At 44.1% G+C, this 288,358-nt stretch overlaps 2 protein-coding genes across 5 annotated transcripts; one reads left to right on the top strand and one right to left on the bottom strand.

Annotated features, from left to right (window-relative positions):
- The first annotated feature begins 83,948 nt into the window (after positions 1–83,948).
- LCLAT1 (lysocardiolipin acyltransferase 1) lies at positions 83,949–199,352 on the top strand. 4 transcript variants are annotated; one of them, XM_082277224.1, is made up of 8 exons: positions 83,949–84,053; positions 84,235–84,328; positions 116,126–116,246; positions 122,138–122,306; positions 124,450–124,648; positions 136,951–137,097; positions 145,630–145,746; positions 195,207–199,352. In XM_082277224.1, the coding sequence occupies exons 4-8, from the start codon at positions 122,142–122,144 to the stop codon at positions 195,713–195,715; spliced, it is 1,137 nt and encodes a 378-aa protein (XP_082133350.1). In that variant the 5' UTR covers positions 83,949–84,053; positions 84,235–84,328; positions 116,126–116,246; positions 122,138–122,141; the 3' UTR covers positions 195,716–199,352. The 4 variants fall into 4 exon arrangements, with proteins under 4 accessions (XP_082133350.1, XP_082133352.1, XP_082133351.1 ...); XM_082277226.1 differs by lacking the exon at positions 116,126–116,246; XM_082277225.1 differs by lacking the exons at positions 83,949–84,053; positions 84,235–84,328 and adding an exon at positions 113,859–114,050.
- A 38,594-nt stretch (positions 199,353–237,946) lies between these two features.
- Positions 237,947–287,595, bottom strand: LOC309570343 (calpain-13-like; the record flags this gene model as incomplete). The annotated part of the gene is made up of 21 exons (XM_082277079.1): positions 237,947–237,973; positions 238,998–239,053; positions 241,406–241,522; positions 244,240–244,318; positions 245,511–245,579; positions 247,119–247,186; positions 247,734–247,791; positions 248,840–248,902; positions 250,535–250,571; positions 252,137–252,297; positions 255,394–255,539; positions 257,064–257,230; positions 258,643–258,717; positions 260,030–260,115; positions 261,912–261,983; positions 262,893–263,067; positions 264,909–265,042; positions 268,790–268,908; positions 269,783–269,852; positions 280,125–280,367; positions 287,512–287,595. 21 exons carry the CDS (start codon positions 287,593–287,595, stop codon positions 237,947–237,949), a joined length of 2,106 nt encoding a protein of 701 aa, XP_082133205.1.
- Positions 287,596–288,358: the final 763 nt, after the last annotated feature.

The raw sequence follows: 288,358 nt of genomic DNA, 5'->3' as shown, positions 1-288,358 counted from the left end.
AGGAGGGCCCTGCGTGTGTGTGTGCGCTTGTGGGATTTGCCTCTCAGTGCCCTCCCCTGCTCCAGTGCCCACAGCTTGCTTTACCTTCGGCACAGCCTACTGAGTAATTGGCACATTCTGACATTGGTTTGGTGGGCTTAATCCAGTAATGTCTCACCTGGTGGCATTTAGGATACCTTCACAAGAGGGGAAGACAGAGGCAGCTTTAGAGCAGGGTCTTGTGCATAAACTTGCTCTGACGGTAGGACCAGGGGGGCTTTGCAGGAGCTCTTCAGTCCCTGCCAGGCTCAGCAGATCGTGCTGGGGGTATTATCCCCTGCACCCAAGGACAAAGGGACTTTGTAGTGTGCAGTCTCATGACCTGTCTCTAAATGTTGGGCTCTCAGCTGAGCCGAAATGGGATTTGCCCAAATCTTCAGCACTCGGATGTGGATTCCTGGCTGGGTCTGCTCTGGGTGCTTGTGTGTGGAAGAGGCAAGAGCCTGTGGGCATTCATATGGGGTGGGTGAGAGCCATCCTGCATGCTACTGTGCACCCCATTGGTGCTCCCAGATGGACTCCCGAGCTGTCCTGGCCCATGCCAGGGCCTTTCTCAGCTACCTGTTTGCTGCAGCTTGTTTCACAGGCTGTGCCCTGTCCATGGGGTCCTTTCCATACAGAATCCTTTCTACTTTTTCTCAGTAGCAGCTCAAGCCATTTCTCCAGGGTTTCCTATCTCTGCCTCGCTTGATCTGAGCAACTAAACCTCTGTAACTATTGCTGACGTCTGTAAAATAGTATTGGCCACAGAATACATGAAGTATAATATTTAACTTAAGTGGGTATTTCATTCTTTATAGGGACTTGCCATCAGTGACTTTCCATACCTGTCTCTTCCAATAAATCTTAGACATTTGTCTACAGGGAAGGTTCCTGGTGTGATGCAGCAGCAGTCACTTGTGAGGAAACCCGATCAGAAGAAATCTCCACAACCACTGCTGTTAGAAGAGATGGTTTATTTGGCTGAGTTTTACCCAGAGAGCCAGCAAAACTCCAGACTCTCGAAAAAAGGACCCCAAAAGCTGCAGACCCTGTGATGCCACCTCCCACCCTGGCACTGGGCTAAGTCATGCTAAACTGCCTCCATGGTAATTAGAATCTGTGTGTTTAGTCTGAGGTAGTTGTTAGGTCTCCTCCTGTACTCCATGGAAGGAAGTAAACAGCTCCAGAAGGTGAATCATCTTAACAGCCTATCTGGAAAGAATGTCCTCAGGCCAGCAAGAAGATGGAGATAACCATGTAGGTGATTAGAGGGGTGGAGCAGCTCTCCTACAAGGAATGGCTGAGAGAATTGGGATTGTTCAGCCTGGGAAAGAGAAGGCTTTGGGGTAATCTAATTGCACCCTTCCAGTACCTGAAGGGAGTCTACAAGAAAGATGGAGAGGAGCTACTTAGAAGGGCCTATAGTGACAGGACAGGGGGAATGGCTTCAAACTGAGAGTAGGTTTAGATTAGATATTAGGAGAAATTCTTTACTGTGAGAGTGGTGAGACTCTGGAACAGGCTGCCCAGAGAAGCTGTGGCTGCCCCATCCCTGGAAGTGTTCAAGGCCAGGCTGGATGGAGCTCTGAGCAGCCAGGTTTAGTGGAAGGTGTCCTTGTCCACGGCAGGGGGCTGGAACTGGATGATCTTTAAGGTCCCCTCCAACCCAAACCATTCTATGTTTTTATGAGTTTGCATGCCCAGCTTTCAAGCAGCTGAATCCAGATGAGCTGAACCTCACCCCTAGTTTCTTCTGTGCTTTTACTTTTGTTGGGTTTGCCCCTACACATGTCAATGCCCCCACTTCTATAGTGTAAAAAGATTTATGCATCAATGGCCAGACATTCTGTGTACGCCCAGTGGGCTGAATTTGCTGGAAAATTCACATTTCTTGATAAATAACCCCAAACCAGCAGGACATCAGTCACATGAAGTGACACAACAGGGTGTGTCCCGAATGGTGAACGGGAAGAATGAGGAAAACACAGCACAACTGCAATGAAGACCATGGAGATGGAAGGAGAGGTGGCAGGGACAAAACACATGCAGATAATTCACAAAGTCTTGATGAGGTTCATCCCCACCTGAGCTGAGGAAAACAGACCAAGAAGGTTAAACAGGTTCTGGGTCTTTTGTCTGCAGCCCAGCTGTAGGGCCTGATCCTGTTTGCTCCCTTGCTCCCAGAGCAAAAACCTGTGGCTGTAGATGGGTCTTGCACAGTACCCCATCTTTCTGTGTGTGTCAGGGATTCACCATAACAAATGGCAGACAAGCACAATCTGCTCACCAGGAATCACCTCTGTTTCTCAGGAAATGTTCTTATTTCCATTCTAATTTTTCATATTAAAATGTTGTGGACTTAAGTATTTCTCTTGAGCGTTTTTCTGTTCCCACACATGTCAGTCCAAGTACGATCAGAGGTGGCTCACACGTGCAGGTTGGCTGGACAAGGATTTCAGGGGGATGCTGGTATTTCAACCTTCTCTGCTGGGGTCTCACAACCAGTCTATCCTACCAGGGAAGAAAATATGGGGACCAGAAGCTTCCCCTGCGTCTCACAAAGCACGGGCTTGTGTAGCACCCTTGGAAACATTTCCTAGAAAGGCAGAGCACCCATCAGCAGTGGAAAGCAGCAGCCTGCCATTCGTGCAGATGCAGCAGTATGTGACAATGGATGGGCAGTAAAGCCAGCTGTGAGCAGCACAGATGAAAGGCACTGTAAGAAACATGGTAGGAGAAGCACAACAATGAGAGGACAGTATTTTCACTTTCCATCTGACGCCTGCATAGTGGTAACCAGAAAGAGAAGTGAGAAAATGATGCCTCTGAAGTTTTATTTCATGTCTTACCTGCTATTTACCATGTTACATAATGGCCAAGTCTAGAGCTACTTCAGTGACCAAATGCATAATATGAGGATGTGTGGAAGGGCTTCAGGTTTGGCACCTGTTTTCTTCACTTGGCTGCCCTCGTCCTCTGGACCAAAGCAAGTCTTGGGAAATGACTGCCAAAGCTTTGCCTGTGACCAAAACACAGTGGAGGCCTGGCAGGAGGACGAGTAACCGACAGGAGCTGATAACAAGTTGACTTTGCTAATTACTGTTTTTAAAGTCCAAAGTCGTTGGAAAAAATGAGTAAAGTTAGATTTCGCACACTAACGACAAGAAGAAAGTGCACTGGAATGTCTGAGTCACCGCTCTGAGCACTCTTAATTACACAGAGATACAGTTTTCATACGCTGTGTTACATATTACAAATGTGTGCAGAGGCTTGGAGCAGCCTGGTGTCTGTCATTATGAACGTTGTTTACCAGAAGATTTGAGGCTGGGTGAGATGACCCAGTGGGCTGCAGTGAGGAGGGTGGGTTTTTTGTAGGTGATTTTATTTGTTTTACACCGAATTGGAGCCAAGCCTGAAACCAGCAAACTGAAATAGCAGGTAAGGATTTTCTTGTGAACGTGAGAGCTGGGTTTTTACCCACCCAGCTGCTTTGTGCAAACACACACTCACCTGCCCTGTGCCCTTCCCCGTGTCTGCACAGTGCCCGGCTCAAAACCTGCCACAGTGCTGGCTCTCTTGGGAGTTACTCTAACACAGGTAACAGATTTGCTCTGCGTGTGTGCCAGCCCCTTGCTGGCAGCCTAAGGGGCATTTGGAAACCAACTCTGGTACAAATTTCACAGTCCAAATTGAGATGATTGCACGGGGCAGGGCGGGGCTGGTGCCCGCTGATGGTGAGGGAGCTCTCGGTGAGGGGCTGTGGACCTGGGGAGGTCTGGGTGGTGCCCTGGTACATCTGGATGGAGCAAGGCAAGCGGTACATCTGCCTCTGCTAGAGGATGCTGCTCTGGTAGCTCCTGGGCCAAATCTGCCGGCCGTGGGTAGGAGCCTCGGGCACCCAAAGGCATCTCCGAAGGCAGAAGGTACCTATGCACAGGCTCACACATTCCTCCTCAGCTGTCACATGGCCTTTCTGGGTAATCCCAGGGCAGCCAGCACGTGGGCCCTGTTAGGACATGAGTTTCCTATGGGGCACATGGACCATGAGCTGCAGAGCCAACAGCAGTCTGCCCAGCGAGGTGTAAAGATGTCCTCTCACCGAGTGCCCTCCTGGGACGCTGGTCCCAAGGCTGTGGGCAGAGTTCAATTCCAGAGGCAGTGCCAGCCCCCGGAATTGGGCGCACTGATAGCACTTTTCCTGGATTACCTTCACACTCATGTGACTAAGCTTTCCCAAGAAAGCAGGCAAGCAATTAAGGAGATGAGGCCTCATTAAAAAAACCAACCACACCACAGGGCTTGTGACAGGTAGCTGGTATCTCCAGCACAATTACCTGATAAGAATAAGGCTTTGGAAAAATCCAGTGTGGAAATGGTTAGGAGCTCAGTTGCATAATTCCTTTAATAAGTTGTTTTGTCATAAACCATATGATAAACAGGCAGGAGTGGGGGCAGGAGGACGGGAAGGAGGAGGATGAGGAGGATGGAAGGCTCCTCATATCCCCCCCGCAGGCTGTGGAGGCTGCAGGTCGTTAACTGGTGGTGACTAATGTTGTTATCTATTTTTTTACCGCTTTGAAGTGGTAATGTTTCATCTGTGGTTTGGCCTCTTTATCCTTTTGTTCAAAACAAGCCTTGTTTGCCTTTTCCTTCTTATCCCCCATTGTTCCCCTCCCCTGAGATGGGAGGGATGGGTGGGGAAGCTCACCGGCTCCCTGAGGGTGAGCATGTGCAGTCCCACACAGCAGACTGGAGGCGAGGGGAGAAAAAGGGCAATTTATGAGTTTTGAACCCCAGGTTTGTATCCTCTCCAGAAGAGCTGGCATCCTCTGCAGCAAGGACCCCAACCCATCCAGCTTCACTGCCACCAACATTTCCTCAGCCCATGAGCAGATGAGAGAGAGGTGACCATTGCACTGCAGTGAGGGTTTTTAAAATAATTTTACCATGAAAATAACTCCTGTTGGCTTTGTGCTAGCCCAAATTCCCAGGAAACACAGTGCTGGGGACCCCGTGCCTCCCCACTCCCAGGGCAGGGGCAGCTGATGACCAGAGCCAGCTAATTGCTACAGGAGCACAAGACACAGGCAATTGTGTGGTGGCCAAGCCCCACTGACCGTGTTAGGTAAGGTGGGACTAAGCCTAGTCCTAAACTGCTCGGTTTAGTCCCCTTAGGCCTGCTTTCCACTGCACCAGGGTTTTTTTAAGCACATTTATTATACTTTCCATCCTATGCTGGGGATGGTGCCTGCTTATCAGTGTAACCATGGCCCCAAGAGGAGGAGATGCCCTCTGGCACGCTGCACCAGCAGGAGGGCTGGAGGTGCCTTGTCTGCTTTCCAGCAAAGTCCTGGGAGAGCAAAAGGGGCTGGGCAGCATTGGTGGGAAGCAATTGCATGTGCTGGGATGTGCCCCTTCTTCGTGTTGGAGCACCTCAGCCTCTCGTGTTTGCACACACGTGGGTGTGGGTGTTCAAGCTCCCTGGGAGACCAGGTTTTCCCCATGGTGACAGCGCTGGGAGGGTGTGGTGAGCACACGTGTGGGGTCACTGGGTCTTCCTCCTGCTCCCCAAGGTGGGCCAGAGTAAGGCAGGACTGGTTTCTTTTGGAGGAAAAATTCTAACCAGCTTGGATGGCATAAGAAATGAGCTGAAACAGAGCTGAGACACAGTAAAGCATGAAAAATATAATAGGAGCTTTCTGGTAATGGCAGCCTGGGGTGTTTTATGGTGGCAGGTCAGTGTCACAGGATGGGCAAGGGGAGGGGGGCCTTCTCCCAGCTCATGTCTACTTTTTCCCTTTTGGAAAAGTGTTGTTTTTATATTTGACATCCAAACGCTTTTCTCCCAGCTGCTAAACCAAGCTCTGAGTGTTTAGCCCTTCTTTTTGAAGGGGTCAAGGAGGGAGCTGAACTGTGAGCCTGGATGCAAAGGTGCAAATTCAGCCTCAGCATCACAGACTACACTGAAGGACCCCAGCTCCTCCCGCTTCTGAAGGGATAATTAATCCCCTGAGGTGGCTGCTGTTTTGGGGAACTAGTTTGCAAGTCAGGGACTAGAGCATTAAGGACCAGGTATTAGAGGCAGCTGAGGGTGCAGAAAGGGAGGAATAGCTAATTTAAACAAGAATTTTAAGCTTGGGGCCAGAGTGGCTATGCTTATGAGAACGGAATGGAGGGGGATCTAATTTTCAAATAAGTGCCACCTCACCTCTGCTTCGTGCCAGCCTCTCCCACCCCCTCCCCAGTAACAGGCTCTTTACCACCATGCAGAAGGGAAAAAAAAAAGAATAAAAAGAGAACAGGGAAATTCTTGAGATTCTTTCCGATGGAAAAAATGTCTCCACTTATCACTCAGTGTCAACAGCAGCAGACACCTGTGCTTAAACACCCAACAACGAGGGCAAGCCAAAAGGTAACCTAAAGCCTCTGCTTCTACCTCTCCATGGGCACGCAAGCAGGACAATGGATTTGGACACTTCTCCATCAGCCCGGTGGGGCTGTGGCCAACGACTGCAAAGCTGGGCGAGGGCAAGCTTTGAGGAGGCAAAGCTGGCAGCATCCCGCGGCCAAGAAATGCCCACAGCCCGGCTGCTGGAGCCAGACGTTATCACGCGGTCCTTAATTAGACTGTCACCTACTTATCCCTCCCTCCTCCCTATCCTCCCTCAAGCTCTTGCTTCATCACTTGCTGCTTTCCCATCCGGCCAGCCTGTGTGGGAAGCTCAGGAACGGGGTCGATGGACGTGGAACAGGACGGGAGGTGGGTGCTGGGAAACCTGGCACGCAGTTTGGGGAAGCGTGGAGTCTCTGCTCCTGGGTGAGGTGGGTGAGGTGATGCTCTGTGGGTGACAGGGTTATTGGCACTCGTGGTGCCGCAGCAGGCCTCCTCTTGCTGGCACACCTGAGCCATGTGCTCCCATTTTCACCTGCTGAGAATGCCAGGCCCTTCAGGTACTGCTACTTTTGGGGATTTCTTGGTCAACCCACCAAAGCTCCTGCTCTTCCCGCTGCCTCGTCCACCACTCTCACTGATACCCAGCACCCAGACTTCCCCCATTCCGTTCCTGCCTTTCTTCAAGTTCTTGTCCCTGGAAAATATCACAGTTTTGGGGAAGAGGACCTCCAAACATTACAGCAGCCTTGTGTTTTATGGGTTCTATGCAATGCCAAGCTGCTGGCAGGAAGCCGCTACAACTGGACAGTCTGGTCAGAGGAACACCTGCTTCCCATCCCTCAGTCCTCACCCATTTCCTGTGTGATGTTGAGCAAGCTGCTGATTTTCTACATTAATTTCTTAATTAATACTAACATTTCAGCTTGATTCCTACCTGTAACGAATGGAAATAATGATAGTAATAATACTACCAATAATGAAGTCCATTCATAGAATGTGCAGAAACACCCTGCACGTGAAGACATAGAGATGGTCAATGATTAGTGAACGTATAATCATAGAATGGTTTGGTTCAGACAAGACCTTTAAAGGTCATCTTTCCAACCCCCCTGCAATGAATGTACACCAACAGGCATCACTGAACATGTATCCACCGTATTTCTTTCTATTTATTTCTAATTTCCCATTTCTATTGCTGCTGCTTTCCTCTTGGCTTGGTCAGTGCTGATGCTATTGGGATGTCTTCTAAATAGAAAAAATTCTCTCTCGCCGTCAATAGGATTTAATTTATCCTGCTAGCAAGATGCATCTTGGTTAAGGTCCAGGCATCCCACAGCATCTGAGCCACCAGAATGGAACATTGGCTCACACCTGCCTCCAAGACCTGGTACATCCTGGCTGATGCTTGTTAGCTGAAGTGCTTGGATTTGGTGTGTGATTGCTCTCAGCACCTCCTACAGCAATGCAGATGTGTCAAGGGGATGCCTAAATTTGACCTTTCCCAGTGCAGGTTTAACTGTTTAATCCCATATTCTTTTGCTAATAGAGTTCAAAACAGTGAGAGTTTTATTAGCATTGCTTTATCAGTCGGAGAAGTGACTTTTTTCTCTTGTTATCCAGCGTTTTTCCCCAAATCCAGCCACTAAGCAGCATCCGCTAAGCGCTGCATAATTCAGCATCATTTGGTGCCTGTAATTCTACAATTACTCTTCAAGGCTCATTTGCTTCAAGGTCTTCAGGCTGTAAAGTTATGGGAGTGTGGTTAGTTGATTTTCAGGAATGTCTACTCTCTGGCAGGGGCTGGAGAAGGAAAGAATCGAAAAGAAATGCATGCAAATTCAATGACATAGCAGGAACTTTAGAGGCATTTCAACACAGCAATACCCACAGGCAAAGGAATTGTAAATGTGCAGGGGAAATAGGGCCTGGCCTCGCCAACTCCTACGATTTTATCAGGAGTCTGGTAATTTCCAGAGTGTCCTTAAAAGCCCAGCTGCTGGAGTCATCTCATTGTTAGGGAGTCTCAGCTTCCTTTTAAAAGAAAAGGAGCATTTCCAGTCCTTTTTTTTTTTTTTTTTTTTTTTTTTTTTTTCCAGAGAAAATCTTTAGAAAGTAAAGTAACCTGAAGGTTCAGACGTGGAAGGAAAAGAGAACCCAGGTCATACCTAAACTAAGCAGAATATTAACGCAGAGATCTGTGATCAAAGCCATCCTTATTCAGTGGGGGTTTTTGGTTGTGGAAAGACTCAGTGCCAAAACAAAGCCTATCACCATTTTTATCTGAATATCTGATTTGCAATCAATGTTCCAGCCTTCCATCCTTTCTTGGAAAAGTCTTGGGCAGCTCCAGGGTGGGGCAGGAGGAGATGATGAGGCTCTACCCTTGCTCTTTTTCTTTTTCCTATCCTCATTTTCACCTGTGACAGCGCGCTTCTCCAGCTCTTAGGGCCCTAGAAGTGTTTGCAGGACAGCTGGGCCCTTAATGGGATGAGTCCTGAGGAGTGCAGGCTCCAGGACCAGCTAAAGTCTCCATGTGGACATGGTGGAGAGGGAAGGGAAGGGAAAAGGCAGCTGAGCAAAGGGCAAAGGAGATAAATACAGTCAGAGATGGGAAAACCTAATGGTTTTAGAAGCTTCACTTAGCACTGGATCGACATCCAGAGGTTTCAGCACTTACTTTGAGTGTGTTTGGACTTAACTGGGCCTCCTGGCTCCTGGAGGGAAAAATGAGCTCTGTCACATCATGTGTTCTGGTCTCAGCAGGCCTGTGGCAATGCAAGCACAGTGCCAATTGCCCCAGCCCTCTGGGACAGCCCTCTGGCTACCTGAGATGCTTCCCCAGCTGGTGACTCTAATCTTGTCCCAGCGAGCTGTTGCCTCTCACAGAGGAGGTGCAGGTACAGGGCTCTCTCTGTAGCTTTGCTGTCGGTCCAGCACCCAAATCCCAAACTTCCAGAATGGGTTTGGGCGTTTTTGTGTGAGTTCTGTAGGACATTTGTGGAGGTGCAGCTGTTGTGATGTGAGGAGCTGTTCTATATGAAGAGCAGGTAGTGCAGTGCCTTTGTACCAACAGTGAGGGCTGTGTGGGAAGGACTCCTGCACACTTAGTGCAGCACTGAGCTCTGATCCCCTTTGCTCTTCATATTCCCATGAAGTCCCTCTCTCTGTCTCACTGCCTGTGTGATTCTGCCAAAGGTTTGGGTTCATAATGCTGCCAAAATGTCTTGCTGAAACCTAAGAGTGAAAATATTTCTGTTTCTGGAAGGTCCCACATTGCTGCTGACAAGGAGTGAACTCTTTCTTTCCATAGACAAAACCCTAAATGTCTGTTCTGGCTCTAGCAGACATTAACTTCAGCCTAAGGAAAACAGCAACAAATCAGGAAAGCCAAGTTTCCTGCAGAAAGCCCAGTGTTTGGCTGGCCGGTAACTGAGTGCTAATTCCAGGAATAAAACAGCTGCTATCCTTGCACACAGGCAGTTGTCTTGGAATTTAGAGAGGAAATAAAATGAGGAAGGGAAACAACAACAAAAAATTCTTAAAACATCATGTATGAAACCATGCCAAAGGTATAGAGCAGCAGAAGTTCTCGTTCAGTGAATTGCTTTATAGGTCAGCAAATAGTGCAGGTGAAATTCGGGGTCCTCTGAAGCTGACTGTCAAAATTGGAGGCTGGATCTTTTTCACAGACCAGGCCATGCATGTGTACCTCATTTTGCCTAAAATGATTGCAGTCTGTTCTCATGCTGTTCATGGGAAAAGCTGAGTCCCAATCCATGGGAAAAGAGAGACTGAGATGCAACCTGAGTCAAGTCAACGTGGCCCCTCAAGTACAGATTCAGGGAGGCTTCAAAATCTAGGAAAAAGTCGTGAGAAACAGTTTCCACTGCTGATTGAGTTGAAGCAGAGAGTTCTACCTAGGTGGGAACTTGCACAACCCCCATCACTTTATCATCTTGGTGCTTCATCCTCTTCATTGCATTCATTCTTGTGCAGCACCAGGAGGTGCAAGTCTCTCCTAGCAGAAGTGAAGAAAATAATCAGAGAGTTTTACTGCAGTCTCTTCACCTGGCTGTCTCGCCTATCAAAGGCCTTTGTCTTCAGCTGTGGCTTAGTACTGCTGCAGGATCTTTTCTTTTTTATCTTTCTTTTGTCTCTGCCCCTTCCTCCTGTCAAGAGCAAAATGGTTTCCTCTGTATTTAGTAGAGGTGCTGTGCATCGCTGAAGAGCAGCACTCTGAGGTAAGCTCCAACATAGCTTTTATTCATGCTGTGCTGCTTCTTACCAAGGGCTCTTGTGTGCACAGGACCTATTTCTAGTTTCCATTTGCCACATCTGCATCACCCTCCTGTCTTGTATTCCCCTTTACTCCCCAAATTCCCTCTGTGAGACTCTTGTTTTCTTCTCTCTCCTGATTCTGCTGTGCTGTCTATCCCCCCCTGCTGTGTGTGGCCTGGGTAGGGTGGGCTGACGGGGTCTGCTGCCTCTTCCTGGGGCCCTGCTGGCGTCCCCTCCCTTTGTAGGAGGCTCCTTTCCTTGCCCATGCAGAAGGCACTGGGCCTCTTTGTGGCATGACATTGATCTGTGTGCATCAGAAAACAGAATGGCTCTGGAGGAGGAATGGCTTTGGAGCAGCTGAGAAGCTGACATCACTCAAAAGCCTTTAAAGCTCCTGTCATTTGGTCTACAAGGACTTTGGAGTGTGTTTATAGATGCAATCTTATAGATTGCCAGAGGGAAAAAATATTCCCCTGTCCTTTTTGCCTTTTCCACTATCAGAGGACACCTGGGGAGGGAAAAGCTGTGCTCCCAGCATCTGACTGCCCTCTCTGTGTTGCTCCGTGGCAGGAGGTGGGCAATCACCGACATCACTGTGCTGTTTGCTTTGCCTCCCTGCAAAGTGCCACTGCTGGCAGGGAGCCACGGCTGGGGCAGCCTGCTGAGGTGCTTTGCTCTCTCTTCCTCTCTCCCCAGCAGCCTCTTGACTTCATGGGAACAAAGGGATGATGTGACTGGAGCCTTATAAATGCTAACCCCCCTTTGAGGCTGTCGCACCGAACGGGAAGCACAGACAGCCCCAGAATAGAAATGCAGTCCTCGCTCTGCTGCTCGGCAGAGGCTGCTCCAGGGAATGCTGCCTGCCACACTCCTCCTCATGTGGCCGAGCTGCTTTGCCCCACACTGTGTTCCCCAGGCCTGGTGCTTTGACAGGACCATGGTCACCAGGAGGTCGTCCCCTACCTGGAGCTGGCAGGCAGGTGGATTTTGGGATGTGCCTTGCCCTGGCAGGGCTGGGCCTGGCAAGTGGTGTTTCCTCCAAGGATGGAGATATGTCAGGAGGGTGGCAGGAGCCTTGGGAAGGTGAACAAGGAGGTGACCCTGGTTTTGAGGTCAGATCACAGGGGAGGCTATGCTGTGCCTGCCCCCGTTGCCCCTGCTCTGAGGTAGGCTGCTTGTTGCCAGAATTGCAAATATCCCCTTCACCTGTTAAGAACTTACCCTCTCCAAACTCATTTTCCCTTTTGCACCAGACAGGGGGGCATTAGCGCATGAACTTGCAGTTGCTGCTGGGGTGTTGTTCCCTCTCTAACACATTTACTGGGACATCTGTTGAAATCAATAGACCATTAAGAAGTACCCTGTAAGGGTGTTGATCCAAGTGAGGATGCACACCAGGTGGAGAGTTTGGATGTGTCAGCCAGATTGCAGGATCTCTACCAAAGCAAAACTTTCACACCTGCTTGCTTTAGCTGCCCTGAGCATCCCGAGTAATCCCCTTGCTCCCTCTGCTCGTCCTTCATACTTGGTGTGTTTTCAGCTCCTGAGAGTGGGCATGCAGCATTTAAATGAGGCTCCAGTCACCGAGACCTGCTGCTCCTCCTCCTGCAGTCCAGGAGTCATGTGACAGTGCTGGATTTTGGACATCAGAAGATTAATTTGCGCCAGGCACGTGCTGCTCAGTGGTGCAGAGACAACACTGTGTGGGTCAGTGGTGCTGAGCAGGCACAGAAGCGAGGTGGTGCAGCAGGGTATCACATGGTACTGAGGAGAGCCATAGCCTTCCCAGGAAAATCCTGCTGTCCCCCAAGCTTTGGCTGGCTTCCTGTCTGAATGAGGATCATGGATCTCTACCTGTTAGACTGAGCTCTTTGCAGCAAGTGCCATCTCCCAGTCTTTGTGCTGTAATAAATCTCTTGGTGCTGGAAGTGAGGTATTACCTGCAGCACTGGCCTCTGGTGTAAAGGCAGGAACCGTGCTGTGGCCAGAGCTAAATCTTTGGTGTTGACTTTATCAGAAAGTGTTTGGGCTGGGAAGGGGCTCGATAGAGATGCTTAGAAAAGACAATTGCAAGAGAGGTGTTCCAGTGTGCACGGATGAGTGTCCCCTCTGGGGGAAGAGAGACACAGTGATGCTTTCCTGGAAGACATAGGTTGACTTCCTAGCTCAGGGACCCATCAAACCTCAAAGTTTCCCTGAAGACTGATGCACATCCAGGCTCTGGGTCCGTGAATGGACTATGGAGTTGTAGTCATATCCTACCTGACAGCATGGCAGGTCTTGCCTCCACCCAAATGGAGTCTCTCCATCACTGTCTGAATTGCTTTAGTCTTTGCCAGGTTAGGAAAAGAGTTCAGAGAGCTGGGGACAGGCAAACGTGTTCCTCCCTTTGTGCTATTGACATGTTTTAGCACAGTTTTAGCTGGTATTTCCTGGAGTTTGTCCTGAGCAGCTAAATGTAAGTAAAAATGGGAAATTTCACATGAAGGAAGAAAGTAGCTTTGGTAAGCACCAGCCTGGCATCTTGGACACTTTTAGGCAGCCCTTTGAAGACCCATTTCTGGGGGCTTTCACTGACAATGGGGACATCCTGACCTGAGTTGGTAACAGCAGACAAAACTTTGCTTCACTTTCCTGACCATCTTATGTACTTCTGTCTCATTTTCATTGCTATTCTTTAACCTCAGCCTTGCAACTCTCCAAAAAGTGCAGCAGTGATGACAACATGCTACTTTCATCTGCAAATTGTGCTGGTATCTGTTGGTGGAAACACCCATAAGATGCTGCTGTGCTGCTGGTAGGGGAAGGATGTAAGGCCACTCCTCAAATCCTCTGTTCAGTTTTTGGGCTCCTCACTCCCAAGAAAGACACTGAGGTGCTGGAGTGTGTCCAGGTAACCAGCAATAGGACAGGAAGAAATGGTCTCCAGTTGCAGCAGAGGAGGTTCAGATTGGATATTAGGGAAAATTTCTTTACCAAAAGGATTGTCAAGCCCTGTACAGGCTGCCCAGGAAAGTGGTCAGTCACCCTCCCAGGGGGCATTTAAAAGATGTGTAGATGTGGCACCTAGGGACATGGCTTAGTGGTGGACTTGGCAGTGCTGGTTTAATGGTTGGGCTGGATCATCTTAAAGGCCTTTTCTAACCTAAATCATTTTATGATTTTCTGCCTTGGCACGCAGGACCTGCCAGGCTTCCCTTGCATGTGTAGGTAGTCAGGAGGGTCACCAAGCTTGCAGAGTTTCAAGACAGGATCCAGGCTTTCTGACATTTCCAATAACCATCTCTAATCATTATTTTAACTGGGGGAGAAGGGTTTGAACTTGCAACTTGTGTGAGGCTGAAGGTGTATCTGGTTTTTAGCAAGTGGTTTGTATGATAGCGACCCTCTGGGAGTTAGGCTGAGATAAAAGAACACATCACTGCATCTTCCCGTGGCTGTGTCTGAAGTGTCCAAGTTACAACACTACTTATTCTCAGCTTCATGCCCCAGTGCTACTGATAATGCATGTTTCCAGCTTCTGTCATGCACAAGGTTAAACATGACCTCTCCTGAAATGCTGTCTTCTTCCCTGCACCTCAAGGTGATGGGCTAGGAGCAGATATGCTGAGAAGGAAATAAAAAAAAAAAAAAAAAAACACACTTAAAGATGAGGAAATGTGTTTTCACACTCTGTTTGCAAGCTGAGATTGAAGGAGAAAAAGAGCAGGGACTGAACTTCTGTGTGGCAGCTGGGAACTGCATGGCTCAGGAGGCTGGATAATGGGCTATGAAAGTCCTTCACCTCTGGGTTCACAGTGTTCATCCAGGCCAGCAGTGGGGGAATATTGTTGCTCTGGCAGAGCTGCTCAGTGGTTCCTGTCAAGTTAAAAGGACTTGATTCCTCTCTGAGAAGCTTTATTCCTGCTGCAGCAAGTGCTTAGGGAACCAAGAGCTGGTTTTGGCAAGACTGTTGTTGCCCCATTGGAAATTACCAGGCTGCAATTAGACCAGCTGATAGAGGTGTGCACTTGTGACTTGGGCACACAAATGTTTTCTCATCTGCTTGGTACCAGGTGAGAAAATGGGAGTGCTCAACTCAAAAGAACTGAAGAGATGGGCTGGATATCAAAAAGCAGTAACTGGCTGGACTGGCAAGACAAGAAGTGAATGAGAGTACCTTCCCATGGGCAGATCAATCCTTGGTGGTGGTAGCTGGGAGCCTGGAGAACCATCCAAGACTACAACCAACTCCCTGACCGTGCCCTCCTGGGAACAGGGTGGCCTTACGTGTAGATGCAAGCCATTACACACGTGTTACCAATACCTTATCAAAATGTTGCTGTCAGACCCTGGAGAAATTTGCTTTCAAGGTTAAAGAATTTCTGGCTGAGGGACCAGTTGTATGAAATTCAGGAAGGGAGAAGTATAAAAAGCATTTGCTATTCAGGAGAGGGCTGGGGAGGTGGCATATGCTTTTGGTGACTTTGCAGGCGTCAACAGTGACAAAGTGTAACCTTCCCGAGTCAGGCTGCACTCGGCTGGAGGTGGTGGAAATGCTAAAAGGTTGGTGCAAACTGTGACTGCCTCAGCGGCTCTGGGCAAGGAGTGCAATTATTGGCTTGATCTCGGGATAGGTGTCAGACAGGCCGTGCTTGAACACTGGCTTGTTTCAAGAGACATCAGAAAAAAATGTTCAAAACAGCCACTGATGGAAAACCTCCAGGAGGGAGCTTTGGGACCCTCAGAAGATGGGAGAGCAGCTAACTGTGTGCTTCACTGATGAGACTGGACTAAACAGAGCTTTTGCAGGAAGACTGATGAAAACTTTTAGGAAAAAGGTTCAGGAAGAAGAGGAGTTAGATCCAGATCTGCATTTTCCTGTGCAGATCTTGAGAGACTGCAATGCTTTACCCATCCTATGTGTTTTAGGCACTGTGACAAGGAACTTCAAGCATTGCCTCAAAATCTGGTGTTGAGCTGGATGCTTGATCCTGCTCTAGCTAAATTCCCCTGCTTTTAGAACAGATCACCATGCTACAATGTACTGTAAAATTGAACTGGTGGTGCCTTCAGGATGCTTGTACTGTGTGTGAGACAGGCATGGGGAAAACCTGGCATTCAGAAACTTGCTGAACTGGGAAGATGAGAGATGGCAAAGCCACTAAACCCATGCAAAGCACGGCTGTAGCCAGGGTGAGATAATGGGGCTGGCAGCTGCTGAGCAGGGCACCCTGGCAATGCTCTGACTGAGCTGAAGGGCCTGGAACACACCGGGATGGTAAAGGGCTTGAGGAATTCAGACCACTGAATTCCATGTGTGTGTGTGCTGCTGGTGGTGCCAATACCCGGCTGTGCTGCACAGGATAAGGCAGGAGGGAAGGGAAGGGATGCCCAACCTAGCCTGTGGGTGCAGGCAGCAGTCACATCTCTGATGCTGGGGTTGGGAGGGCTGTGAGCCGATGTCATGGGCTGAAATCCTTCTATGAGGGATCAGAGGAAGGGTTGGGGCCCTTAGGTTTGCCTTAACATCTGATACCAGCTCCCCAGAGCTCCTTGGGGCGCTCTGAGCCTGTGCATCTCATTATTGCAGTGACCTTTCTCGGACTGCTTTGGGCTCTGCACAGCCTACCCCTGTCTATATTGAAAATAGGATTACTTTTTACTTTCCACCTCAAGAGGCAAATTGAAATCCATAGAGCAGGATTTAAGCTGCTAAGGCATTCCTATTAATTATCCTCCTGAAAGTGGAAAAGGCAGAGAGATAAGATGCAAAGCCCCTTTTCTTTGGGGTGGGCTGTGCCAGGGTCGTTGGGGGCTTTTCTGTTTGTTCTGTTTCTGAGGTAAGTATGCTCACTAATGTCCCCTGGGGGAGAGCAGCATTTAGCAAACAAAGCCCTGTGAAAAGGGAGAGCCAGAAATAGAAAGGCTGTGGATATAGAAGCCCCAGGCAGTGTCTTCCTCTGCCTGGAAGAAGCTTTCCTTATTACAAAAGCCACCCTCTGACTGGATCTCTGATAGCCCCAAGCAGTCAAGGGAAAACAAGGCCGTCAAGGGGCAAATTTTTTTTTTTGAGGCACAGTAAAGACATACCCATAAAAGAAGCAGCAGGAGGGAAGGTGGGAAAGGGAGAAGGAACAGGGAAACAAAGGGAAGTTGTAGCCAGACCTTTCACTGTCTGAAAACAGTCTCAGCGTTAACCCTTTAACAGTGCTTTGAGCATCCTCAAGTCCTGAAAATCTTCTAATGAATCCCCAGGCTTGTACAAAGGTAAAAACTTTGCACAGGCCCAATTTGGACCATGTTTTGCTGAAGAAATGCTCTGCTTGTGGTTGATTCAGTGGTAAAGAGAAGTGTTGGGACCAAGGAGATAGCTCCTGGAACATAACTGAATGGCTGAAAGGCAGTAAATGGTTGGGAAGGAAGCCGGGGGGAGATCTGGCAGGATAAAGGTACTATCTCACGTGCCCTTGTTAAGGGTACCGACATGAAATGCACTCTGGAGAGTGTGACAAGCATTAAAGGGTTAAAGAAGATCACAAGGCAAAGGGACTTTAAGTGGTTCTTAAACTCTTAAAGAAACATTCTGTAATGTTTCTCTGTTTATCTCAGGTATTTTTAAATAAACGTTTTGTATTTGGAGGGAGTAATGGAAATTCACAGAAAACATTAAAAAGCTCAAAGTGATTTCCAGGAAATCTGCTAGTAACAGGTTTTGCTTTTGTGGGTAGCAGTAGTCAGACACAGCACAAAGGTGCTTTGTAATATCCCAATACCTTCTCTGTTAATACCCTCCAGATAAATTATGTCTTTAAAGGGTTATTTATGTCTCTTTAAAGAGTTACAACCATGCTTTTTGTGTCCCAGCTGGCTTCAGACTGCCCCACACCAGCAGCAATAACCTCTGTTCCCAGAAGGGTTTGCAGGGATCCACCTTGGAACTGCCAGCTCCAAACACAAGCCTTCTGCTTCCACTGTCCCTTTCTGAACTCTCTGTGTCCAATGCAGAGGCTGTGCTGGTGTCTTGATTCCTTTCATGTACACCTCCAGTGGGGAATATTGCTTGTGAGAAGGAGCAGCTGTGGGGCCAACAAACCAAGCAGAAAGAAATCCTGCAGAAAGCTCCAAGGGGATGTGGATTTCGTTCCTTGCGGGGCTCGCCTCCATAGGTTTGATCCACTGATGTTACATTTCTTGTTGATTATTTCCAACAGAAAGTCACAGGGTAATTCAAGAGCTGAAATAAGGGACATGTGAAAGGCATAGGAACACAGACCTGTCTGTTGGGGCACCATGTGCTAACCTGACTTACTTTACCCCAGATCATGTCAGAAATGTGCATGGCAGCTACACACAGTCAGAGCTTCTCAGGGTGATGAGGCTGTTGAGGAAGGGTTAAGTAGAAACAATGGGATAAACTGGGCGAGGGGAAGTGTAGGTTGAATACCAGGAAAACATTTCTTCACACTAAGGTCACTTGGGCTGGGAGAGAGGGAAGTGGCAGCTCAGCCAGCTGCCTTCTCCTCCGGGCGCGGGATGGCTGCGGGGTTGGGGATGCTGGGAGAAGAGGGATCAGGGCTCTGCAGAGACGCTGCCGGGCAGTGTTTTCTGCCTCCGAGTGCTCGTGAGCACTGGAAAGGGGAAATGTCCCAATGCTTTTGTGCCTCCTGAGAGTTTTTACTTCTGAAGAAGGAAAACCAGGGATTAAGTAAGGAAAAGGAGCGGCCTTAAAAGAATTACTTGGAAACCTTTACCTGAATAGGCAACAATCACTGCCCAGAAATATCTGCAAAGAGAAGGAACTCATTTAGCCATGAACTGGGCTGATTAGGGATCCCTGATGGTAGCCTGGGGTGAGGCTCAGGCTTGGCACTGCAGTGGTGCTCATGGCAATTTGGACTGCAGCAATTCCCTGCACCCCCTGTCCTGGTCATGTCAGCACATCTGGAGAAAATCCTGCCTCTGCAGCTGTGTTTTCTGCTGAGCTGTAAGTAAAACATGTTGGTCTAAATGGTACCTAGATAGGCTGCAGTGTGGATGTGTGCAGGTATGAAGGAGTCTCTTTGTCTGAGGAGAAAGTAGATTCAGATAAAACAAACAAAGGACAAATATGGAATCATGGAAAAATTACTTTTTTCATGTAGGTTTTGGGAATATTCAGCCCTTTGTGCTGAAGACAGTTTGCAGTATATGAGTAACGGGAAGTGAGGCTCTGAAATATTCCCTTGCTTTTCTGTATTGTACCTTATGACAGAAAAAAACCCCCAAAAACAACAAAACAAAAAAAACCAACAAAACACCCCACCTTTGGAAAATTGAATTTCCTCTTGTTCCTAAAGATTATGAAGGATATTTTTGGAGCAAGCTTTTCATTGTCCTTTGAGGGCTCTCTGGAGATGGATTTCATATGTCAAAGCTTGACTCCACCTTCTAAAAGGTTGCTGTCACAGCACAGGACAGAGATGGGACACTAAAATTAATTCTGCAATAATTCACCTGCCAGTCAGCCAGCTCAGCTGTGTCCCTAGTGTAAGTGGCACCCCAGATACTAGAAATCCTCTTGAATTCTTAATTTTTAGTTGCTAATTCAGATGTCACCTGAATCTGCAACAGAAGAAAACACAACAACTACCATTCATTAAAGAAATTCCTTGGGAGAGCTGCTCGAGGTGTATTTGTATCCCTGGGCAGTGTGAACAAGGCCACTGAACTATTATCATTACCAGGAGAACTGCAACCAGGAAACTTCAGAAAACCATCAAATTATTTCAGTCCTTCTCTGAAGCCCACAGAAGAGGAGGCCAGATGGGAAAGGATTTTATCATGGAATCTGAAGATACTGGCATCTGGTGTCCTTCTGGCCTGGGGACAAAACGTCTGAGTTCGTATTTGAAGGCTACTTTGAGGCATGAAATTGTGTGGTGGAGACTTGGTCTCATCCCACTCCGTGGTCTAACTGGCCTCCTTGAATCCAGCTAAAGTAAAGATGTTGCTGCTGGAAAAGGTGTTGGGGGGAACTCAATCCTCCTCGCTCTCTGTGGAGTCAGGCAGGAGAAGAACTGTTTGGGATTGTTCACTCCCAGGATTACTCGAGGCATCATTTCCACACTGTGTGTGGGGCACGGTTGTTCAGTCACTCCTTGGCTTGGCTTTCCCAGCAGTAGTCTCAGCACCTGGATGGTCCCAGCTGGTGATGGGGCAGCTCCTGGGTGACACTGACTGCTGGCCATGGGTGACAAGCATGCCTTTTGTTGAAGACCCTTCACTGGCACAGAGAAATACAAAGTGGGCACCACTGGCAGGCTAAAATGTGACACTGCCATATGGATATGCTGGCACTGCTGCAAGACCCCTGCAGGGGTGTGAGCCAGGAACAACAAAACCAAAATTAGAAGGGATTGCACTGCCTGGGAAAGCATTAGGGCAAATGTAGGTTTCACATTTTCTGCCACTAGTGACACCAAGGCAACAATGAGTGGCAAGGCATTGGGCAGAGTCTGCCCAATCTTCCAGACCCTCCTGCCTCCCCAGTGCTCCCTCGAGAACCTACTATGACTTCAGGCAGTGACTGAAAAGAAATAGTGCAGGTAATGAACAGGAGAAAATCAAGGTGGTGAGAGATACCTGTCATCTTATCTGGTGGCAGAGTGTGGATAAACAATGGTGGGGTGAAGCCACCACGATAGTTTGGGGTGGCTCTAGCTGAAGCCACAGAGTGGGTCCTGGGGCAGCTGTGGGGAGCAGGCAGTGTTTGGCTGGGTGCTGCACTACATCATCATTGCTATGCTTCCTTGCTGGAAACCTTCCTCCTGCTTGAAGGTCCTCTCTGCCTCCCTTATTTTTCTTCTCCACATTGCAGTAATTCTGCTTGGGTGAGATGGAACTTGTTTTGCCTTTAGCAGCAAAGGAAATCCAGAAAACACCGTTGAAACTGGGATGAAATATGCTTGTTCTGTAAGGCTGAGTGGGTGGCTGCAACACTCAGCTGCCTGGAGATGCTTCAGATGAGTAAACAGGGGTAGGAAGTCCCTACCCAGACAGAACTCAGAGCAGAGATCCAAACTGTGGTTGCAAGATGAGTGAGTACAGAAAAGCTAGTTTGATATCGCACAAAGTTTAAAGCTTTGGCTTCATCCTTATGGAAGACCTTTGTGGGGAGAGGGAACCCTAGCAAAGAGAGATGAACCAACTATCCAACAGGATAGGAAGTTCTCATGCCCCACGAGAGCAGCTAACTGGTGGAAACAATCTCTAGTGCCCTGTCAACTGGGGAAAGCAGCCCACTGCAGCAGGAATAGTAGAGACTTTGAGATCTGCAGAGGAATGGCACCATTTTACTTCATTTCTCTTTCCTTTTCAAATCAAAGCTAAGTTGTGCCATCCTCCTCAAACCACCAGACTGAAGTTCCAGTCTAGTTTGCACCCACAAAACCACACTGACTTCAGTGTGTGAGCTGAGTCCAGCCTTTGGCCCTAACCCCCACAGAAGTCGAGACACCTCAGTTCTGGATTTGCCCAGATCATGTGAATGTGCACTCACAGTGCAGCCCTGGAAATTGGGGGAGGAGTTGCTTGTTTGATTTCTGATACCTACTTTCCCACCAAGCTGGTGCACGGAGAGCTTGGTGCCTGCAGCAGAGTGAGCACAGGCACTCGTTTCCAAAGCCAGCTCTGGGTGGAAGCAGCCCTGAGTTTCCTGCGTGGTGTGGTGAAGGAGCCCAGCTAAAAGCATCCTGTGGCCCTGACAACAGGGGGTTAACCAGAGGAGCCAAGTGGCAGTGGGTTCTCTGGAACGTTTTCTGCCACCATAAAGATCAAAAAGCTGTGGTCCTTTTCCCATTTCCCAGTGTGGTAGGTGGTGTTGAGCAAGGAAAGCCAAATTCAGGCAAAGGACTGTATTCAGGATCTGGGGAAGAGGTTTTGGGAATCACAGTTTATAACTGATAAAACTGAGATTTCACTGGCCTGATTCTTTTCAGAGATATGCAGAACATGTGGCCCCTGTGTGACTGCACTTGTAGCATGGGCATTTGCCACCCAAGATCAGGGCATGGATGTGTTGGGCTAGGAGCCTGGACACACAGGAACCCACCCTGAAAACCTTCCCATGATAGCTCAAAGCATAAAAGTAGAGAAGGGAGAAAAACCAAGTATCTTCAGTCCTGTTCTCTGTTTTGGTTTTTTTTTTTTGGCCTTTGAAAGAATCTATGAAGCTCTGAGAGCAAGGGAGTCAGGACCTGTGGGTGACAGTACTCACTCTCCATGCTGGCATAAGACCTTCAAGAGTCTTTGGGTAACTGGATCAAGAAAACACTGAGTTCTTGCACTGCAAGAAGGATGAGCTGACAGGCTCTCATCGGGTACTGAGTTTGATTGGGAGGTTGGGTTGGACTGAAGTGTCCCCTCTGCCACATATACCCACTTCATTTTTGGCCCTTCTTAGTGCAGTGACAGAACTCTGACTTCAACAGGATGGGAACTGAGCTAAATAGTTTAGAAGTTATTATTTATTTGATGATTCTTTGCAGGAAGTGGCATCACGTGTGTGTTGGATCTGAGGTCTATACAAGCTTGTGTCTCTGATGCTGGCAGCAAGAGGTTGGGGACAAGGACAATCACTTTTTTTAACCCCTTAATGTGCTTGCTATTGTTTTGGAAACTCCAGCATTTGAGTAATTCTGTTCTTTCTGTCCCGTGTTGGTTATCTCTGCTGCTGGTGAGATGATGCAGCAAGGCCGGTGCAGCATTTCAAAGCCTGCTCTGCCTCTGCCTGCCTCCCTCCCATCGTGGTGAGCAGAGTCATCACCCTCTCCCAGACTTTGAATAAGGTGCTTTCAGAACAAGCCCCGAGTACCTGGGAATATTTAAAGCAGCACACATGAGGGTTGGCGGGATTTTTTTAGCTCTGCATTGACATTCCTTTGTTATCAGCCCCAGAGCTTGTTGCTTTCATGGGAAGGAGAGCTATGAATGGTCCAGGAATGTGATGTTCCACTCAACCCTATCTCTTATCAGCACGCATAAGGCTGCTGTGTCTTGTGGAGAGCTTTTCCATTGCCATTAGCAGCTCGTTTCTTCTCCTAAAGTTGCTTTTCATTTTATGTATATCCTGCCTGCTCCCCTCCCCAAAGTACCCATCCATCTGAAATGGCAGCCACCTCATTTCCTTTGAAATCCCTTCAGCCCAGCCCTCTCCTGCAAGCTCAGGGCAGGCTATTCCAGCTTGCTCTGGGGGCACCTAAGCGATGTCTCTCCCCACCTATTCATTCTGGAAAGAGGCAGTGGCAGTGCTGTGCTTCAGAGGACGCTGATGGGCAGGGAGCTGGTGCAGGGAGCACTTCCCTGCAGCCAAAAACCAGTCTCAGGTGCACCCCCTCAGCACGGTGGTGGGTGAAATTATATCTGCAATGAGCAGGTATAAATATACAGGTAGAAAGCTGTAGGTAATGATGTCTTCACAAGCCTTGCCAAGGGCACTCCAAGGGCCAGACTTTGCCTTGAGCATCAGTTGCAGCTCAGTTACCACAGTGGGCACCACGTGGACATGTGGTGGTGCTTGGAGAACGTGACCCCAGAAGGAGTCCTTCAGAGAGACTGATAAAGACACCCAGGCCATAAAAAAAGAGATAAAAATAAAATAAAATCTAAAGAAAATGCCCTTTGGTATTTGTTTAAGATACAAGATAAGCTGACAAAAATGCAGAAGACAATTGTTTACACACACGCAGACACATACACCAGGAAGAAAATTCTTTTCCAAAAATAGCTGCTGACTTTTTATTTATAGACTTTTTTTTTTCTCCCCTTTCTTCTGACATGAAGCAGAGCATTTACATAAGGGGCAAAGAGATCTGATGATGAATAACTGTTTCTTGAGCAGACCAAAGTCTTCATTAGACCTGCCAGCAGGGACAGATGTCTGGGCCCAGGGATAGTACCAGAATTAGCAAGTATCATTTGACTGTCTGAAGTCTTCAACTAACAGTAGACAATCTCCTAGAAGTTCAGTGGGATTTTTTTCAAAGCATCAAAATTGTGGCAGGTGTGATTTATTCAGTTAAAGAAGTTTCATGGAGCAGAATAAAAGGCTTAGTTTGTGTCTGAGCTACACCTTATTCAGTTTGGCTTCTGCTCCCAGGCCCTTGACCACTTCCCGGCCAGCAAGAAAAGTATGATTTTGATACTGGGTGAAGTGGGGCTATGCTGATATCTGAATCTTACAGGGGGAAGAACCAAGACAAGCAGACTTTTGCTGTTGGGCCATCTCCCAAAGGCCTTCCTGCAGACCTCTGTGGATCTGTCCCTAAGACACTGACCCAAGATCATTCAGAAAGTTTTGGGCAGAGAGGAGAAGTCATGGTGCAGCATTACCAGGTCATCTGTATGTGCTGCTCTGAGACTGGAGTATGGACGTGTGGGGGACTTGCTTCCTTCTCGCACTGACTTCTGCTAAAACAGAGCAGCTGTCAGTCACATAGCTGCCTTTCCTCTCCCAGGAGCTCACAGCCTCTTGTGCTGCCCTCACCTGCCTGCCAGGACACCCTTCTTCCTCATAATTTGGGGGTAATAATGTGATTGCTTTGCTGAAAGGACTTTGCAGCTGGCAGGTGAGGGCTGCCCCAGATGCATGTGGCCTCAGAGCTACAGCAGTTGCCTGTGGGCACCTTAAGGCAGTCTTATTTTCTGCTCACATATCCTTATGGTGGAAGTCCTTGTGGAGTCTGGAGTGCTGGACTGTGGGCTCAGGGGATGACGAAGGCAGAGGGGGAGGAGGCAGGTGACAAAGGAGAAGCCTTGCTCTTTGCAATGCACATAATACCAGGTGCCACCACCAGGAAGAGGATGACGGGAGCAGGGGCATGGAGAAACACGTTCTTTAGCTTTGTGTGCGGGTATTTTTAGTCTTGCAGAGTACAGAACCAAACTTCAGACAAAAATAGCTATCCACTTACATAACATCCTTGCTTCCAGAACTTCCCCCACCGAAGCCCTGGGAGGCTCTTGGAGCAGGGGGCTGTCAGTCAGAGCACAGCCCTGACTCAGCGCAGACACACATCCCGGCACTGCAAAGTCAAGATTTGCAGAGTTTACACTGCACAAGGCGTGTGGTGGCAAAATGCAAAGCAATGTCCCAGCTGCATGGTCCCAAGGATGAGGTAGGGTGTTGACCAGGACAGAGAGATGCAGATGGGGCCATTCTTGCCCTTTTTTCCCATTTGCCCATGACAAATGGGCAGGATGAAGAGAGGAGAAGGCAAGGGTTTTGATTCTATGGGTTCCTGGTTTTTCTTTGTTAGATTTTCTTGAACAGTAGGCAGGCCAGACACTGAGCCCTTGCTCTCTGTTGCCTTGCAGTGGGAGCTGTTGGTCTGACATGGCCCAGTTTTAGTGTCCCTGTATCCCTGCCACTGCATGACTGACTTCTCAGATGTGAGATTCCAGCTCAGAAGCTCTGTAGCTAAAGAGGTCTAGAGTCACAGTTCACCCTTTGACCCTCTCCTTAGGACAGCGGAATACTCATGCTCAGGGGAAAGTTGCCCAGTCACATCCAGGGCTCCAGTTATTCCGGTGATAAACAAGGGGAGTGTGGTGTCAAGGGTGCTCATTCTTTCCATTTGCACTTTGAACATGCATGGTTAGAGATTAGTAATGTGTCATCCTTTCTTCATCCTGTTTTCCCTTGGCAGCCATGCTGTAAGTGGATGAGCCCGGGCAAGTAGGTGATACTGGTTTGTTTGCCAAAAGCAACATTACGTGGCGATAGCACTCGCTGGCTCTGAAGGACCAGCTCTGCTGAACGTGCTTGTTTTCCTGAGGCACCAAGGTGGAATGGGTTTCGGTTAAAAATAACTGACCTCCCCATGCTGAGCCTGAGCATTTCTTCCTGGGAAGCCATTTTTAACCACAGATGGTCACCAGATGCAGTGGCTATCCAGGAGATCAAAGCTGGAAGCCCACCATGGGGAGGAGTTGAATTCTTTCCTTTTGCTATCAGACCTTCTCAAGTGGAACATCTTCCTGGTTATCCGCTGGTGTGAAGGGGAATGTTTGGGGGGAATATGTGGGAACACGGGGTCAACGAGAGGCGTGCAGTGATGGGTGTATGTGTGCATGCTTGGGAACAAACACTGACTGCTGATGGATTCTGAGAAAGCCAGGGCTGTCCACCGTGTCCCAAAATAGCTCATGTAAACAGGTGGCCTTACACTGCATCCATGCTCTGCGATGGAGATGTACAGCCCTGAAACGTAATTTGTTATGCAATTTATCAAAATAGTCATCCTCCAGGGGCTTTTTCTTAGCGAGAAGAGACAAGGAAAAACTAGAGACCAGCTTGCTTTATTGAGATAAATAGTAAGTTGTTTTCGAGTGATTTTACTGGGAGTCTTATGCGACGTCAGAATATAGTGGTGCATTTATAGAAATGTTATTTTTATCTTAGCTATGTGCAGGGGTGGTGCTAAAATATCCATATTGTCAGTGGCCGTGGAGAAAATATCTTCCAACTCCCTGTCTTTTCAACAGCATCAGCTTTGGGCGTTGCTGTAGGTCAGGTCCCTCTGTCATTCTCCCAGAGGAACATACATCACATGTAGGATGCAGAGATGGTCTGTGGGTGTATCTGTTGGGGGGAAAGCACAGTCTGGCAGCTTGGGCAGCAGACAGATCTGCTTTCTGCGCTACTTTTCTTGACTACATCACACCAGGTGTACTACTTGCCCACGGGCTCAATGCTGAAATGTGGAGGGCCCTTGCCCATGTCTCATCTGTGATGGCAGGATCCACTGCAGCTTTGGAGGTGCTGGCATGGGGTCCTTATCTCCGGTACAACAGAGCTGAGCTGTGATCCATGCAGCGACCATCACGTGCTTCCCATTTGCTTCAGCCTCAGCCTGATATATCTCACCTTGGCAGATTCTACCTCCAGCTAATTTTTTTATTCTTTTATTTAGAGATGTTCAGACATTTCCAAAAATAGAGGGGGTGAAAATGCAGTGGTTTTCCCCAGTTAAAATTCTGGCCAGCTTTTTCTAGAGTAGCTCTAATACTCATACTGCTGGGAATTATAAAATATGTTGGGACCCAGTCTGTTTGCCAGCCTGGTACCTCTAGGTTATGCTGTGTCAAACCTTGGAGGGGAGGAAAGTAATTTGCATATGCTCAAATGGATTTTACTGAGAAATTCCCAGAAGATTTTATATGCTTTAAGCAAGTCCAAGCCAGGGACTGTGTTAGACTTTGGCAGCTGGCAAGTCTGTCCAAATACCTGAGTTGGAGGCAAGAAGAATGTCCTCCTGTGCTGTTAGTGCTCATCCTGTTAATATACAGACAAAGATCAAACAAAACTCCTGAAAATATGAATAGAAGTGTCTTCAGAGCAGAGCCTGGCTATGGCACAATAAAAAGGCACACAGAGGGGCGTAAAATAAAATCCAGAGTTCTCATTCAGTGAGTGATCATAATCCAGAACAGGAGCTGAATGTGGGAGGGGAAAATGGTCTGCAGTCATTGTGGTTGTGCAGTACTACCTGCACAGTGAGTTAAGGAGTTAATATCCCCAGAGACCTGAGCACATGTTTTGCTGTGCCCCCAATAGTCTGCGTTGGATCTTCATGGAGATCCTGATTTGTCCAAGTCCCACCGTAGTGGCTTAAATCCATCCTGCAAGCTCCCTTGATACCTCCTTGTTGGAGAAAACAAACCCTAAAGGCCTTTGGAAGCTCCTGCAGAGCACAGATTCCTTTTCTCCTGGTAGCTTTTCTCTAACTCTGGCTTTTTCTGCACAATTTGCTCTTCTCATGGCCTGGCATCAGTCCAGGATTCAGGAGGGTTTTGCTATTGATTTCTACAGGACCAAGATGTTGCTGTGGGTGTTCCACATCGCTGCTGTGGCTGTACAACCTGACATCTCTGCCTAGACAGGCTGTGGGAATTAAGTGAAGCATTTGCCCCAAAGGCTTTTCCCCACCCATCCGGCACTCATTGTGTCTGTGAGGACTTTCTGCCCCTGCACAATAGTCTTTCCTAGGATGTTCAAAGTACTAAAAGAGGGCAGGTTTTCATGCAAAAGCAAGTCACAGGCAGATCTGATCCCTAGCACTGCTTTACAAACAGGAGAGCTAGCAGGGAAATGTAATTCCCTTACCCTTGTCGGGTAATGCCTTGAGTGCTTGCACAGGATGGGCTACTTAGGGGACAGGTACCACCAAGAGTGGCACATGATGCATGGCCAGCATCTCCTTTACATAAAGCCCCACGTACCCAAATGAGTCTTTTTCAGCAGAGGAAAGGCAGAGAGATACGTGCCGAGTCTTGTTTGTACCCACAATACCACGCACATGTTCCTAACTTTTTATAGAAACACTCTTGGTTCTCTGGGTGTGCGTTGGTTTGGGTTTTTTTCATCTGTGGGGATTTGTCCCACGAGTTGGTCCAATCAGCTCCCAAAACTGAGTGATCATGGGAGGCTGTACAGTGAAAATAACTCGTGAGAACTGAAAAAGAAAAATGCTCAGGACATCCAGGCTATTAATAAAAGCGAGTGTTGTAGAGCCCCGTATAAGTTTGCTGCATCAAGAACTCAGAAGTAGCTACCCAAACTATTTTGGTTCTTTCAGCCAGCAGACCACTTGAGCTCACGTTGAATTTGTGATATTTTGGTGTCTGTTCTGTGCAAGAGGAGCTGGTGCAAACCTGCATTAGGGGAACGGGTACAGCACCATTGCACTGGAATGCTATGGAGCATCCCGTGGCACCTCTCCCATGGAGGCAGCGGGCTCGCCAGTGATTTTGGCATGGCTACACCCGCAGGTGGCTTTGGAGAACCTCAGCCTACAGCATGGCTGTGTTTCTTCCACTCTTACCCATGAGCATGCACACTGCTTTAATCCAGCGCCAAGAGCTTCCTACTGCTTCGTAAAGTACTTGCAGCATCGATTTCCAGTCTTTGCACTATGGGAGCAATAACTAACCGAGCTGTAATGTTTTCCATTGCATATTTAACTCTGTATGCATGCCGTGGCCTTGCCAGAGCTTGGATTTGCAATCCCACAGCCTGGAAAATGCATGCATGAGGTACATCATTAGTGAAGGATCCCAGTCAAAGTGATGCCTTCTCCACCACAATGTTAGAGATCAGCGCACAAACAAATTGCTGCGCTTCCGACGGAGCACATCTATAAATACAGGAAGAGCTTTGCTTTGCTGTGATCCACATCTTCCAGGCAGATCTGAACCCCCACCCTCCTCTTCCCTCCGTATTTTGCTGATGCCGGATCAGCAAATGTTCAGAGAAACAGGATAGGCCACAGCTGTAAAGCAGCGATGGCATCTTGTGCACTGGGCTGTTGTTGTTTTTTTTAGCGTGAAAGGCTGGAGTAGTGCAACACTGAAATTGCATTGGCTAAGATAATAAATGGATCAGACAAATATAGCTGGGCATATGCTGAGTGTGGGTATGGGTTTTTAATTTCCCTTCTTCAAACCAAGATCTATAATAAGATGTTTCCTGGCTTGTGTGTGAGTGTTTTTAATAGTGTCTTTTTTTTTTTCTTGCTGGATATTTCTGGACATGGCTGTACTAGCCAAGCCCTGCTCAGCAGCTACAGTGAAAATTGTTTTACATCTCTGAGTAGAGAGTACAGTAGGTGCCATAAACTGTTCTTCAAGTCTGCTCTGTCAATGGGTGAGCACATTAGCAGCCTTTCTTTGCAAACTGAAGCAGCATCAAGATGGCAGAGGAAAGAGGTTTTGTTTGCAGGAGAAAAGCACAATTCTCAGCTGACTCCTTGTTGGAGGAAGGGAGAGTGTGCTTTTATTTTATCTGCCTCTGAAGTCACAATAGGTAGTGGATTTGCTCCTTGATCTTCTCCTTTATCAATCCCAAATCCAGTCCGGTCTGGACACCAACTCTTCTCTGAGGGCCAGCAAATCCCACAGCCATGCAGCAAGCAGGAGATGCTGCAGGATTAAGGGGCAGGAGGAGCTGGTAAGCAGAAAGCTTCTCCCACCATCATGCACACACACACCAGCAGCAGCTACAGCCATGGATTTGCATGAAACCAGAGCTTTGCTGAGTCCATACTGTCCCCATCATCTCTTAAGGTGAGTTAATTCAGTTTTATATTCCCCACCCCTGTCCCACATTACAAAGGCAGGATGCTCTGAGTGTCACCCTGGGCAGCAGCATTTCTCCATCACTGCAAGAGCTGGTACATCACCTGTGGATAAAGTAGGGCTTTGGGGCCGGAGTGAGTCATGTATGGTGACCACTCCTTGTGCTGGACTTTAAAGTTTACTGGCAGCTTTTAAGCTGTCAGTAGAGGCAGCCTATTAGAAGCCCTATGAAATGTGTGTACTTGCTTAAAATCCCATCATCAGATGTCATCTGAATGATGAATCTGAGCTTCCACTCAAACAAAATGATCCCACACCCAGCTTTAGCAGCTTTGACCTAGGTGGCTCAGAAACCTGAAGGGGTATCCAAGGTATGCTCTTATTTTAACCAACAGGATTTATTTTTACAGTCAGCATCATGGCTGGAAGAGGCCTGAACTGCAGCCATCTTCAGACTGGAGCCAGCTCCCAGGTCTCAGGGAGGACATTTCTAAGCCTCCTGCATAATACTTGAACTTTAATTTGCCATGAGTCAGCATGGTAGTGATGTTATGGGAAAGGTAAACATTGGACTAAGGAAGTGTGTTCCACAGGAAAAGATCAAACTAACTCGACCTGCTGAGACTGAGGGAAGGACATTTCTCCAGGGCACAACAAGCCAGCTGAGAGAGGGAGACATTTCTGTTTCTGCTAAGACACTTGCATCCCACCTCTGTGGAATCAAGTACAGGGACATCCCTGATTGAAAAGGGAGACAATGGAGCAGTGGAGCATTAGCTCCTGCTCTGACTAAGAGTTCAGTGGGGAAATACTTTACTTCTGTATCTCTTCTCCTCATCTCAGGGATGGGATCATCACCATCGCTCTGCCTTATGCATGTTAACAGAACAAGTAATCAGATCTTATCATTTCAGGGCCATGTCAGTCCCTCTGATAAGCAAGTTTATAGCTCCAAGAGGCAGCAGTGGCTTTAGGAAAAACTGAGCATGAAAGTGGGTTCTCCTGTGGGTGGAGAAGGACACCGCCCTGATCAGTTCTGGCTGTCTTCTTCTGCAAGCAATAATGCACGTTCTTCCTGGGCCTCTGAATCAGGTAACAGTGGGCAGGGGAGGAAAATAGGACCCAAACAAGCATAGGAATGCAATTCACTCCTGTCTCTTAAATACCAGCTCCCACCTTGAATTTGCCACTTCATCCCCAGTGTGATCCCAGATCTGATTAGTTGAGCCTTAACAGCGCCTCTTTTCAGGGTGCACGTGTAGGGCAGTATGTCTGGAATCAACTTTACAAAAGGGGTCTGTCCTCTCCTTCCCCCATGTCCAGCTGGGCCATGCTCAGCTGCTGGGACAAGGAGTGCTGGGAGCAACTGCAGGGGCAGCTGCACTGCTGAGGAGCACACCCCTCACACCCCTTCTGCTGGGGTTGGAAAGGGGCTATCCCACTGCTGGTCCCACCAGGGCTGTGCCACCATGCCCCAGGCTCAGCTCCCATTCATTCAGACCAGCTGCAGCCCTGGCTGTAAGTGCCCAGGGCTGGGGAAAGTGCTGCTGCTGCTGCTGCTGCTGCTGCTAAGGTGGCTCAGCAGTGGATGCCGAACAGGTTCTGCCTGTAGAGAAAGGGCTTTGTGTGCAAGCTGCCTGAGCTGGCTGATGTGTGTGGTGTTTTACTGAGGGCTCTGCCCTGCTCAGCCTGCACTGCGCCTGCAGCTGCAACAGAGGCAAAACTCACATTATCCTGCAATATACTGAGGATTTGCCCCCATTCCTTGGACTTGTTGGGCACCAGGTCTGCCTGGGCTTGTGTTTCACATTTGGGCTGAAACATCCCATGGCCAGCTGTCAGGAGCATATTCTGTCTGCACTGACATTTATCACAGCCTCAGTACTGCACCTGTCCTCATTTATTATCCTGTATATACCAGGTGGAATGGCCAGGGTGTCTCATGGCAGGAGGCAATCCTGGGCTGCAGGTGCATCCTCATCCTGGTACAAAAGGCGGGAGGCCTGTGGTCATGGCAGAGCTTCTGCTGGGGGTACCAGCATCCTCTGCCTGCGGGAAGAGCACACACCTCACTGCCTCAGCAGGCACCCTACAAACGGGCTTTTGCTCCCAAATGTAGCCACAGTGTTTGTGTTCCCTCCCTCCAACAGTTCTCACTTCCCAGGCATTACCAACACATCCATGCATCCAAGCAAAGCAAGGCCCAGGGGGCCATGAGGGTCTCCCAGGTTACACAGTGACTCACAGATGTCTCTGTGGCCATGCAGACAGTGCTTGGCCCATCTCCTCCTATGGATGTGGTGCAAACCAGGAGTTAAGATTGCGTGACACTTGCTAAACAACGCAGAGACACCTCTGCTTTGGGAGGGTGCTTAGGAAATTCTTCTTGTTGAAATCAACCCGCAGCCGGCTGCTTTCCTCCTGTGCTGGCTTGTGCCGAGTGATCGCTTCCCATTTTCCTCAGATCCAGCTTTGCAGATCTGCATGGACACCTCCCCCCAGCCTGAGACTGAGACCATTGTGTCTGGGACAGTCTGCACACGTAACATCTTATATAAACAATAATGGGCTTCGTGATTGCTTCTGCTGCTGCCATGGCATCATCCCTTCTCAGCACGTCAATCACCACCTTCCGCCAGGGAACATTCCAGTTTCCCAGGAGGTTGTGAAGCTTTGATCTCACGCCAGGGCAGTGGGATGGAGCACATAACCATCCCATAGCCCTTCCCATGCTGACACCCAGGAAGATGACCCTGAACCTGGCTGGCAATGGGACAGCGAGGCACAGGGCAGGGTGCACTTCACGGTGCTTCGCATGCCTGAAAGGAGATGGGAGAGGTTTTCCCTGTCCTTGGAGCAAGTGGGATTGGTAGCAACATCTTTCCTCTCAAGCCATGATGGGAGAAGGAGTTGATTCACCCCTGACTCCAAGTGCTAAAGTGTTTGTTCTGGCAGCCAGTGCCAGGCAGCAGGAAGACACTTTTGACAAAGAGATATTAGGTAAAACGGAGCGGTGACCCAAGGAGGTGTAATTAGCTCTGCTGTCACATAGGAAAGGACATGTTTGTACAGATTATTTCCAATTTCTAGCAACACCTGCTCACTTGCTTTAACCAGGTTTCTCAAAATAAGGACTAATTAGCACTTCCTTGGAAGGCCAGCTCTCACCAGGCAATGGCTTTACCTCTCAATCGGTATTCCTTCTGCAGGAAGGCACATTAATTACTGTATCAGGAAAAGCTAATGGTAGCAGGAAACCATTTCCATGCCTAAAGCTACTCCAAGGAGAAGGCAGAGCTCACTAGATCTGGACTTCCTTGCTCATGCCAGGGGTGAGGGCTGTGCAGTGGGTTTCCTTCTCTGCGTCCTTGAATCAGAACAGTATTTTGCATCTGCCTGATTTCTGTGTGGTGCTGCTCCCCCAGTTTGAGGCAGCAGCTCAGGGCAGTGCTTGTGCCACCCCAGCAGTGGCATAGAGTTAAGTCTGACCACCGTGGTGGCTTGGGGCCAACAAGAGCTGCTGTGGCATCCCTGTTGGAGTCTTCTGAGCAAGCCTGTGCCAGGGGGTGGACAAGGCTCCCTGTGTTTTTCTTAGCAAATGTAACTATAAACAAGGTTCTGACCACAGACAGGTATTAACTATAATTTGAGATTAACAGTGTTAATTGATGCTGCTGCTAATTGATGTTTGTAGAGTACCGATCTAGCCCAGCTCCTCCTAAAGCCAGGGGATTGTGGTGAAACTGATGAAGTCTCCCTGGGATCAGCTGAGTGGTGCTATGATGCTGCAGCTGCGTGTGCCAAGGAAAAAGAAATGTGTGACTGGCCAGGGCAGTGCTCCCAGCCCAGCCCTTCATCCCTGCAATTTACCACCAGCTCTGCTGAGGCTTCATAGCAAAGAACCCCCTTTTGAAAACCTTCTGCTTTCCTCTCCTGCCTGAAGGGATGAAGAGCAGCCATCAGCTTGGCTGTCCCCAGCCCTTGTCTCCTTGTGAGTGATGGGGATGACCTTCTTACCCCACGATGTGATGTATTTCTGGAGGTGTTTTTGTATTCTTTCAACCTAGTTATCCACAAAATCAGTCCTCTTTTAAAAGCTGTGGTTTGGTGGCTTCCACAGCACTGCAGTCTTTAGGAAAAGAAGGTTTTTTGGGAAGTGATTTGTACTGCAGCCTGCCATACAGTGCCACAGAGCACCAGGCGACAGGACACTGTCAGTCTCACCTTCCCTGTGCTTAAGGCCATCCAACCACACCTCATCCCTCATGCCCTGAGCCTGTGAGCTTGTTTTTTGGCTAAAACGTATCTTCCACGGAGCTATCCAAGCTGGCTTTGACCATCTCAAAAGATGGGTACTCTGCTGTTTCCTTTGGTGCTTGTTTCCAACTCTCAGGCTTGTGTTTCTGATGCATTTCTTACTTCTCCAGTTTTGGTCTACAGCTTTTAGTTTTGGTTCTCCCTTTTTCTGACAGAGCCTTTTGCTGCTTGGAGTTATGTGTTCATGCACTGTAATTGAATCCACTGTCTAAGAGGATGGTTCTCCAGGTACCTTCCTATCAGCACCTTCTCCAGCTCTTTTTGAAGCCGTGGACACCAGGACATGGATGCTGTCTCTTAGTTCCAGGTTAAAAATTCTTCTGAATGTATTTTTAGGACCTGGTTAATGCTTTGTGCTAGAACATCACTTGCTCTTCCTCTGCAATTTCCCTGTATCTCCTTCCCTGCTTTCCTCTCCTTCCTTTGTTGCACTGAACTCTTGAACACTAAAAGGAACACAAAAGGCACAATTTCAGAACTCATTTAAGGAAAATTAATTTTTTTCTCTACCCAATCTATATGGAAGTCACAGCCATAAAACAAAAGTGAGGCCAAGGAAGGACAAACGTGCACAAATAACAAAAGATTTCTGCGGGAATAAGCATATTTTAAAAAAAAATTATGACCTTTCAGAGAGTTTTAAGGCCTTGAACCCTCTGGTAGCCTTAACTCATGGGGGCTTCAGAGAAGTTCTGCCTTGGGAAGGTTGTTCAGGAGGGGTTGTGCAGTGAAACATCTGCCTGTGCCAATTGCCAGGCCAAGGTAGAGCAGGATAAGGACCAACAGCCTGAGCCAGTGGGGTAGCTCCTGCATACCTGTGCTTGTTGTCATGGCCCTCGGAGACAGATGTGTGACCTTCCAGACAATAGAAATCCCTATTCCCCAACTGACCTAGTTCAGCTTCACACATAATTTAACATGCCTTATAATATTTTATAGACTTCACTCTTAACTCAGCATTGAGCTATTATTTAATGAAATTATCCCCAAAAGGGACCTTAGGAGAACTAATTGTACATAAAAGCTTCGGGGGTGGGGTGTTGGGAAACATCCACAAATGCTTTAAATACTGAATTTTGCTTCCCTTAATATTTATTCATTTATAGCCTCTTTTCTGGTTGCAATTCTGCAGATACACTTCAGCATGATGTTGATTAAATCTGGCGCCAGTGCAAACCAGTATCAGACTCAGAATTTTAATTGTTCTCTAACCATTTTGCCAGCTGGGACATTTTTTTAATGGCACTTGTAGATGTGTGAAAAAGCAGTGGCAGGAGATTTCTAAGGAAAGAAGTTCAAGGAAGTCCCTTTGTATGTGCATCCAAGAATCTGGATACTTTTCCAGGCAGTTATGCTTGAGGTCTCCTTATGGATCTCAGTCCACATCCACAGCAGCAGGAGGCTGAGCAATGGCTTGGGCAGCACTGAGGGGAACCCCCTTGCAAGAAAGGAACATCTATTTATTATTTTTTCCTGTTTATTCTTCTCAACACTGAATCTGCAAAATAAATACGATCCATTGGGTTTTGATGACCACTTGAATGCTTTGCAAAAACGCAATGCCTTATTTTATTATTAGGTTATTTTAAATGTTCTTTATTGTTTTATTATACCCAATATCTCAGCAGACCTGTCAGCTTACAGCAGACTCCAGGGAACTCCAGTGTGTTGACACAACTTGCAAAGGATGACACGGAGTCGCCCATCGTGACTTTGCACTGGAGACAGGGGAATGAAATGGAGCGAGACTAACCCTCAAGGGCCTGGAGAACAAAGAAACTTGAGAGGCACCTGAGTGCTATTGGTGGTATGAAGGGCAAGAGGACATGGGAACTCTGGTACTTGTCCACCAAAGGGCTTTATAGCATGCCAATTCCCATGAAGGAGGACAGCTTCTGGTACAGGTTGATGAGTAATATTTTTCCTACTGCTGCTGAAGCCACTGGAAAAATCTGGTTGATCCAGGATGTCACGTCAGAACCTAATTCCCATTTCTACTAACACCCCCACGCTTGTGTTCAGTGCTTAATAAAAGGTAAGCTCCAGTCAATGGGAAAATGTGCTTAAGAGCTTTATTCCCTTTCTTAAGCACTCTGCTGTGTCTGGCCCCATGCAATGTGTCAAGCACTCATTACTCCTATCTTTTATTGTTTTAATACAGATAGCTGTGTGGAAATAACCCTCTCACCACAAAGGTGGGGATTTTTTGGAGGGGAGGCCACCCTGTGCATATGCACTTACTAATAACAATGTGTTTGGGTGATGTTCTGTCTTTCTGCTCTGAGGAAATAAAGGGGAGGAAACATGATTGTCTTGGAGCAGGTACAAAGCTTTGAGATGCCTGGCTTGGATGAAGTTGCAGAAAGTGTTTCTCTTTGTATTGCAGGGCCTGGCAGCCCGGTGAGATAATAGAAGATAAAGCAAATTGTACGACAATGGAAAATGCTGAGCTCCCCAAGTAATTAAAGGTTGTGTAAGACAGTCGCATGGCTTGCGAGGATTATTAATGCAGTCACGTTTGCATTATATAAAGGGTAATTAAAATGCAGCCTGCTTACCATTGATTACACCCTTTGCCTGGCACTGGTAGCAGCGGCTGCACAGCCAGGCAGCAAAGGTGGCTTGGGAAGCAGTGACTGCCAGCAAAAGGAGAGGCTGTGGAGTGCAGGATGCCCAAAAATGTGGGACCACTGCTGGGCCATGGCTTTGGACAAATCTCCCAGCAGACTGTGTCCTCTCCCTGTTGCACAGGCAGGAGGGTGCCTTTTGCTCCCACCATGCCACAGCCACTAAAGCTTCCCTATAAGAGCTTTTTGGGATCTGTCTAACATGGGCAGTGGTGGGCTATAAGCAGCTCTCAATAGGTACCTAGGCTAGCCGTGTACTGTAGATTGGTGCACCTGAAGAAATTTTGCCAGGGTAACCTGAGGAAGCTGGGAGGTGAGGGAGGAGGGAGGCCACTGGCAACAGCCACTGCACAGCTGGGAGCCACCCTTAGCCCTAAACAGGCTGCCTTGCTTTTGCTGGCCCCACTCCATCCGTGGGTGCCTCTCAGGAGCATGGGGTGGCACAGGTCAGAGAAGGGCGGCTTCCTGAGGCAGTGCAGAGCAGACCAGGCTGAGGATGCCATCTGGTCCCACCAGGATTCCCAAAGCCCAGTTTCATCAGCAATGAGGTGTGAAAGATGGGGGTGGGCCTGACCATGGATTTCTGGCAGCCCCACCTCCAAGATGAAGGGCAGCTTCCCTCATATGATGCTGCACATGAAAGTGAACACCAAGAGGGGCCTGAATGACGTGCAGAGGTTGCAGTGAGCATTTTCCACTAGTCCCTACAGCAGGAAGAGACAGAGTGCCCAGACCAAGGAGAAAGGAGTGTAAACTCCTGTAAGCCCTTGAACCCCTGGCTGCATGTTCTGTGGCAGGGGGTACTTTCTGGTGCTGAAGAGGGGTTCAAGCAGAGCTAGGGAGGCCTGGGCTCTGTAGGATGCCCTGCTTCCTGGGGCTCTGTCTGTCTGCTCCTGGAAGGGCAGGCAAAGGAGATGCCTCAAACCCTCATCCAAAGCTGTTGGGATGCTGTGAGCACACCGTGTCTCTATGTTCCTGATTATTTTTCTGTGTTCATGATTGTTTCCCTGGGACTCCTGTCCTCAATGCAAGGGTGCTTCTTGAGCAGTGACAAAGGCAGTGCCTCCAAGGGAGCTGGAGATAAGAGTACACAGGAGAATGAGCTGGACCTACTGTTTTCTCCATGGAAACATGATTGGCACTGAGCTGCTAGGCCCAGTAAATCCAATTACGGCTGTAGACAGAAATGTGTTTAAAGAAAAAAAGCCAAGCTGGTGTAAATGAAAATATAACTGTGTGCCATAGAATTGTTTGGGCTCGCTCTTTGTTTTTTTGCAGTCCCAACTACTTACCAACTACAAACTTGTGGGATGTGTGTGTTGAGGGATGTTTCCTGTGAAGCCATGGTACCCTACCCCTGCCTGAATTATGGGGCTGGACAGTCAGCCAATGCCAAACATTTAAAGAGTGAAATACTTCTGGAAGGTCACTTTCCATGCAAGGGACTTGAATAACCAAAACCTGAGCTCCTGGAGATGATAGCCGGGAGCCTTTATCCTTCCTTCCAGCCAGTCCTGCCCCAACAGCCCTCCAGGGGCTTGTGAGAAATTGCTTTTAAGTACACATTAGCGTTCCTTGTAATTCAGGGGACCCTTTTTAAAGGCACCTGAGTTACACAGAGAAATTCTGTGAGGTGAGGAAGACACAAGCTGAGTTTGAAAACCCTGGTTACAGATGGATGTCTGTCCCAAATAGCCACCATGAGTTTTCCCCCTCTGTTTTTATAATCCCCCATCCTCACAGGTGATGTGCTCTCTGTTTGGCTGGGAGTCAGAATAATTTCTTGCAGCTAAAAAGCTGCAGCTGGAATCTGAACACAACACTCTTCCATAAAAACCCAGGCAAATTGAGAACAAAAGTTCTCCAACTTCAGGCCTACTCTTGACACAGTGTTTTAGCCCACTCAACCTCCTCCACTCAACCCTGGGTAGTACTGTTGGCATCTCCTCCTCCCCAGACCATCCTACCAGGCAGGGCAAAAGCCCTTCATACCACCTTTTCTCATGGGGAGGAATCTGCCTGCAAAGCCACAGACTTCAAAACCATTTTTTTCTCTCCATGGAAGGAATTAATCACTTTAACTGCAGATTGTGGTGGGTATGATTCAGTATTTTTTGTAATTGGTGTCTCACCTGAGTTTTCTGCATTCTTTCATGAAATCTCATGATTGGTTTGAGATCTATTTTGCTCGTTTAGTCCCTGCGTGGCAAATCTGTGGAGAAGTCAGGAGACATGGATGGCTTTTCCAGTGTTGCTACCAGCTTTCCTTGACTTGCTTTTAGATGCTTATCTAAAACATGATTTGTTTCCCCATCTGCAAAACAGAGGTTGTTGCTCAATCATCTTTAAAAAATTCTCTGAGAACTTGGGGTAGAAACCAGCCAGTGGGCTCCAAGTTGAGTGAGTTTCCATTTTTCAAATCCATAACTGTTTTAATTCTGTGCTTTGAAATACAGAGAAGTATGGAAATGTTCGACTCTTTTTTTGGGCGGGGTGGTTTTTAAAAACTCTGTAATTTTGGCATGCTGGGAGAGTTAAAAATAAGTTCTTTCCACAAGATTTTAGCCTTGCACTGGACCAGATCTTGAAGGAAGCAATATTGCTGTTGATTATGATTGTCAGGCTTCGGCATTTCTGTGTTGTGGAAACCAAGTACCAGGGCTTGGGCACGGGCCCTCATCCCAGCCATACTCTGCTTTCTCATCTCTATTATTCCCCACTGAAAGCAGTAAAATGCCTCTGGTCTGAAGGGATACATTTCAGGCTGCTCAGGGAGGAGCTGCCACGGCTGTGGTGAGAGGCAGCTCCCTCGGCACAGGAGTGCAGAGGCACAGCCAGCCAAGCGCTCTCCTGAGCGCTGACACGTGGGGAGGAATCACCTGGCTCTCCCATGTGGACTCTGCCCACAAAAATCAAGTCCAACTGACTGCTCTGGAAAAGTCATCCCGCCCATCCTCACAGTGCTGGGCAGGCCAGGGGGTCATTCCATGGATTTGGGGAGAGGTGCACAACCCCCTGCATCATCACCTGCCCTTTGCAGACCTGGAGCAGGTGGGGCTCCTCTCACTTCACCAGCAGCTGGAGCAGCCCAGAGCCCTGGATCATTCCCGAGACTGTCCCCCTTCCTGCCCTGGTGGTGGGTCGGGGCTGGAAGGAGACACCCTGGCACGAGGCCATGGGAAGTTCTCCGGTTACACAGGTGGCCCCACGCAGGTAGTTTTGCTTAATGGTATTAAACAGAGGAGGGTAGTGTTACCTCGGGGATCAAGTGGTGAGCTTTGTACAGTGTGACCTGCAGCAGCAGTGGGAGCCTCTCCTGCCACGGACAGGCCTGGGATGTCAGCAGGTAGTGGGCAGATTTACTGGGAAAAGAAGCTGGTTAGGTCCACCTGGAAAGCTGGTTAGGTCACCTGGACTGCTCTCAATAAAACTGACCTATTCCCAGGAGTGAAGCCCCTCTGAGCCCAAAGGCTTAGCTTAATTTTATAATATTTTAACTATTATTTTGGGATTACCTCCAAACATGCCAAAGCCATTTATCCTCCTCTATCTCCTCTTGCCCAGACCCATCATCAGCCCAGGGCTACCTCCAACCATGCTGGAGCCATTCATCTCCTTTTGCCATTGCTACTTCAGTAAATGAGCTCCACAGTTAAAACCAACCCTTTCAGAGGTGGCCATGTGTCTGCAGCTGTGTGAGTCTGGGGTAGGAACCAAATATCAAATTACAAATCAGAGAGGTGGTGTCAGGATCTGCTTGCTGGCACGTGGGCGGAGGACAGATGGACAGCATGCCCAGAAGCTGCTGGCCCGGCTCTGGTGACACTGGCAGCTTGTCCTGTGCCCTCCCTGAAAAGCTGGCTCCTGCTGGGGTGGGAGCCACAGTTGCCTGCTGTCACCTGGCCAGGCTTTGGGCGGTGCATCCAGATATAGAGAGAAGATGCTATAAGGGGGGAGTTATAGTGGATATATATAAGTACCTATACATAAAGGGCTGCTCATGTCCATTGTCAATCCAGAAAATGGCAATTTCAGTCACATTAAGCCATTAAGAGGCGCTCCCCTAACTTCTGTGAAGGCAGGACAAATTTCAGGCGGGTTTCTGTTGGAAGGGAGAAGTGATGAACTCTTGATGAACTGGGGCTGGAAGCAGACAGTCGCTCCTATTGAATCAGCATCGTGTAAGGCTGGCCTCATTAATGAATGTCAGAGAGCCCGCCTGAATCAGAGGTTTCGGGCCTCTGCTTTTTCTCTTTTAATTGCATTTTCCAGAGTTCACAGGCGAGAGTAAGTGGGGAAATTTCTGATGGGTCAGAAATGGCTGTGGTTTGGAAAGAATTTCAGGCATCCTTCATGTGACCTCCTCCTCCTCCTCCTCCCTGTGCACAATTGCTGCTTTTAAAAGAAGCAGCGATAATGGGGGATGAGGGGATCTGCCTTGCAGAAATTGTGCCCTCAGTCCTGCTTCTCTCAAATCCCTTCTTTAACCAGTGGACAGGGAGAGGCCAGGAAGATATCCAAGCTTAGAGGGCTGGAAGCCAGGCACCCCTTGCCCTGCTCTCCTGTGTGAGCCAAAGCCTACAGCAGCCACCGGGCAGCTTATGGAAGCAGCCACAGTTCCCATGCCATCGGTGGACTCTGGGGCTAATTTGGAGCCAAGTCAAGGTTTGCAGAGCCCCAGGAGTAGATGGGACTCACTCCCTTAACAAAGATGGGAGGAAGCCCCCTACACTCCCTCACTGACTCAGCTGGCCTGGCTGATCTTAAATAAGCCAATTAAGGCTGCACAGTGGGAATGCCTCTCAGCTGAAGGCTTGATTGAATAAAGGCTGCGAGATTTAGCTAATAGTGCCCCAAATCCCAGCAGAGTGTTCCTTATTTAGCAAGTCAGTTGTGCCCCCTCAGCTCTTCCCTTGCCATGGGCAGGACATGACTTAGTTGGCACAAACCCACCAGGGAGTGAGTGGCAGACTGAGCCTGGAGCAGGACAGTGAGGGAAACAGAACAGGTCCCCCAGCCTTAGTTTCCCCACCTGCAAAACTAGTGATGTTCCTGAAAAGTGCAGGGCACCCCAGGCTGTCCTGCGATGGATGTGGGGTAGTTGTAGCACTGGGTTGAATCACAGGTGTGTCTCTGGGGAGACACCTGACATTATCACCATGTGTGAGGGGGAAAGAGCTGGGCTTTTCAGCGTCCTCCAGCAGCCTGGTGGTGATCTCTCCATGAAGTGTTTTTGGCTTCCTGATGAAAATATGATGATCCTGCATCCTCAGCTCTTGTCTGACTGCACTGTGCTTCTTAACATGGCAAGAAGAAGAAGCTGGACACAGCAGGAACAGGTAACTGTTATCTCTGCAAGACTTCAAAAGAAATTGCTTTCCTTGGGCCCAAGACCTGACATCAGGGCTGGCTGCAGCTCACCTCTATCTGTGGTTCCCAGGCAGCAAAACCCTGCTCTGGCTAAATCTAAGAGACAAAATGATGTATAAGGGCCCAGATCCTTACCTACATGCTGTGCTGCAAAACAGGAGGGTGTTTGCAAGAGAGGGAGGAATAGGGATTTTTAAAAAAAATTATTATTATTATTATCATTTTAATTGTAAGAAAAAAAAAAGCTCTCTTCAAAGAATACCTCCTTGTGAATTTATAGTCCTCCAACCCAGTATTTTATGATCTCAACAAGAAGCTCATAAAAACAAATATTTGGAAAGGGGGAGGAAAAGAAAAAAAAAAGGGTATAAAAGAGGCACTGGCAAGTCTCAACTGAAAACATGGAGGGAGCTTTCCTAAGGCAAGAGCTCCCATAGAAGGGGCTGGGCTAGAGAGCAGGAGAGGATGTTTTGTGGGATACCTTTTACTCAGGCTCTCCTCAGTGCCGGTGGGTCAGGAGGCTTGGCAGCGGTGCTGAGGCGCTCTCAGCACAGGGGCATCCTGCAGAGGGGAAGCAGGTGGGACACAGTGGGCTTTGCTTCATCCTCTGGCAAAATCCTTACTCATCCCAGGGATCTGCAAGGGGATTACCCTGCTAGGAGAGGGAGTGAGTTCAACTGGAGGAGGTGTGGGTCTGGAGGATGCTGTTGTGGGGAGGGGGAGGAACGTGCAAATTGCTCAGAGCCCCTCATTTCTGCAGGGATTCAGGAAATGTGTTTAGTTTGGCCTGGAGCTGGAAGGGGCTCACAAAGTTGGAGTGGCCCTCTGGCAGGCGGGCACAGGCTCTCTGCTACCTGCATGTGGCAGAGAGGTTTCTCTTTAGAGACACTGACTGCTATAAATGACAAGGCAGTACATAGCAAAACAACACAGAAATGCTGAAAATCTGGTATTCAGCAGTCTCAATTTCTGTGTGAGGGAGGGAAGTTATTTTTTAGGGTTTGGTCGTTTCTTTCTTTGTTTTTTTTTTGCCCTTCATGCTCCCCAAAGGCTCTGCTGTATTTTACGTGTTCTGGTTCAGCAGCCTCTGAGCACCTTCCCCTTCAGTGCTGCTGGAGAGGAGCAGATTTGGCTCTGCAAAAAAGATCCCTTGCTGGGTCTGGTCTCCCAAGCGCGGCCTGGCCACACAGCTGGGCTGCCTGTGATCCAGGGAACTTGAACACCAAAGCTGCAGGTGTTTACTGTCTAGGTAAATTCAGTGCCCCTTCCAGACGTGTTAAAGGCAGGGAGGAACATCAGTCCCATCCTCTGGCCTATAGCCACAGTGACTGGTTTTCTTGTTTAGTCTGCCACGTTTCTGTGCTGGATTAGAGTCCTCCATGACAGCAGATGAGCTGTAACCGAGCCACTTTCCAGAATCAGCTGTGTCCTTTGGGGTTCTTCCTTCCTTTCTCTGGGCTATTCCTGCCTTTTCAGTGTCCTTTCCAAATCCCAGACCTCAGCACCCAGTGCAATCAGTATGGACTGGGTAAAAGCAAGCCCTGCTTTCCCTCTGTACCCCCCATCACTAACATGTTAGGAGGTCATTTGCCCCTTTTGCTATAGGGGTGTGCTGGGAGCTTGGATTTGCTTCTCTGCTCTTATGAACTGAGGGTAGGTCTATGGCGTGTCTGTGACCTCTGGGTGAACAGGCAACTGTCCCCATGAGCCAGCAGCAGAGAGAGGTGGCCTGCAAGCCATGGCAGCAGTGCCAGATGCTCTCTAGAGCTGCTCTTTTAAGGCCATGAAAAGATGTTGTACCTAAATAGGCATTAAGGACTCACTCCTGACATCGCAGAATCACAGAATATGCTGAGTTGGAAGGGACACACACAAGGATCATTGAGCCCAGCTCCTGGCCTTGCACAGAATACCCCATGGGTCACACCATGTGCCTGAGAGCATTGTCCAAACACTTCTTGAACTCTGTCAGGCTGGTGCTGTGACCACCGCTCTGGAGAGCCTGTTCCAGTGCCCAGCCACCCTCTGGGGGAAGAACATTTTCCTCATATCCAACCTCGACCTCCCCTGACACAGATTCAGGCCATTCCCTTGGGTCCTGTCACTGGTGACCACAGAGATCAGTGCCTACCCCTGCTCTGCTCCTCATGAGGAAGTTGTAACTGCAGTGAGGTCTCCCCTCAGTCTTCTCCAGGCTGAACTGACCAAGTGACCTCAGCTGCTCCTCACATGGCTTCCCCTCAAGGCCCTTCACCATCCTTATTGCCCTCCTTTGGACACTCTCTAATAGTTTAGTGTCTTTCTTATACTGTGGCACCCAGACCTGCCCCCAGCACTCGAGGTGAGGCTGCCCCAGTGCAGAGCAGAGCAGGACAATCCCTCCCTTGCCTGGCTGGCGATGCTGTGCCTGATGCCCCCCAGCACAGGGTTGGCCTTCCTGGCTGCCAGGGCACTGCTGGCTCATGTTCAACCTGCCATTTAGACCCCCAGGGCCCTTCCCACAGCACTGCTTTCCAGCATCTCATTCCCCAGTCTGTCCATACATTCCAGGCTGCCCCATTCCAGGCGCAGAATCCAGCACTTTTCCCAGGTTGAACTTCATAGGGTTGGTGATTGCCCTGCTCTCTGATTTGTCGAGGTCTCTCCTGCCTTCAAAGGAGTCAACAGCTCCTCCCAGTTTTGTATAATCTGTGAACTTGCTCAGTATCCCTTCCAGTCCTTCATCCAAGTCATTTATGAAGATGCTGAAGAGCACAGGGCTGAGGGCTTCCCTCCTGAAGCTGTGCTGGCTGTGATCAGTGACTGCGTTGTCCTTCAGGTGTTTTTCAATAGCTCCCAGAATAATCTCTTCCATGACTTCATCAGGCACTGCGGTGTACACATAGCAGTATCTCTTGCTTTTGCTGTTTCTTTCTTTATTTTCTGTTAAAGTCATAATCAGTTTAGAGATATGTAAGAGTCACTCTTTCACAATTGGCACTTTGGAAATGGGGAAAGTGTAATACTTCCCCTACACTTGCAGAAATGTGTTCAGTTTTTCCAAAACAAGAAATTTGCTTCCTGGCCAAGGTCCAGAATGGAAAATTTAAGAGTAGTAAATATTTCTGAGCACGTGGGGGGAGGGGGGAGTGTTGGTTTTGATTTTGCCTATTTTTTTGTTTGTTTGGGGGTTTGGCATTTTGTTTAAGTTGTGGAGGGTGACTGTCCTTTCCCCCAGCTCCTTGCACAGCTGCAGCGGGATGCCCCTAATTTGGGAGGTACAAGCTGATGTGATTCTCCTTGGATTCCCCCATGCCTGACATGGGGGCTATGAGAGGAACCTGTGGGGGATGATAGCCTGTGTAATTCTGGCAGTGCACACACTGTAACAGGAGAGCCTGGGAGCAGCAGGGAGGCTGAGCAGGGCTATGGCAGATCCCATCTGTATGTATATATGTATATAGGCCCATGAAGATGAGTGCTTTTTCCTGCACTGCACCTATATCCGTATAGGAAGAAAGAAACACGTTTTTATAGGCTTTATTTTCTCTCTTATCAGTGCATGTCCTCAGAAATACTAATTCCTGAGTGTAAATTGTTGGGAAACAGCTGCACAAGTCCGTCCATTTGCTGGTAGACTCATTTCCTCTGCATCCTTCCACCCCTGCATTTTAGAGAGGAAAGGGATTTATTATAAGGCAGCACTGTGGAAAAAACTTCCTTAGAGAAACCCACTGGATAATCTGGGAAAGGCTTGAGTAATGGAGTTTTTTGTGAGCTAGCAGAATAAAACTACTCCACAAAAATATTATCGTTGGGAACACGAGCTGAAAAGGGAATGATTCATGTGAAATCCGGGCTGTGCCTGTGTTTCCTATGAATCAGTGCTATGAAAAGTGGGAGAGGGCTGGGGCAAGATGAGCACCTGAGACCTGCCCCGAAGCATGGAAAAGATAAAACACCTTTATTAAAGGCCTCGTCAGGAAGTAGCAGGGAGTGTGAGACAGACTTGGGATAACCACAGGATGGAGAGTCCCTAGAGCTAAGGAGAAAGCCATGAGGAGCCTGCATGATTGCTGAGAGTGTTATGATTAAGGGTCAGTAGGCAGGATTTCCTGTGATACTCCATGCAAGTGAAAACAAATCTCTTCACCCCTCTACACCTAGGCTACCTCATCTGGGAACACAAGAAAAGAAACTGCTGCCAAACAGGAGCTTTGTGGGCTATCTCTGCACTTTACTGGGAGATACTGCTTCAGAGGAGGCTTAGTGGAACAGATTAGGTAGAGAAGAATCTGACCTAGCAACCTTTTTCCTGTCTTTCTTAAGGAGAAATTAGTCCCATCCACTATTTAATGTTTCACAGGCAGCAGAACTTGTGCTCCTGACTCACCAGGGGCTTTTGAAACCCACCCTTAATTTCTTCCCTGATGTTGGCTTTGGTTGAGGTGATGAAGGAGAATCAGGAGGTCTGGGTTTTGTGACATCTTTGCTTTCTTTGTGCCTTGCTGGAGACTTTGTGGTAGTGCTGAGTTTACCTGGTGGTGCATGCAAGCCCTGGGCCTCAGGGGAGCCACAGGGCCAGAAGCTGCTGCATTTCCTCTCCTATACTTTCGTGGCTGGGCTGCTCCTGCCTCTGACAGTCCCCCAAGGTGCCATGTTGCTGAATTTGGACTGGGACTTTCTGTCACGCACTATATTTAGGCTGTGGATTTGCATTGTTAACTTGGGTGTCTTAATGAGCAGGCACTTGCTTGTGACACCAAGCACTTGCCTCTTGTGGGCTGTGGCACTCTAGTGTGGGAACATCTCTGTTGTGTAGTCAAGGATGCTGCAGTAAGGGAGAGAAAATGGAAAAAACCACCCTTTTTTGTCACAGGCAGGTCTTAGACACCCCTATGTCCAAAGCCTTTGGCAGGTTATGGGTAATGGCTATGGATATATCTCACTCAGGGGTCCCTGTGCTGCCTCACTTCTTGGAGGTGGCACAAGTGTGATGCCACCAGGCAGGGCTGGGGCTGTCAGATGCAGGGGCCAGGGGGGAGTCCCCGGCTGCCACGACTGCCCCTTCCCTGCACACTCATGGTTTGCCCTGCTTTGCAGGGTCTTTTGCTGAAACAAAATGGTCTGGGTGACAAAATGGAAAAACTGGTCATCACTTATTCACAGATAGATCCTAAAATTGTATGGCCATTGTTCCTTTCCTTATGACCCAGCTGGGATGAGTTGTTTTATAGAGGAAGCAAGAAGATAAACAAACAATTCCAGCATGCAAGGGTGAAGGCTGTTGTCCAATTTTTTTCAGCTTCCTGAATCTGACTCCTAGATCATTCTTTGCTATCAGGCTTCCCCTCTCCAGCTCCCCTTCTGAGCAGGAAAACAGGAAAGATGGCTGAGGCTGTTCTTGTTGAATGCCAGGCTGGGATAACTGCATGTAGGGAGACAGTGGGGCCCTCAGGCCATGGTGCTGCTGCTCCCATGTCACTGATTCAGCTGTGGCTCATCAGGACTGGGGAAAGGATGCATTGTGACCCTGGCATGTGTCAGATGCTGGGAAGCTGCCATAGATGGGGAGCCCATTGGTGGGTGTTATTGCTCTGGATGTGATCCTTCTGCAGCATCCAGAAGTCCACCAGTGCTGTTGGTAAGGTCTGATGAGGAAATGTTCTTGTTGACCCCAGCCTGGATCTACAGCTCCTGCTTTCTGTGCTAACCAGGATATTCCTGCCTAGCTCAAATTGAGCCACCCTTTCTTCCCACCTCCCAGCATGGCTGTCACCCTGTTCAGCAGTTTAACCCTGTCACCTCTAGTTTGGTCTGAGCACAGGAAGGAAGCACAGCACTCATTAGGCTGGAAAAAGAACAACCCAAACCAAAGCATATTGCAGGTGGCATGAAGGTCTGGGCACCAGGATACAAATCCTTGCTCATTTTAGCAGCAGGTTGATCTGTGACAGCTCATTTCAGGTTTGGTGGTGTGTTTATTTGGCTCAATTCAGAGGGGGTGCTGGTCCCTCATGTAGTTGCACACGCCTGCATTTGTACACATTTCCTAAATCACAGGGGGTGATTTAGTACAGAGCCTCACATGGCCTTGATTTGCCCCCTGACATGATACAAAATAAGAAAAACATGGAGTGAGGCAGCACTGCTTCTCAGTCACCAGGTCTGCAGCTGGTGTGAATCAGCCCAGCTCCTCGGGTTTCTGCAGAATTATACCCCTACACACCAGAGATGGTGCAACTCCTCACACGTGAGGGTTCCTCTCAAACCTGTCTCAGTGTCAGACCCTGCACAAGAACCTGGACAGCAATACTGAATTTTGCAAGCACTGTGCTCAGCTGCTGCTTTGCTTTTTGTGCAAGCTGGCCATCCTCATCAGGGCAGGAACAGGATGAGCAGGAACAGCACATCTGTCTCTGGGCTGCCTGAGTGCCACTTTGCTGTATTTTGGCTGGGCAATGGCTGGGAGGCACTGGAGGGAATCAGGCTGCCTCAGCAGCTCCAGTCTCAGGGTTTTCTCTCTGATAGTAGCTTGCCAGATGGGGATATAAAGTCAGCATGATCACTTTTTCAGGGTGATGGGGACAAAAATCTGTGCAAGAACCTCAGACCTGAGACCTCAGCCCCTCTGCTCTGGGTACATCTGAGCCTGGAGCTGGCATTTGGTCGGTGATTTCCTGATGCATTGCAGTGCACCTCTCAGTCAGAGCACCCCCAAGTCCCATGAGTTCACCAGCCCAGACCCTGGCTCTGCTGCTGAAGAATCTGTTCCTGAGCTTGGGTTAAACCAGAGAATTTAGGATGCAGGTTGCCTGGTGGGCTGCCCACACACCTCATCTTGTTTGAACAGGAGCATCCAGGATTTGAGAGATTTGCCCTTAGCCGTCAATAAGCCTAAAGAAAACCCAAGTGTATCCTTGCATAGCTGTGAGTCTGTAACGTTGTTTTAATTCTGTTATGTGAAAAAAAAAAAGAACCTGCTATTCTGAAATACTTTTAATAAGCTTCAATAGGCTGGCAGTCTGCATGTCAGGTGGGGCTGGGCTGCAGGGCAGGAGGTGTCTGACCTCTCCAGTGCAGCCTGGCCTTCATCACACAGCACTCCTCACCTGGAAATCTCGTTTTGATTCTTCCTCTAAAAACCTACCTGTGACACCATTCTAATGGCATCTGGAGTGCCACCGGAGTGTTACCTCTGGACCTTCTGCCCTGGTCCACCCCTGCCAGGGCTGCAAGCACAAAGTGGGCTTGGGGAGCAGGTCATGGGATGGGAGGTGGCAAGGGAGAAGCTGTCACCCTGACATGGTGCCTGGGTGCCTTGGGCAGTGTGGGCACCTCAGGGAAGGAGAGTGATGGGTCTGTGTCCCTCCAGCATTCGGGGAACAAAGGTCCCTTTCCATCAAGTTCCATTGTGATGGATTTCAAGTGAAACTGAGACAGAGTGCTCCACCAAAAGGCAGAGCAAGCAGCTGCCCTTGCTCAGTGTTTGATCGCAGCCTCCCCCCTGTCTCTGGCTATCTGTTCCTTTCACCAAGCACCTGGAAACAGCTGACTAACGGAGATGTGCAGATGGTCATCAACTTCTGCATTATACAGCACGTGGCTAAAAATAGCCAAGGTTGCAGGTCCAGGCCCCAGCTCTGCTGGGAGAGATTTGCAGGGCACAGTCAAGACGTGATTTGTCCCCTGGTGCCATGGCAACAACTCTCAAATATGAGCAGCAGGACAGCAGCAGCATGGTGCTGCTCCACTGGTGCGCGGGATGACCTTGGAGAAGTGGGAAGCAGCAAGGTGGGCCATTGTTCCCTCCCACAGCCCCTTTACCCAGCCTGCAGCCATCAGCTCTGGCACAAAAGAAGAGACTTGTGAAGGATGGACTAAAATATGGAAAATGTGCCTTGTTGCATTTGCATTTAGATGGCAAAGATAAGGATAATTAGGAATTACAAGTACAGGTGATACAGGAAAAATGTAATAGAGAGATTTGTGGCTATATCACTGAAAGTGCCTGCACTTCTTTTTTTTCATGGGCTTTCTCTGTTCTGCTTGGTTTAACTTAGCACTATGCTGCCTGTTAGCTGTGGTGCTCTGGGTTCCTGCTGGAGGACAATTTAAGTAGACTGGTTTCACTAGGAGATGGAACTGGAAGTGTTGTAAATGCTGTCCAAACCAAAGAGGGCAAAGGTCCATCTGCAGCTCCTCAGCAATAGCTGTCTTAGTACATTGCAGCTCTGCTGTTTGTCACGTTGTCACATGGTCTCTGCAGTCTGACGGGTAAAACTTCACTTTTCCCTTCACTGCGAGGGAAAAGGAGATGGGAACTGATCTGAGATAAACAATTCAGGTACTTTTGCAAATATTTTCTTTGCAAAGGGCTGAGGCATAAGAGTTTAATACTGTTCTTCACTGCAAATGACCTTAAAAAAGCCTCAGCATTTGCTTGCAGAAAGTGGTTGGGTGCATCTTTGTTTCTTACTCTGTTTTCACATGAGGAAACAGACTGGATATTCTGGACCTTATTTTCATGTGTGACATAACCTGTCTCAATTTTCAGGGGGTGTTTATGATTAAATTTTTTTTTAGGAGCTTAAAGTTTTTCATAATCTCAGCGCCAAATATGTTTGATGGCCTGGTTTGCGAAGGGCTCAGCATCAGGGCAACTCAGGCCCCTTTGAAACCTCCCTGTAGGTACCCAAAATGAGACAGCCCCAAGCATCAGACTTACATATACAGGCTTTTAACGAGACTCCCATGAGTATTTGATGTGCTCATTTGAGAAAGGGAAGTGGTGTAGGAAAATTGAAATGGAAAGGGGTAGAGGCCCAAATGTTTTGGTACAGGAGAGGAACTGAAGCACAGCCATGTTTCAGAATTCTGTCTCCACCCATGCTTGTGCTCAGCACTGTTTCTCCTCCTGCACAGAGAGCTGCTCTCCTAATAGAGGTTCAAGACATTGGTTGGAAACTGAGTTTTGAGGCCGGTGAGCTTGGTTCAGCTGAGTGGAAAGATAGAAACCATTCAGAAAAAATATAACCCAGATTTGGGTTTAAATTTTATGTGCATATTTGAGTTTGGCTACACTGAATTTTCCTCTAAGCAGGTCTCTGTCAGTAAGGCTGAAGAAAAGTCCCTGCTTTATTCTGTCAAGTTCTTTTATGGGAAAGTTAAACAAATGTCTACTTTTCACAACACTGCTTATCAAATGTCTGCAAAAGGACAGCCCTGCCTCTGAGAGAGGGACCTCCCGTTTCTCAGACTGTGCTCTTGGGCAGGTGTCCCAATTCCCTGTTTGGGACTGAGCAGGAAGCATGGAAGGGGAAATGAAATAAAAGCAATCAAATACAGTCGGGGAGTACAGTCACCAGCACTGCTTCTGGGAGTGGGCATCCCCTAACTCCCATTCCGATGCTAGAGCAGATTTAACAAGGTGGGTAAAATAATGAGTTGCTTGAAATGAAAAGCCTCTGCCTCTGATGCAAAGAGCACTGCAAGAAGAAAAAATTCTGCAAGAATCAGACACCTGCAGGATTCAGACAGGTGTCCAGCAGCTCTGACTCTTAAGTGCTGCATGAGAGTGTTTCTGCAGATACACCTTGAGAAAAGAGCTCATGGAGGTGCAGTTCCCCTTGGCTAGAGGAGATCACACTTGTCCTGGGAAATGTTGGTGTCTCTCAGTCCATGACCAGAGCCAGCATCTTGGTCCAGCTTTGCATCTTTGCCTGCATCTTTCAGCAGCTGAATCATGGCTCAGAGCTGGCATTGCTCTGGAACAGTGGCACCTCCCTGCACTTTCTCACTCATGTTTTGCACTGCTGGGTGGCCTCTAAAAAAGCAGAGCTCAGTTCCCACAAAACCCAGATTTTTCCCAGCGATACCAGCTTCTTCCCTTGGATAACAGGGGTCTGATGAGATGGGAACCATGTGTGAAATTGTACCCAGGGCACCGGGCAGGGCAGGCAAGGAGCTGTGTTGCCCTAACAGGCACCTACAGGAAGGGTGATGGAGCAAGCAGAGCACCTGCAGAAGTTTCCAGGCACCAACAGCCCACCCTGCCGTCACAGAGATCATCCATCACGGCAGCCACGATGGGAGAGGATTTACCAGGCACAGATTTGGCTGCTCTTTGAGCTGCTCGTCAAGGCAGTGGCTGCAAGTTGGGTCATGGCTTTCTGGCACTCCAGCCACAAAGGCTCTGTGACCACCCACGTTTCACCCACGGGTGCTCCTTAACCGAGGCAGAGCAACCGAGGACAACCTGCACTCTTTCCTCCTTCCCCCAAGCTGCCCCTGCCCCCTCCACAGTCACCCAGCCTTGCAGATGGTTTCCAGCTCAAGGCCAGCAGTGGGTCTGGAGTGCTCTTCACCCATCCCATGGAGACCATGCTCCCCAGGAGGTGCTGCTCTAAACCCACCGCTCTTAGCAAAGCATCGCTGTAGACTTCCCTCCACCACTCTAAGAACACAAGGTTATTGCTAGGGGGAAAAGGTTCAGCAGGTATTGCTTTCAGGTGGGCTTTGAGCTGTGTCTGCCCTGCAGAGGGAGCACACAGAGCCCCCTCCTCAGTGACTGCAGCACCTGGTGCTGTGCTCGGTGTGGGCAGGGGCAAGGCGGCTGCGGTGGCTATTAGAGGCTCTCATCAGTTTTCAGTCAGGGTGGATGTGAGACAAGGATGTGATTAGGAAATGGGAGCATGAATGAAAAATCATCTATCAATTGGACTTATTAACCTAAATGTGTCAAGTAACTTTCCACCAAAAGGAGAAAATTTATTTATTTTTAATTTGGGCCATTTTAAAAATGGAGAAAGAGACAAATTTGTATTTTTTTTCTTTTTTAATGTAAGCAACTTTGCTTGTCAAAGCTTCAGAGAGTACATGATTATTTGTTCACCTGTCTCCAGCCTGAAAATAGCTAGCAGCAAAGAAGGACATATTGGGATCATGAGGAGAACAGGGTGAAGAGTCCAACTTTTCAAAGAAACTCTCTTTCCAGGGATCATTAGGTGCTTTCTACCAGACTGGCACTGCTGCAGCACTCTGTGTCTGCCTCTTGCCTTCTCTGCCTACACAGTGTCTTGCAGGCAACTGTGTTTGCACTGTCTGTGCCCTGAGCTGGGAGGGCACGAGCCAGCCCAGGCAGAAAGCCACTTAGCCACAGTTTGCTTGGTTCCCCTCCAGCTGGCCTGGTGTACCGAGAGAACGCACGTACGAGTCTGTCACCAAGGACTGCAGATAACACCTTGTTGCCTTTTGGTGGCAAACAGATAGGATGTGGGGCCTGGAGTTCTTCTGGGAAAACTCACCCAGCTCTAGGAGTCACCCTGGGTCAGTCTCTATATCAAGGTGTCTTGGGGCACGTGATACTGAAGAAAAGCAGTTTTGAGGTCTGGCATGTCATGTCAGTAATTTCCCACAGCCTAAACCTACTAAATTAAAATCTGCATCTGGATGTAATATTCTTAAATTCGTTTCTTCTTGGAGTCCAGGAAGACTTTAGTTTGGCCATTATAGAGAGGTTTTTTAAGATGGCCCATCTTAAGAGAAGAGGCCCTTTCATAAACTTCAAGGATGTTCATACCGGGAGTCTTGATTTTAGCCCAGTCCTTGTTTAAGATCTCTCTGGATAGGACAAGTGTGGGATTTTTTTGTCTCTTGGGAGAAGAAAAAGCAGAAGCTCCATGTTGGTGAGATTTTTTTCTTCCCCTCCATCAGACTTTATTCTGTACAATACACACGTAAGTGAAGTAAATCAGCTTTCTGCTATCAGTGGAAACCAGGACCTGCTGCCTCCCTCTCAGGAGCAGGTGCCTGGTGGTCCCTTGTCCAACATGTAGGATGCCTCTGCATGGCCACTGCCACTGCCCTCCTCCTGTGGCAGCTGTGCACCCTACAAAGTCCCTACAAAGGGAGAGGGGTCATGTTCTTTCTGTGGAGGTCAGGACTGTGCAGAGGTGACCACTGCCAAGGCATGAGGCTTCCAGGGCTGAACCCTTGCTTCAGGGTCACACATCTGTGAGAAATTAAGCATCCTTCCAGTCCTGTGCAGCAATTTACTATGAAACCAAGAAAGAGAACGAACCACAAAGTTGAAAAGGTTGGAGCCAGTTCTGTTGTACCCCTTGCAAATTCATTCCTTCCCCAAGCAGCAAAAAATAACACAGCTCTTCTGCTCCCTTTGACAAACTCCAATCATTTTTATAAGCAAATACTGAGAGCAAATAAAAATATTTTGGAGGTTCTGAAATGTTGATTCATTTTATGTTCTGGCCATAAAGGAAATAAAGGGCTAGAGATCAAAACTGTTTTCACAGTCTCGTCTAAAATGGGAAAAGGAATCATGGTAACCCAAATGTTTTTAGATAAAACTTTGCCTTCTTATGCCTGGCTACCATGTTATTTGACTGGTGTTAATTTCTGTCATTTAAGTAGATGCACGGTTGTTATTGCTCTTCTGCTGGCCTCTTTGTCCAACCTTGACAAGACCAAGAGAGACCTGCCCTAAGATTGCTGGACCACTGAAGCACAGAAGGTTGGGCACTGGAACAGGCTTCCCAGGGCAGTGGTCACAGCCCCAAGTGTGACAGACTTCAAGAAATGTTTGGACGATGCTCTCAGGCACACGGTGTGACTTTTGAGGATGGTGCTGTGTGGGGCCAGGGGCTGGACTCGATGATCCTTGTGAGTTCCTCCCAATTCAGCAGATTCTGTGATTTGAAGCTGAGGTCTGCAAGGTGCTGTCATGGATTTGGGTGCTTGTTGGAGCAGGGTTTGAGCCTTGAACTCTCTCATTGGGTGTACCTGTTCCTGGAGGCAGCCACCCCACAGGGTGTCCCCAGATCACACGGGTGTGCAGTGGCTGATGTCCGTACTGCTGGAGGCTGAGTCCCAAGAGCTGCAAAGCTCTTGGCTTAGGTCTCTCCTGGGCCACAAGCTATGACCTTGACATGTCATTATTAATCCTCTGCGTGTTTCATTTTTTCTTTCTTTTTTTCCCCCCCTAACAAAGCTTGAAAAAAATATCTGTGGGGGTGCTGCAGCCAGACAGGCTGGTGCTTTCATTATGTGGTGATACTGGTATGTGTTGCACGCTCGGGGTTGTTGTGTGTGAATGCTCAGAGAAGAGGTTAGTGAGGAAGGTCCTGGAGGAGGTACCACAACTGTGGCCTTCTACACCTGTATTACCTGCCTCATGGGAAATGTAGGGAAACAGTCCCATCAGCTGTGCTTGGTTTTCCTTCTGGAAGGAAGTACTTTGAGCAAACAAGGAAGAGGTTGCACAGAGAGGTAGATGATGCCCCATCCCTGGAAACATTCAAGGTCAGGTTGGACAAGGCTCTGAGCGACCTGATCTAGTTGTAGATGTCCCTGCTCATTGAAGCAGGGTTGGAGCAGATGATCCCTAAAAGATCCCTTCCAACCTGTACTGTTCTATGAATATGTGGTATGGATGACCACAGATTTAGGGCCTTGGAGAGAGGTACAGAGCTAAATGTATCTGTCAGTGTAGACATACCTATTTATATTTTAAGCCAGAACTGTATTGGTGGCTTACAAACAAAAGGAGGAAAAAATGGATTAGTCTTCTGGATTCAGTGGCTGCACTAGAAGAGGAAAGGAGGAGGAAGTGACTTATTCCTCCTGAAAAGGTGGTGCGGTAAAATACAGTGTGAAGTTCAGCAGTGGTAAATATAGCTAAATCAATTGAGTTTAGTTCACATCCTGAGAGCCATAAATGTACACAGGTGAAATTTTATGAGCTTTTAAAATGAACTTTATGAGCTTAGAGGGAGAAGCAGTATAATTTGAAACTAGCAATGGAAAAATAACGTAATATGGATTGTGGCATATCTAGAAAAACCTGTTAACTTACCCTACAGGAGGACCATAAAGCATAAGAAAGGAGAAAAGATCTAGGGATCTCTTTTATTCTTCTTCAGAACCTTGATCCAACCTTCTTTTGAAACTGCAGTATCCATTGAAATTACTATCTGGGCAGTCCAAAAGTCTAAAGGACTCCCAGGGAAAAGTCTCAAAGGGGAAGAAGTGAAGAGAGAAATGCACAAGTCGTTGGTAGGCTCTGCTAGTTCTCCGTCACTGCACCCTCTGGTTTCCCTCCTGGCGATTAGAGGTTGCCCTGCTGCACCCTTGATAAGAAGCAATGTTGTAAGACATGTAAAGATGCCTGATCTTGTCTGCTTGGTGTAAGAAGGGTGGCCTGTAGCCTCACCTGAGGCATCTGAAAACCAAAATATGCTGTCTCCAGATGCTCTTCTTTATGAGTGGCCTTAAGAGCAGAGGACTGATAGCAGCAGAAGGCTCAGATATGTGCAGGTTTTTTCATTTAAGAGACCAGGACACATGTTCCCCTTATGCCTCCTGGTTTCCTGCTGAGCTCTGCCAATACCTGGAGCTCTCAGTGGTATCTCCTCCTCTGTGCTGTGTTTCAGCAGAGGGTATCAGTTCCTTGAGATTGCAAGGCAAACTGAGGAAGCTTTTGGGGAGGGGAGGCCACTTGTGGCTTAGCTTAGTGACAGACTGGTCAGCAGTAGCAATCAACTTCTGTTCAGCCATGGTGAGATAGGGCTGAGAGCCATTCTGATAACTGCCAAGGCAACTGATCAATTTTAAATATCAGCATTTCCACAAGTTCTAATAATACAATGTTATTTGATGCTATGTGAGTTGGTTGCTTTGATTTGGTGAGGTCTTACTTGCTCCTGACAGCATTTCCTTAGACCTCTTAGTCTTTTGAGTGTGGTGAGACAGGCTGTGCCCTAGAGAGTTGCACATCAAAGGAGAAGCCTTTGTGACTAACCAACCCAGTCTGGTTCAAAATCAGATGTCTAGGAGTGAATTTTCAGCAGACAGCTAGATCTAGAGCTGTAATTAGGTCAAGAGCCTATTATTGACCTCTTCTCACAGGCAAGAATTTATTCAAGAACAGGAGTAGCCATCCAGCACTGCATTTGAGACATGGTCTTCTGAAACAAGGGCTTTATGCCAAATAAAACATTTCCCCCATGTCAGCAGTCAGATCTGGCTTTGATAGAAAAGTCATCAACAGGATCCTCGTATGGTGCTAATATCTTAGCTTTTCCTTCTGCAGTTGTGTTTGGTTATACATACATCATATATATATATATATATATATGTATGTATTTAAAGCTCCTCTTGTTAATGCACCAAATATGCGTAGGCAATTAACAGAAGATTGTGTTTGATTATGGCTTACAAGAAAGTCTCCAGAGAAGTTACTGTTCATTATTCAGTGAGCAGCCCTTTCAGCCATGAATGGTGACCTTGGCAGAAGGTCCTGGAGACCACATAATTAATTGAGAAAGTTTTAATAAAGGCTGGTGCATGGAAAAAAAAAATCTATATGACTAGTGCATTGTTGGCTGGTGACGATGCATTTGGCAGATACCTATCCCGTTACAAAGTCAGATACTGAGTTCATTGCCTCACTGCTCTTTCAGGGTAGATTTGATGACAAGTTAGAGAAAGGCAGCTTTAAAAAATGTTCTTTGTTATATTCTGAAAGATGTCTTGCAGTTTGACAAAAGTGTAGGCTCACTTAATGGGAGTCTGTTGTATTTAGCCAGATGCTTTCTTGGAATAGCGTTTTTCCATGGCATCATAGTTACAGAAGTGGTTGTGAACACATTCACTAGCTCATGTGGTCTAAATGAGTTTTCTTAATGAAAAAAATAGCTTTATGTGTTGATTCCAGTTGCTGTCGTTCCTCCAGTCACAGTTTGTTGTTTGTGAATGCTCTGAAACTCTCTGTGTCTTTGAATTCATTGAGCCTACATAAGCGGGCAAATATCAGCGTGCATGTAACTTCTTAAGCAGGCACAGCTAAACTTCAGGAGGGGCTTGGATCTGCTGAGATAACACCGTGGAAGTACAAAGGGCTGGCACACACTAAGAGGGTAGTTGGGGTGTCTTTATGCACCCACTGATTCATATCCCAGCAAATGGAATGATGGCATCAGGTGCTAATTTCCCCCAAACTGACAGTGCACTCACTGAAAATAAAGATCGAAGGGAGGCTTTGTGCCATAACTTTCTCTGAATCAGAGTATATTGGAAGGACTGCACTATTCTCTCTCCTTGTGAAGCCATAATTAAGCAGTTACATCAATATTTGTTCTGAGATCATGGCCTCTGCAATTACAGGACTGTGTCATCTTGAAACATGTGGACCATGACTGTGGGGAATACTAAGCAGTCCTAGATGACATGAGGTTTTAATCAAAGCCCACTGAAGTTTTTGGGACTCTTTATACTGACTTGGATGGGTTTTAGATGGAGCTCTTGAAATCCAGCAAGTTTAGGTAAATAGGCATGAGTAACAAAATGTTTCTCAAAAGCTCGTTTTGTCATCAACAGAAAAAACACACTGCAGATGCTCAAGATGCACAATTCAAGCAATCAAAGTAGTTGTTGTTTTCTTTCTTTTAAACAGAGAAATTTTTCTCAAGAATACTGAAACTTTGAGGGTTCTATCAACTTCAAGCAAAGCTGTCCCCACTTCCCCATCCCTCTTCTGACTGAAAACTATTTCTTTTTTTACTATTTAAGGTGAAACGAGATACGCTGTTAGCACAGTTCATGAAGACTTACTCCAAAGGGGATAAAAACCTGAATGTATGGGTTAGACTGGAAGCCAGCATGTCACTTGCAAGCAAGCAGCCTGCTCCTCTAGCGTGGGCTCAAAGTTATCCTGTGTGGTTGGACTTTTATGCTTTTTTTTTTTTAAACTTCTCCTTAAACAACACTGACGGGCTTGAGAGGAGCCAAAATATCCTGCCTGAACACCTGCAAACTTTGGATCTGGAAGCACACGGGGGGGTTGGTGCCAGCTCTCTGCTGGAGTGATGGATGGGACCGCAGCCACGGCTGCCGGTTTTCAGGGGCTCGGGGCCGGGCCTGGCGCTGAACTTTGCCTTTTAGGAAAGGTCAGCTCCTTCCTGCTGTCCCACCACGCGCCAAGTGGTGGGATGAGCCAGGCGACGGGGACAAAGCGTCACACAGCACAATGAAGAGTGTTAATATGAGTAATTATTGCAGTATGTCACTGCACTATTTTAAGGCTGCTCGCTGCATGCCAAAGAGTGCTCTGGGCAGGGTTTTCATTACAAAATCCTGCCAAAACACTTCCTGAGGGGATCGTGATAAATATAGATAGCAGAGAGCCAGTCTGAATCCACTGCAGCGAATAGCAAGAGTGCACATGCCTTAGGGTCCTCAAGGCTCATAAAGCAGAAGATACTTGAGTTGGCTGAGGTCCCTGAATAATTCAGCTGACTCCAGTGAGGGATTTTCAGGTAGCCTTTTGATATGGTATATTAGACATGCTCAGGAATCGGCTCCCAGCTCCCCCTACCAGTGCAGTGGGGGTCACTTTTATTTCTGGCCCTTGATTAATCATGATGGATCCCAGTCAGATGGTTTAGGACAACTGCTTTTTTCTTTTGTTACGCAGCTTCATTGTTGACCATCTGTAGAACATTGCTCTTTGCCTCATGTCATGGCAGAAACAAACAAAGAACAAAGGAAAAATGTCTGGCTGTTTTTAAACTCTCCCTTTATAGCACGACCATTCCCAATTGCACACGCATGCAAGCAGCACTGCTGCTGGTTTTGCAGGCAGCTTTATGTTCTCCTCACTGTCCCCAGGGCTGCCAGAGGTGCTGTATCTATAGTGTTGTCTGAGGACTACTGAGTGGCCCTGATTTTCATCTCCCAAGGCTGCCCAACCTTGAATTTCTACTCAGGCAGTGCAAAGCAGTGACTGCATTAAAGCACCTATACACAGGGGTCTGAGCAGGGTCACCTCACCTGGACCAGCTGGCCCAGGAGCCCCGATGCTGCTGCACTAGGGACCACTCTAAACCAGTGACCCCATGCAGATAGCAAAGACTGTGATGGCTTTGGCTTCTCTGAGAGCAGTGCTAGCATTCTGAAGCAAAATGGCACACTTCATGAGGTGGCCATGCATTTCCCAAAGGCTGATTTTCACCACCAATCCTGCTGGACAACAGCCAAGGCTGCCAGGCTAGGAGGTGTTTTGTGTCTCAGTGGGTAGCAGAGTTGGGGCACAGAGTGTCCCCACAGTGATGTGGGATTGAAGACATGATGGACTGTACTGCTTCTGCTTGGAAGTCTGTAATCCTTCCTTCAGGCTCTGTCTCTTGGGGACTGGTGTAACTTGTTTCCCATGCTGTTGTTGGCTGGGGGCTGTTGCCAGAGTGTGAGATCAGTGTTCTAGGTGCTTGTCCTGGGCTTCTGCTCCTGTTTGGCAGCAGCGTAGCCTCTGCTGGCTCCTGTCCTGCTCCAGACTCACTGACCAGGGCTGTCATGGAGTGTAACTTTTGGAGGTCTTCTGCGCTTCGTATGTTGCATATTGATTCGCTTTGAAGCTTTCTCATCTCTGTGTCTGACTACTCCATGGAATGTTACTCCAAGAGAGACCCGTGAGTCCTCTCCTCAGCCTGGCCTCGTAAGTTCCTGCAGCTCTTCTCCCAGCAGAAACCAAGGAATTTGCTCAGCTGAGGAAGTCATGAGGAGCAGTGAGGAAAAAAAGGGGCCCCGTTCCTCCCACCATCCAAAAGCCTGGTCCATTCAGGGACAGCAAAAAGCCCCTTCTGTAGTAATTCCCTGCTGCATTTTCCCTTCTCACCTAATTTTCTCCCATGTCCTGGCTCCTGGAACCACCTGAGAGAGCCCCACCCTGAGAGGCCATGTGGGCTTCTTTCTGCCATTCACCTTTTCCTATTCCCCCGTTCTGACCAGGCATGTGCACAGAGCTCTTCCTGGAGTATACACAGGGAACGGCAACATCGCAGCAAGTTATTCCCACAGCTTCCAGTGAGTGTGGCCTGTTTCATATGCTTTTCCAGAAAATACCTCTGAGCTTTGAAACTAATTCTGCCATGATGGCTCTAAATGCTTGAGGAGAAGTAAATTCCAGTCAGCTCACTGAGAGGAGTGATGGTTCATAAGCGGTAAATGAACTTTGGTGTCTGTGTCTAATAGACCCCATAGCTCTGAGGCCTGCAGAAAGACAGAAACCTTTTTTTTCTTTTAAGGTGTAAGGCTATCATAAATTCAAAATTGTCCATACTAGATAAGGGGTGTATGTATGTTATGTGGTTACTGATATTTATTTTTTCTTATTCATGACAAGCAATCTGGATCAAAGTTAAAGCCCTTTCTCTTATCTCCTGTATAATTACATCTGTAAAGCAAACCCCAGACTGCTTTGTTAAAGTATGAGAGATGCTGATTTGCTTCTCAGTTTGTTTATTACAGGGCAATGCAGACAAGGCATTCACAATAACTCTGAACATGCAGGAAAGGGTGTTCTAGTAAGGTGATGTCTCTTTGCAGCATCTGCACTGCTTTGGTTGTAAAGCATAACAAGTGACTATACAATAGGGAAAATGTCTACTCCAGCAGTTTTGCTCCTCACAGAGAACTCCCTGTACCTGCTGGGACAGCTGGATCAGTTGACTGCTACCTGCTCTATTTAATCATCTGTTTTTGTGAGTTCCAAGAGCTGGAAAACAGGAATAACAACATGTTTAGAGGTCTGATCCTTTCTCACGACCCACAAGGACTGTTTCCACCGCTCATTCCAAAGGGATGGTTGCAGGTAGTGGAAGTGGAAAAAGTTATGAGGAAAGATAGCTGTGAAGGTTTGATTTGGACATGTTGATTTGAGCTAAAAACAACAATTATTTCCACTTCCCACCCTCCCTGTCCTACTCTCGTTTTTCCCACCCTCAGCAGACTGACCTGTGGCAGCCTGTGAAGACACACTTTTGACATACTTCTCTGTAATGTGCATAAGACAAGTCATGTGAGAAGGGAAGATCTGGGATTCCCACCTTTTCTCCACTCTAACCCTCTTCTCTTGGCTCTCTTCTCCTCTGCTCCTCCTCATTTTACCCCTTGGTTTCACACAACCAGATTAATGCGGGGGTGGACCAGGTCTCTGGCACAGTGAAATGATTTTGGTAAGAAACCCTGATTGTCGCCAAAGGATGCTGGTGACCTTCAGATTTGCGTAGCTGCTCAGGCTGTGGCCATCTGAGACTGAGAAGAAAAGCTTCTTGAATAGAAAATTCCAATCATTGACCTCATCAGTACAAAATTCATATTTTGTGGGGGGAAAAAAAAGCCCAACAGTAAAGAGCTGCAATCGGAAACACAACCTTGAACTGTGACCAAATGGGAATTGGGAAAACCTGGAAGTTACAAATGAATGTCACATTTTTCCCTTATGCAAAATTTAGTGTTGTCCCTAGAGACTAATGATTTGTCTTTACTTCACAAAGCTTACAGCAGCAGACCTCAGTGCTGCATTCTTGAGCATTTTGATTTGTGGGGCCTACAGATTTCCCAGCAGCACCACTCTCATAGTTAATCCAATCCTCCTGCCAGCACACCCAGTTCTCTCTGCCTTGTGCTGGACCCCTGGAGCTCCTCCAAGGCCCTTGGGGACCTGCAAATGACAGGGTAAATGGCTCTGTCCTCCAGCTCTGAAGCAGCATCCCAGTTTGAGCGTTCTTTTGTAACCTGCACAGACTGAATGGAACTTTGGATTATGTTAGAGAAGGTGGTGCTCTGCCTCCATCATCACCTGCCTAGGAGAGCAATGTATTGCTTAAGAGCAGCAAGAAGGGAAGCAGAAACTGCTGTCATGGCTCAGCATCCTGAAAACTCCCCAGGGGCAGAGAGCTCCTCCCCAAGCAGAGTACAAACTATGCTTGAAATGTTTTTTTTATTATTATTATTAATTTTAAAATACTGTTCTGCTCTGCCTTTGCCACAGCACAGATTCCCTACAGGCTGAGCAGATTCTATCCAACTGAAACACATGTTCAACAGCAAGAACATCCCCTGCCAGTTATTTAAGCAAAATGCCTAGTGAATCTGTCTGTGCAGAGCCGACTTGGTGCAGACAAGCCTGGAGCTCGTCTGAGAGCTCAGGGTCCATTTGCAGAGTCACTGTGACACTGGCTTGGCACAGCCACTCATTTCTCTGCACCATCCTGACACACATCCAAGCACAGCACAGGAGAGTTTCCCCAAAGCCAGGTAGCTCTTGCTGCTGGGAACAACTAGTTTGAAGCCCCACGCATGTCCAGCTTAACCAAGACCCTTCTTGTCTGAGAGTGCTGGTGACCCAGAACTAGGCTGAGCTCCCATGGAAATAAAGCCAGTGACCTGCTGCAGTTCTTGGCTGAGTGATGTAACTTCTCAGCAATTTGGTTTCCCCAACTGTAAAACTTAAATAAAAACTTTGAGGTGTTGTCTGACAAAGAGCTGTAAAAGTCTAGGGAACTTTGATTCCCTCTGCTCCAACACAGAATAACCCACTTCAGTTAACTATATTACATTTTAAGGTTTAGTCAATATTTGTATACCTACAGGAACAGATTAAACACTGTATACATGCTAGGAAGTTTCACCTCAATTTTTTTCTTACTTGTGATTCTTTAGATTTTTTTTCTCCCTCTTCTCTCTTTTCTCCTCTCCCCTTTTGCACAGTAGTAAGCATAGAGAAGATACAGGAAGGGCAGAAGGGTAGCAGCAGAGCCTGTGAATAATTTTCGCTCTTCATCTGCTGGGGTGATCCATGTGAAATTCACATGCAAGCATGAGTTCCCTAAACCTCAGAGAACTTGAGAGTGCAGGATCACCTAATAAGGAGATGGGTTCAGGAATTGCTGGTCTTAGAAACATCCTCTTTGCAAGGAACTTTCAGACCAAAGTCCGCTACTGGTGGGTAATTTTATCCCTTCCTCATCTCACTTCAGTAAATTGTTGTCAAGAGTCATACCAACAATCAAACCCCAGGTGAACCCACAGCTCCTGCCCTTTTCTGTTTGGGGTTTCACTTCTTTTGATCTCTCTGGGGAAGAAGCCTGGCTACAGTCCACGTGTTTTTCTCTACAGCAACAGAAACTGGTGAGCACTTTGTCCAGCACAGTGATGGTAAAGGGCAAAGTCTAAGCAAATCTGGCTTTGTCTGTTGTGGAAACACCAGCCAGGGGTGAGGTTCCTCACACGGGTGGGTGGGAAGGGCTGCACAAAACAGTGTCGGATCCTGGATGGCTCTGGCAGTTTGGCCAGTGCAGCGATCAGCTCTGTGGGTACCACTGCTGTGGAAACTGCAAAGGCCGTGCTTCCAGACAGATGGGGATCTGCCCAGTCATTAGGTAACTAACCTCGCTGGCATCCTCTAGAGACTAGGAGAAGGACATGGCCCCAAACACATACCCCAACATACACAGCATTGACAGAGCAGAGATGCTGCCAGGAAATTCCTCAGCAATACCGAGATGCATGCCCAAAGCTAAGTGCCTGCACCTGTATTGAAGGACTCTGTAGTCAACCAGCAGCCTGCTCATCAGAAACACTGAGTGCCTGATACTTTTCTTGTCTTCAGTAAGACCTGAATTTTCCTAAAATGAAGCAAAGGAAGTCAGAAAAGGGAAATGATGTAATACACACATCCATAGAATCACAGAAGATTTGGGGTTGGAAGAGATCTTTAAAGGTTGCTTCCAACCCCCCTGCAATAAGCAGGATCATCTTCAACTAGGCGAGATTCCTCAGAGCCCTGTCCAACCTGTGCTTGAATGTTCTCAAGGATGGGGCCTTTACCACCCCTCTGGACAACCTGTTACCGTGGTTCAACACTCTCATTGTAAAATTCTTCTTCCTTATACCTAAACGGAATGAGTCCCTTTTAATTTAAAACCATTGCCCCACATTCTGCTGAGACAGGCCCTGCTAAAAAACCTGTTCCCATATTTCTTGTAAGCCCTCTTTAGGTACTGGAAGTTGCTATAAGGTCTCCATCGAGCCTTCTCTTCTCCAGGCTGAACAACCCCAGCTCTCTCAGCCTGTCTTCATAGCAGAGGTGCTCCAACCCTCTGAGCATCTTTGTGGCCTCCTCTGGACTGACTCCAACAGGGCCATGTCCTTGTTATGTTGGGGCCCCAGAGCTGGATGCAGCACTCCAGGTGGGGTTTCACCAGAGTGGAGAAGACAGGGAGAATCACCCCCTTGAGCTGATGGCCATACTGCTTCAAATGCAGCCCAGTATGCAGCTAGTTTTCAGTGCTGCGACTGCACATTGCTGGTTAAGTCCAATTTTTCATCCATCAGAAACCACAAGTCCTTCTTGACAGGGCTGCCTTCAATCCCTTCATCCACCAGCCTGGATTGATTCCAGGCATTGCCCTGACCCAGGTGCGGGAGTTTGCACTTGTTTCAATGGTCAGCATGCAGGGTTGCCATTCCCCCTGCTCAGCCTTGTGTGCAAGCCTTGAGTGCCCCTGCAGCTCATGCAGTTGGAGTGAGGCCAAAGCTCACTGCCCATGGATGCAAATGGTTGGGATCTCAGTCCAGCATGCTCTCACTGCACCCTGGCAGCCTGACCCAGCTGCAGACAGGTGTTGATTGTGGTGGCCAAAGGCTTTGCCTTTCCTTAAGGGGTTTTGGTAAAAAAGTCTGTGATGGTTTTTCCAGTCACAACGGGTTTTCCTGGTACACTCAACCTGTTCCACTGCCGTCCTGCATAGTCACGTTCATTAGTTTGAGCTTGGCCTTGAGTGCATTTCAGATTTCTTTTCTATGGCTGTGTTTTTCCCTTCCACTTGTAGCTATCACATCCCTTCACCCTCTGCCATGAGCTCTGCCTTCTGCAGTCTGGCCCTTGCCTAATCAAGGGAGACAGCTTTCCTGTTGTTACTGTTGAAGCTGCAATAAATAGCATATCCATTTCTCCATTTATCTGCTTTTTGAAACCCAGCCTGTAATGCCAGCAATAATTACTCTGTTTCTATATTTAGAGATCATCATCACCTCATGAATATCAAATTGTACTGTTATTATCTCTGTACAATATGGGCCAGTCTCCTATCAGTGTAAACATTTATAACAGTGATTATCAGTAGGACTGCTAGAGATCCCAAAATAGACAAGGCTGAACAGGAGTCTGCCATTATTTGTTTACTGGAGGAGGCAGGGAGAGAGGCAGAAGAGCCAGCTGAAGCACAGAGCCCATCTAGCACCAGTGTGGGAAGGCTGGTACGTGGGGAACTGCACCTGGTGGGACCATTAGGGGCAAGTGTGGAGAGTCTGCTGAGCTCAAGCACCATCTTAAATCCTTGGAATTAGGTTGCCATCTGCACAAACATCCTGCCCCACAAGAAAATTCCTCAGAACACTTCCTTAGGGTATGTTTTTAGTATCTTCATTTGTCCAGAAGGTGATGTTTAGAGCCGTAGTCTGACTGGCTTGGTAAATCATAGAAACAATTTCCAAATTATGGATTCAACTAATTTTGCTGTCCGTATCAGCTCGCCAAGGGGAAATGGCTGATGTCTCATCTTCTGTGGCACTGAGTGGCTGCATCTGAAGGTGTCTGCACCCCCCAGGCAGTGCTTGCTGTTGGCTTGAAATAAAACTGTGCTCTGAGCTCAGGCAAATGGCAGGATGCACAGACAGGAGGGTGGTGAGAAGCTGCTGGTAAATGTTAAGGGCATGGGTGAGCGCCAATGGGTTTTTGCACTTGCTAACTTGTTTGCTTTTTTGTTTTGATGGACATGCTGCATTGCATTGAGAAGGGCTGATCTAAACCTCTGTCAAACAGCTGAGGCTCAGTGATCTGGCTGCCTCCTGAGAGACCTTTCCCCTGGTCTGAATCTCCAGGAGGCTTCCAAGGAATGGTCACTCACCATCATCATCTTTCAGAGCTGTCAAGATGCTTCAACAGCTCAGCTCTTGGCATGGTTTTCCAGCCCTTGCGAGCTCTGCTGTGGCCCTGGCCATGTGTAGAATTTTCCATGCAGATCCATACCCCCACACCTCAAAGGCTTTACTACCATCAATGACTTAATACAATTACCTTTTCTTTTCCCTCGCATTCCCCAAGAGTTACTGCTCCTGAATGTTTACTTTGCAGCTCCATGGGCCACCTGGGCATGGCTAGGCAGAGCCACCTCCTGGCAGGACAGTAAGGAAAGCTCCCGATCTGCTGGCCCAGCACTTGCCACTGCACAAACATTTGGCCACTATCAATGGCATGTCTGCAGCCTGAGAGAGCAGAGTTACAGCTCAGTACCCAGCTCTTCCCACCCATAGAGGGTTTATCTGGGCTTCGTAGCAGCTGTTTTCTATTTAAAGTGGGGGTGCTAAAGTGCAGGTAAGAGAAAATTACTGGCACTTGGAAGGAGTTGGGCAGGAAAGTGACTGTATGACTCAAGTCTGGGCAGGTGTGGTGCTTGGAGACAGGCTGGTGGCACTGAGGGACACCAGGAAAGTGTAAAACCTTGTGAACACAGTGGATGCTGTGCAACTGCAGGTCCTGCTGTCCCACACTATTTTGCCTCAAGACAACAGTATATCCACACCTAGGCACATCCTTTAGATTCTAGCTGAAAACATTTTAGTGACACTAAAACCAAGCCCTTGAATCATATTTTCTATTCTGAATAGAAAAAGTTAGTGAATAAAGCTGGATTCTTATCAATTCCTCATCCCTGAAAGTGCTGTAATATATCACTCAACAGTTTCTGTCCTAGCTAATTTCTAGAATCAGCTCTCTTTTCAGAGAAACTGCTGCCAGAAGAGGACATGACTAAGCAAGAGAGGAAACTCAACTGTAGCAAAATGTGAGTGAAACAGAAAATAATCACTGAGTAAACTAGTACTTGTCGGTTCAGCAGAGAAACAAATCTAGGTCATTCTCTGCAGCTTTGGAGAGACCTTGCTGGCTCTTGCACAGCTGGCTTGGAGAGGCAAGCAGAATACATAACGGGAGTTAAGGGCTCCAGGGCTGTGCACAGCACCTCGCACTTTTCATCTCTTGCACAAGGGGACACGTCCTTCTGACAAGAGAGCTCTCGTACACATGTTTGTGCTGCGAGAATGCTGTCTATGTTTGGTTTGGAAAAGCTATGCTTGCTTAACAAAACCTGAATTTATCCCTGTAATCCTTCCCTGCATCTCCATGGCCAGATTGGAGCAGCCTGTGGAAAAAATTCCTGTCTATTTTCAGAAATAGATAAAAGCATTCAGATTACAGAGTGCAAATCTCATCTCAAAACGGCTGGAAAAATCCATTCAGCGCCACTGTCACTGACCCTCACAACCTCTCCAAGTAATGAATTTCAGTTGCCTGTGCCTCTCCCCCATGCTGCCTCCTTCTCCTTCTGCTGCCACTGCTGGACCTGCCCGCTCTCCCAGCATCTGCAAAATGTCAGCCTTGAGTCCCACTGTTTATCCCAGGGGAGCAGGGAGGGAAGTGTTATGTAAAAGAGCTGAGTGTGGAAATTATTATTGATCTCACTGCTTGAAACCGCTGGTGGGATCTTTTCAGTCCAGTGTCCATGTTCACAAATTTTGGCAGAGCACTCATGTGCCAAGGAAGAAGGGCTCTTTACCTCAAAGGCAAAAGTGCCAGGAATCTGCCTCATTGCCCACAGTCATCCCAGGGCTCCGCTCTCTGCTGTGCTTGGAGCTGGGTACGGTGTCATCCCCTCCACCACTGGGAGATCCCAGAGCAAATGAGCCTTTAGTATCACTTACTAGTTCATGAGATGGAAGATTCCATGGAGGAGATTACTATTCATTTAGAGGGATTGTGTGCTTTAGGTAGCCCCTGAGGCTTGATGAACTCCTACTCATGGTGGATTACATGCCCTGTTAGCAATCAAAATATTAAAGACAACGGTAGCAAGCTTACATCTCACTCATATTTTGCTTATGGATTAGGGTCTTTGTAATTAATACCAAGGAAGAAGGCACCCAGATGGACTGTGGCTTTTGAAAGATTAATCTTGATGGAATTTCTTTTTTTAATTTAAAACTTTATTAGTCTTTCTGTGATGTTCAGAGCAGACCTGGGATGCTGATAGCTTTGTGCCTGGCTCATCAGTTGTCCAGCAGGAATCCTGTGGTCCTCCCTTGGGATTCACACAGCTGACAATCACCACACTTGTGTTCCCTCTGACAAAATTAGGCTGACGTTCTGAACAAACCATTTTCACAGCTGAGGATGCTTCAAATGTCTCTCCTTCTGCTTCAGGATGATGAGCAGGATATGAAAATCTACAAAAGCAGTGTGTGGCGAAAAAGAGATGTTGGAGAGATCACCAGCTCTGATGATGAGTACATGGTTTAGGGCGACAATGTGGGTGTTGCTCCTAGGACTGCTAACCTTTCAGGACCTGGGGGAATCAACTCACTTCACTAGAAAATGTGTAAATATATCCACTTTGCAACAGTGACAGGAGGCTTAGTTGTTGCCTATCTAGTGTGGACAGAGAGAAGCACAGAAATGAGTGAAACATGTGAACAGGGGACAAGGTATTTAAATGATTTCAAAATACTTTGAGGTCTTTGATTGCAAGGCAGCAGGTGAAATACAAGCAAAAATTCTGCATTTACTGCACATGCATGTTCACAGCTGGATTTATCTCTGTGTGCATGCACATGAATGTGTATTTGCATGCATGTCCTTTGAAGCCCAAACACGGCTCAGCTGAGCATGCAAGTGCAGAAAACTGGGCAGCATGTGTGTATCTATAGATATATACCTTGCATATGGAGTAAAAGTGCTAAAGCACACTGGAAAGCACAGCATACAGTCTGCCTGAAAGCCTAATGCTAAGATCAGAATTTGTTTTATCCCACTGCCTTATTTTTAAAGCCTAGAGAAATACACACACTAGCCATATCAATTTGACTCTTGAGCACACTTCGGTATTTTCCACAATTTTCAACCAGCTGTCAGGTGAAACTTTCAGCAATTGTAAATGGCTGTTGAAATTCTTAGAAATGCTCTAACTGCACCATTTTTAAGAAATGCTAAATGGCTCTTCTTTTAAGATATTATAAACACTCTCTATCATCTCAGACAAAGCTGATATTGTTTTTGAACATCATATATCTGAAGAAAAGGCTGTAACTTCATTATTTCAGATAATGGTGCAAAACAAGAATACCACAGGAAAGGTCATTATTGCCTATAAAGGTTAATGAATTTAGTACCTCTTAAAGTAGTCATGAAGAGATACATATTGATTCAAGGTTACTGGATCTATATATATGGAATACATAAGCCTGACCTATACTGATACATAAAAATGAAGGTGTTGATGAGAAAGTAATACCAAATTGCAGGTTATAACAAATTTGTTTTAAATATCTTCGGAAAATCTGGAGGTGTTTCTGTTGTGATCATGAGTCTGAGAACTACAACAATGCCTTCTCCAAGTGAAAATCTAACCTGTTAAGAGAAAATTAATGTGGAAATCCAGTAAAAGATTCAACTCTGACCCATTTGGAAGACAAAGTAAGCCTGTGATACCCTGTTCGTTCACCAGGGAGTCATACTTATCACTGAATTTTTACAGCTACACAGAACACAGGTATTTATATATTCTGGATGATCCAAGCGCTTAAAATTGCTTTCAACTGTTGACTTCACTGGAGATGAATGAAAGACATTAATAGGACCACTGCAATCCAGCCTCTTCCAGCATTGTGTAATGGCCCCAGGAATATCTCTTGTGTACCTCATTCCCATCCGTTCCAGGAGTTCCCATGGCATTGTGCAAACCCCACAGCAGAGAGGTCACCACAGCTCCCGCTGCCAAGCTCCCCCACCAGCTGCTGCCAGCCAATGGCTGCTCTGCAGGAAAACAGCTCTATGGCACAGGCAGCTAGTGGGGCCGCTTGGATGGGTGCCTTCTGGAACAAAGAAAAAGAGGGGAGGGGAAGGAATGGAAAAAAGAAGAGAGAAAAGAAGAGATCTAAAATGAAAATGAGTTCTGTTCCTCGCCGAGGCTGTCCAGGCAGATTCTCTTACCTGTGTCCATGTCACACGATGTGTTTGGCTAGCCAAGAGGACAGCTGGATATGTTATTCAAACACCAAATAATGCTCTTCACTGCTCCATTGGGACACTGACCAGTCAACACAGCTTCCCCATGTGATGGAGGCAGAGATGAGTGAATCTGCCAGGATAGCTGCCCATGGACAACTCATGTTGCCTCTTTGCTTCTGCTTGGACTATTTCTATCTTTTCCATGTAAGTTTTCTCCTTTATTACCCCTGACTGCTGTTTCTTGCTCTGCATTCAAAGCTATGTATTGTTTCAATGGGGGATTTCAGAAAGGAGAAAGCACCTTCCTTTTCTTCCAGGGAAGGTAGGTTTAAAGGGGATCTAAGAGGGATTATAATAATCTCAGAGGGATTATTTTAGGTCTTCTGATTATGTTTCTAGGTTTAGAATGGGTGTAATGTATAAATTAGTCAGACAAAAGGTTGAAATACGCAAAACTTGGAAAGCATCCAAATCCCTCACACTTAGCACTTTCCACATATACCTTCCCAATCATTTCTATCTCCACAGTTTCAGCTCTGAGAGTAATGCTTAGTTTTGAACTTAGCTTTAGCTAAATGTGGTGAAGAATCCATCCTAGGCCTCACTGAATCGGTAGCCAGCCCATGGGTATTTCAGTAAACTCCAAACTGACCCAGTAAAAGAGAATGGGGAGAGTAGTAGACTGTAATTAAAAAGCTGTCAGTCTCCTAAAGCAACTAAACACGTTAAATCCCCTAGGACTTTCAGACTGAAGACCAGCATTTACAACTTCAGCCCCAAATCATTCATAAGCAGTTGCAAATGATGGCACCCATGTACCTCTCATGGTAAATGCTGCCCTGGGCACAACATAGTTGGCATGAAGCAGCAGCCTCCAAACAGTTTGAAATTCTAGTACTGGGCAGGGCAGCTTACATGGCCCAACAGACCAGAGAGGAGAGGTTCCCACCTCCAAACCGGCATGATGCAGCCTCCCAGTAAAGCACAGCTGAGAAGATAAAACAGTTCTGGAGACCACAGTGATTCCTTTTTAGCCATCTGAGGCCCAAAAGCCTTAAGAACCCATGTGCTCAGGGCACACTGAAATGAAAACCTGACTTTTATGATAGTGCCTTGGAGGAGGCAGCATCACAGTTGCATGGGAAAGTGGTCTGTCCTTTGCATACCTGGATTGCTTTCACGACATGCCATAAAAAGGGCTGGAAGAGTGTTTCCTCCTCTACCTCTGCCTGAAGGCTTCACAAGGAGGTAGAAGTGTGGGTACACGGCATTCCATCACCAGTTTGTTGATAACTGGAGGACGTGAGTTGATGGCACTCTGCTGCCTGAACTCCTGCCTAGCAGCTCTGTGCCACTCTGTGGCCTGATTCACCCTGAATTGTACCAGTGTGTGTTCTCACCAGGTCTTTGGGTGGTTGTGCAGGCAGCTGAGAGCTCTTCTATCCATAGCACCAGCAGCTGGGCTCCTCCATGACTCTTTGGGTAGGATTGCTCCCTGATCCTGATCCTGGCTGAAGTGCTGGAGCCATGGAGCTCTCTTTGGGGCACCTTTTCGCTAAACAGGGGGAAGGGAGGTGGAGCTCTGCCAACAGATTTGAAAAAGTGGGTTCTTTTGCTCATTATCTGGATATATATTGCCATTGCTGGCTTTGCCTGGCTTTATGACTGTGCTCCCTCTTGCCCAATAAAGATCTGGGAATGCAAGTGAGTGGTGGAAATCCATCTCTTTAAGAGCTCCCGGGGAGGGTATGTTTAGTTTTCTCAGGTTTCTAAGTGGAGATTGGAATTTAGTCCTTTATCAAGAGGGGCCATGGGTATATTAAACCCAAACATTTTTCTCTGCTGTTAACCACCTGGCAGAAAGGTTACACTAATTACATCAGATGTGTTTTCTCAAATTTTCCTGCTTCTATTATAAGCATGAGGCTTATGACAGGGGAACCAGCCTGACCTCTGGGAAATGCAACCTTTCTTATTCACATCTTAGTTCCCAGATTAACCACGAGACAGCAACCCTCATGGGAGACAAGGTATGGGGACAGAAGCAGGCAGGTCATGGGAGAACAGCATGGCAGAAATGATCCAATTCTGTCACCACAGAGCTCCAGGTCGATATGTATGGGCAGGGAGTGGACAGGCACTGTGCCAGTAGAAAGTGCACAAGACTATGGTGCTTGGACCTTGGCTTGGTAGGAGCAATGAAAGCAATTTTTATGCTGTGCAAACAGCTCTTTACCTTCCTCCTAACAATCAACAGACATTTTTTGGGGTTGCCGTTGTGAGAGTGGTGGGAATGGTGATGCAGATGTTGGCTTGGTCTAGAGAGGGAGAAATAGAAAGGAATGAGGGGTGGGAGAGAGGCCATGTTTATGACACTAAAGATAAGCCCTCATACTCTCCAACAAATCTGTGGCCCTCTGGCAAATGCCACAGCATGGCCAGCCATCATCTCAAGCCCGGCAGTACCACTCATGCAAACTCGAGTGTCTGGCCTTTTATCACTTTTCCCCGTGCGGAATTTTTGCTAAGGGTGTCTCAAAACTTGGATACCTGGGCCAGGCTTTGGTGGAAACTCATGGTGCTAGGCTTTTCCTGGAAAGCAACAGTGTTAATTTTTTTCTCCATCCAAAAACAAATTGCTCAGAAGTGACAGCGGTGAAAACAGTATTTAGTAGAAAAACATTGTCCTACTCAAAAAAAGAACCACACACACAAAAAAAGTCACCGTTAAAAAAGTAGAAGAGTAAAATACTATTTGACTTTGTTCTTTCAAATGAGACTCAGGCATTAAAGTGCACTGGGGGCTGAACTTCTTACATTTAGTGACAGATCTTCTGACATGCTCCCACCAGATGCTTCTGTAGATTGGAAATGAGCAACAGGGAAAAATATGGTAGGTTTTTTTTCAAGATGCAACAAGATGTTGTACTTCCTGGCCACATGTAAAATGAATTTACAACGGAAACATGCCAGAAATGCCTGAGGGTAACACTAGCCATAGCAGAACGCTGAGTCTTTTTTTTTTTCCTCCATTGATTAATGGTCCTGAATGTCATTTTTCTTAAAGCAACCCCAGTGTGGGTGACTGGTGAGTGAGATCAAGGTTCCATGCTTCATAGGGCACATTGGGAAAAAGTTATTGTGCAATCTGATCTCAATTGTACATACGTCCTCTGTCACACACACTAAGATAACTCTCAAGGTTATTTATTGCAACAGGCGCCAAAAGCGATGACATTGTGAAATTAATATTATTACTATGAATAATTGCATAATTTTCTCTGACTCTAGTCATTCTTGTTTTCTGCTAATACATGCATGTCAATGCTGTTCATTGCTGAGGTGACTGGAAACATTTCATATGGTTTGCAGAGAACAGTTTTAACATTTTCCAAGCAAAGGGGAAAAACGCACTTTGACTCTTTTTGGCCTCAAAACTGTGCAAAAGATTTGCAAAATTTTTAAGCACTGGGCTACCAGGTCTCTGTCAAGGTGACTGTAACCTTAAAAACACTCCCCCTGATTTCATTCGGTTTTTGATTACGCTGGAGTGACCGGAGCTGCCTCTTAATTCAAAGAAAAGAGGAACAGCCAATCTCGTAATGCAGATACAACAGTAAATTACCCTGCACCAAGCCCTCAGAGGGCTGGTGGCAGGGCTGAGCTGTGGGTGATGAAGAGCCAGGGCTGTGCAGCCAGAGGGGCAGATTCAAGCGCTGGTTACAGCACTGCAAATCTCCCTTTTAAGCACAAGCAGTGCTTTACACTTCACATAGGGAACAGGAGAAAATACCACTGGGGAGTAAGTTGTGAGACCTGGAAGACCTCTATGTCTTAGTTAGGGCTCTTAGTGTTAAGTGTCAGCTCTTCCACACTGGTGCACATATGCTTTCCTAACCACAATGCTATCCAAAGCCTCCATCTTGGTTAGCATTTCATCATTCACACTCCGGGAATTATCGTTTCCTCTAGACATGCTGACAAAGCTCATTGTTTATTGCTCACAGCATGTCAGAACTGCTGGTTTTGCTTTGGACTGCAAGATGTTTGGAAAGCCACATGCTTCTTCTGAAGCCGGCTCAGTCCCCTCTGTGCCAGCTTCAGCTGCTGCGTTCGCTTTCGCCCAGAATGCCGGATCCTGTCCAGATGAGCCAGAGCAGAGGAGAGCATCAGCTTCAGACTGACCAAACAGCACTGGATTTCATGTATCCATGGCCAAAATCTTCCTGGCAGCCACAGGTACAGACTTTCCAGCAGAGATGCCTGGCACTCTACTACCTTGCTCCCCTCTGGACCCACAGATAAACCTGCTGGATGAGTGAGCCAGCGAGCGTGACCTGGACATGTGCCTGTTGTGCCATTTTCCCAACCCAGGGGAGATTACAGCTCTTCCTGGCAGCAGTATTGCCCATGGAAAGACTATAACAGGGAAGGACGCCATGCACCACCCCTTCTGGAAAAGAAAGCAATCTTCAGCCATGGTCCTGTGCTCCAGATCTCCCCAACCAGAAATGGGGGCAACACCTGGCTGCTCACTGACCTGTTACAACACTGAAGCCATGAGCAGTTGCTAAATGTTGCAGAAATGCAGATCATTATTTATTAGTTACTACATTTCATATGACAGGACATGTATTTTTCTGTAAGTTCCTGAAAGCTGAACTAACACAGAAAACACAGGACTGCTCCTACAGATCTGTACAGCATTACCTCTGGCTGCATGGCTGAGCCCTCCTCTCAGTCCAGGAGGGGTGAGAGCTGAGTTTTTGGTGAAGGCTCAATTTCTGTCCTGCAGAAAAAGTCCTGAGCCACATAATCTGACCTCCCCAGCTAAAATGTCTCCTGGAAGATCTGTCCTGCCCACAGCAGTACCACAGGCAGAAGAGAGGACATGGCACAGGAGCTTCCTGTCCCAGGAGAAAGGGTGCAGCTGCACCCATGAGTGAAGGCAGAGCAACAGGAATGGACTGAGAGCTGTAAGACCAGCAAAGCAGCAGTCAGGGGATGTCCTCAGCACACAGCAATTAACAGCCAGGGATGAGCAGGGTGATCTCAGCACTCCTTATTGCATGGGGCAGACATGTTCAAAGGCACAGAACACATCCTCTGCAGGATGGAGGTCCCTCTGCATCCAGTGATTGCTCCCGAGGTTGTTACTCCCCCCACAGTAACCCCGAAGGGACTAATCCAGCCCAGGGAGGTAGCAAGGAGAGGTGGACAGTCTGTTGTCAGTGGGAAATCAACAAGTGGTTTGAACAGTTTTTTGGGAGAGCAGACAACTCCTAAGGGTCACTGGCACTGATGACAAAGAGCAGCTTTACCACAAAGACCCCAGGCAGATCCGTGTCCCTGGAAGCGCTGCCCTTCCTTGTCACCCACCTGCACCTCACTCTGGCTCACTCTGCTGCTTTGGCCTGACAAGCCCCTGTAGATGTGACCTGCCTCTTGGAGCTTGTTATCCCACATTTTATTTGCATCATGCTGGATCTGTCCAGGTGATTAAACAAAAGACATCTTTTCATTATTGTTGTTGTTTTTACTGCGCCATGTTTTACTGTGCTATGTCCTTTATTACAGCTTTGCTTTTCCTGTGAGGAATAATCTCTGGAAACTTGGATAGAATCCTTTGGCTCACACTAGAAAAGGTAATAAAATCCTGGGAACCCAAAATGTTTCTCTGTTGTTTTCACCAAACATCTTCTCCCATCTTGAAAAATGCATTTCTTGTTTCCCTGATTTAGGAAAAATTTCTTCCCAACATACCAGTTTTTCTCCTGTCCAGCACACCTGGGCATTTGGAAGTCTGTGACCAAGTGCTCAGAGGGCTCCAGAGACCTTTCTCTTGCTCCCCACCACAACTCTGACTCTCCCTACAGTTACAAGGAAGCCACTAATTTCCTCATTGCTCTGCTTTCTCCATCTGCCACCTTGTGATACAATATTTACTTATCTTTTCTAAGCATTTTAAATCTCTGTAGGAATGCATTATAGAAGTGCATTAGTGTTATTACTTTACTCCATTGCGTAACTTTGAGAAATGGCTTACATAAGGCTGCCTCCTCTATCCCCTCTCTGACCCCCATCCATTGTCCTGCTGCTGCTGCTGCCTTCTCCCGTGGCAGCAGTAATTAAGCTCTGGTTTCCCAGTACCCCCCTGGGCTCCTACCCAGACTTTGGGGAGTAACCATCCAGTCCCCTCTACACCAGTCCAGAGATTGGCAGCTTTGGATTCAAAGGTTCTGCTGCTTCTCTCTCCACACCTCTGTTTCCTGCATTAGGGTCACAATATATATTTTCAGCGGCTCCAGAATTACTTGTATGAACTCAAAGCTTCCTTTCCTGGCATCTCAAAAGTACCCCAACAACAACAAGCTTTGAAACTTCCTTATAACTCTGACATGAGTTTTACTGGGAGGACATTTGTAACCTCTGAGCCCTGTATCCTCTCAGGTTCAGCTTTCACAAACCAAGTACAGCAGGGCCACAGGAGCAGTCCAGCAATAACCTAAAGAAGAATGTATTCAGATGGTATGGTGAGAGGACTGGAGCTCCTGATGAGAATGACAGCTGACTCCTGATGTGCTACTGCGACCTGCTTTTTTTCCCCCAGCATTTTTCTTTCTAGTAGGTAAGTTAAATTGTTTTGTTCCTTGTATGTTCTGTCATGCTGAAACACCTATTTTCAGTGAGATAAAAGGCTGTCAAAAGAGCAGGTGCTTGAACTAACAACACTGTGTAGAAGAGCTTTCACTAAAGGGGCAGATGACAGGAATAAGAAGGGTGCAAACCAGTGAGACTCCTCCATGCTCTTCTTCTTCTCTTCCTCCTTTCCTGAAGGATATTGGTCCACATCCTGACCATTTTATGTGCAACAGCTGCCAGGTTTCATGCCAGAGGTGACTGCATTTCAGAGACGAGCAAATGTGCTGCTGTATTGCTGCCAGAAACTGACCTCATGTGCATTAGCCTTGGCTTTTCAAAGGGCTCCACTGGACTTTGGTGGTGCAGCTCCAGCCTGACCCCAGCATAAAAGAGATCTGAGCCCATTCCACTAATTTTTGGCATTCAAAAAATGCAAAGTGTGTGTCCTGTAACAGTGTGTCCGTACACGCTGCCACCCTCTTAACGCCCATCTCACACAGGCTCTGTCTCTCTCATAGTCAATTATTTGGACAAGAACTGGTGACTTAATAGAAGCAATTTGCAGGAAACATGCTGTTCCCAAGTGACCAGCAGCAAATTGCTAATGACTGACATTAGAATGACCATTCTCCAAAGAGGAATATTTGAAAGCCCACTGTGCACAGCACTGATCCCATTTAGCAACAAAACAACCCCTCCTGATTCTGGCATCTGCCATTTATGCTGGCTACTGCTTGCTCCCTTTCCCTGGTACATCCGTACGACCACTTATACTGAAATTAAGCAACCACATATTATTTGTTGACATAAACATGAAATGTAATGAAATGTACACGTCACTAATGTGACCTTATAAACTTGATGGACAAAACATTAAAAAAAAAAATGCACTATAGGGAGAAATTCTGCATTTTTCGGTTGATGGATCATAGGGCTTAATAGATCATTTCCATCTCTGAAATTTCTGAGTTGTGATGAATGGAATTTCTTAGTATTTGGAGCAAGAAAGGGGCATGTTTAAACAGACTGGAGAGGACTGCAGTGTAAAATCTTTGCACTATAAAAAAGGCAGCCTTGGATTTTATTGCCCCTGTGGGGAGTCTCCTGTGAACCAAACAGCAACTAAATCAAATAAACATTTCTGAATTAACTCCATCTTCTCTTCAGCTTTGGAGAGTTTAAAAAACCCTGTGATTTATTGAATCACCTTTTATGGTTGTACCTGCAGATGTCTTTTGAATTCGATAGTAAAAACATTTAAACTCATAATGTTTCCCAAATCAGCTAAATCCATTATATCACCTGTGCCAGTTACTATATTTGTAGGGCAGTAAACAGTGGCCTTTATTGTTTGCTGTTCATGGGGCTGTGCATAAGAATGAGCTTAGTCTGTCTCCAGAGATATACACCTACCTTGCAGGCACCAGAAATATTATACCAGCTTAAATCAGTGCAAGCTTTCCATGCTGTCACTGCCTCCCCTGTTTTGATTTGGTGATGGTAATCTCTATTCACTGCGGTGCTGACACCCTTCGAGTGAAGGTCCCTTCTCTACTTTTGGTGTTTCTGGAAGAAAAATTAACCAGTGCAGCTTAGGCATGTTATGAACAGTTAGCAAATTCCCACACCTAGGAGGGTATGTGGGCTCAGATATCTGATTTTCTTTGCAAGCAGATGGAGAGGTGAAAATCCTTATGCAGACTTGTCATATCCTTATCTCAAACCCTCCTGAAAAGTAGGCAAATGGAGGCGAGACGGTGAATGATCCAGACATCAAGTAACTTAGCTCTTCTCACAGGCAGTGAAATTTGCTTAGAAAACCCAGGAGAGAGCAAAAACCCAGGTGGATGTGGAGTATGGCAGTTTCAGCAAACGAGCTACATGAGGGCTGTTAGGGGAGAGCACGGGTGTGAGGGCAGAGCCATCCCAAAGCGTTCCTGGAGTAAAGGCAGAAGAGGATCACATCTGCACTGCGCTCTGGGGTGGAGGGCTTTGGGGAATGCATCTCATGACCTCCCACCTCTGGCATTTAATGACCCCTTCTCATCTTTCCCTTTCTGTCATGCAATTCTTCCCTCTTCCTCTCCACTCCTTGATTTTACCATTTAACACCATCTCTCAGGCTAATTTTGCAACTGTTTACATGGTATAGGACCATTAGGAAAGCATTTAACACATTCTGATGAGATTTAGGAAGTGGAAATAGCCACATAAACAGCAGATCCATAAGTAACTTGTGAGTCTCAATTTGGAAACCATTTGATGCAAGCACAGCTCAGGCCATTTCTTGACAAGAGCTCCTAGAAAGTCTCTTTATTCAAGTGACTGAGGCTTTTCCAAGGAACAGGAGAACATGAGTTATCTTTCTGCTGTTCTTTGGCAGTTATAGAGAGGCGTGACTGGCTGCCTAATGATATTTTCCATATTGTTTATCTTTTCTTCCCTTTGAGTGCCACATGGTCTATCATTCCCTCAGCTCAGATATAGGCCCCAAGGGGACTTAGTCTACAAATAAAACACAGAGCTAAGCAATAGTGATTAAAACTCAAAACGTTTTAGGCATACTGCTGTTGTTAGTAACACTGGTTTCAAATGATTTCCCTCCTCTCTGTGTCCCCTCTTGGAGACTTGTTATGAGCTCCATAATGCCACTTGTCATCCAGCTGAGCTATGCCAACACAAGATGAATGGAGGGGTCCCACTACACATCACATCACATCACCAAAAACTGTTTTGTAAAGCTATCCCCAGCTATAATAAAAAAATTCCTTTTTCTTGTGTTCCTATGATGATCTTAAATTCTTCATGCCATATGTTTCCAAGTCCCATCAGTGGACACACAGTAGTTTGTATCATTTTCTGTTTTCACTTTCTATTTCTCAGGTGCTAACACAACTTGAAAGACTCAATCATTTTCAATTTCAACCCCTTGCAAAAAGATTTACTGTTGTGGGGTTTTTTCCCCCACTGTGGGCAACTTTTTAGTTTTTCAATCTGTTTTTTCATTTGAACTTTGTTTATGTGGCTATGCTGCTTTTCAGTCTGGCTGCAAGTCCCTCTCCAAGAGCTTTTGAACCTTCTTGATGAATTTTGCTCAGATTTGACAGAAGGGCAGAAAGACAGAATTCTCAGAAACAATCATGCTCCTACAAGATCTGTTAATACAGACATTATGATAGAGGAGTGAGAACTAAATTCATGCCCTGACTGAGCAAACATTATTGTTTCTCTTGGCAGCTGGTACTTGCTGGCCCACCCGCACCTACTGCTTCTTGCTTTGCAGGGATGCTGTCCATGGAGTGGGAAGGAGACAAAATTAATGCAGTGGGGATGGAGACGGGCTGAGTGGCACAAGGAGCAAGTCTGTTGGGAATCAGGCCTTGCTGCTTCCAGCTCTCCCCACAGGAATTGTTTTGTGGCTAAATTAAATATATATTGTTTTATTTCAAACACGTGGAAAGCTTGACTTCGGCATCAAATGGCATTATTTTTGTGGACGTAAAGCCAGTACCTTAATATTATTTTAACAAAGCCTTCTGAAATGCACATACATTTCCAGTCAGCCAGATTCTTCCTTTTTGCTGAATACTGAACATTCTTTTCTTCCCCTCACTGTTGTCTTTGGCTGTAGAAATTGTACTTTCCACTTTCACAAAAACTGTAGGGGCATTATGAATGCCTGTATTTTTCTCGAGCAGACTTTTTGCTTTCTAACAAAATGCTTACACTAAGTCACTCCACACAAGTTCAGCTTTCAGTGTATGTGTGCAAAGCACAAGGTGCTTATCTACTTTGCCTGTGTAGTTGCAACTGAAAATTAAATTTGCCTTTGTGTTTTCTACTTGAGTGCTATGCTCGAAAAGATGTCATGTTCTTCTTCAGCTGCCTGAATGCCAATGTGATAGACAAAGAGATTTATCTCCAAACAGTACAAAATTGCTCTGGGGTTCTTAAGGAAAATAGGAACACAATTATTCATTATTGTTTGTCTTACTAATTTGTTTTCTCCACAGTTTTAAGTAAAATATCTTAACTGAAAGTTTATATAGCGAGGTGTTGGCATTGTAAGGAGTGCTGTATAATGTTTCATATTTTCTAATCAAATTACAAACTTTGATTACCATCTCCTGACAGCACTCTCAGCAAGAAGAAAATGTCATTATTCCTACTACACTGACAGGAAAGTGAGGTGATTTATCCAGGGTCCCTCTGGAAGTGGCAGAGAGGGGGCTGCAGTAAGATTCTGGCCTACATTTTGGCGCACAGAGTGCCAAAGTTCCTCACTTAGCTACTTACTTGCAAAATCTTTCTCAGTATTTTATTAACCTCTTTTAGCATGTGTTTCTTCCATGCAGAGAGCTTCAACCCAAGAGGCAATTAGCCATATGCATTTTTGCTCAGTCTATCAAACTAGTGAAAGAGCCGGGACTGCCCTACAATACAAATATCAAAAGCCACACATAGACATGACTGCAGTTTCAGCCCTCTTGCCTTCCTAGACAACAGCAGTATAATAGTTTGGGGACAGCTTTCCATTTAGCATTACAGGGTTGCACCAGGAATTTTGCAGATATTGCAGATGCCATCGCTGCCCTGTTTCTATTCAAATTTTTGAGGCTGCCCAGGAGCCTGGCCACAAGTCTATGGCTGACAGCCCATGGCACATGTTACCCTTGGAGACATTCTGCTGATGTTATGTCTTTCATGCTAAGTTATTGCTACTTAAAATTCAGCAGTTTGCCTTGCTTTTGTCCTTATTTTCAGGAGGCACCAGTGAGGATTCATTTCACCTGATTTTAACTATGCCATCAGCCAGAGTGAACTCAAGGTGAGCCATTTCAGCTCCCCGAGTGCTGAGCTGTTCTAGACATCCAGTTTGGGATGGAATGGGTCACTTCTTGGAGCTGCCTAGAGGAGGGAATCTTGGTGACTAAGACTGACTAAATGCTTGTGCTGGTTAGCACAAGTCAGCTGAGGTGAATCACACGACAAAGAGCCTCCAGACACAAGAGGCAGAGCACTCCAACGGGGAGTTGCCTTTATCTCTTCAGCTAAGGCATTTTGGAGGATTTGGGATGCTATTGGTACTTTTACATAACACCTGGTCCAGGCTGGGTTTGAGACTGCACGAGGTCTTTGGGAAGCCAGTTCCAGTGCTTGACTGCTCTCATTTTGAAGAATTCCTTCCTATTAACTAATTGGGATTTCTCTTGCTGCAGCGTGGGACCAATGCCTGTCATCTGTTTGCTGTGCATCTTGGAGAAGAGTCTGGCTCCACTTCCTCAATTACCTTCCACCAGTTGTAGGCAACAGCTAAAGTACCCCCTTAGCTCCTACTTCTCCAGGCTGAATGAACAAACGAGACCCCTCAAAAAGTGACGACAGTGGAATTTCCAATGTTTTTATGACTTTTAGGATGAAATTCCCCAAAGGCTCATTCCCTATTTATTTATTTTTAATTTCAAGTATTGACCAAACTGATGGCTGATTCTCGGGTCTGCAAAGGTACTCTCTATGGCAATAAATTCTCACTGGATCATTACGGGCACATCAGAAGAGACAATGTTGTCCTCAAAACTAGCTGGAGTGGGAAAGAAGGATCCCAGAAGGAGAGTGGCTATTGGGCATGGGATCATGTTTTGCCCCGGTATTCGTGCTTTGGGGGAGTTTTGCAGAGGAACATGTTCATCTATGCACATGCAGTGGATGTGGAGTCAGCAAGAGAGCCCAGGTTGCTTTGGTCCCAATCCAGCAGCTCTTGTCAGCCGGGCATGGGCTCACTTTGGTTCCACACAAACGTAAAACTTTATTTAAGACCTCCTGGAGTTTCCCTTCTTGGACTGGGGATTTCACCAGGTTTGTTTACTTTGTAAAAACATAAACGTGGAAAGAGTATAAAGAGGTTAACTCTATCAACAGTGAGCGGCGGCAAAGGCGATGCAATAAAAACTGAAAATAAAGCCCGTTTCGGGGAAAGTTAAGAGAAACCATCTCCTCACAGCAGTGGAAATCATGCCGCGGTCTTTTTCCACTCCTCTCCCACCCGACAGGCTACCTTATGACAAATTCCACAGCCAAACAGTAGTACGGTTTTCCCCTTCGCGCAGCGCTGTGGGGCTGATGAATCACTGTCCCTTTTCGGCTAATCACCGGGAGCGACCCGGGAGCGACCCGGGAGCGACCCGGGAGCGACCCGAGCCCCCACCAGGCCCCTCCGAGCCCCTCTCGCGGGCGGCCCCTTTAAGGGAGGCCGGCCCCGGGGCGCTGCCATGGCAACGGCGTGACCACCGTGACCGGAAGTGAGCGGGGTCAGAGGCCGCGGCAACATGGCGGCGGCCCTGGCGCCCACGGGCGATGGCGGCGGCGCGGTGGCTCCCTGAGCTCCCCCCGCCGCGGCGCTGCCCCGTCCCAGGTGAGGGAGGGAGGGACGGACGGACAGACGGACGGACGGATGGATGGATGGATGGATGGATGGAGGGGGGGCCGGGCCGCTGTGGTGGCGGTGGCAGCGGCGCCGGGGCTGCGCAGCTGCCTTGGCCTCGCCGGTTCGCTCCCGCCCGCCGGGCTCTCACCCGCCTCCCGTTTCTCTTCAGGCATGGTCGCCGCGCTGTAAGAGGGCCGGGAGCGGCGGCGATGGAGGAGAGCGCTTGAGCCTGTCTGCGGAGGCGTTCCGTGTGTGAGAGACGTGTACGGTACCCGAAACCTCGGTTTCAGTGCTGCTGGTTTTGTTGCACCTGGAGGAGTAAATAACCGGAGGCCTGTAGTTATAGTCTCATCCTTAGTATCTTTCCTTTTGGGAAAAAAACAGAGTGTCTTGTTTTGACTTGCACATACACGGAAGCCAGTCAGTTTTGTTTGCAGCTGTAGCTGGGTGGTTTTCCCTGGTTATTGTGTCTGTTGTCACTTTTCCCGTTAGTATTGGCGTGAGTGCTGCTGTCTGGGCTGGATGTGCCCTCTGGCAAAGCTAAACTTTGACCTCAATGGCCTCTTGCGCAGTAAGTGCAGGGTGAGTGCTGGAACAAGGCTCGTAGCTTTGCACAACCGGGCTGCTCAGCACATAGCTGTGGCTGCAAGAGGCTGCGCACTAAAAATAAAGCCTGGAGTTAAACTGGGCATGCAGCCTCACACTGGTGCTTCTGAGTATTCATACAGTTCTTGGTCACTGCACTGCTTTAATCTCCACTTTTGCTAGTGCACAGAGTGGACTACACTAATGGGTAGTAGTGTATTTTGCTTGTTGATTGAAAGCAGCACCGTGTTTGCCTTATTTCATAGCAGCTGTCTGTTCTTTTCAAGACACTAGCTAGCCTCTGCTTTTGGGCCATTGGACTTTTCAGTTGTAGATAGCATGGTAATATTTTAACATTTCTCAAGCATAAGCTTGTTCCACTGTAAAACAGAGAGATTAACAGATGGGTCCCCCTCCATCCTGCTTCTTACTTAACAAATGGGGAAACTAGGTTAAAAAAAACAAAGCCAAAATATGTCTTAAAGTGAACACAGAAATCTAAAATGAGTTGCTTGACTTTGTAATCATGTTTTATAGTATTATCTAATAGTCTGAATGCAAAGCTGCAGTGGAAGCTGTACCTCAGGAGATCAAGGTACCCTTAAACCGTGTGAATGCATAGTTTGGTCAGTGTGTGGGCTGCAGCTGAAGAGTGTGGTCTCACTCCTTTCCATCGCTGGCCATGGGTTCTTGTTACTCTCTTTGTAGTGGATTTAGTGGTTGGATGATTTCAGGGACAGTTGATCTAACAGTTTTATGGGGATGGAAGTTATTCCACTGAGTGCTTGCTCTGATATGAATGAAAGCTGTTTCTCCTTCTGCACTAATGTAAACCAGCTGTGGGTCGACCATAATGTGAAACTGTACCTCGAGAAACCAGATCTCAAATTGGTCATTCAGAAAATCAGAACTCCACCTCAAACTTCTGAAAAGTTTTGATTTTAAAAAAGAAAAGTCAGCCATGTGTAGGGAATATGTGGTGAGAGTGAAGAGAGTATAAGCCTGTGAAGGAACTTCCATCTTTCCAGAGTTTTTTCTCCATTCACTGCTTGCCAAAGTGTTTCCATGCTGAAAGAGGGAAGTCACTTACAAATCTTTATTTAGACCTCGGGGGCTAGTCCACTATGTGTACTCAGTGAGGCAGAATCTTGAAGGAAAGATAATTTTGTACCCTACTGTGAAAGCCAGACTGAGGTTGTGCAGGGAAACCTTGATTCTGGTATGGTCCAGCTCCTCAGTCTCAATGAGTTTTGCTTTTGTGGAGTTGCCTGCCCTCCCCACAAAAGCAATCTGGGAAGAAGATTGGACAGAAGTGTAATGAGGTGTCATCTTCACACTCACGTGGGGTTTTAGGGGTGTTAGGATTTGCTGGATCAAGTAACCCTTTCTCATTCTCATGTGGGAGGCTGTTGTGTTTTATCTGTTCCTGCAGAGCCTTTACTCCTTCAGCAGCTATTTTTAGTAAAGCCAGGTTTTTAATTCTTAGATTCTTAATCATCTGAACTGCCTCAGGTGCAAATCCTCTTGTCCTTCTGCTGGCTTTCTACCTGATTCTGTCCAAGACTTTTCCCCATAGAGTTTCCTTCTCTTAATTTTTGTTTAGGCAGTCTCATGTATGTCTTTTCTTTCCTATCACTTGTCCCATCCTTCAGTGTGCTGCTAGCCCTTAGTCCTCCCAACTCTGCTTTGCCAAAGCACATTTTTTTACTTTTGCTGGCTGCTTCTTCCAGCTTCTTGGGACATGCAGAGTCTTTGTCTCAATTTATGCTTCCCTCCTCCTTTTCATCATTATTTACAAATGATCAGTGTTTTCCTCTGTCCTTCTTTCATTATTTCATTCTTCTCTTCTCCACTTATGGTCTTGTTCAAGGTTGTCCCTTCCTTGTTCCCTTGTTTCTTCAGGTCACAGTGCTGGGAACACACAGACAAGAGGCACTGAGCTCCAGTGTCTGGTTAAATGTTTTATTAGCACTGGTCTGAGGAGAGCTGGCTTGTTCATGTTGTGTGTGGTGCTTGGTCAGCACTTAGGGCTAAGAGAGGGGGAGATGGAACCTTTGGAGAGCTGCATTTTTGGAATGGGTCCCTTCTGAGTGTGGGCAAAGGCTCACAGTTTGATTTCGCTATTTGTTGCCTTGGCCTAACAAGTAAATTGCTCCTGAAAGACAATTCTGCATTGTGAATTGTCTAATTTTTTGCTGTAGCAGGGCACAGTGAGATGTGATAGAGCTATGTTAGCAGAATTCTTCGAACATACCCAAAATGTCTCTTCATTTTCCTAGTTTTTTTTCTCTTAGCCGAGCTAGTTTACTTGTGAACTTGAACTTGTTTGGATATAATAAATTTAATTTACCTAACTAGATTTGTTTGTATTAAAGTTTCTTATATGTTTAGGGGTTAAAAACTGTGAGAGTCTTTACTTGTCAGCGTAAAATTAGTAGCTTCACTATCTATCACACACTATCTGTTCATGAGTTTGAGAAAATTAATTTGCCTTTAATATGTCAATAGGCTGAGGTGATTTCTGCTTGAGAACAAAACTTTTTTTTCACCTTGCTGCTTTTCAGCGTGTTTTTCCAAGATTTTGCTTGTGTGATACTAAGCCTCCCCTGACTCTTGAGGAGCTTGTTTCAGGCATCTTTGGGTATAAAGCCTGCTGCTGATGTTATTTTAGGTACCAAGGGAGCAGGTATTGCTTTCATTCCAGTGTTTCTGAAAGGTATTGCCTAATCTCAGGTGCTTTTTCATTGAGCTTACGATGGTTTTGTTATTTTTAAGGCATCCAGCATCTCTTACTGTTGAGAGAAATTTATCTCTATTTGCTCTTCTCCTTTGATGGCAGCTCCAGAGGTGCCACAAAGGCTAAATGAAGACTGCCTCATGAGTCTGTATGAAGCAGTTATGTGGATCACCACACATTGCTTGTAGAAAGAGAATTAATTTTTCCTGAGGAGTTTCTCTGGTCCTTTATAAAATTACTGTTTGAATTATGGTGGTCGTATGAGCTGCTGTGTCCCCAGACATGCTCACTGTTCCTGTGTGCTTTCATATATTAATGACAGATTGTTTTGTACTCCTTTTACCAAATCAGTGAAACAACAGACTGGGCTGTAGTCAGAAGAGTCAAAAGATAACTGAACACTCAGTCTTTTAAAGGCAACCAAGCAATAGAACACAACCAGGTCATTAATTTTTCTTCCTAAATCGAAGACAATAAAAGGCAGTGCAGGTGCTGACAAGTACGTGCAATCATGATTTTGAAACAAGAATTGACTTACTTTGATTTCTTGAAATCCTGCTAATTGCAGCAAACTGTTAATGATTGTTGCAGATCAAGATTTAACTTACTTTTCAAAGTAACTGGAATTTACAATGGTTATACGTGGAACAGACAAAGAGATCTGAGGTGAGCCTGTGATTATGTTTAATTTTTGTTTGTTTTTAACTTTTGCGTGGTCAGTATGATAATGATCCCGTGAAGTAGCAGAACATTTGTTGTATGACCCTTCAAATTTATTTGAAGACTCTCTCTGGTGTTTGAAGGTAAAAATGTGGCTGTCTTGCTGCACATGAGAGCTTGGGTGAAATGCCTCCTGATGCAGTTTTAACAGGGATAAAAGTGCTGAGGATCCTCTGTTCAGCTTGAGCAGCTCTAGGAGAGACAGAAGCAACAGATAAAGATTCCAAGCCTTTTTTTTCCTCGAAGAAAATTCTTGAAGTAATTAATTCCACATCACTTAGTAATTCTGCTCTTAGATTTCATTATGGTTACTCTTATCTAGTGTTGGTATTGATGTTTAACATTGATTTCCTTGGTCTCCACACGAACAGCCTGCATTTGTTCAGATCGAGTATTAGCATTATGTGTTCGAATTCAGAAGATAATTGCATATCTTGCAAATTACCCAATGGCTGTTTCATCTTGAAACATTTAGAAATCCATTTCAGTTTCTCGTAATTATGATGTTTTAGTCAGACAGCAATCTAAACTTAGGACAGCACTTTGGCAGTGATATGCTTGTTTTTCTAAAATGAGCACAGTTTTTGTGGTTAAATTTTCCTTTCATTTAAGTATAGATTTTAATCAGTGTAGGCCAAACTTTTCCAACCATCTTTAAAATTAGCTCAAGCCATATTTTAAGAAGTATGTCCTCCTAATGTGATTTTACTTATGTAGAAAAATGTATGCAGAAATTAATGGTTTTAAGCTGATTAATGCTTTTGAAGTGTTTTTACAATTTGTTTAGAGACGGGCTCAAATAGGATACTAGTAGTCTCTTTGTAATAAATACCACTGAAAGCACTTCATGCTGTATTTCTGAAATTTGAAAGGTAGCTGTTCAGGAAGAAACTGTAAATCCCACTCATCAAGCTAAATTACAACATCAAAACAAAGTAAAATGCCTCTGTTTTTCCAGACTTCTCTGCAAGCTTTGTTTTGGAGATTACTGAAGTTTTCATTGCTTGTCTTGTATGTCCTTGGGCAGGGTGTAGTTCCCCATTTTCAGTTGGTGAGCTAAAGCTGTAAACAGATGTATGGCAAGTGTAAAGCTCTGGGTAGAGGATATTCAGCATTGTATATATTCCCACACACAAGTGGGAAGGAGTCTGAATTGCATCTATCAGGTGACTATTATAACTCTCTGAGTTACTGCTAGACATTTGGTAGTTTCAGTTTCTAGAAAAGTCCTAAAAAACCCCTCAAGTAAGAAGACCCCAAAAACTGTTACCAAACTTGTATCACTGTTTTTTACCCAAATGTAGAAAAAAACAGTCTTGACTATACTGAGAAAGGTTTCTGGTTGGCAGAGTGCTCAGAGATCAAGGGAGTCAATCTGTCAGCAGACTTCTCTTCAGATAGGCCTTTTCCTCTGATCACAGGCAGAGTGACTTCCTTTCCCTAAATGTGAGGACAAATGTAAGAGAATGATGAGTTCTCTGGATTACCATTATGTGTTTTTATAGGAGATGTGCAGGTTAGCTTTGATAAATTGTTTCTCTAGTGAAAATAATGTAAAAAAAAAGTCTTAGTTTGGAATGGAATTGTGAGAAAGCTCACTTAGTTTTTTGGATGCTTTATTTTATTATTCAGACGCTAGAAGGACTAGATCCTTCTGGTTTTTAATACCTAATCGTTCATCTGTTCAGTTGATCAATTTCCTTTGCTATCAAGATCATGTTTGTGATCTGCTTGAGTGTAAAGAGCATTGGTTTTGAAAAAGCAGATAATACTTTAGCAAGAATAAACAATAATAAATTTATTAATGACTGGTAAAGCTTTTTTCTTCTAATTGCTGCAGCCTGTGCTATTACTTTTAAGAAACTTCCATGATGAAACACTTCTAATTTAACTCAATGAGTTTTTCTCATAAACTTGACTAACTCTTCCTCAAAATTCTTGTGGTACAGTGGGAATTTCTTGAGCATTCTACTCACTGAATAGCAGTTACATGTTTTGTCCTCCCTGGGAAACAACTTTTTACACTTCTGGCATGATAACCCAGGAGACAGTGGTGATCACATGCTGATCCATGGAAGATTAACTCTTCAAAGTGAGCCAAGCTGCAGATGGGCTTTTCAGGCTGTGGTCAGAACTTGGAGCTTGTTTCTGGTTCTGCTGGGTAAATTTTTGAGATTTTATCAGCTGGAGCTGGGGGCCCTGTGCTCCAGGGAAGTCATTGCTTGGTTCTTGACAAAGCCAAGGAGAACTGCAAAAGATTTCTCAAAGAGCAAAACAAGTAAAAGAAATACTTACCTGTTAAGTCTCTATTGGGAACCAGTCCTTTTTTTTTTTTTTTTTTTTTTTTAACTCTTCACTCATGGAAATCCTCTTTTCTTGAGTACAACATTTTAGAAGGTATAAGGTAATACACTCATGCCAAGGTTATTGAGACAACCTGTAGATTCTGGTAAGGTAAGGCTGATCATTTCCCTTCTGCCTCCTACACACACAATAGCTTTCTTTTGATCCTCCCTTTTCAGTGTGAAAACACCATTAAATCTGTCAGCTTAACTCATGAATTCCTTCAAAAAGAAAAACAGTTTTAGCAATTTCTTTTAGGATCTCTTGCCCAGGTCAGTAGATTTGTCCTTGGGACAAGTAAAAATGATGGGTTTTCAGTGAGCTATTTATGTGTAATTCATCATCAGATAGTGGAATTCCCAGTTAATGTCCTGGGAATTGGCATGCATTTCACATTTGGAAAGGGGGTGTTTGGTTTGTTTGAATATCTCTCTTAAATAATTACAGACTGTCTAGGAAGATGGAATGTAGTGTTCTGGTTGTGTTTGATCTTTCTGGACTTTGGTGATAGACTGTTTCAGAAAAGGATTGGTCTTGCTGCATTTTGTGCTGCTTCCATGAGATGGATAGATTTTGCACTAGAGTTTCCTTAAAAAAATACTCGTGTGTCAATATGATTTACACTAAATGTTTTGCAGACTCATCTATTTCTAACCATTGGAAGTGACAAAGGGTGTGTCTCTCCCAAAATTATGGCTTTGCTCAGAGAAGTGTGTTCTTTTATTAGGAACATCAGATTTAAATTTTCTCTTGAATACCAAGTTTTAAATGAAATCCTTACAGTTATCCATTACTTCCAGTGCTTGCATGGGTCTACCATTCATTACAAAATGAATACTTCATTATTTTGCCATAAATTATTCTATCTTGAGATGCAAATTTCCAAAATATACTTGGAATAATAATTTCTATCAAAATGTATCTCACAGAATAGTCTCACTTGTGTTGTAATAAAGATGGGCATTGTATGTATTGTATCTCAGTCCTACTCTGAAGAAAGAATCTTGGTCTTTCTGTAAATACTGAGAAGCGTTTAGTTTTGTACCTCTGTTGGATACAGGGTTAGATGTTAAACAGTGTCAGCTCCACTAAGCAATAAAAACCCCCACAGTTTAAGGCAATGCTTGAAGTGAACAGCACATCTCATTTACATTATGACAGTGGGTAAAAAAGCTGCGTGTTCATCTTGTCTGCCACCTTAATAGTTTTTGAAAGACAAATGCCTGCAAAGTTGTCAAAGGTCAAGCAGCTATTTTTTTGTGTGTGTTCTAATTACAGCAGGCCATCAAAGGACCTTGAGAGATGACTGAGACAGTGGCTCTGTAGTTATGGAAGCATGGAAATTAAGTTTAGGCAGAAGCAAATGTGGCTGGAGTGGTCACAACAGGGATATTCCTAAAATGGTTGTTGATAGCACAGGAATACATATTATCTGCTGTCTAAAGGGAAAAATAGCTGAAATTTTGTGGGTTTTGTTGAAATAATTGCAGTAGGCTGGTCCATTGAAGAACAAATATGATGTGGTACGCAGCACCCCTGTGCAGTAGTTCTCTTGGAAAACATACTAATAGCAATTATTTTTAATTGGAGAAAGAACCTTATGAAAAGTTTAGAGGATTTAGCAAATTTCATTATTTCAGTCACATGTTAGCTGGATTTTCTGATGGTCTTTCTTCTCTCTGTGCCTTTGCAGCTTGGCAGACCTTCACCCTCCTGCAAGAGCACCAGGCCCCCGAAGTGGCTGTAGGAAATCCTTCCCCTTTGTAAAGGGAAGCTTTAAGTTTTTCCCATGTTGTCTGTGACTCCAAGTTCATTCAGCTCCTTATTCATTTTATGTGTAGTCAGTGGCAAATAGAGATGCTAAATGCAGCTGTTCTTTTTTCTTTTTTAACTTTATGTAAGGCATCCATAAAAATCTTTTAGGCAAACTGGCACTGCACATCTTGTCCAAAGCTTTATTATCACGAGCTCTGGGCATTCAGTTTGCCTTCAGAACTAAAGGTAGCATTGCTATGAGCAGAAAGCTAAAATGAGTTTGCATATTAGAAAGAAAGATATTTGCAATCTCCATGATCTCTCACTGGGTCTTGAAATACAAAAGTTGCTGGAAGAGGCAGATTTAGGACAGGCTTTTGCTGAAGTTTAGAAATACATCATTTTTTCATAAATATAAAATAGGCAAACCTTAACATTTAGGGAAACTGGTAGCTTTGGATTTCAGTGCAAGATATTCTCCATGTATACTGTATTAACATAGATGATAACGTTACTAGAAGTATCACAAAATGACATATTGGCTCAGAGATGCCCAAAAAATGGAAAATCGTAATTGCCAAATATTGCACTTACAGTTCCACAGGCTGCAGAATATGTTAGAATAAAAATTTTCAGCAGTACAGAAAATTATGTGATCTGTTAGAAAAGTAATATTTTAATGAATATTTATAGCAGAGCAAGAGGGAAAAGAAATTTCAGCTGGTATTCTTTATCACTTAAGGACTACTCTTACTACTGTAGCTCTCCAAAAGTTTACAACCTTTACAGGGAGTGTACATTACCAGCTGCAAATCCAATACCTTTGGCCTCAATAGCCTGCAAAGATTCCTTTTCTGCAGGATTTTTGCATGTGGAACCTTAGTTCTTCTGCATTCAGCCAGTACAAGTCCCCCTCTTAAGAACCTGTGTTTTGGTGTTAATGTGGGGGAGTGGCCCACCCTTAGGAGCTGCATCATCTTCTTTGCGACCTCAGTGTCTGTCCTCCTTCTGAGGAAGATTGTAGTGTGCTTTTCTACTGATTACAGTGTCTTGAATGATTCTGGAGTGAAGTTGTAAGAACTTTCCTTCCTGGTTTTGGAGCTACTTGTTACAGAGCTACCAGTCTGTTGTTCTTGAAAACAATCACCCAGTTAACATCTCTCTCCTAAGTTGAACCTTACTAAGATCTGTCAGATTTCCACCAGACGTGGGACTGAGCAGTAGAACATAAAAGAGAAGTTAATGTTGGAGTGGGATCTGGAGAGAAGCAGCATTGTGGGCAAGTATTTTTCCGTTTTCCAAATGTTAAGCTTCAACCACGTTAATAATATTTCTACAAAAACATTACTCGGCTAATTTAAAGCAAAACTCTAGAACTGTTATATCCCACATGGCATGAAACATTCCTGGTTTGTTTTTTTTTTTTTTCTTGGTGTATTAACTTCTTACACAGAAAGGAAATGAATTTTAGAAAGAATGTTATACATAAACCATTTGAGACATTCTCTGTTAAGGAAATACCATCTGTCAAGAAAGATGCAGCCAATGTTGAGTTATATTAAAAACATTGTAAAGGAAATCTCTCTCAAGGAAAAGTGGTTTAATTAAAACATTTTAACTGGTTTTGCTCTGGAAAAAGCTTAGGAAATTTCTATATAAGCATTCTAAATGCAATCATAATAAAAGCTCAGTTAATTTTTTCAGAAGGAAGTTAGCTTGGATAAGTTGTTCCTTAATGTAGAATAAAGAAATTTTCTGACTACAATGTAACTAGTAGGAAAAAAAAGGAAAAGAAAAGACTTGGAATCATTACTTTATTACCTTCAAATTCTATAAGCCTGCTTTCATTGGTTCTTCTTGATGGACAGAATTTATTTCAAAAGGAAAATAGGTTACATTTTAGGGTTTTTATATTAATGTTTTTATTTGAAAATCGGTTATTTTATGAACATTTAATAGCACTAGAAGACATTGTTTTGCTTCTGTAGAGGAGAATAGTGAAGTACTCATAAAAAGATAGCTAGATCAGGCATGAGAAGCATTAAATATGATAGAATTTTCTCTTTCTTTAACCCACTCTAGCCTGCTGGTTTAAGGAATTGTACACTGACTATAGAGATTTACTGTAAGGGCTTGAAATAAAAGCTTTTTCTTTAATTAGCACTTAGCTCTTTCACCCATTAACCTGTTGTTGCTATCAGACCTGCCCTGAAATGTAGCAAACACAAGAAATAGTTATGTCCAGTACCTTTTATAGATAATGCTCCAATTGTTTTGGTGGTTTTTTTTTTTTTTAATTTAGCTAAAGAATTTGAAGAGAATGCTTGGAAGTTATGGTTTTTGGCCAGCTTAAATGCTGAGGTTTTGATTTTTAGGAAAGCGTGCATATTATACAGGGGAATGTTGGGTCTTCCTCTGTTTAAGATGTCCTACCATGTCATTGGAGTGTTTTCCTTTCCTTTGTTCCTTGAAAGTACTAAAATGACATTTCTTAAGTTACATGATTGCTATTAGAGATGAGCAGCTGTTATTCTCCCAAATTGTCTTCACAGTAGGCTCATGATCTTAGACTTTATTAAAATACCACCAGAAAAGTAAGTGACAGGTGATATATGGGCTAACTTTTTTAATGTCACCCATATCTCCATATTTGAATTGACAGGATATATTTCCATTAACACATTCTCTTTTTTGTTCCCCTTAAAAAACTTGCTGTTTACCATGGCTTGTATTTTAGAAATGCTTTAAAGTTTTAAAGAATGTGGCCTGTAGAACCCATTTTACTTGTTGCATGTGCTTGATGTTGTATCCTGAACTGAATAAAGGATTGTAGGTGATCATCTGAAGGTTTCTGTAGTTAAATGCCACTGAAGACCTGGATTTTACTTTTTACTTAAAAAGCAGGATATGTAACATCATTAACAGTAACTACTTGTGATCCTTGTATTTGAATAGTAAGGTTCCAAATTCGACATCTCTAAAATAAAGAATGCAAAGCTTTCACAGCTGCAACTGAAGCTGATAACAACTGTGAATTGTGCTTGTGATGTACTGCACAGTGACAAATATTCTGAAAAAAATGTAGTATGGAAACATTCCAGATTAAGCAGACACAATTCATATGGTGTGTGCTGTAGGCCTTGAGTTATAAAAATATAAATAGGCTCTTTTGTGAAAATAAATTACTGAAATATAACACTTTCAGATAGCAGTATAATAAACATAAGATGGAGGAAAAAGGGAAATAAAGAGATGTTTGTCCTAGATTTTAATATCTAAAATATTGACATTATATTATTACTATTATATGAGCACTCTACTATGAGAAGGGGAAAAAGAAGTACAAACTAATTTCTCATTGTTCACCCTGCTGTCAAGGCCTGTGCCTTAGATTAGGTGGGGTTCCTGTGTGAAAAAACAAACCAGCCAGGAAGCAACAGCCTTAAATCTGGTGGTTTATAATTTCTCTATGTTTCATTGTGCAGCTTCAGTATCCCCAATGTTTTTTAGAGTGGTGCTAAATCCCCTGATCTCTGCTGTGAGTGTAGCAAACTGTACTTAGGCTGAGGATGACCCCTTGCTAAAGGTGATGTTCTCCCTCCTGTAAATTCCAATGGTGCTGCATCAGACCAAAACACTTCTCAGGCAAAAACTAACCATTGTGTGTTAGACTTCCACAGAATCTCTTCATCTGTGGTCTGAAACTATGATTTCCTGGCAGTCTGTTTTATTGTAAGCAAATGATAGATACCCAAGATCAATGCTGACTCCAAAAAGAGGTCACTGGGTTCAGTTCCTGAATATAGGATCAAGAGCACCAGAAAAAAAAATCTGTCGGTATTCCAAGTTATTTCTACAAAGCCATTTACAATCCAAATTGTTCTGCAGTTTGACTGAGTTCTGCTTTACGCCTCTTACTTAAATCTTGCTTTGGTCCAGAGTGAAGTGGTTCCTTGTCTATTTACATATGCATGATTGAGCACATGGTTATTGTTCCAAGAAGTAAGAGGAAAACAGCCTGTTCTAATTTCTCAACTCACATTCTGAAATTTTCCTCACAGTAACTTGAGAAGATTGTATTGGCCATCTAGGAGCACTTCTTCCAGTTTCAGGCTGATACCTCTGCAGTCAAGATCAAGGATGTTGATCAGGATGCTTCTCTCCCAAGGAATTAATACTGAGCCTCTGTGCTTTGACTTTTGCTGTCTAATTGGTGATAGACAGCTTTGCCTAATCTTTGTTGGCTTTCACAGTGGTTTCAGCCTCCTAAAAATGTACTTGAAGTTACTTGATATAAATGTACCTTAGTCTTTTAAGATATTTAGAATGAGACAAAGCTGATTTAATGAACTGGTGGACATCTTTGCAGTTGATAACTTGGAGAGATGCATTTTAGATGAGGTGTGAAGCTTGGAGTTTTAGATTTATCGTAGTTTACCTTATTTGATGATCAGTTAAATCTTTTTCAGCTTTTGATGGAGGACGCAGTGATCAGCTTCATGGGTATATCTGATAACAAATTACAATTAATGCCTTGATTTCCCTGCTAATAGTAAAAAAAAAAAAAAAGTATTCCTCTATGCACCAAATAAACTTTGGTGGGAAAAGGTTTTACCATTTCAAAGTGTATTTCTGTTACCTGGTCTGCATAATAGAAAGTGACTAAATTATACTATCAAAATGTGTAACAGCTTTACAGAAATTGCATGTTGGAGATGTTATTTTATAGGGTATCTTGCAGCTGGCTTGAGGTGGTTCTTCATGTATAGGAAAACCTACTTTCATCTTAAAAGAGTCAGTTATGATATATCTTACTGTAGTTTCCCATTTACATGCTTGATATTTCTATCTGGCAGTATAGAAGCTAGAGATAGAAAGTTATAAAGAGAAATTATTTGACTAGATAATAATGTTATGGGAGACTTCATATTGAGTCGTATTAGCCATGTTGTGTTGAACTGCAGCCAGACATTTTGAAATCCTTTAAATCCCTAGCGTTCCTGAACAACTGGAGGAGAATCCTTTCCTAATATTCCTTCTAAAAGGGATTATTATTTATTTTTGTTGTAGCTTGGTCAAAGAATTTCAGTGAAGTATCAGGAAATTATCACATTTTTCCTTAGCAACTAATGCAGTCAAACCTGATTTGAAGCTTGAAATCTGTTACTTACAAATATGCTGTTAGAGGTTTTAGATCACTTTCAATTTTTTATTTTCCATAATATACCTAAAATCCCATTTCTTGCTTTCTCTGTTGCCATTAATCTGTTTCTTCTTTGCTACAGTGTTAGTTATTAAAAATTCTGACATCCTAAGAAATGTTAATCACACAACTTGTCATTCTCTTTGTCTGTTATATCCCTTTTTCATACTGCAGATTACTGTAAATTGCTCTGGAAGCACTATGAAAGAATAATGGCTTAATATAAATAAGTGTAAAGGAACTTTCAGTTATTGCTCATGTCTTCTAGTGTGCCTAGGTATTTGGTATTGGGTCCTCTTACCAAAATGTGGAGGGAGAAAAGTTGGAAAATCAGTGAGCTTTTTTGTTTATATATATTTACTGTTTTGTAAAGTAATTTGAACTATTTTGATAGGTTATACTATGACACAGAGCTACTGAGACCTTATACATGTTATAAAAAGCTTTAAAATTGGAAACAGTTTTACCTGTTTCCCTTCTCTCATTTATTTTGGACAATGATTGGTATGAAAATGTCACCTTTATTGGCTTGATCTTCATGTTTTGTCTTTCAATCTCGTGCAAGTTTAATTCTCAGCCCTGCAATATTTCACAACAACATTATCATCTTTATTATTTGCTTCATGAAGCTTAAACTGTTTGAAATGAAGCTGAGGACTGATGAATTTTAAAGTGGCTTTATAGTCTCTTCAATTTTGCAGCTAGCAGGAAGATAGTTTCAGACATAATTCAGTTTCCTGAAAGTTGGCCTTAATTGTTCTGCGCTGAGTTAGACCAGGACCAAAGCTTTTATTCTAGTGGCTAAAGAGGAAACCCCCTCATGGTGAATTTGGAGGGCAATGAGCTCTCTTTGCCTTCTTGTAAAACCTTGTGTGGCAGCTTAGGTGAAACTTTGAACCCTTCAGGCTTAACTTCCTAGCCAATCAGGATACTCTAGATTCTTCCAGAAATTTTTAGGACTGAGACCCTGCACAAACACTTACTGGATATACTGGAGAGAGTTCAGAGAAGCGCCACAAAGGTGGTGAGGGGGCTGGAGCATCTCTGACATGTGAGGAGAGAGGGTGGGAGCTGTGACTGTTCAGCCTGGAGGAGAAAAGGTTTGGGGAGGGACATGTTACCATTGTGTAGAAGTACCTGAGAGGAGGGTGCAGAGAGGATGGAGCAGGCTCTTCTCAGTGGTGCCCAGTGGCAGGACCAGGGGCAACGGACACAATCTGAGACACATCAGAGAACACTTTTTTTTGCTGGGAGGGTTAGCACAGGTTGCCCAAGGCAGTTATGGAGTCTCCCTCAGATACTCACAAGCTCACTGGCTGTAGTTGGTCGTGCCTGAGCAGGACGATTGGACCAGAAGACCTCCCCAGGTCCCTTCCAACCTCAGCCGTTGTGTGTGGATCTGTTGTCTGTAATGGTATTGTGTCGGCACTGGTTTGAGATGACTCATGGATGATGCTCTTGAAAAGAAAAAGATGCCTTATTAACTCCTTTAAAATTCTCAGAGGAGATAACTACTTAGCTTTAAGTAAGCTGCAGAATAAGGGGTGTTATTTGGGAAACAAATTTCCTTTCCACTTTTAAGTCTTGGGAATCCTGTGAATTGAAAACCGAAGCTGTAGTTGTAGCTGCTGTTAGAGCAACTTAAATGTACATTGTAACTAAGCCACCCTAGGAAAATAATACTCTTTCCTGAGGGCGGGGGGACAGAAGCACTTGCTGTGTGTAGTCTTGCTATAGGCTGTTTCTCCTCTTGTGTTAGTGGTCTTGCCCTTTAGGAAGGGAAAGAAGCACTTTAAAACACAGGAAAATATGGTTATTAAGCCACAAAAAATAAGTTTCAAGAGTGATTTTGATACTATTCACAATCTCTCTCATTCTTGATTTTTGCTTTCATTTTTGTAGTGACAGTTTAAAGAAAATGATTTTAAAAAGTGATTTTCCTTAAAGTGATGGAAATCTGCTTTTTTTAATCATTTTTGTAATGCTCCCATTTTGAAATGCTGGTTTATTTTCACAACTCTAAATTCAGTGACTTCAAAACGTGCCTGTACATTTTAATTGGCCTTCTTAACACATGCTTTGTTGTTAAATGAAACATTTTTACTGGCACAAAAATATTTGCCCCACCTATTTTCTTTTGCTAGTGGTGGGAATGGTAACATTAAAGGCTGTTTAAAATATATGAAGTGAGTTCTGGGGTCATTCCCCACCTGTTGTTTATTTTGGTTTATGCAAGAACAGTCAAAAGTAATCATGTTGGTGAAGCTCTCTCATCTAAGTAGTGGTTTTGGAGACTAACAATTTACACATCAACAGGTTTGGCTTCTTCAGGCAAAACTTGAGACTTTTATGTTAGTGAACAGTGAATGCTGGCAAGAAAGGTCACATCTTTAAAGTTACCTAGAGTACATTGTACTAAGTTATGGAACAAAAGACTGTAAATACAGAAAGTCTTTGATTAACTTCTCCTTTTCAAAGTGTCTTGACCTTTATTGAGTTCCCCTAGCTGACATTTTTAGAAGGCTTTTAGTATTCCTTTCATTATAAAGGGTTTATTTGTGTATTTGCTCCCACATATTTCATTGTCATCTTCTCTGCCATTTGATTTTTTTTTAGTTACAATGGCATCTACATTTCATATGTGATGTAGAGTGGAGTGATGTAGTCCTCTTTTGTACAAAATTCTAGAAATGCATTTCTGTGGCTAGATGTTATCTTGGTATGCAAAAGAAATATGAAACAAAATTGAGTGAAAAAGAAAAAAATTACCACAGGTGAAAGCACCTAGGAAAACATCTGAAAGACAGCATAATATATTAATGTTAAGAGTAAATCACATAGGATTCACATCACGTATCCTTCTATTTTTAGTTTTAAAATTATTAGTTGCCATTTCTATTTAAAGATAATGACATATTTAGTCAGACTTAATGCAAGTGAATCATAGTATTGCATTATTATTGTATTAAACAGTGATTGTTGGTTGTGTTTCTTATACTCCTTATATTTTGGAGGGCAAAAATAACTTCTCAGTGCTCTGGAAGTTGCTCAGACATTTCAGACCAGGGTGGTGATGAATAAATTATACTCTAAATGAGGCAGGCAACAGGAATTCATATTTTTGTTTTCTTAAGAGTAGACGTCTCCAGCTGGCACCTTTCCTTTTCTTTACCCCTGGTGGTTTTAGCCACATAGGCTGTATAAGATTTCAAATACTTGTTTTACAAGGAGTCACTGCAGTCTTGGTCTTTTTACATGACTGCTCGTGCTGGTTCTGCTGTCTCAGCTGGTCGCTCCCAGCTGTTCTTCAAAGGGCATTCCAGGAGTGCCTTTTAGTATGGCTGTGTCCTTCCTTTGCCCAGTTCCCCTCCTGGGGTTGCTGCAGGAGGATGGGACCTTCCTCCAACAGTTAAAGGCTGATTAAATCTTAGTAGCTGGCACCTTGGACAGCTGACCAGCCCAACCAGACCTCCCTAGCATGGAGAGACAGCTTCTCAAGAGCATCCCTTGCTCTGTAATAACTGAACAAATCCCAGATGTCAGATTTAATCTTCTCTTTACTACTTTCTTCCTCTTTAATACGGTGCTCCCTGAAGCCTTTAAGCTGTTTTACAGACTCTGAGCCACCATTCGCAGCTAACAATGCCTTCTAATAAGATATTCCATAAAATGGGAGCTTTTCCTTAGAACAAGATACAGCATTTAGACTTGAAAATAAAGTTACAGGATTTTAAGCATGGGGCTTCTGACTGATTACCTGCTACTGGTAGCTGAGTGAACCCGAGGGTGTGATTTGTACCTTTGTTGCTTGAATGGGCAGGTTGTCTGTCTGCTGTCAGTCCTTTTCCTTTATAAATGTGGGTACTCAGCTTGTAGATTGCTTGTAGAACAAAAGGATTAGGTCTTTTTATATAGAAGACAAGATCAGTCTGCTAATGAATGAATAATACTGAGAAGAATGTAAGCCTGAGTATTTTATGGCATAAGATAAATGTTAACAGAGGCTAAGAATAAACTCACCATCTCTGTCTCTTGCAGGCTTTCTCCCTGCACCTTCTTATCCAAGTGTCTGACAAGACACTGTCAGGATGACTGGGTGCACTACTGCTGATTGTTTGGCAATTTCTGTGTTTTTTCCACTGGTCATTTCTTTGAACATCATTCAAGATAACAAAGTTTCCTAGGTCAAGACACTGGAAATATTAATTCTCCATAAATGTTGTTCTGTTCAACACAAGTCAGATCTGAGTTTATAGAATACTTTCTTTCTTCAGCCTCGGCAGTTTTCCAGTTTTCTGAGGGCAAGCAGCCCAGCAAACACTGCTTCAGACAAGTCCTCATCTTTCTCCTTTTTCCAGAATGAGAATCCAAAAATATCGGCAATGGGGGCCAAAATAACAAAAGAAAAGTGGGTGTTGCCACTTCTTGCCAAGTTTTTTTGTAAATGTTTCTCTCCTTCACTGTCCCAGCATAATAGCAAAACTTCCCAAAGAATCCACAAAATAAACCAGACTCTTTTTCAGCCTCTGCTCTAATTCAGAATAGATGCTGTAAGACAAATGCTAGGGAACAAGTACTGTAAAGGGTATATGTTTTATCTGACCGTTAATGTTTTATTCCTCATCAGTTAAGGTTGCAGAAAATTCTAGGGCACCTGGTAGGTCTTGATGATGCTCAGGTGTTATTCTTGTTTCTAGGGTATCAGTTGGGTTGGTGCCAGTTGCTTTTTTTTTTTCACTTGATAGCAAGGAATCTGAACTGGAGCGTGAGTGGATAGATCTCTAGTTTTGGGCCGACCGGAGTGAAACACTGTTGCAAAGAAGTGGAAAACCAGGGGATACAAACTCCAGAGAGTGATCCCAGGCTGGGGGCTTTCTCCTGCTTGCTTGTTCCTCCTCCAGTGTCAGTGAAATGATTAGAAATAGTAGGGAAGGGGAGGGGGTATGGTAGGCAGTAGGAATTAGTGTTAAGCCGACCAGAGGTGGGATTAGAAACCAAGGCTGTGCTGGCAGAATGAGTTATTACAACTGAGGGGGCAAAGAGCATTGCTGGATCAGAACCTAAGACCAAAGGGCAGCAAGCAGGGTAGGAATCAGGTTCTTAGAGCAATAATCAGGATGTTACCTGCAGCTACAGAATAAACCCTGTTTGGGTTTCTTCTGTACCAGGAGTGTGTGGCAGCCTCCACTGATGGAGTTCACAAGGTGAGCTCTTTGGCTCCTGCTATGCTGGTGGCTGGCTGCAGCTTTTGTCTTGAGTCACATGTGCTGCTTTTTCTACAGGTTGTTTTTATTTTAGTTGAATTTCTTGCAGCTACAATGAATTCATTCTTATGAGAGTTTTAAGAGATTGCCCCCCGCCCCAAGATGTTTTTTATCAACAAACCACTGAACTTAAACACGTTCATAGTGTGATAGGAAAGAATAATTTTGTCATCAGTGGCTTTACTAGAAGAAATTCTGCTGTGCAAATTTATACATTCAGACTGTTGAGATTGCTGCCTTTTGATGTGTCAGAGCTGCACGATTGATCTGTATAATGAAATGGCTGTGTGTGAACTGTGCCATGACACATTCAAAGAACTAATAATTGATTCCTTGAAACCATCTCTATGTGTGTGAGTCATGGTGGGACTTGTGACCTCCCTAAAATGTTTATTTTTGACAGTCCTAATTCTGACCATTCCCCAAGGGGGTTAAGTATCTATAAAGTATTTCCAGGTCAATGACTGTCAAAGTAGAATTCCAAACCAAAGGGAACAGCCATCCAAACTGAGACATAGTCTGGAATCTGAGTACCGTGTCTGTGTAGGAAAAGAGCTTCTCAATTCCTGTGCTTTTGCTTCTATTTTGATTGCTAATATAGTTTCTTTTTTTATTTATTTTGGAAAGTGCTAAAGCTAGAAAATTTGATTCACTGAGTCCAGGCAATGTCTCATTGGAAGACTCCTGGAAAACCACACTTGTTCAAGACAAACATGATGTCATTTCAGTAGCAGAATCCCTTTGTGAGCCTCCTGGAAACAAATGTTTTGCATGAGGACTCAATTTTTCTTGTTCTGAATTAATTCAAACAAATTACCCTGCAGACTGTATTTGTGGTGAGCTGTTTTTGAGAAGGCCTTTTCTTGGGCTGTGTTTAGAGCCGAGACTGACTCTGATGTTCAGAAGCTGCAAAGGTTGTAAGCATGTGAACAGGTAAATGTATCAAGCAGAGCAATGTGCCTCAGTCTTCTGAGCAGCTGGGAAGAGCAGTGTCCTTCAGAGCTTCCAGCAGGTGTTTCCATCTTCTCTCCAAACTATTGTGCTCTCTATAAGAAAAGTATGTTGGCCTGGAACAGCAAAGCAGCTTGCTTTTCTTTCTTTAATTAGGTGATGACTTAAGATATTTACAGAGGAAAGAAGATAATTTGCTGAAGTAAAGCCAATTTACAGTAGGGATGTTGGTGACCCATCTTATCTCTTGGGATCTTTTTTCCCCTTCTACATCTGAACAATCCCAGGTTTCTGGTTTGTCTAGTGCAGGAGCAAAGACAGAAGGCTGCCTCTGAGTGTCAGGGAGGGATTTAAGATATAAATCCAAATGACCTTACTGGGACTTTGACACATTTGCTTTCCAGCTGATTGAGAACATAGCCATGGGAAGAACGTGCTTGGGCATTTTCCACCTGCCCATTTGACGTAGGAGAAGAAAGAAACCATTCATTTCCTGACAGCATGTCTGAAAACTGGAGATGGAATGGTTATTTAATGTGTTTGGGTTTTGGCAATCTGATTCACAGTTTTTGAATGCTTGTAGTTGCCAGTTCTTGATGCAATGCATTTTTTTATTCCATGAATAAAAAGATGCAGCAGACAAATCTTCAGAGTGTCAGAGCACACTGTGGCCTATACTCTGTTTTGTTCTCCCTCTAATAGCAGGATAAAGAAAAGTATTTTGAGGGCTGTCCTCTTCCATCAAGCTTCTGGGAAAGAAAAAAGAAAAGACAGGGGGAGAGGAGGTGGACAACAACATGGAAAACTTTATGAAATTGCTTATGGGTTTCCTTTTCATGTGAAATTTCCCTGAAATTTTCCCCATGACTCATTTCCTTTTTATTCCTTTTTAAGTCCGTAGTTTGGGCTTTTTAATTTTTTTTTTTCTTTTCAAAGACAAGTTGGTAGCTTTTTCTGGCCCAGTGTGATGTGGATTTTGCAATGGTGTATATTCATATGGACATTGCACTCCATTCTCTATATGGGCAGTTGTCCTCTTGTCTCTAATTTCTCTGCACAGCAAGGACAGGAAGCACAGAATACACAGGAAGCAAGGAATACTCTTCCACAGAAAACAGATATTAACTACATGTATTGTGTGAAGGAAGAGGTGGTGGGAAGCAGGTTTTATTTTAGCAGGTGTGTATTGATCCTTGCAAAGGTCCTGTGCTGAAAGAAGGTCAGTGAGGGAATTGTAATGGTTTCGTAGCTTCTGGCTTGCAGTTTACAGTTCATGCTGATGTACATTCCCTGCTGGATATAGAATTTTCTAAAACTCATTCCCTGAAATGTGACCCACCATCTTCTAAGGAATAAAGGCAGCTCTTTTCTGGATTGAAAACTTGTGTAATTAACTCCTTTTCCTTGTCCAGTGTGGGAGATTCAAAAGCTTGATAGAATATCAGTCTTTCACCAACACATGGTTATTGCTACTCAAAAATGGAACCCATAAATACTTGTATTTGCTGTGAATCCATCTGGTCTGACCAAACTCCTGCACATGCTTAAAGCTCTACAATCTAATTCTCTTGCAAGGGAAAAAAATCAACACTCTCGGGGTTCTTGTTGTACCGCTAAGATAAGGCTTACTTCTTTTGTAGCAATATCCACAAAAATGTATTCCTCTTGTGCCATTAGGGTTTAGTAAAACAATTCACTGCATCTGAAGAATTGTAAGCTCTTGAGGATCTTGGCAGCGTTTCTTGGAATGTCTGATTCCATAGAAACTTGTGTGATCAGATCACCAAACTGAGTGCTTCTCACAGTGAATTAAGGCTGCTCCTCTCCCTGCCCTGATCCAGGGTTGAGATAGATCAGTGTGAGTATTTTAAAAAATCATGTGATCTTGCTAGTGAAGCAAAATTATTGAAATTCTGGAAAATAAAGCATAAATACTTTAAGTAAAATTGCCTGTAGAGGTTAATTTGATTTTGATCTCTACACTGGTAATATGTTTGATTTACACAAACACATACCACTTCTATAACTAACTGTTCCCTTTTTTGAAACCTAAGCAGTCAAATGGAGAACCTTGAAATGAGAATGTCACTTACTCTTTAATTGGAAATATACCCACCTGCTCTGCTCTTAAGCAGTACAGTCCTCTTAAATGTTGAAAATTTCATGGTTTAGCATCCTTATCCTTTATGAAAAAAGAGCTTATCTTGTAGAGAAATTAAGCTGACTTCTTATCTAGACCCCTTCAACATCATTAATAGCGTAATTTCTTCTAGTTGGACAAATTGCTACATCTGAAACAAGTTCAGGATACTCAAAAAAAGGTCTCAAGAACAAACTGGAAACTGAAATCCAAAATAAAATTAAAGTAAGTTAATAAATATAAAACTACCCCCCCACACCTTCCTACCCCAATATAGCTAGAGAAATATCCCATGCATTAACTTAGAACTACCACATGATAGGATCTTGCAAATACTGAGAGAAAGTGGTATTTTCCTCAGCTGTGGCAGTGCTGTCTTAGTTCCCCTTTCTAAAATGAAGTGAGTTTTCCTCCAGGAATAAGTAGCTATGTTGCAGCTCACTTTCAATTGTGCATTTCCATGTGTAAACTGTGAATTCTTAGCTTGTTTTGGGGTATCAATACATCTAAGTATTGATAGATGCTCTCTAACTGTTCCACCAGATAGGAATCCTGAACAAAAGCTTTGCAATCTCATTTCTGTGTTCTTGTCTCTGAACATAAAATAAATGCAAGGAGTAGTTGTTGAAAGGCCAACTTCTTCAAGATACATGCTCAGAAAGTCCCTTGTTAAGGTAGGAAAACTAAATCTCTGAGTTTGATCACGGTTTATTCTTTTGGATTACGAATAATTTGACTGGAGACAAATGTGGCTGTTCTTGAGCCATGAGAAAAATTATCCACTAAATGGAGCTGTCATGACAGAAGGAAGATTTTTAGAGTCAAAGTTACGTCTTTGACGACTGTAATAAGTAGTCCATTATTAAGGACTGGCAGAGCCTATTACCAAAACATGATATGTATCTGTACATAAAGAGTGTGTATGGAGCAAGAGGTTGGGATACTCATGGCATTAGTAACATCCTCGATTCTTGGGACTACTGGAGAGTACTGGCTTACCCTCACACCACAGTGAGTACAGAATCTTTGTCTGATGCGTGTTTGAGGTCCGTAGGTTACTTACTTTCTTTTATAATTTCTTTTGAAAATAGAACTGTGAAGCTGTCACAGCAGTGTTTGCCCAGTGTGCATCTTGCCTATGATGCTCTTTGAATACATATGATGATATGCAAAATAAGTTCGGCTGAAAAAATTCAGAAGTGTTTATAATGTGTTTTCCTTGGCTGATCATGATATAACAATACTTTTGTCCAGTTTATCTAAATGAAGACTGAAGTTTTGTGGTTAGCTTGCAATTCTCTTTATAGATCAAAATTACTATATCAAAGTACAGGGAAACCTGTTTGCAGACCAACTATTGTTGAATATTGTTGAATAGCATTCCATAAACATTTGATTAAGTGATCTAATGGTATCTTCTGGCTTTTAACTTTGAGGAGGACAAGTCCATGATAACTAAAATACCACCTCAATCTAACACAGGTTTTCCAAACTTGTGATGTTGATGGAAGGATCTTCCTTTGTATGTTCAAATCAGCAGGATCAAACTGAAAGAAAACTGAAGAGGGAGCTATTTTGCAGAAGCAATTAATTTTGCAAACAGGTTTTTTTTTCATTACTGAAGTTTGTTGTAATTCTGCAGATTTAGTAATTTCTTATATGTAAAGAAAAAAATGGCCATTTTATTGTCACTTCTTGTCGTTGATGTATCTCAGTGTTAGTGAATCTGATGACCTGGCTCTTGAACTGATCTCTGAAACAGCTTGAAAGGGCTAAGTTTCATTGCATTCTGAAATTCAGTTCAGAAATCCAAGCTGTGTGGGTCTACAGGGATAAGCATGTTCTTGTAGAAAACCTTTCATTCCTAACAGTAAACTCTTCCAGGGCATCTTGTAGCTTTTTCCTTCACTCCCTTTTCTCAGAGGAAGAACTTGAAAAAATATTGCCTGCACAGTAATTTGCATTTGGAGGGTCCTAATGTCACAAAGATGTGAGGCATCCCTGAGGTTAAAGTGTCTCTTTAGCTTTTCCTACTGTGATTGCAAGTTTTACCTTGGAGTTCTAAAATATTAACCCCCTGTAGATCAAGCCTCCATGAAAATAAGCTGTATGTATATTTGCTGCTTCACAGGGAGAGAAAGTGCAGTTTTCTTTTGTGAAATTAGATTATAGGATGAGCCTACTGAAGGAGCAGGCTGGGATGGGGAATGAGGGAGAATAATTCCTGTGACCCAACTTAAGGTACTTATGTAAATGCCCAAAATGAAATGAGGGAAATCCTCCTTTGATGGATTGGTACGAGGCTTGGCAAATTCAAAATTGCATAAGGTAGTTTTGATCCAGGATTTTAAAGTCTGTACTACTTTGCTGGTAGGAAGCAGAAGGCAGCTAATTTCCTTTCAATTTAATCTTTTCTCAAAGATTTTTAAAAAGCAGAAACAACCAAACTCTTACTCCAAAAACACAGTAATGTATTGCAATATCCATACAAAAGAGGTGAAAGCTGAGTTAGAAGGGAATTCTTAAAAGTACTTTGTTTAAGCTAAAACACTTGAAGAAATGTGCTCCTTTACATAAGCAGGTCTGGCTATGGAAGCTGCTTGTGGTTTAATGTTTCATCACAGTAATGGCAGCTTATATGTGCTTGCCAAGAGACCATTACTTTTTCTTCTCCTGCTCAGGCTCTTCCAGTGAAATATCTTTAAGGTGAGAAAATGCATATTTAACAGAACCTGTCATCACTGCCTTTGCAGTGAGAGAGCTTTGTGTGAACTTCTTACCCCATTCCACCAAGCATAATTGCTGATGTTTTCTGTGGAGCAAAGTTTAATTAAAAAAAAAAAGAAAAGAAAAAAGGATAAAATTAAACCGAGTAATAGAATTAGATGTGATTCACAAGGAGAGGTTTTAAAAGTGGCTTATGTAAGTAATAAAGATTATTTGATTGTAAGTACTGTAGGATTCCACAAAAAATGTTTTCCTTTCTGTAAGGAAATAATTGGGAATGTTCATCTGATGTTGTTAGAAAATGGGTTGTTCTAGATACTTGAACAACTTGTTCTTGATACTTCGAGTTTTTTATTTTTATCCCTTAGTGATATTCCTTTCAAAGAACCAGCTGTACCTTTACCTCGACATCATTTGCCTGATGGAAACAAATCAAAGAGCAGCGCACACTGGGACTAATGAGGGCTACCCACGTGCTGTTTGACCTGTCAGCTGCTTCCAAACAGCGTTTATATGGCTATGTTATTTCATTGGCTTTGTATTACATTGGTTATGTATTTCTCTTTGAAAAGGGTGTTAAGTTGTCATACCATTGTGGGGGAAGACCTAAGATGCTGGGTTTGATGACTATTGCTAGCTTACCTTCCACAGCAGAAATTCTCAAAGGTGTCACTTTTTTGGTCTGTTCCCAAATCTCTATAGCAAAACCCCCCAAACAAACAAAAGAAAACTTTGATTGCTTAGTAAGTATGCTAGTAATATCATTATTTAAAACTGAATTTACTGTATGCATTGCCCATAAAACTTTTCTAAATATTGATGAAGAAGGTTGTTTGCATTTCTTAATATCCAGATTCAGAGCAGAGGGAAAGTAAAGACTCAAAGAATAGTTTCACGAGCATTTGTCTTCAATTTGTTTTCCTCAATACTCTGTTCTGAAGTTCTCATCAATACGTCAGAATTAATAATTGGATTTAATTGCCCAGCAATCCTTGACATCACTTAGTCCAATGATTGATTCCTCTTACGGGCATTACTTTAATAATATATCTGTTTGATCCCAAAAGAAGAGAGCTTCTTAAAGTTGTTGTGAAAGCTTCTTTTCTTACTGTAATGGTTCAATGAAATGTTCAGCTGTGGCTGAATTGGAAAGGAAACACACGCTGTTGTAGCTTGTATCTATGTGGAAAAAAATTTCAATATAATAAATCTTAGCTGTTGAAAACTCTGTGCTCAGCAGGAATCCATGTTTCCTCAAGTTGTTTTCAAATTTTCTCCTTACTGCATTTTGAAAATCCTTTTACAAGCAGGTCTACCCCTCCTTCTGCAAGTTAGTCAAGGATTCTTGGGAAATATGGGCGGTGGAAAACTCAGGCTCATCTACGCCTGAGTCAGTACATTAATCTTCTGGGTTGTAATTGGTTTCAAATTGTCTTTGTTAGAAGGCATGTTGTTTTGCCTTGCTTAACTGGAGTGTACAGGGCTTTCCAATAGCTCTAGGCTTCCCCTTTGACATAGTGTGTTCCTTCATTCCCAATGCTGCATTGTTTTGATTCTTTCTGTCCTCTCTTCCTGGCTGTTCATCTGCAACAACAGCAGAAGCAGGTGAAAATTATTTGTGTGAGAAGAAAGTTTTGAATGTTAAGCAACTTTACGTAAAATTTAAAAGTATATGTTTTAGCCTTGAGAAATTATGGCCTTCTAAGTTATTTGTGTTAATCCCAAGTATATAACTGATACTGTAACAGCCAGAGATTTTTTCTCACAGTGTATTTGTAGATACCAGTAGAAGTTGCAAGCCTTATCTTCTATTTAAACTATGAAAAATGCATTATTAATCTTTAAATAAAACAATATAATGCTCTCTGCATTTCTAAGGAGAGCTTTTAAGGCTATCTACATATTAAGAGCTACCCTTATGGGAAGCCAGTGCTTCTGTATAAATTCAGATTAAAGTATATACAAGAAATCATACTCAGTGTTAGGGGTGGAAGCACTCAGAAGTGTCCACATATGTTCCCCTGTGGAAGTTGGATTTTTTAGCTTAACCACCACAGCTAACTTTTTCAGAGATGTCACTGCCTCAATCACTGTTCAAGGTGGATCTGTCTGAGGGCAGAAGTCAGAATTATGAAGAGCAAGACCTTGCTTGTCACTGGGGCTCTTATTTCTGTGCTGTTGTGGAGAATTAGGTGTAAAATCCTGCTCGGTAGGACTTAAGACACAGGAGTGAGTTATCTTCGTTTGGTGCCTCCACTAGAACGGAAATTCCCATACTATTCATTCTGCCCATGATCTTGGAAAGTGGCATCCCTGTGTGTTGTCTTGGGTTTATGCCTCTGGGAAAGACAGCAAGTTGACCCAGCTACCAGTTAATTAATTCATAACATTTTAGTAGAGGGTTGGAACAATTTTCCTGTCCCTTATTTGATGAAGATAATGTGACTATAGTTTCTCTAAGTAGTTTCTCTGTATTTACTTAGTTAGCATAAATGAATGGCGTTAATGGGCTCCAAGCAACAGCATGTAATTTCAGGTCTTTGATCTCTGTGTTGCATCATTTGCTATCACTACTCTTGCACTTGTTTATCAAGCTGCTTTTGATGGTCTTGCTGGCACCTGAACATCTCAGTGTGGGAGAATATAGTTGTCTCTTCCTTGTTCTGATGAAAAATGTCACTTAACTCTGGAACATAAGAGTATTTCATAGTCAATGCTCTTATTTTTAATGCTGGCATTTCTGTGTTAACTTTGTACCTGTGTTTGTGATGTTTTTTCTTAACTTGAGCATGCCTTGTAGTCATACCTGAGGTGGAATAATTTTCTTGAGGCTGTAGTGTTTGAATGCAAAGTGTCCCAGTAAGTAAAAGCGTACTGTCCTTTGATTATTTGAAACCGCACTGAGAGTTTCAGCATCGTGTTTACTTTCAGGTGACATAGGGAGAGAAGCCTCAACCTGATGAGGAAGAGAGGGAAATGGAATGTCATAAGCAACTATTTTTGGCAAGGGCATAATTTATAATTTCCTCAATAAAAATATCACTTCCTCAATGCCCATTGCAGTGAACTCATTTAAAGCATTTCAAGAGCTATGATTACATTTGAGAATCCATCTACAAATGCAACTAGAAAGATGTGTGTGCTTTCTCTCATGTATCCTTAGTCAGTTGTCCAGTTACTTACTAATGAGCATGTTTCATACCTTGAAGGTGAGTTCTTGCTTCCTTTTCTGTGATATTGTGCTAATCAGAAAGAGCAAATTCTTTCCAGGAATTCTGTGGTTTTGTATAATCTTCTTCCTGAAAGGTCAGGGCCCTTGATAAAAGGGGAAGCACACCCCAGGGTGTGTTTCCACTTGGAAATAACTGAGACAATACTAGGTCTTCTTGGAAGAGATTCTTGTAGCAGAAGAGAAAATGGAAAAAAAAAAAAAAGGAAAAAATATCCTTATAATGAATTGGTGGATCATTAAATCTTTCTGGCCCTAAAGAAAAGTCTAGATATGGCTGATGTTAAACTATATAAAATGACTATAAAAAATGCTGTGAGAAGATTCTTGATTTAGATATTTCTGGCAGCATGACCTGTGCAGTCAGATTTGGACAGTATCTTCCTTTTTTAGATAAGATTTATCTAGTGCAAAGATTGACTCATTGCATTTCCTCTTGGATTCCTGTTTTATTGTTATTTATTTTAAGGGAGAGAGGGGATACCAATAAATAACCTTCTCTAGACTATTTCTACCTTGTCACCTGTTTCCTTTATCTTCCACATGTTAGGTTTGGTGTAGGTCAGGGTATTATTTATCTTTTGGCCTCTCATTCTCTAGGTATGAGCAGTGTAGTTTTCTGAATGATCTAAACAATTTTTTTTTTTTCTTCTGTGGTCTTTTAAAAGTTGTTATTTTTGTTTCTTTCCGCTATTGCTTTTCAGCTTTTAAGGCACTTTTGTAGCAACATCTGTGGTACTGAGTCAGAGACTGGAAGAGAGGTCACTTGATCTGTAATGATGGCCCAGATGTTGTTGGGAGGCTCTTAATCTGTAGCTCTTGCAGGCTTTCCTTCTTCTCCCCCCTTTTTCCTAATAGCTCTTGTTAAGCCAGAGCATTGCTCACATGTGTAAAATCTGGTAGTCCCTGAGTAGCTGTAATCGGTTATTTCCCTGACTAGGTCAGTTGCTGTTCTAGAATTATTTTGTGGATACTTTGTTCTTGGATTGCCTAGCATCTCTGTGTCTGCCACAGCATGTCTGCCTAAAGAATCTGCAACTGCCAAATGTGTTTGCAGCTGACTTGAAGCTCACTTATTGTACATTGACTTGGTCTTTGTGGTGGGAAATGCAGCACCTAGTAAACCACTTCTAATTATTTTTATAAGCTCCTTTCTGTGCTGGCAAACTTTATTAGAAACTGAGTTTGTGTTTCAAATGAGCTACTATTTTACATAATAAAAGGCTAAAAAGCTAAAAATCTTAGTCTTAGATGTTGCTTTTTCCCCCCGTTTGTCTTTTGGCAGCTTAGTAAATTATTGCATAAGCGCTGGCAGATAAACTTCCCCGGTTGTTTCAGCATTGAATTAATTTATTTAGCTTCTTATGCTGGTAATTTGTTTTAGGCTAAAATTGATAAATGTTCATGCAAAACATTTTGTTACTCATTTGTCAATAGCACTGGATCCTTTGCATCTAAATGCCAAAAAATTTACAAGTAAGAATCAAACGGTCGCTCACATCTTTGTAGGTGTTTGAGGGACCAAAGCCATTCAGCTTTAACAAGGAACGAGTTGCTTTATTGTACTATACTGATGAGACATTTTCTGGCTTTGAGAGCATTTAAGTCTGAAGAACAATGTCTTATAGAATCAGATTCAGTAGCCCTGGAAGCAGAGGCAACATGTCTGCATCAGGCTGCCGCCGTGAGAATCCCTGCTGAGCCACAGAGCTTCGTTAGCGCAAGTACAGATGGACCAACTCAGTTGTGCGTCTTCCCAGGCACAGCCTGCCCCCATGCACAGCACAATACCGATGCTTTACACCCTGAAATGCTCTGCTAGAAATGGTTTTGAAGACTTCAATCCACCCGAAGCCCTGGGAACGTCCATTCGGAGTTCTGTCAGGAGAGAAAAGCTTCCCATTGTAGCTGATGGAAAGAGGGAATTACAGAGCTGAAGATGGGGTTAAAGCTACCCTTCTTAGCAGTGGTTTGGAATGTAATCTTAGAAATATCCAGATATGCTGTTGACTGATCCTACTGGTGAGCTGTGCAAACGAGATGTGAAGGCTGCTGTCTGGAAGACTGAAAAGCACAGCAGATCTTCATCTCTGTAGCGTCCTGAAGCAGAAATATTATTATTAGTTAATAGTGGGACGGTAGCTTGGCAACAATGTGGGTTTGGACTTTGCTTTGGATATTGATCTACATAATGGATTGAAAACAGGATTTCATATCCAGAAATGGAGCAAATGCATATGAGCTCTTTCTGCTGCTTCTAGTGGGAATGAAACGTTATAAATTTTCTGCAGAACTGCTGCATTTTTCTTCTTTTGCTTCGGAGCCTGCAAGGTAACCCATCTATTGTTTGTTCTATGCTTACCTTGGAAAGCAGCCAGCCTGTAAGCACAGCTCACTAGAAAACTACAATTTATGTGACTTTTAAAGTTGTTATAAACTTTTGATACTTGCTGATGTGTAAGTATGCTTCAGAGTGCTGTGTACTCCTGACACAAAGGCAGCCCTGCAAAATTTCAAGTTCTCAAATGGAATTTTCCAATTAAATGGCTAGAGCATTTTTAACATTATTTGCAAACTGTTTTTTTCTTTGATATTTGTCTTGGAAATACATTTTTAAAAGCCTGAGGCAGTTGCACAGACTCAGAGGCTTGGCAGAGTTACATTCCATTGATAATAGCAATTTATCTTTATTATTATTTTTAAAAATAGTGACATAAATTTGTCTGTAGGTGCTGTTCTGCATCTCTTGTCTAAGTACTGTTGAGCCAGAATGACTTACATGGTGGGCAAATGAAGACAAATGTCTAGTCTTTCTTTTCAGCCATTTAACAATTATGAGTAGATAAAATCCATAATCTGATCTTGCAACTGATTTTAGGTGGAAACTCACTGACTTCAGTAAGTTTGCTGTTGGGATTTTTAGCATGGGGCCCGCTGAACTTGTGTAGCATATTATGTGCTCCTGAGGAAGAGAATAAAGTAGTTTAGCAATTGTTGCTGCTCTGTAGGTGATGACTGTCACAGTATAAAAGATACTAAAAAAGAACAAAGCTGCACTGGGTAAGAAAAACAAATCACACTGCAGTAATATCCATCCGGAATCACATTCATTTGCAGCATGCATTATAGCTGGAAAAGGAAGAATTATTTGGGTTAATATGTTCTGTTTTAAAACTGAGAGAAGTTTTTGTAAAGGATAGTCACAAATACAGAGCTCTCACTGAAACTTTCTCCAAGTTGGCTACCTTGCTGAAGGCCTCTGAAAGTCTGCTTTTACATCCCCCCCTCTTTATTTTCATAATTGCACTCCCTGAATAATATGAGTTAGCATAAGCTATCATGCTGTTACTGTCCTGGTGATAGTCACTGGTTTTCCTAGGCTATATGAGTTTTATTTATATGCCTTTCCTGTATTTCTTCTGAGTTGTTAACCTGATGAAAAAATTCTGTCTTGATGAGGGCAAAAAAGCCATTAGAAGCTCCATGGATGTCTCCTTCTCTAAAAGAGATTTTTAGTTCAGTGCCAGTGGCAGAGATTTAAAGATACTCCTCTGAAAACTACCAGTTTTCTATTTGAGTAACTGTTCTTCAGCATGAAGTCCTTTATTTCTGTCCCCCCACTGAGGATTTTATTGTGAAATAGACACTTCTGAAATTATAAATGTCACCTCTTCCCACCAAGAATAGCTCTGAACTAAAGTGTTGGGGTGCTCTTATGCAGGGGAATAAGAAATTGATTTATTGGTTTGTTTGTAACATCTCCAGTTACAAAGTGGAATATTTTATCTGTTTTTCATGATTTTTACTTGGATTTGTTATCCATCAGTGTTGGTCAGCTTTTTGGTCTGCTGTAGACTTTGAAAACCAGAGGACTCAGATTTGCCAGCTGTTGACCACAAGTAACTTTTCTGAAAAGTAGACTGGGCCTCAAGCTGACCTGCAGGTTTTATATGAAGTACTTAATAAACCCCTAAAACTGACACTGCTCCATGTTTGTTGCAAGGTTATGTTGGTTTTTTGTTTGTTTCTTTTATTTAAAGATGAGATGGGAGGAATACAGCAGCTGTTTTTCATCTGCCAAACCTATTCTTGATGACTTGTCAGCCAGAGCACTCTATTTATATTGGTTGTTGTTTAATACAGGCTTATGGGGCCCCAGCAGCTTGATGGATAATGCAGAGCACAACTCTATGCATGGAAGGCCATGAAGAAGTAATTCAAAATTATTTGTGTCTGTGCAATATGCATAACAAAAAAAAATGAGGTAGCTTTTGGGAGTAAAAGCTCTTGTGCAGTTCTTCCTGCAGCAAATTTGTCAATTCATCTAGATTTTCTGATTATAGTAAGGAATAAAAGCAAGATACTTTTCCATAAATCATTGGTTTTTTTTTTTTTTTTTTTTTCAGGAAGCAGCTGTAGCTATTGCATGATACCCTCTTACAAATGATTTCAAATACCTTAGCTCAAGCTCTCATTCAAGCTTTCTTGGTCTAATGGTTGTCTGGAGCAACAGTGGAAAGAGAACAGGTAAAGGAGGGTGAAAAAGCATCAGACTGATTTGATGTCTGTACCCTGACTAAATTATCTGCTTACAGTGTCTAAAGGCTGTACTGCAAAGAATCTCAGCCAGGATTTTTGCATTTGGAAAGACACAACTACTTGGAAGAGCAAATTCAATATTCTATTAATTTTTTTATTGAATTATAATAGTCAGATTAAGTCTTGGCAAATAAAAGAGATAATAAATCGTAAGATGCAGCAATAATCATATTTTATTTGTAATATTTACGGAAATTGCTCATTAAGTATTGTACTTTAGTGCATGTGTAAGATAATATCTGCTATACTGTCAGGGGTATGGCTTGTTATGATAATTACCTTTATTGCCCTATGCTATATTGTTTTATGATGCATGTATCTCTCAAGGTTTTTAAATGCAAGAATTGAATAAAAAGGAAGTAGTTTTGGTGGTCAACTGCCTGTTTCTTCACATATTTTTTCAGTGATAGTGATCTGTGCCATATTTGTATGTTCCTTAAAATACTCAAGTGCCCGAGAGAAGGATCAGACCTAAAATGTAGTTCATAAGGACTTCTGTGGAGACTGATGGAGCTTCTTGCCTGTGTTGCGTGGACTTCTGATTAGAGTGGATATCTCTGCAATTAATAATTCAGCTTCCTCCTGCCATTGCTTCCCCTAGAACCTCTTCTATTTCTGCAGTTCTTTTAACTGAGGCACAAGTGAGAAGTTATGTGATGAAAGAGACGGGGTGAGTTGTAGATCTGGAAATAAGACTGAGTCAGTCTAAGCAAACTTGCTGCGAGCAAGTTTCTTTTTAAATATGCTGCTGCATAGAAACTAGTTTCTTGCTCTGGGTGCAGGAATTGATAAAAATTTCCTTTGAAATGCTGTTATGGAAGAAAACCATAAAATGCTCAAATAGAAAAAGCCTGGTGATTTCGTTGGACTTGAAACGTTCTGCTAGGATGTGTCATTTCCACTCAAACTTTGTTTGCTTGGCTGATGTTTTGTCGAGTGGGCACTGTGCTCAGATGTCTCATTATTTGCATCACTAAAGCTGGGAAGGGTTGTCCATCTGCCTGCTCTCTGGTCTAGATGATTTTGTTTAGTAACCTAAAAAAACAGTAAGCAAGTGTAAGTTTGGGTCATTCGTTTGCTGGTTTGTTTTATGGGCTACTAAGTAGTTGGCAAATTTTGTTCCCCTCTTGCCCACCTCCTGGAACTTCTATTTACATCATCCGGATCAAAGGTTTTAAAAATTGTTTTGAAAACTGTGTCTTCTGATTTGGAAATTATGTTTCCGAATGCAAAATTGAATCTGGGAGCTGGAATTTCCAGCTCACCTGTTTCACTTGCCCTGCTTGGAGGAAATGCAGAAGTTAAGTCAGTTTGTAGTTAAGTGCTGGCTTTCTTTGCAGAACTCTTAGGGAAGAGGCATCACTGGCTGTCTGTGTGAGTTTCTGCTGGATTTTAATTGAAGATGTTTACCTTTTCTTCTGGAAGAAGCATTAAATCCACTTCCTAGTATTCCCCATTCAGTTTTTTAAGAGTAATGAATAGTTTTATTGCCCGTGCTGATTGAATGGAAACGTGCTGACCAGTGATCATACACTGTTGTTTTATTGGCACTGAAGAGAATTTATTTTTTCAATGGTGTAATAAAACCTGATTTGCTCGCTTCATAGTACTAAGTGCTTGAAAATTTCTCTAGTTATCAGGCAGCTGGCTCTGTTTGTCAGGTAGTGTTGCTCAATGCTATGCTGAGGCTAAATTACATTGAACCTGGAAGATGAATTAACCTGTTTGTACAAGAACTTCGAATTAGCTAGGAGTGTTAAGGAAAGGTGAATCGTGTGGTGAGTCTTGACAATTCTGAAACTTTTAGATCTCTAAGTTTAGAAGTTCTTTGTTTCTTATCAGATAAAGTTATTTTGCATCCTTTGCCCACTTACAAACCACTGAAGCAGTTGTGAAGAAAAGGTTTTTTGTAGAGAACAGGCTGCTTAAAACCTTTTGAAATCATCAGCATCACATTAAGCTGTGGTTTGTCTGTCATTTCAGCTGTACCTTCAATAAAAGCATTTAGATGTTAAACAAAACAAGCCAAAATCCGATCACAAGAAGGTAGCTTTGCTTTATGTTACTATGCAAACGTTTTGTTTGCATAGAATATCAAAATAATTTCAAGTAAATATTCTAATAAAAATGACGTTTGCAAAAACCGTTTGGGAAAGTATTTTCTCCCCTTGTAGCCAAGAATTTTTCAAATTAACTGAAATAGAAAGCAAAAATTGTATTTAAAGAATTATTGTTTCCAGTTACCTGGAGACAGAGCATGTTTTCCTTCTGCTATGGCAACAAGAACATGTGAAGTACAGTACCCCAATAACTTGGAGTTCTGCCATGAAATAGATGAAGAACTACAAGCCCAGTATGAGGGTGCTGTCTTTATCACTGTTTGCAGCTTTCAGTCTGAATTGTAAAATACTTTTGATTGTCTCCCTGCAACTCTGACCCACACAACTAGTGGAAAGTGGCTTTAAGATGCATAAAGGCCATCCTACATTCTAAATCCAGTGTTGAGGGTGATTGCTGCATTAGAAAGAGGTAGTTGACAGCAGCAGTAAGAGAATAGTTCTGTACTTTGAAAATGCTTGGGTTCTATTCAGGCTTCCTGTCAAATCCTGTAATTCATTTCTTGGGTGTCTAATCTCTGACATGAGTAAGCTCCAATTTTCTTTGTTTTGAGATTTTTCACATTTGTTTTAGATCATTTTCCAAGTCCTTATTAAGTACTCCCTTCTTTGGCTGGTTTTTAATCATGTTTTGAGGTTACAGGCATGTATTTTGCATTGATTTGTAGCTGTTACTTGTTGAATGCAGATGTTAGATTTGGGATGGCTGACATATCTTAGTTTTTTTCTAAGGTAGGTATTTAAGGGCTGAGGAATGCAAAAGGATGAAAATAGAGTCAGTTCCCTCTTGTCTTTGGTGGTAGGAGTGTGGAATGATAAACTGGGTACAAGAGCCTGGGTGTGCAGAGCCTGGCCTGGCGCAGCTGTGCCAACCTTGCATCCTCAACCCTTACAAACTTGTGCCCTGCACTCCCAGCTGGATCTGCTGAAACTTTCTCCCTTTCTCCCCTTCATTGTGGTGGAGGTAATTCAGAGACAAAGTCACAGTCTATCAGTTATCCTAGGTAAATGCACGTGTAAAGATATAGAGTGTGTTATATAGAAGCAATAAGCAAAATGCGGTATTTATCACTCTAAAAATGTGGCTTTAAGAGTGATAAATGGCATTGATTGAAAACACACATGGTATCTTTTGTGTCTAGAAATAAACACTACAGTGTTTAACCCACTGGAATGCACTATAACTTGTAATATATACACTGGAATGTAAAAGTACTGCTGGGTGCTGGTTGAAGAGGAAATTCAGAACTTCCTCAGGTCTTTTCCAAAGCTCAGATGCTTTCATCTAAAACAAAGAAACAAAAGAAAGTGTTTATGAGACAGTCTTTCACAGAAAATACAACAAAGTTTTTTTCCTTGAATCTTTGGTTGTGTGTAATAATTTGAGGGAAGGACCAGTGTGAACTGTGAAAAGGACAACCCCTATATAAGTGACCCACATTTTCTAAGAGTCTAGAAGGATGACAGAGCAATGTCTCCTCTCGTTAGCTCTGGGGGTACCTGTATGCACCTGGGTCAGGTGTTTGGAACTGGAACATGTCCTCCATCCCTGTTGTCTGGCAGCCTTTTGGAGCCAGGGTGTCTGTCTGGCAAATGCCACTGCATCTGACTGATGGCCCTGAGAGCCTCACAGAGGACCAGGCTAAAGCCTAACAAACTTGTGTTCTGTGTCTGCTAGTGGGTTTTACCTGTCATAAAGCTGTTTCCAGCTGTTTAGATATATTTGTTACTCAAAAAATGCCTGATTAGATCAAGCACTTAGAATTTTAATTCTGTCTGCTGCTTTTTGCAGTAAGTCTCAAATCTTGATGTCAAGAGAAGGCTTTTTATTCTGGTCTTGCTGCAGCTAATGCTTCCCCCCCCCCCCCCTCCCCTTTCTGTTGGTTCCTGGTTTTTTCTGGGTTTTTGGTTTGGGGGTTTTTTTGTCCTCTTCTGCCTTTATCTTGGACTTTCCCCAGAGAGGTTTGCAGTAACAAATAGAAAAAGTCAGGTGGAACATTTCCTTTAGTGCCTTACCCTTCAAGGTTCCCGTGATGGGTCAGAATTGATCCTACTTAGTGCATGCATATGTGCAGACATGATTATTTAGTTCCTGCTTTTGGCAGAAAGGAGAGAGCTCTGTACTCCAGCATATAAGTAAAATGTATTTGTTTGAATTCAAATTTCATTGTGTTTAAATCTTTCTGATACAGCTATCAGCAAACATTTGTATTCAGTGTTGCTGGTTTTACTGTGCTGTAGAAGTCAAGTTAAATACAGCTTCCTATATCCTTCTTATATTAACAAATTTGCATGGCCTCTTGTCTCAGCCTTTTTCCAACTACCATACAGTCCAGAAAATTGTTTAAACCTAGAAGTATCTCAAAGGCATCTTGTTACTTGTCCACATGAAGTAGCAGAGGCAAATTTAATCTGCTATCAACCCTAGCGCTGCCATTTCTTGACTCTCAAATACTTTGCTCTGCAAACATCATTGCTATGGACATTGTACAAAACATGCTTGAGATAAATCATGTATGTTACAGTACACAAGGCTTAATGGATTACTTTTCCATTGCTCATTTTAAAATTAAACCCACCAGCTTCCTGTTTTTCTTGTCCTGAAGTCCTGTCTATCTGAGCTCTTAGAATTTCTAAAATAGCCTGTCAAAAAAAGGAATTCAGTAAAGTAACTAAAAAGTGACTTCTGCTTAACCTTTGATTTTATAAACAATTGGCTGAGTCCTAAATAGATGAAAACAGTCTATTTTTAGGCCCTAATTTAGAGAATTGATGTTTCCACATTCGCTTCGTCATAGCTGGTAGTAGTTGCTAAATTGTGAAAGCTTGTAGCTATTACACATGCTTGGAGGATTGCTGAGTGTTCTGCCATAATGCACTAAGTAGCTCAGTGTTCTGTGCATTTCAATTTATAATAAGAGAGTGTAGCTGATAGCACAGACACTGAAATATTTCAAGTCTAGACTATGCCTTAAAACCCAAAAGCTATTGGCTTTTTGGTTCAGCAAGTTGGAAAATAACTGATAAGGGCAGTTGAAGTGCAGCAGACTTCAAAAAGTGATGAGCTCTAAGCCAGGGTGGGTCGGGAGGTTTCAGTCACTGCTTGCCTGCCCTGTTGGGATGAGAAGGGAACTGGTGTTTGAAAGGACTGCTCAGTCCTGTCAGGTTTGAGTGGTTTGTGAGGGAGGTGACATGCAGATGGTTGTTAGATGGGGAAGATGAGTTTCTGCCATGCTGTGTGTTTAGCAAGAAGAAAGGTGATGGAGAAATAGAAAAGCAAAGTTTCCTGTCTTTAGAAAATGGCAACATTAGTATTTCAACACAGACAAAGATAATGGCCAAAAAGTTTGATGTAGCTGATGTTCTGTTGTATAGCCCTTTTGTACCTTTGGATAAGAAAAATAGCTTGCTGAAGGTTTTTGAGTGGAACTACATATTGTAGTAATGGGAGGAAATTATTATGGAGCTGATACTTTTATGGCTCCTTTAATATCCCAATTCACCTTACAAATCACTGTGTTTATAAGGTCCTTCTCTTACTGCTGCTTGGGAAGAAGAACATTTTGGTTGTGTTTACTGTTGTCCTGTGTTGTTAGCCATGGAAAAAAGGAGGAATTACCTCAAACCGGGCTTGCAGACTTGAAGAATTACGTAATTGCTTTCAGTTTGTCTCTCTAACATAATGCCAACTCTGTTTTTCAGAGCCATGGTGTCATGGAAGGGGATGTACTTTGCACTTGCACTATTCTTGGGAAGTTTCTTTGGAAGTATATTCATGCTGGGCCCTTTTCTGCCTTTGATGTTTATCTCTCCAGCCTGGTACCGCTGGATCACCGACTGCATTGTGGCCACTTGGCTCACACTCCCTGTGGTAAGTGGCAGCTTGAGCCAAGGGCTGGGCAATTGTAAATAATCCCACAATTTAGCTTGCTCACTAACACTTTGGGTTTAATTTTATGGTTTTTAAAGCTATTTATGCTTCTGTCTAAACAGGCCTTAACACACTTACTATCTGTGGAGACTTAGAGTTTAGCTCAGTGTTGTAAACCGTGTGCCTATTTACAGTCCTCCTCTTTCACAGTTTAATTTATATATCAGCTAATGCTGTGTGTTAATTTTATGCTTGAAAAGGCCTTTTTGTGATATCTCCATCCAGTGTCAGATGCAGAGAAGAGTAGGTGAAACACTACTAAACAGAAGGAGGTTTTTTAAACGGTAAACTTCCTAAATGGGTTGTCTTGTAAGCTCTTTCTTTGGACTCTGCTCCAAGTATTTTTTATTAGGAAAATTGTCCCGTCTGGTACATTGTTGTCAACCTTCACTGTTCTGTTACTTAATCATTTTAGAATTTAGCCCCTGTAGTTGAATTAGAGATAAGTGTTTTCAGATGAAAAAGAAGAGTTTCCCCTAGAAACTAGGTATTCCTCACTTATAATACATGAACTTTACAGCTGTATGAGTCTGGAAATCAATAACAAAGCTCTTCCCTGAATAGTTCCAAAGGAAAGGCAATGTGAATGGGATATGTCTCTTCTTCTGTTCTCTAAAAGTGAGGGGACTGTGTTCCTCTAGGCCATTAGAGATTTGTTTAACTTCTTCTGAAGCAAAATACCATATTGGTGTGCAGAAGTGTATATATCTTGTGGCATAAAGGAAGTTTTATCCATATTGTATATCAAATAGTTTCTGCTTTTGCTGTTTCTGCCTTGTGTGTTTTAAAGGGGCCTCAGCTGTTTCTTTTTCTATAATTCTGGTTGTTTTTATCATTACTGAATGTAGTGAAATTAGGAGGGCAGATGTAATCACCAGTAAAGGAAATAGATGGTTATTTCTTGTCATGGTGAAATTTAAACTGAGTACTGATAGTGTCACAAAATAACTCTTTCTCTGTTTGTCTTCAAATTTTTCCATAATATCAAACTCCCCAAAATCTAATACCGGTCTTTTCTTTGATTAGTTGCCTGGGCTTTATAATTCTGGGTTATTACAACTAGTTTGTGATAACTTTTGTAGTCTAGAAGTTTGATTTTTTTAGCCCACACTAGAGCTAAACCAAAACAATTTTAGTATCTTTGTGAAAAGGATTCTGTCTTTCAAGAATCTTGGGGATATATGTTCAAGAAAGGAGTCTCAAAAAGATTTTCCATCCAACCATTTTGAGGCTCGGACCTTGTCTGCCTTAGTTTTCTATTCTTACACTTGCTGCATTCTTAGTCAGGAGAAGCAGGTTCTTGGTTTGTGTCTCCAAACAATAAAGTGCTGTTGTACCAGTTGGACTCCAGCAGGGAAACTCTGACCCTGACCTCTGTGATGTAAGAAATTTCCCCCTTCCTCACTCTGCTATCACATTTTATTTCCTTTCTAGGAGAGTCAGCAGGATGGGACAGTGAGGTGGGTCTTAACTGTTCAGTTTAGTTTGGCTTATGCTAGGCACACACAGAGTTGGCAGAAATATGAACAGAAGTTGTTTTACTTTCTAGAGCTCTGTTTAAATCCCCAGTGTTAGTTCTTTTGAGGAAGAGTGGGGAAGAGAGGGTAAGGAGGGAATTTGAAGCCTTTTTATGTTAAGGCCTATAGAGGTCCTGTGGTATTTTGCTGGTTTCATTTTCTGTGCTGGCTGGGTAGGACAGTGTGCTGCCAGTGACCCTGACCTTAGGGGAAATAGATTTGTGCAGCTGATCTCTCTTTAGATTACCTACCAAGTTATAATCCATACTGTCTCAGTTATATTCCTACATGATAGTATTCCTGGAAAACCAGGGAAAGGTAAGTTTAATGCAGTGATGATAATAGAGTGCTTTTTAAGAAGTGCTGCTTAATTGTTGTTTCCTCTTCCATTAAACACTGCTATTACTGCAGGAAAGCTGGCTGCTTTATTAGAAAACAGAAGTTTGTTTACCAGTTGTAATGTGAGTGAATAAGTGAAATTATATAATTCAAATTAATTTTTATTGCTAATGGGGTGATGCTTTTCTTCTGGGAGTAAAGCCATAAAACTGCGATACTATTTCTAGGCCTTGCTGGAAATGGTGTGTGGTGCCAAGGTGGTTGTCACTGGAGATGGATTTGTTCCTGGAGAAAGGAGTGTCATTATCATGAACCATCGCACACGAATGGACTGGATGTTCCTGTGGAACTGCCTGCTGCGATACAGCTACCTCAGACTTGAAAAAATCTGTCTCAAATCCAGTCTCAAAAGCATTCCGGGATTTGGTATGTCACTAAACCCTTTCATTTGAAAGGAAAGTATGTTTAAATTATGTCCAGCACAGTTCATAACCTGCTAAAAGACATAGGTTTAAATTCTGTTTCAGTATTTAAAAAAAACCTTGTGTGAAATATGTGGCATGTGGAGCAATTAAACCATAAATCTCCAGAGGACACCTGGAGGACTACATGCCTAAACATTTCTTTTTTAAGATACTGCATGTGCTGCTGTTGCTTGTAGGTAAAAATATTTCTGCTTTACAGACCAAAGGCATTTTTCAAGATGGTGAAAAATGATTTTCAGTTTTTCAAAGTCTCTTTCAGCATTGTGGTTTGGGTGCCATTTCACCCCACGTTTCAAATGCTCTCATCAAGCTTCTTTCTTCATTATCCAATGTATACTATTGTGAAGATTAAAAAAAAAAAGCTCTGTAGGCAATTGCAAAGTTAATGGTTCATTTTAATAACTAATTTTAAATTGAACTTGGCTGTGCAATATATGCTGTGCAGGATGTGAAATCATCAGGATTTATAATGATGTAGGCTGGAAACAGATCTGAGTTGCACGTATTCAGAGAAATTGCTTCAGATAGTCCAAAAATTGTTGCACGAATGGTTTCTGAATAAATAGGCAGGCTTATCTGAAATAAAAGCATCTCTGCATTTTATTTATCTCTTAGATTTATTTGCTGTTTTATACAAAACTAGCTTGGGCAGGATATGCGTCAACTTTATGATGTCGAACGAGTAACCTTATTTATGGTTGCCTTTTGTCAGGCCATTTATCTGAACAGATAATTTTGGCAGGATTCCATCCTGAGGAGCTCTCCTGTGGTTGCATTGTATTGCATTCACTGCTGCATTGTGTTGCATTCAGTCCTCTTTAAGTAAGAGCAGAAACAGGGTAATGCGCTTTTTTTTCCCCCTAACAGCCAAATGTTAAGGTCAATTTTGCTTGACAAATCTCTTTTAATGTGACAGGAATTGAGAAAATGCGTATTTAGGTATCTTCATTATACAGCAGAGATGTTTTGAAATCTTGGAATCAGCTGCATATGCAACTTTTTAAAGCAATGGTGGAAGATGAAGTCAGGCATATACTGGGGGAAGATTCATAGCTTTCTCTCTTCAAAAGTAACATATGTTTTGTTATTAAAAAAAACCATTTGTGTGTGTGCTTTTTGATGCCTCTAATAAAACTGGAAGATCAGCTCCAGGAGCTTGGATGCTAAGCTATGCTTGGTAAAATTTAGTTCCTGAAATAGTGTTAGAAGTTCTTCAGATTGACTTTTTTTTTTTTTAAATTCAATTCTCAGTTCTCTGCATAAACTGAGCACATCTAATAGATTTGATCAGTGGGCTCAGGCAGATGGATCTGTGTCAGGTCAGTATTGACAGACCACAATGCCATCTTTGTTCTGATGTAGCAGCTTAAGCTGCTAACAAAATTCTGGGCTCGTACTCCACTTTGTGATGTAGAGATGATGCAGGCAGACATTTGCTCCTCTTTTTTGCATTACACGATGACAATTTCTGGTGGTAGAGCTGACACCTGGGTCTGGAGTGTTATAAACCACTATTTTTATGCCAGATCCCCAAGAATGGTCCACAATACATGGACTTTGAGGACTCTCTTTGCAATTTTGTGAATTATAGCTTATTTTTCAGTAAACTGTTATTGTTGGGTTATTAGTCACAGGAAGGGAATTCAGCTAAACTGCATCCTTCACTGAAGCCATTATGTCCTAAAATTCTGAAAGATAAGCTTCTGCTTTATCATAGTGTATCTAAAAAGAGGCCTTAGAAATGCATGTCTCTGTGTTCAGTCAGGCTGTGGTTTGGGTGGCATTTTCTTGCAAAAATACAGTATTCTGTATAGCCATGTAAATAGGGTATTGTTGGAAAGTGGCACTCTTGGATTAAATGAAGATTGATGGAAAAAGATGAATCTGTATGAAGTTTGTTGGGGCAGGATCACTGCAGAGAATAGTGTCTAAAAAGGACAACCCTGAATCTCATCAGTGACAGTAGAATTTCTCCCACTTACTGCTCCCAGCCTTGCTGTGTTATGTGATAGGCCCTTAATAAGTGTTTATCAGGTTTTGGGTTTGTTTTTTGTGTGCTGTGGTTTTTAACTAAAAGTTCCATTTTATGAGCTTGTAAAAGCCAGAAGATCACTTGGAAATCAACCAGACAATTTCAGTGCACTGCATGTTATTGATATTTAGATGTTGGTCATTTAAGATACAATATTTGTGGAAATTCAAGGAGCTACTCTCATCATGTCTTTCAGTTTTATCTTTTCATATATTTATATGGGTTATTTGTACATAGTCAAGTGTATAGGATGAGGGAAGTTTGATATACTGGCTAAATGTAACTTCAAATAAATCTTAACCTAGTGGTAGTCATGCTTGGAGTTTCAGAAGTATTTGAGTGAATATGCCATATTTCTTTCAGTGCAATATTTTGATGATCTTTCAAAGGCTTTTTTTTTTTTAAACAAGCATTAAAGTTAAAATTATGTTTAAGATAAGGTTTGTAATGCAAATCTTCCATATCCGTATTTCTGAAAGCCTTGCTATACTCAGCATAGCAGGTTTGTTGTCATAAGTAGTTTCCCATTTGGGTGTAAAAATAGGTCTGTGAGAGATTATGCACTTTCCAATGGCACATATGATAGGTGAAGGGCAAAGCTGGGAATGGAAATAGATCTAGAGTTCTTCTGGCCCCTTTTGTAGGTTAAAAGTGTAAAGGTATCAGATTTAATGAGTCTGTATTACAAATAGGCAGTTATTTTCTAGTTAATTATAATTAAAATCAGAGGATTCAGTATTTCAAGGAGACACATTGAGTCATTTATCTAGTTCTTAAGTTATTAATTCTTTGCATTCCAGTGTATGAAAAAAACCTTAAAATTGATTAAAGGTGAGCTTTAAAAAAAGAAGTCCAAAGAAAAACAGATGGTCCTTTCTTCCTGGAACTGTAGCTTTGACTTGATGAATTGTGTGCAGTAAAGTTTTCAAAAAGAGATATTACATTTCAGTAATCTCAATTTCAGAAACATTCTTGCTGCATTTCAGTACATCTTGCCAAAGCTGGTGTCTCGAGGGAGCGCTACTCTACTCTTGGCTGTTGCTGCAGTTTCTCATCTGACATCATCAGAAGCTACTGACACATTCTGCAGTATCAGTTTCCAAGGAGAATTTCTAATGGCATTGACAGTTTCCTGCATGGTCTGACATGATAGGGCTTCTCTACAGTACTTGTAATGGATAGGAACAATTAATATTCTCATCTATTCTCAGTTAATGAGGAGTGGTTTTGGAAGTGATACCGATCATGGTGCAGTCATGTTCAGAATGTACTATGGAATACTGTTCTAGTAGGTACCAAGGAACATACAAGGTATGTTAGATGTCCGTGTTAGATGACAAGATAATGACCAGGAGATAGTTTTGATTTTTTCTTAATAGTTTCATTTGTGAAAGTCTTCGTGTGATAACCAGTAAGACTTCACTGGAAAGAGGTATGTGTTTTAATGATGGACAAAATGTTTTGGATGAGCTTCAACTAATATTTGAAGTTTAGTGGTTAAATGTGCCTCAACATGTATGTGAAAAATAAATTGAAATTTGGGGTTAATTTGAGCGCTATCAGATAAATTTTTGGAAAAGTGAGAGAGGGTAACCAGAGGGACTAATGTCAGTGCATGGATGCCACATGAGATAATACTAGTTCTAGTTTTGCTTAGTGCAGATGGAAAAGATAAATACCATCATAATTCAGTGTACAAATGTAAAGTATGCAGGTGTTGCAGGCACCATTGATGGACATATCTTGAAGACTTCCCTGTTTTGCAAAGGCTCACTAAGGCTGCTAAAGGAGGGAATTATAGTTGAAGCACACTGGGACAGGAACAGGTAAGGAAAAGACAAGGTGACAAAGAAAAAAGAGGAGAACAAGCAAAGCTGACAAGCCTGGAGTAATTAGGAGCAAAGATAACCGAGTGACTGTCCAGATCTTTATCTCTGGATTCAGGTTATTCTGTGGCTAACACTGCTCTCAGAGAAGATTGCAAGATGTAGGAGCTTTTTAGTTGTTTTTCACTCATCTGTTCACTCACATGTTGTAGCTCTCAAAGGCTCAAGTTAAGTGCCAGGGGAAAAAAAAAGACGTTTGCTCTATTTCAGCACTGGGCTTAGCCCCACCAATCTTTTACTACACGTCAGTTGATCCATTATAGCTGTCCAAGTGTGCGAGCCTCGCCTGAAGCAAGCTCAAAGTAATTTGAGTCATCTTAGTTTTCAATGAAGCAGGGCAAAACAACTCAAATTATCCTGCCTTTGCCACGGGCTAAGAGCATGCACACCGACAGCTATGATGGATCAGCTACCATGAAGTAAAATATTGTTGTCACTAAGCCTAGAAAATTTTAACACTTAACTCAATTGGAGTATAGCTAAAGCAGCGTGCTGTGGAGGATCTGTACACATTTATACTGGCATGGAAGTGTTCATGCTGCCACAGCTACTTCCATAGGTAGGGATGGAAATGCTGCAGCATAAAGCTTCTTTGTTCAGGCTGTAGCTGGATTTACATTAAAGTTCTTACCAACAGAGCATATTAGTTTAAAACATTTAAACTGTAGCCTACTGAACTTTATAGTATAGTTCCTGTGTCAAGTATCTTACATTAAAATAGGCTGAGAATTTTGAGGAGCTGTGATGTTTTGTCTTCTAGCAATTCAATTACAAGCTGCCAGACTTAATTACCATAGAGTTGTTATCCTACGTGATTTTGAGAGTAGAAGTTGAAAAGTATGCTCTGTAATGGCAAGCACAATTGTTATTCTGCCAGTTTTTCCGGGTGAAGACTCTCTTGAAGAAGTTTTAAGTGTGAATGAAGGATTATTACTTTGCACCAGAAATGCAGCTTAAGTTGGCTGTAACTTTATATGCTATTTTTTTTCTTTTGTAAGGAAGAAAAGCTTAGGGGCCTGTTTCCCAGCTTGTCTTATCCAGCAAAGGCATAAGAGGTTTCTCCCACCCCATCAGGGAAAAAAAAATCCCACAACCAAAGCCAACTCGCCTGTGTTCCATTAAACTTTCCTTATCCTTTCTATGTAGTAAGGACTCCATTTGCTCTCTACCCCTTTGCCTCTCCAAAATGCACATCAGAAGTGTGAGATCAGATGCTAACTTCTTTCATTCTCCCCATTTTATAAACAATAAGTGATAGAGGGAGAGGTTGTTTTGTCCAAGCTCACAGAACAAATAAGAGCAGGATTCGGTTGGTGCGTTTTCCCAACTTGTATTCCTTTGCTGTTATCAGTGGGTTATGCAGCATCTGTACAGCTCAGCTCCTCAGGCTGGGTTACCTGCATGGCCCTCCATGGAGATGGAGCATCTGAAGAGGATGCAGGCCTTTGGAAGAGCTATTTCATTCTCTCCCCATTCCTGACTGGCAGTTCAGATGACACATCTGTGGGAGAGTCTCACACTTTGGTAGAGCCTGCTTGTTCTTCCTCACAGTCTCACAACTGGAGGTTGTTTTCTTCATGTCTTTGGAGATTTTAGAGTGACGTGGGGCTTTTCTCCAGATACGTATTGGGCAAGACTCATCTCTTTTAATATTTAGGTTTTCATGTGCTGTTTCACTGTATTGATGTATTTTTAAAATGCATCAGAAAAAGCAACTTTCCAGCCATCCCAGAGCCTTTGCTTTAGTTTGCTTTACTTTTGAGTGATGTTATGTTATGTTGTTCTGATCTTACACAGTGCATCAAATCAAATAAAATTCAAAGTATTATTTTAAGATGGGTACTGTAACTGAAGCAGTTTAATAGTCCATGATGACATTTATAGCATTTTGTGAATAGCACTAATATAATGGTAGAGTTAATCATCTAATTGTCCATATTCTATTAAAATGGCATAATTTAGGAAATGAAACGGATTTTTGAATATGAAGTGTCCAAATAACATCCTTCTGAACCACAATTAAGGCACTGAATATTAAAAGGATACTTTCCAAGAAAATGGTCTATCTCTGGATGCTTTATATACACATACATATTCTGCTACTACTGTAATGGGTTTTTCCCACATGCTTTCACACACTCCGTGTGTGTTCCTTGGCTGCGAGATACCAATTCTTCAATGGAATATTCTTTGTAGAAGGTTCCACAGTTGTGTTTTCACAGGTGAGACACAGGCCACTGTATCTGACTAGCTCGTTGACAGCATTGTTCTTGTCCTGACAAGGAAATCTTGTACTGCAAACCTTGTTTGAAGAAGCTTCTTATTGTGTTGTAAGTAAACAATAAGCTAAAGCAGGGGTTTGTACTGGCACATCCTATATTCTTCCACAAGAGAATGAAGCAGAGTAAAGGAAATGCAGAAAGTGTTAATATTTGAATGTGACTGAAATGAACATAAAATTTGGAATAATTTGGTACTGAAACAAATCCATGAGAACAAGTTAAAAAAGGTTTAGGTTTCACATACATTGGAAGAGATGATTATCTGTAGGATACATGGTAGACTACATGGGATGTATATGTATGAAATATATAAACTAGACATGACTGTAAAAATAATTTTAAACCAATGTAGATTAATATTCAGAGTCTGATAGGGCAAGGCAGTAGCAAAAACATGGTGGTTTTTAAATAGACACCTCACAAATAGATGGAATCAAATTAACAAATAGACTAAATTAGATGATTCACTATAAAACAAGGAACACTACTGTGAATTTATATTGGTGAATTTTATGTCTTAGTTTGTCTTGTAATTTGCTCGAAAGAATTCACCCAATCAGGTAATAATCATTCAATTCATTATACTCCTATTAACTAAATTATTGGAAAAGAGCATGGTTAAAGAAAACTTGCCAGGAGCAGAGACTGTGCTTTACAAGATTGTTTCAAGAAGCATTTTTTTCTTTATTTTCCTAGTTTGTGCACTCAAACCATTACATTGAACATAAAAAAAAGGAAAAAAATTGCTTTGGGCTTTTAGACATAAAACTATCTAGGAAGTAGGAACAACAGCAAAATGCCCAATTCTAATTGAATTTGCAGAAACATGCTTATCAGTCTATACTGATTAAAACTCAGCAGTGTATATGCACAGTAACTTTATGCTCTGGCTTCCTGTGTGATTTTCTATGTGCCAGCATCTTTTCAATACCCACAGATCTTTGAAACAGGGAACATTCAGAACTGCGTACTTGTCACCTTGTGGTAATTTTATGCAGCAAAACACTTGGAGTAACAAACTGATAATGGGCCCAATTATTTGTGTACATTGGGATCATGAGCTTCCAAGTGATTTCCCTTATTAAGGCTGGATGTCTGGTTCCCTGATGCCTCAAAAGCCCTGATCAGGACCAGAACCCTGTTGAATTCAGGCACACCGAGTAAGGCTTTTATTTTTGACCAAGATAATGCTATGAAAAACCAGTGAATAATGCAGTGGAAGAAAAGAGAGAGGATGAATAGATATAATAGCAAACCCCATAGTTGGGCCTTTTACCTTCCTGCTTGTTTGTGTTGTTTTGAATCATTTGTTGAATTTGTTTGCAGGGGGTTTAGTATTATTAGTTGTTACATTGCTACAGGTAACATACATGGATACCATTCTCTTTAGGGGTGTTTGTGTGTGTTTGCTTTCAATATCAGCCATAATATCCTCTTAGAGATGTGACATTTTGGGGGATATCTAATTTCTGAGGTTATGTATATAAAATTCTGATACAAAACCCAACAAAGATCTTTTTTTTTTTGGCACAACTCAGCTCTTTCTCTCTTTTGTTCATTGCCGCATCCATCCTTGGTATCTGCTTACTTCCAGAGTACCTTTGCAATGAAAACACACTCAAGAAATTTCAGCTTTGAGTGTTGTTTTCTTCTAAAGGATTTTGGGGTGAGGAAAATAGAAATACAGGGTCTTAGAATTTAAAAAGCTTTAGACTTGGAGCCAGCATTTTTAATACAATGCTGCAAATTCTCGACCTGCATAAGCTGGAGTTTGCTTTATCCCCAAGGCAGTAAGGGAATTCTGATGAACAGCACATCTCTCTGTTTCAATAGCTGGCTTTTCTTTTTGTGCAAGCACTTTTTTTTCTGTGTAGAATTATATCCTGATAGGATACATATCATTACCGTGTCTGTGTTCCTAGAGATTTTAAGCTGCCTTGTTTATTTTTCAGCTCTGAAAAGTTGATTTAAAGGTCGATGTGGCTAGCTATTCTCTCTGGTAGGTTTTTGCACTGCTGTTTGGCAATTTTGAACAAGAGCTGTGCAGTGTGATGCTTTTTGTATGCTTTCCCAAGCAATGTTAGTCATCCAAAATGTCGGCTCCTGTAAGAAGATTATTTTAGCAAAGAAATAGATGTGCATTGTTATGGTTTCTTTAGCTTTGCTGTTTCTCTGCTGTGTTTTTGTCATCAATGATTTCTTAAGAATCTGCAAATCCAAAGGCAGCCGTTTTTCCCCAGTCAAGTAAATGCTGCTTTTGTTAGGAAAATTTCTGTTGTCCAGGAGCTTTTAGACAACCAGAAAAGCTGTGCAAAAAGAGTAAAATATATTTAATTTTGTCGAACAATATGTTGACCTAAACTGAACAGCAGGTCTCACTGCAGGCTGCACATGAGAAGGGACTGCCTTCTGTTGCTTATTCATAAATCTTACTGATTAGCAAAACCTTTCATTCTACCCATTGATTTACTGAATTCCTCCTGTTTCCCCATGCATTCCCATTTGGCTCCCACATCATGTCTTGGACTTGTTACGTGTTGTTTCTGCAGCAGCACAATGCAGACACACTGGAATTGAAATCAAAGCAAGAGCTGCTTTTGCTTTGTTCAAAGGCAGACATCTGTGTGGGGTTTCCTTTCCCACTTCACACTGGTGGGATGGTGAGACACGTGAACAGCAGGCACTGTCCCCACTGCTGCATGAACCAGGCCTTTGCAGAAATCAGAAATTCATGGTTTTGTTGCCTGGAGGCCTTGAAGCATGAGCAAATGTGGAAATTTTTCCACTGTCATAGATGGTAAAATAGCTTGGCCCTGGGTGCTGTGCTGGAGTAAGTCGGGAGGAAACCTGGGTCCTTTACTCTTAGTCATCTATCTGTTAGATAATCTCTTCTTATTTGAACACTCAGGACTGTTCTATGTAATTAGATAAACACTTAAAGATAGACACATTCTTCCAGAACACTGGATGTTATTTATTGGAAAGGTTAGAAAATCAAACCTGTTGTTTATCTTAAAAACTGGATGCCTCCCAACTCCTTTCCCACTCCTTTTCCCTGACATCGTACTGTCATTACATTACTGCCTCTGTTTAATTATTCATAGCCCATCTATAACACCACCACTTAGAGCAGAAATGGGCAACTACTGCACTATATCCTCTGCTTTATGCAGTTTGGTCAGGTAAAGTACAAGTCACCCAAGCAACATCTTTTGCTAGCAGCTAAAGGTGTTTATAATTTGATGCTCACAGTGCTATTGAAGAATGATAGCTAGAGTGGGTTTATGTGCAAGTTTTGATATAATTTAAAGCCTTGTGCTGCATGAAGAAAGGTAGGAGAAAGGATGGGATCTGGCAGTATTTTCAGTATTCCCTTTGTTGTGGTCCAAAATCACTCCTAAGGAGCTGCTGACCTGGGAAAGTATCAGCAGGCTTCCTTAAGTAAGCATTTATTTTGCTTTTTGCTTCCATTCTTTCAGCCTACAGACTCTGATGCAATGAGAACACAAGGACTGAATAATTTAGGCCTGATGTGTGATACCACACAATAAAATGGTACCTGTACTTGGCACAGTACAGGTTTCCATGTACTAACTTATGTGTAGTGTCCTGCCTGTGTAAACACATAAAAAGGTCTGGGCTGAGGACTAAGAAGGATTGGAAAACACCAAAACCACAGCAGAACTTTCCTAATCTCTGTATTTTTCCACTCTCTCCTGTGGAGCATCTGCATTCTCACAGTTGTAAATGCTGTGGTTCAAGACATCTCTGTTTCTGCTCAGCGGGATTTTGTCCTTTGCATTGTCCATTTTTATGAATTTGATATCAGATGAAGTATTATAGAATATCTTAAGTTGGAAGGGACCCATAAGGACCATCAAGTCCAACTCCCTGCTTCTTGCAGGACTACCTAAAATGAAACCATATGATCAGGAGCATCAGTCAGGTGCTCTTTGAACTCGGCCAGCTGAGATGCTATGATGACTTCCCTGGAGAGCCTTTTCCAGTGACTGACCACCCTCTCAGTAAAGAACCGTTTCCTAGTATCCAATCTGAACTTCCCTGTATGCAGCTTTGTGCAATTTCCATGTATTTTCTAGAGGAGCCAAATGCTTGGGCAGCACTTGGTATGTAAAGATGTCCTCTTGATGTAATACTAGTGTGGAAATGAAGCCCTGATTAGTTCAATTTCAAATACTGTTTTGGCACCATTTTCCTGCTGTGTATTGTAGCAGTAGGAAATGATTACATGCCCAAAGATAGCATAGTTAAATGACATCAGTTATTTTAAAGTTTCTGTAAAATATACCTTTATTTTTTTTCCTGCAAACAATTTGTTTAAACATGGATAGCCTCTGCTAATAAAGCTGTACTGACACTTCTTGATACTGCAGGTGTGGGAATGTGATATGTACATAAATGCATATAAAATGTTGTGGTCAAAGCTGAGTTTCCTTTACAAAGGGTTTTCACAAATATAGGGAAAAGATTTGAAAACATTTGCTGAGACTGCATTCTGGGCATTTCTTTTCTTAATTCATATAACCGCTTCTAGTATTCAGTTAACTGAATGTCATTGATTATCTGGATATCTGAGATGCATTAGGTCCAGATTGCAGAAGGCATGCAAATTATGCATGCTTCATCTGTTTAACTGATTTAAAAATTAGAAGTATTCGCCCCATTATAGGTCACAAATCTGTAACAGTACAATTAATGTTTCTAACCAATACAGAGGAGATAATGCAGCAGGTTAATGTAATGTATCCAGGCTGAGTGACTTACAAAGTTGATTTAAAAATGAGTGACTTTAATAAGTAGTTTTCTAGCATACAGTCCTTGTGAGATACTGCTATGAACAGAATACAAAGGAATCCTGTAAAGAGGAGCTGAAGTAAAGGGCAAGAATAACATGCTGTAAGTCACCAGCAAAGGAAAAACAGGCTTTGAGAATGGTGGTGAGCAAAGAGGAGAATGGATAGCTGTGATGTTTTCTCTTTGATGTGCAGCATCTCTCTGCAGGTTTTCTGATGAGGTGCAAGCTTGCCAAGTACGGTGGTAAGGCAATGTCATGCTCTTCTGAGCCCTTTTTAAGAAGGGAGCATCTCAGGCTGGAGCTGTAGCCCTGATTTTTTATCCTGCTGTCTGAGCTAATGGACAGAACTTGTAATATTGTGCGGTATGCTGCATACTATATACTTGTGCCAAAAAGAGCCAAGAATACTTACTGAAGATAATGGGGTGTGACCCTGAGCTGCAGGCTCAGCAGCAGTTTCACTTACTTTACTGCATTATGTTGTCAGTTTGATGGCAGGCTGCAAATCTTTGTGTTTGTTGATATAAACAGGTAGATATACATAATTTTTAAAAATTCTATAATCAAGTGTAAAGAAAAGCTTCGTGTTTTCTATGAGTAATGAAAGTTGTAAGGAGGTATATGTAATAAAGCCCTCAAAGGAACAGATACTGTCTGGTTTTAAATGCTTCACCTCAGAGAATCATAGCATTGTTTAAGTTGGAAAAGACCTTGAAGATTATCAAGTCTGAGCACATCCCTAAGCACTGCATCCCTGAGCACCACATCTACAAAGCTTTTAAATGTTCCCAAGGATGATGACTCAAACACTTCTCTGGGTAGCTTGTTCCCAGGGCTAGCTTGACAACCCTTTTGGTGAAGAAATTTTTCATAATATCCAGTCTACACCTGGTGCAACTTAAAGCCATTTCCTCTTGTTCCGGTGCATGTTACCTGGGAGAAGAGATCAACCCCCACCTCGCTACAACCTCCTTTCAGGACAGCATTGACTCTGTTCTTCCTCTGGTAACTTGAGTTTTGCATTTTGAATGCATTTATGCATTCTTTTTTTTACCAATCCAAAACTCTTTTTACAAGGTAACCAAGTGTTCTTAATCAGAGCTGAGGGCAGGTGGGCAGCAGTTAAAATGTTGTTTCTAACATAATTTTTAAAATTCTTTGGAATAACAGACACTGTGGAAGTATCAGAGTGAAATGTTGCTAAAGGTGTATTTTTTTAAACCTTAGGCTGGGCGATGCAGGTTGCAGCCTTTGTTTTCATTCAGAGAAAGTGGGAAGATGACAAGAGTCACTTTGAAAAAATGCTGGATTATTTCTGTGACATTCGTGAACCACTACAACTCCTCATCTTTCCAGAAGGAACTGATCTCACAGGTAGGCTGCATTTATCATCTTCTCAGGGTATGTTCAACATAGAAATTCTTTGTTGTTTATGGAAAGAATTTAAGCAAGTCCAAGGCAGGAGCAAGACTTGGTTCTCATGGGTAGTAGAAATGATAGTAAATGTTCAAATGATGTGCTGATTCATGTGAGAGGCACAAACGTAGTTCCACTGAGAGACTTTGCCAGTCTTCCTGAAATAACTTACATTTTAGAGTATCTGATGATTAACAGTGCTTTTTATTAGTCAGTACTGTACATGCACTGCATTAGCAAAAGCAGGTTTCAAGACCTGGAATATATCACTTGCATGCTCCCATTTCCTGAATTACTGTGACAAAATAATTTCATAGCTAGGAAAGAGTGACTGCAAAGGGTTATGATTCTATTTGATTTCTTGCCTAATGTTTTAAGAGGGGAACATGTAGATACTTGTTCCTTAGGCTGTGTAAGCACTGTAAGCAGTCTGTATCTGCCTCTATTATGGAAATAACTCTGTAAAACAAATGTTGAGATTACCATAGGAGTAAATGTAATGAGTTTGATCCTGTATTAATTTTTCATCAGATATCTACCTTAGTACAGGTATCTTACAGCATCAGTGGCAAGCTGTTAACCAGTGCTGAAGACAGCTCAAGTTGTCTATAAAAGAAAACACTGTATGAATGTTCTGTGGTGATTCATGCCTCCAGCATGATGCCTGATTTGATAAGCCTTATCTTTAAATAGAAAATCAATTGCAATTAAGCTTCTAACTTTTAGCTTATTTAAAAGATTTTTGCTATACTTTCCATTGCATATATTCACAAATCATATTTTATTGCAAAGCCACATCAGTAAGTAGTAGACATGGTATAAGGATAACTAGCATATCCTGCTGTTTTTTCTTCAGTATTCCAAATATCCTTAAAATGGGTATGTATATAGTATTCAGATGCTGTCACGCTGTAGGGAATTGTCATCACTTGATCAGCCTTCCTAAAAGAGGATAAATTCATTGAACATTCCTGGACTGCTTCACATGATATCTCTTGTTGAATTGGTTATCTTGTATGTGAAGTTAGGAAGAAGGATGGAATTTTCTTCACTGAAAGAGTGGTGAGGCACTGGCACAGGGTGCCCAGAGCAGCTCTGGATGCCCCATCTCTGGAAGTGTTCAAGGCCAGGTTGGATGGGGCTCTGAGCAACCTGGTCTAGTGGAAGGTGTCCCTGCCCATGGCAGGGGGTTGGAAAAAGATGATCTTAAAGGTCTCTTGCAACCCAAACCATTCTATGATTCTATGAAATTATCTCACTTCAATTTTTTTTTTTTTGAGTTCATGAGGAACTGTCTCCTCCTAGCTCTCATAATTATGAGGTGCAATCTCATAGAGTCAGGAGACACCTCCTTAGAGCACTCACACACTCTGATCAGGTGTTTCCATCTCAAGATGTCCGAAAGAGTTGGATTGTTTGTAATTTATTCCATGAATTATGTATGCCTTTTAATCTCTAGAAGAATCTAATATTCCTGAGAGACAACAGATTTTTAAAGAATTGAGGAAGTTTTGTACTGGAGCTTTAAAAAAGATTTGGCTGTGGACTGAGACAGCCACAGTGTATTAATACTTGTGCTGCAGAGTCCAAAAGACTGGTGGTGAGGATGCTCCCACCTCAATGTAGAGCTGCTTAAGGAAACACAGGGTTTTCTCTGTGCTGTAGTTACTGATAGAAATGACACAGGCTAAACAGCTATATGCTGTTGATACCATCCACTGAGAAACTCATGGAAACAAGTTTCTTCATTTAATATAAAAAAAAATTCTAATTAAATTTTTGAACACAGGTTGTTGGCAGGTTTTTTGTTCATTTGGTAAGATATTCTGTTGTTCTGATTACCCTTCTTTATACCTGTACTCTTTAACTTCACAATGCCCAATGGAAAGCTGCAGTAACTGTGCTGTTCTGCTGTGACCACCACAGGTGGGTGTGAGCAGCCCTGGAGGAAGCAGAATGGTGGGAAGGAGGGAGTGATGGGTAGGGAAGACAGTAGGGCACTGCTGTGCTGGCTTCTGACATGATAAACTGTCCTGTGTTTACCACTCTTAACTTGCCATCAAGTATTGAATGCCACTTTGATACTACATTTGTGCATAAAAGGATGAATAGAGACAGGCAAAACCCTGGGACTTTTTCTGTGGAAGCAAATAGCTCTCCCTCTCTGATTGTCTTCACAGGAAATATTGCTTCATATATATTTTAAAATATTATAGGAGACAGGGAAAAATCCCTTGACAAACTAATCCTGACCAAGCAGTAAATTTATGCCATATGAGAATGCTAGAACATAATATATGTAACATTTTGAAGAAATTATTATCAGAGAACTGTTGCATTATTGACATATTAGGACCTATTGCAACCTCATGTTCCATCCTTTAGAATAATAAATAAACTGGGGTTTTTTTCTGAACAGTTGCTCAAAATTCTAGGGAACATTTTGCAAAAATAGAGGCAGTGACTCTTGTTTTCTGACCAAATGGCGGAACTGCTAATTACTTCTGAAAACAAAATTCCTCTGGTGCTTAAAATGAAAAGTAACATTCTACATCGCTAAATAGCAGAATTGCTGTGCAGCTCTGTGCAGCTGCTGTCATTTTTTTATCCTCTCAGTGGCCATGTGACAATGACAGATTTACTCCTCTTTATAATATTTTCAGGTATTTGGGAATGAGATTTCAAAGAAATGTAAAATAAGACTGTATTTATATATGGGCTACTGCCTGACTTTAAGGTGGTGAAGTACTTTGCAGTGGAAGATGCTATGTAAATAAATTTTAGAAATAGTAATGCCATGAACCCTGAACACTGTATTTGCAGATGGGATTGTATAGGGGCTGAGGTAATAATTGTATAATTATATACTTATTTCTGATAGGTTGGCCATCTTTTCACTCTGGAGTACTTGAAGGTTAAAGCTCAAAGGTATTTTATTGTAATTGCTTAAAAAGAAGCCCTCAGCAGGTAAACATGTAGCCAGACTTTCTGAAGCCCTGAAGAAAACAAAGCAACCATGAGTTTCATGCTTCCAGAAAGCTGGAATACAACCCACCATACTGCCTGTTCTTTTTTTTTTCTTGGTGTTCCTTACAAGATTGTTTGTAGTAATTCTTCAGAAAGCAGTGACAGAAAAAAGAAGTTGCTGTGTTGCTCTGTGCCTGGTAAAGCCTCATTTCCTCTGGATTTGTGTTTGCATCCCTGTACATGGTCCTTTCTTCATGCCACCTGCTCCTTTTTCTGTGTGTTTCCTTCCGTGTGACATTTCCTCACAAAGCTCTTGCCGCTGCCTTGGCAAGAGGCGTCGTGTGCTGTGGCTGCCCTTCGCCAGTCCCTGTGTCACCCAATGGACTCTGCATGCTGTGCTGAGAGCCCTGGCACACCAACAGCCATGGACCCCACCCTGGATTCTCCCTTATTCACATCTGTACTCTCAGAAGCTTCCCTTTACCCAGTTTCTTCTAAAGCTTCTGCTGGGCTGGATTATCTTTGAATCTCTTGTCCCTGATAAACTTTGTTTGCAGGGGACAATAGCTTCAAAAGTTAAGGGGACCAAACAGGTGGACAGAGTGTGATTGCACAGAGCTTTTTTCCTTGAGGAGCAGCTAAAAATCAAGTAGGAAAGCTTGCTGGAGTTCAGATTTTGGCAGGAGTGTTGTGATGTGAATGATGGAAGGTAACAATCAACTGCAGTTGGATTTTTAACTTTGCTAGTAAATGTGATGTGCTTTGGTAGAACAAAGAAAATATTGATCAGAAGCACTGGTAGGGGTTGCTCTAACATGGAATAGATTGAAAGTAGCACAAGTAAGAAAAATTGTTTCATTTTTTCTTAAAATACTGACTGTGAGCCAATACAGCTTTCTAAATTCTATGCAAAGCTCTAATAGATGAGGCTTTTGTTTGTTTATTTATTTAGTATGAGAGACTTTTGGAGTACTCATTTATTCTTTCACTGTCTGGCACTAATATAATGTGAGAGAACTTGAAGTCATAGAAGAACATGCATGTTTTTATCAGTGGGTTTTTATCACAAGTGAAATTAAAGGAAAAGGTAGTACTTAGTATGAAATTTCAGCTCACAAACTAAAAATGTAATTTTACTAAAAAAAATAGATTTGTTAATATTATGCACAGCTTTTCAGGAGCAAAAGCAATTTAAGTTCTTTAAAATCTGTAACTCAAAAATTAAGAAAATGTGTTAGCATCATTTCTTCCTCCATTTACTTGAAATGAAATTTTGAAGTGGAGTGCTTCTAGAAAGTGCTGACTTTCAGCTATTCCAGTAATTTTACAGTGTGGCAAATGGTATTTGGAGAAAAATGGGAAAAAATGTAATCAAATTATTTACCAAAGGTGGCACAGGAGCAAAAAAAAAAAAAAAACGTTTTGGCCAGAACCCTTAAATTCTTGTATTTTTATGTAGTTTGGTAGTTGCTCTGCAGAAGTGTCTAAAGTCTCAAATAAACTGAATGGTTGTACCTGTCACCACCCCACAGAACATGCTCTGAGAGGCTGCATGTTTTAGCTGAAGGAGATGGCAGAGGAGAGGCAAGCTGGTGTGAGACCTGAGGAGACAGAGCATGAAGCAGTTCTGGAAATGTCCCACATCACCCTTAATTGATAAACTGGTGGCTTTCCATAAAACTAACTTATTCTCCTTATTCTTTTTTAACAGCAAACAGAACCAAGGTGTTAAAATACTTGTAATAGGAATGATGAGCAAAAACTTGGGGAGTAAATTTGCTTTGACTTAAATACAGTGTAGGAAAGAAAATACTTGTTCCTAGAAAGCAGCACTTGCTCAACTTTTCAGAGGGTTTGGTGATAGGGGACATTACCTGTAGCCAACCAAATGACGTGAGTGGCCTTTTGGGACTGAGGAGACCCAAACCAAGTGCATTTCCAGGTCCTGTTTCAAGAACTGCTTGATGCTATTTGTGTTGGTAGTTTGGAAGAAAAGAACATATGTTTCCTCTTTTTTAGGAAGTTTTTAGGCATCTTTCACTTTTTTTTATTATTCCACCTAAGACTGTTATAAACTGGCCTGTGGAACAGTAAGACATCTGCTTAAGTTTTGCAGCACTGACAGTACTGCCTGGTCTATTGATTAAGGGCTTTTAAAGAGGCGTTTGTTGCGTGAATTCTCCCAAGTTGCAGAGGATATAAAAATGGGTTTCTAATTTCCTGGATTGGTTTTCTAACCTCTGGGTTTCATAAAATGGGGAGTATCACATGTTCTGCCTTTTGTTAAGCAGCAGAATTTGCTCTGAATTTCCCCCCAAAGGTTTGGGCACTGGTGTCTGGCATAAGGATCCCAAACAGCAGTGGGCATGAAGGTCCTTACATTGGATGACATGGCAGTCAGAGCATTTAGTCATAAGTTATAAAAGAGTAAGAAACTGATTTTTTTCCAATGCCAAGATTACAGGAGGGGGAGGGAGGGCATCGCTCCTACTTTTTTTGTAGAGTGAAGGCTTACCCTGTCCTTGCTTTCAGTATATTATCAAAGCACATTGACCTTCCTGACTTGCTGTAATAAGTAATGTTTAATGCACAAAAACCTGTGGCTTTATAGTTGTTAGGAAGGGGAGAGGGAGATGATTTTTCCAGATGACAGTGATCGTTGTATTAGCTGGGAGCATTATTCTAGTTGTAAAATCCCATTACACTAGGGTCATGCAAAAGGGGAGGGGAACAGTCTCTGTTATATAAAACTTACAGTCCAGAGGCAAGACAGGCATACAAATGTCAGGAAATAGCTGAATAGTGTTGGCCAGTGTGCTGATGTCCAGCTGTTCACACATTTCAGAAAGGCAGTGTAGTAAAGGGAAATTTGGAAGATGTTTTGCAGATGTTTACAGTGAGTTCTTTCCAAGTGCAGGGAGGTGCACTTAAAGGATGTTTCCATCTTAGAGGAAGATGATTACTTCAAGGCAATGGGCACTGGAGGTCCCAGATCTTTCTTGCAGCATCAATTAGGTCTTACTCAGAGAACATAAGTGCCCTTTCCCTCCTTGGTTATTCTTTGGTGCAAGTAGGAGTGTTTTGTAAACACCAAGGAGTTCATTTTCATGTTCCCTCTGAAGCAAAGTGCTAGTGAGCAGGCACACAGAGAGAGTTTTTCTGAGTGCTCATTAACTGGGTGCAGTTTGAGATGCTTAAGACTTAGAATTTTTTTTTTCAGACTGCTGAACTTTATGTAGATTTATATGGCACTTGTGTCTCAAAGCTCTGATTGACTTGATACGCAGATTGCAAATTTTCTGAAGTGAAACCCAAACTTGGATATGCAGAAAATGAAGAAGATGCTGCTTCTGTCCTGTGGAAACAACAATACATTACATTAGGAACTTTGCAATAAATTAATTTAAAACGTTTTACTTGAATCATCCCAGAATCTGGAAAAGAACCCTTGATTTGGGTATTTTTTTATGGGAACATGCAAGGTCATCAGTGTCACTTCTTAGAAAATAGTTTTAGTTGTTGAGCTAGTACTGGTACACCTAAGAGGTAGAACCTGGTTTTTTGGAGGGGCATTTAATGATTACCAGATTACTGTTGCTTCTTCAGCCATTCCAAATCTTTCTCATGGCTCACTTTGCAAGTTTTGCCATTGCAGTGGGATTCTGCAAGGCAAGTCCCCGTTTGCTGATTCAGAATAGTCATTTGCAGTATTGAATGGAGTAGTAGTTGAGCAGGCAAAAATAGATATTCTGACCATGTGGTTAAAGATGTAACGTATATGTCCAAGGGAAGATAAATTAAAGTTACATAGCCAAGTGTAATTTTAGTATTTCACACATTCTGTAATTTTAGCAATGTTTTCTGAAGTTGTAGTATTTTTCAAGTATCTGTACGTTTTGGCAATTTGGCAAGAATTAAATCTTTGGATCCTCTTTGCTGAATCACTTGCTTGGCTACTGTGCAACAGCTTTCCTTTCCTCCAAATCACATGGTCAGGCAGTCTGTGCAGTGAATCTTAAAGCTTGCACATACAAAAAGCAGCACTCTTAGGCATGGAAACAGTAGGTCACAAGGAAAAAATATTCAGTATACTGATATGTTATAGTATTTATTAATTGGTAGACAAACCTTTAGGAGGGGCACCAACATTTTTGATAAATAAAGAGGTCATGTAATTTAGGGAAAAAAGAAAGATGGGAGAATGTTGCATTGCAACAAAAAGGAAATCTCTCACTGCTGTGGATTTGTTCACTTGTGCTATTGTGCTTTTACAGGAGAAAATTATGAGGATTTTAAGGGGAAGGATTTATCTCTAAATATCCCTTCTGTTAAATTATTAAACAGCAATATGTTTTCCATTACTTTATCTCCCATCTCTGTTAAGCTTAACTGTGGACCCTTATAAAAGATCTTTTTCTGCTTTAAAAAAAAAAAAATAGATTACTTCAGCAGTGATTTTATTCCCTAGATCTGTTGCTGAGATTTTGTCTTTTAAACACCTGTAAAACTTCATAAATATGAGTTATTAAGTAAGTTATTTGATCAAGTTGATTTTTGCTATGTTGTCAAGGGAACATTTTATATGTCCATTGCCTTTTGGCCCCAGGGGAGGCACAGCAGGGCCCACAGTAAAGACCTGAGTGTAGCCAGCAAAGTCCATTTGTCTGCTGGCTGAGGCTGCTTGGAAGAGCCTCCTGCACATCACAGGAGAACAAATTGCCTCCTCTCCACCTGTCTCCAGAAGTTTTTGCTTTGGTGTCCATGTCTTCCTTGCTTAGTGGCCTCTCTTAGCAGCCAGCCCTGGACGGCCTTTGGTTTTCTCATGAGAAGTTTTTGATTACCAGAGGTTTGAAACACGTTTGTCACAGCGTTTAGCCACGCTGCTTTCCAGCTGCCTTGCGTGTACTCTTTGTAGAGTGGCAGGCATGTGTTGTGACACTGAAGTGCTTGGTCAAAATATTAAAATGGGGTAGGCATGTGCAGCACAGGTTGATGAATGAAACATGGTGAGTTCAGAATGAAGATGTAAAATACCATTTTAATGTATTAGATTAACTGGTTTCCTCTATTTAATGTTTTCTTTCTGAAATAAGTTTAACATGCCTAAACACTGACTTCAAGGTATTTGTGTTCATAATGTCAAACCTACATTGCTGTATGTTGTGCCTTTTGAGTTGAAAAAAGCCCAGAACGCAACTGAGCCAATTAACACATTTTACTGTTGAATGGGTATTGAGGTGTACAGAGGGCTATTAATTTATAAATTTCAGATTGCATTTGATAAGTATGAAAGGTTTACTGATTATTTGCTAAAATTAAATGAGAGGGTAAAAAGGCTTTTCTTGCAATCCACATGGCTCTTCCTCATACCATGGTATGGCCAACTGAAAGCACACTTGTGTCTGCCTCTACATCTGTACTGTGTGAGCTGCTGTTGTACTGTTCCTGTCGTGTCATCATTCCATTTAATCCAAGCTCTGCATGCACAGTGACACAAAGTGGTGCTTCTCCTTCTCTCCTCAGCCAATACCAAAGCCCGCAGTCATGAATTTGCTGAGAAGAATGGACTTAAAAAATACGAGTACGTCTTACACCCGCGAACGACCGGATTCACCTTTGTGGTTGAGCGTCTAAGGGAAGGTAATCCTGCTCTGTCCTTTTTTTCCCTTTAAGGTAACAGATCTTACCCAAGCTGATGTTCAGAAAACTGCTTGAAGTAATTTCAGGAAAACTGATCACGAAGCAAGCCCTTGTTTGCAACCCTCCTTAAAATGATTGTAACATGGAGAGATTTGAGAGAGTTGGTAAGAGACACTAATATCATCAGAAGGTATGCAGTGAGTGAAAGCAACTTTTGTTTTAAGTATTTTAGCTTGTTTAGCAGTCTTACCTCAGAAAGCTAATGGAAAAAATCCCAAGGAAGTTCAGCCCATACCATCCTCAACCCCAAGTGGGTGGTTGACACTGAACACCCAGGCATGTATGTCACTGCCCTCTCTGAAAAGGCTTCTGGGTTTAAGTCTGAGAGCTGAGTAAACAAATTATGTTAAATGGACAAAGGGCATGCTCAGCAGTGTGGAAATGCAGCAAGTCAGCTGCCCAGTGCTGCCAGATGTTTTGGGTGATGGTGGCTTGGAGAAGTGTGAAATACAGGGTGGTGGGTAAGAGGAGGAGTGATACTTGTTTTTTACCCAGAAGTGGTTTTCCATCCCAGTATTAATCTGGGGTCAGGGTTGAGTCCCTTTTATCAGGAGAACAGAGTATGAAGATGTGATTGTTAGATTGAGATGTCTGGGAGTTGTTTTGGGAATGGGCGTTTGGATGAGGTTTGAGGCCATCAGGATGTAACCTTTAAATTGTACAGATGTGGCAGGGATTCAAGTACAGATGAGTGAATATTTGCAGGATATATGGTTGAAGAAAATAAACATGTACAGTAGATATGAAGTGACTTTTTTATAGGTTGGCTCTTCAGGGAAAAGCGATTCTAGATGTTTAACACATGCTGGTTATTTTGACTGCCAAAGGAAGAAGTTCCAGATTATTAAAAAGAATAGGGGTCTTCTGGTAGGTTTTTTTTGCTAGCTGGAATCCATGCTTGGATTTTAGAAGCAGACCTGGCTTGCATTTTACCTGCGTCCTACTAAGCATCCTAAAATCACTGCAAGCACTTTGGCATTTTGTCCAGGTGGACAGCCCCAGTTGTACCGTCTATCTATTTGACCCTATTTGTATTGCACATTCGGAGCTGGACACCTTAGATTTTCATTTCTCTTGAATGTTTATTACTCAATTTGCTGTAGTAAAAAAATTTGCCACATACACAATTTCAAAAGCTTGCTTTACCTAAAACTTCACAGCACTCAGTTAACCTAGTGCCTAACAATATTTCAAACCTGGAACAGATTTTCAGTTAAAGAAATGTTTTCCACTCAGCATATTAATAACTTAAAAAAATTTCTGTATTTGCTGCAGAACAAGCTTTGTGGTTTACAGTAATTTTCTAATTGTATAAAAATGCTTTTCTCTTCCATTGCTCTATGAGCAATCTTTTCAAGTTAGGCTATTGGGTTATAAAAAGGAAAATATTTGAGGCTGATTAACTGATTTTATGCAGTAGAAAGCTGGGAGAAAAACAATAACAGTCCAGCCTTTGAAGTGGTTTTATGTCTCCCTTTTATTTAAGGTAGACAAATATTGTGTGAAATATTAATGTCCCTTTAGTGTTGAATTTACTAGATATTGGGTACTTTGATAAGCATTGTAAGCTATATCTATTATAACTGTATGCTATTATGTAGTAAATTATGTGTGAGAAGGTAGTTCAAGCAGCATTTTAAAGTACTTGGTTATTACTTATTAATTTAAGAATTGGTTTTCAACTGCTTCAAAGTGTGCGAAATGGGGACCATTTGTGTTGAAAAGTTTGGGGTTTTTTTAATATATCTATCTATCTATATATACATACATATATATATATGAAACCCAGCTGTAGTTGCTGAACTTTAAAATACTTCAGTATATTACATACATGTGCATATCTCTATCTTTTTATGTGTACAATATAGATGTCAAGGTTGATATTGAGATGCAGATGGCCCAGTTGGTACTTGGTGTTATTGTGCAGCTCTGGTTTGAGTTACTACTTAAACTGATAGAATGCCTTTTTAACAATCCTAATTTCTGATACTGGCAGTAACAAAAAAACCAGGACTGTCAAGGGCTATGGTGTTAACCTGAGGCCCCATTTCTGAAGTGTCTTAATGGTACAATCATAGTAATAATCATCAAAATAGATTTATTTTCTTTTTTTACTCCTCATAACTGCAGGCATAGAGCAGTGTGTGTGACTTTAACATGCAGGAGGGAGTGGCGGAGATTTTAATATCATGTTTACGTCTTTGAAAGTATTTTTGTGCATAGATGACAACCTTATTGCCCCGTAGCTCTCCTGTGATGAATACATTTTGGCTCGTGGCTGTTTTCCATTCCTGAGGCTCAAGTGTCTTTTCTTCAGGCCTGAGCACATTATTTTTCTCCAAAAATAGGTTGATGAAAAGAGGGGGAAAATGTCATTAGAAGTTTAACTGCTTTTTAAATGTTGAAGAAACTAATTTAATTTGGCAAGAACCCCAATGAATATGCATCACAAGCTGTAGCATAGTTACCTGTTATTATATAAAAATAACTATTAGTGACCCTTCTGAATAGGAAATGAAGAATCAGGCAAAAATAACCTTCAATAAAATTTTGCTTGTATCTCTGCAAAGGAGTTTATTCCTAGAGGAATCACTGTCTGCGCCCTGCCAGCATAAACTGAGCGGTTTTCTGTTCTTTGCTTTCCATGGGTGGCAAAAAGCACTTGGATTCCTCTGGCTGGCTTCTCTCTTATATGGTCATTATTTCAACTATTTTGTCTCTTTGGCCCATAGATGCTGCTGTGATGGTTTCTAAGTCACTGCTGAGATTATGGGAGCTAAGAAAAAAAGAACTATATAATGTCTACCAAAAAGCAAGAAAAGTTGTTTAGGTAATACATCTCCTTGGCTTTTGAGTCATACCCTTTCTTTCCCCATTCTGGTTCTCCGTGAGTGGTAGCTCTTCCCCCCTGAGCTGACTCTTCTAAACAGAAACCCACGCATAAGCTGACTGGTTTTTCCTTTCATTACATTTAGGTGCCAAAACAGTGAAAATATTATTTTATTTGTAAATGATCACATTGTTGTTTTCTCATTCATAGAAACCATAGAATTACCCAAGAGTAAACACAGACTGTGAACATGCTTTAGATGTATAATTAATAATAAACTCAGGAGAATAAGGAATGCAGCTGTTCTTAGTTTTCAAGCAGGAGATACCTGGTTTAATGACTATTGATGGAACGTTAAGAGAAATAAAGTAGGTGATTTGCTTCTTTCTAATTCTGTTCACTTGATCAAATAATTCATTTGTCTTGTCTCAGTTGTAAGGGATCCTGATTTCAATCAGCACCTGGTAAAAAATTACTAGAGATTTTCACTGTATTTCTTTGGGGAACAAAGGTGAGCATTTTTTGAAAGATGGAGTAAGAACATGTGAATGAGCAACAGAAGATGAACTCCAGGCATCAAAATGAACATTGGTCATTACTTTTTTTAATTCATCACTCTCTTTAACCATCTCCTAAAATAATTTTTAATCCTTTTTTTTTAAGCCTGAAACTTTGAGTAGATGTTATATATGGAGTAATTTTTGGCAGAACTTGGGCTAAGATAACTCATCTCCTTTTACAAAATGTGGGACTTTGAAAAGGGCTGAAATGTGCACGAATACGACTTTTATAAACGCATGTCTTTAACAATGTTAATTGAAAACATTTGTGGTTTATGTAATGCTCATGAAGATCCAGTTTGTGAGATCCTTCTGTAAATGGTCAGAAGGTTACCCAGAAATGACATATAGGTTTTCAAACCTGTTTGTATTTTATAAAGTTTTTTTCTGAAGTGCCAAATGACTTTGAAAGTTCAGCTGACTTGAATGCTCAGTTTGAAAGAGATGGAAAATAATACTGTTTTGATTTGATTCAATATTGTCTGGATTCATTGAATTACATATATTATCTTGGCATAATATCTGTAATTGTAGCCAAATAGTCTGTCAAGAGAAAATAGCTGTTTACGAATGTTTTCTTAAAATTGCTTCATGGCTTTTAAGCATTTTCTCTGGACTAAGTAAACAGTGTTAAGACAGAGCTAAAGCTTTAAAGCATCATTAGAAGATTATTCATGCTGTTGTAGACAATCATTTTTGCCAACATTAAATTTAAACTGACCTCTTTTTGACACTTCCTCTACAGCCATCAGTCTTTAATAGCTGGATACATTGGACTGGATGTTCCCATTATGGGGTTTATATTTTACTGGTTGTGCAGTATAATGACTAGTCAGAATTAGTTGTTGTATTACAGTATTTCAGCTTTGAATTTATTTCTGGTTCATAATTAGCCAACTGAAAAAAATCTTGCAGATAGCATCTGCCAACTACAGCATCCCAAAATAAACAAAGATACAAATTTAACATGCTTGCCTTCATTGCACATCCTTACTGATGGAAAGAAACTGTGATTCTCATCCTTTTCCTATAATTGGTTCAGAATTGATAGTTTTGCCCTAAAATTAATGTTTACACACACAGTCAGAAACTAGTCTTTATCTTCTAATGTTCATACCTGGGTTTTACAGTTGTTTCAGTAATTACATGCAGGTATTCCAACCTGTTTCATTGCTAAGGCAGGAAAGTTTTATTTAGGTGTTCAGTCCAGGTTATCTCTATATCAAACTATGTAAATGTTTTAATCCTGGGATGCTTAGTGACTATTACGTAGGTTCTGTATGCTTTTCTGGGAGTTCGAGTATCCAGATATGCATATTTATATTTATATTTATGTACTGAACTCTTAACGGCATCTATTTGGGTTCTGGTGCAATTTGCTTACACGGCACTTAGGAGCTAATAATGTAAGGAGACAGTTTGTGATTTGCAGATCAATACAGAAGACAGTCAATAGGAGACGATGATTAACAGTTCCTGAAAGCTGCCACAAGGTTTGGCTCCCCTTTGCTGCGGTGTGAAGTAGCCAGGGTTAGGCAGCAGGTCTTTGTGAGCAGTGCCTGGACGTCCTTGCTGTGCACCGGGAATATTTATTAATGAAACCCTTCAGCTTGAAGTAGCCAGAGTATATGAGCTCCCAGAGCTTTTTTCATACTCTGACTTTGAAAGAGAGGCAGGAGGTTGATTGCGTGCATTGATGAAATGTCAGTGAGAAATGCTACCATGATACTGCCAAGGGCTTGTCTTCTGGTATAGATGACGCTTATGTCCAAAGCACCTACAGCTTACAAGACAGATGCCCTTCGTTCTTTCCAGCATAAATCAAAGTAATACCAATTTCTAAGTGTGTTACATTTTCTAAAGAGAAGATTGATGCAAGTGTGAAAATCAGGTCTATTTATTGGCTGAAATGTGCAGGCTGTGGTAGGTGAGGTGTATAAATGAATAGATATACATATTAAATAAACTGCTTTTTATTTTGATTACATAGTTTCTTTCTTCTTCACATAAATACTGGGTGAGGCATGTGGGTCTCGATCACAGAAGTGTCTGCTGAATTACCTGCAGAGTTTTTTTGTGCTCAAACAGAACCATGTAGCAGTTTCCAGGTTTGTGCATAATTGTCTTGTTTAGCAAATGTACGGGACATAGAAAGGCCCCACATCAAATGACAGAGAAGGTTAGATTTGTTGTTTCAAGGCAATTTAGCCTCCCTCTTTGTGACTGAACAGATTTCTGACTCCTAGAATTATATGTTGGGCCACTGCCAAGATTTCTGTGGGTTTTGGCGAGGCCAGAGCTTGCACACTGACCAGCACTGCCGTCTCTCAGAGGCAGCTCCTGCCTGCTTGTGCTGGTTGCTCGGTTGTGTAAACTAAAATCAGTCTGTTTTCGAAATAGGAAAATGTAAGTGTCCACATTAGCCTTAGCTTTGGGTCCTCAATCAGCTAATTTCACCCGTATGTCCATCAGGTTTGTAGAGATTAAACAGCAACTCTAAACCATCATTCCTTAATGCAAGGAATTTATTTCTTCACGATTTTTTTTTCCCTCTGTGCATGTGTTCCTCCCAGAGTCATGTTACTAAGTAGACTGATACTCTGAAATTACTGAGCCATTGTGAAAGAGCTTTGAGCAAGTTTTTAGCTGAAAATGCAGTATTAGAGCTTCACTGACTGCTGTCATTGATCTTCTGCTTTTATGAGAATTGGATTCTGTGCATTAAATAGAATAGCCTTTGATACAGAAATATCGGTATGTAAATTGAAGCTTGCATGCTTTTTATGCCTTCTGTGTGTCAGTAAAGAATTCACAACATTAGTTATATTTAAAAAAAAAGGCAGAGACCTTGTTCAAAAGCACGCTTTTATTGCTGGGCATGTCTGTGAAATTCAGCAATGCAGAAAATCGGGTGCAGGCTGTTGTGCTTTATTGCAAATGCTGACAGTTGTCTCTGTACTCTGGAACATGGGAAAGGGCAGCTCGACTTTTTCCAGAATCATGTTAACCGCTGATGATTACCATGTCTTGCAAACATCTGCGTGTGTTGGCTGTGAGGTACTTCTCAGAATGAGCACCAGCTTTCTGTTCGATATTTTCTTGCCTTTGGTACACGTTGAAGTTTCTGTTTCTCTTCTTTTGTGTCTTACTGGAGCAGCATTCTGCACTGCTCGCCCCACCTCTGTGGAAAACAGTCCATTGTTTCAGTCCTCCTGGGAAGGATTTGCTTTTTCCAAACCACTCTTTTCTCTCAGCCCCCATCCTTTCCTCTTTCCACCCCCCACTGTTATTGAGAAGGGAGCACAGCCTTTCACTGGAGGGTTTATGGTGTAAGAATCGCTGCCTCTTTAGTGTTTGCAGGGTGACATGTTGCTGTTTGTGTCACCACTCATCTGTGATATACATCGGAAATATTTCAGGTTTTACATTCTCGAGCCTATCAAGATCCGCCTACTGCAGTAATTCCCTTGCAGTCTCTCACGTGTGAGTCATGGCTTGTGACAAGCAGATACACCATGCAGTGGATCATTTTCCATTTACCTCCTCCCAGGTTATTAATAGTTGCAGTGGTAACCATACTAAAAAGTTACTATTTGCCAGCAGTTACCCCACAGTGGTATTAGAGGTTTCCACTGTTTTCCCTTGACTCTGAATACACAGTATCTGTGGTAACCATGTGGTAATGTTTGGCAAGTGTGGACTTTTTTTAATTGCTTCAACTGGAGGCCTGGAACGATGTTAGCTCATCAGATTGCATATGTAGAAACGAAGCTTGCCCACAGATGAGTTCAGGAAAAATGATTTTTCAGGAAAAACTAGAATTATTTTCTTCAGAATTATGAAAATGTTCCTGCCCTTTGATTTTAATCTAATGTTTATCTCCTCTTGAAGTTTTTTTTAAGAAAGGTTTTTCTGGTAGTTGATGTGCTTTGACTAGGTGGTGGACCACAAGTGTGAGTAACAAGGTGTATCTGCTGGTCCAGACTGGGTCAGCATCTCTCTGGGCGTGTGTTTTGAAAGGTCATTCATCTGATTTGAGTGTTTTGGGTACTGACCTTTATGGTTGTTTTTAAAGACTTACAACAGACAATAGGTGAGCCTCAGGTAAAGTACAAGTTCATTAATTACTGCTCATTCTTGTCAGCCGATGATGCAAGAATTTGCAGGTGATGTTGGTTGGATTGGTAGCATATTTAATGATTGCTAAAGTTGAAATTAATTCCTCTAAACAAATAGTATTGGCATCTATTTGTTTCACATGCTATTACCAGATGCTTTACACAGCTTACCCATTTCTCAGCTGTTTATTAGCAAGGCAGATAATCACTTCAAGCAGTCTTGAGTAGAGAGGAACCTAAACATACTTTTTCCATACTCTTTTTTTTTTTTTTTTTAATTGCTTTAGTTTCCGTTAGGAGATGATGTTTCCTGGTGTGTTTTATTAGAAAAATAGCAGCATCTACAGGCTGAATAGACTAATCCCAAATCAAGAGTCTTATTGTACAGGAGATTCTCAGTCATATTTTTTGGATTCTCTACTCTTCCACTTTTTGCAGATGCTAGCTGTTTTTATTTCCAGCTGCATTAAGGTTGCTGCAAATGTGTTTTGTGTATTCCTGATACCACTTTTCTGTGTGAGTAATTACTGGCAGGGGAGAGGGTCCATGGAGTATCATTTCAGTTACTGGAAATGTTGGAATCCTCAAACTGTTCAGATATAGCCTCCAAATCTGTAAGACAGTAATAAAACTTTCAATCTCATCTACTTGCAAAATATGCTGCTTATGTATCATTAAACCTTGAGTAGTTTGTTTCTTTCATTCCTTTCTGCTGTTGCACCTTCAACTCTCCTTCCCTTTGCCCTCCTCCCAGTCCCCTGCCACTATTTTCAGGATATAAAATAATGAGCCCAGCAGCCCAGTCAGACTTTTCCGAGCTGACTCAGATCCCTGAGTTTAGCAATCATTTGCAAGGCTCTGCTCCAGAGATGTTGAGAGCAGTGCCACAGCCATGAATCCTGGATGTTGCTATGGGACTGATACTGAAAAACGAAAAACATCAGAGGGCAGAGGAGCTTGGGAAAAATTGTAGTAGAGCATAAATGCTTTTTAAAATAGATTTTTATCAAAACATAAACTTCAGCATAAATTCAACTCTACACCTCATTCATCACTTTATATGTAATCTGAAATACTCCTGTCTTTGGGACTTATTTTGTCAACCTTCTTCTGAACTGCAGGATTTTGGAGGGCAGGAAGTAAGGTCTTGGCTCTCTGTGTTCTCACTAAACATTGGTGGGATATAGGAAGGGTTTCCCTTTACTGCCTGTGTGCCATGCCAGTTATTTGAAGTGCAACATGCATTAAGTGTTGTAATGAAGTATATTACAGCTATAGGGTGTGAATATATTTTCCCATAAACTCATTTATTTGTAGAATGGGTACCAGTTAAGAGTTGGAGAACTCTTTTAGTATACATTAAAGTTAGTAGTGTCTCTCCCTAACTCTATTTCATACCATTAAAAACAAGTATCTTAAAATAAGCATCTCTGAAATGCCTATCATCTATATTCAGACTTATGCAAAACTGTCATTTTGTTTGCATAGATAGTCATTGTTGCCCTTGCAGCCTAACAATAAGAATAAATGCTCTCGATGATTATAAAAGAATCCCAGAAGCAGGGACCTGAGCGGGGCTTCTCCTGATCACTGGTCCTTCACTGCGCTGCTCTGAAAGGAGCCAGCCTGACCTGATGGATTCTGGCATGGCACTGTCAGTAAGGACATCTATTAGGAGAAAAGAGCATGCACAATAAATAAAAAGAAGAGAGGCATTCTCAAAATGCTTCAGAGACTTTGGAATCTGTGAGCAATGGCACATTTGCGTTGCCTGGAAGTTGCTACGGGTACTGGCGTTTAAAAGCCAAACACAGAGGGCAGATCTTAGGGACATAAGTCCCATTTAAAATCCTGTAAGAATTAGTGTTCTTTTAAATCCGCTTGGATGCTTTTGAAAAACCATCCCTCAAAAGGATTCTTTGTCTAAGTGCTCTGCAGGTTCATCCTGTCAGCAGCACCATTGTGATTTAACCAGTTGACTTCTGCCTTCAGTTATCCAAAAAGCATTCCTTCCAACAGACCTGAAAGCTCCCTGCCTTCCTCTGTCAGCCCTTTGTGTTGGGGTCCCTCCCCTGCCATGTAGCCCTGGCAGAGGGGCCCTGAGGGCACAGGCACGGGGTTTCCCTGCCCCTGCTCAGCCTCGTTCCCATGGGTTGGTTTGTGCTCCCTGCGCGGGCAGAAGGACCCTCGGGTCCCGTGATTGAGCAGTTCCTCGGCAGAGCGCCGGCCATGCGGCTGGAGAAATAAACATCTCTGAAACATCTACCAAGAATCGGTCCGTATATATTTGTTTTCCACGGGACTCCTGGTTTGATATATGCATGTTGCAATATCCCCACTGCAACATAATGGTGGAGAATGCGGGCAGAACGATCCCCGATCCCTAAGCGACTGATTTGTGTGAGTAAACCCTGGAAACTTTGGATTCCTCTTATTGTTTTTGCTTTGCTATTCCATATCTAAACTATGGAGGAACGGTGGGAAGACTCTTGGCTCTCAGAGCCGCATATGGACATTTACCTTAAACTTGAAAAGATTCTTGAAAAACGATTTGTAAATTTTAGCTTGATTCAAGCTCAAAAAGAACTGAAACACTTCCTGGCATGGTTGTTTAAGAACTTTTTCTATGTTTCTTGGGATTTAATTATTACCAAGGGCTTTTGGAAAACCGTTTGGACACAGTTAATATTGGAGTCAAAATATATACCAATGGAAGAATATTTTCATGAATATTATTAATTACCGAGACTGTTGAGCAATGTCAGCTGTGTCCTGGCGAAGGGAAGCCTGGCGCAGGGACCGTGCGGCCCAGGCCACGTGCACCGAGTGCTCTGCGAGCAGCAGCGAGGCAGTTCCCGCGTGCGGGCGGAGCCGTGCGAGCCGCAGTGTCGGTGGCGGAGCGAGGCGCGGCGGGAGCGGCGGGACCCAGCGGTGCCCGCACGGCCCAGCACAGCGCGTGGTGGAGCGAGCCCCGGGAACGCCCGGCCGAGAGGGGCGGCGTGCGGGCAGCGGCTGGCGGCGGAGCAGAGCCGTGCCCAGCTGAGACGCGCGCTGGAGCGGAGCGCGGGGGAGTCGTCGCTCGGGGGCCCGGCCGAGACGTGGGTGCAGCGCCTGGAAGCGGCAGCGAAGCTGCGACCAGAGGAGGCGACGCACGGAGAACCGAGCGGCGCAGCCCGGCCCGGCCCACGCAGCCCCGAATGTGACCCCGGGAAGAGCGCGCAGGCACGAGCAGCCCCGACAATTCCAACACGGGAGCGACCGAAGGAGAGAGCAAAGACGCAGCGAGACAGAAAACAGCAGCCACTTGGAAAAAGGAAAAAATCATAGTACCTAAGATCTTAGGAATAGTAAAATGGTATAATGTTAAGCAAAATTATGGTTTTATAACAAGGTGTGACAACCAGCAAGACATATTCGTGCATAGAACTGCTGTTAAAAAGAATAACCCTGAAAAATGCATCCCAAGCTTGGAAGATGGAGAAGTCGTGGAATTCAAAATTATACGAGGTAGAAAAGGGTTACAAGCATCGCAGGTCACTGGGCCTGATGGTGTTCCTGTAAAAGGCAGTATATATGCAAAAAATCGTAGTCATGTTAGACAATATGTCCATTGTAAGCCCCCCCCTACAGTCTCCCTTTCCTAATCCCACCTTTCCCTTTTTTCCCTATGTCCTATTACCCCCAGTGTATTCCTAATCCGTTTTTTCATCCATGGTTTCCCTCACAAAACCATGCTTTTGCCAATTGTTTCCCCAAAAATCCCTTTCCAATGCCGAGTGGGGGATGAAAAGGGGAAGGGAAGAAGTTAAACCCTCTCCTGCCTCAGTGTCCCCACAAAGCATGCTCAGAGAGTCCTGTCTCCCTTCTGTCAGCCTTAAGATGTTCCACAGAATCTGATTGGACATTTAAAGACTCAGGAGGGTGGCTTGTTTTGTCTTGAAACTGTTCTTGTTATGTTTATCCAGTTGTTTCCATTCTCCTTTTATTAAAATAAAACGGGTGAGGTGTTGGGGTCCCTCCCCCGCCGTGTAGTCCTGGGAGAGGGGCCCTGAGGGCACAGACACGGGGTTTCCCTGCCCCTGCTCAGCCTCGTTCCCATGGGTTGGTTTGTGTTCCCTGCGCGGGCAGAAGGACCCTCGGGTCCCGGGACTGGAACAGTTCCTGGGCAGAGCCCCGGCCATGCGGCTGGAGAAATAAACATCTCTGAAACAGCTATCAAGAATCTGTCTGTCCATATATATTTCCTTTCCACGGGACTCCTTGTCTGATATATGCATGTTGCAGTATCCCCACTGCAACACCTTTGCTTGGCTACTCTTGTAGCATGTATCAGAGAATTAAATTAAACATATGCTCAGCAGCTCTGTGGCTTCTTCTTTCCTCCCTGTTGTTCACACCCTGTCTGTGAGGCCTGTGTCTTTTTGAGGCAGGTATTTTGTTTTGGTACCTCTGAAACACCCATCTCACTGGTGTGTAAGCTTTGTTGGAGCAGGTAGCAGTTAAGCCACAGCTGTCTCAAACAGTGCACTCTCCATGCCCACAGCATTACAAATATTTAATAAACCTGTTAATAATACATTCCAAACCACAGCGGCTCTGGAGATTCATCAGGATTTCTGCTACCTGTGGTGCTGACAAATTCAGTTGACATTACACACTGAGACACGCATGTAAGCATGCACTCCATGTTCAAATATATACATAATTTCTAATTTATAATAGCAGTATTGTACATTAGGATAGAACGTTTTCAAAGGCTTATTCTCCTCCTTGAAGGGATAAATTCTCTTGATTTTCAGCCTTGTGCCTTTCTGTATTCTGGCACATGTAATCAACCAGCAGCATATTCTTTTTCATGTCTTCTTCTTTGGATAGCAGTGGACAGCACAGAATTCATTAAAACTGAACCGCCAAAATGCTGATAGAATATAATTTGAGCCTGTGACTGAAATGGTGGGTTTTTTCCTGTAAGGTCTGGTATATTGTGTACATACAGAACTGTGTGTATGTATATAGAGGAGTTTTGGTGGTTGATTTCCATCTTTCTTGGCAAACTGTCTCAGATGAGGATTATAGTCTAAAAACCCCATTAACACAGTTACAGAAAACAAATCTTACTTAGCCTTTGTGAATTTATGCATAAGGATATTTGCCCCATGATTTTTTACAAGCAAAATGGTTTTACTTTGCCACTCGCGCTAAGCTGACTGAAAGCATCATGGGCAGACCAGGGCTGCTTTACACCCAAATTAAAGAGATGGTTGTTCAGAATGAGTTTCATGGGCCTCTTGCTGAAGGCCCGTTGCTGCCTCTTATCTGGGTGAGAGCAGGAACTCAACTGAGTAGGTACACATTGCTTGGAAACTGTTCAAGCATCTGCTATCAGGATGCCCTGTCTTGATCTACAAGTGAAACAGCCTCATAGGGCACTGCCTCTTTTCAAAGTAACACAGGAGGAAAGTGTCAGACATTCAGATTGCATAACGAAATACTGAGAAGTGGGAATTTCAAAAAGGGAGATTGAATGCAGCCCTCTTGTGGTGTTCGCTTTGGAACAGGAGAACAAACGTGTTTTGCTAGTTTGGTATTTTCTTTGCTTAGAATGACAAGCTTCTAACCGTGTATTTCATGCTTTTTCATTTCAAACAACAGTTTAAAAAAAAAGTCAGAATGGAGAGCTTTTGCTGGCAGGGCTTTGAAGTTGATCTGATGTGTGAGAAACTGTGAAAGAATAAAGCAAATTTCATAATCTGTAATGTTCTCTGGAAGAGCCCAAGAGGTGTGAACCTGAGGAAATGAACAGTTTCTTCCTAGGAGAAAGGTGGAATTCAAGAGTATCTGGTTATAACTCCTGAAATGTTGCCTTCATTTTCAAATATTCTATAGTAACTCTTTTACAGCTGTTATTTCAGCACTGTTTTCTCAAAATATTTTGCTATCCAGAAACACATTCCTAAGATATTTTCATTATTTTAGTAGAAGCATTGTGGCAAATACAACAGGATGGAAGTAGTGGAGATAGATGAAAGAAATTAGAGGCTTGAAGATTTCTATTTTGACAGCAGTGCATACATCCACATCTTGTAAATACAATGATGGGGTTTATGTCCATGAGTAGTCCAGACTACACTTTAGGAAACAGTAGTCTGTCAAAGGGACACTTGCACATGGTTACATAATAGGCATCTAGCTCTCAGATTTTCTCTTAAAAAAAAATGACAAAACCCCCCCAAATAAGCAAAGAAATAAAAGACCACACAAAAGTTTTTCTAGTTTTCAAGTGATGTTTCTTTGTTGGCTTTCATTACTAAATTTTATTTCTGCTTTATGGAGCAGAAATGTCATGTTGTTTTTTTCCTCCTTGGAATCTGCTATGTATACCTGATGTAGAAAAAAAATCAAGAGCTATCTTGAAAAGAAGCACCAGCATAGTTTTAATCCCAGAAGTATGACACTTCACAAAAATTGTTCTCTGAAAAATATTAAACACACTAAGAAAGCAATTATAAACAAATAGGAACATGAGCAGTATGCTGGTCAGGCTTTTGTCACAAAATAAACAAAGACGGTTGAGACCTGCATGTAAAATATATTTTGTCTGCTACTTAGCACACACTGTAGCTAAAATGGAAAATTCTGTAGAGCCGAATGATAGCACTAAGTGAATTGGCATTTGCAATTAGTTTTCCAGTGGTTTGGCAGTATTAATAATGCAGCAGAAGGACAGGATATCCTTCAACTAAGGCAGTATGAAAAAAGGTTTTCATTAGCATTACAATGAACTCTGAGAACCAGGTATTCTTACTCACAGGAAATAAGGTTTGGGGAAATAAATTTTGTGTTTGAAAATGCTGGGTGAATTTTGGAGCATATCTAAATATGACTATTATCAGGAACTGGTTTTAGAATGGTGTAAGGATAAAGTGTCTTTCTCAGGCTGTTATTGTAATTCATAAGAGATTATTTTCAGCAGTGTTTATTATACAAAAGAATGTTCAGAACCAGATAAATACACTAGGGAGCCTGGTTAAATAGGAATAAACCAAAGGAGTTACTTAAAGTTACAAGAGAAGCAAAATGCTGACATAGATGAGATAAATTATTCTTTCTGTTGTTTTTCCATAATAGTCTACTTTGGTCAAAAACAAAGAGCAGTAACTAATATATTTGCATACTTGTGGTTCAAATTTACATGAAGATAACAAATGTTCTGATTTATCAACCAAGGTAAAATGAGATTGAAGCAATCCAGTCCAGAGGAGCAGATTCTTATCAGCAGAACCTTGGCACTGAAATAGATTAGTTGGAAGCCATCAGATGCAAATTGCTGACAAGGAAGGGGTAGATGAGGAAGCAGAGTGCCTTTTTGTAACTTGTCACCACAGGGCAGTTGTGTTTGTCTCAATGGTCAAATTAGTTCAGCCTTAATACCATAGTGTGCAGTTCTTCTAAAATGGAGCTGACCTTCTGGCAGCCTATAGCAGCTTTGGAATTTGGTGCCTTTGCCAGTGTACCCCGTTGAGCCTGATGGCCAGCTACCTCTTCATCAGCCAGTAAGATCTTTTAGGTCAATTACAATATGAGCTATTACACAAGAGCTCAGGGTCATCCAAATTCTCAGTCTTTTCCACATACTTGGTTAGAACACTAGCAGGATTTTTATGAAGGCTCTCTTCCTACACTTGCCTGCTCTAAACACTCCAAATACACTTTCATGTAATACTTTTAAGTCATTGTGGGTCTGTCCTCTGTGTGTCCTGATGCCCCTGCCTCAGATAGGCCTGAAGACTGTCCTAAGTGGCATCACAGTTCTGCAGAAGACAGTTCATTCTTCAGTGTTCCTTCTCTCTTACACCACCTGATTTTTTTCTGTCTTCATCTGAGAGCAGAGGCAGGAAACTCTCAACTTCAAGAGAATTAAGAAATCTCAAGCTTTCCTGATTTTGTCTATTGGACATTTCTTCTTTCTTCTCTGTGCGCTCACCACCACATTCTTGCTCTGGAACCAACTACAGTGCAATTAACTGCTGGTAATTCCTGTGTGTTTTGCTCAGCTTGTTCTCTTGAAAGAAGCCATAATTTGGATAGGCCCCTCTCTGAAGCATGAAAAACATGATGCTTTGCTAATTTTCTTCAACAAAGGCACTCCAGATCAGGTGTTTGTCGGAAGGACCCTTCTGTAGCCCCTGTGAGATTTCTGCTCTGCATACTTCCATCCGAGGCAGCCCTGGTTGTGCTGATGCCTAGAAGTTGCCCAGTACAATAATGTTTTAATCCAGCATGTAATTGATTGAATTTCTTGCCACACAACAGGCACCTGTGATAGTAAAATTTCCAACTCAACACTGCCGAGATATTTGGTTCCTTTTCTTCTGTTCAGTGTAAATAATGCACCCCATAGATGACATTTTGAGTGAAATTCAATTAGCTATGTTTTATAAACAGTCATGAACAATTGAGTCTCCCAAACTTGTGTTTTAGATGACAGCCAGCCAGCTGGTCACTCTCAAAGGAATTTGCTTCCAGCGGGTGATGTGCTTGAATGATCTTATCTATCAGATTGGAAGGCAGTTCCATGTTGAGAAAAGCTCCCAGAGGATGTGTGAGTAAGGCTCCGTGAGGGACTGGAAGGTCTGTACCAGCACCTCAATGGTGCCCTGGGCAGAAGGCAGAGACTTGAGGGCAGATGTCCAGCTGTAGCTTTGCCATGAATTTTTGACTGGGTTTGAAAATAAATGCCTGAAGCACCAAGTCTGGAAAGGAAAAGAGATTAAGCCTCTGCTAGCAAACAAACAGCAGGTAGCCACCTTGGTAAGTGTAGGCAAAATTTGGTCCAAAGTGTCTAGCCCAGGAATAGCAGATGTGAGTGGAGCCTAATGTCAGAACTGCAAACTGCTTAAAGTGCCTTAAGAGGGAGGGAAATGGCAAAGTTATTTTTGTCAAACCTGTGCCCCAGCTACTGCAATACCTCAGTATTGATCAGTCTTAGTGTACTGTGAAAATACAAACATTTTTAATGTTTTGGGGCTTTTTTTGTTTAATATAGCAGTTCTGTCTTATCTAGTCATAAGGTAGAAATTCCTTTCCAGAAATTTCAGTGGCTTTTTTTGTAAGATTGCGGTAAGATAATTTTAGGTGTCTGGTTTGGCCACCAGATCATTGCAGAATCCCTCACTTGGTGAATTTAGCAGAAAATTTCATATTGACTGTACTAGAAAGGTGGTGACATGTGTTTTCGCATGTGACAAAAATAATGTATAATGTCGATAAACAGCATTTTTTTTAAATCCCAGTGTGTCAAATGGGTATTGATGTGTTTATTCTGAATTTCAGTGAGGCTTTCTCTGCGTATCTTGTATGTCAGTATGTTGGGATAGGTGGAATGACTTTGAGAAAAGGCAATACAGAGGAGGGGAGAGCTTAGATGTGTGTTTGAACTCAGTTGAGTGAAACTGAAATGCGCATCCCCTTTAAGTGTAAAACCTCCGAAAAAAAGAATCAAAACACAGAAAAGGTGAAGATGAGTGGGAAATTGCTACTCATCTGTTGAATGGAAACTTGATGTTAAATAAGATCTTCTTACGTTTCACCGTTTGAAACACAGTAAGAGTTCCAGGAACTAATTACCTAGCAATGGATGATGACATGGAAATATATTAAATATACATAGATAGCTAACCATGAATACTTGATGCATGCAAAAAAAGAGTCTAGTTAATTTTTATGTAAATTAAGCAACATTGAAAGTGGCAATATAATAAGCAACAACACTGTTTTGCATTTGAATAGAACAAAGCATCAAATTCGCACTTGAAATAGAGCCTTTCTTCTTAAACTGTCTTTTCCTGGGTAGATATTTTAATGTCTGCTTTATTCCCTGTAAAAATGGGGTCTTCATAGGTGACATCTTGTGCAGAAACAATCAGACAGTTTAGGCTTTTAAAAGCTAATTTAGTTTTTTGGTGGGTTTCATGTCTGTGTTCTCACTTTTAATGATTAAAGAGGCTCGTGTTGAATCAGTGTGATAAGAAGGCATAGTTAATGCCAAGATTGTGTAAGGATTGCTTATTTCCAAAACTTTGTGGAAGTAATGAAAAAGGGTGCTCCCTCCAAAGGGAGTGTGTTGTGGGTAGGTTGTTGTGGCAGAGGTGGAGATGCTCTAAGGTGGGCTCAGCTGCACCACACTGCTTCCTTGGGGAACAGCTCCAGCAGAAATTCAGCTCAAGCCTGTTATCTGACAGATAGAAAACTCACTTGTGGTGACTGAGTGGAGAATAAAAACTGTGAAGGGTTAAGGAGGAGGAAAAAGTTGAAAAAGAGGGTGCATTTGTCTTTAGCCTTCTACTGGAGATTGATTGATAGATGGCAATGTTTATCATGACTTTATGCATGGTTTATTTATGCTGCTCATATTACTTCATTTCAGAATTGTCCATGGGTACACAAAAGGTTCAGATTAGATATATATACCTTTTAAAACTCTCTTGGAGCTGTTAGTCTTTGAGGGTCAGGGAGGAGGGCATTAAAGCCATTATGAAATATGTTGGAATTAATATGTACTGGTAAACAAACTTCAAGGCCTGTGAAGGAACAGCTGCCTTTGGCACGTTTCAGTGGTAAGCATATGGCTATTCAAGTTTGCAATACAAATCCCAAGGCATTTAGATCAGTGCCTGTCAAGCAGTTTGTCATGACAGAGAGTTCAGCTTGAAGCTGCAAATTTGGTGCTGTTCCTTCTTTCTAATCTACTGTTGAATTTGATTAGTTGAGCCACCACTCAGCTTCCTGTAAGACAGGAGTCTTTCAGCAGCAGTAAATAAACTGCCAGAGGCAGGCAGGGCACAGTGTTTTACCTCTGTGTTATACAGTGCTGTGTATTACAAAGGTTTGAATCACTCTGGAAGGGCTGAGGACTAGTGGTTGTATTCGGGATGATTAACAAAAATTAAAAGCATCATCTGAGTTCATATTATAATGGCCAAAATAAAAATAGGCCCTTATTGCAAACAGTTTACATGTGTAAAGTTTGTAGATGAGGCTTTAACAATTGAGCTGAAAATCAAAATTACGAGATTCTAATTTTTTTTCCTTAGCTTGTTTCCAAATCTACAACTTTCACACAGAATTGATGTCTAAAATCAATTAATAATTTTATTTATAAATGTCTGAGAAACAGAATCAGAAAAATCATAGTGAATTAGCTTTATAGTTGCTAATGAGCACTGGTTTTATACATGGAAAGTGCTAAGACTTGGTCATTGACATTTTAAAATTCGAGTTTTCCTTCAGAGGTCAGGTTTGGGCTTTGAATTTAAAAGCTGGGGCAAAACTGAATATTTGAAGATCTAAACATATTCTTTAGGACTGAGGCCAGATTTCTTTAACACATTTCTGCATCCAATATCATTAAATATTACAGGATTATTTTATTCCATTAGTTGTAGAACTGGTAGTTTTGATTGGATGAAACCAACAATGAAAGCAAAATAAAAAGAGAGAGAAAGAGAAAAAAATTCGACACTCAGAAGCTGACAAACATCATAAAGCTATTTGTGGAATCTTAATTTGGCTTTCTTACATGTATATGTGAGATGATTTGGTCTTTAGCTAAATGATTGCATGCCATTGTCTCCACACACACATCCTCTGCCTCATTGAGCACTCACTGAGGGAGCAACTTTTAAATATTTTGTTTTCTTCTCATCTTCAGTGTGTGGCCCTGGGGTTTATGTGCTGCATTATTCAAACCCTTCTCTGAAAACAGACTTTCTGTATAAGCATCTCTGCTGCTTGCTGCTCTAGTACTAGAGTGCTTCCTGATTTTGAAAGAATTTATTTTCACAATGCCTGTATTTCTCATGTGTGTGGGAAATGGAAGTGTGCAGCAAGACTGAGGTCAAGTCTGCTGCGTGGTTTCAGCCACCTGTGGGCTTGTTTTCCAGTCGTGGTACTTTCCGTGCCCCTTGCAGCTCAGCCTGCTCAGCAGTGCTGTAAAACTGACCCCAGAAACGTCCACTCGGGCCAGCCAGAAGCTGAGAAATTCAAGTCTGTTTATGAAAAAGGCAGAAATAGCATTCAGTTCTCTTGGTTTTATCTAGCATGAAGATTGGTTTGAGACTCAGCTGCCTAAAGTTGAACTTGTCCTGTTTGCTTTCCCTTTTCTCTGTTTTGTTTGCTGCAGACCTTTATGCAGCAGATGAAGCAAAGCTCCTGCATTCAGTTGTTAGACAGCCCTGATTCACTGCAGGTTCACGTCCTGGGGCAAAGTAGTATATCATCACAGAACTAAAGATAATATCCATTATACAGGCAGGGGCAGCCTTAGATCTGGCATTTCCCTACATCTGAGAAATGAACTTTACAACCTAATGTTCTTCACTACTGATGTTTTCAAATACTAAATCAGCTGCTGATCACCAAACAGATACTGCCACCATCCCTCCACAGGCTGGGTCTCTGCTTTGGTTGCCAAATTCCCTTCCAGAGTTGCTGAATAGTTGTCCCCTTTGCATTTGAATCAGATGGCTTCCTTCCCCATGCTGCATGGGTGGTCACATGCAGGAGCCACAAGGGGATGGGGATGTAGTCCTTTACTCAGAGGGAATGGTGCATGAATGAGGACTAGAAGTTGAGAATACTCAGTAAGGACAGATTCTTTTTAAATTTCAGCTGTAAACTCTACAAAATGTTTGCTGAGCATGTGCAAAATTAGGATTCTTCAAAGCCTCGTAGTTGTTGGCCAAATTTGGGATGTTTTCTTGAAAGTTGGCAAAAGGCATATTACTGACACAAATACCATCTCCTGCCAAACTTCAAGTCTGAGTTCCAAGGCTTGGGGATGTTATTCCTTTCCAAAGAAAAAACCATCTGAAATTCTTTGTGACTTTTTAAGTAACAAAAACATTTTTTCCATAGCCTCAGTCTTTGATATAGCTGAATTGCTTTAACTGAGATTGTGGTGCTCCTTCTTCCCTTAAAAAAAAAATAAAAGAAAGAATCTGAGTCTGAAAGAGCCTGGAAATTTAAACCACTTCAGTCGGAGAGGTTTAAACTTGTTGTTGCACATAGCAATTACAGGAGGTTCTTGTAATGAAAGAGTTGGGAAATTGTAATGTGGAGGTACTAAGCCTGCTTTATAGTAAAAGAAATTGGCTGTTGTCATCTGAGTTGTTTCATACTAGCATAAAATTGGTGCTCAGGAACTTTTATTTTTAGATGAAATAGCCCTATCTGGACTGGACAATCTGTCCTGCTTCGATTTTTGCTTGGTCGGGAGAACGTGTGCTATGTTGGCATTGCCACTGTGCAGACTCAGTCCAGCCATCTAAGGCTGGTTTGTTAGGAGATCGTCTTGCAATAGGAAACATCTTTTTGCAACAAGAATGTGAAGAATTTTGTTACTAATAGCATCTTTCCCTTTATGGGTAAAGTTATTTTGCTGCCTTCCGAGTTGAATCCAGCTTTGCCGACTTTAGTGCAGATCTGCTGCTTTTCTGCCTTACTTTTGTAAATGTGAGTCTTTAGCTGGGGTGAATTAGTTCAGCTCTCATGAAATACCTACAGATTTGTCACTGTACATCCAGTCAAGTATTTGCACTTTTAGCTAGAATGTATGGATTTGCACTTGGAAGCTCAGGTTTTAATTTCCCAGCTAAACTTTAAGTAAAGATTAACCAGGAAGCCGTGTGTAAGTTGCTTTGGTTCTCAACAAGTTATACAACTGGGGTGGAAGGGATGGGGGAATTATTAGTCCACCCAAAAGCTTTGTAACCAACTGTGTAGTTTTATGTGCATGTAAACCAGTGACTGCCACTGGGGAAAAATAAAGGAAAAGGATTGTTGTACAACAGGAGAATTTTTCTTATATGATTCACCATCTGGCCTGCAAGTCCTTATGTCGTAGCACTGGTTGTAGGGGGAAGGAGCAAACCTACAGTGCCACAGCCAGAAAGCAAGGGAGGTGGATGAAGCTGCTTCATTTTGATGACAGTAGAGAATGCCACCTGAAGTGCTGCAGCTTCATCTAAAGCAGCAGGGCAATCAGACCAAGTGGCAAAATAAAACCATTCTTACATATATACATTCTTACATGTATGAACGGGCACATGACTCAGTTTGATACATCTGAAAAGACCACAGGGTATTGAACTCTTTTACTTTCATGGGGGGTGGGCACATGAAGAGTCCAGGTCCCCTGTTCACACTCTTGTGTTCGCTGTGCTACAGAATAAATTGGTAAATCTGGCACATTGGCCATTTTCAGGGATACTGTTCTTTATTTTCTCCAGTTGACTGTCATCCTCTGAAATTTAGTATTTGCTGTCTCCTCTTGTATATGAGCAGAGGTTGCTGAGAATTCAATGCTTTATTTCTATTGATCGAGAAAAAACCATGAATTCATTAGAAGTCAGCTTGGTATTAGGTGTCAGCATTGCTGTTTTTAAATTGCTTGTGTCTTGTAGATACAGATGAATCAAAAACATGACCCACAGCTATTAACAAGTGTAATGCCTTCTAATACTCCCTGGTCAATCTTTTATTATCTCAAGCTCTTCGAGCCCCATGTTGGGTTCCAAAAAGTAGGAATCACAAACACATAGAAAGGTTTGGGTTGGAAGGGACCTTTAAGATCATCTTTTTCCATCCCCTGCTATGGGCAGGGCCACTTTTCACTAGACCAGCTTGCTCAAAGCTCCATCCAACCTGGCAAAGCAATTCATGACAAATATTTAACAAGGAACAGTTAAACATTTTTCTTTTCGAGAATATCTTTTAGGTTGTGGGATTCTTTTGCTTTTTAATTTTTTTTTTAACTTAACAAAAACACTGTGCTTGGTATAAAATAATTCAGTAAAATACTGGTAGTCTCCATTTTCAGATTAGTCTCTCTTTGAAAAAGAATGTTCTAGAAATACCAAAAGACAAAAGATACTTACCAGAATTTATAGAGCTTCATCACTTGTTTTTGTTTAATATATGCTCTTTCTTATACAAATACTACAGATATTGTTTGCTTTAATTCCTGTTTTGCTTTTTAAACAGCGGGAGTCATAACAAAAGAAACTAAATGTTCCCCTAAATGTGGCTATTATCCTGTATTTAAAGCTACTTAACTTGAAATTAGTAAGACAGAAGTGGCTTGACCATAATAAAGAAACGTGGCCTGCTGTACTTCATATGAGACAGGATGATTCTAAAATGAGCAAATATCCTCCTCACTCCAGACAAACAAACAAACAAAAACCCTTAGACAGAAACAAAATAACTTCTTGTACTTTATGAGAATGTTTGGTAGCCTTACCAGCAGCTGCAATTTTAGTGGTTTTGCAAGAGATTGCATAATTTAAATTTAACACGTGAGTACTTCAGGATGAGCTGTAAAAGCTGAACCTCTGGGTGCTGCCAACTTTAGGGTAACAATGAGAGCAAACCTATCTGCAAGCACGGCCTGAGGAGCAAGCACCTTTCTTCTTGACCATCCTGAGAGTTTAAACTAAGCAGGACTATTTTCAGAAGATTGTTTTGGAGATTTCAAGAGTAATTACATGTATCTGTAATACAGAATCTGTCACCTGTGGTGACTGTAGTTCTGGCAGTTTGAGAAATTGTTCATTTTGTGCTGACCACTGTAGCTTCTCTGAGAACATCTGATGAATTGAAACTCCTAAGGAAATATGCAGTCAGTTGTAATAAGTGAATATAAAAACAAATGTGTTTTTGAAAGATGCCAAAATACAGGCTACGTCATGCTTGTAAAACAGTGATAACCTATTTTCTCCTCTGAATTTCCAAGAATAAGAGACACTTTCTTGTTTTTCTTTCTTGGCTGAACCTTGAAATTCTGAGCCTCAGCCATGGAAAGGTTTCCTTAAAACAGTGTCTTTAAAGGTCCGTTAATCTGTGGTTTTGATATAGTTTCTTACAAGAAGATTTGTTTGGGAACCTGACTTTTTGCCAGTTTCAGTTCTATTTAGCCTCCTGTCCTCTTTTCTCTCTCTTGTTTTCCTGAAAAGGGAACATAAAAGTGTTGGTTGAGTTAAAGCTTCCATCTGGTGGTTTCTTGAATTAGGCCTTGCTTCCCCTGCCCTCCCACTCCACCCAGCATTTTCTTCATGACTCATGCTAATTTGTAGGTAGTAAAAGTACTGGGATCTACAGATTGTCCCTTTGCCACTACTGACTTTCTTCCAGGAATTATTTAAAACTCTTAACGGAGCATATCTGTGAGGCCTTCTGCAAATTGTGCCCGAGTCTCCACCTCAGCTCATGTAAACTCATGTAAAACTAAACTCATGTAAAGTCTGCCTTGTTTGGGGCATGCTGCTCTGCGATTTTTTTTTTTTCTGTAGCAATAGTTCTTCCTTCATTCCACTGTAATTTTAAATGCTGAACCAAGGAATTCACAGTCAAAATAAAAAGGCAGAATATCAGGCAGAACACTGCAAAGGGATGGGGTAGCAGCAAGTCTCCCATGCTCCCTTTGAAGACTTTAGGAAACAGAGCCCTGTCCACTGAAACTGTGGTTGAGAGGATGGGGTTTGAGAAGGCATTGCAGAGCAGTGGCAAAGGTCTTTTAAAGGAAAGGAAAATAAAATAATGAGTATCCGAACTCCTTCAGCAGCTGCTTTGGGAAGAGATACAAGAAACAAAGAAATTGCATAATAACCAGTCTGTCTAGGAATCACCTGAAGATGTAAATGCTCTGAGTCTGCCACCTAGATCATTGCTGGTTTACTACAGAGAGGAACATGGGTTTGGACGTGCTCTAAATCTGTGTCTAGCGGAATTTACTTTTGTGAGCTGTGGCAGTGAGGTCATGGGCAGACGGACTGGAGAGACGCATTCTGCAGCTCTATAGTGTTATTTACCAGGTATGTGAGGAAATGGCTTAGCTTAAAAATTGAGGTTTTCAGTAAAAGAGCTGCAAAACATCTATCAGAGACTAGCAAAACTATTCATGAGATTCTGATCCTTCAGCTATGGGAGCCTTGTGAAATGTTGGTTCTCCCATCACTAATTACAACCCTGTAGCAAAAACAACATATCTGGTCTTCTTGTGTGCGTCTGTAGTTTTTACCCTGTTGTTTTGTAACCTTAAATGGGACTTTAGTTTTCATGTATTGTCTGGTTTTGTTCAGTCTTAATTCCTTTGAGTTTAGTTTTTTTGGAGGGTTCCAGTTATTGATGCATTGAAGAATATCATGGACAGAGGTTACCAAAAAAGGGTGTGACTTGGGAGTGGAGTAAATTTAGCACATCCACATTTTATTAAATTTATGACTCATAAAATGCTCAATATTTCACAGAATAGCCAACTGACCCTCATTTTGCTTGTGCTGATGGATGTCCTGAAGTTTTGCCAAATAGTTTTGGAATTATATCCTCCAGAAAATGTTTTTGCCTATTAAAAGCTTGAATGTGACCTTTTCTCCCTTCTCTTCTCTCTGACCTCTTTCTCTGGACAGATCCCGTATTGAAATTCTTTTTTTCCTCTGTCCATTTGGCAAAAGGATTCCACCTCCTGCCCACCCTCAGTTGTGTTTTAGTAGATGTAAAAATGGACATTTTTGCATGCAGCACCATCTTCAGAGTGACATCTGTCTTTGTATATTATCTTTGTTTCTGCATCTGGACAATCTGAAACTTTTAGACAGGATATTTGTAATAAGCTTCAATGAAAAACTGCTTAATTGTTAAGAGGGGGTTTTTTGTTTAATCTTGTTATGAAATGTTCCTTTTTGTTTTCTGTGTGTCTTTTTCCATACAGCTGTTGATATTGTAAACTGCACATTTGCAGGGACACATGTGTCTGCAGCATATGATGCTGTCGGCTTCTTAGTAGTTTTTCCTGTTTATGGACTGGAGAACATTTCAGATGGAGAAGAGCAGCTGGAGGGAGAGCAATGTCAGCATACCCTACTGGGATTTTGATCACACTAAATTCTGTTAATAAAATTCAGGGTCTATATATCAACATAGAATAACTTGGAAATGTTATATAAACATTTTCCAGTGAGGACTAAGGGTCTGTGAGATGCAACTTAAAAGGTATTATCTTTCTTTAAATCTTTTCAATTCAAAGCTGTAAAAAAGCCAAGGTTTCCCTTGCTTCGCTGGCAGATTTTAAAAAACAAAGATTTAGGAGTCTTTTTTGGTAAATGTTAGAGGTAATACTTTTAATCATGAGCTAAGTCAAATCTATGAAAATAACCTTTAGTGCTGGTTTCAAAAATTATAGCAGTAAAGATAGGTGGGCTTACAGCAAACTCTGTAGGTCGGGGTATGCAGATGTACTTTCCAAAATGACTGTGCGTGTACTCACCTGACCTGTGTCCTGTTACAGCAACTGCATGTGCAAACAGAGTGACCTGGGGTCTGTGTTCCTCATCTTCAAATCGTGTGTCCGAGAAAATCGAATAACGTACGTGAGCAGAGAATAACACGTTATATAATGCTCTGCTGCTCTTACTGCCTCAGCAAGCGCAGTTGGCCACTTCATGGCTTCCTCTGCCTGCACGGAATGTGGTTTGTGGATTGCAGGAAATAAGGAGAAATGAAAGAGCTGGCACAGGGAAAATTAATAAGCGTACGCAGAGGGGTTGTAAACTGTTCAAGGCACTGGTGGCCGTGCATATGAATAAACAGGTGCAAGAGGTGAAAGGGGCTTCTTTACATTTTAGATTCTAATGTAGCAATTTCATTTGTGGTCAAGGGACTGCACAACTACACAGGGCAAGTTATGCACATCTGATTTCAGGACTGTTAGTACATTAGGTTTCTGAAAATAAAAATAAAGCAATTTATATGAAACCCAAACAGCATTCCTTATGTAACTCATCTTCTACAGGCATCTTCTTTCTTTCAAACATGTTGAAACACAATATATTTTTATTAGTTACCCTGTCAACTAAAAAAACCAGGCCTGATTTCTGTTTTATTGTGTTTTTCCTCCAAATGTATTTTGCACATTTTATTAAATGCTGTCAGTAGTCACTTTCTGTCCAATTTGAATAATTTTTTACTCTAAAACCACAGGAATAAAAACCTTCTACTTGTTTTTTAAGACATGTAGATAAACAGATACAGCTGCGCATATATATATATTTATGTATATATATATATATAAAATATGTAGTTTTCCAGATGAGCAGTTGATATTTTTAATAGTAAATTTTTAAAACTCTAGTTGCATTGCTTTTTAGGCTAATTTAGTAGGGTTTGATATAAGAAAATACATTTACAGAATGCTAAAGTGCATTATAATTGTCTTTGCATTTCTCTCAAAACCAGAATTGACCATCTTTTTGTGTAGTACCTGGGTTAGGGTCTTTTTCACACACAGGATATCCAGTGCTATAATGTGGTGAAGGGATGCAGATTTTGACTTCATCAAATGCAATGCAATCATTCTCAATTCAGAATGGCTGCATTATTTTTCCAAATAGCCCCTTTCCTTTCTGTTTTGGAGTGTAATATAAAAATACCTTTTCTGAAGCCTTGGTTGATCTCTTCTCTGAAGGTATGAGGTTAACATTTAATTGCAATTCTGTGCATGAAACAAGAAGAGAACACAGCATTTAGTTCTGTGATCTTATTTCCACTTGAGAAATGGAAAAGTACAAGCTCAAGTTCTGTTTGAGCGAGGCATCCTTAAACTGTGGAGTACTTGAGTTAAGCAACAGAAGAACGTGAATCTACTACACTTAGAAGCTAATTTTCAGAAACAGGCAGTGAAACATCATAGAAACCATTTAAAAACCTGAACCAAGCTTTTCAGCAACCAGTCTGGGTAATTTTAAAGATAAATTATGTGTTCTGTCCTAGTAAGAGCCTCCTTGGAACACACAGGCTTGTTTTGAAATTCATCCATAAAGCTGAAAGTTGTTGTGATGAACTGCATTTTAATAATGTTCTGCAGGTTCCGACCAGGACCCAAAGGTTTGATTCATATCTGCCAAGCACAGAGAATACAGGATAAACAGACAAAAAGATACAGATCCTCCCTGGAAGAAAATTGTTTCCGTGCAGAAATTTGGTCATTTTGCATGTGGCGGGAGCATTCCCAAAAAGCAGCATGAAGCATCTTTGAACTTGAACACTTTGGAGATCACTTTTTGGTGGGTGGGAGAGCAGGGACTGAGGTAATTAATGTGCAGGGGTGCCAGTAATGTGCCTGCCATGCAGTTCTTGGCAGATTACCTATACAGGGGTGAGTCACGTCATTTGCAATGAAGAATCCAAGGTGTAATTGAGGATGGAAATTCTAGATGCATTTCATAAAGGCAGAAAATATAATTAGACGGGTTTAAGCATGCATGTTTCTTGTATGCATTGTGTGTGGAAAAAATACTCCTGTTTCCTAAAGCATTGTAAATTCCAAGTATTAGGTGTACAGACTACAACCTGGTTTTGAGAAAATGCATTAACCATTATTTTAGAACTGCTTTTTCATAGCTGTAACAAAAGTCATGGTGGAGAATGCCTGTGTCTAGTTCAGGCTTGTCTTTTCCATGCTCCTTTGATGGCAAATCTCTTTTTCTTTGTCTGAACCAGGTTTTTTGCAGATGTTTACTCAGAGTTTTATTACTGAATAGGTGCGTTTGGGCCTCACATGGTTTCTTATAAACAATCCTAGGTGGGTTTTGGTTGCTGTTTCTGTGTCTGCAGTTAATTCTTTGGTCAAGCTCTTTGTCATTTGGAAAGCGGTATAAAGTCGAGGAAGCCAGACTGAAGGACCAGGCAAAGCAGGGGTTGTTTTCTTTCTTTCTTTTTTTTTTTTTTTTTTTTTTTAAGCATGCTTACTCATTTTCAACAGGGCTTTCTGTAGCAGAAGTAATTATGTTGCATCAAGCGTTAGTGCTGTTTCATCTGTCAGTTTACAAGTGTATGCATTAAGCCTTCGGTAGGAATTCTTATGTTGAAACTGAAAAGCACTGAAAGGCAGAAATGCACTGTTTGCTAAGACAATATCAGCTCAGTATGTCACAGAGGGAGCTTTGAGCATCTTGCAGTGTAATAAGGAATGTATGTGTCTTGTCACTTCCCCATCAGTTAAGATCAAGAGCTGGGTGACTGATGGGAGGCAGGAAACATCTTGTAAAAATTGCTGTATTGAAACACAGACCCTCAGTTTGGAAACGAAAAGAAACAACCCTCAAACCTAGAATTATAAATTGAAGTCAGTTCTGGCTTTTTTTTGCTGCTGGGGGAGAAAAAAAAAACCAGCCTAAGGAACTATTCCACTTGTTTTTCTGTTTGGGCTTTTGTTTTGCTCTTTAGATAGAATCTGCAAAATTCCAATATCCAGGAGTTCAGGGCTCTGCATCTCGGGGCAGTGGCATAGCCCAGTCTTCATTCTGCTCTTCTCTTGAGGCACTGCTGTTTTAAGTATCTCCTATTGACAACAGCAACCTTTTTGTTAGTGTGAAGGTGTCAGAGCTGAGCACTGACTGATGGCACAGGGTGGTATTTAATATGAGTTTCTTCCTCCCTGAAAGTTTTTAACTTCAGGAATATGGGGCAACTTCTGCTGTTCTAGATAAATGAATGCGTAAGGATACTGGGGAAGGGTTAAAAAGTACTAAACCCCACATAAAGTTTTATGACAACTTGAGTTCATCATTGCTGTTTTCTTCTCACCTAGTTTGGAGATGTTTGTGGTAACGCACATGAGGCAGGTAGACTGTTCTGTAAGCCAGTCTCTCTTGTGTTTTGTCAGTGGTGAAGAGATTTGGTTCTGAGCAGCAGTGCCGTGTGGAGCTGATGGGCAGAGCGTGTTTGTCTGCAGGGATGGAGTGAGTGCCTACACCTCCGGAGGGAGGAGGGAGGGTGTGCCCCTCACTTCTGCTGGAGTCTGTAGCTCGGAGGTCCTCTTGGGCCCTTCACCATTTCAGAAAAGCAACAGCTGTGGTTCCATGCCTTTGTTTTTTCCATCTGTTGCTAGCCAGGAATTTGTGAACATCCTTCTCGGATGTGGATCTTGCTGAGGTTATTCATGTCTTTGTCACCTCCCAGGCTGAAATACTGCAATCCATACTTGGAGCAAATGTTCCTAAGTCTCCCGAGCATTTAGCTGCTGTGTACAAAGCAGTGGCATACTTCCCAAGAGGGTTTAATCAGCATGGGCTTGATTTTCTCAGATAGCTTTGAGCCCTTTAGCTCTGTGATGAATTTGCTGAAAGCTGCAGGTGTGTTGTATCTCTGAAAATCAGGTCTTGGGAACACACTGAGCTCATGTCTGTTACTCTCCTCTGGCTACCTAACTTGTTCCAGATGCTTCAACTAGGCAATAGCAACTAATAGAGGAAATGCTACTCTAGGCAGTGGGAGAATAATGAAGAAAAAATGTTCCAGCCCTTGGCCCAGAATTCATATGAATTGCAGGAGGACGCTGTGTTCTGTATAATCTTGTTTTTGCATCTTACCAACACAACAGATGTCAGCTGCAGGTTGGGTCTTCTGCTCTGAGGAGACAAGCCTGGACCTATATCTTGGGTGGGTGGCGGAAACAGCACTTACCCTCTTTGTTGGATGAAGGAAGGGGTTTCTAATAGGAAAACATACTGTGCCTGTAGCATCCAGCCTGATGAACTTCCCTGGCTCTGCAGGCTAGCAGTGGGAATACCTGTGTCCCACTTCCATCCATAGTCAGGGGTTCAGATTCCACAGCAGCCCAAGTACAGCTCTTTGGCAGGCCTGGCTTCTGCTGATTCTATGTGCTCAAAGGACTCAGTGCAGGATCTGGAGAAGCAAAGGGAGCATCCAGTGTGGGGCAGGAGACAGGAAGATAATTCCTTTCAGAGACGGGATATTACTGGATTGGTTTTGCTGTATCACCTGCATCCCAAGAATAAAAGAGGCTTAAAACCTCCTTTTGGAGGGAAAAGTGTTTGCTGTCAGACTGAACAAGCTACACTGTGGTAGCCTGTGGTACAACATGGTAGCATGCTGAACATTAACGTTCTTATCTAGCCCTCTGTCCAGGACAGTTGTCTCCACAATTAAAGGAGCGCAAGCAGCGGATCAGAAGATGCATATTCAAGGTATTCCCAGGAGCCAGAGAGCGGTCCTGAGCTCAGATGTGTTTATTTGCCTGTGAGAACATGGGTCATTGTGCTGATGATGCATGAGCATCCCCAATATGTGTCTGCCAGCTGTACCTCCTGCTCCCAGCAGTCCCCATTCCCTGTGTTTGAGTTCCTATTGCAGGGCATGGAGAACATTCCATGAAGTCCTTCCAAACAATCTCTCTGTGCCTCATACCTAGTAAGATCACAGAATCATAGAATGGTTTGGGTTGGAAGGGATCTCAAAGATCATCTAGTTCCAACCCCCTGCCAGGGACAGGTACACCTCCCACTAGACCAGGTTGCTCAGAGCCCCATCCAGCCTGGCCTTGAACACTTCCAGGGATGGGGCATCCACAGCTTCTCTGGGCACCCTGTGCCAGTGCCTCGCCACCCTCACAGTAAAGAATTTTTTCCTAGTACCTAACTTAAACCTACCCTCTTTCAGTTTAAAATCTTCCTTTTGTCGCTACATGACCTTATAAAAAGACCCTCACCAGCTTTCTTGGAGATCTCGAGATCTCAAGATCTCAAACAGGAAGAAATTTCTGGAAATCTCCACCTTCACAGGCAGGAAGATTATTTGGCCATGCTGTGTAGGGGTTAGTGGTAGCTTAGGCATGGTATGACTGTTACATTACCAGTGGAGCCATTTTTTAAACCTAGTTACAGAGTCCTTAGATGTAATTCAAGTACAACAATCCTTGTTCCCATGGGGAAGAGAAAAAAAGGAAGAAAAAAAGAAGGGGAAGAAAAAAATGAAGGGAAAGGAAAAAGGAATGTAAATATACATATTGTATCCAGAGATGCATCTTGCCTGGAAAGCTGATGTCTATAAAAGGCTTGCAGGCAGTCTGCTAAAAGTAGTAAATATTAGTGGCCCCATCTTGCAGAGGAACAGGGGGCTTTCCTGTGAGGTTTTTAGATTTTAAAAAGAGCAAGGAGCTGTTGATGGGCTACCTTTATTCTTGCTATGAACGTAAAACTATGTATGTTATAATGGACAAAATAGAGAATATCTAAAATAAATCCCCTCATAGCTCTTCTTTAGCTCTAGATTACAGAGAAGAGCTGAGTTGGAGGGCCAGTCAGTTCATTTTCTGGGTTTCTCTAGCCCTGCTCCAGCCTTTGCTGCTGATCAGTTATAACAGCAGTAGCAGATTGCATGTCAGGACATCTTTGGAAGTGAGAAATTAGAACTGTTGAAGACTACTTCACAGATGTGTCAACCCAGGAATTAAGTGAGAATTAGACCTAAATAATATGTGTAGTCTTAAGAATTGAGCCTGGCTTTTGGGTTTTATTTATTTTTTGATATGGTGTCAAGGGGTCAAAAGTGAAACAGTACTAACTATTCACAGGATTTCACAGAAATTGTGAGGGTATGTCCCCAGCACGATGATTGTCTTGTTCTCTAGGTAGAAATACGGTATTTAAAGCAAAACCTGTATCAATTCATTCCTCTAATAAAAAACAATGAAAAATATTTATACACATCTATTCACTATGGATAGTGAAGACAGAAAATGAAACACAGCACTCTCAGTGGCATTCAGGAACATGGAATTTATGATGTGCTGCAGTTCCTTGTTTATTGTGTTTCACAATATATGGTGGTCTCCCATTTCCATCAGTGTGCCTTAATGCCTGACATGCCTCTGGTGCCAAAACATCTCATTCTGGGTTATCCACAGGCTACACTGGATTTACAATTTCCTATTTCACCTTCGTAAGCAGAATGTATTCTGTGCCTGGATAGATAAACAAGCACATCTTGCAGTAAAAATTTTATATGGGAATTCCTGGAGCGACCAGCACAAAACCTGGGGTGTTCTGTACAATTAATGATAAGAATTGGGCTTTGTATTTGTGTTGAATTGTGAAAGGAAGACTGAAATCCCCTTTCTTAACATAAAATATTTAAAATCAAGCATTTATTATGCCTAGATTTGATAAGGCTACTTACCAGCCTAGACATGTTTGCACACAGCAGTATCTTCTCATTTAAATTCAATCACAGTCACAAAACAAGCCTGGTTTAGACTAGCTGAAGATATAAACTTCATTTTCATCTCATTAGGCCACCTGGAAGCAACAATCAGTGAGTAGTCCTGACGTCAATGGTCTCTCTACTTCATTAAAATGTTAATTTCATGGCTTTAATTCCCTTTGTAAAACGTGCTGCTGCAGGACACTATATGCAGATTTATTCTGAAGCAGGCAAATCTGCATGCCATATTCCTTTTTAGTGTCTTAGGTTCCTTTGGATTTTTATTTTTAGCCATCCCTATTTTTATAAACTGCTGTGAAAAGATGATCACCATAACAACGAAAAAGTAAATATTTTCTTAAAACAGCCCTTTGAGAATGTATACTTAAGAGTAAGGAATTCAAGGCATCATGCATTTACTGGTATTTTGTTCTGCTGTTCCCTTTTCCAGTATTTAAAAATGAGACAGGTATTGTTACTGGCTAACATTTTCAGACAGTGGGTCATGAAAGGAAAGCAATGTGTGGTAAATCAGAAGCAGCTATGTAGATATGCTATATAGTAGCTATAGCATCTGCATTTTTAGCTGGGGTCCTGCTTATGTCAGGACAAAATGATGGTCTTCTTAATTTTGGAATCCTTCCTTGATAATATATACTTCCTCAGCATTTAGTCATCCTCATCTTTAGAGGATACATTTCTGGTTGTGTACTTCAAAACTGTATGTCATAGTTCAAGTTCAACTGTTGGCAGTAGAAGTGTGTCTTCAGTGCAGGAAAACAAGGGAAGGTAATTGTTCATCTGGTCTTTTCCCTTTTTATTGCATGCAGTTCTTTTTTAAGAGTACAAGCGCTCTTGGGTATATTTCCAAGTGCTGTATAAATGATTATTATGTGTTAGTGTGCCTGTGGCATCTGTAGATGGATGAGCTTTTCACTCCTGTTGCAGATGGTAAATCCAAAGCTCAGGGTCTAGGCTTCTCAGGACCCACTGTTGGTTGCCTGGCTCAGGAGCACTGTGCTCAGCCAGAGGGCTCTGATGGCACACTTGGGTCTGGGCTGGTGACAACACTCAGCAGCATGGTCCTCCTGCTCACCCCTGGCAGTGAGAATGACACTCAAGGCACTGTACAAATCCCACTGAGGCCCTGCTGGCACGTGGTGCTGAGGCTCTTCTGTGAAGGACCTTGGACAATGCATGGGGTCTGCCTGGTGTTAACCTGGATGGAGAGGACAAAGATCACCAAATCACAATACAGTAAATAGAGGAGGGTTTCCTTGCTAAGCACTGGACACGTCCAAAGTTTTCCGTCCGGGAGTCTCAGTGGGATTTCCCTGTGGCTGGCCCCAGGAGAGTGCTCCAGGTAAGTAACTAGGAACAGGTAGTTAATTTGGCCTCCTGCCTTCCCTGAGACTGCCAGGAGAGCAGTGGAGATGTAACTCTCTCAGTCTACTACCGTGTACATCTCTGCTACTTCTCTGCTCTCACAAGGAGCAATAGAGAAATGTGCCCTGTAATTGTAACTGAGAAGGAGCCAAAATAGCTTAAAAGGTGTGAATAAAGTTAGCGTTCCAGACTTCCGTAAGTTTCCTATTTCAGATTAAGTAAGATAATTTACCAACGAGTCTAAAAACATGTTGCTACCTAATTTTTCACTCTTAGTGTCGAGGGAGAAGTTTTTTGAAAGTCAGTGAAGACAGATGGACAGTAGCCAATTCATTTCCATCTTGGGTCTCTTGCCTACAATGTTATTTCATCACAGGCAGTGCCATAACTCAATGTACTAGTCAATTTAAAATGCCAAAGTGTGCCAGGGTTTTACTCTATGGATAGAATTATTCATTCATGTCTGCAGTTGGTGAGTGGAGTGATACTATGACGACTTCTCAGATCACACACTGATCTAGAAAAATATTCCATTTGTAACCTGAGACGTTAGCTGTTATTGCAGCAGCATACTCACTCTTCTAACACTGTGTTTTGATTTGTCTTTCAAAACGTCTTATAAGCTAATCAAAGAATTTATCACTTTGGTGTGCAGGCCACCTAAACATGAGTTACTGCAGGTGTTTGGACAGTTGTCATCAGATGGCCAAATGAATATTGTTGTAGCCTGGACATTTGAAAGGCCGTTTCTATGGTAGAGCGACACAGTTAAAGTTGCTGTCATCACTTAATGAACTCGTGACTGTGGGTTGACATGGCTTTGGGAGAATAAAAATAAGAGGTCTTGCTGTTTGGTTTGCATTTCTTTTGTCTCAGTCACTAAGTGTGTGTAGTTCCAGAGATATTCATGCTATAATTGCTTATTGTTTGGTGTGTTTATTTGTTTTAGTGCTCTTGGAAGCAGGGCAGATGGAAGAGTTGGGGGGAGGTAGTTTGTGTCACCATTGCTTAGGCAGCAGATATACTGAGTGGTGGACTGTAGGTTTCAGCACTCCATGCATTTCAAAAAGTATATCAAAGCTACTGAAGTTCTCCATGGCTTGTGTTTGCCCACAGAGAGAAAGATTTCAACCAGAATTACCTCATGGAGCTAAACTATCTTTGCCCAGCCAAGCTACACTGGATTTTTCATCACCCACCCCACTGTTTATTTTTGGAAGACTAACTGACAGTTCATCATTCAGCAGCTCTTGAAAAGCCTAACTGTTCCTCAGAAAAGAGATTATGCTCTTCAGATAAACTTTCACTCTCTCACCACCTTTGCTGACCTGCCGTGTGACCCAATGGCAACTACTTTGTTCCCATTTGTAAGGACAGCCTTTTCCCTTCCCACTGGGATGGAACATGAGAGACATCCATTTGCACCTGGCTGGTGAAGACATCGTGCTGTACCATGGCAAAGCCCTCCTGCAGGCAGTAGAGAGTTTTACATCAGCCCTGGGCTGGGTCTCTTCCTTGGCTCTTGTTCCTCCAGAGCAGAGGTGTTGGTGTGTTTAGTGGTGTTCAGGAGGGCTCTTCTCCTTTCCCTCCTGCCTGAAGCCCTCCACAGCTGTTTGTGTCCATAGTCCAAATAGGAGTGGGACTAGCAGTCCTTCCCTAAAGGCTGTGCAGATGGTGTGTTGCTTGTCCGTGGGCACTGAGGCAGAATTGAGCAAGGCTAAATGTTGTTTGTAGTACACAGGGTTATGTTCAGGAGCACTTGAGGGAAAATAGCAACGTTCTGCTGAGGAACATGGAATTTTCTGGGATATCCTCCCAATGTGTTTCTCATCTGTTTGCTGTTCCTGTCCACCTTGGGATCTCCCAGTGGAGGAAGCTGTGGAGTGAGGATTTTCGTGATGCCTTTTGTGCTGTCAGTGGTAAGCCTTAGGGGATCAACATGCAGATAGATTGATTGTTCAGGTAGTTTTGAGGGAAGATGTTTCTGAACTCAAATGTGTTAGGGATAGCAAAGTATAATTGTTGAAGACATAGCTCAGAAGGATTTTCTGTTGTGACACATAGTTTCTCCCCTTAATTAAGCATTGTCCTCTCCATGCACTGTGTGAAATTTAGGAGGCTACATTTTTCCTTGAGTTAAAATATTGAAGGAAAACAATTGTGTACTGACAACAATGGGCTTTTTAAATTTCAGGCCATTTGTTTCTGTAATTCCTATGAAATAAATTCAACTGCCTAAGCTGATCCTATTCATTGTGGTTTAGTTATGTACATACTCATATTTGTGTTAAAAAACAATGTTAAAAACATTAGTGATGAGTGCTTTCAGAGCTTTCTAGCATGCAGTGCTGGTGGAGTTAAACGTTCCACTGGAGTTCAGAAATGGAAGTTTATAGCAGATGTTTTCAGGAAATCGATTTTAGACTTCTGTTCAAAGATGCCTGTACAAGAAGGATTTACAACATTTCTCATCTGTGACTTCAGCTGCCAGCATGGGTTTGCCTTCTGATCAGTATAAAAACCAGCACACCCCTGCTGTACACATCTTTAATATGAGGGTACAAAGCATAGAGGATGACCCTAAGCCTTGAGCAACACATTGCCTCAGTGTTGGGCCATTGCATACTGGGGTAAATGGTCTCTCTCAGCTTTGTTCTTGCAACATTAAGACCAGATCTGAAGATGAACCACTGTCCTGTATCTGACTCTTTTGCTGTCCTTGCAAAAGGAATTTGGTTTTTACTTCTCTGCTGGCTGACAGCATCACACACATGGAAGTACAAGATGGGTGCCCAAAATTCAACTTCTGTCTGGGCACAGGAATGACTGTCCAGGCACTCATAGCAGTAGTTGGGGAAAAACATTACCAAATCATTTATCACTGGAGACAGATCTTTGTGGTGCTGTGCATTTAAAATGGCTGCACTCCCTCATGCATCTGTAAGGCCATGGTACTGTGTTTTCACACATCCCATGGTATGGAGCATCCCTTTCTCTTTTCTGTGGCATTGTTGTCATGACAGCTTCCATTGGTACAGCCATTCTCACATCACCAGTTAAACATAACCGAGCTGGAGCTCAGGGAATTGTTCTGTGCTTCCAGCAGTCACTGTCGGAGGAAGCTCATCTGTTCCTGGACCTCCCCATGTCTATTTTCTGCAGGGCACTGCAGGACAGAGGAGCACCTCCTTCAGTTTTCCTATCATTTTGCTAGTGAAGGGAAGAAACACTGTTTGCTCTGACACTCTAGAAATGTGATGCAGGATAAACAGTGCATGTCCTCAACTTGGCTTGAGTGAAGGAAGGGGTAACAACTAGCCCAGTATCCTGCAGGGACCACCATGCCAGTGCCACCAGGATGCCATCAGGAGGATGTTTGGTTTTTCAATAAGAATGGATTGGGCAGCTTTTTATTTTTTATTTAGGGGAAAAAAAAATAGGAGACATTCAGTTATGTGCCATGGGTACCTGTAGGGCCATCCCTTCTTAGAAGTGCATCCTGATCAGGAACAGTCAGTCCTGCAGTCAGGTCCTGCAGGTGGGAAGGACTGGAGGGGTCTGCACTGGTTATCCTCACTCCTTCCGTCGTGGCTGGGAGGGTGCACGTGTGCGTGTGAGGCTTCTACCCATGAGGAGGATCCAAAGGCCGTCAGACCCTTCAGCTTCATGTCTCATTTCCATCAGAGGAGCTCCACCACGTAGCTGCAGTAGGGTTTGGGTCTCATCCTGTGTCATTAGGAAGGAAAGAAACTGTATAATCATTATCCTTTTTAGAAAGTTTAATCACAGCCTGCAGAGGGATGGCGGTGTTTTATCTGACAAATATGTCACTGTCTTTCATCAGTTGATTATAATCATCTTGGAAGTTCCAGTGTGTCTGTTTTTCCCTCTTCTTTTTAACTATTGTGTTTTGTTTAACTTTCCCTAATGAGCCCAGTGAAAAGCAATTGTTCTAAATAAATCATGTGCGCTACAAAGCAGTATATCACAATTAGGTTTCCATTATACTTTAATTAGGCATTCCATTATTAAATTGATGTCGTTGGCTTCTTCCAGGTCTCAGACTAATCCTGAAACAAATTCCTCTTTGTGGATAAATATTAGTCAGTCGTAATTAAAGAGTATTCATTGGCGTTGCGGCTTTTCATTAAATCCCTTTCTGATTAAGATGGCTCCCCCAAGTACTGGTCTGATTAAATTTAATAAGATTTGTTCACTTGTGTGTATCATGGTCTGGTGGAAACTGTTTTAGCACCAGGGGATTGGGAAGTGTAAGTTCATATCTTGGTGCAGGCAGCCATGGGTCTAAATGCCTGTTTTGTTCAGTGCTGTACACTCGTGTTTCAGGGGGCTCTATGGTTTGTGTGGTCAGTCAGCAGTGGAAAAAAACCATGGGAATTGAATTAGCAGTGTTAGAGTTGAATTTCAAAGGGCTAAGTTACATCTAGAGGGTTACAATAAAGAAGGGAAGATTGAAGTATGTTAGAGGCTCTGTTTCCTTGACTCTTTCATGACTAGGGCTTTGCTGCTGAGTTCAGACTTGAGTGCTTTTCTACCCCAAACCATTTTCTCTCCTGGAGATGTATAGATGAGCTCATTTCTATGTAAATATGCCTCAGCTGAAAACTCAGATAATAAAACAGATGCTCCTGACAGAAGTTCTTCTAACAGCAGAGAATGATATGTTTTCAGAGCAAAACCCTTGTCCTGGGTTTAAAAATCAAGGTGAAACTAAAGCGTGATATGGCTTTAGTGTCTATATCCATTGGAGAGAGCTTGTAAGCATCACTGTTTTCTGTGTGCTGAAATTATGCCTTCTTGTGGGGCTGCTGGTGCTGTTCTGTATTCCTCCTGCTTTGTACACAGAAATGAAAACAAACCACTGTGACCAAGAATGGCAATAGCACAAATCGGTGAGGCGTGCAAGAGATCAGCTCAGGACATCTGCAGAAGCACTCCATCCAAATATTTGAGGTGGCAGCTAGCAGGTGTTTTTTTCAATATCCAGTTCATACTCTATTTTTGGTGCAGGGTACGTTTTCATCTAGTGTTTTGGTTTGGGATGGGCCGTATTTGTAATATCAAGTATCTCAAAATGCGTTTTCAGTGTCAGGTATCCCAAATGTAATGGTACTGGGTATATCATCTAGCCAATCAGTCATATTTCATGGAATCAGAGCTGTCTCCTGATTCCAGGTTGCTCTTCCTGGGGCTGCTGAAGGCCCCCTGAGTGATGCCTGGGACAGTGTGAAGGGGCAGGGTTGGAGGCAGTGTTAGGTCAGTGCACAGCTGAAGAGTTCTCTCTAGCGGTTGGTTGTGGGTAGTGAGGACGGATAGCAAAGTGCACTGAATTAAGGGAAGGGTACTCATCAGTAGCTACTGAAAAAAGGGAGAAACAGAGTAAAGTGAGGAAAGGAAGCTGACCTTCATATCTGAATTACGAAAAAGAATAGTTGTAATGCACTAGAAGCCAAGAACAAAATGTCTTTTCTCTAATAGTCATCATTTATTTACTAATTGCTACTGTTGCAATACAGCAGTGGATGGTGTTATGCTATTCATAGCACCATCCTTCCACTGGCCTGAAGTGAGGGCTGATGGACAACAAGAATCCATGGCATTTCCGAGGAGGTGGGGTGCACTTTGAGCTGTTGATTACCAAGCAAGAACTGCCACAACTGCTTCCTTCTGAGTATCTGTGGTAAATTAGTTTCCTCTACTCACAGTGACTCACACTAGTTTTGTAGTGACTTTACCAAAGACAAGGCTCAAAATAAGTTGCATGCTCAGTCTGCAGTTTTGGCAAATATTTATTTGAGGCAATGTGAAAGTGCTTAAAAATTATGAGAAAATTATGAGAAAATTCCTACCTTATATCCTAACAAGTCCTAGAAGTACAGAAAAGAGATAGAAGCATTTGAAAAGAGTATGAGCAAGGGTTTTGAAAGAATTGAGGGAAATAAATAGCACCTAATAAGAAGACCAGGGAGACTGGGAAGTATAACCTCTTTAATGCTTGTGTTTTAATTGGGATCCCAAAAGCCTGCATATGCTGTTGTACTACAACATGGCAATTCATACCTACTGCTACTGCTCGCATCGTTAAAAATGTACCACTTTTCTTCTCCAAAAATTCCAGGGTTTAAGCCAGCTCCATTGTTTACCTAGCAGCAACATCCTGCAATGTTGAGCATCATTGGTATGACAGTTGTGTATGTAAACTGCTCCAGAGTGGTTTGCTTTACTGTTAACTCAGTGAGGCCAGTCAGAAATGGCAGTGGAAATTGCAGATACAACAGCTGGATTCTGGTAGAACTGCATTACCTCAAATAGGAATGTGTTTTCTGTTGTAGAGATTGATGCTTAATTTCATCTGCATTGGAGAGAGATTGTTCATTCAAGCAGACAGCAAAGAAATAAGTGTACAGGGGTGGATTACTTCTTTCTCAGACTCCCAGGGATTTGAAATGCCCAACAAATAACAGAAGAATTAGGTGGATAGTCTGTTACGTTAAAGATAGGAATAAGCTCTATATGTTTGTGTATGATTTATTTTAAGGGTAGATGGTGTCTTATTTTTACTTAATTGTAATGATACTTAGCTTTCCAGAAATACCTGGATGAGTAGTTTAGCATTTTTTTAAAAAATAAAAATAACTCAGCCATTTCCTAATTTAGGTACATTTGCCTGCCTGGCAAGACATCTTATCGTGACAAGGTAGAGTACACATGATGTTTTTTGAAAAGATTTCACTGAAGTGTAGTAAATTATCTTCATTTCAAGCGTAATTGTGATTCTTGTCTGAGCTGGTTGGCAGTTTGCCAGGAAATGCATGTTTGAGCTCAGAGGAGTTGGAAAGTTGCATACCAGAATGTAAGTGTCTCTCTGTTACATGAAACATCATTTTTCTGTTTGAAAAACTAATGGTGTCCTATAAGCCTAGAAACAGCGTGTCTTCTTCTACCTAACTTGTAACATACCTTTGAAAACCAAATCCCACATGTGTGTGTAGAGAAGACTTGTAGTATGGGAGGCTGGGAGAGAGCAGATATGCAGGCAAAGGAATAAACTATGGCATTTTTGTTATCTGGATTTGATAAATATAGTTTGGGAATGATAGAGTAAAGAGTGGTGAGTCAGTTTTGCCTGGTCATCTCTAGCGACTGAAATAACTTGTTATTCCAACCCCTTTATCCCTTCATTCCCTTCTCTCCACATATTTTTGTGTTTTATTTATAGCTCGACCAGCTTTTGCTTTGCAATTTGTAAAATAACCCTTCAGAGTCAGGGAGGGAAGACTGAGGAGCAGCAGCTCCTGGGCAGTCTTGAGGATGGAGCCACTGGATCATTCCCTGTTGCCAAGGCCGGATCCCCACCTTCCCATGCACATCCTTCCCTCATCTGCACAGAGATTTCTTTTTTAAACAAGCAGCCTCAGTTCCTGAAGTCATTAATGGGTTTGTGTTGACAGGAGCCACGTGAGATGTTTCAAACCAGCTGGCTGTGACTTTGACAGCAGCAGGATCGAGAGGCCCTGTGTCTGGAGAGGTGGCAAGGCTGAGTTTTATCTGGGAAACCTTGGTGGGGGTTGTAAGCTGTCCTGAAATGCATTAAATCCACCACCACAACCCATACTTGTATTTATCCTGTAAAGCACAATGTGTAAACAATGCCTGCAATAATTCTGAGCTGAATCTTCTGTGTTTGGCTTCAACTCCCATGCCCAGTATTTTCGTCCAGATTAATCCACAAACTAAGGATCAGTTTAGCACTTTTTACATCTTAACTTGCAGATCAGGGTAAGATACTTCTTGGTCTGCTCCTAGGTTTCCCACAGTACTGACTTCTCATAACATAACTGGACCACTCCATATTAAACCATCTGATTTGGTTTGGAGAGCTGCAAGGGAGCTGGCAGGCTTAATGGCAGTCCCTCTTATTAATTGACTGATGGAGAGAGCAAGGGGAGAGACGTGTTCAAGCAATAAATATGAATCAAAAATCATAGAATGGCTTGGGTTGGAAGGGACATTAAAGATCATCTTGTTCCAAGCCTTCTGCCATGGGCAGGAACACCTTCCACTAGATCAGGTTCCTCCAAGCCCTATGCAACCTGGCCTTGAACACCTCAAGTGATGGGGCATCCACAGTTTCTTTGGGCAACCTGTGCCAGTGCCTCACCACTCTCACAGTGAGGAATTTCTTCTTACTATCTGATCTAACCCTACCCTCCTTCACTTTAAAGCCATTCCTGTTTGTCTTGTCACTACATGCTTTATAAAAAGTCCCTCTCCAGCTCTCTTGTAGCCCCCTTCAGGTACTGGAAGGTGTTCTGAGGTCTCCATGGGGCTCTTCTCCAGGCTGAACAACTCCAGCTCTTTCAGCCTATCTGTAGCAGAGATGCTCCAGCACTCTGAGCATCTGCATGGCCTCCTCTGGCCTTAGTCCAACAGGTCCGTGTCCTTCTTATGCCGGGGACCCCAGAGCTGGATGCAGCACTCCAGGTGGGGTCTCACTAGAGCAGAGCAGAGGGAGAGAATCCCCTCCCTAGACCTGCTGGCCACGCTGCTTTCGATGCAGCCCAGGATGCAGCTGGTGGAACCAATTAGCAGACACCAGCCTGGGGTGAGAGAATCTCAGGCTCTATCACAGGTAAGACTGGAAAAACAAGAAGCAAGTAGGAATGTTAGTACTAGATGCCTGTGTATGGACTTAATGAGGCCATTTTTTGAAAATTCTACTGTTTCCAGCACCCAGGCTTTGAAAAGTATATTGAAATATTAGAAGATATTCAAAAAGCTGTTAAAGGGATTTGAGCTTTAAAAGCCACGTTTCATATTGAGATTTCAGAAACTGAGTAGGTTGAGTTTGTTCAGGAGCAACTTACGAAGTTGACAGATCATACCACCACTTACCTCTGTGAGCAGACAGCTCTCTAATTTAGCCAAGTTACGTGGTCAGGAAGTAGAAGTACAAAAATAATGTACACAGACACATACACGCCCCCCTGATTAGTATGGGGAATTGCTTATCTCATGGTAAAAGCTTTAGGGCAGTGCGGATGTCTGTCTCACCACATCCCATGGCAAAACCAAAAGCATTCCGCATAAGCTCCTATGTCATTCGGGAGATCAGATTAGATGATGATAACATTCTGTCTGGTCTTAAAGTAATTAAATGAGGTATTTACAGAGATTTCAAAGTCAAAGCTGATCTCCCTCCCCACCACCACTCTCTCAGCAACTTCAGTTAGTGGTATTGTTTACACATTAATGAGATGTAGCATCAGGCTGCAAAACGATGTGATTTAAATGTATTTAGGGGAAGAATTAAGCACATGTAATGGTTGCTGATAGCTGTGAGCATATCCTTGTATCTCTTGATCTTTGTACTGTCTGGGCTGGAGGTTCCTGGGGTGGGATCCCAGTAGTCCTCTACTCCTGTATGCAGCACCCAGAGCACATTTCCTTCCTACTGGGGAGCAGAAAGCAGACAGGGCTGTCCTTTCCCCTGGCTCCCACCCTCAGGGACTAGAGGTGCAGTGTCCTTAACTCCTTCGTGTCAGCAGGTGGAAGGTCTCCCTCTCTCCTTGTATCACAATGCCAGTGGAAAATCAGATAGGTATAGAAAGAATTGGTATGCAGGATCACTCTTCTCTGTTAATCAAAGCCAGCATTATCATTCTGTCTTTTTTTGTTTGCTTATTTGATTGCTACACTTACCTAAAAAAGATTTCCAATAACTACTGAGTTGAAAGTGATTTAGATTAACCCCAGCTGACACCGCTGCTTTAAGGAGGGCTGCCTGAAGTTTTAAATCCTCACAAGCATGATACTTCCCAGGAGGGGCTGTAAATCCTTGAAGCTGCTCCCTCCTGATACTGTGTTCTCAGAGAAAAATCACTTAAATCTCGTGAGCCAAGACAGTAATATTTCCCAGTAAGCAGTTTTAGATGGCTTTTGTTTTAATGTCTAAAAGTGTATCTAAGGCTGACATACAATACTCACATATTGGATAACCTGACAAGTTTTCTTCTACTTGTTTCTATCTTTTCTTTGATGACCTTGCTGATCAGTTTATTTATAGAAGTGCCAAGCCTCCTCCTGTCGAATTTCCTAAGGAAATATGTATAGGGTGGAGGATATTAAGGCATAGGTGGGCGAGTGACTGCCAGTGTTTTATGGAAGCCTGGAAGTGTATGAAATATCTGGAGCTGTGCAGTGAAGGGACTTTGCAGCAGAAAGCAGTTACATTGAGCTGGGAGATGGAATGAATGGATAAGGGCCTCGCATAGAGGTCCCACTTTCAACAGAGCAGCTTAATTGAAGAATGAATATTCTGTTGTGAGAGCATCTCCCATGTGCCTCTCCCCTGGTGGCTCAGCAGCTCATCAGCTGCTGCTGTGATGTACCCTGGTTAAGAATAGCATCCTCTCTGCTGGATCAGAGCAGGGGAAGAGATGGTATAATCCTTGTAAGGTTTAAAGGAATGTCAATGATAACTAAAGTAGGACAAATTAGGGTTGCTGAGATCCTTTCTAGGGATAGAAATGGGTAACAGCCACCCCTGTTAATGCTAAGGAGACTCGAATTCACCTTTGAGGCTGCTGAGAGTCTGAGCAGTTCATTGCATGGATTTGCCTTTGGGCCATCATCTTTTTTAGCTCACTGGTGGTCATTTTGGCTTTCAGAGCTCCTGTTCTGAATCATTTTGGCCCTCGAGTCCCTGTTTGTACAGATCTCTTTGTCTCGCAGTGAGCTTGCTCAGCATTGCTGGGTAGGAGCAAGTGTCCTTGTAGTTGGTGTGAGTCAGAACTGAGAAACAGGCTGTGCTTGAGCTCCCAAGCAATGCTTTAGCACAGGGAAAGGGCCCATCCATCCAGGACCAGGGGCTTATTCCACTTATTTGGGATCGTGCTGTAGGGCTGAGCTTCACCTCTGGCAGTTGTCTGCAATTGTAGCTGCACTGCAATATTCTCTTTGTGAATGTGTTTGAAGGAAGCTGAAAATAATTTAATCCTGCCTTTTATATTCAGGCTGGGTTTTTTCCCCTAGAATTAAAATACTGTGTTGGCATGGTATTATTGAACACACAATTAAAAGTAGTTTTCAGTTTACCTGTAACATCTTTATTTTGAACCTAGTAAGAGGCTCTTGGTTGTAAAGTTTATAATAGGTAATGAGATAAAAGGTTTGTCTGGACCCATACAAGGGAGCACAGAGGCAGAAGGGCAGGCAGGGAAAACCCCAAAGCTCAGATGGAGGAACAGAACCCTTAGCCCAGCTCCTCCAAGGGCTGTCACAGGGGGGCCATCAGCCCATGGGCCAGGAGTGACACCTGTCACAGCGAGAGGGCCTTGTCCATCACCTTACAGACTGGGGCAGGGCTCTGGGATTCACTACAGGATGCCAAAGAGGAGCATTTGGGGTTTGGACAAGGCTTATGATGGGATGTTTAAGGAAGGAACAGGCAGCTGAAAAAGAGAGGATCCAAAGACCAGCTACTGGGTGGCCCTCAGTGTGCAAAGCCAGTTACTGGAGAGGTCAGCAGTGCATGCAAGGAGTCTGGACCACCACTGCAGAAGGACTGTGGCCCTGAGGGCTTGTGTGTCCAGGTGTACCAGCACCTGGGAGAACCAAGGATCCGGGCCAGCTGCAGCATAGACTGGCTACAGGCAGTAATAGAGGCATCCACAGCCTGTGTCTAATTCCCTCTGACAGGTCTTTATCCTAATGAGCCAGAGAGGGGAACACCATGGGGCCATTTTGTTTGCTTGAGAGCTGTTTTCTGTCCACGTTGGCCCGTGGCTGGCTGGCTGTGCCCGTGTATAGTACACTTGTGTTGTGTGTGAGCATTTTGGGATTGTGTGCTCAGGTTTGCTGGGGCAGGGGGCTTCAGAAGCTGAGCTGTACTGGGCTACCAGATACTGCAGGGTAAAAATTCTGATGGAACAACTGGTGTAGTGAAGGAAAACGTCCTCATTTTCCCTTGGAGGTGTTTCTTTAAAAAACATGTCTTTCTCTGATGCTGGTATTTTCGTCCTGAGCCTGGTCAAGTTCTCCCTGTGCCACCTCTGAGCACAGTGCCCAAAGCAACCAGCTGTGCATTGTAATCGCCTGAAGTAACGTCGTGTATCAACGGAGCTGAAATATAAATAACTTTGATTAGGGCACAGAAAGTTCAGTAAGTTAAAGAATAGTGCTTTTGAGGCATTTTGTCATCCCAAAATGGAGACTGCCACATGGATTAATCATCGTCTGCATGTTGTGCAGTTTACAGCCACTTAACAATAATTTGAAACAGACTTTATATTCACTCCTGAGCACTGCAGTAAGCTTTCCTTTTCTGAGGTGTTTTAATAAAGCATAAGACAAAATATTATTCATGGGTATGAAGGATACATAGTTCTACTGCAGGAAGAGAGTCTTGAGACTGTAAAGCTACTGAAATTGGTGTTTCTGTTTGTCCTGAGGAGCTGGGCTACCTGCCTGACATTTTAGCCTAAATGGCAGTTTCTTAGTTTAATTAGATTTCAGATGCAAATCTCTGAACATTATTTGATTTCCTTTGTCCTTCATTCCTTCCTCAAGGGGTCATGGATACACACAGGACAAAGATGATCCTCAGATATCACTAAAAATATTGCAAGAAGTGTTTTGTCCTCCAACAGCTTCTCTGAGCTATGAACAGATATTTAAGTATCTGAGTTTGCTTATTTCTTTTTCGACCTACTAGAGAAGTAGGATGATGCAGTTTCCCTTAGGGAAATTTTTTCTTAGAATGAGCAGAAACAGGTTTTTGAAGCAGGTCTTTAAATTCAGGTGGAAAAAACATCTTTAAGTCAGTGACTGCACTGTGTCTTCACTTAGGATCACTTGATTTTCTGGTTGACTGGCACTTTGCTATTGACCTGAAACACGTGCTGTTAGGTATCTCCAGATTGCAGAGACAACAGCCTAACTTCACAGGGGAAGAGACGGTAAAGATGCTCCAAGGATGCAGGTTTAGAGCTGCCTGATTAAACCTAGCCTAAGTGAATTTTGTCCCTTCTCATGAATGGTCTACCTTCATCTGCTGTGGTGACTTTTCTTCCTCTTAGCAGATTGTCTTGTAACTTGCCTTACCAGGGAATTAAAGCTTCAGGCTGCCATTTGTGTGGAGTTCTTAAATATGTATGACCCAAGCAAGGGGTCTGTTGCATACAAAACCCGGTATTCTGGTCTTCTCTCTTTCTGATATTTCTGCTCTTTCAGATATGCTAAATTTGCCTTTGATGTTTCTTTTCTTCTTGTGTAAAATACACTTTCATAGATGAACCTTGCAGCTGGAATTAGGAGATACTGGTTCCAGCTGGACACACAGAGCAGGCCAGGTAAACCTCCTTTGCCTCAATTTCCCCACATGTGGAAAAAGTAACGTTCACCCTCCTGTGTGCAGCTCTGAACTTTGTTCTGGCTGACTAAGAAGCCATATTGTAGTCTAGACCTTCTAGAGTCTGGTGGGAAGCCTCACTGGAAGGTATCTTGTCTGGGGATGCTATGGATCCATAGGCAAGGAGTAGAGGCTTTCCTATTTCTGATCAGGAATTCATGGAGAGAAATACACCTGCATACCAAAGAGATCAGACCAGCTGTGTGAGTGCAGGGAGTCCTGCTTGTGCTGCTTGCACAGAGTCAGAAAATCTGTGTCTTAAGCATATCTGATGATTTATTATCTGTGTGCCAGTGGCCCTTAAATGTCAAGCCTTGATTTTTCAAGTAGTTCATGTAGTTGGCAGACTGATAGTTCAGCTGCCCAGACATGAATGACTGCAAGATGTGCAAGAAACTCATCTAGCCAAAAACTCTTCTCATAAAAGGCTTTTTTGATGCAAGGATATCAGGAAGACTGGACCTTTCTGGCCTCCCTCTTGGGGTAAAGTGTGTAGGTTTTATGTTCCACTAGAGCTGGGAAGCTATGGAGGATTGGGCGGAAGGAGATTGTAAGAGACGGAAATCTCTTGGAGGTTTATGTAGCAGCCCTTCCCCTGGTTGGGCCAGGAACTAAGGGGTGGATGTCTGTCCTGTAGGATGGCTGTAATTCTGATGGTAGAAGTATTTGGAATAGGGGTGGAAAAGTGCAAGCTGTTCTCAAAACTAAAACGTTTTGTGCTAAGGTGCAACAGGCTGACCATTATTTCCCTTTGCTAGGGCTGGGCATCTAAGACATGTCCAATTTTGGCATCTCTTGGAAGGAGATCTGAAAGGTTGTACCTGTGCAGAACACAGGGATTCTCTGCTCAGTTCAGGGGTGATCCCAGAGCTAGACAAAAGATGGAATATTGAGTTTTTCCCTGATAGACCTCCAGGGAGCCATATAAATCTCTTTAAAACCCCAAGTAACCTGCCACAAAACTGTCCGAGAGATCGTTTCAAAACAGCACAATCATAAAATACTCTGAAAGGCTGAATAGGGTTTTTCCCCTTCTTGTGATATTTGGAGTTGAACTTTAGATACATCATTTTGAACATGGCCTTTTAAAGTAACTTTCTATTCTGGCCCTGTCATTTTTAGGGCTGTAAAGGAAAACCAAAATGCCAGGGATGGGGAGGAAATGAAAACGAAGAGTGAGGCTAAAGAGTAGGTTTTGATCATCTTTGCAAGAGGTGGCATCATCTGTGAGAACAAAGGTCTTCAATTGCTGCAACTGGAGACAGCTTTTAGTCTCCAATTCTATTTTGCCCTGAGCCAGCCAGCCAAATAAAAACAGCAACATAAATCACTGCTGGCAGAACTTAACAGTTATGCAACGTCCAGTGCACCACATGCCTATTTTTAGATCAGTTTTACACTAGCAGAATTTACTTTATGAAATCTAAAAAGAATGTCTGTTCAGAGGCCGGGGGATAAAGACGGTATTTAGAAAGTGCAAAATGTAAAAACACTTAGTACAAGGGATGCTCTAGCAAGCCCTGCTTTGGCAATACTGATATCCTTTCAAAAATGTTGGCTCAATCAGGCATGCTAATGAAGAGTAGGGGTTTTTTCATCAATATCCCCTTGTATTTCTACTCTGCAATTGCTGTTTGAATGGTTAGCTACGCTCCCTTTACCCAAACAGCTGAACGTCAGACTCACATACAGCTCTTGTTTTCTAAGACAAGATGTGCATCTTCTCTCCTTTACATTTGACTTAATTCTCTTACTATTGTAATTCTGCATTAGTGTGTGCTGTGTATAATCTTGTTCCCAAAGCTTTTTGTTCAGATTCAGAACGTGCAGTGATTGGGAAAAGTTCGACCTCTCAGCCTTCAGATATTCTAGCGGGTGAAACACAGTCTGCATAGTTAATGTATCTCTGGGATTTCTGCCATAGTTCGGACAGTTTTCACTCATGTCTTGAAGCAGATTAGTGTTCTGAGTGTTGCATGATCTGTATTCATCTTTTTTCCCCCAAACCTTTCTTCTAGGTGACAATCTCGATGCCATCCATGACATCACTGTGGCATACCCCCAAAACATTCCTCAGACAGAGAAGCACCTTTTGAAAGGAAACTTCCCAAAGGAGATTCACTTCCACGTCCAGAGATACCCCATAGAGACAGTGCCCACTTCTAAGGAGGAGCTGCAGCTTTGGTGCCAGAAGCGCTGGGAAGAGAAAGAGGAGAGACTGCGACACTTCTACGAAGGTGGAAAACGCTTCAGTGCCACGGGGCAGAGCATCATCCCGCCCTGTAAATCCGAGCTCAGGGTCCTGGCGGTGAAGTGCGCCTCGCTGCTGTACTGGACGGTGTTCCCACTGGGAATGCTCGTGCTGCTCTACCTGTACAGCTTTGCACAGTGGTACTTTGCAGCCATGGTCGTCTTTTTCGTTGTGCAGCAAAAGATATTTGGTGGGCTGGAACTCATTGAACTCGCTTGCCATCGGTATTTTAAAAAGCAACAGAAATTTCACGACACAAAAGTAAAAATCAATTAGTTCTGGGGTCGAGGAAGGGTGGTTTTGAGATGCCCTGAAAATCTGATGCACAGGGAACAATTTTTGCATGAGAATTGTCTTTTACTGTCGCCATTGTTAGACATTTGCACATGATTCTGTGAAGAGAAAGAAAAATGTTAGTTATTGCTACACGTGAAAATGGTAGTTTTTAATCTCTGAATGTAATTTCGACATTGCTCTCACAAGCAGCTAGCAACTGCATTCTGCTGTCATTAGGAAACAAATTGCTGGATTATTGAACAATCATAAGGACATTAATAAATGTGACATGCACTGAAGTTTCATGTAGGAACTCAAACAGTTGGCTAAGAGAGGCAGATGTATGATTTCTTCGTAGTCACATTGGCATGAAGTAAGCACCGGATTTGGAAAACTGCTAAGTTTTGATGGTAGGTGAAAGTTGAAGGAGAAGTTGTTCTGTTTCTTTTTTCTATTTCAAATACTCAGACTTATTTTGAAGTAATATTTTTGCATAAGCTTTTCCAAACACTACTGAACCTACCAACTATTCAACTATTCTGGCTTGGTCACTCAGGAGGATTTTCAAGCCTTGCAGTCTTGTGTCATAGTACAGAAAACAGTACAGTGCTCGCTCTGTCTCCATTTAAGTGTTTGCTGATTATTTAATAGACCTGTGCAGCTAAGTTTTTATCTCTCACTGTTTCTTTCTGTTTTAGTCTCCCTGTTAGCTGTGGGAGACTTGTTCCTACTGTAGTATGCAGAGCTGCAGGATAGGGGAGCTGGTTTTTATTGGTTTAATGGTATTTTTTTCTCACAGAGGCAGAAATAGCTGTTCCTCTCTGAGTAACTGGAAAATGTTTTTCAAAAAGGTTTCCTTGTATCTTTGTAGACATTCTTTGGCTGAAAGCATTTTATTTCATTTTTAGAGTAGGCAAGATACCTCTTTTTTTTTTTTGTATTAATTTTGGTTTTCACATTGCTTCCTTTGGCATTTCACGTGTCCATGTAGATAAGCAGGAAGACTGCTTGTTCAGTGCATGTCAGACAGACCTGTTGGAATGCAAAAGTTCTCTCCTTTGGTGGTACAAGAGATGGGTTTGGGTTTTAGACTTAGCACAGGGAAGAGCTGCATCTTCCCTTTGCACACTGGCTTTGTTTGCCTGATGACATCACTTTTTCAACCTCCTTCGCAATTTTTGGGGGGTTCTTCTGGGGCTCACATTATGGTACTCTCCCTTATTTTCATGCCATTCAGAAAACCTGAAGTCTTAGACAAGGCACTTTCAAGTGTATCCCTTGTCATATATAATAAAAGTAATATTCATGCTCACACAGAAAAAGACAAAAACATTGCCAGCACTTTGGAGACACTTCAGGTCTTCAGGTTAGATTGTTTTGCAACCTCAAAAATTTTAGGCAACTTGACAATTGTATTGCTGCAAAACCTTCCTCACTTACTAAGTGTTTGTTCTTTATTGCATGAGGGCTTGTTTGAGCTGGACCCAGATGGCCTGGCTCCGTTTGTTGACTGGCATTGCTGTGAAATGTGCAAGTCCAGAGTGCAAAATGTATCTCATACTGTGCTGCATATCTCAAGTGTTGGGTCGGCGTGGTGGACACACCTGTTTGCTTCTAAATTACAACACTAAGCATGTTGTCTAATGTGTTTGTTTCAAAGACCATTTTTTGAACGAATCACCAGCCTCTATTCAGCTGTCCCTTGCAAGGTGACAAGTCTTTTTTAATCTATGCTTATAAAAACTAATAGTTTATTATGCGGAAAGTACTTGAAGCCATCTGTTTTACTCCGATTTTTTTAATCCCTTTTTTCTTAAAAATAATAAAACTAGGTTTCTATTTAGGGTTATGTTTCTTAATGATGTTTTCGTGTTTGTATTTGTGTACCTGACAACTGGTGTTGCATTGTCATGAGGGGAAGGAGGTCATTTCTGCGCCTTGAGGTCTTTTTTTAAAGCAGTTCTGTGATATCACGGGCATGGTTGCAGCTTAAACCTCCATAGCCCGGTTTTTCTTCAGCTAATACCCTGCACATTCAGGTAACCCACTGCAAGGGAAAACCTAAAAGCCTCATTTGTGGTTAATGCAGAGGAGACCTAAAAGGCTTTTCCAGTCTTCCCTGAGCCACGGCTGTGCTTTCATACCAGGAGTAACCATAGGCAGCCTACTCCAATAGCCTTAACATAATCTTCAGGAATGACTTCAGAGGACAGGTTCATGTGTTGGTGACATAAAATACCAGCTTATGCTTTTCTCAGTCATTCAGAGAACTTTGTGGTGTCATCAAATGTATCAGGAACACCAGTGTGAGTCTTGGTCATGGCCCAGTACAGGATTTATGTCTGTGTGTAGTTAAAGTTGAGCTCTGAAAATGAAGTCAATGCAATCCATCGTTGACCCTTACAAGGGGCTTTCTCCCAGCTGGAGCCAAAAATGTGACCTACTGTAATGTGGTAAAAACATCCTGCAAAATCTGTAACTTGTCTTCCTCTCTCACGTGTTTGGATCAAAGAGAAAGAATAATCTGCTTGTCAGCTGGTAATGTCACGTTTGCAATGTCCGTGATGCAGAGTGAGTGGTGAGTGAAGAATCCTCCTCTCACAGGGAAGGGTGTTGGGTTTGTGTCTGATGTAAATGTTTAGATTATGTGCATTGTTTTCCAGGTCAATTAGAAATGCAAGATGGGAAAAATGTTGAACAAAAACTAAAAACTTTGTGGATAGAGAAGATTCTTTGTATAAAAAGTGATTAAGGAACTGGGGGAAGAATTATTTTTTTTCCTTTGGTGAAAATGTAGCTTTTTACTCAAAAGGTTCTAATATACAGATTTCTTGGAGAGTACTTTGTTCCTACCCTGTCTCCCTTTTCAAAGATCACCAAGATGGCATTTAGGGACATGGTTTAGTGATGGACTTGGCAGTGCTGGGTTTACAGTTGGACTCAGTGATCTTTTCTCACCTAAATCATTCTGTGATTCTGTGCTGGGTAAATCACTTTGAAATTTTTTCAATGCTATTGGGCTAAAGGTGCTAGTACTCCAGGAATCACATCACCCTCTTCCATGAGACATGGATTGGCACTGGGACTCGTCTCAGTAGCTGGTTTGTCCCAGCTCACCTTCTCTCGTAGCCCAGCAGCTGCACCTCTGAGCTCTGTCTGCAGGACCTACAGATCTTGCTGGGTCTTGTATATATTGTTTGGGATCAAGGCTGTGTTTTAAGGACGCTGCTTCCCCTTTGCTCAATCAAATGTTTCCTCATCAGCATCAGGGGGTTTCTTTCTCTCTGCTCGGAACAGAAGGTTGAAATCCTGCCATCTGTGTGTGTCATCAGGCTCATCTGGGTAGCAGGATGTCAGGCCAAGACATTTTTATCTTGGCTTCAAAGCTGCAAGGCCCAAAGCTGCTCTGTAAGGTGTTGTCTTGATCATAGGAGATGTAGTTCCTAGTTTTGTGCATTGCATCAATCGGTGGTGTTTAAAAATGATCCATGTTTTTATAACTTGATTTTATATGTGCACTGTGTGAAAGGAAACACCAGGAGAAAGCCTTAGTTTTCAGATTTCACTGATAATATTATTAGAATGTTTTAACCATGTACCAGTTACTCTACAGCAACAATAAAGACCTGAAGCATTGCATGTGTTTAATTTTGCTCTTTTCTTTTTACTGCACTTGTCTTCAGTCATATGGCTGACTGGCTCAGGCAGACTGGTGTCCATTTCGATGCTCCACTCATGGTTTGTGGCTGTTGAGGGAAGAAGAATCCCCCATCTCTCCATGGGAGGCTGGAAAGGGGCATCTGGCTCTACCCTCCCTTCCAGCTTCTTCATGTAAAGGTGTCACTGTTGTTCGCAGGGACGGGGCGAAGAATGACACAGAAGTCCAGGATAAATGGGGTTATTTAATTAATTATCACCTCATTTATGTAACTTGGTTCACAATAGAGAAATGACATTATTGGATATTGACCATGTTGACATGTATTGACCATACACCTCCCAGAGTGATTGGCTGAATGCTACGACACCTATTTCAAAATATTTTCTTCAGTGTGGAGAACAAGACTGTGCATAACAAGTTTGCACCTGTGAGATAAAAGTCTTGGTTTACGAAAACCCCCTACACTGTTTACAGCTAGCTTGCATGAGAAAGGAGACTCTCACAAGCAGCTGTAAAATATAGGAAAATTTCTCTGCCAGCCTTTTCAGCATCTACATAAAGGGGCACAGAAACCTTTGAGTGTCCAAGAACCACAGCTCAGCTTCAGCCTTGCTGTGCTGCTTAACCAGGATTGTTAAAGAATAGCCTTAGGCAGTGGTAGGTGGGTAAGTCCTCCATTTTAGCCATATTCTGTTACCTCCCATGTAATTACTGACACAAGAAATGATCTATGGCAAAGTTCATGTTCTTAGAGGACCTTTTTTTAATGTAACTTCAGGTCACAGGCCCCTTGGTTTCTCTCTCCATTGCTTGAGTGCTACTCTGCTGTAGAGGCACAAGGGCTGTTTCTCAGCTCCTTTTTACCCAGTTGGGAATAGCCTTGCCATAATGGCCCTAGGGAAAGACCCACATCTCCAGCAGGTATCCTGTGTCAGAAAGAAGAAACGGAGACCCTGGTAGCAGACAGCACAGCTGGAGATGATATTGGCCATGTCTGTGGATTCTCAGAGCATTCAAATGAGTTCCCCAAAGTCAAAATGAGTGGCTTGGCACTCTGGAAATGTGGCTGTCCCTTCCTCTTGGTTTCCTCACAAATATGCAATTAAAAAATGTATTTCTCTGTTTTGCCTGTCCTTACAGAAAGCATTAGTAATGGAGGCCAAAGCTTTCACCCTCTAGCTGCCCCAAACCCCTCCTTTGCAGTTCAGTACTGTGGAGAAAAGGTGGTCTTATTTCCTGAGAACTTTGAATCACACAGAATCTCAACCAGAAATTGCTCCTGGGAGCAGGGAGCATGGTCTGTGCTTATAACATTAAAGGTGACTTTCACCCTAGAGGGCTTGGGCTGAGGCATGTGAAGGAGAGAGAGTTTGCCTCTGTCCTTGCTCTGCCTCTGGGCAAGCAGTTTTATCAGAAGTGGCTATCAGGCCCCAAGTTTTTAAGTAGATGTCTTTGTTCTATTACAGTAGGGCCTCCAGATGGTTTGTCATCCCCTTTTCTGGAAGTCTTCGTCTGGGAGGACTGTTTCTCTGGTGGTGGGACATGCAGGAGACCAACAGGAAGAGTTTGAACAAAACTGTGTGCATTTCTCAGGTGGGCATTGCTGCTCTCAGTAGAAGATGGGAGAGTGTTTGCTGCATCTAACATGCTTCATGCTGGGCTGCATGAGAGACACAGAGGTGCAGGTGCAGGTTAAGTGTAATGGTTTTGGTGGTCAGCAGCCTCTTCCCTAGATTTCTCTCTCCATCTTGCTTGTCTGAGGGAGGAGGTGAGGACCCCTTCACTCACAGCTGCAGGGAGCCGAGAAGCACCTTCAGCCTTACCAGAGAGAAGAGCTAAAGGGGCTCAGGCCTCAGCATTGCTTGTGCACCCCCAGGACACATAGAGGAGGATAAGCTGCTGCAGGGTATGAGAGCACAAGGAGATGCTGTGGGAGGAGCAGGAGGCACTGCTTTCTGTGGAGCTGTAACCTGGCAATAACACCGCTGCTGGGTCTTGCCCTCTGCCCCCCTGCACTATTTCTTTCCCTGCCTTCAAGGCTCGCTCTGCTCTCTGAACTGCTGGGTGGCCAGTGAGCCAGAGGAATGGATGTAGATTAATGGATGTAGATTAACACTGAAGGGGGAGGGCAATGTAAGGGATAACAGGATAGAGGTGCTAGAGAAAGTGTTGGCTCCTCCTGGTGCTGGGTACAGCTGTTGGGAGCATGTCATCCTGTCTTAGAGGCTGGAGGAAAAGGTCTGTGCTAAAACACTTCTTTACTTAGGCAACTTTTGAGAAAGTGAGCAGAGAAAGAACATCCTCCATAGGGTGGCTCCCAGCAGGATGGTTGGACTGCCCCAAGATGAGCCTCTCTCTGTTCTTCCCTGACAGGCTGCCCACCAGTGCTGGCATTGCCCGGGTGTCCCTGTAGCTACTCAGGGTGCTGTCTCCTCTGTGCTCAAGTTATTCACTTGATGTCCTGGGTTTAAACACATGCACATGGCTCCTCTTGCTTCTTTTCCTGGCAGTTGTGCAAGACCCTGGGTTCTTTAAGGATAGAATAATCCCTCACTGTCAGTAAGATTCCCACTGGCAGGCTGGGAAGCTACTCACCTTTCCAGGGAAGCTTGCAACATCACTTGTCACAGGGTTGCCTTACACAATCCATGTTTTGCCTGGCAGCCACGTGCTCCCTCACCTTCCCGGCAAGGAGCTGCCTCATCATCCCCCTCCCCACCGGCACGGTTTCCCTTCCCGTTGTCCACTGAAATTATTCAAGTGAAGATATTCTGCCTGCTGGTAGGTCCCCACATTTGCCTCCTACAGCTTTGCACTCCCTGCCAGTGCTGTTCAAAGAGCTCTCTGAAACTCAGCTCTGAACTCACTTCACTCAAGTGCCCTTTATATAGCTACCTAAGCAAAGGTCCCCAGTTTCCCAGGGCTTTCCTTGGTGCTTTGTGACAGGCACAAATCATCAGAGTCAGTGGGTCAGTCTCAAGGTCACAGCAGGGAGACCTTCCAGCACCTGTGGATCAGACAACCATGTGTAGTCCTGGACATGGGCAGGTCAGGATCTGAACTTGTGCTGCTTCTTACACGCCTTAACACCAATCCCTGCAGGAGCAGAACCAGCATTTAAAGGGAATGTTCTAAACAACCTCTTTTGGCAGCAAATAAAACTTCTCTGATTCCTCTATTGCTCTATGCCTTCCTTCTCCTCTCTCCCTCCAAGGAGCAAGAGAGGAGAAGGTTTTGGGACACCCTCAGTTGCTTAAAGCAGGAGAACAATGATCCCAGAGCCACTGTCCTACATGGATCGGGCTGTGCTGGCCAGGTTCACGAGGCAGGAGTTGAGGGCTGCTTGACACTGCAGGCTCCTTGCACTTGTCTGTCCCTGGAGAGACACACAAGGAGAGGGACTGGATCCAGTTCCTCACCCACACTGGGCTCCTGTGTGGCCGTCTGCCAGCTGCTTCATCTGCACAAACAGTGTGAGATCCTCACGGCCAACACAAAGGGACACTGAGCATCATCCCACAGGATCCCAGAGCTTCAGCCAGCAGCTGGGAAGCCAGAGAGGAGCACTTGGGAAAGGTGCAGCTGCTTGGGAAAGGACATGCTGACCGACAGCCCTCAGGGGGCCTTGGTGGTCTTATCAGAGGTGCTGTGAGTGGTGCGGGCCAAGGGTGGGGGCAGAACAGGCAGCACTTACTGCAAGCCAGGGCTGTGTCAGCTGGGCATCAGGCTCTAACACTCACCTGTGGGTTTGATGCTGCATGTCCGTCTGGGACAGGGATTATTCCTGGCTCCCAAGGCCTCGGCTGGGAGTAAATCCCCCCTATCATGGGTAGGACAGTGCAGGATGCAGCAGGATAATATCTGCAGTGAGGGCTGGCACAGATATTCCGGCTACAGTAACCCAGCTGCCTGCCTAGGCCTGTCCCTACCATGTCCCCAGCACACCCACCCCAGAGGCTTCATCCTACTGATTTGGTGGGGCTTTGTCTGACGCGACTGGGAACAGGGCTGATGTTCTGTGATCTCTGCTCTCTCACAGCTCCTGCTCCTGCACAACGTGAGGGATGTTGTGGTCCCAGAACACGGGGTGCCTCAGCCTTCATGCCCAGCCTGGCTTTAAATTAAGGTGTTGAAGCTCTCAGAACAGCCTGGTCTCCTTCTCTACTCCCGCACTGGGATGAGCCACCAGGGGCAGGGCAGCTGGCTCAGGCCTCTGTGGTCCATCATGGGGTCTTTGCAGCAGGGCAAGGGCAAGCCTCATCCCGTGGTCACTCAGTGGTCAAGTGTCACACCCAGTGGATATCTCCAACCTCTCACTACAGATGCTGTGCTCCTTTAGAGGTTTTGCTTTCTGCCTGCACTCGGGAAAAGGAGATTCTTTTCCAGGGGCCCCTGAGAGGCAGCACAAGGAGATGTTTTATGCAAGATCACAGCAAGGTGTTCAGGTCTGCCTCTTCACGACATGTGAAGGTTAAAGGCAGGCTCTCAGTTTTCCACTGCTAATGACAGAAAGTGCTTTGTGAGTGAGAGAGAGCATAATTAGGGACTAATGAGAAAGGAGCCTGTGGTTTTATTACCCGTTGGACATCAGTCCTGTGGATGAACAAGAGAGGTTGCATTAGCTGCTTCCTGCTGAGTCCTTCCAGCAGGAAAGTCCTTAGCAGACTTTCTGCATTATTTAAGGACAGGAGGTAGAGGAGGGCACTGCAGGCAAGGAGTGATGAGGCTTGGTGTCCTCTGCTGCAGGCTGGGATAGGCCCCAGACCTGTGGTCCCATGGGGGGACTGTGAACCTTGGGGCAAAGACCTTGGGCTCTACTGTTGGCTCTGCCACTGTCCAGTGGCATGTGTCACACACTTCCTGCATCCCAGGTGGTTCAGCAGGACTGGAGACATCTCTGCAGGTGGCGCCCAGTGGCAGCCACAGCATGTCAGGAGAGGCACAGTCCAGGAGCAAAAGCACAGCTATTTGCTTAGGTGAAGGTCAGAGCAGATCCCACCACTTTGGGACAAGTCTTCTGCCCTGCTCCAGCCTGAATCCAACAGTGAGAGAAGCTGGAAAAGGTCAAATAAAAACAGGAATAAAACTAAGGAGGTTAAATACCTTACCTTGAATTAGCTTCATCATTCCTAGCCATTCCATAAAAGCTATTAAAGTTATTACAGGACACGCTGGATGCTGGCACAGCAGGAACAGCAAATATAGGTAGAGTGTCATAAATATCACTCAGGCTTTGACAGCCCTCTGCCATCATGACGCTGCTCGCAGCCAGCCTGGCTCAGCAACGCCAAACCATGGCAGCCCTGGGTGCAGCTGGTGGGAACAGCTCCTTCTCTCTCTGAATAATACAAGGCTTGCATTCTCAGGGAAAGAAACCTCCTGCTCTGGGGCAGACCTGCTTTCCCTGGGTCCTCTCCGTGGGGGTATTGCTGCAAGTGCCGCAAGGAACCAGAGGCCAGGGGTTAAAAAACCACGGCACAAAAAGAAATCATCCCACTTGTGCATGCATTTGTCAAGTCTATTAGTAATGTACTTCACATTGTACTTTGAATGCTCTTTTTAATGATTACTCTGCATTTTGCCTCTCAACCATTGCAGTCACATCTAAGTCCTAAAGTTATCAGACATTCATCTTGTAAGATCACAGCCCGACTCCACTGATGTCTCACTCCTTGATACCAAGACAACTGCCAAGCACATGGACTTTTGAAGCCTTTTGTACTGACACAGCACACAGGGAGGTGCTTTTGCTGCTCTGTTAGCTAAGCTGGGTGCCTTTTCCTGGGACAGACCATTGCAGCCCTCCGTATAAAATCCTTTGGTTACCCCTTGTCTGCCAAATGCTCTGACACATCCCAGCAGGAAACAAACCCACCTTTTAGCTCAGTGTCTCCAAATCCTAGTCCTCTCACTCTACCATATCTCCCAGAGGAGAGGGGAGGATTAGAAAGGGGGCCCTTGCCCTGCACACCAGCAGTGGTGGGCAGAGCAGAGAGGTCGCCCTGAACCTGGAGTACTTCCAGGGCCATCGACCCTCACTGAGTCACTCGTTAAGATGATGCAGCAGGAAGTCATTGAAAACAGAAGACAATGGAAAGAAAATGAAGAGTGAGGCTTCCATTCACACCCTTGGCAGAGGCATTTCAGTTCCCAGTCCCCGCCTGCCCGCAGGGAGGACGGGTGCTGCTTATTATGTAATTGAAGTGGTCTATATTTATCAGGAGTGCATGGCGTACACACCTCGAGGGTCAGAAGCCCAGCAGTTTGGAGAACATTAGCTCCACTAATGAATCAGCAGGGAGAAGGACCTAAAAATATGACTCGGCTGAGAAGGACATCATTGGGTGGCTCAGGGAGCCAAGGTCAGAAGTCTCCCATGTGCCTTTCCAGCTCTGGCTGGCGTGGTGATGCTGTGCTCTGATAGCCATTGCCTCAGAAAAGGCAAAATCCACTCTGTGCTAAACTCCTTTCAAACTTTGGCTGTGGTGTTGGATGTTGAGCCTAAAGGAGGAGGAAGACCCCCAATCCATGCCATAACCACTGTATTGTAAAGTCAACCTCCTTTTTGCACCATTTTCCCTCTGAGCATGAAATCTCAACACTTGTGGGATTTATCCTCCTTTACAGGGCATAGAAGCACTAAAAATGCTTGATTTCCTTCAGGGTCAGAGTAGTCCTTGGCTGGTCCCAGACATGGAGGCTGGTTTGTGCTCCCTGTGCTGAGCCCTGCTGCCGGTGCTGGTGGCGGCTCCTCAGCACCAGGGAAACTCAGGGCAGGCTCCTCTCCGCCACACTCGGTGCCCAGCCTTCAGGAGCAGCTGTGCCACCCCACAGTCCCCCAGCTGCCATCACAGTGGGGAAGCTGCAGCGCATCAGCAGTGGCCCACAGCCACCCCGGTCAGACTGGAGACACTGAGGTGAGCCAGCAGCTGGAGGGGTGTTTCTGCCACTTTGCTTGGATAGACATGGTTAACGAGGGTTTTTTTTTAGGGAACTGGAGCAGGTGGGAGGAAATAACAGATAATCTTTGTTTTCTTGGTTTCTGCTATTATAGGGGAATTTGTTTGCCTGTGGTGCTGGGGAGCTCAGCTCAGTGCCCTGGTTTACTCAGGGCAGCGTAGGCAAACAGAGGCTCTTACCCCATGCTGTGTTTGTGCAGTGTCCACACTGGCATTTACCTTTTTAAGATCCTGAATGCTGTGCCCTGGACCAGATTCTGCCTTCCTGCAGATGGGTTGGTGGACCTGTCTGCCCAGGGCAGAGAGCAAAGCCTGGACACTCAGCCTGTCCTGAGACTGGCCATGGCCCCGATGGCTGTGTGTTCCTGCCACATCCCCAGTAACATTTTGGTCCTTGGCTTCACATGATTCGCACGAGCTCTGAGCTCTGCCTACCACTTGGCAGACACTAAAACTACAGAGGGGTAAATTGCCCAGAGCTGCTAAGTTAGTGACCCATCACAGCCAGGCCTGATGTCCCTCTCGGTGAGGTTTGCAGAGCAATGGTACAGATTCAAATGCTGCACTCCCAGGGGCTCCCTCTGATCCACCTGGAGCTTCCATGCTTTGTTATGGTTTGGAAAAGTTTGGTCAGAAAGGGCTTTCTCGTTGGTATTTTTGTGTGTTTCTGAAGGACAGCTCTCCCCCATGGAAGTCAGGGCAGAGGTTACCTAGAGGAGCAGTGGAGCTTCCCGACTGCTCCAGGTGGTATAAACCAAGGCTTGAGAGGAGGATCCTGATGAGCTCTGAGGAGCAGCAGTGTCGTGGGGGCAGCACAGGAAGAGGTCAGAGAGAAGAGTTCAGGGACAGGACAGAGGAATGCAGGCAGGTGCAGGCACCGTGGTGGTGCTCCAGGTGGAGCTCTGCAGTCAGCCACAAGCTGGGATCCCGTTCCCCATGCCTGGAGATGGACAGACCCCTGGAGAAGGACCAGGAGGTGAACACCAGTGGTCACATCTATGCTGTGTGCCCAGGTAAGGCGTTCACGTGTGTTGTGCAGAGTCTCAGTCCTACCTTCAGTGTGAACCTTGGTGGTTTAACATAAACCACAGGAGGATGTTCTCCCATCACACTCTTACTTCTTCTTGTCGGTGGGGTCTCTGTGGTCACTGCAAAGTCCACCCATGGCACTGGTGGCACTGGATCAGTCCTGGGCTCTCACTGGCCAAGCACCTGAGTGCCACCTGCTCTTTGTTCCCAGCAATGTCACTGGCTGAGGCTCAGAGACCCAACCCACCACCACATGGATGGATGCACTGGCCAGCATCCCTGGCCTCTCTGGGATCAGGCTCTGTCCCACAGCAAACAAGGAAAAGGACTGATTCAAACATAGCTGTGGGGCTGGCCTGCCCACTGCACATTTCCTGAGCAAGGTAATTTATTTGGAAGAGTTGGTCCTGGCAGAGATGTTTGAGTACATTTTTCTGCTCCCATCAGTCCTCTCTGCTGATAACTCAGCTGCCACAGCAACTCCTCCTCCCCTGGCCCCACATCTCCTGGTCAGGTTCACAAGGCACATCCTTCTCCTGCAATGGCTGCTGAAATTGCATTTTATTTTTAAACCCTGGGACACAAAAGCCCTACCTTTATCATTTGCCTGCAGTCCCAGCAGCTCCACGTATCCTCATTAAATAACCACTGATCATCAAGTGCACCTGACAGGCGCCAAAGGCCAGGGAGATCCAGATGCCTGGTGTGCCCACAGCTGGTCCCAGCTCCCTGTGGCTGCCAAGTACAGGGGGTGTCCTCCCTGTGGGGTGGGGAGAAGGGCTGTCAGGAGCCCAAAGGAATAATGAGCTTGTGCCTTTCCACTGCAACGTGGGGACAGGTGGCTGCAAAGACTGAGTTTATCCCAGCCCTGCTCAAATTTATGCAGACAAACAATAATAATGGTTCCTTACAGGGGGTTTATTGAGATGGAAAAGAGGCAAACTGGATTATGGCCTGTACAATTTCATATTCCTCTTTGGAGACACAATTTAAATAATCCTTTTTCTTAATTTATTTTTAATCTCTGTAGCACAGACCCTGAGGGAGGATGTCTCCAGAGCAGGAGGACTACCAGCCATTGGTCAGCTGAGTGTGAGAAGGTGTCCATGGGGCAATTTGGGTGCCAACCTGACCCCCAGAGAGGGCTGCTTCTAGAGAAAATTTGCAGGGAGGGATGGATCATGCAGGGATATTGATGCAGCTCTCTATCCAGGGAAAACTCAGTCTGATTTGTCCTTAAATGCCCAAACTTTCAGAAATGTTTGGACTCAATGTGTGAAGCTTGTGTTTTGGTTGGGATTAGCTCCCAGCTGGTTTCTCCAGTCACCAGCCTTGCTACAGAGACTCCTGGGGGAAAGGCCACGTTGCATTTTGGAAGAGAGCCTGCAAAGATTGGTACATGCAAAGAGGGAGTCCCGAAATGAAACATTCTGATGAACCCAGGGATGGGAGCTCAGGAATCACACCTCAGAGAGGTGACAGGAGAAAAGGTGGTTGCTGGTAGTTGTTTAGGGCCAGGAGTCTGCATTCTGGAGCAGGCTAGAGCTGGGCCTGCAGCAAATTTACAGCTTGATGAGGATGCTCAGGAGTCCCTGCTGGGGTTCACTTCACCCTGAGACAGGCACCAGCTGACACATAAATGAACTGGGTTTTCCCCCCAGCTTTCACAAAGTCTGATGCTGGGCTCTGTAATTGCACAAAGTTTTAGTACAGCTCCTGTCTCAACTAAATATCTTCAGGCATCACTAATTGAGTTTACTGGGATGACAAGTGTCTCTCTCAGCCACAGATGTTGTAACTGCAGCTCAGGCTCCAGCACAGCCTGTTTGGACCTGCTGCAGGAGCCTGAGGCTTCCCTGGCTCAGGGGTGCTGCCTGGGTGCCTCTCCAAGTGTGAAAACCAAGGGGCAGACCAGGGATCAGCCCAGCATGGTTCTTATTTCTGCAAATAACTCAGGTGGCCACAGATCTGCCTGTAGATGCTTTGTCCTCCTCTCCCTGCCCGGTGGGGAGAGTTAATTATAGATGTTGGATGCTGCAGGAAGATGCAGAATTTAAATGAATTCCCCTTCCTTCTCAGTAATAAAAATGTTTCTCCCCTAAGAGTCCCTTGATTAATTGATCCGGCAATTGACAAATCAAGGATGGGAACGCATAAAATCCAATAGAAAGGGATGAAAATAGCATTATGCACCCTCTGATGCAGTCAGCGAAGTCACGCAACCAAATGACGGCAGAAGAATGGGGCCTTGGGCTGGAGGAGCCTTCATTAGGATGTGGCAAGGGTATTATTAAGTAAAAGAACATTGATTTTGTTTGAAAGATTTGGCCATCCATATTAAATATAATCTCTGTAATGTAATCTGGGGAGTTGCTTTAAATGTCAGCGTCACTTGGCTGCATCTGCTCGCTGGGGCTGCTGCTCCGAAATGAAGATGAAACTTCATTCTCCATCACCCATGGTGCCCCGTTAGCAGCTTGCTAGGCTGTGCCCATGCAGGGGAACATCAGCATCTGGGTTTCCCACAGAGAATCTGGGTGTGCCAGAAAGGCCCGTGCCTCTAAAGCATATGTGACTGTAACAAAATGAGTCATTTACTGAGGCAGGAGCAGCCAACACACAGGATATTTCAAAGCCAGAAATTGCTTTAAACTCTGGTCTTTCATGTGAGACTTGCACACCTGGCCAAATTCTCGGCAGCAATTAACCCATGTAGCTCTAATCAAAGTCCTTGGAAGCGGAACCCCCTATCCCAAGTCCAATCTGACAAATTCTGATATTTTTTTTTTTCTGTCTCACAGATGTCCAGATCCAGCGCCAGCAATGCCCACACAGGGCTGCCATGGATGTGTGTGGGCTCACTGGGGAGAGGTGGCACTTGCTGATGTCCCCATAGCTCAGCAGAGAAGCAGATGCTTCAAGACTGGGAAAAAGCACCATGGAACTCACAGTCCTACAGTACAGCTGACGTGAGGGTCCTCACCCAGGTGGGTGTTTCCACAGAAAAATGATGCGTGGTACCACTGGTCCCAGCTGGGAGCATGGGCACGGTCCCAAAGAGCCATGATCTCCCATCTCCCAAACCTCAGAGGAGTTGAGGGTAGCATTCTCTGGGCCACAGAGTGGGAAGGAGATGAGGAGGAGGATCTCTGATGGGCACACGAAGCTAAAACGCAGCAATGGTTGGTATGAGCGCTCTTTGCTGGCTGCCAGGGGCATCTGCAGTCGGAACCTCAGCCCAGCACATGCAAAAGACTCTCACTGTCAGAGACAGAGAAGATTCTACGACAGGAGGGACCACAGGCTAGAAATCACCTGGGAAAGCATTAGCAGGACCAAGGGAAGATTGGAGACTTCGGATGCAATGATTTCTGCCTCCTCCAGGTGTAGTGGGCACAGAGAAGGCAGTGGTGTGAAGAGCAGGTGCCTGAGCACCGGGGTTGCATAGCTCTGTTAAAGGAGCACACCAAAAAGCATCAAAACAATTTCTCTGAGAATCAGATGTGTCCAGACACAGTTGAAGGCACTGAGCCACTTGACTGTAATGGAGTCAATTTTCTCCTTCGAAGTGCAGCATATAAACCTTTTTATAGCCATGCACCAGCAGAGATATTTTTATTCCCTGCCAGCTGTTGGGAGCCATTTCTGTGGCTCCCTCTCCGTGCTCTTGCCCACCATCCCACAGTCCCCATTTCATTGCCTGCTTGAGCACTTTCAACCTGAATGACAAAGAAACAGAAAGCTATCACTCCACTCTGGCACTGCTTTGGGGCCAGGAAGGAATCCTGTATGGGTGGGGCTGGCAGGAGATGAGGAGAGGGGCAGTGGCAGCAATCACATGTGGCAAGGCTCACCCCATGCCCCTCCAACAGGAGGTCTGCTCATTGCATTGCTTGTGCTTGTGGGGCCACAGCAACAAGGAGCTGGGCCTTTGCGTGGTGAGAAAAAAGCAAGAGTCCAAGGGAAGAACAGGCACATTGGCAGAAGACCTTTGGAGGCCCAGAAAACATCTCTAGTGCCAAGCTCCTCAACAACATGGAGATGTCTAGGGTTTGTGAGTAAGAACCCTTGTGGTTTTGCCCTAATTTTATTCTTCTCCCAAGAGCCCCTTTTCAGGTAATGGGCTGTGCAAACCTTTGCTCTGACCAGCTTCTACCTGGCCTGATGTGGGAACCAAGCCATCTTTCCCATAGTTCCATTGTCTATTTTTCCACCTCTGTTGTGACTGTGAAACCACAAATGAGATAAAACCACTCTCATGATCACCCTGGGTAAAACCCGTGTTGTCCTAAGGTAACTCTGAAGTGTTAGGTTTGAAACAAGAGGGGCTTTTCCCACATCTTTCCTCACGGTAACTGCAAAGAAGGAACAGCATTACCTTTCCCTATGGAAAAGGGCAGGGCCACCTGCCTGTGACCTGTGTCACCACAGCTGTGACCCCACAGATCAAATGTAGAGCTTGACATTTGGGGCACAGATGAGACACAAACTCTTGCCTCCCCTCGCAATCAGTCCCTGGGGGTGTCCAATGGAAATACAAACACAACCTCCCTTTGAAAAAAAAAAAAAGAGGAGAAGAAGAAGAAGAAGGAGGAAATGGAAAGAAAATAGATTTGTGTTGGTTGGGCGAGTCTGGTCATTTTAAAAAGCCGCAGAACACAAAGGTGAAAACATACATGGAAAGCAAAATACAGAAGGTTTTGTGTGGTGCCAGCAATTTTCCTTCCCTTCACTGAGAAGGGAGCTGCCTGGATATGTGGTGTACAGTCTGCTCTTTCAAATGGCTGAGTCAAATACCAGCTAAATCACAAAGAGTTGTATGAAGACATGAAGGACACATAATGGCAATATTTTGTCATTCTTCCCTCAGATGGATGTGGAAAATGGGAAGGAGAAAAAATAATTACATTAGGGTTCAGATAGGATTTTGATAGCAGTTATTAAATGAAATGTAAAGGTTATTTTCAAACCCAAACCCTGGATGCTGCTCCAAGCATGAACGGACTGGCAAATGATGTGATTTTTTCCATTTCCTTAATATTGTTCCTATGGAAGTGTTTACCACATAGTCTGGCATTGCAAACTTAAATTTTAAGAAGGGAAAGGAAAAGAACAAGCATTTTGCTGGGTACCCAGGCAAAACACATACTGACAGAGCAAGGGCTGGATTTGATACTTCATTGCCAGGACACCTTGCCCTGGGATAAGAGTAGCAGTGAGCAGGACTGGGATTCAGACTATATGGAACAGAGTATTCTCTTTCTGCTCTCAGCGCTTCAGTTCTTCAACCCTGAGTACAACCTGGAGTAGATACTTGGTGTTCAGAGAAAGAAATGTGGCTGGTATTGTCCAAACCTGACTGAAAAGCCTCTGTAATGATGCCTGTTGACTTTGATGAGTTGGTCCCAGGCACAGGCAGCCAGAGCAGGCAGGCAGGAGGCTGGCAGGGCTTCTGGAGAAACCTGTGCAGCCTTCACACCTGAATTCATAGGAAGCTCCTTCATGCCCAGTTTCTGGGTTTTCATCTGGCCAAGTTCACATTGGATTCATCTGTGCCTAAACCTTGTCTGAGAACAGGAAAGAAAAGGGCTTGTTGTTGCTCAAACCAGAAAAGTCGGTCTTGAAATCAGTCCCTGGCCCGAGTGAGGTGATTGACATTGCAAAGAGGAGCCATCAGGCCAACCACCTCAGGGCAGACCTGTTGCAATGGGGATGGTTGCAACACGTGTATCAGACAAGGAGGCCCGTGGAAAAGAACATATGGACTGACTCTTGGTAGATATTTTCAGAGATGTTTACTTCCCCAGCCCCATGGCTGAGGATCTGCTGAGGGACTGTGGCAATCACAGGACCCGAGGGTCCTTCTGCCCGCGCAGGGAACACAAACCAACCCATGGGAACGAGGCTGAGCAGGGGCAGGGAAACCCCGTGCCTGTGCCCTCAGGGCCCCTCTGCCAGGGCTCCATGGCAGGGGGAAGGGACCCCGACATTTCACCTGTTTATTTTTAACAAAAGAGATTTAAAACTTAACATTGAAAACAACTGGATAAACATGAGATAACAAGGACAGTTTCAAAACAAAACAAGCCACCCTCCTGAGTCTGTAAATGTCCAAATGGATTTTTTCTCTGGAACATCTTAGGGCTGGCAGAAGAGAGACAGGACTCTCTGAGCATGCTTTGTGGGGCAACGGAGGCAGGAGAGGGTCTCTTCTATATGTACCTGTTGGAATGCTAAACAAAAATAGTTAATTTCTTTCTCTCTCCCTTGTCATCCCCCACTCGGCATTGGAAAGGGATTTTTGGGAAAACAATTGGTAAAGGCATGGTTTTGTGAGGGAAACCATGGGTGAAAAAACGCATTGGGAATACACTGGAGGTAATAGGATATAGGGTAAAAGGGAAAGGTGGGATTAGGAAAGGGAGACTGTAGGGGGGATTTATAATGGGGATATTGGTTGACATGACTACGATTTTTAGCATATATACTGCGTTTTACAGAAACACCATCAGGCCCAGTGACCTCTGCTGCTTGTAACCCTTTCCTTCCTTGGATTATTTTAAACTCTACTATTTTTCCATTTCCTAAGCTTGGGATATATTTTTCAGGATTATTCTTTTTAATAGCAGTTCTATGAACGAATATGTCTTCCTGGTTGTCACATCTTGTTATAAAACCATAATTTTGTTTAACATTATACCATTTTACTATTCCTAAAACCTTAGCTACGGTGATTTTTCCTTTTTCCGAGTTGCTGCTCTTTTCTGTCTCGTTGTGTTCTTGGTTTCATTTTTGGTTTTGCTCACTCCCATGTTGGAATTGTGGGTGATGCCAGTGCTGCCGGGGCCGTCAGGGCTGCTCGTGTCTGCGCGCTCTTCCCGGGGTCGCATTCGGGGCCGCGTGGGCCGGGCCGGGCCGGGCCGCTCAGCTCCCCCCGCGCCGTCTCCTCTGCTCTCAGCTGCGCTGCCGCTGCCTGGGGCCGTGCCCACGTCTCGGCCGGGCCCCCGAGTGATGCCCCCCGTGCCCTGCTCCAGTGCACGTTTCGGCTGAGCGCAGCTCCGCTCCACCGCCGCCACCGCCGCCCGCGCACCGCCCCTCTCACGGGGCTCGCTCCACCACGCGCTGCACGGGGCTGGGCGGGCACCGCCGCTCCTCGCTCTGCTGCCGACACTGCGGCTCGCGTGGCTCTGCCCACACGCAGGAACTGCCTCGCTGCTGCTCGCAGAGCGCTCAGTCCATGTGGCCTGGGCCGCACGGTCCCTGAGCCAGGCTTCCCTTCGCCAGGACACAGCTGACATTGCTCAACAGTCTCGGTAATTAAATAATATTCACGAAAATATTCTTCCATCGGCATATATTTTGACTCAGAAATTAACTGTGTACAAATGGTTTTCCAAAAGTCTTTGGTAAGAATCAAGTCCCAAGAAACATAGAAAAAGTTCTTAAACAACCATGCCAGGAAGTGTTTCAGTTCCTTTTGAGCTTGAATTAAGCTAAAATTTACAAATCGTTGTTCAAGAATCTTTTCAAGTTTGAGATAAATGTCCATATGCAGCTTGGAAAGCCACGCATTTTTCCACGGTTCCTCCATAGTTTAGAGATGGAACGGCAAAACAAAAACAAGAAGAGAAATCCAGAGTTTACTCACAAATCACAATCGCTGTCATCCAAGGGATCGTTCTGGTCGCATTCTCCGACCAAATGTTGCAATGGGGATGGTTGCAACATGTGTATCAGACAACGAGGCCCATGGAAAAGAATATATGGACCGATTCTTGATAGATGTTTTCCAGAGATGTTTATTTTTCCAGCCTGAGGATGCCGAGGAAACTGCAGCAATCACGGGACCGGAGGGTCCTTCCCCCGGCAAGGGGAACACAAAACAACCAATGGGAACGAGGTTGACCAGGGAGCAGGGAAAGCCCATGTGTTCCCCCCCAGGGCCCCTCTCCCAGGACCACATGGCAGGGGGGAGGAACCCCAACACTGACCGTCTCCCTTGCATCCCAGTGTGCAGGGAGTACTTCCCACAGTGTTCAACACCAGCTGCCCCTTCTTCCATCACACTGGGCTGCAATCTTATTTTTGAACAGCTCCTCAGTGTGACTTGTTTCAAATCCTCCTCTCCAGCTGTGTCTTTGTCTAGGACTTCTCCCTCTCTGCTGTTATGTTTTATCTGGCAGGGCTGGTCCCTTGTCAGCTGTGAATAATTCACCTGAAAGCTTGAGATCATCTGTCATTTCATCTGCCTGGTCATCACAGACCAGTGGTGATCCCTCCAGTGTCTTTGGGGCCAGAACTGACTACTGCACCTGCCTGGCAAGATTTTCCTCTCTAAAACCTTTCCATAACCTGCAGTGCTTGGGGCAGTGGCAGCTGATGATGGTTTTTGCAAATGAGCAGTGGTTTAGTGGCAGAAGGTGAGTGTGGAGCAGTAAAGGTGATTGGTGACCACAGTGGTTATTTTCCACAGTGGGGCAGAGACTGTTCACTACCATCCCTTTCTGCTTGCTGCAGTGTGGTTGTAGGTATTGGCTTTTGCTGACCTGTGGCTTCAATACTGAGGCCTGGTTAACAATGTGCCTGTTTTCCAGTCAAAGCCTTTATTCTCTTCCCATTTCCGAGGAGCTCAACACTGCAGGATCATAGAATCATGGAATGGTTTGGGTTGGAAGTGACCTTAAAGATCGCAAGCCAAATCTGGACAGTGACACCAAGCTGAGGTTACCTACACAAGCTCCAGCTTGCTCATCCTTCCTGGGTAAGTGAGGCATCCTGTGGCATTCCAGTTGTCTTTAACATTGTCACCGTATTATTTTTGGTGTTATTCACCATGAGCATCATGCACAGTAGTAGTCATACTATCGCTGTGAGAGCCTGGGAAGCATCATGTGCTGCTGTCAGTGACACACCAGCAGCTTCCTCTCCTCCCAGACAGAGTATTTACCCTTCCTTACGAGCTTCCCCTGGCCGTGTTGAGGGTAGGAGTGTGCTGCCACCTCCCGCAGAGTGGGTTGCCCATCTGCATGCTGTGCGTGCCTGTCACAGATATCAGACATGGCATCGTCTGAGAAACGTCAGAGGAAAATGCTGAACCACAAAGTACGAAGAGGAAAAGGTTAAAGACCTCTCCCAGCAGCCCTGCGTGCCTTGCCCGAGCAAGAGGCTCTGCCTACGGCCCCCCCACCCACCGCGCTGCCCAGCTCCTGCTTGATCCCACATTTTTCTGTCCCGGAATGTACGCAGGGAGGACTGGCTGCACTCCTCAGAACTGTGCACTGAATGATGATGAAGTGACATCGTCATGGCAACACGTGCAGATTTCCTGGTCGCCCAGCAACCTGATGCAGGCTGATGTAAGCTGTGTGCTGGCTTCCTCTGCTGGCTGCACTCCTCCAATGTGTCTGGGAGATTTGTGGTGGCTTTAGCTGGGGTTTTTCATCGGTTGGACGTGCCATGACATCAGAATGATGACAGTGTTGTTTTGTGTGTGCACAGAGGGGAGGGGACCGAGACTGTCTCCTGTGAGAGCCCTCATCCCGGGCGCTGCCTTGTTCAGGGGCACTAATGTGCACAGCTTGTTTTTAGAGGCCAGGTAGTACTTAATCTTGTACTTACTGTAACTGCTTTGTGCAATACAGACTTGAGGAGACACAAAGATGCCTTTAAGTGATTTTGTCTCAAGCTATCCCTCTTGATTCTAGCATTAGTCTTGTCAAAGGTACAATATTTTTGGGCATGAAGCAGCTGTAAACAGGTCTGATGTTTTCACAGCATGACAGCACATCAGTGCTGTAAGGGAAAGCTGCAGGCCTGATTTTTGTGCAGACCAGGTACCTGCAGAGCTGAGTGACCCGTTAGCTGTTTCATGGGTCATCTGCACTACAGCAAGACTAAATCTTTGTTCACAGTCACACTGAATCTCTGTACACAACGTGAAATGGCAAAAGCCTGCAACATCCTTCTTGCTTAAGGGTGTGTTTCTTTATATGGAGCAGAAAAATATCTTTACAGTAATGGGTGTGGCTTCAGTCTCTGCTGATGGCCAAATCAGTATCTACAGATGCCAGAGGAGTCTGCTAAATGAGTCTCAGCTCAGTGATGGTGAGGACACAGGTAAGATGCGAGAGGCAGCTCATAAGAAGCTCATGCTGCACCAGTCTTCTCCTTGCTTTGGAAAATCTGGTCTTCAGCCTTGGGAAGCAAATTAGCACTTTGATAGCCAGTGGCCTTAATGGAAGACATTAATTCAATTAGCACAAAGTGCTCGGCCTTTCAGACAGCTCTGCTCTGCTCCAGGTCGTGGGGAGGCAGCTCCTGTGAGCCACAGGCACGAAGCAACCAGGGAAATGTGCTTGGAGAAGGGTGTCCAAGGGCCCTACGCCAGTCAGCACATGTGCAAATCAGGCAGAACACATCTTGTAGGAAAAGCAAAGCTCCTCAGACTCCTCCACTGTCCTGGTAAGGGTGAGAAAGAGTCCCAGGCTGACATGAAGAGCTTTGTTTCTGACGCTTCCTCTAAGGTCATGATGGGCTCTCAGTCATCTGGACCCCTGGGGTGAGCATCAGCTGGAATATCATTTGGGAATAAAGAGCAACAGTTCAAAACAGGGGAAGCTGAATTAGAGCTGGGGAATTAACAACATTCAGCAAGTCCTTCCAGATCTACTGGGCTATCCATTTCTGCCTGCTTAGCCCTTTGTTTGTGCTATGTAGATCGATGGAAGTGATGAAATACTTCTGGTGATGCTACGTATGACCCGAGGAGAGAAGCAACAAGAGACAGCCTGGAAGAGGGAAGGGACAGCAAGCCTTTAATGGGTGAGAATCTGCATTATCAGGGTAACAGAGAGGGAGAGAGCAGTTCTGGGGGAGGCCAGGATCAGCTCAGTCAGCCACTTGCCCTTGCTGAGAGCAGGATGGAGATAACAGATTCCTGCTTATAGACTTGTGCCTGTATCTTCTTGTGCTCTATGGGATGAGGAGAGTGGGCACCCAGCAAATTACGCCATCCATGCCATCATTCATGAGCAGACAGTGCCCTGAGTGGTTTGGGTGAGTTGGAGTATAAAGGATAAATAGTCCCCTGGCTCAGCCAGGAAATCCATGCATGTCCCAATAATTCCAAAATCTAAGAAGGGCCAATCATGAAAAATAAATAAGTAAATAATGTAATAAATAATAAATAAAAAAATTGCTGTCAGGTTTCATCAATATGGCACTGCCAATTCTGCAACGAAGGGTTTCAAAAGAGCCAGAAGAGATTTGTTTCCCAGGTTTCTCATCATCAGGTCCAGGGGATGCAGATGAAGAAATCTATAAGGAGATTGAGGTGAAGGCTTTTATCATCCCAAAGACAGATGGAATGGCTGTATACATCACTTCTCAAACATGCAGGGTGTTTCTTTAGAGACAGCAGTCTCCAAACAGCTCTCCCACATGATCGATGGTAGTAAAAAGAAATCCGTCACTGGCTTCAGGCTTTTCACTCAAAGCCATGTTTTATACCCTGTTTGCTCACAGAGGGAAAAAAAAATACTTCAACAAAGACTTTATTTATTTGCCAGTAAATTGTACAGAACCTGAAAAATGAGCATACCAAATTGGTGGTGCTTTTCCCCAGGTCACTCGCATGTGAGCTCCCAAGGTCTGATGGCAGACAGGCAGTCAGCCCCAGTGGTCAAACAGTTAACTCTTGCCCTGAAGCAGCCCTTTCTGGAATCTGCTTTTTTGATATTTTTCAGGGATTATCATCATGCAGAAATTTCCTCCTGTGAAGCCTGTGTTTCTGGAGCAAAAATCAAAAGAGCCTTTCTAGATGCCTCCTTCTCAGGTGCTGTGGAAGTGCCAAACTAAACAAAATTACTGTTGTCTTTTAAGACATGTGCCTAGGAGAGGCTGTGGCAGGTTTTAAAAAGCCTCTTCTGTGTCATGGACCTTGATAGCAGAACTCTTCCTTCTCTCATCACCTTACCCATCATTTCTCTTTCCAATAACTAATAAATTGAGAGTCTTCCTTTCTCTCTCCCTTTCTTATTTTTTTTTAATTTGTTCTCTCTTTCTTTTGGATATTAAAACAATGCAGTTATTATTTCTTTCCCATCCTATCCTATCCCATTTGGTCAAGTAAGTTCTTTGAAGGGATACACCTGGAGCAGTATCTCCAGCTTCACTCACAGGGCTGCCCCAGGCCCGAGGCTGTATGGCTCAGGTAGGAATACTTGGATTGCTCACATGGGAGCATTTTCTCCCCAGTGCAACATTTTTGGCTGAAAACGGACTTCTTTATTGCCAAAAAGGTGGCATTTCTGAGAGAAACGCAGCTTTTCCATCAAAACCCTCAAACGCCTGGAAACAATGTGATAGAGGACATGACAGATTTGTTATTCCTTGGGAAGTTGTATGCTTATGAACCCCTTGGAAGTGCCTGAAAGGCACCTCTTTGACCAAACCTGCATCCACCTGGCAGTGAGGGGTCTCTCCCTGAAGCCTTCCTTGTTCCATGCAGCCTTGGCCACCAGCAGGTCTCCAACGTGAGGCCACCAGGAAGGGTTTGGGTCCAGCCAGGATCCCCCTTGACTTCTCCTCTGCCTCCCACCACATGCCTGCTGCAACCACAGTGTTTGGAGAATATTTGGGGTAAGAACTGGATGAAGGTTGGTTTTACCAGAGCCATCACAAGGAAGAGCCTATCCTCTGTCTCAACACTGCCACGCTAGTGCAGGCATTGCAGCAGCAAGAGCTGGAAATACAAATTGGTTTGCAAACTGGCCTGACACCAGCCACCAGCATTGGACCAATTCTTGCAGGCTACAAGCACAAAAACTCTGTATGAAGCTTGGGGAATTTTATTATTTTTAATACTCTGCAAACACAAATGACTCCTTATGTGGGTAAATACCACCTCATCCTCAGGCTTCTCACCAAGCACAAACCCTGCCCCAGGGGGTGTATCACAGAACCCCTGGAAACCTCAAGGAGATGAGAAAGCTTGACTTGTTTAAAGCCCTCCTTCTGCTGGCTGTTGTGTTTGGGTGAATGGTGTATTATCTTCTGCCTAATTGCTTTGCTTCCCAGCCCATTCACAGAAAATCTAGGAGCAGCACCAGTCTGCCTCCCTCCCAGGAGTGGAAATAACGGTGCTGGCAGATGACATTTGCAGGGCTTTTTTTTGAGGGAAGGGAATTGTTCCTTTTATTTTTTGTTTATGAAAGACTGAGAAAAGTCTCTCTGTTTGCAGATTGATCTGTTTGCTTTAGTTGTGTCCCATTTGATTGATTTCCTGGAAATCCATCACAACTAGCTTTTTGGAGGAGACCTCTTCCATGCTCTCGGCATCAAGCTGGTTCAAGAAAAGAGGGAATGCCAACCTGGGAGAATGGCAGACAGAGGCTGCTCTTACCTCTGCACTGCCAGGCCACCAGCCCTCACCATCTGTGCTGGACATGGCATTGCCCATGGGGGTGACTACAGCTCCTTGGTTCTGCTTCTTCCCACTTCCCCCTTGGGAATGGTAACACATCCTAGAGACAGCTCTGCAGACTCCTTCACACAGTGGCTGAGCTGAGGGGATTAAGGATATCTGTGCCTCTTTCCAGCTGTCCCACAGTTTGAGGTTGAAGAAGACATTTGAATTCTTCATTTTTATTTCTTTTTTGTCGCATAAATACAACATGGGGATTATTCTGGCATTTGGAAGGGAGGCACTGCCATTGCTATTGCTGTTATTATTGATACTGGTATTGCTGCTTGAACACCTCCAGGGATGGGGCATCCACAGCTTCTCAGAGCATCCTGTTGCAGTGCCTCACCTCCCTCAGAGAGAAGAATTTCTTCCTAATATCTAATCTCAACCCACCCTCTTCCAGTTTAAAGACATCCCTCCTTGTCCTGTCACTACATGCCCTTGTAAAAAATCCCTCTCCAGCTTTCTTGTAGGGCCCTTTGGCAACTTAATTCTGGATCTTCCCAGCCCTGCCTCTCTGTCCTGGGAGACCCTGGCTGCAAAACCCAACTCTGTCCTGGGCCTGTGGGGGCAGGGAAGGGTAGCAAGAGCGTTGTCCTGATTTGCTCAGCCCAAAGTCTGGCTGCAGAGCTGGCTTCAAGGCTTGGGAGCTGTTTCTATCTGTGCTAGAGGAGAAGGATAAGGCAGGATTTGGTTACTGGTGACAAAGCAAGCCAGGATTCCTGCTTCATACCCAAGCCTGGGTCTTCCTTCTCCTTGCTCCTGGAACAGCCATGGGTGTGCAGCCACTCACCTCTGCATTTGGATTTTTTCCTCAGCAATCCCATGTTTCACCAGAAGGCTGAGATTTTCAGCCCCACACGTGAAACACAAGCAGAGGTAACCACAGGATGGGAGCCTTGCTCAGAGGCTTTGTTTCCTGTGCTGCTCTCCCCATGGAATGTTGGTGTGAGCTGGGGCTGGCACCGGCTGTGGGGCAGAGGGGTCACAGGGCCCCTCCAGCCCCTCGGAGCTGGCTCCTGTCGAGAAGCAAACCGAAGACAAGCAGCAGTGAAGCCACTGAAACAGAGCAGGTCCACGGGAGCTGCAGCCTCCAGGTAAAACACAGCTGGGGCTGGGAAAACAGGAGATGATGGAAACAGCTAAAGGCACTTGGCAGCCTTTTGACTCCCAGCAGAAATGTTCTGTAATATTCATAGTGGAAGAGAAAGAAATTTTGCAGAAATAGGGAAGTAAGAAAATGGTCTGGGCTGCTGCTGAGCAGTGAGTCTGTCAGGGGGGATGACTGCCTGTGCCTTTCTGGATGAGTATTGCTGAACTGCTTCCTAAGGATGCCCTGGCATGGCTGTTGGCAAAATCTCCCGGCATTCCTTACTGCTGGAAAGACCTGCTCACCATCCAGCACTTCATTACTGTTGGAAAGACATTTCCAATACCCAACCCAACCATTTCTCCCTTCTTTAACCCACACAACCCTGGTTCAATCCATTTTTCCTCTCAAGTCATTTGTGAACACCAGTGGTGGTTGTCACTGTGGCTGCTGGCGGCTGCCCCCTGGGCACCCCTCTGTCCTCTCGAGTCAGGGGCTCGCTCTGAGGTGGCTTTGTGGCAGCTGGACCATGCTGAAGAGGAGAAGACAGAGTGAGAAGAAGAAGTAAAAGTCAAAAACAAGGGTGAGGACAAGTGGTAGCAATTTGCCTCCCAAGTTGCTCATTCCAAGCATGCTTGAACACTGCCTTTGCATAATGCGTAGGGCTATATTTGTCCGTGAGACAGAAAGGGAGAGAGACAGAAAATATTTTTCCATTGATGTCATTCTTGCTCACTTTTTCCTCTAAGAAAATCAATGTCCTCTCCAGTCCTTTCCATTCCCTTGCCCTCCACCCTGCAGACTCACAGCCCTGCCCCTCCTGAGCAGTGCTGTGCTGGATTCCTCTTGCTAATGATGGCTGGGGCCTTTGGCCCTCTAAATCTCACACCTCCTTGGAATTTCTTCTGGCTCTTCCCCTGGCAAGAGTCTTCTCCCCCTCCCCTGTTTCAAATCTCCCTGTTCCAAATCTCCCTGTTCCTCTACCTTCCCTCCCCTTCAAACTGGAATGGAGAATGGAAAGCCCTTTCCTGGGGCTGGTTCCCAAGGGTTCCAGACCAGCTGCAAAGGAGAAGCTGTGCTGGGAATGAGGGGTGGCGGTGCCTCTGGAGGTGTTCTAGCACCCCAAGGCAGGTGCTGCTCCAGGCTGGGTGAGTGCCTGTGCAGGCTGAGGCAGCTTGGAAGTGATTTCAGAAGCTGCATTTCCCAAGGGTGCTCATTAGCTTGTCTGAAGGCCACCAGGAAGCCAAGAGCAGTTTTTTGATCTAAAATAAAAACTTGAAATGCATGTATTTCAAGCAGGTCCTGGTTCCTGATCCTGGGATATGCCCTCCTCCCTCACTCAGGGAGATGTTCAGCTAGAGGAATGCAAGTTTTTCTCTAGCAAATCAATGTCCTTGAAACATCTAACATCTTTTTAGCATAGCCAGGGGAAGTTTCCCTGTGAGAGGGGAAAAATGATCACAAAATTGTGATTAAACTTGATTTCCTTTTTGGCTTTAAATTAACCTGGCAGCTGGAGGATTTTGTATCACCCAAGGAAAACTATATGGTAATATTGACATTTCTTATTCCCTAGGTGCTAAACCTTCAAAAATGCAAAGCTGCAGCTGTGCAAGTCAAAAAGAGATGCAGCACATTTCTGTGCCACTCTTAGCTCAGTGTTAACTTCTTCTGGAGCAAAGAGATGCCACTGCTTCCCTCAGCAAAGCCTTGGGGACCCAGGGGCAGAGGACAAGCAGCAGCAGGCAAGTGTTCAGACTGGAGTCTCTCCTTGCCTGCTTCCTCTGGGCAGTGGAAACACCTCTGACCTGGGACTGGCACAGGTTGGTGTCTCAGCAGAGCACAATGGGCAATTTTCTTTAGAATTTTAAAGATTGGATCTGGAAACGGAGGCCAAATAGGAAAGTAGTCCCAGTCTAGCATAGACCAGAGTTAATGTGAAGGTGTGGTGCCAACTGGTCTGCCTTGCAAAGGACCCAAACTCCCAAGAGGTGCCCAGAGCTGCAGTCCAGCCCTGATTGTCCTGTCTGGCACTCACATGGAGCTCCTCCCTTCCACTTTAACTGCTGCCCGACCTGCCCCTTCCTGCAGAGACAAGGAGCTGGACTTTCACCTCCTGATTCAGTGCCAGGAAAGTGGAGTTGGTGTTTGGTTACTAATGCCTGTTGGCTAAAACCCTGGGGAGGTGGGCACTGTGCTTCCATTGAGATGTCTTCCCTAAAACTGTCATCCCAGCTTTCATGTGTTCAAAGTCTCTCCTGTTTATGATCTGTTTCCCTTAACCTCTCTTCATTTCCAGGGAAGATCAATAAAGGAGTTAAGCTAGCTGGGTCTCAGGGCATCTGTAACAGCGGCTCTTCCACTGCCTTGCTCTTTGGAGGGTTTGCATTACACTGTTCAAAAACACTCCAGCGTGTTTCAGGGCAAAGCTTGTTAGACCCTCTTCAATGAATGTTTTTTTTCTGTGCTTCTTTTTTCCCCCTAAACAAAATTTATGATCCAGCTCAAGTGCTGGAGGGCTGCTTACTGTAATGCTTCTAACAAAATTTATGCTGAGATCCCCTTCTCCCCTGTGACCCAGTCCCTCTGGTTTTCCTGGAAAAACAAAACAAAACAAAACAAAACAAAACAAAACAAAACAAAATAAACAAAATAAACAAAATAAAACCCCACAAAAACATCTGTGAAGCCAAACATTGTATACCAGCAGCCAAAGCCCCATCCCTGCAGGTTATTGTTCTTGCAAGCAAGTTCACATCAAGCTTTCTGGTGTGTTTGCTCTTGGACTGATGGGGCTGCAGATAGGGAGGGAGAGCAGGAGCAGATCTCTTCAGGGTGGAAGAAACAGTCCCTGTGGGAGGCACAGAGCAGGGGGACCAGCAGAGCACTGCACTGATCTTTGCTCAACATCATCACAGTCCAAGGAAAACTGCACGGTCAAGGGCCATGTGCTCTTGTGCAAAATGTCTTTGGGGTTACTCCAGGAATAGATGAGAGACCTCCCAGGAAAAGAGCCCCTGAGGAGCTTTCCTGGGCTGACTTCCCTGCCTGAAGCACTGCTAATCTGGGAGTGGGATGCCCACCAGCCTGGAGCACCCACTCAGCTCACACAGCCGAGCATCCCTGGGCCCTGCATGTGGGGCAGAGGCAGGAGGCTCTCCCACATGAGGGCAGGACAAGGGACAGAGATTCCCAAGCCACAATTGGAGCTCACAGCTGCAAAACCTTCCTGCTGAAAGTGATGAAGCCAAATGGCTGTATCCCTGCCTGGAGCAGCAAGCCCCTAGAGGTGGGTCCTGTCAGTGTGACAGGGGCTCTGCTGTGATGGAGCAGGACAGAACAGCCCAGGTCACAACCAGCACCAGGCCTTGCCTTACCTCTGCTCCTGTTGGTTTACCTCCCCCTGTGAGGTAGGTATCAACAAACAGTGGAGAAAGCCCTTTGCTCAGCCTTTTTCTGAAGCAGAACAGACGACTCTGGCATATGGCAGCTTCACAAAATTACTTGGGATGGGAGCCACTGTCACGTGGAGGCAAAGCTTAGCCCAGTGAGGGCTGGAGGCAGCCACTGCCCAGGACATGCCACGCCAGGAGGTGTGCTTTCACCCCTGGACACGTGTGCATGGACACACACACACACACACACGTGTGTCCAGCTGCCTCCTCAGGGCCCTCCCTGCACATGCAGCCATAAATGGATTCCAGCATGACTGCATGAGATTTGGGAAAAGGCAGATTAGAGGGCTAACAACAGACAAATGCAATTATGGAAAAGTAGTCCAATAAATAGAATTATGCTCTGCCACCCAAGCAATGGATTCCAGCCAGGCCTTGAGCAAATTTAGGGTAAGGGGAGATTAGGCACTGGACATGGAGATTACCAAGAATCTGGAAGCAGGACAGTGCATGCTGCTGAAGGAAAAGTCCCAACATCCTTACCTACATTGATCAGTGTTTGCTTGGATGCTGCTTTGGGCCAGGCTGACCCTTTTCCAGTGTGGACAGCCAAGGCCAGCATTTGAGTAGGTGCCTTCTGCCTGTCCCCTGCCACAGCAGCAAGCCAGGGCATGGCATAAGCAAAGATCAGACTTGTTCTGCTCTCTGGCCTGTCAGTAACCAAGTGACTTTTCTTCATTTAGCTACACAAGGTGAGGAAGAGCTTATTCTGCCTGCATAACTTCACCAAGCACAGGTGGTCAGAAACATGTAGGACTATTCATTTCCCATAGTTATTAACTAGCCAGCAGCAGGTTTTTCCACCTTGGTAGTCCTGTTCACCAGCTCCTGACAATCTTGCAAATGATCTCACATCAGCACATGCTCCATTTCCCTTGTAATGTCACTCCCACCACTGCACCTGCCTTTTTAATACTTGCAGGCATGGTGACCCCACCACTTCCCTGGACAGTCAGTTCCAATGTTTGGCAAACCTGTCCATGAAACTTTTTTCCTAATATCCAACCTCAACCTCCCTTGGTGCAACTTGAGGCCATTTCCTCTTGTTCTATCAGACATGGTAACCTTATAACAGCAGAAATCTGACTACAGACAGGAGCACTGAGCCCTCTTCTCCAACCAGACCAGCCAGCAAGCTAAAAAGCCTTAATATCAAGTCCAGTCAGGAAGAGCATAAAAGGTTGCTTGGCTGATGCCAAGAAGCCAGTCAATGGACCTGAGCAGTCATTGATCATCATTTCCTACTATCTAGTTGTTAACAGTGGGGCATCAGCACTTGCAGGGTTTAGTACTGAGATCCTGCCACTCTCCCCTTTAAAGGTGCTGCTGCTACCATCCCCACCATGCTGCACTAAATCTCACCCTGCCAGGAAATGGCTACAAATTAGGGCTGTTCCCATATTGCCAATATAGCCTAATTAAAATGGGAAAAGAGTTGCTTTTCCTCAAAGAGAAAATAGGTTTTGAGAAAGGCACTAACTCGGATGTTGTTGGTCTGATTCTTCTTTTACTTCTGTTCCTCCTCATCACACAGATCCAGACCCATTAACTAGATCTTTTGGTAGGAAAGCCATGCTGAACACAGGGCTTGCTTGCTCCAGCTTTGCTCTGCACTTGGACAGCCAAGGGCAACCCAGGCTCCCCAGCTGCTGGGGCTGCACTGTGGGATACAGACCATGGAAGAGATGCAGCACCCAAATAGCAAGGGCCTGGATGATGCACCAGCTGGAGGTGAGAAACACGCCCAAGCTCTGCCTGTCAAATGCTGACAAGGAGAAAAGGAGGCTCAGAGTGGACCTTACCGTGCTCTGCAGCTACCTGGAAGGAGTTTGTAGTCAGCTGGGGTTTGGTCTCTTCTCCCAAGTAATAGGCAACAGCAGAAGAATATTAGGGAAAATTTCTTCACCAAAAGGGTTTCCAGGCACTGGAACAGGCTGCCCAGGGAGGTGGTTGAGTCACCATCCCTAGAGGTATTTAAAGACAAGTGGATGTGGCACTTAGGGACTTGTCAGTGCTGGGTTAATGGTTGGACTCAAAGACCCTAAAGGTCTTTTCCAACCTAAATGATTCTATATTTCAGTGGTGCTCTACAGCTCAACAATCCTAACACCAGGGACTCACCCTGCCATTCCCTCCTGGCTCCAGTTCAGTGCAAAGAGGCTGAAGGACAAAATGCTAGGCTGCCATCCCATGCCTTTGAAAACCCCGACCCAGGAATCCCACCTTCTCCCCTTCAAAACCCACTTAAAGGTCAAAGGTTTTTCTTTTTTTTATAAGTACATTTTTTTATCTTCTTGCCTCTGAGCTCCTGCAATGTAGCTGGGTCACAGGCTTGAGTTTTGTCCTGGAAAAGAACTTCTGAATTTGAAAGCTGAGCAGCTCACAGCATCCCCTAAACTGGATCCCTGGGCCACGGCCACTGAAGTGCTGGATCAGGCCAGCTGAAAGTCTCCTGACTCCAACAGCAGACCCTGGGAAGGGTTTAATGCCTGGAACTAATTTCCTCATGAACAGGAAGGGATGCCTTTGTGCATGGTACCCCCTGACTGATTCCTCTCTATGAAGCTGCCCAAAGCTGTGTGCTTGGTACTCCCAGCCTCACCCACAAGGTGCTTGTACCTCGCTCCCTCGGCTGAAGGCGTTTGCTGGTTGGGAGAGCAGCGAGCGCTGGTCCGAGAGGAGTCCGCAGTTCAATCCTGCCATCTGCAGCTCCCGGCTGGAACTGCGGCAGCATCTCCTGCCCCGCAGGCAGCTCCCGCCTGGACACGGGCAAACAACCCCTTATTTAAAGAACCTTCTCAGGTGAGGTTTCTGGGTTTAAAATTCCCGGAGGTGAGAACGAGAGAAACAGGGCTTGAAGAGGAATGAATATGCTGTACATGAGATAAAGTCTTTTATCTAATGATTAAGTAGTTAAAACACATGCCCCTGACAAATTGAGATTAGCCTCGGGGGAGTGTCTGCTTATCAGCAGTACAGGGGGGTGTAGCTGTGTTGTTTCCCAGAAGTTCTGACACAATCTATCCATTTCAAGTGGAAAAAAATGTTTGTCCAAATACTTCGCCCAGGAAATTCCCACTTGCCAAAGCTTTGAATGCCTTCAATGCTTTTTTCATAAAATCATAGAATGCTTTACATTGGAAGGGACCTTAAAGATCAATCCCCTGCCACCAAACCAATTCTCCTGCCAGCGTGTCCCTTTGAGCCACTCCCAGCTGGATCCCACCCTAACTCCAGGAGCTGTCACAATTCCAATCCAGATCTCACCACTTCAGATCCCTGTGCTGGAGGAGAACATTGTGCTCCATCCATCTGAACTCCTGTATTATACATGACATGGTGCATCCCAGGATTAATGAAGTCTTCATTAATATCTCATCAAAAAAAGAGAAACAATCTGTTCCTGACCTAAAAATTCCTACTTCTGACTTTTTATCACTGGGTACACTTGAGTCTCAGGCCTCTCTTAAGGCTCTTCCATTGTTTAGTCAAAAGTAAAAGGGAGTTTTGGAAATCCTGTTCCCTTTTTTATTGACTCACTGTAGACCTAGAGAAGGAAATAATTCTTCTGTGTCTTGGTTGATTGAACAGAATCAATCCATCCATAAAGTGTCTTGAAAGCCATGAATATCTGCATAAAGGCCGGATGTCAGTTATTTTTTGGTTAATGCTATGTTAGAAGTACATCATTACATTCAAATAATCAAAGGCTTTTGCTTAGTATCTCATGCAAAATTCCCATCTCAGTAACAGCAGTCTGTTCATTAGAGAAATGATTTCTTTTTAATGTGTGACTCATGAATCCCTCTAATGTAGGTCAGTGGGAATGTGTGTCAATCCACCACCAGCACAGAGGGCACATCCTGAGGCACAGCCCTGATGGCTCAGTGATGACACCACAGCTTCCTGAATCTCTCAGCAGCTTTGCAAGCAGCTTCTGGCCCTTGCCTTCCTCAGTTTGGAGCTTCCAGCTCGAAAAACCAAAGCTGTTCACTCAGCCTGCTGCCTCTTGGATGTGACTGCTGTCCAACAGCATGATCCTCTCCCGACCTCAGGGACGAGGAGAGTAATAAGGCCTTAAAGTGAAATTGCACAAGGGTAAAACCCCAGGAATTATTTTTACAAATGTGGTTTAATGGGAAAAGGCTGCTTCTATCGCATATTCTGAATTTGGCTCTAAACCCAGCCTGCTGTCTAACAAGTGCCTGCAAGGCCATGCCTTCACGTCTCAGCAGCAGAGCTGAGTGATTACAGATGTCTGCCTTTCCTAAGACTTGTTCACATGAAGCAAACATTAAGTAGGAGAGCTGGATCCATCGCCTGCTCCAAGAGCTGAGCCAGAAGTGCTGTTTCCCAGCATCTGTTAGCATGGAGCTGTCAGGTGAGCTGTCTGTCAGTGCCTGGAGGGACACGGGCTTTGTAAGCCCTCCAGGTTATCCCTGTCAGCACCAGGAGCAGGGTCAGAGCCTGCAGGAAACAGACTTTCCCATGGATGTGGTGACCCAGGTCCACATGCAGGAGTATGCTGAGATCTCTTAGCTTGTCTGCGGTGACTTTCCCAGGCCCCGTGATTCTGTTCCAGGGCAGTAAAACACAGAAACCTCCCCAGAGCATCTCTGCAGTCACCTCTGGCACAGGCACTTGCTGGAGGAGTTGGTGCTTGCACCAGGAAACTTCTGAGTTTGCCTTTGCACCCCTGTACTCAGGCCCATCCATGCCCAACTTTATATTCACTGCTCCTCATTCTTTATTCCAGCCAGGCCATGGAGTATCCTCCTGCCCCATCAAAGTTCAGGGAGTTTCTCACACCTCCTTTCGGGAAGGAGGAATGATGTCAACCCCTTCCCGGGCCAGAGCCAACACCCAAATTAGGAGTTTGCAATGCTGAGTGTTACAAAGGCCACTTAGAATTCAGAATTCCCCTCTGCTGCCTTTAGTGAGAATTCTGCCTGGCAACCAAGGCCCAGAGGAAAATGTCCAGGTTCACCACAGCACATTGCTCCTTTTGGCTTCCTAATATCTTCAGCCTGATGTGGAAGGCTTTGTCCAAGGGACCGCAGTGGGAACCAATGATATCTGGAAGCCATGGGTCAGGTGTCCAATTTGTCTTCTAAATTTGATTAAACATTGTGCTGGCCATTACTGACTACCCTGAAAGCTTGAAACTGTTAATTTTTTTCTAATAGGGAAAAAAAGTCCCTTGGTTTCATCTGATATAATAATGAAAAGGAAAGGTTTTATGCCAGTGTCTAGGAGAAATAAAAAAAGTATCAGAAAAAGAAAAATCTGGCACTCACAACTACAATTTTCTTTTAACCATTCTTCTTGCAATCCAGTAAAATCAAAGCCTGACACTCTCAATTTCATTTCACATCTCCTATCACCTCTGACTTCTAGAGCATGTGGAATGCCGGTTTGAAAAAAAAACCCAAAACCCAAAATCCAAACAACTGGACACATTAACATTTCTACAGGTTAATGACTGTGTTTAGGTCCTGCAAATCATACACACCGTCGGTAAGCAAAGCACCTTCCTGCTCCATGGATGGAGATGTAACTTGTGTCCCTCAGAGATAAGGAGAAGGGGTTTTAGGCCATGAAATCCAAGGATGATGGAGAAGATTCACCCCACAGCTGTGCTTCCCACCTTGTCTCAGCATTTCTCCCTGTATGGAGCTGGGAGCTATCACTACAGCCCAGCTCCTTGGCATCAGGCAGACAAAACAAGTAAAGAGGACAGGAGGGTGGATATAAGACACAGGATGGGCAAGAGCCATTCCTCCCACTTTTCACTGCAATATTCCTGCAAATTTTTATTGTGAGGAAGCTCTACTCCACTAAGCTGCTTTTTCCCTGATTTCAGGTTAGAAAAACGTTTGCAATCTGCTCTGCTGACTCAAAATGCCTATGGGATATCACCCTAGAGAATACACATTCTATTGAATGCCAAGTACCTTTCATATAGGCAATAGTATTCCCTCTCTCTCTCCACAGTAGGTATTTCAGTTCAAACCCTGGGAAAGCTTCAGGAGATGCATTCATCATCTGGCTGAATAATTCAGCATATGGAGATGATCTATTTCCTCCCCTTTTCTTGAATGCATTGCTTTTAAATGCATAATACTGTTTGCACAATAATCTTTCATCTCGCACAGCCAGCCACGATACAGAGGTATTTCTGTGGCAGCTTTGCCTTTGATGCTGGATGCCATCAAATCTAATGGATGCCATGTAAAGCAAGGAAATAATATTTCCTCAAGTGGAAAGCTGTATGTATTATTTAACCTGCACCAGCCTTACGTGGACCAGTTTTTCTCTCGGGGAAGGGACATGGGCTGGCTCTCCCAGACCTTTGGTATCCCAGAAATAATGCCAAATTTTCTTGAGGTGCTACAACAAAGATCCTTCCCATGGTGGTTTAGGGAGGGAAGGGCAAGGATTTAAGTCTTGCAATACTTCAAGCCATTCCCAGGGGCTTTGTGAGGAACAGGTTTCTGCCTGCCGTGTGCTGCGAGCAGTGAGACAAGCTCAGGCCAGGGAGCCTCTAGATGTCACTGCCAGGCAGCAGAAATGGACCCCAGAGCCACAGCGGGCTGGGGACACCCGGCCCCGGCACAGCTGGAGGCAGGGACACAGGGTAGCAATGGCCAGGCTGGTGGGGGCGTTGGGAAACCTGCTCTGAAGAGGCTGCTGCACTTTGGGACTGCCCGGGCATCCCCCTCCCCAGGGCTGGAACCGTGCAGCTATTGCAGGGTGGGACCAGGTGCAAGGAGCGTGGCCAGGAATTGCAGGTTCAGGTGTTTCGTGTACGGAACTGCCAGGTAAGAGTGAAATGTTTGAGCTGCAGCCCTGCAGCAAGGAGATCCTAAAGACAGGTGCTGAGGCTAAGCTCCACAGTGCCAAATAGAGCTGGCACCCCCCACCAGAGAAGTGGTCCCAGCATTTGTCTGTGCTCCTGCTGAGCCACCTGAGCATGGGGAGGGGTCTCTCCTGACAGAACTTCCATTGCCTCCTTCTCAGAGAAGTACAAGCAGCTCTTCTGAGAAAGGGCCACCATCTGGCTGAGGGTAGCAGCAAGAGCTGAGCGTTCCCAGGCACCCCTCCATGTTGGTATTCCTCCACTGGAATACCAGTCCCTCGCTGCTGCACCCTTGCTTGAGAGAGGCCTGTGGGTCTGCAGCCCATGCTCAGGGCTTTTGCTGTGGCTGTTCCCTGCTTTGAGAAATGCATTGCATTAAGAAACAAAAATAAAAATCATTAGTGCACACCATAAAGTGCACAGGCCAGTGGGCTGCCCACAGCCAGAGTCAAAGCCAGCCCTCCCCTCTCTAGCCATGCACGTGGTTGTGGAATAATGAGCCTTTTTTGTAGCTTGAAAAATGTTATAGTTATTCTGTATAAATTGAAGCACCAGTTCCTCTGTGAGAGACCTGAGGCACAGCAAAAGGTGGAGAGGGAGGTTCAGTTACCCCACAACTGGCCATGGACACCCCCAGTCTCCCATGCCACAACAGCAGGATGTATTCACTGAGGCATGGGCATCAAACCACAGCCTCCAAGGTGCTTGGGAAAGCCTTGATCCAGGCTGCATGCTCAGGAAACAGACCGTGTAGGTAAGACATGTGAGAACTTCCTCCTCTGTCCATCTTGGCATGATGTGGGCACAGCCTTTGCCAGGCAGATGTAAGACATGGGGCCTTCGGGTCTCAGGAGGAGGGCAGCAAACAGCAGGGCTTCAAGATTACATCCAGAGATTATGCTTGCAGGGTCAGCTGTCACCACTTCTGCACCAAAGTCCTTCTAATGCTAATGGTTGGCTTAGATCCTACCTAATTTCATCAGCTCTATATCCCATCTCCTGTGCTAGGGAGTTCAGCATCACTAATCTCATCTGCTTCAGCCTGCTTCTTACCCTCTCAAGGGCTTTAGCCTCATGAAGATTTAAAAATAGAGCATTTGTTTGAGGTCCTTCTCTTCAATTTCTAACAGCAGATTCTCTTAGGGCTTTTCAGACTTGTGTCCCTCAGGACCAGGAACTGATTTTAATCAAAAAAATTAGAGATGATACTATCATAATTGGATGAATCTCAGAGCCTTGACAAGTGCCAGAAACCTCATGGGGCCTGAACTCACATTTCAGTGCTGGCAAACACAGTTGAAGGGGCACAAAGATTTTAATAGGGGCATCATCCCCACAAAGTTGGCCTTCGCAGCCCAATCATGCACAGATGAGAAAGTTTTCTCTCTGTATCTAACACCCCACTGATCGGAGCAGCCTTTGTTTTCAGTGTTGGCCCCTGTATTTGTGAAATGTATTAAGCTTCTTGTTGCTTTTGGTAATAATAGTCACTGCTGTATTATGGCCAAATCATTGCTTTTCTCCCTTATTGACCCTTTTTTTTTCAGGCTACCAAACACCCTTGACTTTGCTTGTGGGATGGTTAATCAACAAGTCTGTCACAATGATGGATTCTTCCTGAATTGTTGCTTAATTAGCTTGGTTGGAGGTATAAATCAAGTGGAATACCAATTCTTCCAATGCCACAGACAGGCAGCCATGCTCAGCTTGACAGCAGTGAGTTATTACTCTGCCCCAGTGCAGGATCAGCCTGCAGGCACCAGCCTGCAAACCCAGGGGGGACATGGGTGGGTTCCTGAGAGTGCTGGTGTGCACAGAGCACACATGGCTGGGTGAAGGGCTGGTGGGATGGAGCTGAAGGTGGGCTCTGCAGGGGCTCCGTGCCTGGGGACACCCCCCAGAGCATCATCCCCAGCAGCTGCTCACGGGGAGACAACCCATGGGTCGCTGATGTTTCTCACCTGGGGCGCCTGGTGTCTGTGTCTGCTTTTTAATGAAGAGGAGACATTTCAGTCTGTGGCCAGACTGAGTTATGAGACAAGGATCTTTGCCTCCTGACAGCCAGAATTGCCTTCCACAGAAAGGCAATTACACATCGCAACAAAAGGAGAAGTAATACATTGGCTGCAAATTAAGATTTTTAAGATTGATCTTAATGGCTTGGTATTTTTATAGATGAGGCTTTCACACAACAAGAATGTATTTAAACCAGTCGACTTGAACTGAATTTTGCAACTTTAACAGAGATTACTTCTCTGTAGCTACAAAGAGCTTGTTCCCAGCAGGTCTGAGCCATCTCAAGCACCCCTGAACTGTGTGGTGGAAACCATCCAGAAGTACTTCAAGTTTTTCAATTACCCTTTTTGAATTCCCAGGCTAAGCTACATAAACCTTTCTCTGAAATGGTTCTACTAATAAACCTTTTTAGCAAAGCATATTTATTTTGCCACGGTCCCCTTTTTATGTTCTCTCTTCGCCAACATTTGCAGAGGGCTTAATTAGTGATTAATGATTTCAGGTGGGATGTGTAAGTCTCACTTTGGAGAAGGAATCAGTTTGTTCAAAAATTACTGAAAAAATATTAAAATAGTCTAATTTTACTGATTTCCCCTTCCTCTCATTTTCAGTGGAAGAGTGAGTTCAGTGGCCCCTCTTGCCTAGGACCTACCTACATGAGTAGTGCTCTCCAAGTTGCTGAGTGAGACACTGACACAGACTGAGCTCATGATAACAAAGATCTGGGTCTCTTCTTTACCTTGTGATGTAGTTGTTGCTCCAGTGCAACATCTCCCTGCCAAGTGGGTAAATCTGTTGCTAGCATGTGGATGCCTCAATGGAAACTTGTGCAGAGGGTCTGGGTGAGGCACGGTGTGAATTATATTGCTATGGCAACCCTGGATTTCTTTCATCCATCGACATTTGCATCCTTCTTTTCTGGCATTTTCACAGACTCTTCAAAGATTTTTTTTTTTTTTCAATAGCTGAGTGGAATAAATCACTAAATTTGCTGTTATTGCCATGATAAAAAAGTGTGAAAATGAAGTTCATGTGTGGGTACAGAAAGGTTTCAGTTATTTTCCAGGTTTAAGTTAAATTTTTGAGCAGGAATTATGTCTGAAGAAACCTTACATTTTTAAAGACATCAGGACAGAGGAAGAGAATGCAGTTCAGATAAACCTGTCTATTCCCAGACAGTCCCAATATAGATTCGGGAAGTCAGAAAAAAGCACTGAACAATCTGTTCTGTATCTCTAATATGCCACCCCACTGCTGTAGCAAATAAAATGGAATCCCTATGGTTGATGAACTCAAAAATGCTCCAGACTTTTTTTTTTCTAATTTATTAATAAAAATTATAAAGAGAATCAAAAAGCTTCGGGTGTTATTTATGAATTATGACTAATTTCTTCAATCATTTTCTGGCACTTATTAATGGCACACAAGAAAATTAAGGAATAATTCAAATAAAAGTGTGTCTTAATTTTTTTTTGTAACCTACCTCTTAATTTTTTTTGTAACCCTACTGAGACACTCCTTTCACACAAAAGGCAGGGATCTGTTCTTTTTCACAATGGAGTTAATGGAGCTGTTCCTGGCTTCTGTACTATTTACAGGAAGACAAGAGGAGGTTACAGTCAACACTTCCAGCTTGCCCAGACCATTAAGTACTACCAGCTTGTCCATGGAGTGCTTTCATTAGCAATTCTTCTCTCTGCAAGGCACCTCCAGTTTGCCTGGAAAGGACTCTTCATCACAACATCTGAGTACCACCAAGCAGAAGGACACCTGGCTTCACTCCTTCACAGTGGTTTTTCAAGAACTCCGTGGATGGCTTTTGTATGGGATGGCCTTGGGCACTGTTCTACTGAGGAGGAAGAAAAGTCACCTAAAACAGAGGTAAAGAGACTCACTCAGAACACAGCCAGCTTCAGGTCAGCCTTTAGGGATCACTAATGGGAATATTTTTGCCAAGAGAATTTCTTCAGCGAATGCCAAGTGTGTTTTCCCACATCAATCACAGTTTGTTAGGCTCCAGTTTAAACAGTTCTGGTCCTCTGAGGGTCTTGTGCCATGACTACCCAGGCTCCAGCTGCAAGTGTCTGCTAATTTGCTCAAGTGAACTGCTTACAAACACCCTACAGGCAGGATTTCATTCCAAACTGGTAAGTGAAAATTATGATTAATTATATATTCCCAGAAGTTATGATCAGTTTATGAATGATTCATGAAAAAAAAAAAAAGACTAAATAGACTATGAATATAATTTGCAAGCAATAATTTAAGCAACTTCATCTCCAAAGGCAAGGTCCTTCTCATATTTACCTAATGATAGTCTACAGTGCAAGTGCTGGGTGCAGTTGTTGTGAATATTCTGTTTCCACACATCAAAATGCAGGTTTGCACCGTCCACAGCTCTGAGTGCAAAGGGCAGACTTTCAAACAAGCCACTGTTTGCAAGCAGAGCTCAGAGGGGTGAAAGCATCACAGTGCTGAGTGCTGAAGCCCAGCTCCTGCCACAGCTGGACACACTGGATGTAACCAGGAGCCAAGAGAGAGGAGCAGCTGGGCATAAATGTTATCCTGGAGTCAAGGTGAAAGACATGGAGCCATCCCTGCCTTGGCTCTGAACCTACCATGCTTTCTCCCTTGGGGAGTGTAATTTAAACCCCAGTTATACATTGCCCCTTCCAACTTCTCACCAAAGCTGGCATCCAGAGCAAACTGCCTTCAGAAACAGGGTGTGAATGCCAGAGATGCTGTTCATGATTTATTTATTATTGTAATTCCTGTCTATAGGAAGGCTTATCTGGATGCAGTTCATGGATTTCAAAGAATGTCAAGGGTTTGGGTTTTTTACTCCATTTTTGGACCGGGCTGACAAGGAAAGTGTCCAACTTTGCCCAAGGATGGTCCACAAATTCCTGGGGTCAACCACCCCTCCACTGCACATTTTCTCTAAGGATTGGGTTTCATCCCTGTTTTCTCCTCAGTGAGAAATGTCTGGGACCAGCACTAACACTCTAACACTGCAGCTGGAACAGTGGCATCCCAAAGGGTTAGCAGAAGCACGATGGCTGAGATGGTTCTTGGTGTATAAACAGCACAAGTTTTACAGGAAAGGGCAGAGTCTCTCATGAGAACCAAGCAGCAAAATCAGAAAGTCTAGAGGAAGGAAGTCCCTCTCTAAGTGTGACATAAAGTGAGCAAACATCAAAAGAAGCACAAGGTTGGGACTGCTGTTCAACTGTAAACCAAATCACATAATTCAGTTAAAAATGTGAAATCAGATTGACCAAGAAATCTAAGTTACTGTGTAAACCCACCCCTTATTTGACTTTACATTTGCTGCTGTGTAAGATATGCAGAGATAATTGCACCCCTCAGAAGAAAACAAAAAAGAAGTCCTGCTCACTCATCTGTTATCTCAGGTGGGGGGACAAGTTTCAGCTGAGCCATTGGTGGTCTGCTTGACTGGTCAGGTCATCAGCAATTCCCCAGAAAAAATAGCCCAAAGTCCAATTCCCTTTGAAGCCCCTCTCATGCTGCAGCTCTCACCCCTTTTCCTCTCACAGCTCCTTCTCTGAAAACCCCCTATAACCCCAGGCTGAGCTTCCTGCAAGGGCCCCACTCACATTCACTGTGGCCACGCTAAGGGCCCCACCCTCTCTTGTCAGCACCGAGGAGATTTCTTACCATGAGCTCTTGCATCTCTTTACGTGTACATGACAAGAGTCAGCCACTGGAAAAAGGAGAAGAAAAGGTGCATTGAGATAAGGATGGTACACCGAGTCTTCAGACATGTCTCAGGACCTTCAGGGGTGACCCAATGACTGTAGTCCTTTTGTACTGCACAGGGATAGGGAAGGGATTTTGGAACTGCCTCTTTCCCTTATTACAATTCAGACCCAGAAACACTTTCCATATGTTGTTTTCCATGATAAATTATTGCAGCAGCTGCAGCAGGAGCAGTTGCTGGGAAAGGGTGGCACCTGCCTGATTGCACGTGGAAGGGATAGCAACTCCTGGGAACCTGGCTGCCCTACAGAGTACCCTATAAAATAGGTTCAAGTCCTCTGCTTGCCAGCTGTGCTCTGCCCTTGGTGCAAAACAGATTTAATGAACGACGAGGCTCTGCACTAACCACAGAGTGTAAACGGGAACTGGCGAGATTGTAAAAGGCTTTTTTAAAAAATCCTTTAAACACTGGGTTGTCAAATAACAGTCCCCAGACTGATAAAATGCAGTACTCAGGCATATCACTATGGAGCACAGCAGGATTTTTGCTTCAGACTAGCTGATAAAAAGTCTGATGTATCCCCATTCAGTGAGCTATCCTTCAGGCTGTGCTTTTAAGACAAACAGCAGCAGCAAGCATTTGTCTGCTGTTTCTTTCTTAAAACCAAATGTTTTGCAATTCAGGATTAACAGATGGGGCAGTAAGAAATGAGGGCATGTATATTTTTTTTGTCACTTCCTCAAAGACACTTTGAGCAGTGTTTCCAGCAATGACAGGCTGGTGTCAGGAAGGGAAGACTCTGTGCCTTGGCCATGGATGGCCACCTCCGTGTACAAGTGGGGCCAGGGAACACCAGGGAAACACCTCCCACACGGGATGTACTTCCAGCCAGGCAAAACCTTTAGCACTGTTTGCTAGGACAAAAGCCCTAGCAACATATATCACACATCATCTTCAACTTCACCCTTCTGCTAACATGTGGTCCCACTGTGGAGCTGGAGAGAAGAGAAGGCAGGTGTGTTCTTACCTCCATTGTCGTCATCAGTATTTGTGATCCACCCTCTGCTAAGTTTTGGAATGCATCTAGGGGCAGAACAAAGAAAATCTTATTTCATGAGGAGGAAGCAAGAATGCAATGCAGACATAAGGCTGTGGCAGCTGAGGAGCAGAGCTGCAATCCCTGTGCTGGGATGCTCTGCCTGGCTCAGGTGTCCTGCCTGGCCACGTCTCATTTCCGTGCTGGGTACCCCTTCTGCCTCGGATCACAGCCTGGGAAGGCATTCCAATTTCAGGGCCAGAATTTGGCAGAAGTGTAGGGACAGGCAGTGCTGAATGTGGCTGCCTTCATCTCCTCTCATAATTTGTTACAATTGTTTTCCTGCCTGAAGACTGACAGGAGCACGGTGAACTAATGAAACACATCTTCCCACAGGGAAACTTCCTGTTGGTCCTTTTCCATCCTCCCTGGCAGTGAATGATCGCTGTGTGCCCTAAAGAAAGTGATTCTCTTGAAGTCATTAGTATGCCTTGCAAGCTTTTTGCAGGGAATATAAATGCAGATGCTGCTGTTATTCATCTAGAGTTTGAAATTAACATTGCTGAAAGTTTTTTTTGACAGAACACTTTGCCATCAAAAAATTTAAATCCATTCAAATATTGTTATTCTATGTGCATATTTATATTGCAACATGTCTAGAAGAAGTCTTCAAACCCAAGTGTTTGGATAAACTCAAAACACAGTATTTTGAGGGGTTTTATTTATTTAGAAATAACTTTTTCCCTAGAAATGTGCTGTTATAAACAGTAATAAAAAGCTGAAACAAATTTAAGTCTGTCTATCCTTGAATAACACATTTCTCTGGGAACCTGGAGTTTCCCACCCTGAATGGAAAATACTTTCTAAGATCATGAATGTTTCAAAACCTGCCCAGCCTTAGCAAAAAGGCTTCTGGGAGAGGGTAGGAAGAGGGCACCAGGGCTCACCTGCCCCTTAGGAGGCCACCAGAGCTACCTGTATGGCCCAGAGCAGAGAGGAAAGGTAGCACATCCAGCCTACACTGCTCTGAAGAAAGGCACAGAAGAACGAAATCCTCATGTTGTGCCCAGTCCCTTGACAAGGCTGTGTTTGCAGGGCTGGGCTTGCACCCAGCAGTCTTTTTAGGAAAAAATGGCAGCGCTGAAATTACCTCCTCTGGGCAGAGGTAAGTGCCTCTTTACTGCTTCATTAACTCCAGTTAAATAGAATTTGCAAAGAAGCTGCTGCTTTTGGTTTGAGTCTCATCTCTGGCTATCTTGAAAGGATGAGTAATGATTTAATGGGACAGATTTTATCTTCCCTGCTGCATTCACATCATCATAAAGGTTGACTGCCTTTTATTCCCACTTGGAACCCTTATCCTCTCCTCTAACAAACTGATTCACAATGATCTGAAAAGTTTGAGAACTGTATTCCACATTAACCCCTCTGTAAAGTGGTAACTGAAAGAGTGGAGAGCATTTTAAGATTCTCATTACAGACAGCAATGAAACTTTCAGAGGCTCCTTTCCACATGGATGCAAAGGATTTGTCTTTACATTGGCACTTAAAATGTAAAAGGATCTTTTTTAAATGAAAAAAAAATACTATGGCACTAATTTAGGCATAAGAACTTTCATCTACAGCAAGTGACATGTATAATCATGACAAATGGGTGTTTACAAGCTTTTTTTTTAAATGAAAGCATTAAAATCGGGACACGCTCTGATTTTACACCACTTTCAGAGCTGCTTCTGCTGTACTCCCTTGAAATGGGATTTTAGGCAGTGTCATCCAAGCAGATCTGCTGACCACTATTAGCCCATTAAACATCAGTGCTAAAAACACATGGGAGAAAATGAACGCTCGTTTCCACGCACTGCTGAAACCCAGCTCATTCCAAAGATGGAATAAATTGCTGTAGCGATTTTCTAGCACAGGGGTCACAGTTGCTGGCTTCTTTTAACTACCAGACTCCAGTCAAAATGCTTATTATTAGAGTAGCAAAAACTACGATTTCGTAAAACAGAATTTCATTACTAGTCAGGCAAAAGCTCATTTACAGACACTCCTTCCTTGCAAGTGCCAGGCAATAGGTGGATGCAACACAAGGCATGGGTTTGTTTATCCACAGAGGATACTGGGCTTTCTCCTTACCGAAAAACAGAGACAACTTCACTGAACACTAAACTGCTCTCTAGCAGCCAGTTGCTCCAGCAGGCAGGAGATAAACCCGGCTCCTGGCAAACAGGCTGCCCAAAGGCCACGCCTGGACTTGGGGGAGGTTTGTCACTTCCAAGCGACGCTGTTAGACGCGTATTATTGTGTTTTGCGTCGTGTCCCTTGTCCCCTGCCGCTGCTCTCAGCCTGGCTTGCAGGCCACCCTGCTGCCACGTGCCCTGGTGGGTGCTGGCACTCACGGGTCATGGTGTCGAGGCGCAGCATGCAGCACACGAAGTCCGAGAAGCCAACCCTGCCGGCAGCATCGCCGTAGCGCAGCATCATCAGGCGCAGCAGCTGCGCCGTGGCGGCCAGACCTGCCGAGGGAAGAGGACAGGGACGTGCTGGGAGGGATGCACCGGCTCTGAGGGCCTCCTGCACCCTGCCAACAAGCTGGGGGCACGCTCAGCCCCCCGCCCTGGCACGCATTCCTGGACAGCCATTCCCCAGCTTCGTGCCTAGGAGTCGGGGTAGGGTAATGGAAAACCGAAGCTGTCTTACTCACTGACTCCCATTGTGGCTTAAGTCAGCAAGCAGCAAACACTGAGCTAACTAATCTAGTGTTATCTTGCTTTGCCTTTTAGCTTTTATTTTCTATAAGAAAGGGCGATTTTCTTTGGCTCATAACTGTAAAAGTGGGAGCGTAGCACAACACCACTGGCTCTTTCTGCTAAAGAGGCAGATGCTGCATAGCATGCCTGGGATTCTTAATTTTTACATTTTCTCTTCTATTAGGAGATGGTGAAGGGTGCATTTCTTTTTTATTAGCTGATAATTCAGTATTTGTGTCACAGTCTGTTTGGATGGAAATTGGTATTCAATTGAATGAACAAAAATTGCTTTTTAGAATGATTCTTTTATTAGTTAAATAAAACTACCCTGAATGTGCTGGCTGTGTAAGAGGAATAATTTAAATATATTTTGCACTAAAAGCTGATTTGCGAAACAAAAGGGAAATTTTCTGCAGAGAGCTGGACTGATAGCTTTAGTTTAATGCCTTCTCTGAGACTTCAGAAAAGTTTCATTTGCTCCCTCCAGGTTTTAGTAGCTCAGCTGGATGTGAAGTAACTTTCCTGCTTTTTCAACCAGGTCTAAACTTTTCCGTTTTAAATGAACTCATCACGGAGCTAAATTAGTTGAAAAAGCAGAAATAAAAGAAATGGCTTCTCTACACCTGTGTAGGGAGAGAGAGAGCCAATGGAAGTTGTTTAGTACCAACATTGACAAACTCTGGTTGCATGAGCCTAGTTGGAGGTCTCCAGCAGGAAGCAGGTATGCAGTGCTGAATAATTAAACAATGGAAATACATTTGGGCTTAAGATACATTTCAAATTGAGGTAAACCTGATTTTATATTCTTTTCATAGGAGAAAAAGATAGTAATTAGAAATAAATCTAATTAATGAAATGTCTTCTGTGATTCTGGTTTTAAACCACTGTAGCAGTGAGCAATGAATTCTATTTTTAACCTTTTGAAGACAGTGGAAATTCAATCAAGCTCTCTCCAGAGAGCAGATTCTAGCAAACATTGCTTATGGGATGCTATAATCATGTCTTACACAAGTAAAACACCAACAATTTGGCCTGGTCAGTCTGGGATATACTTGCTCTGAAATCTGCTCACCCGGCAATGTCTCTCAATTAACCTCATCAAGCAGACTGAATGGTCAGTCCTCTCTTTTCACAAGACTTTTCAGCTGATTTGTAAGACTACTCCCCAAACCTTTTATCTGCTGGATTCCTCCCTCTGTTTTTAGCCAAGCTTTAAAATACAGACTTGACGTTTCCCTATCTATAAAAATTAATCATTTACTGTTGCCAAAGAGGAGTTTGTAAACACATCAGGCCAGTGCTGCTGCATTTCAGGGCAGCACTGCTGTTAATGCAGCTGGTGTGCTTTACTCTGACCCATCATTATTATTGGAAGCATTAGGAAAACAGTGAAAATTAGGCACACACTGCAGTGTTTTGTTGGGGAAAGCACTGAACACTTCAGGGAACAACTGGCTAGGAGCTGTATTTAGATAGATTAATACCATTCCCAGAGGTAGCACCAAGCTCCTAAATGCCTTCTGAGGTTCCTACTTAGAAGCCAGGGCAGGGATCATCCCATTGCCAAACCAGATTCAAGCACAGCTGTCTGGCTCAGATGGCAGCAAGAATGAGCTTATAATTTTCTTCCCCACTCAGAACGACTTGTGGCCAAACATGTATTGAATTTGCCATTTAACACTGTCTTTTTATCCCTTCAAACAGCTGCATTGTTTTGGCTGACAGGACTTTTCCATGCACAATTTTCCTCCCACTTTTCAGCATCTTTCTCACAGAATGGCCCTGGCAACTTCTCCTTTGACATTTGGCTCATCAGTTCTGCGCTCCTCAGGCAGATGCTGATGCTCTGCCCAGCTCTCAGCAGCAAAAAAATTACGCATGCATCCCCCCAGCTGATGGCTTCCAGGGATAGGAATCCTGCACCAGCCTCCTCCTGGGACAGCACCCCTCCGAGCTCCAGGGAGCCAAATGGGAGCTTCTCTACTGCACAGTTAAAAGGGGATCGCTGAGTCAGAGATGTATTTCATGCACAAAGTCTCTGTTGAGACGACCCAGCTAAAGTGCTTCGCTAACGCGCACTCACTGAGAGTTTCAGCGCTCAGTAGCCAACAGAGGTCAGTGCAAACTAAATAAATGCCTGTCAGTGTGGCTTTCCCTTCTAGATTTAGTCGCTGCCCTGGAGAGAAACTGCAGGAACTGGGGCGACTCTTCCTTCCACTCTTCCTTGCTCCTTTCCTCTACTGGGTATTTCATCCATGACCTAGAGAGAATATGGATAAGCTAGTCTGGCCAGTGCTGCACTTCTCTGCATCTCTCTGCTGGCTCCCCAACACAGAGCAGAGCTGTGATCTAACTGGCATTTCTGTGAAATCCAAGCCACTTTCTCCCTAAAGCTCTTTTTTTTCCCCCCCTCTTTCTTTTTCATCCTTTCCTTCACTGCCACAGGGACAAGAAAGGGAGCTGCTTGGCACCTCTGGGCGTACCTGCTGCCTGTATCGCACTCTTCAGTTCAGCAACATCAAGAAATCCAGAACGGTTTCTGTCTTCCTTGCTGAAGATATCCTAAAATACAGTGCAAAGACAGATTTCAAGCCCTTACCAGCATTCCGCACACTTACTACCACAAGCAGTTACGTATGTTCTCCTCCCTTAACAAACACACTGCAAGGAAGTTTAACAGGTGAGATGGGGAGGCCGTGATGAGGGAGACCCATTTTCAGAAGGCTCTGAGAGAATGTTACTGTGAAAGAAATCCCACAGATTTGGGTGGGAGGAAGCCTTCTTGCTCACTCTCCATGGCTTATGTGTGTGAGAAAGCAATGAGAATAATCAACTTCATTGACAAAAAGACATTGTTTATAATATGCAGATTAAGCCAAGAGTCCCTCATACCCAGAACGGTGTGGGATCATCTTTCCTAAGACATCACAAGCCACACTTGAGGTGCTGTCAGTAGGAAGAGCACTGTGTCTAGGGAACTGGCACTCTGTGTCCTAGGTGGCTTCAGACCATCTCAAGAGGGCTGAAAAAAATTGGAGCCCACCCAAATTTGAGTGTTCGGGAAACCTTCCTGCACCCATCCCGCACCAAGCTGGAGGGAGAAGGGCCATGACAGAAGCTGCCATGCATGCCCTGGCTGTGAATTTAGATGGGACCCTAAACACCATGCTCACTGCTTCCAGACCTAGTGCTTGTCCCAGAACAGAGACATTTCTCCCAAAGCTTTCATCAGATCCTATACATTTCCACTAGAAACTGCAGCAATGAGGAAATGACTTTTTCAGATTACTCTATTCAAGATGTCATTTCAACATAGAAAGTTTGTTAAAAAAAAAAAAACAAAACTACAAAATGCCAGTGGTGGCACAGACACCGTGATTTCCATCAAATTCTGAGCCTAACTGGCCTTCCTACCTTTCCCCTCAATGTTCCCTGGGCTGGAAAAGCCTGGGCTGCTCATTTGGAGCACTTTACACACACCGCTGCCTCCCTAGCGTGTGAGGAGGGACCTCTGACCCGCTAAGCAAGCAGCCTTTGCAACACTTTGAGAGCTTTGAGAGCAGCGCTTTGAGAGCACGGAGCATCTGCTCCCTGCTGCTGGAAAACCCCAGGGTACAGAATCCACAGCGTGCCCAGCACCCACAGCCAAGAGAGATCTACCCACAGCCAAGAGAGATCCAGACACAGCCAAGAGAGATCCACCCACAGCCAAGAGAGACCCACCCACAGCCAAGAGAGACCCACCGCCCCGTACCATGTACTTCGTGAGACTCCGCCAGAGGTTCCCGAACTCCTGCAGGGTGAGTCTCCCGTTCGAGTTGAGCTGTGCATTTAGTTAAGAATCGAGCACTTAATGAGAGCTAAACCTGGCTTTGTTCCCGAGGATGCTGCCTCTTCTGTTACTTTGTGTTGAGTTTTTCTGCTCTCAGTTGTGTTTAAATCCACCTTCTTTGTCTCATTGTACAGCTGCTCATGCCTGTGGCTCACAAACCGCAAAAGGTTTCTATTTCTAAGGTGCCTTTAACCACAAGGGAAGCTGCAGTGACATTTAGCCCTGGAGCACAGACACTCCTGTGAATGAACATGGCCCCACGGCCTTGCCTCTGCGTGGGGCACCACAGGATCTGCTCTTACTGGATCCTCCAGGAGAACAAGCACTGAGGAGCCAAGAGCACGAGATGATCCTGATGCCTTCTGTCAAAAGGCAGCAGCCGCCTCTGAGCCATGCACAGGACCCCAGGGGTGTCAGCAGACATCCCCCAGGAATGCATGAAGGGCTGTGTCAGTGTGCCTGCTCCCCTCCACACTCCACCCAGGTGTCCTGGGCAGACCCAAAGCTCCCACCCTAATGCAGGATGGTGAAAACTCCTGAAAGCAAAACTCATCACCAGTGAAATACAAGCAGACAAGTGCTACTGTCGTGGAACCTGAGTGAAAAAAGCTGATCCTGGCTTTGCAGGCCAGGATAGGTCACACTGTACATGGGTTATCTGCAGGCCAGAGAATTAAAAATCCATCCTGAGTTATAGCAGAGCAGAGGCTTTGTCAGCTCTTTGCACGTGCCATGCATTCACAGTGCCCATTTATCCCAGGACAGGCTTTGCAAAGGGGGAAATGTCTCTTTTGATAGCTAGATGCTGAAAGCTGGAAAGAGAGAGTGACTTCTGGTCATTTTTATTCATTCTCTGGCAGTTTTTAAAGGTCTGAAAATGTCTCAAAGGTTTTTCTAGGCATGGAGGAAAAGAGACAATGAGCAAGCAAGGGGGAAAGCCACACGAGGGAGAATGAATGTTTTCATCAAGGAGCCCTCTTGTTTTACAGTGGCCAGAAATGTACTTCTCATGTTGTCTTGTTAACAGTAAAAGGACTGAGTGATTCAGCTAAATAGGAAAGATACACTGGAAAGATATACTGGAATGGCCTGCCAGGCAAGTGCCTGGGATTTAGCAGTGACAGTGTTTCTGCCCCTGACACCAGCATTGCTGGCAGCCTACTCAGGTGCCACCCCAGGCCAGCATGGTGCAGCCAACACAGAACAGCTAAGCTATGCCTAAACTCTGTCCTGCCTCCTTGTCTCTGCTCTGCCTTAGACCCCCACACAAAGGTGAAGCTTAGCCAAGCCCCAGAGAAGGCAAAATGAGAGAGCAAAGAGTCAGCTGGCAGCAGAAGGTTGACCCTCACCTTTCAGCAGACACACCAGAGCCAGGGCATGCACAGCAAAGTCCTGCACAGACAGTTATTTATTGGGGACTGGGGCTAATATTTACTTGCAGGTTCTCACACAGGGATGCTCAGCTCAGCCATAACTCAAGGCAAGGATGGGCAGCACCAGGGAAGTTTATTGCTTCTGCTGAAAGGATACATCCATCAGGGCTAAAATGCCTCTGCATGAATCAAAGGTGAATCTCCCACCCAGGCTGGTCATCTCATCTGCAAGGATTGACAAAACAGAAGGAATTAGTGAGAGCAAGGGCTGTGACAGGCATCAGGACACTGTTCTGAGGGAAGGAGGACACCAGGCTGAAGGCTCACACAGCTGAAAAGCCCCAGCTCTGGTTCAGGTTCTTGAACAGCAGCAAGGGCTCTGTGCCAAGCTGAGGGAATCTGCACATCTCAGACATCTCTACCTTCCCCAAGGACAGGTGCCCTGATTGGGCTCACTCTGCACAGTCCCTGCCCACCTCCCTGCCCGGATGGAAACTCTTCCCTCTTGAAATAAGGATAAGGGAAATAACAGTGAAAGAAAGGCCACTTATGCTGAATTATCAAGTCCTAAGAGCACTTTGAGCCTTGTGCATGGCTGAGTTGGCTCCAGCCCTCCAGCTGTGCCCCTCTTATGCTCTGATCCCCCTGTGCGGTAAGCCACAATGAGGATTTTTAAAGGACCATCAGGACATCACTAAATCCTGTGCCTAATTTACTCTAGTCTAAGGATAGGGAAGCACCAAAAACATTAGTTGGGCTGTAAAAGCTTTACCTTGCAAGATCACTTCATTAAGGAGTTGTTGCAGCTGCGAGGCATCAATAGTTGAGCCCTAATGAAAAATAAAACACAAAGAGAGGTCTGTGAGCATAAAGTTTTCTCCTGTGTCACTTTTGCCCAAAACTTCTTTTCTCTGGCACTGTGGCAGCCAAGAACCTCTGCTTATATGTCAAAGGAGCAGCAGCATCCCCATGGGAGCATAACAAAGCCCTCCACGCTGCCAGCCCACTCCTGGTCCTTCCCTACAACTGCAGGGGAGTTACAGGCACTGCCATCCCCATGGGGTTTGTCCAGCAGGGATGGGACTCCACCAGCCCCGAGCTGGGGAGCTGTGGATGGGCAGGCCCAGCAGGCAGCTGTGTGAGCGGGCTGGGAGCGCAGGCACTGCTGCCTGCTTCCCTCGGAGTGATCCCATCAGCGATCCCGGCCTCCTCCCTCCCGAGAGAGCCCCGGGACACCCAGCGTGGCAGCCCGTGCTCATTTTCACCTTCACACATTGATAGAACCATTAACTGCAAGAGGTCCATTGTGCAGAGACTTTTGACAGTGATTTTTTTCCTCTTGACTAAGTCAAGGAGTTCTTTATAACAGTTTATTAAACCATTAAAAGCATCTCCTGTGAACACAGAGCTTGGCTCTGAAAGAGCAGGAATCAATTACTCAAACGCTGACTGATGTCTGGTTTCCAAGTGCTGAGAAGGCAAATGGAAAGTGATGCTGATGAGAGGGGGGAACTACCCAGGGCTTTCTAATTGCTTTCAGCAAATAAACAAACCAAAGCAAAAAAAAAAAAAAAAAAAAAAGAAAGAAAAAAAAAAGTACACATGCAAGCCCATCACCAGCACAACCATAAATCTCCAATATTCCACTGATATATGGCACTAGACAATCTATCCCAGCTGAATGTCCCATTTTTCTAGGGGTTTTGGCAGGTCAATCAATACCATTTTCAGGGTATCCACTTCAGGATGGAGCTACATTTCCAAAAAAAAAAAATCTAAATGGATTTGTATCAGCATCATAGATCAGTTTTTCTTTTTGCAAGTCCACTTGTGGGTTTTTTTATTATTTTTTTCAACGAGATGTTTTAGAGAGGGTACCTGCTCAGCGTATTTCAGGAAAAGAGCCTTATAGGAGCTGTCCTGGTTCCATCTTGGTGCATCCTGCATCAAAGACAAAGTGCAGACATAAATAATTCAGCTACAAAACAACTGGAGGCAAAAGTCTGCTGATCCAAACAGCACTTTGGAGGGGCAGGGAATGTACAGCACGGGCTGCAGTTTTCACACCCCCAAAGTAAAGTGGACTAGGAGTGAGCAACAGCTACTGCAATGAAGAAAGAAGCATATTTTGGATGTTAGCAGTTAGCACAACTAGGAAGGAGCAGTTCAAGGCCTAAGGAAGATGACAGAACACATCCAGGGTGGAATTCAGCAAGTCAATACATGAATATAGAGATACAAAGCCTGATCCTTATTGCTGGACCCTAATTGGTACCACTGGCTCAGGGCATGTGAAGATTCATGTGAACCAAGAAAATAGAGCAGGAGTTGGCTTTTCCTTTCTCTTGTACCTTCTCAACCCCAAGGCAGACTTGACTATACCTAAGCAATTGCAATTCAATAGTTAAGGGATTTTTTTCAACCCTCCAGTGAAAAGGTCCACCAGGCACTAAGGGGAATTATCCTTAACATTATAAAGTTTAAAAAAAAAAAAATCTAAGCCCAAGACCCAATGCCTTTATCTCTGTGTGAGATATTTCATACCAAAGAAGCCCAAATACCTGATCAAGAGCAGAAACTGTGGGTACCACAATTCATCAAAGTCAAAACACTAGCTAAGGACAACAGCCAAGTAGACTGACAGCTTGTCAGTGGAAAGAGATAGTGAGCCACCATTTACACCACCCCTCTAATGGGGCTTAATTGTGTGCTGGAAAACGAACCACATGGAAAGGAAAGGACTGTTTTCTGTTCCCCTGAAGCAGCTTCACACCTCTAGCTTCAATGACCTGTGTCTTTGAAGGCTGTAAATAGCAGCCTCTCAGTGGCAGGGTTTTGCTGGTGGGACCAGCAGGGACTGGACCAGCCCTGGAAATGTACACAGCTCACAGCAAGAAGTCAAAAAACCCATGGTAGCTGGGCTGGACAGGCAAAAATATGTGTTGAACTAGAGATGCAGCCAGTTCCAAAGTGTAATTTGCTTTATGTCTCTGTCTCTGAAGATATCTTGATGAAAATCAGAAGAAATCTGATTTGAGTCTCATCCCTATGGACTCCTGGGCTTTATAGGGTACAAGAACTTAAATGAAATCATTCCCATGGGGAAGGCATGTCCAACCCCATTTACAGGAATTAAATTTCCCTCTTTCTCCCCCACAGATATATACCCATTTTACAGACATTGAAAGAATTTAGAACCTTTTAAGTGCTCTCTCCCCTCCTATATTTGGTTTCTCAAAGTGTTAAAGATCATGAGGTGAAAAGGACACACAGACAGACTGACAAAGGGACTGCATAAGACCTGTTTCCTTAAAAATCAGGCTCTAAAAAAGACAAATGAGAAGAGGAAGGGCTTTGTTGCCACTCCCATCTCTCCAGAGAGGTGTCTTACCCTCCCAGCAAGGTTGCAGGGTGCCAGAGTCAGACTCTGGGACTGTAGTGGGTGGTAAAGGGAGAAAAGATCAGATGAAGAAGAGGTGTAGAGTAGAGATGACCAGTAGAGGTGACCAAATGATCAGCTCTCTGGGAACCATTCACCACCACCAGAATCTACACCAGTTTTCAGACTCTTACCATAGGAGGCACTGGGTCGGTCAGGGAGTTTGAGTTCCTAGAAAAGAGTTACAAGAATCAAACTGGGAGAAAAGAGGCCTTTCCAGAGCACTGATTTGCAGCTGTGGAGAAAGCCAGGCACCAGCAGCAGCACTCACCCAGCCCACGGCCCCACAACAGGCTCAGCACCCATGGCCCAGCCTGGCCCAGTTCAGACAAGGCTGCTGCACCAGTCCTGGGTCTCTCAGTGCAAACAGGCACAGACAGGTCTGAGTCTCTGGCTGATCTGGGGCCACTGCCTTCCCCAAGCCAGCTCTGTTGGCACCAGCAGCAGAGAAAGGGTAGCTGAGCATGCCAGGACTAACCTCACCATGCAGAAGACAGGGCTGCCCTGCATTGAGACACAGAAATTTTTCACCTCCTTTCTCTTTGCCCAGCTTAACAGTCAGGAATAAAAATAGCATCTGGGCTATTAAAAGGCAACATCTTCTAAATGCCTGCAGACTGCCTGAAACTGGGCCAGGGTCACCATTCCTAAAACACACTTAGCAGCAAGTACATTCAGTACTTGAGTTTTCCTTTCGGTAGAGCAATCAGACAAGCTAGGTTCTATTTTTGTAACATCTGTATAGGTAAGTGCTGCAAAGACCCACTGGAAGGTCATCTCCACACTTGGCCTAGCTCAGGAAGGTCTGTGAGAGCCAGAGGCTCTCCTGAAAAGCTCACTTCCAGGGCTGAGCTGTCTCACACATGACTCATCCTGCTGACGGCAGTCCAGCCCACAGCACGGACTCTTTGTGTTTGCTTTCCATAACTCAGGAGTTGCCTCACTTGGTTCTGGGCTATTTTTGCCAGGGGCCAAAGCCTAGAAAGCAATCTCATTATTAAGATACGGGCCAGTGAGGTAAGAGCTGCAATCACATCCTCTAAAAAGCTTGCTGAAGGGAAGGCACTGCACAGCTGATGCTTGCAGGTCATTTGGTGAGGCTGAATGCTGGGGCTTGCTTACCTGGAGTAAACCACACCCAGGTATTCACGTGGTAACGTGAACGTGTGTGTGGTAATACCTGCCTTTGCATGAACTCAGATACCATTTTTCCACTAAACTTATCTTCAAGGCCACTCTCACACCTACAGGGAGCCCTGCCAGCTTGTCTATGGAGTGAAAGGATCAAGGCCTTTCACTGCTCTTGGCTTCTCCACATCCCACTCCGAGCAGAATGGGACATAATCCATCTGGCATCCAGCCAGCAGAACATAAGAAACTACCAAACAGCTGTTAAGAATTAAGGAAAACAAGCTCCCAGTCCTCCTTTCAGCAAAGAGAAATGTCCCCACAATCAGTGGTAGAGGACATATCTCACAATTACTGCTCCCTTGTGTGGCTCTTTGTACCAAAGCTGAGACCCTTGGTGGCTGCAGATGAGTTCCTGCCCTGCTCTGCAGTGGCCACCCTTGTGCACCTGATCCCCTTCAACATGGTGTTTTACACTCCTCTGTGCCTTCCCACCCCCTCCAAGGACACACTGAAAGCAAATTGCCACATCAGTTAGCTTGACATTAAATAGTTCATTCCTGGCACACTGTGAGTCTGGGGCCTTTAAGGAGTGCATATCATCTTACTCAGCGTAGTCTTGATTCTTTATGAAAATTCGTAAGAGAAATTCGAATTCTTGCTCCTCTGTTCCAGCAGGAACAATGGCATAGGTTCCTGGGCTCAAGGTAAAGTAGCTGGTCACATCCCGAGTCCGGATAAAAATTTGTTTCAGAAGGCTGGAGTTCTCCTGAAAGAAAAATATAGCCAGCTATCTTCCCTTCCTGTTAGGAGCCAAAGTAAATCAGCAGGCACACTCACAGCAGCCTCGCATTCCCACACCTCTCTGAATACACACTGCATCTATCACGCCTCGCCCCCCGCCAGTGGCCTGAAAAGCCCATCCAGGGGGACAGACTTTTCTCAAGGACATATCAAAGTTGCTCAATGGTGGAGGAACTGAAAGAAACAGAAGGCAAAATGAATGTAAGTAGATTTGCAGAGAACCTCAATTAACATTAAGCAGACTGGAGTTCATGAAGGAATCAAGGATGAGTGCTCTTACTAAAAAATTCCCTGAGATCTTCTGTGACTCAGAGGGGTCAGAGAGCCCTCTAAGCATGTCACCCAGATGACAATGCTTCAAGAATCACAATTCAAACCAGCAAGTGTCACAAGAAAATGGAGTATTCTGATTTTTCATCTGTTATTCCAGTATTTTTTTGCTGAGATGAAACAAATATAATGCAACAGCTATTACTATGATGACATGTAAAGATAGCATAATAAAAAACCCTTCCTTAACATATTCCCCAAAATATATCAGCGTGTATAAATTCCATTTAGAATGGTTCTACAGCGTGGCAGAGTTATTTATGAGCCATGCCTTTGGGAGACAATAACATAAAACTGCTATTTTGGAAGGGAAAAAAACCCAGGATGACTACTGTTACAGACGGCTGGGAGGTACACAGACTGCCGAGTATTATGGGTCAGATCTTGAGCAGATAGAAATGGACAGTGCTGCAAAGAAATAAATGGTGTAATACTTTTTTTCCCCCACTTTTGAGCCTTATTCCACATTCCTTGTGGTAAAAAGCAGAAGCAGATTAATATCTCAATGGAATCAAAATCGGTGTGAGATAAGAATCAGCCTCTATACATTTCTCAGCTCTATCACACAACATTAAACTTCCCTCACAGCCATGTATTAGTGTTCCAAGTCTATATTTAATCAAAGGCTTCCTAGAGCTATCAGATACGTCCATTCTGGTTTGCATCCTTGCCTGCACTGCATTCTCCTCTCATCCTTTATTATCGAGGGATAATACCCCTCTTACTTCACAGCAACAATTTGATGCATCTCAAAAGGTACCGAGCAATGGATGCTGCTGATAATGAATCACGGCAGTGAGAGCAGATCAGGGGGGAAGAGTGAAGCCACATGAATCTTGCCAACTGCACTCTCCTTGTGCAAAGCAACACCTTGTAAACTTCTACCCAAAGATGCTCTGACTGCCCTCAGGCTCTGAGGCTGAACACTGGAGAATAAACTGAGGGAATGGCACTCACACCTACAGGTTTTAGCTCCTGAATTTGGCTTTTGCTCCTACCTGGACAGGACACCAGGCTGGCTGTGAGGAGCTGGTAGAGCAGCTCTCATATTAAAATACTTAATGTGTGTCTATGAGGGAATGTTTTCTGTATAGTCCTCTGTGTGAATGTGCACCAATATGGTTATATTAATAAAAGCTGTGGTGTGACAGAGCAGCATAACTGTTCCCTTGCCCTCACTGTCCAGGTGCTCCACAGTAATCCTGGTGCCTCCAGTAATGCTCTGTTCTGGCCCTGCCCTTCAGCTCCTGTGTAGATCACCCCTAAGGTCAGAAGCCCAAGTGACCTGAGCCCAAAGCCAGCCTGAGGTGAGCTATGGGCTGACAGCCCACATAGGCCATGTCATCCAGTCTTGACAAACTCATCGAGGTCCATCCAGCCTTGATCCATCTCATACCAAGACAGAGAAAACACACCTGAGCATTAACTGGATGGGAGGAAAAATTTAAAATATAAAACAAGAATAGAGAAAATCTGTCTCCTAGACTGCTTCCTGATTAAATAATCTCTTTTTTGAGGGACCCAAGACCTATATCATCACCTCCCAGTGAATGTCATTTCTGGTAAAATGGGTAGCTAATCAAGGTGGACGAGCATCGTGCAAGAACACACAGGGGCCTCCATGTCTGGTGACTTTTGGGGATGCTGGAAGGAGCAATTCCCCATTTACCAGAAGCAGCAGCTCTTTCTGAGTGGCACAGCTGGCCCCACAGAGTCCTGCAGGCTTGGTACCTGCACAGGACAGAGGATATCCTCACAAAGGGATAGTGACTCCACTTGCTGGAGAGATGATCTTTTAATGACACTTTTTATTTCTCAGACACATTTTTTTTATGAGGTACAAAGCCATGCTCTTCCTTTATGAGGAGCTGTTAAACTTATGGCATCAATTATTTAAAGCCTGGGACTAGGGCAAACCTCTCCAGTAATTAGAAGAATGTGAAATTAGGGTTATAGCAATCCCTGCCTCCCTTTTAGTCTTTGGGTTAAGAACAATAGCCTCCCACACTCATCAGCTAACAACAAAAACACTTTGGGAAAGGCTAGCATCCATCCACACTAGCACCTGTGCTTTCAGTAAGTAACAGGCTGATAAAAAGTAAGCCTGGTAGTGCTCTGAGAACAGCTTGAAAAGGCACCTCTCTGGACAGTCACCAAGAAAAAAACCCAGAGAAATTGTAGTGGAGGTCCCAGGTATCGGAGTGGATTTCCTCTACACTGGTCTCAGGCAAAAGCTCCCATGTATTGCATAAATGTTTTTACCTGGCTCTTCAGATAGAAGACAGGAGGATGAGCAAGACAGACCCACTTTGGGGAATGAGAGACCATCTGCTTCCCTGCTATACCTGGAGTGCTGCTCAAGGGCTGTGGCTAGTGCTGGCTGTCATGCCTTGTGCCCAGCCAGCACGGCATGTCACCAGTACTGCTGGCTATGCAGGATATTGCCCTGGCACATCTTCTGGCTGGGGGACTCCCCGAGTTTCCCAAGGCTATTTTGGGATGCTACAGAACTAAAAGTACCACCTTTGTTCCTTAAGACATGAATAAAAGGAACTAAGCCTGCTTAATTCTATTTTTACTCTGAGTTTCTACAACAGAAGGCAACCAGAAATTCATGCCACATACTGACTTTTTACAGACCAAAAGGCAATTCAGCCTTTCACTCCCACATACAGGTAAAATAAACCACACAGAGAACAACAGTGCCCACATGATATCTGATTGTGCTTACCATGGTGATGAAAAAGCCGATCTTCAGGTTTTTTTCGTCCTGCATATGCTCAGGGTGTTTTTGCATGAGTGAAATTGCTACATTATAGGTTTTTGGGTCGTGATCTAGCACTTTGAAAAAATACTGAGGGTTTGTCGAAACTGCACCTGCCAAGAAAGTGTTAATAGGTTAACAGTAGGCACACAGATGTTCCAGCAGTAGCCCATTGTGTGAGATCTTGCTTGTGTGGACCCAGAGGAGTCACTGCTCCAAGATCCTTTCAATACAACAGAGCACCTTACTCTCCACATTAGCACTAGAAGTTGAGGCATCTGGAGGTAAACTAATTGCACATTGATCATTTTAGAAATCTCTGGCAAAGTCACAGAAGCCATGCGGATTTCTCACCCCCTCTACATCTGCTTCACCTCCGTGGCACACTTTCCCAGCAGCAGAAAAGCAGTGACTCTTAATCAGACACCTGCCCCAGTGGCTGAGCTGAAAAGGACTGCAGCTTTGAGAAGATAAACACATAGAAAAGGACAAAATGGTGCAAAGCCATCCCCTCCTTCCTTCCTGCTAGGGTTTGTGAGGGACAGACAGAACGTCAAGCACCAGAGGGAAACAGCTGCTTCTTGGCCAAGACTTTGCTTAACTGGAAGCACTCCTGATTTAAAAAAAAAAAAAGAAAAAAGCAATGAAATACCCAGACTGGAGAAAAAGGACTGAGATGGCAGCAGACTAGAATTTAAGCCAGATCCCCATGTTGGGTGGCCTTGAAACCTGCAAATTAGGATGACTGTACTTGGACAGGAACTTTACTAGAGGGCTGTTAGAAAACAGAGCTCCAAGGAAAATGGCTCTGCCCACACACTCTCAGTTCAGCCCCTGCATCTCCTTGCTCAGTCCCAGTGACTGTGGTGTGCAGCAGCACAGGCATTGCTGTGTTATCACACCTGGTGATCAGGAGCAGGAGCCTGAAATCTGTAAGCAAACACAGATTTTGTGTCATATTTTAAATATAAAACCTGTGTGCTGCTAAGTTGAGGATTGCCATTTGAGAAAAAAAGAAGCCTCTTCATGGATCACATACTACCATCCTAGAGTAAAAACATGGAGCCCAAATAGTGATGCAGCTGTAAAAAAAAAAAAAAAAAAAAAAAAAAAAGAAGTGAGATAAATTAAGATTAAAATGTGAAAAAAAAAATACTATTACTGGCTGGAGCTTACAATGCCAGAGGAGTCCTTGCACAGGCAGTAAAACCAATGGTTTTATCAGCTTAAAGACCTTTTCACCTTAAAAAAATAGAGCTTTGTAGCACAACTTTTTCATTTCACATACATTTAAATAGTACTTTTTGCTCTGTAAAATCAACTGCATATTTGCCACACCAGACTTTCTGATGAGGCCCCCGGTAACACCTACTGCAACTGGCTGAAAGAAGATACACAAGCTCATCTTGACTTAAAGAGTCCAGGGTTCCTAAATCACAAGTCTCCTGTTCTAACTCAGCAGCCAGTGCTGTTGCTTTGTTTCTGCCTGTTTAGCTGCTAAGTGCAGTAATGGGAAAGGCAGGCATTAACAACTGGCAATCAATACCTCTGCAATTCGGTGCTCAGAGTGAATGTTTCACTGTGAGCATCAGTGGAGGGGAGGGGATGACCGGGTGACTGCAGGGAGCATCCATTACCTGGGGAGTAGCGGTTCCTTCGTGTGGGAAGGCCTGGGCTCCACAGGTTGATGTGGCTGGTCAGAGACCACGTTGTGCAGTGCTCATCTCCAAAGTCCAGAAATGTTGGGGTGCTGTTACATATATACAGCCATGAAAACTGCTCCTGGAAGTTTTCACAGGACATCCTGCAGAGAAGGAGGAAAATCTCATCGTTCAGTTTAAGACAGAAGAGCATTGCCAGCAGGTCAAGGGAGGGGATCCTGGCCCTCTGCTCAGCCCTGCTGAGGCCACGTCTGGAGTGCTGTGTCCAGTTCTGGGCTTCTTAGTACAAGAGAGACATGGAGCTCCTGGAGCATGTCCAGTGGAGGGCTATGAAGATGATCAAGGGACAGGAGCATCTCTCTTACGAGGAAAGGCTGAGGGAGCTGGGCCTGTTCAGCCTTGAGAAGAGATGACTGAGAGGGAACCTCATCAGTGTCTGTCAGTATCTGAGGGGAGGGTGTCAGAGGAGGGAGCCAGGCTCTGCTCAGTGGTCCCAAGCAATAGGACAGGAGGGAACAGGCAGAAGCTGAGGCACAGGAAGTTCCACCTGAATATGAGGAGGAACTTCTTTACTGCACAACTGACCACATATGAAATATGTTACCCAGAGAGGGTGTGAAGTCTCCCTCACTGGAGGTATTCAAAAACCATCTGGACACTGTCCTGTGCCATGTGTGCTCTGGGATGACCCTGCTTGAGCAGGAAGGTTGGACCAGATGACCCACTGTGATCCCTTCCAGCCTGACCCGCTCTGTGATTCCATGAAGACACCAGTTAGGCACCCACACTCACCCCCATGTCTTTAAAAGGGGATTGATGAGAACACTGCAGGCACCTGCAGCTCTGCAGAAGAGGTCAGCTCTCAATGTGTTTTGGGCTGCCCTAACTGCCCCTAATGCCCAGAGTAAAGCACAAGGCAAGTTCAGGGGTGTCTTGGTGAAGCCCTGCCACCTCCAGCACACCTCTGCCACTGTCCCCTGCCTTTGTCCCTCCATAGTGTTCTGTCCCACACTCATGCTTCACTCAAGCCTCAAGTGTGTACTTCAGACCCACCTGCTATTGCCCTGCTTTCCTGAGAGCCTCACAGGTGCACTTTCTGAACGATCAGTTTTTCTAAGGGACAGCCCACGCATGGCTAAGTTGTATCTGAGGCAGTGAAAAACCACAAGCACCTGCAGAGCAGTCAAGTGCACAAGCTCAGTGACCTGCTTAGCCAGCTGTCCCCTTCAAGCATCTGTCAATCCAAGGTTCAAACTACACACTTTATGAGGAGAGGCAGTGGGACAAAATGACCAGGTCTCAGGGGGCTGGGTTTTCACTTCTCTCACTTCTCAGTTTTTTTATCAGCCTGTTACTTAATCTTGGCCAACTCCATTTTTTCAGGTCTTGTTTCCTCTGAAACCATGGGGCCAGAACAATCTCCAATTTGCTGTTTGCACACATCTAAAAAAGGGTGCCTTGAGCCACCACCAAGAAGAGACAACTGTCAAAATTACTTTTTTCATACTGAAAGGAAACAGAAAACCTGGTAGACAAAGGATCAATAGGGAAATACCAGAATTCTCCATCATCCTTATTTCTGAGGAGGGCTTCTCTGTATTTGGGCTCAACATGGTTCCATTGAGGAGACCTGCAAAAAAGGACAAACCAACAAGATGTGAAGCACAATTTTTCATCACTGGCCCATTTCTCTAACCAGCCTGTCAAGTCATGAGGGATCAGGAGAGGTGAACAAACTGCACATTGGAAACAGTGCTTGATACCTTCATAGCCAAGGCCAGCAAATAGAGCTCTGTGCCTTTGTTGTGCCTGAGCTGCCACCCTGGGGTGAGGAATCCTGTCCCCCTGGCCTGGTCACCTGTCTCCATGCTGAAGTGAGGCACCAAGGCATAGCACTGTGAAGCACTGGTACTACACTGACACGTAGAGAGCACATTACCCAGTCAAATGTGTTGTTTCCAAGCAGCATGTTTATAATTAAGTGATAATTGTACTTTCTGCAGAGTTTAAGATAAATAAACAGCATGTGAATCAATAATTTATTGATCTGTGCAGCTTACCTGTGAACGTGCTACTGACATTTCAATTACAGTTAGGATTGTAGTTTACCCTTCCAAAAGGATGGGAGGATGCTGTCTGAGCAGAGAGCTGTTATCCCAGCCTTAGACACCTCTGCACAACCCACCAACCCTTCCAGATGCAACACTCTAGCCTGACTTTTCTCAGCAGAGTGCTTGTGTGTGGTCCTAGCAACAGGGAGGGGTGGGATGCCATTAAATAACCTAAGAGTGGCACAAGAACATCTCTGTAATCATGGAAACACTGATGCAATTCCAGAAGGAAAACTAACATCTATTTATTTACAAAACACTGTTGCAGTCTGTATCATTCCTTCCCTTAGGAAAGAGATGTTAGATTATCCCCACAGGCAGCGAGTGGTCCTTGCATCCCCAAAGCTGCATGCAGGATCCAAAAGTTCAAGCCATTCCCTGGCACTTTGCCTTTGCAGTAACCAAGGACCCTTTCTGTGTTCAATACTGCCCTGTTCCATGGACTCATCTAACCATCCTCTTCCCAGTCAGACTCATGGAAGCAGAAGAAAGAGGAGGAAGGTGGATGTGTGATTGCTGCAGGAGAATTCAACAGAAGCAGCCAGCCAGCATCTAGGGACATGGTCACAGCTTACTCCAGGAAATAAGAACTCTTTCATCCATGACTTACGTAGAATTATGCACTGGGTAAAATGCATACACATAGACAAGAAGTGATACCTGAGCCTAGAGAGGCTGCATTAATTTTCCCTGGACTGGATTTCTATGCAGATGGAAATAATCCTTATAATGAACTGATTTGGAAATATCTGTTTTGTTAAAATGGGTGCGAGGCAGAGGTTCTTATAAAAAGATTGATTCTCTCTTGACATTAAAGCTTTAAGACCCTACTCATCACTCCAGGGCCCCTTCCACTCCCCATGGCCCCACGGATTCCAGATCCTGATGATATGTTTCCAGCCATTCTTGTAGGGGATCTGTAAAGAGGAAAGAAAAGCAAACTTAGTCACAGCTTTTCACAATTGTGATATTCAGTGAAGAGACAGGTAATAAAATGGATCTTCCTCTATACCTTAGAGACCAGGTTTGACATCAGATCTCATTTTCCCAGCAGTGAAAAATCAGTGCCTTCTGCTACATTGCAAAGGAATGATGTGTGAGAGAAAACTGCACCCATTTTGCTTTCCTGAGGATAGTGAATAGCTGACACAGAGAGAAGCAGCAGCATTCCTGTCACACTGCATGAATTCAACAGCCTTGGGAAATTCCAGTGCCTAATTCTGCACATCTGATGCTGTGAGTCAGCAAAGGCAGAGACTTTGAGGAACGAGGTCACCAGACTGCCTGGAGTGAAAGCCAACAGTCAGCACAGAGAGCTGATGATGAACAGAATCTGTGGGTCTGTATCTACAGCACTGTGGTTTGCAACAGCTGGGGTTTCTGGTGCTTTCCTCCTTTTGCCTCTGATTTAAGTCAGAGGCAATTACCTTTTGTTTTCTGGTGCTTTCCTCCTTTTGCTTTCCTCCTTTTGCCTCTGATTTAAGTCAGAGGCAATTACCTTTTACCAGTGAATGGTGGAAGTGGAAAGGAGAAGCAAACCTCTGTTTTCTGGCTCTCCTTATGCATGCAGGCAATGTTGGAAAGAGTACTGTGGCAGTCTCTTCCCAGGCAAAGGCCCAGCCTTCAATCATTTCCCCTCAGGACAACCCCTTGGATGCCTTGGCACTGCTTAAAGTGGGGTGAAGACTGTTTCTTTCCTCTATGCACACACCAGGAGCAGCAGGAGGCTGGAACAGCCCGCTTCTCCTCCAACAGAATTGCAGACCCTTCTGCCCCTTCCCTGCAAAGAGACAGCTGGGGCCTTCTCTGGAGCCTGGCAACCCCCATCTGTCCATTCTGCAGCCCCTTGGCTACAAGCAAGTGTTCTCCAAGAAGCAGCATGCTGACTGTGATGATGGCACCAAGCATGCCATGGCACGAGGGGACACGAAACAAAGCCATGCTCACACAGAAAACCAACAAAGAGAGAGGGATAAGGGAGAAAACAGCTTAGGGAAAGCAACATCCCCTTTCCAAAGTACTTTAGGTTCAAAGAGTCAAATGTGTTGTAGCTATCGTGCTTGACAGCATAGCTATTGTTTGGTTTCCTTCCTCACTGTTAACTCTCCCTGTGTGCACTACAGCTTACTGGGCTAAGCCATGTTCTGACTTCTGGCTGTAAAAAATCCTTAATTTCTTTTGATCCATGTGATAAATTGGTTCTCAGATCATCAATATTAATATCCAGCCAGGAGCAGTTCTGCATGAGTACAGCAGCTTTAAAAGATGGAGAAACGCTGTTCTTGAACCAGCGATTTACTTTTCACACAGTGATTTTTGGCAGCTTGTGATTGAGCTGAACAAATGTAGATTTGCATCATATGACAAATCCCACAATTTCAGCCAGTTCCTCTACTCCCATTTGAAACAGAAAAGCACATTTTTTTAAGAGTCAGCATGGAATGAAAATCTCCAGAAATGTTGTATTTGCTGCTGAAGTGTCCCAAAACAAAAGTAAATTCAAGTTGCATTTTCCATTAGAAAACATTATGGATTCAGATATTCTCCCTCTTGTTGTTCCAAACTCCTTCCATCTCTTGGAATTTGAATCATGTGCTCTCCCCTCCTAAGTGTGAAGCTCATTCAAATGACTCTGACTGGAACAGCAGTGCCACTGCCCCATAGTGGATCATCAGTGCAAGATCTCCAGGCAGGAACACGTCCCCGATCTTACCTTCACAGCTCCGGTGATGGTGTAGGCGTGACCCTGTACAATCCCATTCCTCAGCTCTACGTTCCTGCTTGCCTACAGAAGGAAGAAAGCACAGCTTTTAGCTCTCTGCCACACTGTAAAGACATAGCCACCAGCTCCCAGAACTGCCATTTGCCACAGCACTAAACAAAGCCTCGGGTTTGACCACATACTACACAGGAATGTGGCTGTTGTTCCCACTGCAGCCATAAGCAAGCCAGGAAATTTAACAAAGCTACAGATCAACAATTCTTTGCAAGTTCTTCCACAGTCCAGAGCTGCTGCAACTGCTGAATGGCCTGGACTGGGTGACTTGCAGTCAGACTGGGGAATGCAGAACTTCCCTGCCCCTCATAGCCCAGTGTCAGCCACCTGAGCTGAGGGAATAGTCCTTGGCTTGTTTGCAGCAGCCAAGCTTCATGTCCTGAGGAAGCAGGCACCACAGGAGCAGTGTCACACACCTTGCAGTCACATGTCACATGCCATAAGGGAAGCCTTGGAGATGTTTTACCAAAGGTACTTGCTGAGTACCACAAAGCCTTTTGCAACTTCCCAGCATTAATACCAGTAGCTTGCAAGCCATCGTGAGAAAATTGCATCCTCTTACAGAAGAGAGGTGTGTTTTGGCCCTGCCAGAGTTGATCAAAAAGCTACAAGGCCAAAATCAGGCCTGCTGCAAGAGGACACCACTCTACTGCAGTGGAATTAGCCAGGACAGAAGCCACAGCCCCCCCTCTCTGACAGACCGATCCAGCTACACCTGCCCAAGTGCCTTTACATTCCTTACCAAATAACCTTATTTACTTTCTGCTGCCAAGATCCCTTCGGGCATCCATAAACTATAAAACTGCAACTATTTTACAGAGTGATTATGGACTTCCTTTTCCACTCCAAAGAGCAGCCTTTGTGCAAACACAGTAAACCAAGACAGGCACGGGGCATGTGACTGGCCCTGTGACTCACCTGGCCTGTGGTGCTGCACCCCATCACGCACCGAGATTTGTCAGCTGCTTTCAGGATCTCCTCCAGATCAGGAGGTGGATCCTTCAATGAAAACTGTACTTGAACTCCACCTGTGAGGTCTACTAAAGCCTCTGAAAGGAAGCCTCCATTCAAGTTCTGGTAGGAGCCCCGCAACCTATGGAAAAATTAAAAAAGATTAAAAAAAAAAGAGAGAGAGTGAAGTTAATTAGTCCTTACATTGTGTTTTCATAAACAATGCACAGTGCTTGCTTTAAAAATGAACATGTGCATCAAGGTGGTGAGCACAGGGGAGCCCGGGGTGTGCAGACATTGTGGGCAGGTAATGAAAGGAAACGTGATCGAAATATTTGGCCAGGCACAAGACATGCCTTGTGGAAGGAATGAGACAAAGGGGGAGCTTTTTCTGTGTATTCATCCCCATCTGAGGCAGCTGTCCAGAGCCATTTACAGACAGTGGAAAACATTAAGGTGCATCTCCTGCCAGCACAGGCATTTTAGGGAAGTGAGCGGCATCTCATCTTGAAACACTCAGTTTCCTTTTTCTGAACAGGAAGGGAGCCAAAGGTGACTAGTTCAAATGGATGTTTCAGATCAAATGGAGCTGAACTGTTAGTTTCTACATCATACCTATACATGACTCTTCACAAAAATGGCCAGTATTCCTTTTGCAAATGAGAAAAAGGAAAAGAGAGGTGAAAGTATTTTACCCATGCTTCCAGGGCAAGGCAGAAACGAGTTCTCAGCACTGTTCCCAGTTCACTCTGCTAGAGCGCAGTAATAGGATAATAATTTAATATTGCCAACACAGTCCTTGTTGTTTTTATCATGTGGTTTTTATTGAGACAGCAAATAAGCTGGAACATTCTGTACTTAGAGCAGGTAGAGCATGCTGTTAAACCCCACCATACACACTGTATTTAATGAATGTAATCAAATGAAGTCTGCAGCTAATTGTATTTTGAAGAGTTGTCCTTGTCCTACACTGATGAAAAGAATTTGTCTTGGGCACTGGGGAATAACTTCTCAAATGGGAATCTCATAAACAGCATTGCTTGCAACTTTAATTTAATAGAGGTTTGGTATGCATTGTAATTAAAATCTTATGCAGGAAATTGATACTGAATCCTGAGTCAACTTTTCTGAGGTATCTCAGGGCAAAATGCATCTTATTCCTGAGTCGCTCTCATGCTACTTTAACATTTGCTTATTCCTGACCAAATCTGCCAAAATTATTATCTCTTTTCTTCTTCTTCTCCTCACTGCATTGCAAATGCTACACCAGCTTCAGGTACCAAATTCCAGCCCTTCATACCACCCCTAACACAGGACTTTTTCTTCAGCATCTTTAATAATGGGAAATGGGCAAATGCTAAGGGAGCACAGTGTGATCCCTTCTCTCCCCAGAGGATTTTTTAAAATTATCATCTCTTTATTAGGCATTATTTACCCTGCATACTCTGGGGACCTCAGCTGAGAGTCAGAGCTCTCTGGAAAGTGAGAGCTGATCAGAGAGTCCTAGGCGTGCATGTGTTGTGCCTGGGCATGCTCTTCAGTCATGCTTCCTCTCGTTGCCTGCCCCAAATATCCACATGATCTCTGATTAGTGACTGTAAACACAGGTAATCCATACTTAGACTCTGCAGTTTAAAACAGAGGACAGCATGGAAAACAGAGGCAAAGAAGTTTGCCTAAAATCAGGAGGAGATTCCAGGCCCTTGTGTGTCACCAACCATTGCCCTGTTCAGTTTGCTTCTCAGGCATTAACACCCCAGAGCTGATTTAGGACCGGGTACTTTCAGGTCTAATGCACGACCAGCATCTCCAGGTTATGTTGGCCCTAAGTTTGCTGCAGCCATGGTTCCCTGCATGAGCACAGCACCACACAAGCAGCTGTCAGCCTGAACTCCTCCCTGTGTGCTTTGCACAAGGCAGAGGGTGAAACCACCCACAGAAAGCATTCAGCACTGGGTGGAAGAACAGACCAGGTATATTTACTTGGCATATGCTTTTTCCAGCAAGGATGGCCAGAATTCATTTGAAGTTCGGGGGTGTACAAACAGGTATCTTCCATTTAGGAGTGGCAGTCGGTCATCTATCACTACATCCACCCATTCTCCGTATTGCCAGAACTGGAAAGAGATAAAACAAAAAAATGTATGTATTTTTATAAAAGAGAGAGAGAGAAAAGAAAATAACGAGCCTCCTTTAAGCACTAATGCCCATGACATGAAAAAGAGTCCTGAACTAGCACAGGAATTAACCTAAAGTGTGGATATGTGCAAGTTCTCTCCTGAACTGCCTCGGGCTAATGGCGCACATTGTTAAACAAGCTACCAAGAGGCTGGATTTCCCAGGGGCAGGGCAAGTCCTTGGGGAGTATATCTAGTCCTGCAGTCAGTGGGAGGAGAGATTCAACATGGGAAATATGCTAATATTCTTGGGCGATAGCAAGATTTCAAGGAGATAAAGAATGATTATGCAGGTGGATTCCATGAGCCTCACTCCTCAGCTGCACTTGGGTTTTCCCCCACGGCACAGCTTTTGCCCAGAGAGCCTCTGTCAGGATCCAGCCTCTAAATTTTCTTTCCTCTGTGTTTCAATTAAGACTCTGACATGCTGTCATGGACGGAGACAGTGTAGTGACTAAAGACTGTTTTGAGGTGTTATCCATCTCCTTGATGGATGAGAAGGACACAGGCAGTCTCTCCAGCATGTGGACAGAGCAGGTGTTTCTCCAGCTGATCCAGCTGATGAAACTTTTCAAGGGAAAAGACAGGAATAGAGATCTGTGGGGATGAACTAAAGGAGTCATTTCCAGAGTCATTAGCAGATTAATGTAGCTTAGCACGATTTGAAATCATAAGAGGCCAAGCTCTTATTTGCAGTAATGCTAAGGACTCCAGTGGAAGTATGACAGCAATAGATTTAGTCTAGCACGATTTTATTTCAACAGCTTCGGTCAATGCAAAACCCCAAAATGAGCTGTTCCACTAGAAAAGCACAAGACCAGATCTGCCCAGCAGCAAAGCAGCTTAACAGACTGCTCAGCTGAAAGAGGTCTGATCCTACTTACGTTCTGCCTCACCCAGGCCTCTCCCTTCCTGCATGAGTGGTGGCAGGAGGCGGCAGGGTTGGAACCTCTAACTTGAGCTCCAGGAGCAATTTGAGGCTTCTGCCTGATTTTGGCAGGAGAGGGTTGAGGAAAAGCCCTTCTGCCCGGAGGAGAGACAGGCAAAAGGACTGCCCAAAAGGAGCAGTCCTTTCAGTCACCTAAGGAGCCCTTCTGTCACCAGCCAACACCTAGGAGCAAGACTGTATGGAGAAAAGGTGTGACATCCAGCCACACCTCCCCATGGTGCTTCATGTGCAAACACAACATACAGAACTTGCAGCAGGGATTCATGCAGTCCAAACCCACTGAGAGACATTTTTCCAAAAGTCACTTTCCTTGGCCATGTTTGGTATGGAGCTCAAGCCTGGAGGCCATCCAAATGCAGCACTGTATTTTTCTTCAGCAGGTTAAAGGGAGCTGCTTTGTCCTGACTGTCACAGACTTTCAGATGGTGGTCTCATCTGAGCTCACAAGGATGGGAAAAGCCACAATGGGAATGAGAAACCTCATGGAAAGTCCTGGAGTGCTCTGGAAGTTGCAAGAGTGGTACAGGAGAAGTCATTCTCCTGCCTTCAGAGAAGGTCCAAGCCTTCACTTTTTGGCTTGAGTCTGGCTTAATGAAATTTCTTTATACCCTTTTATGGGATTTAAGTACTGCAGCTGTGAACATGGTAGTAAATAAAACCAAGAATTGCTGTTTAGGCAGGATGCAAAGAGGGAAGTTCTTCGCTTCCACATTTATGATAAGCCTTTTAAATCAGGACTTTATTTTCCTGGGCTTAAGAGGAAGGAAAAGAAATGGACAGTTCCAAGATGACAACAACACATCTACGGTTCTGATGCTCAAAGGGGGAATGTTGTGTGGTTATTTTGCCTCCTTTTTTCCTTCCTGGACTGGGATCTTAGAAAAATCCAGTTCTGAAATCAAGTAAGGAGAAAATCACATGTCTATCAACTATCAACTGACACCAACCATTTTATGCTGTTAAAAAGCACGTTTTGGATGTTTCCTGAAACTGAGCTCTTGACCACTTATAGTCTTTCAAGATTTCATCTGTTTCTCCCTGAGAGCAGGGATATTAACACTCAGGGAAAATCCCTCCAGTTGTGAGTTGATGCACTGTGCAATAACCCCCTATAGTCCCTGGAGAATATTTCTGTTTTTTTCCCAAACTGAGCTGCTGCTCCTCACCGTCACAAGGAGTGACACACTCTGCCTCATGGGCACCACAGTTTCTGTGGCAGAGAAAGTGATTCCTATACAAACACGGGACTAACTTAATCCCTGGGGAAATAGCATCACTGTAATTATTCCCTAGATAAAAACACAACCCATCTTAACTACAGCTGATGAAGTGCTTAACAGCCTTGACTCCTGCAGCTGAACAGCTTGTGCTGTAGAGGAAGACTGGAGCAGCCCTTTGTATTCCTGAGAGGCAACATGCTCCAGTTCCAAAAAGGTGGAAAAAAAATTATAAGATAAAATTTTTATATTAGCATATGATATGCCTTGTTTGCAATTCTTCACTGAACTGAGGACGGGTGGCTTAGCCTGTGGATGGCAGTAAAATATCTTTGATGGAATAATTGAAAGGCATTGCAGAGAAGCATTTCCATTCAGAGAAGCTTTCTCAGGGGTTTATTGCTCAAGGAAAGCCAGAAACAGTTGCACTGATTTGCAGATGAGATGACAGGGAAAACATTTTCAAATACTGTACGGTATTTATACTGCTTAAGATTTAAGGATTGCGCCTAACTAATCTTTTCAAAGCTCCCATGAAAGACAATCTAGCTTGCATCCTTTAAATGTGTTTTAAGCAGACTGGGGTGTCTTCAGCTGGTTTATCTCATACAGTGTGGCTCTGTATGCTGGAAATGGGCCAAGATAGAAACATCTGGTATTCCGAGGAGCAGAGGAACAGAGCAAAATTTAGACTGTCCACAAGATAATCCTCCTGGTGCTGCTCCACAAGAGCCTAGGAGGTCAAAGAAGTCTCACTGCCAGAGCTCTTTGTTTGGTGCTGAACTGCATGAAACAAAAGAGATTTGTGAAATAAGAGGGATGAGCAATGGCTGAGTTTATACTGTGATTCTCTCCACATCCAGTTTAGCTTCTGGAGTTTAATGGTGCTGCAAGCTCTTCTAATCCCACCAGATATTTGTTTGACTCAGATACAAGTAAGCAGAGCCTGCCAGTTGCTACCCGAGTCACCCTCCTGGGAGATTCAGACAATTTTAGGACTTGGTAGAAAGTGAGATTTACTAAAAAGCCTTGTTCCTCTCTCTGAAGCAAATCTCTTTTCAAAATATCAAAAGCCTGTTCCTCTGATCTGTCTCCAAGGATTTGTAATTTCCAGCCATTTCAACAAGCTGAAAGGGCAACGTGAAGTAGGGAAACAGAAAACAAGCCCAAATAGATAGTGCAGGTGAGATGACAGCCATAACAGACTGCCCAAATCAAAGCAGCCACCAGAATGCCATCTAAAACATATATGTACACAAATCTATCTGAACAGCTGGTACCACTGCCTTTGCAGTCATAACTTTCTGAAAAGGGCATCAAATTCCCTGCAGTGCAATTGCACCCCCTGGAGCACAAGGAATCATTCAAAAAATTCGTGATTTTCTGCAAAATTCCAAACTGGGAGTCAGCATTGAAGAACGAAAGCTTTCAAGGATGTTGAGATGTGGGGCTGCAGCTTGAACCCCTATGCAATCCAACCAGCCAAGCTCAAGAGGTGCCAATACCACAGGGAATACATACCCGGAAATGAAAAATCCCAGCATAATCATCCTGGAATCCTTGGTCCTTTGGTAAAACATTTTCCAAAAATTGTTTCCGCAGTGTCAAGGAGCCCAGGGCAGCCAGCATCCAGCAGTCACCTCAGGAGAGGGAAGAATCCAGTGTATTCAGTCAGCTACTCACTGCTGTTGATCATAGCTAACTCTTTAAAAAGAGAGTGGGCTACAGCCTCTAGGACATTCAAGAAACACTTTGCCAAAAGCAACCAACATTCTTCTGTCACCTTTTCCTCCTCCAAAATGCTGAAGTGTTCACTAGCAAAGTCCACTGGGAACCCTGCTGTCACACCCAGCCATCCTTTTCTACTTTCAGGCTGCTCCCACCTTTTGCAGTCATGTTGAGGCTTGCAGTCCAAAACGCTCTTTAGGAAACCTTCAAACTTCTCAGTGGAGTGGGAAATGGGAAGGCATTTCTTTCTACATGGGAGCAGAGCCGCTCTCAAAAACAAACATGGTCCAGGAGTACAGGATGGAACCGACACAGCACGCAGATACGTACTCTGATAGTGGGTAAGTATCAGAGGAGTTGAATGGAAATATCCACAGGAAAGAAAATGCTGACAGTCAAATCAAGACATTAGGACAGAAAGAAAATTCTGTCCTGCACCTGTTGGAGCTGTGCCTACTTACCTACTTACACTTAGCTGTGTTGGACCCTTGCACTTGAAGCATCTGCCTGCTCTCAGCTGGACCTCTGTTTCTATGCTTGGCCTTACACAGCCAGAAGGCAGATGCCAGACAAAAGTAACAAAGATTTGAGCTGCTGCATTTGGGAATCCTGTAAATATCTGCAATAAGTTGTGTGTGGATTTATGCCAGTCTAGATTGACCCACACTGATTGTTTACTGCAGCTACCATGGTCCACATCTTCCCACCAAGCACTCAAAACACGGCAAAGCAGTCACGGGTTATTGCTTTGTGCACATCTCTTCCAAAACATAAATATAACCTTACCTATTTCTCCTTGTATGATATCAAATCTGCTAACTCCATCCATGATCAAATGAGGGTTTCTCTGAAGTTCCTGGAGGAAAGAAAATACAAAGAACAGTGTGAGTACCCAGCCTTTGCCAGTAGTGTGTTCCTGCCCCTTGAAGACCTTGCCTACCTTTTCCACATCTGAAAACTGTTTTTTCTTGAGCCCTGGTGTTTTGCTGCCTGCCACCAACAAAACCAGAGGAGATACTCAGGCATCTCTTCTTTAATCTGCTCAGATATTCCCAGAGGTGGATTCCTAGGGCTGGGTGCTCCCTGAGTTTTCATTTGGGTTTTTCTAATGCTACTGACACCTTTCAGAGAGGGGTCTGAGCCTGGAAGTGAAATCATGCAGTTTCCTGGGGCACAGCAGGGCAGAGACACAAACAGGTCTCCGAGCAAAGTGGAACAGGGTCCATCCTTCAGCTCAGCAGTGGGTCTGGGAGCATTTTACACTCTGAGTCTTTTGTGTTTCTATTCAGGTCTAATACAGGTCTGCCTGGGCTGCTTTTTTCACTCTGGTGAGGAAGATACAGAAAGAGAGCTTAATCTCTGTCTGCAAAATCCCATAGGCCTGGCTGACATTTTTGATTCAGGGAGAATTTTCCTTGAGAGTCTTGCTTGGGCAGTGAAGGGGGAAGCACTTCAGAGCTTGGCTTTGCACACAGATACGTGAACCATTCTCCCAGCTGTGTCTGCTATTGGCCTGGGATATCTCAGCGCTCAGGAAGGAACGGCCTCAGCATCCCCCATGAGAACCCCTTGGCACATTCCAGTGGGGTAAGGCTCTGTTTTGAAAGAGCAATCAGCCTGAAACAGGCAAGTCATCACACACGTAAGAAAACAAAGAGATGAAAGGAGGAAAAAAAAGATCCTGGTAAGAAAAATAATACAGCAGCCCTTCCTTGAACAGGCCCTGGCATTCCTTCTCCCTAGCTGATCTGACATGCTACACAAAAATGAGACCAGCTCACAATGTGACTCATGACTTGCATGGTTGCATGAGCTCAGCATTAGTAAGTGCTGTCAGCTTTCTGAAATGGCTTCACAGTGATCAAACCCCTCTAAAAAGTTTCCCTGTCAGGAAAAGATGCAATGCAACATCACTGCTCCAAGCTGGTGGGCGGATCATGATTCCATACCACTGCTGATGTGGGGGAAAACAACCTAGGCAGGCAAATTCCTTGAGAGATGCCTTCCTACAGCCATCCCCACCTATCCCAGGACTTTGGGGATTTGCAGCAAGAGATTACCCATGGCTTGGGAGCAGGCCTAAGATGTGTGGCCACAAGCAGCAGTGCTTGCTCATAGTATAGGGAAACAGCAGCACTGAGCCCTTCTCCTTTCCACTCTACATCCATCCCAGCTTTACCTACCCCCTATCCTCTACTTCCCAAAGCAGTTTGTGCCCCTCACCAGGGTGAACTCAAAACTTTCCACAAGCAGGAAAGATTAAACTGCATGACAAAGTTCTGAACTTGCCTGTGCCTTTGTGTGTGTCTGACTTGCCAGTAGTCATCCCAGAAAACCAACAGCATAAAGGAATGGGTATTTTTGTTTCCCCCATCATTTCTGAGGGCTTTGAAGTCTTAGTTGCCAGAAGCAGGGTGGCTAGGCTACAGTGCACAGATGCCACGGAGATATGCACCATCCAGAAGCATGAGCCTGTAACTAATGGGAAGGCAGCTGTGTCTTTATAGGATCCCCAAGAAAAGCGCTGATACTGTGCTCTGTGCCAGAATGCTAAAGCTCATAAGTGCTCTGTGGATCCTGCTAGCCTGTTGTGGAGAGCGGCTGAAAAGTCAGCCCATTAGATGCCTCACCAAACATTCTGTTGCCCACCAAGGTGTCCAACTCCCCAGTGAGCAAACAGGGATGAGCTGAGTCATTAAGCAGGTTCCTTGCTGAGAGAAACCAGTAATTTAGTCTACAACCAGAAAAGACATAATCTGAAGTCAGCCCCAGCCAACACGCCTGGAGTGTGCACACAAACATCTCTGTGGCTGTCAGAGGGAGCACTCCAACACTGTATTCCCAGCACCCACAGCACACCAAGCTCTGTTTCCAGGAGTGTGCACTCGCCATGGGCTCCGGGGCAATAACTAGGACACAATACAGAGTTTCCACTAGCCAGGGGAAGGGGCAGCTCAGCAGCTGCCTGAACCCACAGAGGGCTCCTAAAATAGCACAGAGAGGACATAATTGTGATGGGTAAAGTGCTTTGGAAATCTGGACCCTTTCACGCGGGAGGAAAGGACATCTCCAATTAACTCCTCTTCCTTCAAAGGCAAGAATACAGCAGTCATACAACACCACATTGTCCATTATTGCAAAGCACAGCTAAACACATAGTTACCACTGCACAAAATGTGCAAGCCTCACTATTTCCTACTGCTCAAGTTGCATGACAAAGAGAGAAACCACAGCTTTAACTGTAAGTCTGTCCAGACGCAGCGCCCTGTTTCACTGAGAAATGATGAGGCTTTGTGGCATTATTCCTGAGACTTTTCAGTTTTAGCTGCAGGGGGAAAGAAGAGGGAGCTCAGGGAGGCACATGGTCTCTTCTCAGAGTATCTACGAGCCCAGCAGTAAAGGCAACCATATGGGCTGCAAGTCAAGCACTCTGCCTGAACTCATCCCCTCAGGACAAAGCTCTCATCACTCGCTTTCCCTGGCCCACTGAAGACTTCATTATGTATTCAAAAGGAAAGAGAAGTTCAAGTTCAAACCAGTTCATCCTCTAGAGCATGGTCTTACCACAGAAGTACTGTTCATCTAAAGGGCAAGATGGAGAATTAATCTGAGAGGTGGAAGGAAAGTGTCCTGTACATGCATTTATCTCTAAATCTCTTTTTATAATTGCTTGACATTTTTAGGGAAGAACAAGTCCCCAGAAGGAGCTGGAGGTGGGTAGTGTAGAAGTAGACCACATGCAGACATGCAAAGGACGCAGTCAAACAGTTTTGTGAAAAACTGGAAGCCTGAGATGGGATTTCCCAGGCAGTGGAAGACAGTCTGGCTGCAGGCTGCTGTGGTTGGGTGCTGGCCACTTTCCCACACATTTCCCCACCTGACTCTGAGTGCTGGCACAAGGCCACTGAGGGTTAAAAGCTGGAGATGACTGATAGCAGAGCCACCTCCTGGTCAGTTCACCTTAACCCTAAAGTAAAATCCCAGCCTTGCTTCTGTTCCTGCCACAGGTCCACATCTTTCCCTCCAGCTACACTTGTGTTGCTCCCCTGTGCTACAGCTCCACCATCCTTACACATCCTGCCATCATGAGTCATGGTGTTCCCTGTTCAACACACACAAATTATGGCAAATAAAAAAGGCTGCTACTGATTGAAAGGCAAACCATTCTCAGCTGGACAAATGTTAATTCAGCAGCACTGCTGTGCCTGTAATAGTGTTGCTCTGGATTAAGAAGCAAACACGGTACTACAGTTCCCTGGGCTGAAGGCACTGCCCAGCAGTGCTGAGGAGGGGTCAGTCACACCACTGTCATACATCCCATAACCACAGGGAACCTGCAGACAAATAAAACAGATGGAATAATGAGGGAGATCAGAACAAAGTTGGTGGAGGGTCTGGAGCACAAGTCTTAGGAGAAATGGATGAGGGAGCTGGGTGTTTTTAGCCTGGAGAAAATGAGGCTCAGGGGGGTGACTCTTTACATCTGCCTGAAAGGAGGTGGTAGCCAGGTAGGAGTCAGTCTTTTCTCCCAGGTAACAAGTGACAGAACAAGAGGAAATGGCCTCAGGTTGTGCCAGGGCAGGTTTATGTTGGATATAAGGAAAAATTCATTCACTGAAAGCATTGCCAAGCATTGGAACAGGCTGCCCATGGAGGTGGCAGAGTCTCCCCCCTGGAGGTATTTAAAAGACACATAGATGTGGCACTTGGGAACATGGTGGCTTGGCAGTGCTGGGTTAATGGTTGGACTCAATGATCTTAAAGGTCTTTTCCAACCCACACAATATAAGATGTGGTCATGGTTTAGCATAGTTTGGGTTTTTAGTTAAGGCTCCATCAGTCACGGAAGTGATTCTTTGCAAAGCAGTGCTTACAGCTTCCTCCAGACCCAATAGAACCAATCCCCTGGCTAGTTTGAATATTGGCAACTTTTTAAAGCCACTTAAGAAGCTTGACACACCTCTGTGATCCACATTTAAGAACGAATAAACCCTGGGAAAGCTCTCTTGCCTCCGGCCTTTGGACAGGTAACTGGGGGGGCTCATGCAGCGCAGCGGGCCGGGCTGGGCCCTGCTCAGCTCGGCTCCACACCAAAGATCTGCTGGGCCACACCAAAGATCTGACTTGCAATGACTTGTCTCTGACAGACTGGAGAGGGAGAGGATAACTGAGCAAGCCAAAATTAGTAGGAAAAATCAGACTGCTCTCAAGGGGTTTGCTCACACTGACAGAACTCAATTCCCTGTTTTACAGCAGAATAGCTCAATTCCTAATTGCCTGATTTCAATACAAATGCACTGGTTGCTTATAAAAGCCATGCTCTGCTCCAGTTCTCTTTTGCATGGAAGAATGACTTCACCAGACTCCACACAGGTGGGGGAGCCCACAAATGTGAAAGCTAAGTCCTGCTGGAGGATGGACTGATGGCAACAAGCAGACAAAACCAGAAATCAGATCGGATTTTACCTGAAACCTGTTTGCTTTGTGTGGCTCAGTGCTAAACAGTCATTGCAAACAAAGGAGGCAAAGGAGGTAAACAAGGGAGGTAGTCCTGTGCACCCAAAGCCTTGGAGATGCAATTTCCCTAGAGGTGTTGGAACCTCCCCCTTGGACCACACAGTACAAGCTGAAAGTGCCATGGAGTTACCAACTACCCTCTGGCCACCACAGCCATATAATCCTGCCTGAGAAACAGGGAAGCAGGGCAGTCAGGAGACCAACACAGCAGCGCTGCTTTCCAATCCACCCAGGATGCACGAATTGCCCCTCACAATCAGCCCTTCCCAAAGATCAATGCAGTCGGCAAGTACTACGCAAATAAACCTTTTCTGTCTTCCAGGAAGAGGGATGTAATAGCTGGTGATGCACTGCAGCTTCCCTGGCCCACAGGGATGAATTCCAAGTCGAGGTCAGGTGCAATCAGCTGAGTAGGCAAGGGCTGAGACAACGGGAGCCTGGGGATGCTGTTCCCATTCAATTACACTGATTGCACACGCACACTTGGAGAGAACAAGGCGAATTGATTTTGATTTTCATCACGAAGAAACACTGAACAGGATCCAAGAGCCTCCTGGCCCCTGGGAAAGACTGAAGCTGTGAACTCCACCATGAACAGCTGGTGAGCAGCTTTGGCTCATGCCAGGAAATGGCCCCAAAGTGACAGATCTGCAGGACACCACTATCCCTCGCTGCCACACATTTCCCGTAACTTTCCTCATTAAAGCAGCTCATGTGACAACCTGTACTTATTTTTCCTCTTCTTTTGGTTTGGTAGGTTTTTCTTCATTTTTTCCCTCTTCTATTGAGAGATAAGATTTTAGGTTAACTTCAAATTGTTGTCTAAATTCTTGCCTGAATGAAATCTGGGGTTTTTCTCCCCTCCAGCTACAGACAGGCCAAGGCTGATGCAGTAGGAAATCCAACTCAGCTTATCTGTCTAGAAGGATGCTAACTTCAAAATTAATTTTTTTTAGGGGTCCATTTTTGTTAAGTCAGTTGCTGGATTCGAAATTCCATAATGCTGATGCTAATTCTTGGAAATTTCTGAGAAATAAATAACAGGCCCAAGGAATCACAATAGGCACTCTGTTCCTGAAAGACGGTTACATTTTCTTTGGGAAGGGACAGAGGAAGGGGATTAAAAACATGAGCAAGCCCTTTTGCAAATGACTGACTCAAATGATAGATCACTTTTGCCAGCAAACAAGCACTGGCTCAATGTGTAAAATTTTCTCCAATGTTTTTTAGGTGCTAAGTGCAGTAGCACAGGGCTCTGCTATGAGAACAAGGTGTATCCCTTGCCTGAGTTCACAGTGCCTCTTTCTGCACCTTCCATCCAAGGAATTCTTTTAGACACTTTCTCATCAGCTAACCCCAAGGAGTCCACGCCCTGATGCTCTGAACAGACTGATGATGCAGACAAAGCCCATGTCGGCTCTTTCAGACAGTCCTTTCACCACGCACCCCACTGCAAGTCACTCAGGGATTCCTCTCATGCTGATCCTCAAACTGCCACTGGCCACCTTGCAGCTTTTCCATCTCTCCCAGCTGCTCACACACATAACTGTCTATGTTAATCAGAGGACAGACCTTCTTATGCCAGCTCTTGCTCAGCATCCCCTCATCCCATAAGGGAGCTACAGGGTCCCAAGAGACCAAGGGTGAGCAGGGCAGGAGCAGTAGTCTGCAACCTTGAAGACCTTTCAGAAAAGTCTTCAGCAACTTCACCCTGTGCCCTTTTTAGCCTTTTTTTAAATCATAAGCACTGAAGAGCACAGACTATCCTTCACAATTATAATGGGCACCATACTGAGCACAGTGGTGGGCTATCCCTGGAGCAGGGCCAAGGCACTGCTGCACAGATGGTAATCTCTCTCCCCTCACACATCTCATGTCTGAAAATATAACCAATGTTAGCAGAAGTAAAGCGTTCCACATTTAGCATCACCACAATTCACATCGTCTGGACCATCCTCCTTCAATTTCTTTTTGCATCTGCACAGTATTATGCACTATGATCAGAACAGAGAGAAATCTTTAGCCTGAACATTAACTGAATAAAAATGCATATTCCACAAGAGTTAATCATTTCATGGCTTCCTCAGTTCCAATCAATAGCTCGTGTGAAGGAAAAAGCAGCAAACGATGAAAAATAATTGTTCTGAACGTTTTAAAAGGAGCATCTCAGTTTTTAAAATCTGACATAATTCTTTGCAGAGAATTTCCCTTTGACTGATCTTTAGAAAAGCACAGCAATAGAAAATACTTTATTCAGTCTAAAGTAGAATTTCTCTTCCATTTCTCAAAACTGTTGGTGAGCCAAAGGAATAGTTAATTGTGAGGTCCTGCTGTATTTGGTACCTTCAGCCCCACCTCTAGTAATGCCTGAGGTACCACATACAAAATCTCTGTCACAGATTGCACATTTCACAGGGCGTACACTGAGGCCCTGGGGATGCAAACACAGCTTGAAGCAGCCCCCATCCGATGGGAAACTGCAACTACTGCAGAGTCGGGAAAAGAAACATTTCAAATGTTGTCTTGGTGCTCCTGAGCCACCTTCCCTCCCTTTTCAGGCACATCCCTATTAAACAAGACCAGTTTACAAGTCAAAAAGTTGTTTCTGACTGTCACTGCTGTTTTCTCTCTGCTTCATACATTACCCCCCAATATGAAGACTCCAAACTCTGAGCATAATTGGCAATTCTCTTGACAATGTACAAGGTAAAATAGAAGCAGCATGTTGCTCAACTGCTCGGTTGGATCTGGAACAAAGACAGCAGTTATAATTGCTATCTACCACTTACATAACCAGATGCTGCATGACAGCAAATGGAGGCTAAGAGATTATTAGGACCAAGATGCCAGTCACAGGTACATTTCCAGACAAATTTATTTTAATGTCAGAGGGAGCTAATGGTGGAGGCTGAGAAAAATGCAGACGTAGGTTAAATTGGCCATGCTTTGTCAGCAGGGTACAACTGCACTGAGTCTCTGGGAGATGTATTCAGGTAGGAAAAAGTGTCTCTTGAGGAAATTATGGGTATCTCTTGACTGAGTTGTTTAGGTAGCTTAAACACCTGGGATCACATATCCTTAGAGTTGGCAGTGCAATGGCCTAAGAACAAAGATTGTACAAACATTTCTGCATGGGAGAAAGGTGCCCAGCTGAAAAAATTCAGGTTGGGGGCACTGCTGCTCTTGATACCTCCCTCTTCCTCCTGAGGGACCAACTCCCAGGCGCAACTGGACACAGCACCAGCCTTTTGGGACTTACGAAATTCACAAAACACAGCTTCCTGACCCTTTGCTCTCAATCTCTGCAGCTCTATAAATGAAAAGAAACCACTGTGATTTAGCAACTTCTTCTACCCCTGCTTCATTCTGTCAGGAAAGCGAGGCCACACTTTGATGTCACCATGACACAGCATGGCTGTTGTGGTGATGTTTGGGAATTTCTGGTTGGTCTCCTCAGGCAGTTGATGCCACTGCCCTTCATCTTGCATCTTGTCTGGCAGGGTGAATCCTTCATGGTTGGGAAACAGCTACAGGTGAAAATTTAGGTCAAACTGAGGAAAAAAAATAAAAATGGGGCATTCTTCAGCACTGGAATCCAGAGTTTCTGTTCCAGATGACCCAGATGAGTCAGCAGTCTCAACTTTTGTCCCTTGTCATGGAAGAGCAGCTGGTGATGCTGCTTTAGCCTCTATAAAACAGCAAAAGGCTTTTCAATGCTCATGTCATGAACCCTGGACCATGAGCATATGGTTTAATTTATTGAAGGAGAGCTCTGGCATAGCCAAGGATTTTGATCCTGCTCCTTCCTGAAAAAGAAACTCTGGAAAATTGTTGGCTGCTGTAAAAAAATTCTTCAGAAGGGAAATGCTGGGATGGAGAGGACATATGCAAATTTTTGAAACCAATTCCATAAAAACTTTTATTCATAAGCTTAGTATTCATGGATTCAGCAAAATAGAAGGGAATTCTCCAGTATCTGCCTCACCTGACAAACTTCAAGCACTAGCAGCAGCAGATTCTGCTTTTGGCAAGGTACATCAGTCCCTTTGCACATGAAAAAACTCTCAGGATATTAGAGTAGGATAGATGTTCATACCACAGTGGTATGAGCGGTGCCTCAAAATCAGCGGTATTTGGGTTTCTAAGTCACTTTGTATGCTTTTGAAGTCCTACACCCTTCCTCTGCAAAAGCACTGGGGTGTTAGTATTTAACAGAACTGTATAATAACATTTTGTTCCAGTTTATTCATCTTTAAAATGCCCCTGGAGAGTCCTTTCTAATATGTGCTTGTCTTTTGTGAGTCTAATGCTTAGTTATCGTATTTTTTCTTTTAGACTGGAAATAGTGGCAACTAACTCCTCTCCTTTGCATTTTTTAGTCACTTTCTTACTACAACCCCCGTTTCAAGAGAGATTGTTCCCACCTGCTCTGAACCCATAAGCAGAGTGCTGGTGTAAAAAACACAGCACCAGCTGCACTCTCACCAGACACAGACTTGAAGGAGAAGTGCCTAAGGAGAAGCACAGACATGCAGCCTGTGCTAGGAGCAGCTTCTGCAGAAGAGAATGATCCCTTCATGGCACCTTCACAGAGGACACCCAAATATCTGCACCCAGCATCTCCACACCCACCACGCCTTGTGCTGTGCTTCCTTCCCGCCTTTCCACACAGGCATCCACATTTAGCAGCTCTGCAGGCTGTTCTGCTTCCCTTCTGGGATCCATGTGTTTCAACATCCATGCTGGCCACAGCCTTGCTGCTGCTGTGCCAAGGCCACCACGCTGCCAAGCTCCAGCATACCCTCACCGCCCTAATGCATCTGCCATCCAAATAAATCTTTTCCAGTTGTTTTGTGCTGTCTCTTTACAGTCTCACAGTCACTGTCTCCACACCCTGAGGCATTGCCTCCAGGGAGATGAGCTGGTTTGTCCCAGCCCAGGGAAGCCAAAGGCCCCAGGCACTAGCAGTGTGCTCAGCAAAACCCAGAAAAAGGGCAGCACGTGGCTAATCCAGGAGCTGCACCAGCAGCAAATGGTACACAGCAGTGCTATACAGAGCAGTTGGACCATGGGAAGATTTCCTAAATTAGGTCCTAGGATAAAAGAGCTGAGCATGTGATTCCACCTCCCATTCTAAACTTCCATATGCCAGATGATAACTGCCTATTAAATTGCAACTGGGAATCAGCACACAAACGTACTTCATCTCCTGCCTTGTCCCAGTTACTTCAAAATAGGTATTGCTGAGTCAGTCGCTTGGATTACAGAAATCAGAGATCTTCAATAGAATTTGACAACTTTTCAGGTTTGCACAAAGTCCTCTAGAAGCAGATCAAAGTGGGAACAGTAGTTCTAGTCAGGTTCACAGGTGGAAGCAAGCTTCCTACAAAAACGTACCTGGTGAAATCATTAACGTTGCAGAGGTTTTCTTCTCTCCCCACATGCCACAGCAAGGATCCCTCCTTGCAAGTGTGCTTCCAGTGTTCCCCTTGAGGTCTAGTTTCCTACTTAATACAGGCCTCCCACCCCAGAGTGAAGGCTTTTAGCCACTGGCCATCACTGCTCCCATTCAGCAGCAGTGCTATGAAAAACCCCAGCTGGTGGAACTCACAGTTGGCCTCTTCCATTGTATTTGCCAGAGCTTCTCCTCTGGGAGCAGGTTGGGACCAATGGAGCTGATGTGAGCGGGGAAGGTGGCATCCTCAAAGAGCAGCCCTTTGCTCAGGCACAAGGCTTTCAGGTCTTTGAAGTCCTGGCTGTTAAACTTCTTCAGGTTCTGGAGGCTTCCTGTTGCTCCTGTGGTTTGCCAGCCCTGCACCGGAGCAGAGCTGGGGGCAAGCATCGTGCCCCTTTCCTGTGAGGGGGAGACAGGGACTGCCATTAGTTTCCTCATAGAAAGTGGTGCATTAGGAGCATGTGGGATAACACCTCCCCCTCCCACCAGCAGGATTGTGGAGCAGCAGCTTGCAGAACTGAGGGCAGCCACAGTGACAAAATCCTTATTAGCTGGAAATGCATGGGGAAAGAGTAGTTGTCAAATCCCAACTGGTTTATCTTAAACCAGTGCTGTCAGTGCTACAAATTCAATTTGGAGTCTTCCCTGAGGACAGAGAGCAAAGCTGTTAGTGAGCTGCTGTGTGAGCACTGAGGTACAGCTGCAATAGAAGCGAGCACAGGGCATGGAACAGGAGCTGCAGACACAGGGGAGTGTGCGTGTGAGCACGGACGATGCCCAGAGGTACCCAGGACTCTTCTGGCCAGGTATCACAGCTGTGCCCAGGGCACAGGCCTTCAAATTGTTGTTTAAACTGGGCAGTCATTGCATGGCATCTACAGGTATTCCAGTCTGAAGCATGGTCAAACCCCTCTCTGTTAATGTGTGTTGGAGTGAAAGCTTCTCTGGACTCAGGCCCAGAGGGAAGCCAAAGCACAGGGGTTGAATTAAAACCTTTGGATAAGCTGAGATACATGAAGCCACACCAAAGTGAAATAGAAATACAGATTTTTTAACTTTTAGTAGAAATAAATACTAAGTGCTTCAAAAAGTGCCTGAAACATGGAAAAGCTGCAGCAGAGACCTTAAACACAATTCTTACTGCAGCAGTGTTGCCTTTTCACAGAATTTCTTTACTTTAGACAAAATATAGCTAGAACTGTACTGTTCACATTTTTTAGATAGAGTGTTCCCATGAACAATAAGAGCTGATAGAAACTATATATGCAAATCTGTGTAATACCTGTGTAACACTTGTGTAAGGCTTACAACTGTTAGAATTGGACCAGGATAGGTTAAGAAAAGGAAAACTAGAGTTGTGTGTTAATCTTATTGGCCAATTAACAAATGTAATCCACACTTCCATAAGAAAAGAAGATAGAGCATATAGAATTAGAAGAAGCAGCTGTTTTCTGCCTGCTGTTTGCTGTTGCTGCTTGGCTTTATCATGTAACCCCCTTGAACTCTGCCTTCAAGAAAGCTATGAGACTATGAAATAAAGAACTTAGCAGAACAGCAGCCTCCTCTGCTCTCTTACCCCAGTCCGAGAAGGAAGGGTATCCCATCAAAAGCTCAACAAATGTGTCTAAAGGAAAGGGGCACGTTAATTAAGAAAAATGAACATTTTATCTATACAGTGACACCCTGGACTGAACAGACCTGCTAATACACCTGCTGGCACAGCTTGGATGGATGCAGGAGCCAAAATCTCCTGTTGAGGGCTTTGTCCCTTACAGGCATCAAAAAGCACAGCAGGATTCCTGCCATCAAAGATCTGCTTTTGTTCCAAAGGAAGGTAGTTCATCTTCCATGGAGACACTGGACTGTGGGATGGGAGAGCTTTTAGAACAGGAGTGGGAGAACGGCATAAGAAAGAGGAAAAGCTGCACCTTTGGAGGGGTCGGTGGCACTGGATTTTAAGAAAGCAATTTGTTCTGTCCAAGCAGAGCGCAAGTTTTCAGGTGTGTTCCCCAGAGCCACATGGATGTACAGAGAGACACACACCTGTGCACCACCTCCTGGGGATCTCCTTTCAGCTGAAAGGTTCTCTTGTGGGTTTCAGGCTTCAGAGAAGCAGCAGGAAGGTTGTGCAGCCTGCCCTGCCTCCTGGTTCCTTTAGCTCCTATTGTCACACAAAATTACATGTTGCTGGATAAAAACTTGACTCAGGCTCCACACCAGTTTTCACCCTTCGTTACCACTTGCCCTCACAAAACCAAAATACTAACTATCTTGAGCCATATTTCCCCTTTTGCCTCTTTTCTTATGAAAAGAGAAGCCCATGGTGAAGCCCTGTATTAGTTGAATTTTAAAGGCATGAATCCCTGTGGTCCTCCTCTGGCATCTTGCATTATGGATGCCACCACACCTGATCCAGGGATTCCTGCCCCTAGCTCCTGGCTTCCACTTAAGATGTACCTTCTCATAAATTAGCACTGGGAAATCCACCACATGCCCTGGGCAAGCCTCACCTACAGTTAATTAACTTTGCTGTGCTAATTTCTAACCTGAAGTCACCCAGTTTCACTTTCCAGCAACCGGATGCCATAGCTCTTTTGGTTGGTTGGTCTTGTTTGCTTTGATTTTTTTCTTTTTTGTTTAATTTTTCAGTAGATGAAAGGGCTCTTTTCTACCAAACAAACTTATCTGTAGATCTGAGATGTCCCTGGTGCTGCACAAATAGAGCAGATGGCTCCAGTAAGAGCAAAGCCGCAGGTTTGTACTGTGAATTCTTCCCACATGTCAAAAATACAGCTCAGCCACAATGAAGGTGTGATACAGCCCCCCACTCCCCCTCCCTACACCCTTTTTACTTAGTCTCATCACCTTTCACTTAGCCTCCTGGCATGGTAACAACAGCCTAAACAAATACGTGGGTTTGCATCTCATTGTTTTAATTAAAAGCCCCACAAAAAAATCCGAAACCACCCTCGGCCAAAAAGGAGAGAGAGCATTCCCCTTGGGTTTGCATTTTTTAATACAATGGAAATAAATCTCATGTAATGTACCATAACACGACAAGGGAATGGCTTCCTAACAAATACTCATTTGAAACTGTGCCCAGGCTCCATGCATGCTAAGATCTATTTCTTGAAACAGTGTTCCAGCAAAACTGATTACTAATTCCAAAACTCAAATTAAAATTAACAGAGCTTGAAGGCTGGGTCTGACACGCATTCCCTCTCTTCTGACAGAGAACAAGAGTTTTTAGCGTGTGTGTGTGTGTGTGTTTAATCACGTTGTTTAACATACTGGGATTAAATTAGCAACCAGACTGAGGAAAATAATACAGTTAACTACTTTTCCCTTGCAGGAATATCTTCATCAGCACAGACACATGAGTTCTATACCCACCCATGCCCCTGTGCAGGCAGTCCCTGGGGTCAGGACCTGGCTAGCAGTGTCCTGAATCCTGGCCACAGCTCTTCCCCGTGGCTCTCATGGGTCCGTCAGCAACAGCAAAGATCACAAAAGCTGTTAAAGCTGAATACTGCCTGCTTCCTTGGGGAGCTTCTCACTGTTACTTACCCCAAGAGCCAGAAGGGCTTTCAAGGGACAGAGTTATAATGGAATGGATATCGGAGATGTTGCCCTTGGACTGCTCCCTGCCACAAGATGCAAGGAGAGAGGGAGGGATTTCAAACACTCACAAAAGCTGGTTCACACATATTGTCAAACTCCAAAGAAAAGCAAAGAGACTGCCACTCAACTAAGGAAAGAAATGATTATTCAGAAGGGGTAAACATTCAGGAGGGGCTAAACAAACATTTACTTAGTCCTGGGATCTCCTTCAACACACTTACTTATCTGAAATGGAGAAAGGAATCACACCCAACTTGGCATCTGCTGCTCTTTTTTGGTTCCTCTTCCTTCTCAGCAGAGGGACATCCTTGCTGTCTGTCCCTGAGAAAGGGACAAACAGCAAAGAAGGAGGGAGAGAAGGTAAGCAGTGGAAAAGCTACAGAGAGAAGGATAAAAAGAGATCAAGTGATACAGTTGGAAGGGATGGGAAGGAAAGCAGAGTCTCTGAGCATAGCAGGGCAAAAAGGTTGGTGACTCCTGCAGAAATTAATGGGGGAACCCCAAGCAACCACCATTCTCTCCACTGAACAGCTTAAAAGGCAGCACTGAAGGTGTGCCCTGTCTCCCTCCAGCTCTCATTCAGGAAAGATGTCAAACCACTACTATAATCAGGTACTCAATGGTGGCAAATCCTACTGACAGCTAATTACACGTCGCATAAAGATTTATGTCACAGTACAGACATCATTTCCTTCAATGGCTTTGGTATTTTTCACTGAGTAGAAAGTAGAAATAGGCAATTAGAAACCATGTGTACTTCATAGCTGAACCTTCTCCTCTCCACTGATTTTCTCAAAACATTTCCATTCCATGTTGGCTTAGCTGAGTTTCTGTACTTTAAAAAGATCAACTCATTTTCTCAAACACAACAAAGAGTACCAGAAAAGCCAAAAAGCCAGCAGCCCTTCTTCCCCTGTTTCCTCTCAAACACTCCAAATTATTAAGCTACATTTCATCTCCACATAGTAGACAATACATGCTACAGTAATGCCAGCACTCTTTCCTCTAGGATCCTGTCATTCATGTACTTGAAGCATTGTAAAAACTTCGGGGACTCAGTTCCAGAATTATCTTATAGTGAAGGAAAGTGTGGGTTTATTATCTCTCCTTGCATTCAGAGAAAAAAAAAAAAAAAAAAAGAGAGAGCCAGCAGCCTTCTGCAGAGACAGCAAGCTGAGGAGGCAGTGCAAGGACCAGAACGTGGGCATCCCAAACCCCAGACGGACAGCAGCTCCTTGTACACACCATGTGTGAAAGCCTCGAGTACCACAGAAAATCAAAGCCAAAGCCAGGCACTCTGGCAACCCTCCAGGAGATTACTTTCCCAGTGGCATCTTGCACGACCTTCTGCTCCAAACAGCCTGTGAAGTACTCCCTTCTGGCTATTTATTAAGTCAATTTTCTTCTCGTTTTGCATACACAGCATAGGACAGTTCCAGATACCTTTTTTCTACCTCATTTAACAGCAGCCTACAGTAACTATAGCATCCTCCTCACCTTAGAAGCTCTACTCCCACTTGATCCAATTACTTCTGACAACTTACCGTTTTACAAAGGAGGCTCTTTCTAGGATGGCAAATTTGTCTTTTCTTTCCCTCCAGGTAACATTAAGGATAGGGACTCTAATTTATCCTGTCTCTCCAAGGCAATCCCTCTCCATGTGTCTGTGGTGCTTTTCCAGCCCTATTACTTGTATTTCAACTGCTTCATCTTGTGCTAAATAAAACAGCAAAGGGATGTTTTACCTGCAGTGCCTCCAGCGTAACTCCAGCCAGCACCAGCAGAGACAGACGGGCTGGCACTGTCCCTGCTCTCCTTTATAGGGGAGCTTTTGCCACGCCTTAAGTAAACGTAACCAAGCTGAAGTTCAACGACCATTCCGGCTTGGGTGTAATAGTTTCATACAGACTTCATCATATCTTGAAAATATATATATACAGAGATAGATAACACACACACACACACACACACACACTTCTAGTAGCCATGCACAATGAGTTCTCTATCGAGCTACGTTTGTGGACAGCATCCTGCGGCCAACAGTGGCTTCAGCTGCAGCTATTCTTAGAGGAAAGCAGGTTTATTTGCACCTCTCATCTGTTTTCCTCCTCAAAGCACCAGGAAGTGCAGTAATCACTCTGGATCCAGGCACAGCCTGGCAGGACTCACCACAAGACAAGTTATCAGAGGTGCATGTCATTCTTTCTGCAGCAGTAAAAGCAGCAGATATTTTTAGGCCAATACCTCTTAGCATTTACACTGGGCTCTTACTTAAATTCCACATCAGTTCACTTGGGCAGCTCATTTCCTCCAGGACTGCCTGAGGAAGTAGGACTTATCCTTATATTTAGGAGGGGACTGACCTCCATTACCCTAAAGCCCCAAACCAAATAATTAAAGAGTATCTAGCAAAAATATGGAAATGTTTATTTTTGGGAGACCAAACTGAGATAGCCTAAAAAGGCCCAAAATTCAAGGGAATGTGGGCAGCACATTCTCAGGGACACATTCCCTGGCAGGAATCCTAAGTGTATTCCTGCAGCCTGCAAACACATGTTTGAGTAAAAGTCCTGGCACGCAGCCACCTGAACAAGAGACAACAATGCAACCTTGCAATAAAGCAAACCACCAGCACCCTGGGCTGCACGAGTTGCAGCACAGTGGGTCAAGGCAGGGAACCCTTCCCCTTTGCACAGTACTTTTGAGATGATATCTGCAGTACTGTACCCACTTTGGGGCTGCCCAGCCTAAGAGGGGCACTGAAAGTGCAGCAAGTCCAGCACAGACACACCAGGATGGTCAGGGGGCTGGAGCACACGGTGTGAGAGAAGAGGGTGAAAGAGTTTGTCTGCTTAGCCAGGAGGGACACCTAACTGCAGCCTCCAATTATCCAAAAAGTTACAGAGAAGGTGGAGACAGGCTGTTCTTGAAGCTGCACAGCAGATGGGCAGAGACAACAGGCACAAGGAGCAGCAAGGAAAATTACACATGGTTGGAGACAAAAAAGATCTTCAGAGTGGCTCAGATGCCCAGAGAGCCGGGAGTATCTCTGCCCTTGGAGATATTCACATGGATAAGGACATCAGCAACATCACCTAACTCAGGAGTCAGCCTGCATTGAGCTGGAGTGGGACTCAAAGACCCAAGAAATTACCCTCTCTTTTTCAAGCTACCACAGCTTGTTCATGAAAAGAAAAGTTACCCTGCAGTGAATGTTCATGAAGTTTACCTTGGGGATTAAGAGAAAAAGTTACCAATCCATAGTTCTTCACTTACCCAAAGCAATCATACAATCACCTGTGCTCAGGAATTTCCCCAGAACAAGGCTTTCTGTTTGGACTGCAGTCTCTTTGAGCTGGGATGTTAACAGTTCACATAGCAGCTGGTTCCTAGGAGCTATGGGAGATAAGAACATAAAAGTGCTCATGAAAAAGACAGTTCATCTTCTTCATCAATGTTTACTATAGTTCTGTGGGTCTAAAAGCTGTGTACTGCACTCTGCCTGCTCGTATTTAAGGGCATTCATTTCCTCATGAGAGCCCAACATTTAGCAGACTCTTAACAGGAAATGCATCCATGTAAATTAGAGCAAAATCTGCCTCAGAGGGCAAAACAGGTGCAGTTTTCCTTTAAGAGCTATTTTCCATAACCACTACATAAATAAAAGCTGATTGCACAGAAGCAGGGAGCAAAGATTTCCTTCATTGCAGGAAAGGAGCTGTGAGGTGATAAATGCCATAGCTGCTGGCTCATCTGACAGCACGCGGGCTGTTAATCGCCTCCTCTCTGGGGAAACGGCAGGTATATTCCCCTCCAGGTATGGTGATTCATTGTCTGGAACTGATATCTCTGCTTAAATGGTGGATTAACATGATTTAAGAAATATTCATTGCAAAGTTGATTAGAAAGCCCCATCACCAACCTGGCAGGAGATTTCAGCTATTGCAGCATGAGCCCATTTTGAGATTGCCAGCTTTCCTGCAGAAGGCTGTATTGATGTGTCCATTTTTGCGGTGGCTCCAGAGAAGGAAACACAGAAGGCTGAGGGATTTGTGTGCAGTAATGAGCCTTGGGATTATTTGCTATCCTAAGTGTCTGTGGAAACCTGCAAGAAAAAAAAAATAAGAAAGAAGGATTTGAGTAAAAAGCACAGGGCTGTGCATGGAGAGAGCAGGGGTGTTTTCTTCCAGTGGTACCCTGTGAGACTGTGGCAGGTGCCAACAATTCCTCTGACTTGAAGTTTGCTTTTGCAGAGCAAGGACATTAATCTGTCTAAGGGTAGATGTGCAGTTTAATCTACTCCTCTGCAGAAGGATCACTGAAAAATCAAAGCTGCTTCTACACTGTTAAGTTACCACGCTAGGGCTGGTAAAGCCCAAATAAAGGAGGGCCCCTTTGCTTAGGACCAACAGCTTCCTCTCCTCGTGGGTACTGGCACCAGAGAGCAAATACCAAAACGTGCTGTTGAACCCAGGTTTTATGTGAAGCCAGCACGGCTTGTGAAGTCTCAGCTGGCACCACAGATTTTTGGCATCACAGATTTTTGGAATTTAGTGAATCTTACTCCCCTCTACCCTGGGATGAAAATACACCCAAAAAATTGCACAACACAGGGGTTCTTTTGAAATAGATTTTAAACTAAACACATATATCTCCTCTTTGCCTGGCTTTCCTGAGGGTAGACTGTTGCTCTGCATGGCTGTCATGGTCTAACGGCAGCTGGCAGCTCACTCACTCCCTCCACCACCAGATCAGGAAGACAACTGGAA

Source organism: Coloeus monedula (assembly GCF_965178545.1).
Source record: "Coloeus monedula genome assembly, chromosome: 2".
NCBI classification, from domain to species: Eukaryota; Metazoa; Chordata; class Aves; order Passeriformes; family Corvidae; genus Coloeus; species Coloeus monedula.
This window is presented reverse-complemented; position numbering and strand designations above follow the sequence as displayed.

Coding starts and splice junctions, on each gene's coding strand:
- LCLAT1 (XM_082277223.1), top strand. Junction 122,307..124,449: donor CTTGGCTCACACTCCCTGTG/GTAAGTGGCAGC, acceptor TACTATTTCTAG/GCCTTGCTGGAAATGGTGTG. Junction 124,649..136,950: donor CAAAAGCATTCCGGGATTTG/GTATGTCACTAA, acceptor TTTAAACCTTAG/GCTGGGCGATGCAGGTTGCA.